General features: G+C 49.6%; 20 protein-coding genes and 1 long non-coding RNA gene across 36 annotated transcripts; 16 read left to right on the top strand and 5 right to left on the bottom strand.

Annotated features, from left to right (window-relative positions):
• Positions 1-30,182: 30,182 nt before the first annotated feature.
• LOC108919713 (NLR family CARD domain-containing protein 3-like) lies at positions 30,183-44,139 on the bottom strand. The gene is made up of 8 exons (XM_029253921.1): positions 44,091-44,139; positions 43,237-43,512; positions 41,168-42,950; positions 36,442-36,615; positions 35,425-35,598; positions 33,917-34,072; positions 33,624-33,670; positions 30,183-30,715 (listed from the first exon to the last, which is right to left on the bottom strand). The coding sequence occupies exons 1-8, from the start codon at positions 44,137-44,139 to the stop codon at positions 30,183-30,185; spliced, it is 3,192 nt and encodes a 1,063-aa protein (XP_029109754.1).
• Positions 44,140-48,907: 4,768 nt separating this feature from the next.
• LOC108919732 (mucosal pentraxin-like) lies at positions 48,908-50,583 on the bottom strand. The gene is made up of 3 exons (XM_018727968.1): positions 50,410-50,583; positions 50,080-50,159; positions 48,908-49,649 (listed from the first exon to the last, which is right to left on the bottom strand). Exons 2-3 carry the CDS (start codon positions 50,138-50,140, stop codon positions 49,030-49,032), a joined length of 681 nt encoding a protein of 226 aa, XP_018583484.1. The 5' UTR covers positions 50,141-50,159; positions 50,410-50,583; the 3' UTR covers positions 48,908-49,029.
• Positions 50,584-51,897: 1,314 nt separating this feature from the next.
• LOC108919717 (adhesion G protein-coupled receptor E1-like) lies at positions 51,898-63,716 on the bottom strand. The gene is made up of 17 exons (XM_018727942.2): positions 63,246-63,716; positions 58,589-58,672; positions 58,329-58,478; positions 57,791-57,922; positions 57,446-57,577; positions 56,723-56,766; positions 56,501-56,611; positions 56,130-56,283; positions 55,729-55,848; positions 55,309-55,499; positions 54,975-55,139; positions 54,620-54,814; positions 54,302-54,519; positions 53,995-54,153; positions 53,623-53,791; positions 53,402-53,488; positions 51,898-53,300 (listed from the first exon to the last, which is right to left on the bottom strand). Exons 1-17 carry the CDS (start codon positions 63,274-63,276, stop codon positions 53,259-53,261), a joined length of 2,184 nt encoding a protein of 727 aa, XP_018583458.1. The 5' UTR covers positions 63,277-63,716; the 3' UTR covers positions 51,898-53,258.
• Positions 63,717-67,608: 3,892 nt separating this feature from the next.
• Positions 67,609-71,980, top strand: LOC108919743 (uncharacterized). 3 transcript variants are annotated; one of them, XR_001964953.2, is made up of 4 exons: positions 67,609-68,042; positions 68,351-68,484; positions 70,631-70,754; positions 71,256-71,980. It is a non-coding gene; the product is annotated as an uncharacterized LOC108919743 (long non-coding RNA). The 3 variants fall into 3 exon arrangements; XR_001964954.2 differs by lacking the exon at positions 67,609-68,042 and having other exon boundaries at positions 68,184-68,484; positions 71,256-71,554; positions 71,767-71,980; XR_001964952.2 differs by lacking the exon at positions 67,609-68,042 and having other exon boundaries at positions 68,184-68,484.
• A 4,071-nt stretch (positions 71,981-76,051) lies between these two features.
• On the bottom strand, positions 76,052-80,476 carry sid4 (secreted immunoglobulin domain 4). The gene is made up of 8 exons (XM_018727958.2): positions 80,369-80,476; positions 78,965-79,111; positions 78,486-78,620; positions 77,903-78,084; positions 77,615-77,810; positions 77,191-77,370; positions 76,657-76,917; positions 76,052-76,322 (listed from the first exon to the last, which is right to left on the bottom strand). Coding segments are annotated over exons 1-8 (1,152 nt in total). The 5' UTR covers positions 80,418-80,476; the 3' UTR covers positions 76,052-76,320.
• Positions 80,477-86,115: 5,639 nt separating this feature from the next.
• On the top strand, positions 86,116-98,671 carry LOC108919701 (NACHT, LRR and PYD domains-containing protein 3-like). Its single transcript, XM_029252822.1, has 13 exons — positions 86,116-86,520; positions 86,772-86,814; positions 86,925-87,162; positions 87,751-87,802; positions 88,204-89,998; positions 90,176-90,349; positions 91,091-91,264; positions 91,446-91,619; positions 92,712-92,885; positions 93,657-93,830; positions 94,661-94,837; positions 95,000-95,046; positions 97,476-98,671. The coding sequence occupies exons 1-13, from the start codon at positions 86,271-86,273 to the stop codon at positions 98,084-98,086; spliced, it is 4,083 nt and encodes a 1,360-aa protein (XP_029108655.1). The 5' UTR covers positions 86,116-86,270; the 3' UTR covers positions 98,087-98,671.
• Positions 98,672-105,150: 6,479 nt separating this feature from the next.
• On the top strand, positions 105,151-109,448 carry ptger1c (prostaglandin E receptor 1c (subtype EP1)). Its single transcript, XM_029253867.1, has 4 exons — positions 105,151-105,231; positions 106,201-106,326; positions 106,849-107,742; positions 109,188-109,448. The coding sequence occupies exons 1-4, from the start codon at positions 105,151-105,153 to the stop codon at positions 109,446-109,448; spliced, it is 1,362 nt and encodes a 453-aa protein (XP_029109700.1).
• Positions 109,449-111,158: 1,710 nt separating this feature from the next.
• On the top strand, positions 111,159-123,575 carry slc27a1a (solute carrier family 27 member 1a). 3 transcript variants are annotated; one of them, XM_018727945.2, is made up of 14 exons: positions 111,159-111,419; positions 111,865-111,935; positions 113,067-113,267; positions 113,360-113,754; positions 114,451-114,615; positions 116,383-116,452; positions 116,625-116,716; positions 117,030-117,139; positions 117,229-117,438; positions 117,522-117,648; positions 117,765-117,902; positions 118,953-119,117; positions 119,269-119,415; positions 120,113-123,575. In XM_018727945.2, exons 3-14 carry the CDS (start codon positions 113,101-113,103, stop codon positions 120,268-120,270), a joined length of 1,944 nt encoding a protein of 647 aa, XP_018583461.1. In that variant the 5' UTR covers positions 111,159-111,419; positions 111,865-111,935; positions 113,067-113,100; the 3' UTR covers positions 120,271-123,575. The 3 variants fall into 3 exon arrangements, with proteins under 3 accessions (XP_018583461.1, XP_018583459.1, XP_018583460.1); XM_018727943.2 differs by having other exon boundaries at positions 111,855-111,935; XM_018727944.2 differs by having other exon boundaries at positions 111,855-111,935; positions 112,451-113,267.
• A 4,870-nt stretch (positions 123,576-128,445) lies between these two features.
• Positions 128,446-129,989, top strand: p2ry11 (purinergic receptor P2Y11). Its single transcript, XM_018727961.1, has one exon. It carries the CDS (start codon positions 128,782-128,784, stop codon positions 129,727-129,729), a length of 948 nt encoding a protein of 315 aa, XP_018583477.1. The 5' UTR covers positions 128,446-128,781; the 3' UTR covers positions 129,730-129,989.
• A 2,495-nt stretch (positions 129,990-132,484) lies between these two features.
• LOC108919702 (protein Niban-like) lies at positions 132,485-134,293 on the top strand. The gene is made up of 5 exons (XM_018727916.1): positions 132,485-132,714; positions 132,993-133,126; positions 133,783-133,908; positions 134,018-134,132; positions 134,280-134,293. The coding sequence occupies exons 1-5, from the start codon at positions 132,660-132,662 to the stop codon at positions 134,291-134,293; spliced, it is 444 nt and encodes a 147-aa protein (XP_018583432.1). The 5' UTR covers positions 132,485-132,659.
• A 337-nt stretch (positions 134,294-134,630) lies between these two features.
• LOC108919736 (protein Niban-like) lies at positions 134,631-136,416 on the top strand. Its single transcript, XM_018727972.1, has 4 exons — positions 134,631-134,943; positions 135,312-135,427; positions 135,790-135,894; positions 136,010-136,416. The coding sequence occupies exons 1-4, from the start codon at positions 134,895-134,897 to the stop codon at positions 136,178-136,180; spliced, it is 441 nt and encodes a 146-aa protein (XP_018583488.1). The 5' UTR covers positions 134,631-134,894; the 3' UTR covers positions 136,181-136,416.
• Positions 136,417-136,860: 444 nt separating this feature from the next.
• Positions 136,861-138,824, top strand: LOC108919729 (protein Niban-like). The gene is made up of 5 exons (XM_018727964.1): positions 136,861-137,188; positions 137,384-137,500; positions 137,607-137,705; positions 137,808-137,919; positions 138,171-138,824. The coding sequence occupies exons 1-5, from the start codon at positions 136,913-136,915 to the stop codon at positions 138,341-138,343; spliced, it is 777 nt and encodes a 258-aa protein (XP_018583480.1). The 5' UTR covers positions 136,861-136,912; the 3' UTR covers positions 138,344-138,824.
• Positions 138,825-141,553: 2,729 nt separating this feature from the next.
• On the top strand, positions 141,554-148,044 carry LOC108919703 (procollagen galactosyltransferase 1-like). Its single transcript, XM_018727918.1, has 12 exons — positions 141,554-141,590; positions 143,361-143,496; positions 143,587-143,704; positions 144,514-144,648; positions 144,770-144,975; positions 145,204-145,326; positions 145,652-145,724; positions 145,864-145,970; positions 146,210-146,342; positions 146,453-146,580; positions 146,670-146,876; positions 147,066-148,044. Exons 1-12 carry the CDS (start codon positions 141,554-141,556, stop codon positions 147,331-147,333), a joined length of 1,671 nt encoding a protein of 556 aa, XP_018583434.1. The 3' UTR covers positions 147,334-148,044.
• Positions 148,045-150,489: 2,445 nt separating this feature from the next.
• On the top strand, positions 150,490-151,929 carry nxnl1 (nucleoredoxin like 1). Its single transcript, XM_018727919.1, has 2 exons — positions 150,490-150,815; positions 151,572-151,929. The coding sequence occupies exons 1-2, from the start codon at positions 150,490-150,492 to the stop codon at positions 151,927-151,929; spliced, it is 684 nt and encodes a 227-aa protein (XP_018583435.1).
• A 2,704-nt stretch (positions 151,930-154,633) lies between these two features.
• Positions 154,634-165,698, bottom strand: LOC108919705 (NACHT, LRR and PYD domains-containing protein 12-like). Its single transcript, XM_029253799.1, has 10 exons — positions 165,650-165,698; positions 165,017-165,292; positions 162,957-164,730; positions 161,575-161,748; positions 160,271-160,444; positions 157,753-157,926; positions 157,281-157,454; positions 156,355-156,510; positions 156,066-156,112; positions 154,634-155,187 (listed from the first exon to the last, which is right to left on the bottom strand). The coding sequence occupies exons 1-10, from the start codon at positions 165,696-165,698 to the stop codon at positions 154,634-154,636; spliced, it is 3,552 nt and encodes a 1,183-aa protein (XP_029109632.1).
• A 3,549-nt stretch (positions 165,699-169,247) lies between these two features.
• Positions 169,248-173,362, top strand: LOC108919716 (zinc finger protein 708-like). Of its 2 annotated transcripts, none has more exons than XM_018727941.1 (2): positions 169,248-169,343; positions 170,245-173,362. In XM_018727941.1, exon 2 carries the CDS (start codon positions 170,367-170,369, stop codon positions 172,581-172,583), a length of 2,217 nt encoding a protein of 738 aa, XP_018583457.1. In that variant the 5' UTR covers positions 169,248-169,343; positions 170,245-170,366; the 3' UTR covers positions 172,584-173,362. The 2 variants fall into 2 exon arrangements, with proteins under 2 accessions (XP_018583457.1, XP_018583456.1); XM_018727940.1 differs by lacking the exon at positions 169,248-169,343 and adding an exon at positions 169,740-169,906.
• Positions 173,363-176,779: 3,417 nt separating this feature from the next.
• Positions 176,780-187,548, top strand: akap8l (A kinase (PRKA) anchor protein 8-like). 2 transcript variants are annotated; one of them, XM_029255479.1, is made up of 13 exons: positions 176,780-176,890; positions 177,548-177,583; positions 180,486-180,717; positions 181,532-181,985; positions 182,450-182,570; positions 183,994-184,046; positions 184,161-184,185; positions 184,405-184,516; positions 185,162-185,303; positions 185,386-185,491; positions 185,574-185,704; positions 185,790-185,885; positions 186,835-187,548. In XM_029255479.1, the coding sequence occupies exons 1-13, from the start codon at positions 176,866-176,868 to the stop codon at positions 187,198-187,200; spliced, it is 1,899 nt and encodes a 632-aa protein (XP_029111312.1). In that variant the 5' UTR covers positions 176,780-176,865; the 3' UTR covers positions 187,201-187,548. The 2 variants fall into 2 exon arrangements, with proteins under 2 accessions (XP_029111312.1, XP_029111282.1); XM_029255449.1 differs by having other exon boundaries at positions 182,447-182,570.
• A 1,536-nt stretch (positions 187,549-189,084) lies between these two features.
• On the top strand, positions 189,085-207,064 carry LOC108919750 (bromodomain-containing protein 4-like). Of its 4 annotated transcripts, none has more exons than XM_029247983.1 (19): positions 189,085-189,267; positions 197,809-198,175; positions 199,878-200,015; positions 200,140-200,272; positions 200,346-200,632; positions 200,732-201,064; positions 201,161-201,289; positions 201,405-201,626; positions 201,737-201,939; positions 202,272-202,636; positions 202,735-202,839; positions 203,087-203,503; positions 203,596-204,132; positions 204,217-204,326; positions 204,443-204,590; positions 204,710-204,846; positions 205,162-205,367; positions 205,477-205,723; positions 205,815-207,061. In XM_029247983.1, the coding sequence occupies exons 2-19, from the start codon at positions 197,921-197,923 to the stop codon at positions 205,881-205,883; spliced, it is 4,041 nt and encodes a 1,346-aa protein (XP_029103816.1). In that variant the 5' UTR covers positions 189,085-189,267; positions 197,809-197,920; the 3' UTR covers positions 205,884-207,061. The 4 variants fall into 4 exon arrangements, with proteins under 4 accessions (XP_029103816.1, XP_029103803.1, XP_029103781.1 ...); XM_029247970.1 differs by lacking the exon at positions 189,085-189,267 and adding an exon at positions 192,858-193,587 and having other exon boundaries at positions 202,275-202,636; positions 205,815-207,064; XM_029247948.1 differs by lacking the exon at positions 189,085-189,267 and adding an exon at positions 192,858-193,587 and having other exon boundaries at positions 203,090-203,503; positions 205,815-207,063.
• A 6,278-nt stretch (positions 207,065-213,342) lies between these two features.
• On the top strand, positions 213,343-221,557 carry lpar2b (lysophosphatidic acid receptor 2b). Of its 3 annotated transcripts, XM_029257842.1 has the most exons (5): positions 213,343-213,380; positions 213,516-213,654; positions 216,132-216,984; positions 217,672-217,937; positions 219,812-221,557. In XM_029257842.1, exons 3-5 carry the CDS (start codon positions 216,234-216,236, stop codon positions 219,902-219,904), a joined length of 1,110 nt encoding a protein of 369 aa, XP_029113675.1. In that variant the 5' UTR covers positions 213,343-213,380; positions 213,516-213,654; positions 216,132-216,233; the 3' UTR covers positions 219,905-221,557. The 3 variants fall into 3 exon arrangements, with proteins under 3 accessions (XP_029113675.1, XP_029113723.1, XP_029113647.1); XM_029257890.1 differs by lacking the exon at positions 213,516-213,654 and having other exon boundaries at positions 213,350-213,461; XM_029257814.1 differs by having other exon boundaries at positions 213,350-213,654.
• Positions 221,558-222,168: 611 nt separating this feature from the next.
• mvb12a (multivesicular body subunit 12A) lies at positions 222,169-228,964 on the top strand. Of its 3 annotated transcripts, none has more exons than XM_018728007.2 (10): positions 222,169-222,613; positions 223,063-223,178; positions 223,498-223,581; positions 223,688-223,787; positions 225,799-225,928; positions 226,074-226,166; positions 226,248-226,360; positions 227,365-227,423; positions 228,552-228,611; positions 228,711-228,964. In XM_018728007.2, the coding sequence occupies exons 2-10, from the start codon at positions 223,083-223,085 to the stop codon at positions 228,801-228,803; spliced, it is 828 nt and encodes a 275-aa protein (XP_018583523.1). In that variant the 5' UTR covers positions 222,169-222,613; positions 223,063-223,082; the 3' UTR covers positions 228,804-228,964. The 3 variants fall into 3 exon arrangements, with proteins under 3 accessions (XP_018583523.1, XP_018583522.1, XP_018583521.1); XM_018728006.2 differs by having other exon boundaries at positions 222,174-222,613; positions 223,498-223,533; positions 226,026-226,166; XM_018728005.2 differs by having other exon boundaries at positions 222,174-222,613; positions 226,026-226,166.
• A 2,087-nt stretch (positions 228,965-231,051) lies between these two features.
• LOC108919754 (calmodulin-regulated spectrin-associated protein 3-like) lies at positions 231,052-247,987 on the top strand. 3 transcript variants are annotated; one of them, XM_029251071.1, is made up of 19 exons: positions 231,056-231,547; positions 236,366-236,616; positions 237,283-237,423; positions 238,133-238,219; positions 238,872-238,904; positions 240,333-240,380; positions 242,234-242,372; positions 242,460-242,599; positions 242,785-242,878; positions 243,035-243,086; positions 243,352-243,425; positions 243,666-243,699; positions 243,992-245,876; positions 245,985-246,109; positions 246,330-246,580; positions 246,776-246,881; positions 246,968-247,086; positions 247,313-247,431; positions 247,674-247,987. In XM_029251071.1, exons 1-19 carry the CDS (start codon positions 231,172-231,174, stop codon positions 247,974-247,976), a joined length of 4,377 nt encoding a protein of 1,458 aa, XP_029106904.1. In that variant the 5' UTR covers positions 231,056-231,171; the 3' UTR covers positions 247,977-247,987. The 3 variants fall into 3 exon arrangements, with proteins under 3 accessions (XP_029106905.1, XP_029106904.1, XP_018583520.2); XM_018728004.2 differs by having other exon boundaries at positions 231,057-231,547; positions 243,663-243,699; XM_029251072.1 differs by lacking the exons at positions 246,968-247,086; positions 247,313-247,431; positions 247,674-247,987 and having other exon boundaries at positions 231,052-231,547; positions 243,663-243,699; positions 246,726-246,804.
• The last annotated feature ends 870 nt before the right edge of the window (positions 247,988-248,857 follow it).

The raw sequence follows: 248,857 nt of genomic DNA, 5'->3' as shown, positions 1-248,857 counted from the left end.
AGAATCACGGCGCCGGGCGGGTGGCACGCGACGGGCGTTGCTGCGGGACGCTGCTCGTGCGCGCGCGCGGTCCTGCGGTATATAATAATCTGGCGGTGGAGGACGGAGGGAGCCGAGCGGAGCCGAGCCGAACCGAGCCGAACCGAGCCGAACCCGTGTCAGGTGGGGACCCGATGATGGAGCTCCGCAGTCAGTCCCAGTGGAGCCGCACTGAGTCCTGAGCGCTTCCTTCCCTTCTTTCGGGTCTTGTTTGGTGCCAGGCTCTGCAGAAGCGTGAGAAGCGTGAGAAGGTAGGTCCCTCACACATGGGAGGGACGCCAGGAAGGCCTCAGGCGGACATGTGGGACAGTCCCTCGGGAGGACGCGCGGAGCCCTCCTGAGAAGGTCCCTCGGGTGGAGACGAAGCCACGGTCCGTGTCACCGTGGACGTGTCTGCGTCGAGAGTCTCCCTCGGAGCCCGGCGCTGGAGCTCCTCCGAGATGTGTCCACGCCGTCTCCTTCCATCCCAGGACAGCACTCACATGTCTCACGGTGCTTTAATTGTCCCCACAATGCGCCGCTGGCCTCTGCGTGTCCACCATTGCTGCAGCTCGCCCTGAGCGCGGAGACAGTGACTCTGAGAGATGGAGAAGGAACTGCTGTGAACCACCTCCCTCCCTCCCTCTCCCTCTGCACCCGCCTTCCTCCTTCCCTCCTTCCCTCCCTCCATCTCTCTCTTTCGCTCTCTCTCTCTCCCCAAGTGCTGTGAGCGCAGTTCAAAACGTGGAGTGGATCTGCTCCGCTGTCCGCAACCCTGTATGCAGCGCCGCTGCTCTGCTGGCCACCATTTACCCTGTAGCAGAGTAAACACAGTTAAACATGGGCACGCACGTCACCCTCACCGTACGGTAAATTCCTGCCGCAACCGTCACTGGAGCTGCAGTGAGGACAACTGGGCCCAGTATAGAGCTGTGTTTCTCCTGCATCCTTGCACCCCGCACCACACACACACACACACACACACACACACACAGGCCAAATGCAGTTGTGGAAGAGCAAGAAGCGATGTGGCGTTTCGACAAATCTGCATTTTCCCCCAACAGTTTTGCATTCTGTCCACATGTGTTTGTTGCATGTAAATCGAGGTGCGAAACAGGGGTTCCGTGCGAACAGGCCGACTGGCGCTTGTGCGCTGACTTACAAGAGTACCAGGCCTCGAACTCCATGCACACACACACACACACACACACACACACACACACACACACTGACAGTAAGCAGCACAGGGATGCCATGTGGATCCCCAGTCGGCTATTGTGCTGTTGACAAAAGTGACGGGAAAGAGCAGATATATATAGAGTGTTAAAAAAAGAGAGGGGAAAAAAAAGTGGGAAAAAGCGACGAAGACGCAGGCGGACACGGCGATGGCGGATGAGCGCAGGAACGCAGGAAGTCTGTCCCCACACAACCCCTGCTGGTTCGCCACTAACCCTGATGAAAAATGAATAACCAGAAGTAGCTGCAAAAATTTCTCTCCGAAAAATCTCCTTTAGAGCGGCGGTACCATCTCAGCCAACCCGTCCGCCCCCCCGCGGCCGTTCCACCTCATCTTTTCATTAATTAACATTTCCCATGAACTGCAGTAAGGAAATAATCCACATGAGCAGAAAAAAACATCAGAAGAAAGAGTTTCAGAACACAGCGCTGACTTTTACATTCACATTTATTTATATAGCAGATGCTTTGCCTCCGGGTGTGGTGGCGCAGTGGGTTAGGCTGGGACCTGCTCTGCAGTGGGTCTGGGGTTTGAGTCCCACTTGGGGTGCCTTGTGATGGATTGGTTTCCCGTCCTGGCTGTGTCCCCTCCAGCCTTACGCCCTGGGTTGGGCTCTGGTTCCCTGCAACCCTGTATGGGACAAGTGGTTCAGAAAATGTGTGTGTGTGCTTTTCCTCCAAAGGATGGGGGTGTGGTAGCACAGCGGGTTTGGCCTGTGCCTGCTTTCTGGTGGGTGTGGGGTTTGAGTCCTCTTGGGGTGCCTGGTGGCGGACTGGTGTCCTGTCCTGGGTGTGTCCCCTCCCCCCTCCAGCATTACACGCTGGGTTAGGCTCTGGGACAAGCGGTGTGTGTGTTTGTTTGTTTTCTCCAATGAACGGATGAATTGGACTTCCAGTTTTACAATAGTCAATAACAAATTCATCACACAGTTGAGACACCATGGATCTCTATTCAACCCCCCACCCCACCCCCCACACAGGAGTTGTACGAAAGACTACATTTCCCATGAGCCTCTTTGCCACCCCGCTGCCATTTCCTTCTGAGGTCGGCTTACGTGCCGTTTAGATACCCGGCGAACGTTTCGTGTGCTTTCTGCACTTCCGCTGCAGCCGCTACTCGCTTCCCTTAGTCATTTGCAGCTCTAGAGCGATCGCTCGAGAACTCCGGCTCCACATTTACGCTCGCATACGCTTCTCCCGTTCGCTCGGCGGTCCGCTCTGTCACTCAACGTCCCCGAGCCGACGACATCGTCGGTGCTTCGTGAGTGATGCGGGTCGCACCCCTCCGCGGTGACCCTTGCGTAGCGCCAAAGCCCAGGGCCCTCGGTCACCTGAGCAAAGCTCCCAAAGGTCCTTTGCCAAGTTCTCCTCGCTCATGAGACGTGTGTTGATGGGAGCAGCTCGCTTCTCCAAGAAGCACAAATAAGAGCATTGAGGAGAAGTGTTTCCAGCCACAGCAAGCGTGTGTGTTATGGACGACCGGCGCGCTTCTTCAGCAGGAGCCCCGCTGAGAGAGCGTTAGCGCTGCGGCGCTGCCAACAAGTAACGACTTCTAATGAAGTCGCGCGCAATGCTGCAAGCGGGTACACGAGCGCAGCACCGGGGATGAGCGAAACGGACGAAATTGCGCCCTAATCTCATTAGAGTGAGTTGTGCAAAGGGCCAAGTTCAAACGCAGTTCAGCGCTCAGGATGGAGGGAAACTCCGAGAAGCTGTTGCTCGGGCCCCGGCCGCAACAGCGGTTGGGCGGCGCGAGGACGCGGGCGGAACCAAGGCGGGCAGTCCGAAGCCCCGGAGCGGGTGACGAGTCGGGGCGAAGCCTGCGGCGGCGTCGGGACCAACCCTCAACCGCGGACCTGGTTGGAGGAGGTGCTAGGGTGAGGGCGTCTTCTCCAGATGCCGCTGTCCAGAGCTCCGTGAGCAACGGATTAGGGAGCGCGTGGCCGGGATCCGGCGTCCGGCGTCCGGCTTCCTGCGCCACCGACCATCCGAGGCGCCACGCTCCGTTTGTTTCCATCTCAGCCGTGCCGAGATCGAGGAAGCCCGCAGCAGCAGTACGGAGACATGCAGCACATTACGATGGAAACATCCTCTAAGAGAAGAGCTGATTAGGGGAAACACAACTTGTGGACGTGATGGAGACGCAAACTTTTTACAAAGACTAATGTATTTCACGTCTTTAAATACATTTGAACTTTTTTCAGATCTCAGCTCAAGTGAAAGAAGGTTTTTCCCTCCATTAGATGCTCAAGCTCAAGATGCCATTAAGTCCTGCAGATAAAGAATCGGGCAACGGCTGGACGCCTGCAACTTGACGGCGAGACAGGGAGCTCGGCGCCCAGGGCGTCTGCGGCCTCATGATCGCCACGTCATCGGCGACCGCAGGGGGGTCAGGGCCTGCGTGTTTCAGTCGGGTCGTGACCCGATCTTCCGCCGAGCACTAGAGTCCGTGGTCAGGTGCGTCTACCTGACGCTCGTCATTAAAGTGTAAAGACTCAGTACTGCGAGCCGGGTGAGTAAACGATACCCTGTGTTCTCCTTATCAGAACGAGGTGTCCACATTCACGTGGACGTGGACTGGACCCGGACACTCACAGGCCCGTGGAGAACAGCACCCCAAGGACAGGCAGCGCTACTCCTTCCAGGGCTTCATGAAACCACAACAGGGACTCTCCAAGCACCTGAACCACCAGCTCTGCACTGGGTCTGTTTATAGGGCCAGTACCTTAACCACTTTAACTGTGTGGTAGGAGTGTCCACACAAAGTGTGCAGGGCTTCGCCGTCCTCGGGGAATACATGGACAAGTCCAAGCAGAACTGCACCGCACGCTGGCACTGGACCAGCAGTGTGTTTTGTCTTTACTCTTCCTTTCATTTCCACGGTGTCCAGCGTCCACAGCTGACCTGTCCACCGCTGCTTAGAACATCACGTGTGCTGACACAACCTGGCTCGGTGGCGGCCAGGTGCTCCACAAACCGGACTTGAAAAACAAGGTACTTCACTTAATTATTATTTCATGGTGGCACAGCGGGTAGCACTTGTGCCTCGCAGCGGTGCACTTGGACAGGGGTTCAAATTTGGCTCAGTCGGTGTGGAGTTTGCCTCTTCCGCTCATGTTTGCGTGGGTTTTCGCCGGGTGCTCTGGTTTCCTCCCACAGTCCATTTCAAGAAATAAATGAAACAAGTAAGTAAGCAAGCAAGTAAGTAAATAAATAAATGAATAAATAAATCCAGGAGGAAACAGGTTTCGTACTTTGGGGTTAAAGGCCAGATGAATAAATTAAGCAATTAGTGTAAATTCCATGCAAAAGTCTCCCAGGCAGCACCTTCCTCAGGGCACAGCAGCAGTTGTGTCTTTGTGCCCAGCTGACGGGGTCACTCCTTACGGATGCCAGACGATGACTGCAGTCCCTCGGCCGCTCAAATGTATTTCTTTGGAGCAAAACTCGGCTGGCGCGCAGAGACAAACAAACGAATGGTGAGTGTGGGCGGCGCAGCGCTGCTTCTGTGGCCTTACAGGCGAAGGGTTTCGACCCCACCTCCTGCTGGGTTCCCCTTAATCAAGTGGACATAGTAAAAATGACTCTGCTGTGTAAAAGGAGAAATCGCTGTGAGCACTGAGAGTAGCATCAGGAAATTATGTTTATTTACCTTATTGTTTATTTACATTCATTATCATCGTCATTATTATCGTTGCTGCTGGAAGTGAAATGGAAACATTAAGTCCTGGTTAACATATTCAGGTCTCTCTCGCACCCCTTGGAGCCGCCAGCAGGCGGTGCTGTGGTTAAGGTGTAGCCGGGTGTGGGGGGCGCAAGAGCGAAGGGTAGGTGGCGGGGAAGGAGGCGCAGCGCCGGAGAGCCCAGCAGATATCGCCCCAACACACACACACACACACACGCACACACACACGCACACACACACGCACACACACACGCACACACACACGCACACACGCACGCACACACACACACACACACACACACACACACACACGGCCTCCAGGGGGAGGAAGTGAGCAGATGAGGAGCGAAGGAGACGAGCCGAGTGCTGCGGAGGGAGATAAAGATTTCAGGCTCCATTCTTTCCGTCATTTTTCTTCCGTTTTTTTAATAATGCCGTTCCCGAAAACATTAAATTTAAGAAAAGGAAATAGATTTAAAAAGCGCAGCGGAACAAACCAGCAGCGAGATGAGCCTTTGTGTGTGTGGATCTGTTTCGGCTGCAGGCAGAGTCTGTCACAGCCACCCCAACCCCCCCAACACACACACACACACACACACAAAATGTGTGTGTGTCCAGGGCCCTGTGAAGCAGTCATGATGGGGTAGTAATATGGAGCCTCTGCCACACACACACACACACACACACACACACACACACACACGGGATGAATATGGATGAGCGAGGGAGCACAGGACGGCCGGTAAGTGGCTGAGAGCTGGACGGTGTGATTGAAATAAAAGACGGGCGGTAAAAAAACGAGGCGCACGCGGTAATGGGCCATTTTGAGACACCCCCCACTCCAACAACCCCCGGACCAATTATCCCTCTCCTGAGCGGCGCTGACGGCACACGCAAGTGCACATCACACACGGGGATCTTTGTCCTCTGTGACGCGTGCAGGACGGTGAGAAGCTCTTCTAGGGGACGGGCTGTGGGCGTGGGTGTGGGCGTGGGCGTGGGCGGGGGTTTGGGTGGTGGGGACTCGGCGGGGTGAAGGTACAGAACAGCGGATGAGGTATTTTACCGTGTTGTGTGCTGTGCTGTGTGGATTGCTCTGTTGCACACATTAACTGTAAGTATTTCTTTCGCAAACACACACACACTCGGGGTGACCTGGGCCCTCACACCTCGCACCCAGACCGGCCTTTAGGCCCCGCTGTCTGTCCCCACGGTGTTTCTCGACCCTCCAGCTCAACCTGCCAGTGGAGGACAGGTGTGTGTTTCATATGCGTGACAGCAGTTACACACCGTTTGCGCCTACACACCACCTCTCTCTCCCTCTCTCTGTCTCTCTCTCTCTGTCTCTCTGTCTCTCTCTCACTCTCTCTCTCTCTCTGTCTCTCTCTCCCTCTCTCTCTCTCTCTCTCTCTCTCTCTCTGTCTCTCTCTCCCTCTCTCTCTCTGTCTGTCTCTCTCTGTCTCTCTCTCCCTCTCTCTGTCTTTCTCTGTCTCTCTCTGTCTCTCTCTCCCTCCCTCTCTCTCTCTCTCTCTCTCTCTCTCTGTCTGTCTCTCTCTGTCTCTCTCTCCCTCTCTCTGTCTTTCTCTGTCTCTCTCTGTCTGTCCCCCCCCCCCCCCCCCCTCTGTCCCCCAGTCCTCTCCTGTCCATCATTTGCCATTGCTCTCCATCTCCTCGCTCCTTCCACCCCGCCCCTCTGGGCCCAGACTTCTCCGCTCACCTGTAATGCCCGCCCGTCCTCCCCCACATGGACCTCCTCCTGCTGTCCTTCTTGTGGCTTCACGAGTGTGACGGAACATCGCCGACACATCGCCTGCTGCCAGATGTGCAAAGAACTGGCGAGTAACAACAACGGGTTTCTTCACCAAACAGAAAACACCTGCGAGCTTCAAAGGGGGTGTGTGGCGAACGCTCATCAACGGTGCATTGTGCTCGTAAACACTTCCCTTCGGCGCCGTTGGTCACACTGGAGCTTTCTGTGTCAGCCACGGCCTGGTAGTCGGAGAAGCGTCCATTGACAGTGGCGTTTTTGTACTGTGGACCAGGAGCCAGGACCCACCTCGCTCCTGCTGGGCTGGGGAGCTGGGGAAAGCTGGTGCCTCATGAATGGTCTGTGGACCATCAAGGTCTGACCTGTCCTTCTCCATGATACTCCTCAATTCTTGCATCACACCTTCTGTAACGGGGGGGCTTCTCAGATCCTGGCCGTTCCCTCGAAAGCACATCTGGATGGTCCCATAAGTCTGTGACTGTACCTTCAGACCAATTAGAGTGGTCTTAGACCATGAGCAAACACTCAGAGAGCCATTGCGGAGGTCCTCCTTAGTGTCGTCTTCCTTGGTCATACCCTCAGTCCGCCATTTTAGCGGTCTCCACACACCGTGTCCGTACACGCCAAAAGCCATCAATGATGGATATCTTTTGCATGTCCAGGTCCAGCATGAGGCCATCAAATGGGTCAGGAATATGACTGTCAACCAAATGGCTGAAGGTTCACTTTGAAGGTGCAGCAAAACAAGCAGCATATTTGACTAAAACGCTGAAAGCTTTCAATGAGAGGAACGTTCCGGTTCCTCTAGAAAAGCATCAACGGAATATTGGCACCGCTCGAGGACAACGGTGAGGCCGCAGGGGACGGAAGCGAGAGCCGCTCGTCGTGTCGGACACCGAGATGTAGGTTTCGCGCCCAGTCCGGCACGGCGATAGACGCGAATCCCCCAGAGAGTGTCCGTCATGGCGCACCAAAGATCACGGCGAAAGCTACCATGTTCAGAGCATTGGGGCAGCTGCCGGTAGCACAGAACAGCGGGAGGCGCCCTGACTTCAGTGACATTTCGGTGACATTTAAGTGAAATATCAAAAGTGTTTGACAGTTGAAATCATTAGCTGGGAGGAAACGCCGGAGTTCCTCGCCAATCACAGGAGATACCTGTCGGAAAGACACTTGACTCATGTAAACGTGGCAGGAATCACCGGCTTCTGCACCTGAGCCCAACTCCGCCGAGCTGCCCTTCGGAACGAGCCGGTGTCCGACCGCGCACGAGTCCCCACTGTCCATCGCGGCACGGCAAACAGGGAAACGGGCATCAAGCGGCGTCAGTAGCGACGGCGACGGCCAACCGCAAAGAGCATGGAACATGAAATAGAGCACGTGGAAGGAGGAGAGCGCAAAGGCAGAGCGCAAAGAGCACAACACAAAGTGAGAGGACCCTTTCGGAACAGGAGCACTAGCGGCTGAGTAGGTAAACGGCGAGCGAGGGAAGCTGCCAAGAAGAAATGCACATGGCGCTCCTCTACTGGACGTCTAGAATAGTCCGCCTTTGCAGCGGTTGGAGTTACTTCGGTGGAGCAGTTTCTGCAGATGAATAATTCATTCTGTGTGGCATTAAACCATTTGTAAATAAACCTCAGCAAATGTAAATGTCAATACAGTGATACAATACGATGCGTGCGTGTCACGGGGAAGAGCCGTGGTGGACGGCGTCAATGATGGACGTCAGGAGGAGGGTATCGCCTCTGTGCAGGGTGTGCCGTGCCGGACCTTCCCGAACAGGATGTAACCCGTGGTCAGCTGGAGCGTGGCCTTTTGTGGTGCGACTCGTCTCCACGAGCGACTCGTCTCTGTCCGCCTTGCTGCTCAGAGAGCGATCAAAGTGTTAGGGACACGAGAGACTGTTGTCACCAAGGACCCATCGGAGGGACTGAACTGAAAAACACTATAGAAAACAGGCGAAGAATACAGGCGTATCTGAACGTACCGAACGTTCGCTTGCAGCTCGTCCTTCGGGTCCATGTGCGCACCAGCTGTGCCCCCCTTGGCCTCATAGCGCCACTCCCTGTCCGTGTCAAATTCCTCCGAGCCGCATTGCATTCTGGGTATAGAAGCGTGAGCCGAAACACCTTTTACCACCCGGGACTTGCCTGGACTACACTGGGGTTGGAGCGGACACCCTGGAGCCAAACGTGCCACGTGCTCCGTTACATGGCAAAAACGGAAACTGAAACCTGGTTTTGGAGAGAGGTCAAAGGTCAAACTGAAAGGGAGTCGATAACGGAAACGCGGCTGTGATCAGAGCGAGCTTCTCTCATCAGACGTGACGGGAGAGCAGCGCTCGTCAGGTTTAGCTTCCATTGCTCGCTCAGGCGGTGCCGTCTCCAGAGGGGCTTTGCGGGCATTTCCTGTCGCCTCGCTGAGCTGCGTAGCGCTTTCGTTACAAAGGGAACGCACACGTGACGTGAAGAGGGCGGTTAAAGAGCAGTGGATGGACACACCGGAATGACCACAGCGACTGGGGACCACAGAGCCGTGTCACTTTGCTCTCTGCGTGCCACAGCGCTGAAGGTGTTTGGGCACAGTGTGCATGTCACTGCTTCCGGAACGATCCGTGGGTGTGTGGGGAGACACTTTTACTAATAACCTCACTAACACTTTTACTAACAGCTCCCTCCTTCGCTGTAACTTTCTCTTTACTTCTCTTCTGTACCTTTTCATGTCACCGGTCATTATTTTGTGCTTTTTTCCCTGTTGCATAAATACAGCCCATTGATGTTGTGTGTTGTGTTTTCTGCTCCGCTGCTGTAGAAGTTCATCCCTTCTTCCCGGAGCTCTGGGCTCACTGGGCCTCCTTCATTTAGAGCGGAACTTAGGGCAACATCTGGGAGGAAGAACAAAGAAATAAATATCATTTGAATGCAACGCTCTACATGTGTCACTGTGTCTCCGAGGAACCAGGAATATTGGACACCTGGATACTGGAACACCTTTACGATACCTTTACTGTACCTTTACTACAGCTTTACCGCAGCTTTATTACAGCTTTACTGTACCTTTACTACAGCTTTACCGCAGCTTCACTACAGCTTTACTGTACCTTTATTACAGCTTTACCAACAGCTTTTCTGCACCTTTACTACACCATTACTACAGCTTTACCACAGCTTTACCGTACCTTTACTACAGCTTTAATGCAGCTTTCAAGCCATTAGTTGCACCTGTACCACGTAGGTTTGAAGCCCTGCTCCTGCTCCTGATGCAGTACCAGTGAGGAAGATACTCGGCCGGCTGCACGTGACACCCTGAGTACCGTAGTAAACAATCCTAAGAGGGGTGACCTTGGACAAAAGAGTTGCAAAAATGATGTCGTGGTCGGGGGGGTTGGGGTTGTAACCTGAAAACATCTGGAATTTGGGTGTCTGACAGAAGAGCAGCCAGCGGTGACTCCGTTGGCGTGGCAACCAGTTGCTGAGTCCTTGCACAGAGTTGGTGCTGTTGGAGAGGAATGTAGAGGCGCAGCCACTGATGGGGATTTTTTAATCAAATACCTGCATCCCCCACCCCCACTGACGAGGCTTGGTTGCCGGGGACGACTGTAACAACATTAAGGCCTTAATGAGTTTTAATTGGAAGGCAATCTTCACGTAAAGCCTTAATTTCTTCTGATTAAAGATGTTATTAGTTTTACAGGCTGCAAATTCAAAAGAGGGAGTGATGCCTGGGGGTTCGGGGTGGGGGGGGGGCACAGACAGCGTAGTGGGGGGGGTGGAGACATGTGAGAGGAATAAAGACAAGAAAAGGGAATGAAGGGTCAGGGAAGAAGAATGAAGGCACTAGAAGGAGGAATAAAGATGAGAAAAGGGAATGAAACGGCAGGGAAGAGGAATGAAGGCACTAGAGAGAAGAAGAGCGACAGGGAAGAGAGATGAGCACAGGAGAGATGGTGTAAAAACCCAGACGAGAACAAAGGCAGGGGAGAGAGCGAGGGGGGGAGTGGGGAGAGGAATAAAGTGTGCAGTGAGCTCCAGGGAGGAAGTGGAGTGACTCTGAGAACAGTCCTCGCACTCCATCATCCAATCGTGCCCTGCAGCCGGACAATTTGCCATCTGCGTGTGGCGTAAACAGTAAATCCAATTTGGCGGCGATCTGGAGTGACGCCTCTGCACTTCGGGGCAGGATCAGGACTGTGTCGCCGTAGCGCTCTCTTCACACACCGGAGGTGTAACGCTGGCCAGCTCTCCGTGCCCCCCCCACGGACGGACACACACACACACACACACACACACACACACACACACACACACACACACGCATCGCTCGGCTCCCAGTATTCAGGCTCTTAGATGTTCACCGCTAAGGAAGACACGGACTGCGATGAAGTCAGTAAGTCGTCTCACTCAGGTGAGTGCACGGACATCGGTGGGTGTGGTGAGAAAGGAGGGGGCGGGGCTATCACTCCTACTGGGACCAATGAGATTGCAGCAGACTCTGGCCCGCATGACGCATGGCTCCGCTGTGACTCGGACCCTTGTGGAACGTTGGCAGCCAGCGGTAGTAAACTCTTCTCGCTGATTCGCCACTGAGTCCTTGGACGTAATGAGGGACGCAGTGGTGCGGATGTCCCCTGAACGTCCTCTTTGTCTTTCTCTTTGTCTCGCCTCCACGTCAAACGGACCCGTTGAACAAACTCTCATAGTCGGAGGGGGAGGAGCGGTAAGAAGGGTCCTCCAAGCGCTCACACCTTCACACGCAACATGATACATTCTTGTGTTATGAACAGTTCAGCTACAGTTTCTCGAAGATACGTTTTCACTTTGTGGTGTAACTTGCTTTCATCTATTTTGCGAAATTTCTGCCTGCAGTGGAGGGAATGTGAGCTGTGTTTACCCTCCGGGCCAATAGATGGCAGTAAAGAGCACCCAAACAGGGTAGTGTAGGACCACCTTAATTCAACTCGCTTCCACAGTGTCTACAGCTGGCGTCCTGTGTTCCCAGGTGCTGGTGATCAATAAGATGAGGAGGGTTACACACTAGTAGGATCAATCAGTCATCAATGCACCTTGATTAGAAGTTTGCTGAGACAACGTATTTGTAGTCATTTTTAGTTACTCATAATTTTAATGTACAAGTTCATTAAAATGTTACAACACACCTGTAGAGAACACTTGAATATGCAAACAAGTGTGTGTTTTTCAAAGACAGGGTGTGTGTCTTTCTCTCACCTGGTCTCCTGCTAGTCTCTGTCAACTAGAGTTGAAGGGCTCTTCAACTCTCCACGTCTCCCCATGGCGCTTGTAGTCACCCTCACTTTCGCTGCAACCTCTTCCTCCATCCGTGTTCCTCTTCCTCCTTCTTCCCTATCCATCCTCCTTTCTCCCTATTCATCCTCCTACCTCCACCCTCCCATGTCTTCCTCCATCCTCCTTCCTCTTTCTCCACCCTCCTACCTCCTACCTCTTCCTCCTTCTTCCTTCCTCCCTCTCCATCCTCCTTCCTCCACCCTCCCATGTCTTCCTCCATCCTCCTTCCTCTTTCTCCACCCTCCTACCTCCTACCTCTTCCTCCTTCTTCCTTCCTCCCTCTCCATCCTCCTTCCTCCACCCTCCCATGTCTTCCTCCATCCTCCTTCCTCTTTCTCCACCCTCCTACCTCCTACCTCTTCCTCCTTCCTCCCTCTCCATCCTCCTTCCTCTTCCTCCTTCCTCCCTAGCCATCCTCCGTCCTCTTCCTCCATCCTCCTTCCTCTTTCTCCACCCTCCTACTTCCTACCTCTTCCTCCATCCGTGTTCCTCTTCCTCCTTCTTCCCTATCCATCCTCCTTTCTCCCTATTCATCCTCCTACCTCTTCCTTCTTCTTCCTTCCTCCCTCTCCATCCTCCTTCCTCCACCCTCCCATGTCTTCCTCCATCCTCCTTCCTCTTTCTCCACCCTCCTACCTCTTCCTCCTTCCTCCCTCTCCATCCTCCTTCCTCTTCCTCCATCCTCCTACCTCTTCCTCCTTCCTCCCTAGCCATCCTCCATCCTCTTCCTCCATCCTCCTTCCTCTTTCTCCACCCTCCTACTTCCTACCTCTTCCTCCTTCCTCCCTCTCCATCCTCCTTCCTCTTCCTCCATCCTCCTACCTCTTCCTCCTTCCTCCCTAGCCATCCTCCATCCTCTTCCTCCATCCTTCTTCCTCTCTAGCCATCCTCCATTGCTGCTGCAGCCTGTCGCTCAGCGGCGCCACCCGGCCCTTCCTACTGGCAGCCTGGCTGTGACTTACCAGAACAGTTTCATTTATATCATTACATACGGTTTGTACTCCATTTATTCAGCTCTTTATTTACCCCCTTATAGCGTCTCCTGCTGAGGAGCAAGAGGAGGAAGTTGGGATGATGTGATTAGCTGGAGTGTGGCGTTCTGCTTGACTGGAAGACTGGGAGACATGCATCCGATCTGTCCCTGGGTTAATGTCATTAGAGCTCCACTGTCCCTCTCACACACACACACACGGTGCCATGGAGACACATGCCCTCCCAGAGCAGAGAAATTAAGTTTCTACAATTGAAAACATGCTAAACTGTACACAACTAAATTTCCCAGGCGTTAGCAAAGTAATAGCCAACAAGAACGGTAAAAAATACCACGATATTTATTTGAATTCTGTAACTGACAGTATCTTGTTATATTTGTACGCAAAATGTAAGGTATTGAAAAGAGGTGTATTTCATTTTTCGTTCCAGGTACTGTTGCTATGAATGTTGCTCGTGGTTCAGAACATTAAAAAGCTTCTTTTGGCTCAGAGCAACGTCAGGAAGGTTTTCGGTTCCGCAGTGTTTGCGTTCGCTCAACTAACGTTTGGGTGACGACCTTTACTTTTACTGGAGTAATTATTTTTTGAAAGTGACAAAACTTTTGCGTTTTATTTCCGGCTCCTTAAGTCATCTGTGCCCATGATCTCAGGCTCAGAGTCCAGTGCTCTGCAGTTCCCCTGTCCTGCTCAACGATAGAGGGGGTGCGGTGGTGCAGCGGGTTTGACCAGCTCCTGCTCTCTGGGGGGTCTGGGGTTCGAGTCCCACTTGGGGTGCCTTGTGACGGACTGGCGTCCCGTCCTGGGTGCGTCCCCTCCCCCTCCAGCCTTATGCCCTGTGTTGCCGGGTTAGGCTCCGGCTCCCCGTGACCCCGTATGGGACAAGTGGTTTCAGACTCTGTTTGTGTGTGTGCGTGCACACTCAGTGATGCATGAGAATCAGTGTTTTCTCTAATGGCCACACAAGTGTACAGTCCTGCAGCCCCAGTAAATGCTAGTGTTTGAGCACACCGATGATGCTGGAGCCCCTCCTACCTGTGGAAGTATGCTGTGTGCAATGGGGCCTCATTGGGTATCACCACTGGAGGGATGTGAGAGAGAGCATCATCAGACATTAATAATGGGTTAGAGATGAGAGAGACCAACAGCACATACCCTCTGTGGTGGAAGCACTTGAGAGCAGGATAACACAGCAGCCTTGGCCTTGATCCAGAACATCTACTGTGAGAGACTGCTAACATTTACCCTGTTACTTCTGTGTAGCTCACATTACCCTGGTTAAATAGCAGAAAGGTGTAGGAAACAGAAGTACATGATAGTCCCTCAGAATGACAACTGGCTTCAGCAGTTCTGTTGGAAACCTGTGGTTATTATAGGTGGGGCTGCCCCCCCCACCTATTGATGAAGATGAGGCTATGCACATACGCACTACAGAAACACACAAACATGCAGGTTGCAGCTCTGAAAGTGCACAGCGAACTCATAAGAGGCTGAGGGAGCACTGTGTGTGTGTGTGTGTGTGTGTGTGTGGGTGGCGAGTCAGCGGCGCACCCAGTCCGGTTCAGAGTCTGCACCCGGGGCATGTAGAAGGGTAGGGGGGAGTGTGGAGAGAGAGGCCCTGTTTTATAAAGTGAACCCCTCCGGTTGGAGGTGTCCCATCGATCAGCGTTTCTCCCTGAGCCCCCGGGGCACAGCAGCTCCGAGGCCCCGCTGAGTTAAGCCCCGCCCCCGGACCCAGTGGGCCATGCTGGCCTTGCGTGAAGCAGACAGGCTCGTTGCGAGGCCCCCGGGGCACACAGGCTTTTTCCGCTTTTGTCTGGAGATTGAGCCAAAGAACTCCGTCGGAGGGGCCCGAATAAAGCCGCCGCTCGGCCCGGAGCTGGAAGCAGCTGAGCCCCAGCGGACCGCGGCATTCTGGGAGCTCAGAGGCTGCGGGAGCCAAGAGCTTCATTCACACCTAGCTCGAAATGGCTCTCCTTGCACCCGTTGACCCAGGACGGTCCAGATGCTGGAGACAGAGGTGTGTGGTGTCATCGCGACGCGCGGGGGGGAGAAACGGAGTACTCCCCTCTACTTTACCGCGCTCCTCGCTGTCTGTTAGCTGCCTGCGGAACGCCTGTCGGAGCCACTTGGTCAGCGGAGCGTCTCACCTTCCCTGGTGCCACCCAGAGCTCCTCATTAGTGTCTCTGAGTGCGGCGAGCGAAGCAGCGCTCTGCTGGCTCCGCAGCCTCACGTGCACGCCCTCACGTGCACGCCCTCGAGCCCAAAGCCAGAGTCACTACCGTGTTTTGTGGGAAGTCTTGATCTGCAGCCTGAAGCTCTTGTAATTCTGTGCGAAAGATGCTCAGCGCTGCTGTATGACGTTTGAGCTGTTTTTGTGTGCCCCTCTCCCGATGGATTTGGGGGGGGCTCGGCCCCGAGAGCGGCTGTGGACCCCAGCCACTAAATTACGGTCGGATGCTCGTGATTAAAAACACACTTTGTTTAAAACGGGGAAAATGGAAATTGGTGATCGGCTTGGGGTTCAGGATCAAAAACAAAGCAGTCATGGTCAAGACCGCGTCTCTGAGACCCCTGATGTGACACGTTGACCTCACGCTGACCTCACCTTGACCTCACTCTGCGTCTCTGTGTGGTGCTCATTTCGGCAGTGCCTGTCCAGGAGTCGCACTCCAGCAGCTTCAGGACCGTGTGGTTAGTGGACCGTGTCCAGGAGCTCTGGGGTAGTTCGGAGGGACCGTCGACCACAAAGGCGGGACAATGAACAATAACAGACCAACTGGCAGCATCTCCACCAAAACTGGACGGGGGGTTCGACACGATGACCAGCGGGGGCCTGGTGCTTGAAATCAAATGAGTCTAACCGTGATTCTGTGGATCGGGGCTCCGCCCGCTACCAGGGCAAAACACTGGCGTGGACCGTCCCCGTGCTTCAGCGTCCTGCGAATCCCCCGAGCTCCAGCACTGACACATGGACACACGGAAACACACATACACAAGTGGAAAGAACGGAATGGAAGGCCAATGAGCGAGCAGACAAACTCCACCTTTACCCTCTGTCATACCCATAGCTGCCGCATCCAGCCTCCAGCACCATCCCCTGACCTGTCTCCACACCTCTGCTACCTACTCCTGTAAGAAGAGCAGGGTACAGGTACCTCCGTGCAACTGAAGGATGCAGGTTTCAACCCCACCACCTGCTGCTAGTTACATTTACATGGTTACATTTACATTACATTTATTTATTTATCAGACACTTTTGTCCAAAGCAACTTCCAATTAACTCTTTGTAGTGTTATCAGCCCACACACCTTATTCACCGCAGTGACTTACACTGCTAGGTACACTACTTACAATGGATCGCTCATCCATATATCAGTGAAACACACACTCTCTCTGTCACTCACACTATGGGGGAACCCGAACAGCACGTCTTTGGACTGTGGGAGGAAACCAGAGCACCCGGGGGAAACCCACACAGACATGTTGAGAACATGCAAACTACACACGGACTGAGGGGGATAGAACCCACGTCCTCTAACACCGCCCAGGTGCTGTGAGACAGCAGCGCTACTTGCTGTGCCACCGTACCGCCCACATGGTACTCACCTGGGACTGATATGGTAAAAATTACCGAGCCGTATAAATGGGTAAAGAGCTGTAAGCTGCCTTGGAGAGAGGCGTCACCTGAATGAAGCAGAAGTTGGACCATGGACACACACACACGCCGGTGTGTTATATCCTATGACACCTCTACCACACGCAGTTTGCCGGGTCTCCTGCTTGCCTGTCATTGCCCGTCCCCCACCTAAACAGTAAATTGTCCCTGCACATTACCATCTATTAGTCATAACCTATGACAGTGCACACGCACACACACACACACACACACACACACACACACACACACACACACACTCACTGAAACTGCTTGTCCCAAGTGGGGTTGCAGGGAGCCAGAGCCTAACCTGGCAACACAGGGCAGAAGGCTGTAGGAGGAGGGGACACACCCAGGACAGGATGCCAGTCCATCGCAGGGCACCCCAAGCAGGACTCAAACCCCAGACCCACCAGAGAACAGGACCCAGCCAAACCTGCTGCACCAGCCACCACACCCCCTGTTTACATTTATTTATTTAGCTGATGTTTTTCTCCAAAGCGACTTACAGTGTTCATGTACCTACAATTATTTACCTCTTTATACAGCTGGATAATTTTACTGGAGCAATTTTAGGGTAAGTACCTAGTACCTTGCTCATGGTACTACAGCTGGAGGTGGGGATCGAACCTGCGACCTTTTTAGGGTCGAAGGCAGCAGTTCTAACCACTACACTATAAGCTGTCCAGCTGTGACTGAGCCCATGTCTGCTTTGTCTGACATGTTCTCCCATCATCACTGTCTTTTCAAGAGAGTTCATCTCTTCACTAAGTGTCCAAACTATGGTAGAGAAGCTCAGGGTCCCTTTCGCTCGCAATGGGAACTCATATAGACCGACACCACACACCACACACCACACATACACAGGAACACGCATGCAGACCTGTGCGGCTGCAGTACCTTCACAAACACACACCCACATTTGCATGGACAAACTCACCACGTTCCCTTTAATAGCAGCATTTGCCACAATTATGGAAACAGCGCCCATGATTTCTCTCAATTCCGTTATTTTTTTCTTCACCAATAACCTGTTTTTATATTTTTTTTCTTCTCAGGACAAAAGCACAGCGTCCTGGGTGCGAAGGCCAAGCCAATGAACTGTCGCCCAGATCTTCCTCCTTCTGGGCACTCATAACCAGCGTGGAGTAACACCAGGGCAGATCTGCTCCCCTCTTTGCCTCTTGGGTCAAGGCGTCGAGCCTGTGATGAACCCAATGGGGGAGGTACTTCACCACAGCGTGTACAAATGGACGAAGGTGTTGGACACGGGCGTTGCTCCATGTGGACGTCTCTGCGTTGTCCTTTCAATGCGATTTCTCTTTCGTCTCACTCAGCCTCCTTCTTCATCTCTCCTCTCGTACAGCAGTACAGTTTTGTGTGCGGCGCTCAGTGAACCAAGAGTCATGACGAGGAGCGCGAAGTCAGTGCCGCGTGGCCACAAAGCGAGAGCCTCGATCCCACGGCCTCAGTGCGCCGTCCGTGTGCCGTCATCGCGGACGGCGCGGCCCTCCGTCCATCCCCGTGTCCTCAACGCGCCATGTCTCCGTAGTCATGGGGAGTCGGGAGGGAGATCTCAGGGCGCGATTCGTTCGCGCAGCATAGACGACACAAAGGAGAGCAAAACAGCTGGTGGAACATATGCTTTGTACAACTCAAAATTCAAGGTGCTTTAATGAAATGACAAACGTTTACACAAACCCCTTTAATGGAACTGAATTGCAAATATGAGCATAATTGCCTGGTCAAACAGGTGAGAATTTCAGGGAAAAAGACGTCCGGTGTCCGAACACACCCGCTAGAACCGGCTAGAATCGGGTCGGACTTCTGACTCATCCTGCCTCGGCCTCCGTCTCCATCCATCAGTCAGCGTCCCTGGTGCTGGGGCTCAAGCCGCAGGTGCTGTGTCTGTCGGAGTCCTTGTTCAGGCACTAATAACAACACCTTCGTCTCGAACCCTGTAGTCGATCTGAGATACGCCTTTTGATTCATCTTTCGTTTAACACTGGTGACACCGCACTCTTTCTCTTACACCTGCTCATCCTCCATCGCATTCACTTCATCTTTTCCCGCCTCCCTTCCTCATCCCCCCTTCCTGCATTACTTCACTCACATGCTTTCACTCTCGCCACCTTCCTTGAACTTATTTTTCTTGTGGGCATCAGGGAAAAGTCTGTAACCAAAGAAAATTCAATTACAATCAGCAGCCTGTGGGAATTCAATTACAATCAGAAGCCTGTGAAATTTCAATTGCAGTCAGAGCGAAAGAAGGAAAGAAAAAGGAAAAGATGAAACAAGTTCATTTTGGTCACTTTTTCCATTGACTTTGATGGAAGAAGAGGAAATATGAATTGTAAGGTCTCTATGTCACTGAGCCGTGCTACTGGGAGCCCTGATGTTGGGTTGAACCTCGAACACGCAGATTTCATGCTACTGTGTGAGCACTTATCTGAGCTGAATCCACGTTGCTCTCATGAACACTGAGCAGAGCTGAAGACTTGATTTGCGAGAGGACACTGAAGACAGTTCACTGGTATGAACTCTGATCGGTGTCAAAAGCGTTGACACTGCACAGTGCTGGTACCCTCCTATTGGTCCCATCTTTAACCAGTGCAGCAGCTAGGAGCTCCGTGTGAGAGTTGCACACAGTTTTCACCGTGGATATCACACCCCCCCAAAGCTAGGATGCTGAGGACAGCCACCTCATCGCTCACAACAGTCCAGGAGATGGGCTGAGCAAGACGAGGATGGACGCCGGACGGAGGTGTTCGCTCGTTCCGACCCTGTTTAGCGTGGAACGGGAGAGAGGTCCGGAAGCTGATTTGAATGTGGACTTGAACTTGATGGAGAGAGAGAGGCAACGGCTGGCTCCGTACGGATTGATCCCGCCTTTATTGACGGTTTCCAAATTGGATCAGGGTGATTAGCGCCTTTCTCCTTCTCTCTACTCCTCCCAGGGCAGCCACTCTCTGCCAGCCCCCCTGCCAGGCCAGCTCTCCTTACACTCCAGACTGATTGAGTTAGGCCGAGCCACCGAGGCAGTTGGAGACAGGCTGTCCAGACGGCTTTTGTGGAATCGCAATTTCAGGATTACATTTTATCCTCCTCTGCGGGTCTCAAAGCCGGTGCAGCCGTGCTGAGTTCCTGCTCAAGTCCCTGTGCTGGACAACGCCTTGAACCAGCCTATGGAAGCAGGAAACCATTTCAATATGTCCTTGTCTTCAAAACCTCTTATGTTAACATCACCGACCTTAAGTGTTGCTGAGACTTAACGACACACAGAATGCAAAATAGCTTGTGTCACGTACCCTACTTCCCAGGAGGTAAACCCTTCTCGTCACATACCCTACCTTCCGGTGGTAAACGCTTCTCGTCACGTACCCTACTTCCCGGAGGTAAACCCCTCTCGTCATGTACCCTACTTCCCAGGAGGTAAACCTTTCTCGTCACGTACCCTACTTCCCAGAGGTAAACACTCGCATCACTTGGGTGCCTTCAGAACCCAAAATGTTCACGTTACTTAACCTACTTACAGAAGAAACCCTTGAGTCCCCTACCAGACCCTTTGGTAACTCCGGCATGTCATTCGCCTTCCTGAAGACACCTCCACTTCTGCACTTGTGGCCCGTGAAAGGAAAGTTTGTAAATAAACCTCAGTGCTAAAGTTAGTTAGAAGCCTTTTTGCTCATAATTTCTGCATACGGATGTTTCACATGGTTATTAAAATACGTGTGAAGGCAATTTGATGAAATGAACTGTACTTTAGAAAGAATCTGCGCTCCATTTTCATGCAGGAGATGTTTGCTGAGGTCCATGGAGCCATTCCTAATGAGATTCTTGTGCTAATTACAGCACAATAATTTCTGTTGATCTCTGTGTGCACAAATGCCTGAGCAATTGTCAGGGTTGTGTTTATCACCAATTTTAGAGACCAAGGTTGCACGTCCCTCATTCCATATGTCAAACAAGTAGCTCCAACTGCAACTTCACCAAGTTAAACAATTTAACTTTAACCTCTTGCAATCTGGAGCAGGAGAACGTTTCGTTTGAGATGCCTCTGGACTGACGTGTTCTGTCGCAAGCCTACAATCCGAGCTGTGAGCGCTGTTCGACGAATTCCTCTTTTGTTTCAGTATCAACTCAATCTTTTACATTTTTCTGGAAACCTCTTTCCTCGTTTACCATTTTTGAGTATCGTGGATTTGTCTCAAACACTCTGTATCCGTGATTCCCTCATTTCCGTTTTGAATTTAAACAATCACAATTTTTCATTACCCTCAGTGTTCGGTTAACTGAGATCCAAAGTGTGCTCATGGAGTACGGTGCACACACACACGTACACACTCACACACAGACATGCACAGATATCTGCATGTAGGTCCCCCTCTTAGCCCTTCCCCACCTACTACTCGTCATCACCCAGTTTCCACGGCAACGAGCTCAGTGTAACTTTGCTCCCCAAAGAAGAGGCTCCGCCAGGTTTACATTAGATGCATTTCAGCACCATGTAGATGAGTAGGATCCACGTTTCTCCATATCCTGCAGCTCCATGATGTTCTCTGCTGCTGCCGTTTGGCACCAGTGCGCTGCGTTATTATTACTGTTCATGTTGTCCAAAGCGTGTTACATAACAATAATTTTGCAGTTCTTCACACATTTACAGCTGGATATCTGCAGAGGCAATTCAGTTTGAAACCCATCAGGGATTCTGGAATCCAGGCTGAAACATTTCATATCAAGTGTAGCTGCTTCCTTGGACACCTGCTGGCCAAACCTCCACTGTGGACTTCCAGGTGTCTCTGGAGTAGCGAGAGGAGGACGCCGAACTCTTGGAGCAGAGATGGCCGCCTTAAAACCTCCAGGAACTTGATGACGTGGGGGCCCAAGGGTGGGGGGGGGGTCTTTTGTTGAGATGCAGGTAATAGCAAGAAATGAGTGTGGCAGGAGAGCCCAGCTGAGGCTTGTACACCTCCACTCTCTGTGGCTGGCAACGTGTGTGGTGACCTGGTTCGACGCGGGATTTCACCATGTGGACAGCAGGGCACGCGGGCACATGGACACACAGACGCAGGGACAGTACGGAAGTAAATGAAAAGGAAGGAGAGGCTAACCTGAGATGCTGTTTTGACAGCTTTGATTTCCCCTCACGCCAACAGCACGCAGTCCAGAGACTGAAACAAATTAGAGACGTCTACCACTCTTGCGCAAACGCATTAAAAAGACATTAACGCCCTGTGCCACGATGGGCAGTGTGTGTGTGCGCCTGCGTGCGTGTGGGGCTGTGTCAATTAAGATACAAATGTATGTGTGTGTATCCACCACTGAGTCACTGCGACTTGGTGGAGATACCCCTGCCATGCACTGTTACCTTAACCGTTACGCTAACCTGGCACTAAAGTCCTCCCTTGATCAAGGTACCAACCCTGAACGCACAGTAAAAATGACCCTGCTCTAGAGGTAGGTAAATCAATGAAAGCTGTGCAACACTGTAAGCTGCTTTAAGCAGAAGCAGCGGCTGAATACACAAATACACTTACATTTATTAATTTAGCAGACGCTTTTGTCCAAAGCAACATACATCTCATCAGAAGTACAATTAATGCATTACATTGAGAGAAAGAGACATAGCTGCAGATATGAATGTCTCAAGTAAACCTAGTTTGTTACCTACCACTTGCTGCACCGAGGTCCATCGTTTGAGTAGGTGCATAAGACACAGGATAGACAAATCCCAATACCCTCCCACTAATTTTTTTTTTTTTTTTTTTTAAATATTATAAGATACACAAGTGAGCAGTACAAAACCAGAGTGATGACTGAATCAAGGTTGTATCTGAGGACGCTTCTGGAGTTACGATGCGTGAACAGTTACACCATAGATGAGCTGGTACTGCGGTAAACAGGTGACACTTTTGAGTCTATCACACCATCACGTGCCCCCTCAAAGGCCCCCGATGACCTCAGGAAACAGGCTTCAACCCTGGGGAGGAGCAAGGAGCCAGCTGGGCTGGAAGAGCACCATCTGGAGGCAGGGCAACTGCAAAGAAGAGTGACGGAAGAGAGAAGGGAGGAAAAGGACTCATGGGTTGTTTTCTATCTCCATTCCCTTGTTTTCTCTTCCCTTCAATGGTTATTACTCCACACCACTTTTGTAAAATCACACAGAGAGAGAGAGAGAGAGAGAGAGAGAGAGAGAGAGAGAGAGAGAGAGTGTGTGAGTGAGTCACGCTCCAACACGCTGAAAAAGAGTAAAAGGATGAGATAAACATGAAATGAGAAGAGCGGGATTAGAAATGGATTAGCAGAAAGGAACTGAGATGGAAAAGAGGTTTTACCACAGAGAGAGGAGAAGGTGACTGAGGCGGCACCACGACTCTGGGGTGAAAAGGAAGGGGCGGCAGTACGAGATACACACTGACAGGAGATACAAGGATGGGCATCGGAGGTTATGAACAGAGCAGTTCCCTAGATGGAACAGCAGGTGATGAGTTCCACTCCAATCTTTGGATTCCAGGATGAAGTGAGGGATCCTGGGAAAGAGGGGTATGGGGACAGGCAGCAGGGTGGCAGGGTACATCGGGAGGGAGGTTCGTGGCCCAGATTGAGAGATATGGGGGGTGAGGAAAGGGAACTCTGACTCTCACACAGCAACACAACACACCAGACAGCTCAATTCATACCCCACCCACTCAGATGCACCGCAAACTACCATGTTTTTACCACAGTAGTAGTCCTTTTCTTCTCTCTGTACCTGCCTGGTCCAGCTCCAAGTGCGTTTGGAACAGACGCCCGTTTCGCCTGCATGATTCATCTTCTGTGAGGCCGGACGCTGCTTACCGGTGATGACTGAACCATCACCACCACTTGCTCTTCTCTCCGTCTCTAAAGACAACTGAAAAGAGGAAAAGAACAACGAGCATTTTGTGAAAATGAATATTATTATTAATCTTTTCTGCAATGATTTCCTGTTCAAATCTACAACCATTTAGAGAGAGTTCTCAACAGGATGGTGGAGCTGCTGTGAGGCGAAGGGTCTTGGTTTAGGAAAGGTTCAGTAGTAAACAATGGTAATTAGTCATCCAAGTAGAGATAGGTGATGATACGTCCAAAGAAGGACAGGAGAGGAGAGGAAGAGCTGGGCGTTATGGGTATGGTACTGCTGAGAGAGTTCATGGGAGGTGATGACAAGGCTGATAGAAGAGGTGTAGATGGAGAAGAGTAGGGGTCCCAGTACCGAGCTCTGCTGAACACCAGGTGAGAGAGGCTGAGGAGATGATCGGAAACCACACCAGACCACTGGGAAGTTTACCTGATCGGTGGGACTCAAACCGGCTCAGGGCTGTTCCACTGTTGCCAAGCTGTCCAAGAGAGGAGAGTAGAATCTGGCGATTGACGGTGTCCAACGCTGCAGACAAGTCGAGGAGGACGAGGATCAATGAGAGGGAGGTCACTCTAGTTGACTGGAGAGTGTCTGATGCTGCGAGGAGAACGGTTTCGGTGCAATTTCTGAGTTTGAATCCAGACTGATGGTGAACGAAATGTTAGAGTTGCAGTGCATGTGTAGTTAGGAGCAGAAAGCAGGAGAAATGAAAGGAAAGAGTGACAGAGGGATGGTATGGAATGAAGAAGAAGAAGGGAGGGAAGTGAGAAGGAGGGAGAGAGAAAGGAGTAGAACGTAGAGAAAGAGAGATGGAGAGCGAAACTGCAGGCCGAGCTGCAATCAGAAGAGACGTTTGGATAAAACAGCTGCAATCACTGAGTGGAGATTTAATAAGAGACACAGTCCCTTGATGGGCTTCCATATAGGACCCGCTCTCTCACTCACTCACACACACACACACACACACACTCACTCCCTGTTGGACTCCCGTGGTGCCTCGCTTGCCTGCAGCACTGCCAAGTGGGTGTGGGGCAGAGGGGTCAGCAGCGCAAATATTAAACCATCAATCATGCTGCCACTCACTGTACAGCCGAGTCTCAGTGTGCAGTTCCACTGGAGGAACTGTCCTGTCCTGTCCTCTTCTGTCCTCCGCCACGTCTTCATCAATGCTATTTCTCTCCCTCCATATTGACTGTGGACTGTGGGAAAAGAGGACGCCAGGACACGATGGACGAGCCGCAGCCCTCAGGTTCCTTCCTCAGCAGAGGTGGAGCCCATGTCCACCCCAATGTCCAGCCTGTCCCCCTGCAGTGATTAGGACTGCGGTAACTTTACTACGCACATCTCCCAATCAATGGCCCAGCGCTGACCAGAGCTGAGAAAGGAACACAACCCAAGACACATATGTGCTAACGAAATGTGTGTCCTTTATGTCCCGTCTCACTGCCCAGACTTCACCGTATGACTGTTTCTAGACATGGGCAGCAGGTGGCGCGGTGCTTGAGCTGTCATGTTGCCCCGGACCCTTGATCAAAGTATTTACCCTGAAGCGATACAGTAAAAATGACCCTGCTGTATAGATGGGTAAATCAGTGTAAAGTAGCTCAGTGCACAAACCTCACACCATGAGCTTGGCGAGTGAGTTTGCCACCGAAACCCCAGCCATGTCCAAGTGTGTCTCCTTGTCCCACTCACTCGGTCCACCACCGTCCCCGGTCCACCGAGGTGCTGAGGCTTTGAGACCGCCGGTGTCCTGTGGACTCATTCAGTCATTTGTGTTGGAAAGGCGCCCCCTGCTGGAGAAGTTGAGTAAACACAGCCAATGCAGGGTTTCTCCTCCCACCCTGGTCACAGGGGTCAGGGTTCGAGACCTGGAGGGGGGTCAGGACACGCGGTCCTCGTGCAGCCCGGTGCGGTGCAGACACAGGCAGCAGTAGAGAGTAAAAGCAGTTTGCAAAAATCTGATTATAATATTAACATTCAGAGGCGCTTCCTTAGCAAAGGTTACGTTCATAATCAATAAGAGAACATTTCCAACAAAACCCTGGAGGAGAATGTAAAATGTGTGCTGCGGAAACCATTATATGTGGGGACTGTCCTCCACATGTCCCCGCAGCGAAGGGATGGTGCCGCACTTCTGACTCCGCACAGTTACGAGCCCTTATTTGTGGCCCGTTTTTGACTCTTTTCCACAGTAACACACGTGCGTGAAGCGTGAGGGTGACGTTACGGAAATTATTTGTTTCGCTGAGAACGATGAGACGTTTTATGGTGGACAACATTAAACCCGAACGTCGCTCTGGATTCGGTCTCCAACAGAGCTTTTAATGGTTCTAAACAAGGTGTGTGACAGTTGTGTTTTTGACCTGCCACTATTTTACTTTTACTCAAGTAAGTAAATTCTGGACGAGGCGCTTTACCTGAGAACCCCTGTTAATTGCCCACCTCGGACCGCCGGTCGAACCTTGTCCGATGGGCGCGGCTCGGTTGCTGAGCTATCAGGCAAGTCGCTCTCAGGCCTCCCCGCAGACGACGCTACGAACAAAGAGTGTGCGTCGATGCGTCCCGCAGCTCTTTCTGAAACTGGGCGTCACGATGATGTGCCGACGTCACAAAGCCCACGGGTAGGGGCCACACTCTGGGCATCACACCTTCGCTTCTACTGCTCGTCATATCACCTTGTATTAAAGAAAACGTTACGCCTGTTAACTTTTGCAGGAAAGGGTTCTTCGCCATCTTTTACCGCGCACGCACACACACAGGAAACGCTCCAGCTGACACGGGAAGTGGCCGGCTCCGTGCGCTGAGGCATGTGGGCCCTTGGAGGCTGTGAAAAAGAAGGTGAACAGCAAGGGTTCCACAACTTCATTCATTCATTCATTCATTGGTCCTTTTCGGAAATTGTCCAGTGCACAGTCTTGCTGCACACGTACACGCGTATATACACACACACACACACACACACACACACACACACACAGTCAAATTGGACATTCCACAGAGGCAGTGAGATTTACAGCTAGATTTGAAGCCAGAGCCCAGGAGCTGCGAGGCCTTAGCGCCTCCTATTGTAGCAACTATTCTGAAACCTACATAAGGCACAACACTACGACGTGCACTGACAGCTCTTACGGTTTCCGGTGCTTTCTTCCTCCTCCTCCTCCTCAGCGACTGCAAATCACAACTTCAGGTGTCATCCTAGGGAATCGTCTTCATTCTTCCGACCCCCGTCTTCCATGGACAAGTGCATTACGCAGTTCCTGTGCCCTGATTTTGCCTACAGCCACACTGCAGAAGCCACACTTTGTGTTTCTTGGAGTGTACCTGGTTTTTTTTTTTTATCTAATTATTATTACACAGCTGGGTAATTTTACTGGAGCAGTTTAGGGTAAGGACCTTGTTCAAGGGTACTGCAGCTGGAGGTCACATTGAAACCTGCAGCCTTGAGAGCCAAAGGCAGCAGCTCTAACCACTATGTTGTCAGTTATATATTTTACTTCTGATAATTATATTATGGTGTGTTATATCTTGCTTTTAGATTTTTTTTTTTTATGCTATTACCCTTTATATTACTCCCTGTATGGCATTCATCTGTGTATGAGTTTCATCTCTGTCTGTCAAATGTCCTGCTGTAGAAGTTTCTGGAACAGTGTTTCTGCTACTGGTAAAATTCCACTGAAGTCGTGCAGAAAACTGTTGAAGGTCTTTGTGTCTGGTGCGGGGACACAGGACAGGCCGAGCAGTGTAAAACACTGGAGAGACATGAATGCGTTTGCACATTTATGATGGAGAACATTGAGCGAGAAGAGTAATAAACTCTTTAAGCTCATTGTGCCTTGGCACTGAAAAGTCCAAAGAACCTTGACCGAAAAACGATCGGTTCCAGGTTTTACAGTCTATACCTGAGTCTGGATGGTTGTACTCATTTTTGAGACTTTGGTCTTTCCCTCTCAGGTCTCCTGTCACCACAGTAGGATGTCCAGGAGAGGTGAGAACATACTGGTATCTGGACCCCAGTGCCACGTGGACGCAGGAGACGGACACGGTGGACTCAGTCGCAGGTGCTTTATTGTAGGGAGATCCGAAAGAATAGTCGGGGACAGTTGGGGTGCGTTCAATCCGCAATCGTCATACAGGAGGAGCATTCGAGAAGCGAGGTCCAGGACAGAAACATGGTCAGGGAGCCGAGGGAGACATCGATGGGGGAACCAGGATGAGGAGGCAGGGAAACAACACAGCGCCATAAGCGCCAAGGCACCAGGAGTGGTGGCTCGAAGGAGGTTCCGCAATCAGCCCTGCTCTGGTTGCGCCCTTTATGCTTGTGTGCCTTGAGTGCTTGCAGGTGTGGCGGCGGGCATGACACCCAGAGCTTCATATTTCTCCCTTTCTTTGCACATTGCAAGTGTTTCTGTTTTCCAGTCTGTCTTGCTCTGCTGTTACCTCTCTGTGATGAGTGTCACGACCACGCCCGCACCTCAGCTGACAGCACCTGACAATCACCAAGCACTTGACTCACCGCACACCCTTTAAAAGACCCTCCTCAGCTCCCATACCTTTGCAGAATCTCGTCTGAGACAACTGGCCTATCGCGCTATGGCCTGCTTTCCCCCCCATCCCTTGTCTCCGGTTTTCGACCCTTCGCTTCATCCCCTGACCATATGCTTGGATCCTTGCTCCCGCTTTGTTTCAGAGAACACACAGAAAAGCAAAGGCTCAAAATACCAGGCAAGCAATCCACAGGAACGGGGGGATCAGGGAAGGAAACAGGGTACAGGACTGGGAGGATGTCGACGCGCTGCGGTTTCTCTCGTTGACGTGCCGCAGCGTGGAGCGTGCGGGCAGCCTCTCAAGTAGTTGCAGGTGCAATCAATGGGCACGTGGTTGGGGGCGTGACGCTCTTCCCTTGTTTTACATACTGGTGTTGGCTGTAGTCCTTCATGGTTGGGTAATTTCACTCTTTTACAGTTAATTTTACCCATGTATACTGCATACATGGTTTGAGGCATGGTTTTGATGTACTTCTCAAACTTTCTTGTAATAAACTGGATTTTTTTAATTAATTTTCAAGAAATGTTTAGAACCCTGTTGCTGTGGCCATAGTGTGTCATTCTGAGTCCAAACTAGTTGCTTCACCGAAGTTTCCATAGAGGAGTCGTCGGGTCACAGCTGCGCATCCATTTCCTTTAATTTGCATCTGCTTTAGATATAGCTGCTCCTACTCATTTTCCACCACAAGTCTTGGTGCACTACAGTCCCACCACAATTATAATTGTTTAAAATTACAGGAAATCCCGAGCTGGGCAGAGTAAGCAAAAAGTCAAGTAATACTCAAGTAAAAGTGCTTTGAGTAAATAACTGCTTAAGCCAACACTTGTCTAGAAATTTACTTGCTAGAAGTAAAAAGGTGAAAAAGTGAGTCTGATTTAAGTCAGACTTCTCAAGTTTGAAACACGAGGAATGTTAACAGCTATAGCATACAATTAAAAGTTATTGAAAATATGGGTATATTTTTTTCCCATAACTTAAACCTGCTGTGCACATAAAGTTGTCAGTTAGACTAAGCACTAAAGTGAAATCACACCAGTCTACTAGGAATCATCATTAAGCCATTATTTAGCTCACACTTTCGTCCAAGGTGACTCATGTTCGACCCATTTTTAAGGATGCTATTGACCCATGTACAGAGCTGGGCAATTCTTACCGGAGTAACCCAGTGCAAGTACTGTACCGTAATGAGGAGGACTACAGCAGCAGCAGGGCTCCAAATTCATGTCCTTTGTTTGCAAAGTGACAGCCGTAACTACCGTGGTACTCGCTGCCCCAAATGAGTTCCTATCATCCGTTTGTCATTTCGCTGATGCATTTATCCGAAGTGATTTGCGCCTGAAGGGTGCACGGTGGCGCAGCGGGTTTGGCCTATGCTTGCTCTCTGGTGGGTCTGGGGTTCAAGTGCCGCTTGGGGTGCCTTGCGACGGACCGGCGTCCCGTCCTGGGTGCGTCTTCTCCCCCTCCGGCCTTGCGCCCTGTGTTTCCGGGTTAGGCTCCGGTTCACCCCGACCCCCGTTTGGGACCAGCGGTTTCAGACAGTGTGCGCGTGTGAGTGATTTTCACCTGCGTAAAAGGTGTGGCAAAAACCACAGTTTCCAGCTCTTCCTTTTACCCTTCCCCCACAGTGAATTACTCTTCTTCTAAGGTCTTTATGCTCAGTTTGCCTCACCTGGTTCCTGTTCTCACAGTGATGTCACTTAGGTGCAGTTGTCAGTCAAAGATGCTCCAGGTTGCCATTCTTCTCTCTCTGCGGAACGCGCTTACAAGTAGCTCAAGTGACCTTCAGCACAAACATGTGCTGCTCTCCCTCTGATTCATCATCATCACCTTTACAACAATAATAGGTGATGGAACACAAACGGTGTAAAAAATGCAGTTTATTGGCAGTTTGGAGGAACCACGGCACAGGAGCTCAACGCAAACTGAGGCGTAACAACAGTAAATAACCGTCTCATTGTCTGGATGAAGCATTCCAGTAATACCCACGAAAATTAAAGACAATCACATGAAGTCCATAGCGATCATTCGCGAAACAGCGAAAGTGACTCACCGAAAAAACAGTGACCCTATAACTGAACCCATCCAGCACGCACTGCCTATTGCAGGTCACACAGGGACAGCGAATAGCCCACACTATAAACCCCAAACGCGGGACAGAGGGGCTCGCCGAACGTGGAGGTGAACCTGTGCAGGAGGGTCAGTCCTCCGGAGTGAACGCTGTAGAAGGACAGAGTGCCGGCTCTCCAGTCCACATACACTCCTACTCTGTGCGAGGTGGGAGCTGGTATATCAGTGTTTTTCGTATTGTGTCTCACAGAGTAACTCCTGCCAGAGCAGCAGAGGACCCAGGACTTGTCATTGTCTCCGGTTATAGACTCAGAGCTCTTTCCTTTCCTGCTCATTCCTTTATAAGCGACTCCTATTTCAGCTATAGCTCCGGTCCACTGAACCTCCCAGTAAGAGCGACCAGACACGCTCTCTGCACACAGGACTTGCGAGCAAAAGTCAAACCTCTCTGGATGATCGGGATATGACTGTTCTTCATTTGTCCTTGTTACTGTCCTGTTGTCCTCAGACAGGACTAGTTTTCTGTTTGCTGTGTTGGGGTCCAGTGTGAACTGGCAGGAGTCTGTAGACGAGGGGAATTGTCACACACACACACACACAGAGAGAGAGAGAGAGAGAGAGAGAGAGAGAGAGAGAGAGAGAGAGAAACTCTCAAAAAAAGCACTTTGGTCATTTAATCATTGCTCTGTCACACTGTGATTTCTCTGCTCTCAGTAATTCTCCATTCCTTTTGTTCTCAAAACAGTTTGTCCTAAAGCAGAAACATCCAACGCCCCCTCCTGAAAGTGACCGAACATCTGCCTGTGATAAGAGGGTGTTGGTTCGCAGCAGGACCTCCATCAGTCCACCTGGACCTGCTTCCCGGTCCAGCCTGTTCCAGCCTGTTCCACAGCCATTTTCCGTTTTCGTGACACAGTCCTCACACATCGCAAAGAAATATTACCAGTTACTGCCACGTCAGCGCTACCGGCACAACGAGCGGCACCTGGGAACCAGTCAGGGCAGGGGCACGAAAGGCATCTCCGAAACCAAGTCTGACGCGGAACCTTGTTCGCCTCAAGCCCAAGTTTCCCACGAGACACCTGCTGTACTGCCCCGCTCCTCGCCCGGTTTTCCCTGTTCCTTGTTCCCCGATCCCGGTTCCCTTCTACCTGATTGCCTTTCCTGTTTACCGGCTTCTTGCCTCCCTCTCGACTTCGCTTCCCGGATCATCCCTTCGAACGACGTTAGCCCCTCGGTGACCTTTGCCCGTCTGAGACGACGACGTCGGAGTTCCCTAATAAACGTCCCGTTCGTCTTGCGCTTGGGTCCGTCCTTTCTAACCCGGACGCGGAACGTGGCAGTTACCGTGTTTGACAGTTTCTGTGATTAGCACATTCCTATGCCTCAAAACCCATAGGCTTCCGTGGCTGGTGTCAACTGACTGGGGATTTAACTCTTCTGGATTTGACACGGTCGAATCCAGAAGAGTTAAATTCCCAGTCATTCCTATGAGTGCTACATCTGAAGACCACAATGCATAATAAACAGGTGAATGAAGCACAGCTGTGTCCGAACGAGCTGAGGAACACAAGACATGACACATGCACAGTGCACTGGCCGGAATCTTGCACACACACACACACACACACACACACACACACACACTTCTGCACAAGGAATATTGCACACTTGTTTCACTTGTTGGGCAATTGATCTATTCCAGACAACACTACGGACCTCACATTTTCAGAAGCCCGTTTCCCACTTTTTCGGTGGGAAAAATAACAGTGCGTTCCCAGCCCGTGTGAAAACTACGATCGGTTTTCCCAAATATCACTAAAACGCCAATGCAACCATCAACCCGTGATTTCAGCATGACATAAATACTTGAATTACTTGTACTGAAAAATATTCATCGAGCAGACATTTCTTCCAAGGCGATCTACAGGTCGGAAAACAAGAGAGGAGAGCATTCAAGCCTCCTTTTCCTTGCTTGCGTCCAGATGGGGCTCAGAAAACCCAGGGCAGTTTTCTGTCTCCATTGAAAAGTCCAGGGACAGAGTTACTGCTCCAGGGTACTTTGCACTTTTCTTTTTCATTCATCGCTTCTCCGCAGAATGAGCAACAAGCCACGCGGGGAAGCACTGAGCACATCGTGCGTGTTGGGAACAGCTCTATAAAATGCATCCTGGTTGACGTGGTGGTCTGCGACACCTGGTCCGCTCAACAATCAGGTGCCCGGAACCAGATCTCTCCTTCGGTTGGCATAGTGCGCTTCTCTAGCGTTCTCTGAGATGTGTGTCCCTCCGGAGGAAAACGAATAACGCGTGAATAATGGTGTGCTGCTCGAACCTCTCCTTCCCCGGAACTTGTCGCTACAGTAATGAAATGCTGCCCAAAACTGCTGCTCCAGAAGGAACCTCCCATCAACACCAGTCTGGTTCAGTACTTTTCTAATGCTACATTCGTGAACATACATGTTCAAGTACAAGTGATGCCTGCAGATCCTTAGCTGTCTACCTTCGAGGATCCTGCGGGAAGCCCTTGCACCGATCTTTGCGGGATGTTCACTCCTTGGGAAACTACCAACAATGTGGAAGTTCACAACCACTTGACTGACTGTGGACTCACGAATGCTGTTGTGAAGAGCAGTTACCCACAATGGTTTGTACGTGGCAGGGTGGGTCAAACTGACCCCTGAACTGACTGGAACGGCTGACTCCTTCACTGGAACAGCAGACTTCACTTACCCTCTTCTCAAAATGTCAGAATCCTGCAGGATCACACACATTTTCCATCAATGATACACACACACACACACCGTCTGTAGTCGCGGCAAGCCGGAGCCTAACCCAGCAACACAGGGCGTAAGGCCAGAGGGGGAGGGGACACACCCAGGACGGGCCGCCAGTCCATCACAAGGCACCCCAAGCAGGGCTCGAACCCCAAAGCTGCCAGAAAGCAGGACCCGACCAAACCCGCTGCGCCACCGTGCCACCGCACCCCCGCCTCCATCAGCGACACTGATTGTTCAAATCATGTGCCCAATGAAGACACAGCAATGTAACATTAGCATACACTCTCTTTACTTATTATAATCACTTGGAAGAAGATCAGATCACGTTTTAGGGGCCATTCATGTGGAAATTCAGATAATTCCAAAGTGTTTACACACTTTTCCTCACAACTGTACATTTTACTTTAGTCCTGCTGATCAGTAGGGGTTCGAACTGTCAGTCCGGAGAACAAACTGACCTGGAGTGTCACTGTTCCTCTCAGTACAGGAACAACAATATTTGTGTAATTAACAATAATTAATGAATACCTGCACAAAACTTCAACACCATAAACACACTCACATTTAAACAGAACCAGAAAGAAAGCTGTGACACTGCTTAAATTCACCTCTGTAAAGTCACACACATTTCCACATTAACAGAAAACAAATGTACACAGTAAATTGAGTTCTTGAGCACAAACACACTTACATTTCTGTGGTCCTGCTCTGATCCTGCACTGTCCAGCATGGTCCACACTGTAGGAGGAGCAGAAGGACACACAGCGAGTGAGACACACGCACACACACACACACACACACACACGCACACACACACACACACGCACGCACGCACACACACACACACACACACACACACACACACACACCTGGACAGCCTGTCTATGAATTAGAGTGTGGAAACTCTGAGCTCGGTGACGCTGGGAGAACATCACACACCACCGGGATTGTACTGTTCCCAGAGTGACCACAATGTGTACTTACTTCACTTTCTCCAGTAGAGCAGAGAGCAGCTTCACTCCTGAGTCCCCTGGGTGATTATAGCTCAGATCCAGCTCTCTCAGCTGTGAGCGGGGGTTCGAACCCAGAGCCGAAGCCAGAGAAGAACAGCCTCTCTCTGTGACTCTACACAGGGACAACCTTGAGAGAGGAAACACACACACACACACACATTGTTTGAACCACTTGTCCCATTCGGGGTCGCGGGGAGCCGGAGCCTAACCCGGCAACACAGGGGGTAAGGCTGGAGGGGGACGGGACACACCCAGGATAGGATGCCAGTCTGTTGCAAGGCACCCCAAGTGGGACTCGAACCCCAGACCCACTGGAGAGCAGGACCCGGAAACATGTTGTGGAATTATAGTTTCTATAACCAGTGTACAGTGTGTGCTCCCCAGCAGTACTGACCTCAGTGTCTCCAGTGTACAGTGTGTATTCCACAGCAGTACTGACCTCAGTGTCTCCAGTGTACAGTGTGTATTCCACAGCAGTACTGACCGCAGTGTATCCAGTGTACAGTGTGTATTCCCCAGCAGTGTGTCCACTGTACAGTCTGTACTCACCAGCAGTACTGACCTCAGTGTCTCCAGTGTACAGTGTGTTATCCCAGCAGTACTGACCGCAGTGTATCCAGTGTACAGTGTATATTCCCCAGCAGTGTGTCCAGTGTACAGTGTGTGCTCCCCAGCAGTACTGACCTCAATGTGTCCAGTGTACAGTGTGTTTTCCCAGCAGTACTGACCTCAGTGTGTCCAGTGTACAGTGTGTGTTCCCCAGCAGTACTGACCTCAGTGTGTCCAGTGTACAGTGTGTATTCCCCAGCAGTACTGACCGCAGTGTCTCAAGTGTACAGTGTGTATTCCCCAGCAGTGTGTCCAGCATACAGTGTGTATTCCCCAGGAGTACTGACCTCAGTGTGTCCACTGTACAGTCTGTACTCCCCAGCAGTACTGACCTCAGTGTATCCAGTGTACAGTGTGTATTCCCCAGCAGTGTGTCCACTGTACAGTCTGTACTCACCAGCAGTACTGACCTCAGTGTCTCCAGTGTACAGTGTGTATTCCCCAGCAGTACTGACCTACGTGTGTCCAGTGTACAGTGTGTATTCCCCAGCAGTGTGTCCAGTGTACAGTGTGTGTTCCTCAGTGGAACTGACCTCAATGTGTCCACTGTACAGTGTGTGTTCCCCAGCAGTACTGACCTACGTGTGTCCAGTGTACAGTGTGTATTCCCCAGCAGTGTGTCCAGTGTACAGTGTGTGTTCCTCAGTGGAACTGACCTCAGTGTGTCCAGTGTACAGTGTGTGTTCCTGAGCAGAACTGACTTCAGTGTGTCCACTGTACAGTCTGTACTCCCCAGCAGTATTGACCTCAGTGTATCCAGTGCACAGTGTGTACTCCCCAGCAGTACTGACCTCAGTATCTCCAGTGTACAGTGTTTACTCCCCCCCCAGTGTGTCCAGTGTACAGCGTATATTCCCCAGCAGTACTGACCTTAGTACCTCCAGTTTACAGTGTTGGTTCTCCAGTCCAGCTGAGAGTATCTTCACTCCTGAGTCCTGAAGGTCATTGTCACTCAGGTCTAACTCTCTCAGGTGTGAGGAGGTTGAGCTCAGAGCTGAGGCCAAATCTTCACAGCATTTGTCTGTTAGGTTACACTGGTTCATTCTATGTATGAGACATTGAAATATTAATTATAGATTGAAATGTTCAATAATTTTAATGACATATAGTGTTTCAGTTAGCATTTGTTTCTAGACATTAAATCATTACTTTCTTTACGTAAGGAATGATAACTCAAAGTACACTACAGTGGCACAACGGAAAGTGCAGGTGCATCTCAATGGTTTCTGGCCCAGGGCATGTGAAGTTTGCATTTTCTTCATGAGTTAACATGTATGGAACATATGTGTGGAAATGAGTAATGTTAAATTACCTTCCTTTACCATGAAAACCACATACATGGTGACTTTGAACTGAATTCGGAGTAACATCATAAACCCATTCTTACCCTAATTAAAAATTCACATGCGAGATAATTAATATTTAGATTTAAATGTGATTGAGGCAAAACAAAATGTATTTGCTTGTAGTAAATAAATTAAAGATGTTTTCCTGCTTCTACAGTGATTTACAGGATTTGAGCCATTTTAAGAGTTTTGTATTGATATGTGAACAGTTTGGGGTCATCACAGCTGCTCTTTGGGAAACGGACTGAACTGAATTGATTAGTCTATGGTGTAGTCAGACTGTTGTAACAATTGAATGTGTGTGAGTGACCTTGACCTCAGTGTGTCCAGTGTACAGTGTATATTCCCCATCAGTACTGACCTCAGTGTGTCCAGTGTACAGTGTGTATTCCCCAGGAGTACTGACCTCAGTGTCTCCAGTGTACAGTGTATATTCCCCAGCAGTACTGACCTCAGTGTGTCCAGTGTACAGTGTGTATTCGCCAGCGGTACTGACCTCACTGTGTCCAGTGTACAGTGTGTATTCCCCAGCAGTACTGACCTTAGTATCTCCAGCTTACAGTGTTCGTTCCCCAGTCCAGCTGAGAGTATCTTCACTCCAGAGTCCTGAAGATCATTTTCACTCAGGTCTAACTCTCTCAGGTGTGAGGAGGGTGAGCTCAGAGTTGAGGCCAAAGGTCCACAGCATTTTCCTGTGACGTTACACTGGTTCAGCCTATTTACAAAAGGAGTATAAATCTTTTTCAGCTGCCATCTCAGAAACTGAGTACACCTGTATTACATTACCTTCTAACTTAAGCTGTATAACAACTGGCAAGTCAGTTTCCTTTTGCTTGGCCTTTGCGGAAAAGGGGGCAGAGATGTACTGGGCTCCAGCTGGACAGACCTGAGAGACCCGAACGCTCTGTGACGGTTTTCTGGGAATGACTGACAGACACATCAGTCTGAGATCGGTTCAACTCCCACCTCTAAGCAGCTTTTTCCCTCGTCCCGACTGAGGACGCAGACATGGTGACAGAACGGACTGTGTTTAGGATCTCAGTTTTGGATGCAGCAGCTAAAAGTTGAAGTCTGAGGGCAGTTGGTCGTCCCAGAGTGCCAACTCTGGCATCTGCTGGTGGACACCAGTAGTGAGGGAAGCTGTTAAGCTTAAGAAGGAGACCTTTCATGCCAAGAATTTGCTGATCTGGCTGAGAGGTACCAGTAGGCTAAGAGGGCCATAGTTGTTGAAAGGAATGCTCTAACAAGAGAAGGGTGTGGACAAAAATTCCTGGGTGGCCTCAAAGTCGTTCTGGAAAAATGCTTCAAGAGGGGATGGTACGACCCTGGTGAGGCTGTGCTAAGCAAGGGTGAGGAAATGTTGACCACTCCTGGGGAGATTGTTTGGCACTGGAAGAAACACTTTGAGGAACTACTTCACCCCATGGACATGCCCTCCACCCAGAAAGCAGTGTTTGGTATCTCTGGTGGATTTAAACCCATAGCTTTCTAGAGGTTGCTATGGCAGTGCAAGGCCTCCATAGCAGCAAGGCTGCAGGGGTGGATGACATTCATCCAGAGATGTTGAAAGCGTTGGAGAGTCTGGAGTAGTGTCTCTCATGTGCCTCTTCAGTGTTGCACCCAAAGCGAAAAAGGTACCTCTCAACTTGCAAATTGGGGTGGTGGTCCCTGTGTTTTAAAAAGGGGACTAGAGGATGTGTTCCTGCTAAGGGTGTGTCATGGTTTCGTTCCATGCGGTGACGGACTCAAGTGCAGAGTTCTTCAAAGCGACGTTTATTATAACAGACAGACGTAATCCAAGAGAGAAGTCGGGGACAGGCGAAGGTCGGGCGATCGGCAAACAGGATACACAAGGCAAGGCGAGGCGAGGCGAGAATCGTGGTCAAAGAATAAACAAGCAAAGGTCGAGGCAGGAAGGCATTACAAGTAACACGGTCAGGAGTGCAAGAGAAGTCGCTGAACAAAGTTCCACATTGTCTCCTCCTCGGCGTCCCTTTTTATCTTCTGTTCCGTCAAGGAACAGCAGGTGTCGCCGATGCGCTCGTTGATGGAGACGTAACAGGGTTGCTCACACGTCTCAGGCTCTCTGGCAAAGTCGACTCTACCTGATAGCTGAGCCTCAGATTCTAGAGGAACAAAGTGCATTTTGTCTTGGTCATGGAACAGTCGACCAATTCTTTTCCTTGGCAAAGCTGCTTGAGGTAGCATAGGAAAATTTCAATCCAGTCCACACATGTTTTATAGACTTGGAAAAGATAGATGACCAGGTCCCTCGGCATGTGCTATGGGAGGCACTGAAGGAAGATGGGGTATCGGAACCACTGATGCGTGCCACCCAATTTTTATATGAGCGCAGTGTGAGCTGTGTCTGCATCATCAGCATTAATTCAAATCTTTTTTATGTGGTTGTCGGATTCAACTAAAATTGTGTTTTGTTTCTGCTCTAATTCAGAGTTTTCATGGACAGTCCAGCATTTGAGAGTGTCCAGCTGAGGGACTAAGGGTTTCACAAAGGGAAAATGCACTAGAAGCAGCAGGTCTAAGGAGGCCAAATAGTTGCTTGCTAACCTATAGTTGCCTGCTGATATATATTAATTGTATGATATATATTAATTGTATGATGGTAGGCATCGGACCTGAATGTCTACCAGTCACTCTTAGCTGCTTTTCACTCTGCTGTGTCTTCAGCTAAAACCTCCTTCTTCCACAACAAAATACAGTCTGTATCTAAAGAAACCACATAGACTCTTTGCGACCTTCTCATCCCTTTTGTGTCCCCCGCCACCTCCTCCTCCCTCTTCTCTCATTGCTGATGACTTTGCTTTGTTCTTCCGAGGCAAAGTCAAAATCAAAGCAATCACTGACAAGTTCTCAGCCTCAACCTGCCTGGTTCACGCTGGACCTCCCTGCAAAGCTATCCTTTCCAACTTCAAGCTGCTCTCCGAATCTGAAGTTACTGACCTCCTGATATTGCGCAGAGCCACCACCTGCTCTCTTGATCCGATCCCTTCATCACTCCTTCAGAACACTTCCCCGCAACTCTCCACCTTCATCTCTAAGATCATCAACTCCTCACTCTCCTCTGGCTGTTTCCCAACTGCCTTCAAAACTGCTCTAATTTCACTTCTGTTAAAAAAAAACCCTCCCTGGATCCCAATTTGATTAAAAATTACAGGTATTTGCTTAGCAGACACTTTTCTTCAAAGCGACTTACAACGGATACTATCTAGTGTTACTAGCCCTTACACCTTATTCTCCTCAGTGACTTACAGTGCTAGATACACTACTTACAATGGGTTACTCATCCATACATCAGTGGAACACACACACTCTCTCTGTGTCACTCACACACTATGGGGGAACTGAACAGCATGTCTTTGGACTGTGGGAGGAAACCGGAGCACCCGGAGGAAACCCACGCAGACATGGGGAGAATATGCAGACTCCACACAGACTGAGCAGGGATCAAACCCCTGTTCTCTCGTACTACCCAAGCGCTGTGAGACAGCAGTGCTACACGCTGTGCCACTGTGCCACCCATGTTATGGGCCAGTCTCTCTCTTCTCCTTCCTGTCTAAAACCCTAGAGGGGGCGGCCTGTGATCAACTGTCCTATTTCCTCACCCGGAACCATCTCCTTGATGGTTATCAGTCTGGTTTCAAAACTGGTCACTCCACTGAGACGGCCCTTCTGGCGGTGTCTAATGCTCTCCAAGCCGGTAAAGCCGTCTCCCTCTCCTCGGTCTTCATCCTCCTCGATCTGTCTGTGGCATTCGACACAGTCAACTACCGGATTCTACTCTCCTCTCTTAACCAGCTTGGGATCGAAGGTGTGGCACTAAGATGGTTTGAGTCCTACCTATCTGACAGATCCTATCAAGTGGTCTGGTGGAGCTCTCGTTATTCTCCTCTGCCTCTCTCAACCGGTGTCCCACAGGGCTTGGTACTGGGTCCTCTTCTTTTCTTCATCTACACCTCCTCCTTGGTCCTGTCATAGCCTCCCATGGATTCAAATACCACTGCTTTGCTGATGATACCCAGCTCTTCCTCTCCTTTCCACCTGGTGCGTCAGACATTTCCGCACGCACTGCTGTCTGAATGGATGTCTGATCACCACCTCCATCTCTGCATGGATGTCTGATCACCCCGTTCTACTCAACCCCTCCAAAACAGAGATTCTTCCCCTCCCAGCTGGCCTGTCCTCCTGTCATGATCTATTGATCAAACTGGGCAACTCATTCATTTCGCCTACCTCCTTGGTTAAGAGTCTGGGATTAACGATTGACGCAAGTCTGTCTTTCTCTTAACACATCGAAACCACAACCCGGTCCTGCAGATACATCCTGCATAATATTCATAGGATCCGTCCCTACTTCACTACTGACTCCGCCCAACTACTTGTCCAAGCCATGGTGACTTCCCATCTGAATACTGAAATTCTCACCTGTGTGGCCTTCCTGCTAATGCCATCAAACCTCTGCAGCTTCTACAAAATGCTGCTACATGAGTTGTTTGATTTGCCAAAGCGTTCCCACGTGTTTCCTCTACTCATTTCTCTGCACTGGCTTCCTATAGCTGCCCGAATCAAATTCAAGACCCTGGTTATTGTCTACAAATGCATCAATAGAACTGCTTCCAGATATCTACAAGACCTGATCATCCGCTACACCCCAACCAGACCCCCTCGCTCGTCTGCTTCTGCTCGCTTGGTGGTTCCGCACATGAAAGGTAAAGCACGGAGGTTCTCGGTTCTGGCTCTGTTGTGGTGGAACAACCTCCCCCTCTCACTCAGAACTGCTGAAACTCTGTGTACATTCAATAAGGACCTGAAAACCCACCTTTTTGGGACCCATTTCACCCTAGATCGCTCTAGCTCATGTACGAGACAAATGTTCATGTACGGTAACTTCATGAGCATCCCAGATAAGCCTTTATTCAGCCGCTACTCTGGCATTCTATGTGATTGTTTGTGTATCTGATAATATTAAAAAATAAATAAATAAAAAATTGGTCGGAGGGTGTCAGGATTTGTCTACCCTGTGTTTTCTGCACGTACTTGAACGATGAACATTGGTGCAACAAGTGGTAGGTAACAAACTAGGTTTACTTGAGAGTCACATGTCTGCAGCCATTTCTCTTTCTCTTAATCTAATGCACAAATTGTATTTTCCCTGAGATGTACGTCGCTTTGGAAAAAAGCATCTGCTAAATGAATAAATGTAAATATAAATGTAAATGAGGTTCTTTACCTCCCTTTGGGGTACTTACAGAGCTGTTCTGGAGAACTGGACCACTGGCATCAGTCTCAGTAGCCCTTCTTCTGATCCGAGGAACTTCTTCAGGTCAAACACATCCTCCTCCTGTCTCGATGTCAGTAACACAAAAGCGAGAGCTGACCACTGTGCAGCTGAGAGCTGCTTTGTCGACATATCTCCTAAGTTCAGGTAGCTCTGGATTTCCTCTACTAGAGTGTTGTCATTCAGCTCATTCAGACAGTGGAACAAGTTGATGGATCTTTCAGGAGCAAGATTATTCTGGATCTTCTCCTTAATGTATTTCACTGTTTTCTCAGTATTCTGTGAGCTGCACCCAGTCTGTGTCAGTAGCCCTTGCAAGAGACTCTGGTTGGACTCCAGTGAGATGCCAAGAAGGAAGCGGAGGAAGAGATCCAGGTGTCCATTCTTACTGCTCAAGGCCTTGTCCACTGCACTCTTATGTAAATTGAATAATTTTTGGATTTTGAAGAGTCTTTGTAATTGGGAGATGACTCTTTGGTCAAGCAGGTTCATGCTGCTTTCTCTATATGTATAAAAGACAAACAGAGCAGCAAGAAACTCCTGGATGCTCAGATGCACAAAACTGTACACTTTCTTCCGAGCCATCAAGTCTTCTATTCTAAAGATTTGGGTGCAAAATCCAGAATGAACTATAGCGTCTCTGACATCAGTCCCACACTCTTTCAAGTCTTCTTCATAAAATATGAGATTTCCCCTTTGAAGCTGGTTAAATGCCAGTTCACCCAGCTTCATCACCATTTGCCTCTCTGACACCTTATTCATTTGCAGAGAATACTTTTTCACCATTTGATCAATCTGAATGAGAAGGAAGTGTGTGTACATCTGCGTCAGAGTTGTGGGAATTTCTCCTTTCCTCTCTTGACCCAACATCTGCTCAAGAACACTTGCTGAAATCCAACAGAAGACAGGAATGTGACACATGATGTAGAGACTCCTCGATGTCTTCATATGAGAGATAACTCTGCAGGCCAGGTCCTGGTCAGTGAACCTCTTCCCGAAGTACTCCTCTTTCTGTGGGTCATCAAACCCTCGTATCTCTGTGACCTGGTCGATATACTCAACTGGGATCTGAGCGACTGCTGCCGGACGGGAGGTTATCCACAGGAGAGCAGAGGGAAGCAGGTTGCCTTTGATTAGGTTAATTACTAACATTCCCACTGACGTGGGTTCCGTAAGGTCACACAACTTCTTGGACTGAAAATTTAACGGAACTCGGTTTTCATCCAGACCATCGAAAATAAAAGCAGTTTTTTCATTTGTAACATTCTCAGCCGATAATACATGTTTAATTTCAGGGTGAAAGTAATGCAGTAGTCCAAGAAGACTGTATTGCTCGTCTTTTATCAAGTTCAGCTCCCGAAAAGGAAGAATGAACATCAACTGAACCTCGTGATTGGCTTTTCCTTCAGCCCAGTCAAGGATGAACTTGTGCACAGAGACGGTCTTTCCAATACCAGCAATGCCCTTGGTCAGCACACTTCTGATGGCTTTGTTCTGACCAGGCAAACATCTGAAGATGTCATTATAGCTGATTTTGCTTTCTTCTGTAGTTTGTCTCCTCATTCTTGTCTCAATCTGCCTCACCTCATGTTCAGTATTGACTCCTTCACTTCTCCCCTCGCTTATGTACAGCTCTGTATAGATACTGTTTATGTACATTTTACCCCCATACTCGGCCAAGCCTTCAAAGATGCATTCATATTTCTTCTTCAAACTGATTTTAAGATCATCTTGGGCTCTTTGCAGATGTGTAACTACAGAGAAAACCGAGAAAACAAAATCATTGCAAGTCTTATTCAGATATTCCGCACAGATTTGAGACCCCCTGATTCTAGTTGTACCGATTCCATGCACACACTGATACAGACTCTCTTACCATCAGGGCCAGAAGCATCTTGGGCTCCTGCTGTGGTTTCATCTGCAGGAAAGAAACGGTTGTGAGGAAAGCAAACACAGGAAACACACTACAGCTTTTTCAGTGGCTCCACGCAGGAAGAGTGGAGAGTGGAGAATCATGTGGAAATGTTTCCATGTGCACACAGATGAATGGTGTCTCACCCTCAGAGACAGAAGCCTGAACCAGATGAGGACAGTTGTTCTTCAGAAAGGTGTGAAAGGCAGATTTCACAGTGTCTCCTGCAGAATCCAGGACGCTGTACAGAAGTCTCATCTGCTTCTGACTGGTCCCCGCAGTGAGGATGTTATTGTACGTCTCCCGGTGGATCATGTTTCTCTGCAGTAACTCATCAGCAATGGGCATCACCGCCACCACACGCTGAATGAGTTCAGCCCTGTTACTGTCCACATACTGGACAGCTGAGAGAGCAGAGAAACACTGGTTGATCATTTACTTTATCAATGTATAATAAAAATAGCCAATCACAGTTGATCTACTTAATAACAGTTATAACAGTATCATTTTTCATATTATATGCAAAATAAGAACGTGGTGAACACGGTGTAAAGTTCAAAACTGTAATGTGAACACGGGAGACACTGATGGTGCATGCAGTAAAAGAAGGAAAAAACGCTTTTGAGAAGCTGCTCGTATTTAAGGGCTATTATAACAATCGCACACACAACGTGTACATTACAATGATGCATTTGTAATGTGCTTCGGAACTATCATCACGTGCACATTGAAATGTAGGACGGCATGTAAATTGCAGAGATCAAACTAACTTTCAAGACAACTGCACTTTTGCTGTCTGCCTAGAATTATTTAAACTAAGTTCTCAGTGAAGAATGTTACAGCATTTCAAGGTGTCACATGCAAAAGTGAAAATTTGCTGGTCTCTGTAAAACATCAGCAGCTTCACAACTAACACCCGATGATTCAAGATCTTCATTGTTTTCAGGAAAAGAGAATAAGATTAAAAACAAAAATATTTCACCTCTCCTGACCTCCTCCAGCCAATCGATATCAGCTGGACATTCAGCCATAGTTGGCAGCTGTTCAAGCAGAAAAAAACAGGAATAAAATCTCATGCAATGGGTTCATGTGACTTTCGTGAAGTTCTGAGACATGCTGAGCACAACCCTGCTGAGAGTGAGCTCAGTGTAAGAGGCAGACCAAAAACGCTCACTCATGTGTCCCTTCTGAACATTCAGCCTCGAGTCACTCGCTCGCTCACTATTGGTAACTTCTTCTCAAAGAGAGGGCCACAGCTATCCAGAACCCGTGCCGGAGGAGCAGGGTGCAAGGCTAGCAAAGGGTTCAGCCAAATGGGCGCCATCCCATAGTAGGATAGCCATACACACTCACGCATACAGGATGTCCCACTAGAAGAGAATTTGAATTTCTTCGCAAATTTCAAAAGAATTATTTCAGCTTGAACTTTTCGCCATCTGTAATTGAAAGAAGGGAGGTGTGACATCTTGTGCCGTGAAAAACTCTTTGTCAAAGGGTTGTTTTATGCAGGCTGGTTGTTCAAAATTCAGATACCCCACGTTTTCCCATTTTTTCTCAAGCTTATTTCAGCCTACATGAGGAGTGTTCATACTGCCATGAAACCAAGGTATAGCACCTCACATCTGCCCTCAGAAAGTCTCGTCCTGCTGAGAAAACACAACGATATTTCATAAATTAAAGTTTGGTGATTTTTAGACGCTGCGAAATCTGACGGAAAAGGAATTCAGCTTTTTTAAACTGAAGTTTTTTGGTTTTTTTACCGCTCTTCGTTGGACCACAGAATTAACCCACATCTCCAGCCCTCACCATGATTTGACTTGACCCTCAACTTGGCTCTGGACTTCAACGACCTTGATGAACTCGAAACCCACACATACTGGTCACGACCATCCGGCACCTCAACGAGAAGCACCTGGCTGTAATTAGACAACCAGGTATGAAGAGCACCACTCCACCACGCTCCAGTGGTGGAGTCTCTATGAGACGACCGCTCCCGCTGAGGCTCTACCTGTTTCCAAGACCTGTTTCCTGTTTCCCTGCCTTGCCACCCCAGCCCTGAATCCTCGCTTCCAAGTCTCGACTCCCTCGTCTTCGACCACCGTCTAGGACATCTCTCGGAACGACGTATGCCCTTTGGTTCTTTGACCCACGCTTGTCCCCGGACACGTCTTTCGCTTTGCCCTTCGGACGAACGAACCAGAGATCCCACACCTGGGTCCTACCTCCTGCCTCCTGCCCTGAGGTCTGTGACAATACTTCACCCCCTGCACAGATGCCATTCATTACAGATAACTGGAGTGCTGCTGCTCTACAAACTGCTCTCTTCCCCACCAAAGTTAAAGTTGGGATACCAGTCTATCTCCAAGTTTAGTTCTTCCAAATGAACTTTGACGCACTGATGAGAAAAACTTAAGGTCAGCGCATTATGTGAATGAATCCAAATCTGAAAAAAAAAATCACAACAATTGCAGGATGAATTACCTGCTGTTCAAGTCTTTTAGTCGGTTAAAGTCAGATTTGTTTTGGCAGATCAGCTACTATGTGTCACACTGCAATTTTAAACGTGCACTTAAACCTCACGTTTAAAAGATAAAGTGTTCATGATCACGCACCCCGAAGGCGGGTGGTTCGCTCCCAAAAGCCGACTTGGTTGGCGTGTGCTCAGCTCACCTTGTCAGTGGTCGTGTGGCTCTCTGTTGCTCTCCCGTCAGCTGATGTTTCATAAAGAACCAGAAAGGTGGTAAAGTACGTTTTTCCACAGTAGAAACCACCGTTCCAGTAAAGGTGTGTGAGGCCTGCCTGCCAGAGGCATGTTAACCTTTGTACTGAACACGTTGGCTTATTGCATGCAATAAAAGCAATATGTGAGCATCGCAGAAGGCGTGGAAGGTGCTCCATATTGTTCCTGCTTTGCGCTACATGGACTTTTAGAATCAATAACATTAAACTGAGATACTGTACACCTCCCCCAGCAGAACAGGGACCCAAAGTAAAAAAAAAGAAAGAAAAAGATAAGTATCGCAGTTTATGAAAGTTGATTCCCTTCATTTTACATGACAGGCCTTCAGCTCAGTTAAGCAGGATTTTTGGTATCTTTCAGCATTTACACTTACATCTCATTCAGCAGACGCTTTCCTCTAAAGTGAAGTACAGCTCCGAGTTAACAAAGTGCGTTTCGCATCCGACAAAGAGCTACACGAGCAGTGGTGTGTGGAGCTCATGGGAAACACAAAGGTGATCGTATCACATGAGGGAATGATGGTGCTTTGTGGATCAGGATATTGATATATTGATATTATACTGACAAAACTTAATTCTGTATATGTGCTTCCTATGGAAGAAACAGAGAGAAATACCATGGCGAACATGTTCATTGTCATGTGAGGGCGACACAGCGACTAGCACTGCTCTCTCACAGCACCTGGGTGGTGAAGAGGATTTAGGGTTCATCCCCGCTCAGTCTGTGTGGAGTTCGCATGTTGTCCTCGTGTCTGCGTGGGTTTCCTGCAGGTGCTCTGGTCTCCTCCCACAGTCCAAAGACAAGCTGTTCAGGTTTCCCCATAGTGTGTGAGCGACACAGAGAGTGTGTGTGTGTTCCACTGATGTATGGATGAGTGACCCAGTCTAAGTAGTGTATCTAGCAGTGTAAGTCACCGCGGTGAATAAGGTGTGTGGGTTGATAACACTCCGTAGAGATCATTGGAAGTCGCTTTGGAATAAAGCATCTGATAAATAAATAAACGTAAATGTGGATGTAGAGTACAGTACTGCACATGCGTACACGCAGCTTGTGGGGTGTCACTACAGAAAGGGTTCTGACGGAAGGTCATCTGTGAAGTACCATGTAAGGAGGGTCTTTATTCAAGATGCCAAAACACACTGTCTGACACATCAATCTGTTTTACTAATGTTGCGGCTTTATTATGTATATACCGTATGTTAGTCTCCGTTAACTTTATAATAGAGTTTATTAACTTCATAAGAGCACTTTCTTTAAAAAATTCAGCACAGTGCAATGGTGCAAAAGTAAAGAAAAAGTAGAGAAATAAGAGGAGAAGAAATGATGAGAGAGAAAGGGAAAAAAGAGAAGGGAAGAAGGGAAGAAGAGAAGAAGGGAAAGAAGGAAAGAAGGGAAGAAGGAGGGAAGAAGGGAAAGAAGGGAAGAAGGGAACACTGTAGCCTGTATTTGACCGTTTGGTCCATGGTACATAAAACAAGTAACATTAAGACACGTTACCGCGATAACAAGGCCACCTCTCAGTTTTCTGAGCGCTACTTCCACTCTATTCCAACATGCAAAGTGTTTGATTCGAACTACAGGTGACTTGGCTGGTTCATTTAAGATACGATCATTTCTGGAACAGGCCATGTTTAAATACATACGGTCACATTCCTTGTCTTGTGCTTCTCTGTGTTTATGTTTTTACAAGTATTTAGATGTCAGTTTTGGCGGAATGTGAGCAGTCATTCACCATCTCCCTCCAGGAGGTGTGCAGCACAGAGAGAGTCTAGAACTTTCCATGAAGACAAAGCAGATTACGGAGGATTACACATTGGATGTGGATGTTTTTTCCTCCCTTTTGTCATTTCTTGTTCTCTTACATTTTATTCTCACGCTCCTGGGTGCTCTGGTGGTGCAGCGGTAGTCCTGGTGTCCCACAGCTCTGGGGCCCGCAGTTGGATGTAGGTTCAAATTTGTCTCAGTCTGTGTGTAGTTTGCATCATCTTTGGGTGTGTGGGCTCCACGAGGGGCTCATTTCAGAATAACACTGAGAAGTGTATTCGGACATAGGAATAGGTATCTCTTCTGGGTCCCTGGTTCCTTGAGCTTCACTTTATTTCTCTGTGTCAGCTTGTTTTGTCTAATCAGTGTGAAAGACAGTGCTACCAGGACTGCTGGGCTATTTGATGAGGAGGTCACATGAGTTGTCAAAGTTACAACCCGAAATGTCAAGGGTGTGGCTCACCTAATTTAGAGGAAGAAATTTTAACGTTGTTAAAAAAGCAGAAAATAGCAATAGCTTTACTGCAAGTCATTCCTGTTTGCCGAGCAGAGCAGTGAAACTGAAGAGACCAGTGTATTATTCTTCCTTTAGTGGTAACAAACGTGGCACGTTAACGTAGTTGACAAGAATGTTCTCTTTTCTCTTCTCCATTTTCAACAACAGGTGTCGGACAGCAGCCGCATCTTAATTTCTCCTTCTTCCTAGACACCATGTGACCCTTGTGAATGTTTCCCCCAAGAATGTGCTCTCCCCACAGTCCATGTTCCATGTGGAGCTGCTCTTGGACCAGTACTGTGAAGGATTCGGTCGCCTGGCCAACGATTTTAGAAGTCCACTATACTGTATAGGATTGTACAGGAATCGTTTTGGTCCTCGGTGTCCAAAGGGACGCCCCGGAAAGGCTTCCGCAGTCACAACAGGTTCCACTTGCTCTATTGCAAAGTGGAATTTCACAAACAGGATAACGAAGAAAATGCAATTTCAAAATATACTTTAAGATGTTTCTTTTCGAAAATGGCTTTTGGGTTTGTGTTACTGTTGAGAATGAAGTGAAATAGCAGTCTGTTCTGTGAGAGGGTACTTATGCGGTAAAACCCCTTTTATGAGGCCCATGACAGAGGTACAGAGGGAGGGGGTACAGGGACAGCTGGTAGCACAGTGTAGTGGTTACAGCTGCTGCATTTGGATCCAAAGGTTGCAGGTTTGAGCCCCACCTCTGGCTGTAGTACCCTGGAGCAAGGTACTTATCCTAAAATTACCCAGCTGTATAAATGGGTAACTAGTTGTAATGTTAATGTTGTAAGCTGCTCTGGAGAAAAGCATTGGTTAAATGAGTAAATGTAAATGTAGGCATCACAGTGATGTAGGAGCACTGCAGTGAATCTGCTGCTGAAGAAGCGATTGGATCTCTTCTCCCTACATGCAGGGTGTCAGCTGGCTTTCCTGCACAACCACTTGGCCATGTTTGGAGTACTCCAAAGCATGCCAGTTGATGATGTTCCCTGGTGAAAAGGACAAGTGACTCATGTAATTTTGAATCTCACAACAAGAGAGAACATAGTTCCACATGTGAACGTCAGTGAGCTCCCCCACGAGAGACTGCTTTGGGTCAAAGCCCCCTCCGTAGGAGTCCTGCTCCTGACCGAGGGTGATGATGGCAGCTCCAGTGATGGCGCCATCTGTCTGTATTCCTTTCCTCATGGTCTGCTTCCCGTTGACCCACAGCTGAGTGAGCTTAGTGCTGGAGTTCCAGCTCTGGCACACGGAGATCCACTCGTTCTGTTTCTCCTGGAGCCCAAAGAAATCAGCCTCTCTATCTCCGACGTGGCCTCGATAAGCACTCGGTGATCGGCGCGTCAGCAGAAAGGCGTTCAGATGGGTGGGAGTAGCCAGAGAGAAAAGGGACACCTCTCTTGTGAGGTCCGTCAAGAACTTGAGACACACAGTCAGATCGGCGAAGTTCTGCATGTCAGGGATGATCTTCACGTAGTCCGTGTTTGAATCCACTGGGAAGACGAAGACTTTCCCTGAGAGGTCTGAGTGCGGAAAATATCAATAATTATGTTATATATTGACTTATTTTGGATATTAATACAAATTATAATTAATCAATAGAAATAACTGAATTGTCTGAGCTTTAGAATGTGGCCGATGACTAATGCAACTTGTAGTTCAAGTTCAAGTGGGTTTTCATTGTCGTTCCTCTATATAGCCTGCACAGTGGAGCGAGATGTCGCTTCTCCGGGACCACGGTGGTGCAGCGCAGACCAGTACGCAGGACCACATGGAGTGCGAATACACAGCAGCGAGACGAGAGTGCAGGACGAACTTGGACACGAATGAGGAAAATGCTCACATCAAAACCGATTGACAATAAATGTATTTATGAAATCTGTGTTCGGGTGCAGATACAATATAGCGAAACATGAACTAATTGATGAGTTGAGGTGATAATTCAAAGCTCACCTTCCTTCTCAGCGAAACAGCCGACGCTCAGGGTGAGGACAAAAAAGGCAAGGTTCTCCATTGCTGGTGTTCGTTTTTAACTGAAAAAGAGCAAACGTGCCGAAAACTTTGCTGACATTCTCCATACGCACAAACCGAACGACCGTCCCATTCGTTCAAAGAGCTTTTACTCGTGAACAAAGAGACGAGAGCCTCGACACGAGCGCTTTGCTCCCGGAGGCAAATGAAAGTGAAGGTCAGCGCTGCATCGCAGGGCATCAGGGAAAGACCCACAAGCCCTACTTCTGCACACCTTCAGTCAACGTGATAAAAACACACGCAGCACCTCACCTGTTCAGTCTGCAGAGAGCACTTGGCAAGTAAGACCCACTAGCAGTCCTCTACCGCGGTATCTGGAGCTCGCTTTTACAGTGAGCCTCTCTCGCCTTGGGAGGCGCATCGGGGAATCTGTCAGCGTCCAGCTGTGTATCGTCCAACTGCCCGCAGTTCGCTGGAAACCCCTAACATTCCTTCACATGGGAAAAGGAGGAAGGAAGTAATCATTCATTCCTAAAGTCCTCTGTTAAATTTCACAATGCTGGCTTGAAACCAAAAAAGCATAACAAAAAAAAAAAAATTGCCTTGAAACCAGCAGAGCGCACACACACACACTGTCTGAAACCGCTTGTCTTGAGTGGGGTTCCGGCGAGCCAGAGCCTAAGACGGCAACACAGGGCACGAGGCTGGAAGGGGAGGGGACACACCCAGGACAGGACGTCAGTCGATCGCAAGGCACCCCAAGCGGGACTCGAACCCCGGACCCACCGGAGAGCAGGACCCGGCCGAGTCCACTGCGCCCCCATTTTCCTGGAGCACCATCAGATATATCTGAATGAACTAAGAGCGAGGAATTTTTGGAAACTCTCCTCACATTACTCTATATATGATTTGGCCCCACGCACTGAGTAAATGACTTGCTTCCCGTGTATACATATGTACTTCCTGTGTGACACATGTACTTCCTGTGTGCACGCATGTACTTCCTGTGCGCAAACATGTACTTCCTGTGTGTACACATGTACCTTGACAGTTTGACAGCCCCCCTTTGGCGAAACCTGTCGCCGTTGTCCAGCTCTCTGTCCCTTCAGAAGGCAGAAAGAGGGGCAGAAACACACAACGTGCGTTTGGATGTGTTGCGTTGGAGCTGCGTTTTGGAGGGAAAGTGCGGAGCCAAACACACTTCGTCCAGAACGGACGTTCTCTCTCTACCACTTTTCTGGAAACTTCTAAGCAAAACCGCCAACGGCGCTCATTCGTTCGCTCATTCATTTCAGGAACCGCTTGTTCAACGAAGGGCTCAGTTTAACTTGCAAGCAAATCCTCACAAAGGCAGCTGAAATAAACTGCTTTTCATATTGAATGAAGTTGTACTGAGTTCAGCTGTCAGTCTCTTTACCAGCAGCCAATATTCGCTCTTCGCCGTTCGGTTTCAAAGGTAATTTCTGTACAGGCCATTAAGTCAGAGGCCGTGCCAAGTTCTGTTGCCGTGCGTGGAAGTCGTACGTGAGGAAAAGAGAAAGAAACGATGGGTCGGGGACTGACGGTTTGCTCCGGTCAGGTGGAGCAGCAAGGCTGGTGGATAAGGGTCGGAAAGGGCGTTTTAACCTCTCGACGCAAGTAACACGCGTAACGCAGAAACCGAAGGGAGCGCAACACACGGGGCAGCGGAAATAACCACACTTTGACACAAATTTAACTTCAGCGACAATGTATATGTTTAAGACAAGAATGCAGTACAAAACATACAAAAATACTTCTCAAAACTCGCAAATTCTGCTCTCAATATATAACATATACTTCCCGTAACAGCTGTGAAAGGACTAGAGAAACACAAAAATAAAGTATTGCTCGCAGTACTAAGGGTGTCACGATTCGTTCCGGAAGGAAAGGGCGGACTCGGTTGCGGAGTGCACGGGTGTTTATTCGGGAGTAAGCCAGGAACCGTGGTCAGGGACAGGCGAGGATCTTCGAACATCGAACGTGGCGCACAAGGAATATCCGGAATCGTGGTCGGAAAACAGGCAGACGGTCAAAACGCTAGAAGGCAGGTCAGAGTACACGAAGGCAAGGAGCAAGGAGCAAAGGCGCAGGAGAATGCTGACTCGGAGCGAGGAAGCGATTTGGCGAACAGGGTTCCGCAACGCTCTTCGTCCGCTTCTGCCGTTTATGTCGTCATTCTTGTTGAGCCCCAGGTGTAACCGGTTACGCCGGTGCCGTGGGCGTGGCAGAGGGTTAGAAACTCACTACTGAAATCTACGTTTCCGTTCTTTACATCATTGTTACCGGGTTTTCAGTTCCAAATATTCATTTGTACAAATTGTACAGAGAAGTCAGAGACACAGTTACATGAGAGTCGAATTTTACCCCCTTGAATCGGAAACTAAATTAGTGCAAAACAGAATTTCAGTGAGAAAAGCAGGATCCACAGAACGTGTGTGGATGAGGGGTACGCATATGGACGGGTGAACAGAGCAAGACAGTCCATGCATACCCAAAACGTCCATGGATGGATGGATGGATGGATGGACGGATGGATGGATGGACGAGGAAAAGGATTCAGTGTGAACGTTCATACAGACATGGACTGTATGAGTGAGCACCCCAAATGAACCCGTTTCCATTTCACTGGACCACTCAACACGGGACGCACACACCATACGACACACACACACACACACACCACGCTTAGAAAGTACACACAGTGTAAAAAGCGTTGTCTCACAGGCGAACACGTCCCGTTCCGGCCTCAGGTTCCACTCTTTGCTTTCAGAGAAGGTCAGTAAAGGTACCATGTGGGCAGCGAACACACACACACACACACACACACACACACACACACACACACAAGCACACTCAAGTACAGATACACAGTAGGTCACACACTCCGCAGTGCGACGCTTTGAGTTCGCACTTCACATCAGTCTGTGTGAAGCAATGGACTCGGATGTTCATAAGCGTGTCTGGTCTCCTGGTGGAGACGTCGAACGTTATCCTGTGATGCTTGTGTTGCTTGTGTCCTCCAGGTGTCCAGTCTTTTGGGGCGGGACTGAAGGTGCTTGCAGTGGGGGACCGACGGTTCACACAAAACTCATGTCAAGTCAGCGTCCAGCACTCAGATCCTGGAGGGAAGAGCTCTGACGTCACATCTGGGACTCCCCCGTGCTCTGAGTCATGCGTAAAGCCTGCGACATGGGACACTCGGGTCAGTCCAAGGTCAACGGTCAAAGACACGTAACTCAGCCCGGACATTTGAAATTTGATTGATATAAACAGAGATGTGCACCTGTGAGCTGCTGGACTCTGAGTACTTGTCCCTCCTCTTCTCTTTCACAGGGCTGCAGGACAGGAAGCGAACGTACTCCTCTCTCACCTGAAAGGGACAGTGGAGCGAGAGGAAGTGGCGCTTTCCTAGTCACTCCATATTCCGCAAACATACAAACATCTGTCTTTGCGCAGCGACCCGCTCATCTGCGCCTTCCCTGTAGGACCTCAAGAGGAACGCACCTGTTTGGAGAGCAGACAGTGCATGACGAAGATGAGCACCCCCTGCAGGCTGTTGAAGATGGTGAAGAGGTAGGACATGGCCAGCATGCTCTCCTCGAACTGGAAGCAGCCAAAGATCCACATGATGCCGAGCACGCAGAGCTGCGCGATGGCGGTGATGGTGAATGTCCTGCAGGGGGCGACGGAGACTCATTGTGGTCACGGTGGAGGACGTGGACACACGCTGCTAGCCTGACGGCACATGCGCTCAGTCGATCATACGCACACTGCTGTTCTTTTGATGAGACGCAGCCTTTGCCATCGTAGCATTCTACCACACACACACACACACACACACACACACACACACACACATACACACACGATAGTCACCTGATCTTCCGCAGCTTGGACAGGTCAGGGTTCAGGCTGGAGAACTTCTCGGCAAGCTTCCACACGGTGATTATGAAGAAGAAGATGTTGGCGACGATGATGACACAAACAGGGCCGAAGAAGCTCCAGATGAAGCCCCTCTCCAGACTCAGCCAGCAGCTGGGAGGACAAATGGAACATGGTACACACATGGTACATGGTACATGCTTCACACTTAGAAAAACACGGTGAATGAGATGAGAACAGAACTGGACCAACCAGACAGCAAGAGAGACAGACAGAGACGTGGACGGGAGGTGCTGCTCACTAGCGCTTGGTGCCGTATCCCTCGCTGTAGGCCATGGCGGAGATGATCACAGTGAGCAGCGGTACTCCATAGCCGGCCGCCAGCATGTAGACCGTGCGCAGCGTCGTGTTGAAGACCAGGACCACCATGCGGTAGAGCTGCACCCCCTCCAGAAACATCCAGCAGAAGGCGGAGAGGAAGAAGAAGTGGAGGAGGCCGGCGATGAAGGCACAGCCACCCTGGTGAGCAGAGAGACGGGCCGTGGTCAGACACACACACAAACACACACACACACACACACACACACACACACACACACACACACACACACACACACACCCTGTTCTCTGTGCTGGAGATCCCACTGAGGAAGGTGAGGTCTGCGATGAACAGGCTGATGCACAGGTGCAGGTGGATGGTGTTGCGGGTGCCCTGGATGGACCGGCAGCAGGAGAAGGTGACAATGCAGAGGAAGAGACACACCAGGGACAGCGAGAGTCCAACCCATGTGATCACCTGCAGCTGAAAGGCATCCTGGGTACGGAGACAGGACAAGTGCGTGAGAGCCGGGCAGCTGGAAGTCGGCTGTGCCGACAGTGCGATGGACACAAGGACACAGAACCGTAAAGGAGGACTACGAACAACAGAGTGAGGTCATCATCGGTGTCCTCAGGGCAAACCTTTGAACGCTCACCTTGATCTCATAGAGCGCCATCAACACAGCAAAGCTGCTGAGATGGCTGCAGGAGCAAACGGTGTGCGTGCTGTTGGATTGCGTCTTCACACACCCTCTTGGCGACCAGGACCCGCCCTGGCTGCTGGAGTCCCAGTACACACAGGTGTGCTCGGCATCCTTGCTCTGGAACATGCAAGAGGGAGGTGAGACGCTCTCCTCTGAGAGACACCCTGTGTCACTGATCCTCCTCTGGAAGTCAGTCTCACGGAATCTCATCTATGTGCGACTTCACTTCCGCACTCTTCTAGAACTTGAGAATGAAGCGAAGTTGGTGGGCATTCGCCCATCTCACCTGAAGGTGTAAAAATGTGAACGTGGCCGGAGTCAGCAGGTGGCTGGTGTCTGGGTTGCTCACGTACGCTGTCACGACTTTGGAGTTTATCTGGAAGCTCGTTTCGCTGTGCGTTCTGCTCAACCCGTGGAAGGAGCCATTTGTAGTCGACTCCAGCTCTTTATAAGCCACCAGCGAGGCAACTGCAAATCCTGTGACGGGTGAAAGAGCAGAGTAAGACACTGCTAAGTGACACTTCTCCACACAAAGGACTGCGGGGATCCTTCAGAAATCCTGTTGATTTCATAACAGCCTTAACACTGCCGCTGCCAGTGCCACTGCTGCCAGGTCTGCAACCCATAAATTGCCGATTTTAGGTGCAAGAAGGGCCAAATCAAGACAATAGACCCAACAGAATGGAGGAGGCGGCGTATTTGACACCTGGGTACGCAGAGGTCCCTGCAGCAGTCTCCCAGGTGGTGTCCAGCTGGGCGTGTTCAGTGGACAAGTGGATGGGCCCGCGGGGTGGTGATTTCTCTCTGGTTATTAGGAGTTCCACCTCTGTTTGGACAAAGCGACGACATCAGGGCTGGGTGGACCATCACCCCAAAGGTTACCGTTTGTAATCTTTGGATAAGCGCTTTGAGAAAACCTGAGTTTGAGGTGCTTTCACGAAACGATGCCTTGTGAAAGAACACGGCGGCCATGGAGAAATAAAGCTCTACACTGATGGAGTGGATCGGAGCCACAGAACTAATGTTAATATCGGCGACAAAGCAAGCGACCATCTCCTTGGAGATGCTTGGATTTCAGCAGCATACCCATAGAAGCAGCTTTCAAACCTGCATGTTTGCTCTCCTTCCTGGTCCTGTTTTTCTTCAGCTGTGGTCCAATGAGCTTGATGGCATTCTCCATGGAGCTCAGCAGCTCACTGACCTGGCTGCTGCTCTCCAGGGCCTCGCTGGACAGGAGGTCATCACCCGCTGTCAGCACTTTCTTCACCGAGCAGCAGGGCAAAGAAGAGGAGCAGCACACCATCACCATGTGTGTTCTGTGTGAAGGCACTAAGACTCAGAAGTGCTCTTTATGGGCACTGCTTGTAGGGTAAAAAGCACTCGTGAAGGAAACTGGAAGGTGGCTGAGCATGCAGAGCTGTCAGGGGTTCTGTTCCTCTGAGCGCTCTATGGCTTTCATCCACAGAACCGATTGTTACCTCCAACAGCGTCTCGCCACTCATCAGTGAGACCTGTCCTCCTGAGCTCTGACCCAGTTGCTTGCAGCTGTTCCTCATCAGAGACAAGAAGGTGTCAAGACGTGGCAGGAGCTGAGACAGAGGAGCCAAAGAAGACAGAGGAAGATTTAAAGCAGGTAGGGATGTTGAGGAATCTCCAAACCATCCAACTTACAGTAGGACCATACTCAGCAAAGGACCCACCTTCTGGGATTTGCTGTCTGTTTTGTAGAGGTCACAGTTTAGGGCTGCAGGGAAAAAGGAAGTCATGACATAGTGCCCACTTTTGGGATGGACAATTACAGCAGGATGAAGAGGACAGCAATAAAAATGCGTCCACGTCCAGATTGTGGCCACGCCACATGTGACTCGTGGGATACATTCCAGCATGCGTGGACACACACGCACACCCTTCCACACAGTCAGCTTAGCACGAGTAGAAACCCTCAACACCTGCATCTGAGGATGTGTCCGAATATTTGCCCAGTTATGAATGACACCGAACAAGAGGACTTTGGAGGTGTTTATGAAAGTTTTGTCATCAACATTCAAGAACACTTCATTGACACCTCAGCAAGAACGCTCCTCCCCTCCACCTCCAGCAGCCTGCTTGCCCCACCTACGAGGCCTCCAAAATTGTTCTACATTTCAGTCTTGGCCTCAACTTGAAGAAGAGCAGGAGACCCTCAAGAGCTGCTGAGCCTTTAACAGCATTCAAGAAGGGTCCCAAAAAGCTTTCCTAATTATGCCAAACTGAAGCACACGCTGTCACCGAGGGCTTTGAGGAACGTGAGGATGGAGTTCAGACAGATAAGTGCCATTTTTCAGGGTGTTTTCCTGCAGGTCCTCCTCAAGCACATGAAATGAAGGTCTTGTCTTTACGAACCCACATGAGCAGCCTCCTTCCTCATCCCCAGGCAGTCTCACCTACGCAGTGCGCCTGCTCATTGCCAAAGTTACTGGCTCCGTCTTGGCACCGGCACCTGTAGCTTCCTTCTTGGTTCTCACAGGTTCCCAGCTGTCCACAAATGGACGAGTCCTCGTCACACTCGTTTATGTCTGAAAGACACAGGTAGACATACAGTTCTGACCGCTTGTCAATGCAGATGTGGCTTCCCGTTGTGATGCACATGGCCTCAGGTGACGTAATTTTTCATGCAGATCAACTCAAGCCTGGAGCTACTGGTCACGGCACAACAAATTGCGGTGTTGTCAGCCATGTCTTGATAGCGCCAACACGCTCACTGCTCTTGTTAAAACCCGTGTGCCTACCTTGGCAGCTGAAGCTGTGGTTGCTTTGGGAGGCATAGCCCTTGACGCAGGAGCAAAAGTAGGATCCTATCGCGTTCGTGCATGTAGCACTGGGGCCACAGACATCTCTGACCTTGAAACACTCATTGATATCTGTAGAAGGAGAGATCACGCGTCAGTAAGCTGCAGGGGGTGTGTCCTGCTGCAGTGGACATTCGGATGATATTTCCCAGACACCATCCAAAGGTGGCCACTCAAGAGCCTGCTAATGGGTCACCGGTTACGAAGGAGCTCATACCCGTTACAGATTCAAGGCTCAAGGAAAGAACTACAGAAGAGCTACCGTTGTACAGCCGGCTCGGCTTCCACCGCTTGTTACTGATGAAGAAGCAGCGTTCTCAGCTGGAACTACCACACCAATACAGGACATTATAGAAAACATGAGCTGTGCGTTTTGGAAGCACTTTTGTTTCACCATCTAGTGTTCGTGGTTACCATGCGGTCACGAACCCTGGATGGATCCGCCGCATCGCGCAAACTGCAGGACTGTGGATCTTACCGATGCAGGAACCTTCGGTGAGCGTGAAGTTGGCGGTGTGTGACGTGGATTCGAACCCAGAGTCACACTGACAGTAGTAGCTGCCGTTGGTATTGATGCACTGCGCGTTCTTCCCGCAGACTTCACTGGGCTGAATACACTCATCCACATCTGGGCAAGGAGACAGCACTTAGGGAAGCTGGAGCCACGGACCACGGAGCACATTAACGTGTGTGTCTGTGCACGCAGGTGTGTGAGCATTACAGGGATCGGCAGCGCACCTATACATTTCCTTTGTCTCCTTTCGTATCCAAACGAACAGTTGTCCAGAGCCAGAAGGTTCACGAGCAGGTTGAGGTGAAGCCCTGGAGAAGAACAAGAACAAGAAGTGGGTCAGTCTCACTCTGGGAGCTGGTGAAATTATGTTTCACAGTGACACAGCGATCGGATTCATGGCTTCATCTCTTAGATCTTCCGCCGATACGTAGATGAGCCTATAAATAAACACCCCGGAAGAAGGAAAGCCACTTGGTAACAGGACAGGACAGGACAAGATGTCCTGTTGTCTTCCTCTTCATCGTCATCATCTTTGGGATTTACCTGCAGCTCCTGTAGCTCTCAGACGCTGCACTGCAGGTCTTTCCCGTCACCGATTCTCTTTTCATTTCCTTCGCCACTTATGATTCTTCATCTCAGCTCACGTGGTTGTGGTGGTGCAACCTGCAATGTCCTGTCCTGTCCTGTCCTATCCTGTGGAGGACAGCCTGCCTGTAGTTTCATGCCAACGCATGCTGATATAACAGTGTATAAAAGGAGGATTAAGGGCTTTTCCTGTAAGATTTCATTGCATCTTCCGTCTGTGCAAGAAGAACAAAGTGTGCAGGGTCTGTTCCCTTTTCTTCTCAGTCCTGTATTGCTTGACTCAACCATCTTATTTCGCTCAAACTTTGTATGTAGGCACACACCATGGTGTTTGTCCTGAGTACAAAGACATCTTTTAACAGTGCAAAAATCGTGCTTTTTATTTGCGGGAAAATACGCCGTATTGAGCCCGATCAGCGCAGCAGTGTCAACAGTCGCAGATCTCCTGGTCCCCTCTGCAACGCACAGTACGTGGTGACCTTACTGTAAGTCCCTGCGCTCTACGCACCAGCTCACTACTGCACCTCCTCACCTCTTGTCCAAACACTCCTGCACTTGTTCACTGCTGTGCCTCCTCTACTTGAGGATCTCTTGCTTCATGCCTGCGATTCCTGGAGATCCCTCAAGCAAGGGACTGTGCCCTTTTACAAACATGCTCTACTTCATGGGAAGTTCTGCAGTAAACCTCCAGCGGTGTCACACGCCCTCAGCTACGCTCTTCCTCTGAATAGAAACAACTGCTGAGCAGCTGAATAATGGATGACTGTAGGCTGGAAGAGTACGAGTGCAGACAAATACACTGTGTGCTGGACGCACTTGAGACTTTCACACACTTGGTATCACTGTACTTCTTAACTGCTACTTTTATCAAAGTGACTTTCGATGTCACACCGTCCAGCAGTTGACCATTTAGTCCCACGGGTCATTGTTAGCGTCTCGATCCAGGGCGCTGGAGCAGGAGGGCCGACTGAACGTGGCAAAGGGACACGTGTAACCACTAGGCCACCTGCTGACCCGCTGCACGCCGAAGCAGAGTGAAGTGGGACAGGAGAGACCGAGTGAGTCCAAAGTGCAGCACATACCAGCGCAGTAAAACCTGCACACGCCCATGTGTGTTTGTGCTTTACTGCTGGTTACCATGTAGCCATGTTGCCCTGGTGCACCGCACAAGTGCGGCGTTCACTCCGTATGTGACTAACTGTACTTCCACGTTGACACCGTAACGTTGACACTGACCTGCGTCAAAGCTCAGATGAGCCCTGAAAGCTCTGCTCACCTGTCGGAACTTCTCAGACAGTGATACCTGAGCAGCCTTGGAAACCACTGGGACCTTAGAACGTGACTTCAGATGTTGGTCTTTCCTTGGGATTCTCTTTCTCTTTCTCTGACACGTGCAGTAAATTCAATACAAGACACTACAGTGCAGTACAGTGCAGTACAGTAGAGTACAGTATACTACAGTGCAGCACAGTACTGTCACGCCTACATCCGGGAGCCAAGCGACGGCACCTGCGGCCAATCGGCACGGCCCGGTATAAAGGCAGCGCCGCCACGGCGATGGGTTGCGGAATCCACAGCGTCCACCTGCTTGTCGTGTGAATCCGGCGTACCGTAACCCTAACCTCTCCTTGTTTGTTCTTCACGGATCTCCTGGCTTTCGACCTCGGTTCGCCCCCGTTTACTGAGTTCTGCTTCACCGTCGATGCGACGTCCGCACATCGGAAGACCCCCGCCGTCCTCGACCGCCGTCCCTGGTTAGCCCCCGTGTTTTGGCACGGAAATAAATGCACCCGCACTTGGCTCCAAAGCCTATCTCTTGTCTCCCGATATCTGCTGTGACACAGACACAAACGATGCTGCTTGTCCTCGTGCAGCGCTGTACCCTGAAAGCAGAGCCAAAGCACTTTCACATGGTCAGAAAAAAAAAACAAATGAGAAACCAAAAACAGATGAGTGACCAACACTGAACCACAAATTTGTGGCATTTAGAGAAGAAAGACGTCAGTAGATATACGAAATACACGCAACACGGACTTACTGTAATTTCAAGGGACAGAGTGATGATCTTGTGATACTGATGTGGGCGCTGGCAACAGAGGAGAGGAAAACAAAAACTGTGGCACCGAGCGGGAGAAAATAAATCTCCCAGGGGCCTGGTCAATCAGACCATAAAGCGGGCTGACCGAGGCTGGCTGACCACCTGCCTGCTGTGAGGTCGTGACCCCGTCCTGTTGAAAATTATTATTTTGCGCAAGGAAGGGAAGTGAAACACCAGATCTGGTCTACAGTCTGCTGTCGGAGGTCCTTAGCATCACTCTGCGGCGTTCATCAACGATCAGTCCTCGGGGCAGGTAGACGGTGACCAAGCTGAGCGCCTTGCCCCATTCACCAGCGTCATTTCCACACGGAGCTGAAACACCTCCCTCCCCCCACCGGATCCCCGCGGGTAATACGAGCGCGGCTAATGCTGCTCGGCCGCAAACTGCACGGCTCCATCCAAAACCACCGTCACTCAGAAGCCCAGAAGCAGCCGCAGTTTTCCACTCGCTCTTTTTGGTGGAAAACATCTCGAACCTCTCCCGTCCCCGCAGCTCCGCCCACCTTCCTGCTTCTCTCGCGTTTGCTTTTCTTAGTCGCCCTTTTTTTAGACTCATATGAAGACGGCGTGGTGCCACCCGGCGCCACACAGTAAGGACACATCGCACCTGGACCAGAGCTGCGCCAGGGTGACGCGGTCCTCAGGGCAGCAGGACAGGAAGGAGAAGTGACCCCCCTCTCCCCCCCCCAGAGCAAAGAGCACCCCCACTGTGCTGCACACCCACACCCATTTATTGTTCGTTACGTACATTATGGTGCCGAATCGCCGTCCAGCAGGTGGCACAGTGGTTACAGTTGCTGCCTGGAGACTTGAATCACACCTCCTGCTGTAGTAAATGTGACTCTTCTCAAGAGCGTAAATGTTCTACAGATCACAGGAAGCCAAGTTTGCACTTTTACTGCACCCAGTTGCTCCGTTCTCATATAAACGAGCGCATTGTGTTGTGAGTGTACATTTGTATCCCTCCGGTGTCAGTGTTGCACTCTGTATGCCAGGAGTGAGCTTCTCAACACCCACGATGCATCTGTACAGCAGTAAAAAGGAGCGTTGGGTCCCACGAAGTGCTGCAAAGCTCTCAAAAATCACAGGAAATCAGACGCTGGACTGAAAGAGCTACACTGATACCTTCACACCACCAGAGACTGGAGTCACAGGACAACTGCAAAAAGCAAGAAACAAAATTGAAAGGGTATTTTGCATCTTAACCTTCGGTCCTGGAGAATCAGGGAAGGGACTGAAGCAGTCCATCCAGTCCCATTAGTATCTGTGTTTGTAACGTTATACATTGACGTGACTCAAACAAGTTGGAGACAGTTCCTAAGAGTAGATGTGTGTCTTGGACTCATCTGTGTTCGTGTCCCAGTGTCTCCGTGTTCGGTTTGTGGACCTGTGTGTGTGTGTGTGTGTCAATGTGTTCGGTATCTGTGTAATTTGTCACGATCGCGCTGGACAGGACCGAGTTCGCCGTCCACGGAGCGACACACAGAAACTCTTTATGGGCTCGATGAATGAGCTCAGTGTTGGGCTCGCTTCCCTCTCGTCTCCACGGTCCATTTCCCGAAAGACGTCACCCAATGGAGTCTACGGAGTCCATTGAAAGTCTACGTTTGGACACGACGGTGGACATAACAGCTTGGCAAAGCTCAAAAGGGGCTGTAGAAACTTCCATCTGACTTTCCACTGGGCTGGGGAAACTGCACAATATTGCTGACTGAGGCATTGTACCGTAGTAACAGTGTAAACAACAAGCCCCACAGGAACACATAACGCACACGCTGGAGCTACATCACGCGCGGAACCGTGGCCGACACACACAGCAACACGCTCTCCACGCAGAGAGTAGCAGTTTCCGCATAACGCACCGACACCAGTCCACGTCCCACACCTCCGTTCCTGCCAAGGAAGGAAGTTTGGCGTCACGGGCGGCATCGGGGGTGTTGACCTTTACCTCGCGCCCCGTCTCCGAGGTGCCGTTTCATTGGCATTTGAAGAACTGCTACAGGATTCATTTCTGAGCCTATAAACCCAGGCTATTCAAGATCTTCTCGTCAAACCAGACCGAAAGTTTCACCGCGCCTCTTAGTGGGACTTCGGGAACAGCAGAGACGGCTGCTCTCACACGCTCTCGTAACGCGTTCCTCTAGAACAGACCCCCTTTCCGTGGAGACATCTCAGCTGCGGCTGTAGCGGTGACTCACCCAGGGTCAGGAGATACTTCTCAGATCCCATGATGGCAAGGAAAAGTAGCTCCACAGATAATCACAGGAGCTCAGAAGTATCTGAGATAAAGTGTAAATCCCGGATCAGACGAAGAACAGAAGGTCTCGGCTTCCAGGCTGTATCCAGTCCGACCTCCTGCTGAAAACCCAGCGTCCCAGTAAAGTGACTCTGAGCCTCAGAGTGTGAACGTGCAGAGCTGAAGAGGCGTTCTGTGAGCTCTGGACACCAAGCGCTCATCCAGGAGCTGGAGCTGGAAGTGGAGGTGGGGGACTTTGCTCTGGAATGGGCAGGGAGCTCGCCCTCTCTCGTTCTCTGAGTCAGTCTGCCTGTCTCTGCTCGCACACCCCACGCTCAGTGTGTGTCTTTCAGCCTCTTTCACACACTCTCCTTGTGTCTCTGTCCTCTCCCTCGCCCTGCGTTGATCTGTGAATCGCGCTCAGAGCCTCGCTGGCTTTATTCCCAAGCCCCTCCCCCAAGATGGATGGCCGGGAGGGAAACTGCTATTGAGACGGGGGCTGGAGGGGAGGGGCGTTAGAGAAAACACCAGCTGGTGTCTGGAAGTCACAGACCTCCGTTTTCATGGAGGTGGTGATGGGAGGGGGGAGGGGGGAGGGGGGCGGGGGGCACTGAGTCGCAAGAAATCAGCATCTTTGTCTGGTTTGACACTTTTCTCCGAGGTGACTTGCAGGATGAGGTTTGTACACCGAACCATTTAGCCTGGTTTACCTATCCCGTCTACACTGCAGGGTAATTTTTACTGCGTCACTTCAGGTGAGATTATCAAGCTTGATCAGGGAGCTACAGCAGCAGGCAGGATTCGAACCCAGGTCCTTCAGGCTGAACCGCTACTCCATCGACTGCTACCACCAAGCAGACAGATGTACAATGTAAATACGAGAGAAGACATTATGAAAATGCTGTAAGACTCAGAACCTTCTGGCACACGGCACTCTGGGAATCTCCTTCCTGCTCCTCTCTGATCCGTCCCAGCTGTGTTCTTCTCGCCGCGTCGCTCCACCCTTCTCCGCTCTGCTCCACCCTGCTCCATCCCTCCCTCCTCGTTTTTCTCCTTTCCAACAGTTTGCCTCTTTGCCACTTGTTCTTCTCGGCTGCTTCTCAGATCCTTCTCCACGTTCCTCTCTTCTCCTCGCCATTAGGAGGTCTCCTCTGAATTCACGCACTCCTCTTCTCCCCTCTTTCTCCTTCCCAGCACTATGAACATGTTCTCCCCATTCCTCCTGCCTCCAAATTCTTCTGCTCCTTCCCAGTAATGTGGAAGTCACCTTTTTCTTCTTCCAGCTCCTTCCTTCCCTCTGCTTTGTTCTCCTTCTCAGGAATGGTGAGGTCTTGGTCCTGACTTGACCGCTTTCCAACACAAACAAGGTCTGCTCTCTCTGTTATCCCATTTGAATGGTGGTGGTACATTGTGGTTTTGTTTCATCGTAAAAAAACGATTCTCTTTGCCGTGACCTTGGGATTCTGGCCTGTTTGAGCCCACAAGCTGATGTGTCAGGTTCAGTGCAGAGCAGTTTGTTTCACTTCCTGTGGAGCACTCATTCGAGAAGGACACACGTGAGACAATGAGACACGTCGCACGAGGACAGCAGCAGGGGAAAACAAGGAGAAAATATCCAGAGGGAGAACAAAACTGCCGAAAGACGGTGAAAGAAGAGAAAAAACATCTTCGAGGAGGTCCCAGCGCAACCTTCTGCCCACCTCTGGGCCAGCTCACAGCACACCACGAGGAAGGGCTTTACAGTTAAATGAGCCGACTGCGGAGATGTCAGGTGATCGTTCCAGCCACACACCCCCTGCCTCGTCAGCTTGCAGCTCCAGTTCCCTCACGGTCATGGTCCCAGTCATGATGACATGTTTGCTCACAGCTGAAAGGGATCAAATGTTCCTAATTGGCCTTTTTCTTCTGATCACCGTCAACCCTCAGAGAGCCATGCATCTGAAAGCGTAGCTGTTTGTTCGTGCTCCGTGACAGGATCGCACACACTGGGACTCACATTTCGGTCCTTACCGGGTTAAAATGAAACAACCGCCTCCGTCCTCCAGATTTACGGCCCCCACTAAATGATTGCAGATGGTGAGTCAACAAGACCCTCCAAATGAACTGCTCTGCCATCCCCACCAACTTGACTAACTTGCTCATCCTCTTCTTGGCTTCACTCACCTGTATTTCCAGTCACTATGCTGCTGTGCGCAGCTCTTAAACTGACGTAGAATTCTTCTCCTGGATGATGGGAGCAGTGGGCGGAGCGGTCAGCATGTACAGGGTACAGTGTCAGGGCTCTGCGTGTGTGGTGGACTGCACGGTGGACAGCGAGCCAAATCGGAGCAGCGCTGCGTATCACTTCATCTCCCTCAGTGTCCACCCTCCCGAAGGACGTGGGTCAGGCTGAGTCATCAGTTTCAGCAGCATGACAGATCAGTTGATGGACTGGAAAGAGGAAAAAGATTGAAATTGCCAAACTTCATGACCTGATTGCTCAAAGTAGAAAATTACCAGTCAGATATTGCTCACAGTTACTGAGATGGAAAATGAAAGATGAGCACTAGATAAAAACTCTGAACTTGTCCGGAAGCACCTTGCGCTGGACCACAGCCTCATTTCCGACGCTTTGTCTCGACGTATTAACCTGTACAAGTTGAGTATTTTGGCTCGAAGCCTTTGCCTCCACCTCTCAGTTATGAGCATGAGCTGCAGTTCGAGTGTTTGCACCGCTTCTCAGACGGATTCAAGTGAGGACGTGCACTTTGGGTGGCCACGGACGCAAAGAACAAAACTAGAACGGCCCTTGCTGAGACATGCTGTCCCTGAGGGAGTCAAAGGCGCTCAACTGTCGGAGGCCAATGAACGGAATTAAACTGAGTGGCCCTTTAAGATATACCCAAAACACCAAAGTGAAAGCAAAATTGTCGAAGGAAGCAAGTCGTCCAGAGAAATGAAAGAGGACATATTTCACGCGTAACCATGGGACAGTCCTCAGCTCCCTCCATTCAGTTGTTCTCGGCCGTCCTCCTGTCCATCGTTGTCAGAACGCTCCATCATCAGTTCCACGAAGCTGGACCAGCTCCTGTCACGTCAGGGATGGCGAGTGCGCTTGTCCTACTCCGAGCCTCAGACGTGTGACTCCAACGGGACTGTGAGCCACTGCTCTTCTGCTCTGAGCCTCAGACGTATTGCGTCCTTCTGGGTTGTGTCTTACTGAGTCCCGTCTCTAAACGAGGACCATTTCGATGAGGGATGACACGCTGGAGCCTCACGCTGTGCTCTCCTGTGTACAAACTGTGCGAAAACATACTCTGTCCCACCCATCAGGGAATCTCGATGTTTCCCTTCTGTTGTCACAGATCTCCAGGTTCCACAGCGATGACTTCCACACATTTGTATCTCTTTGCCAAGGAACATTTATTCAAAACACTGCCCAGTTACATCCAGATGTGTCAGCCAGACTTTCGAAGAATGTCACTGGACTGTGGTGTGGTGTGGAGCGGAGTCAAAGCCCTGCAGGAGATACCTGATGAGGGCTGAGGAACACAAACACAAACACACACACACACACGCTCTCTGATGTGCACACGCTTGCATAGAGCATACACACAGACCTGCTCACACACAAATACACACACATGCATACTCGCTGATATACAGTATACACACACACACATGCACACACATACTCATGTTCAGTTTGCACACACACAGACTAGCTCACACTGATGCACAACACTCATACTCACATACACACGAGGTCACGCACCTGGAACGCATCTCGGCTGTGCTCAAACCCTGTTGTGCGCTTCTCTCATCCCACTCCTGGCACCACCGCACACACATTGAAATACACCAGCTTCTTATGGTTTTATTCGGCTCTTCATGTGCAAAAAGCCCTGTTAAGGACTTCCCAGAATGCACCACAGCTGACGCCGCTAGAATGAAAGCTCACAAAGGTTGGATTGTGGCAAATGCAGAGCAACATTTTTGATGGTTTGCTGTGACCTGCCTGGTCCTGTCTGCACACTGCTGTCTTGGACTCTCTTTTGGCTCAGAGAGACACACTGATCCTGCAGGAACTGCACTGTCCACACACTGCAGCCTCGTTTCTTGTTTTTTTAATATTCTTTGTTTAGAGTAAGGGGGCACGGTGGCGCAGTGGGTTGGACCGGGTCCTGCTCTCTAGTGGGTCTGGGGTTCAAGTCCCGCTTGGGGTGCCTTGCGATGCACTGGCGTCCCGTCCTGGGTGTGTCCCCTCCCCCTCTGGCCCTATGCCCTGTGTTACCGGGTAGGCTCCGGTTCCCCGCGACCCCATATGGGACAAGCGGTTCCGAAAATGTGTGTGTGTGTGTATGTGTGTGTGTGTGTGTGTTTAGAGCACAACCCTCCCCAGCATCTGTTACAGTATCCAGGGTGTATAATGTAAGTGCTTCAAAAAGCACACACAGGGAAGCAATAGTGTGTGTGTTCATGTAATATCTTGGTCAGTGAGTCAGTCTCAATGTCACCAGAGAGGGGTCAGTGCCCCCCTCCCTGTTCCCCCGACCTGGTTCCCACCCGGGGCCGTTTCTGTGATGTTCTTTGGCTGCGGTGCCCTTTTTCCTTCCGTTCAAACAAACAGGTAGCGCAGGAAGCCGCGTCACTGCACTCCTTTTCCAGAGGAAGGGCTGCGGCGTGTTGGACCCCTAGAACCGCTTGCACCTAGAGGTTCAGCCCCATCGGCGCTGATTGTCCTTCTCCACCCTTCTTCCTTGTGGAAGTCATGCCAGCGGTCAGTGACACGTCGACACGGTTTCCTCTCGAAAGATTCCTTCCCTCCATGACTCCCAGGAGCTTTGTGATTTTCAGCCGGGTGATGTTTCTCGCTGGGTCACTGCTGCTGACCGGAGACGACCGCACTGAACCGTAGGATCGCCGTAGGATCTTCCCATTTGGCATGAGCAGTGATATTCCCCATGCTCTGCATTCCATCAAGAGTCTGTGTGTCATCATTGCGCTACAGACGTGACCTTCACAATGGGACCTATTGTGTCCGCTGGAGCTCTTTCTGGTGTTCTTTCTCTTCTGCTCTTTCTCCAGAAAGATCTCCGCGGCTGTGGACAGCATCCGCCTTCTTTGTCACACAGCTCCGTTCGGCTCGGACTCAGGTCCGCGTCAGCCGTTTCACTTTGCAGAGTGTGTGAGGAATCCAGTGGCGTACGTGGGGAAGTACGGTATGCACTGACATATCAATGTGTTTCGAAAAATCTTAGAGGAGCTTCAGCGGAATAGAAGTTCGAGAAAGATAACATTCCTGATCCTATCTGAGTCACACAGAAACGCTGTAAGTGCCCGTGGATTAGATGTCGTGTTGAAGCGCTGCTCATTGCTGCGGCCACCTTCAGCTTCTTCCACATTAACCCCACAGAACCAGGGTCAGTGGGGGGGGTCTTTGTAACCTTTCTGAGAGCATCAGCCTGGCATCGGCATGGAGCCTGATGGCCTCAGTCGTCCAGCCGTGCTTCCTTTCTGCTTATATAGCGGATATTTTTAGCAAGAAACACAACCTCAACTGCTTCCTGCAACAGGCGCCGAAGACAAAACCCACGAAACACAATAAGAGCACAATACACACACACACACACACACACACACACACACACACACACACACAGAGCTACAGTGTAAGAGATAATGTTACCGAGTAGCTCTGCTAACATTTTCACTCAGTACAGCGGAAAGACCAGACCGGTAAAACTACTTCTCTGTCGAGGGAATTCAAGCCCCTGGGCTCTGATTTATTCTGATGTATTCTGATTTATTCGTTCACAGTGTAAACATCCTCCGGTGTGCAGAGTACTCAATCCTACAGAGAGCACAACGTGCAACACAGTGCAGCGCTGCACCCTCATGGGAGTAGAGCAGTGTGGTTGGGGGTCTATGGGTTAGGGTTAGGGTTAGGGTTAGGGTTAAGGTTAGAAGTTAGGATTAGGGTTAGGATTAGGTTTAGGGTCAGGTTTAGGGTTAGGGTTAGGGTTCAAGTACACCGTGCCGGTGTTGGACTGCAGTCCCAGTGCCACACTGCTGTCACACAACACAGGCACAGGCTCAGAGTTGAGCATGCAAATGTTGTGCAGTTCATGGCCTTTTCTGGACCTACAGTATGCCTTCTTATGATTTTGCACTGCTTTGACTCCACCGGGCCTTTAGATGGCAGTAAAGAGCACCGTGACAGAATAGCGTGTGGCAGCACAACCTTTCAGTAGTACGTGAGGTGAAGGGGGCCTGTGGGTCATTGCGGGACTCACAGTACCAGTGCCGTCAGCTCACGTACCATACAATACCATTAAAGGTCCCGAATGCTGTCCTCCCCCACACACTGTGTCTCTGTGCTCCCTTGCGGTCCCACTACGCGGGCAGGGACACTTCAGACCCTTTGTGCTCACGGCCGAGTGTGTGGACAGTAAAAGTGTGTCCTGCGGCGTTTTCCCACTTTCCAGTCGCTCGTCCCCCTCTCGCTGTGGGGCCTTATGGGGGAGAGAGAAGCTCTTCTAGGACTCATACAATGACCGTCTGTTCCTTTTGGGCGCCTGGAAATTGCGTGCAGACCGACCGCTGGCGCTCCGAGCACGAGTGAGTGAGTGAGCGGAGTGGAGCAGGAAGGCCTGGCGGAAGCGTACACCTCGCTGGTGTCACACACACCTACGGTTTGCACACGTTTCCTTGAGAAAAATGAAACCTTGACAGTCACATTATGGACAGAGCGCTGCTGTGGACACAGCTGTGTTGTCTCACACGAACACAGCACCCTCTCTAATGTCTGTAGCGCTTCGAGCTGCTGCCCTACACTCAAAGGAGCCGGGTTCGAATCCCACACCTGCTATGCTGCCCTTGGTCAAGGCGTATACTCTGAACAGATGTAGTAAAAACTACCCAGGTAAATCAGTGTAAGTAGCTTCGTGTCCAAGCATAATGCTGTCTGGGTCCTGGAGAAAAGTGTCATTGAAACGATATTTAATCATTTTCTGCCCAGACTGTAAATACAGGGAGGATCAGAGTTCCACTGAACTACGAAACTAAGTTCCTTCACTTCACTGTCAGTCATGTTCCTCCATGTGCAAGAGACCCAAACTCCTCCATTGACATCTTTGAGAGACAGCTTCTGCTGTACTTCCTCCAGGGACACTAGTGTTTCAAACTTTCACCAAGTGACCGAAGGGTCGGTGTGGTCAGTCAAAAAGGTCAGTGTTTTTCACGTCTGACCAGCGGCACCTGCCACATGTGCTCATGATTTCCAGGAGTCCACTGATGTCTCTGTGAAATCGACATTCCAGTATAATCGCATGTAAAAAGCACTGAGTGTCTTCCGTTCCTTTTCAGCTGTCCACTCATGGACATCTCTATCCGAAGAAGGAGCGGCAACGGTCATGCTGAAATATGCCCGACATCCCTCAGTGCCGATAGAAGTGCTTGTGTTTGTGACGAATGAAACACAGCGAGTGCGGTAAGTACTGTATGTGTGTGATTCAGGGGGATCGTCCTCCTGTCCACTGTGGCGTCCTCCTGCGGCTGATGGGCTGCACGTCCTAATGCACCGTGACCCTAGTATCGACTCTCAGGACCAGATGAGTTTCCTCCAATGTACTGTGTGACAAAGCTGCAGGCAGGGGTATGAACCACGTTTGTTACCAACCGCGGCCCATAAAAGTCCCTGTTTAGTCTGTGGTGGACAGTGAGGTGTCCCAGCTGTCACAGACCGTCTACTCTGGAGCTCCGTGAGCCAGAAAACAAAGGCCCGAGACCCCACAACCGCAGGAATGTATAGAAATGTTGTTCTGTGGTGTAATGGAAGGAGCCTGGTGGTTCTCTCAGCGCTGCTGTCCCACTGTCTCTGTGGACGAAAGTGGGACAGGAAGATGCCACTTGTGTGGGAGGGACGGGAAAATGAATAGACTCATCATGTTTGCCATTTGACCTTTATCTTCTTCATTCCTCCCACTCAAAGGCCAAGACCCCCATGGGGTTTTTTCTTCGTCCACTTCAAGTGACATTTTGAAAGCCAGTAAGAAGAGCAGACAGGAGAGACAACCAAGAGCAAGACCATCCCCATACCCGGTCCAACCACAAGTGTCTCTACACCTGGTCCAACCAAGACTTTCCCTATACCCAATCCAACCACATCTGTCTCTGCACTACGTCCAACCAGGACTGCTTTTGTGCCTGGTCCAACCAGGACTGTCTCTACACCTGGTCCAACCACTAGTGTCTCTACACCTGGTCCAATCAAGACCATCTCTATACCAGGTCCAACCACAAGGGTCTCTACATCCGGTCCAACCAGGACCGTCTCCACATTTGACCTAATTTAATTCAGTCTACAATTTCTTTTAAAAGATGACTGGGAGGAAATGATTAAGGAAACACGAGAGACATTTCTACAATTGTGGAGCAAATGTTTCCATTGTTATTTTTGCTAGAAAACTCCCATGGTTTTGACCACTGACCTCTCTTTCTAGGGTACAAAGATAAATGGAAGTGATTTTCCCAAGGACTTCAAGAAGAAGGACACTTTTGGAAGGGGTATTATGAACTCCAGAAATAAATCATATTATTTCTCTGGTGCTGGTAACTGAGCCCTTCCTCCGAACCCCCATGGACACCCACACAAAATCCAACCGTGATACACAACTTGGCCCCAGGACCCATCAGAGGTCTTACAAACTATTGAAAACATGTCACACTATTATCAGCTATTTCAGCACTCTGTTCATGTGTGCGCGTGTGTGTGTGTGTGTGTGGGTGTGTGGGTGTGTGGTTTCCCCAGATTCGGTGAGCAGAGACGATTCAAGGCTGGCCCAGTAAAAGAGGAGAAGCTCCCAACCACAGGCTGAGAGCGGTGTCTCCTCTCTTATGGAGTACAGGGGTAAACAGAGAACTTTGAGTTGTTGCACACCTTTGTGTCACATGTTTAGACTGACTGCTTTCCTAGAGGGACAGAAGACAGCTTCCACACATCACTGTATGTCCTCAAGTAAGAGTTCCTCATAGCCACAGTCCACGCGATATCTGACACGCAGTCCCGGACGGACCGGGGACCGGGATCTAGCCGCAGGTTCGGCTCAAGCATCGAGTGCGGACATGATCTACAACATGTTTTTGTGCAGCCATTCATGATCAATAACCTAAGGCTAAAACAGAGACTTGTGAAAGTTCTGACTATACACAGTAACCTTACTGTCAGTGAGATGTGCTGTGCCGTGTGTACATGATGTGGTGGAATAAATTCCCTCTGGCCCTCACAGCTGCTGAACCCCACTGGACATTCAAGAAGAGTATCAGAAACCATCTCTTTGGTTCCACTTCTCTCTTGATCCACTAACTGCTCCAAAAATTTTCATCGCTGCATTTGTCACAATCATCTTTGTGTCAGCTGGTGACACCAAGGACGACGGTATTGGAAGAGAGACCACACGTCACCAGTCGTGTACCTATGTGTACTGTGTAACTCCTCATCTGCATTTCCCTTGAGTCAGAGTTGTGCATCACTTTACAGAAATGTGCCTGCTAAATGAATAAATGTCATAAAAATATGTCATTTCCATGTCATGTGGAAGAGATACACAACATATTTCATAGAAACAATGAACTTCTTTACACCACAATGTAACGTAGTTGCAGCAGGAACAGAGAGAAGATGTTCAGATACATCAATGACCAAGAGCGACAGCAATGGCTCTGAGTGAGAGAAGACAAAGGTTGAACTTATATTTAGTGTTTCTAGAGGCTCTACAGAAGAGCAGGAACCGTGTGTGTGTGTGTGTGTGTGTGTGTGTGTGTGTGTGTGTGTGTGTGTGTGTGTGTGTGTGAGAGTGTCTGGAGAAACTTTCGTGGAACTGCTAGAAGGAAACAAACATATTGTTTGTGTTCACAGCACAGCACCGCAGCCGTGTCGCCTTTCCTTTGGTGGGTCCCACATGGGACAGAAGCCCTTGGGTTTGGTACGTCAGACCGCGCGTCAGCTGTGGTTCCAGGGTTAGGGGTAGGGCTGCTCCAGGAGTTCCGTCAGGCTGTGCTGCCCACTTCAGCGCCACCCGAGAGCCATCTGTGGGCTTTACAGACAGAACAGAAGAGCAAAGGGGGCCATCGGCGAGGCTGCGACTGAGCCGAGAGAAGTCCGGCAGAAGATCCGTCCTCCCAGGTTGCCCTCTCACACACTTCTGCTCCCTGATCCTGAGAACTGTGTGGGTGGACGGTCGAACCCTGTGTCCAAGTGTGTGCCGCTGCCGGTTTAGGCAGAAACACGCGGTGAAGAGTCAAAAGAGCATTAAGACACTTTTTCAGAGCTAAAGCTTCATTCTCCAGCGATGACGAGCTTCACCGAGCAGAAGCACAGCAGGAGCTCTATGATGTCGGCCTGGATGAGCTAGAAGTGCAGCACAGCCTCCTTCAGTAGACCGTAGCGGGGGAGTTAACCCGGACATCTGCAGGCTGCTGCTGGCAGGACCCCGGTTTTCGAACCCGAAACCCACAGACAACAATGTGATGGGGGTGTCACTGTATTTCTGCTGCTTGGTGTGTAAAGACTGTGAAGTGGAGCAACTGAATAAGATGTGCTGTGGTGTTGTGGAGTTCATGGGCTTCTCAGTACATCTACTGTGTTCACTGAGCTCACACCTTCCTCTAAGGCAGCTTGGAACGTGGCCTTTATACACTCATCTACTGATTTACCCGTTTCTACAGCAGGGCAATTTTTACTGTGTCAATTCAGCGTAAGTACCTCGTTCAAGGGTACTACAGCAAGAGGTGGGATTCCAGCTCCAGTCCTTGAAATTGCAAGACAACAGCTCCAACCACTACGCCACCTGCTGCCCCACCATCCTTAATAGCGCAGAAGAGTCCAAATATGTAGGTTTCGGTACCACAGAGTGGTCAGAGTAAATTACAGCAGTGCTGGCTAGTAAATGTAAAGATGCTGTTTTCAGACACTGCCCCTTGATGTGGGCTCGGCTGATGATTGGGCTGCTGCTAAATATTGCTGTCGTCTCGCAGGACCAGTTAAATGAGTGGTTTTCATGGGTAAGTAAACAGAGGCAAGTAGATGTGTGTAAAATTGCCTTTACATGTTGTTTTGTGTCGTCTTAAAATAGATGTGTTGCTGAAATTGTTTAGATTATATTAATCATAGGACAAAAAAGGAAGAGATTTTCTGGAAGTTTCCTGAAACCCGCTTTCTGGAACATGACTAAGGGAACTGTCACATGAATTTAGATGTGGACTTTGAGCCGATGAACCTCGGCCAGGAAAGAGGTGTTCAACACAACCGGATCCCCGATAAAGGACAATAGCCAAAGGTCCGTCATAACCCACAGGCACAGTACCACTAGTGACCAGAGGGGCGCCACTTTGCTCCACTAGTCCAGATACCTGTTCACAATTTGGTAATCAGTCACATATAAGAAGAGCAAACAATTGAGGTGAGACTGAGGATTCTTAATTGGTGCTCTAGTGTTATTTCTTTGTGTACGTTAGGGTTAGGGTTACGGTGGCACGGCAGGTTTGGCCAGTGCCTGTTGTGTGGCAGGTGAGGGGTTTGAGTCCTGCTTGGGGTGCCTTGTGATGGACTGGTGTCCTGTTCTGGGTGTGTCCCTTCCCCTTGTGTCCTGTGTTGCTGGTTAGGCTCCGGTTCGCCACAACCCCACTTGAGATCAGCAGTTGTAGACAATGGTTGGTTGTTCCATAGGTGTTTATGTTCCAGTCCCAAGTGCCCATCCTGCCACTTGTTCTCTTGTCCTGGTCCAGTATTCCAGTCTGGTATTTCATCATACCTCCGTGTCCAAGTGCCACTCACAGTTCTGTGTTTCGCTTTTCACCGTTGTGAGAATACACTTCGTGTCTCTGTTTCACCTCTGTGCTGTACTTCCCACTTTGCGTTGTGAACTTACTGTATAAACACACTCTGCACGTCAGGTCATTATACTTCATGTCCAGGTTGGACGTTAGAGCAACAAGCGTCCGTGTCGGGTACACGTCCAGACGCAACAAGGTCAAGATCGTTGGTAAACCAATCAGCTGATTCCCACTTCCACCTTTCTTTGTGTTACCTGTTTACAGTGTTGCCTTGGTGACAAAGTGTTCACACCAAATACGCCAAACTGGGTGATCAGTTCAACATCCAACTTGCACTTGATATGGAATAAATAATGACTTGTTTTGATGTTTTGTCCCCTCAGAACCCCAGGACTCCATTCTAGTTCACTTCAGCGGATTCGTAGAGCGCTCACGCTAGTGTGTTCGCGCCACAGTGCTCGAGATGAGATCTCTGAAGGACACGGGCTCAGAATCGCTTCAGTCAGTGTACAGGACAGTTAGCTCTGTAAGCCCAGGGGTGGGTATGGAGCATGACTCCTTCAGTGAAATGTGCAGCTGTGCAGTTTATCGTCAAGAAAAACAAAATCCATGGATGCCGCATCGGAAAAGAGTGAGATGTTTGAATGGCTAAAATGTGATGTGGTTCAAACCACTGCACCTCAGCTGTTTGTGAAAAATATTACTGAGGGCCTACTAGGGGATGAATGTGGAACATGAATATGGCAGATTGATGGAAACTCAGTAATACAGTCAACTGTTCAATGTAAATGAAAAAGAATGACAGATTTCATAGTTTCCATCCAAATAATACAAAGCATCAGCGATGACTCATCAGCAAATACCCATTAGCCACATTTCATTCACAAGGACTTCTTTATGTCTCAATGCGTTCATTCTCAAGAACTGTGGGATTAGGGAATTGTTTAGACCTTGCTGTGTCAAGTTAAACTCTTTTATTTGGTGCTCCATACAGATTTGAGAAGAACAGAATCTGCAGGGAATGAAGGAAAGGAGCAGAGATGTTGAGTCTTCGTTTGGTTGCTATTGGTGAGGTTTTCACGAGCAAAGCATTGCATGTCGCACGATGCATGAGCTCGGAGCCACTGGTCCAGGCTGACTGGGCCATTCTGGTTTAAGAGCAACACTGGAGAGGTTAGAGGCGCATAGGTTTGGTCTTCAGGGGGGCTTCATCTTGGGTGAACCTCTGCAGAGGAAGCGAGGGAGATGACTGCACCATACTTTGGTTTAATTTTCACCTCTGGACTCCTCTCACTGTCCCCGTATTTACGAGCCCTGGTCTCGCTCCATAGTGCGCATGTTAGCTCTTCACCTAAACCCCTTTAACTAATTAACAAATCAGTTAATAGAGTCACATCTTGTTCACTGACCAAATGCATGAACATGAGTGAAAGCACAAGTATTTCATTGTTTGAATGGCTAAGAGTAACTCATTATTGCGGTATTAACGAAGATAACAAGTGAGAATATCTGAAGTGTCACCAGCTCGGATGAACGTGAGGCGGAGAGCGAAGGCTTACAGCGCACGGTGACTTTGGCCACGGCTTCGCTGGTGCCATGTCTGTTGGAGGCCACACACTTGTAGGTTCCGGCATCGGCCGCCTTAGCCTGGCTGATCAGCAGGATGCTGTCATGAGTCTCTGCCCTTCTTGGGATGGTGCCTCCCACCTTGGACCACTGCAGATGCACGGGTGGGGTCCCATGGACCAGGCACTGCAGACGAATGGACTCCCCTGCCCGCACACGCAGCTGCTCAGGTAGGCACGTTGTGTAGGGACGTGCTGTACCAGGGTAAAGGAAGACAGTTACCTCTAAGCTTGGGAAGAGGCTGCAAAGGGACTTGAGGCAGCTCCAGAGTTAGTGCTGCTTCCTTAGTCCATGACTACTGACCACTGTACTGACCGGAACTACTGTGGTTCCACAGAATCACATGATCAGGCTGATTGCCACTACCTCGCCTTGAGCGCTTCACTATCACTAGACGTGTCTTCTAACGTGGCACGAGCTCCTGAAGTTCCGAATACTCACTGTCTTAGCTTTAGAATATCACTCACTTTCCACCTCCACCTGGGCTGTTGCTTCGATGAAGCCCACATCGTTGGTGGCGTTGCAGATGTACTGGCCCGAGTCCTGGCGACCCACATTCTGCAAAGTCAGGCTTCCTCCTTGGATCTTGTGCAGCCAGGGCAGGGGGGCGCGCAGCTTGGACCAGGATATGGTTGGAGTGGGGAACCCTGGAGGGACGATGGAGAAACTGGTAACTCATAGAGTTTCTGAAAACGATCCAGTGTTTCTCGACTGAACCTTTAGGACTGTTCTGCATGATGTGAAACCACATCCACAGTGTCATGGAATGGTGCTGCTGGAACCTCATGGTGTGGTGACATAGCTGAGGTGCCGTGGGACGCTATTATATGTCTGTTGGGTGTGTATGGGGAACTGGAGCATGTGTGTTTTTGTGAGAACGGAATGTGTTACCGCTGACTTCACAGTGGAGGGTCACAGTTTGCCCCTCTACCGCCACCGTCTCGGCCGGGGAAACGGAGGCTTCTGGAAGTGTGGCCCCCTGGACTCCACCCTCTACTCTCAGCTCCACCTTCGACTCTGAGGTTCCTTCACTGTTCTGGGCCCTGCATATGTAGACACCGGCATCTTCTGATCGTGCCGAGACCACCTAAGCAGTAGGGGAGGTGTAAAGGTACTTCAGTGTTCCTTGTGGACATCCTAGGCTCAGCTGATTGGTGAACTCAAGATGTTCTCAACTACCTGCATCACAGTGGCGGCATCTGTAGATGTTGTCGTGCTCAGCACTGTCTCGCGATTGCGGTCCACACGGAGCCAGCTGGCAGATGGGCGGGGCCTTCCCGTTACGTGACACTCCACACTGACCTGTTCACCCGCCTGCACTTGCACTGGACCGCTAGGGGTCACCCGGACTTTGGGGGGCTCTGGGGAGACCAGCAGATCCATACTATTAGGGTGCTGCATCAGGAAGAAGCAGCAATGACCCCAGTGCCAACAAGTGTCACCGTAGAGTCTGGACATCACAATGGCCCACTGAAGAAATGTGGAAGAACTAAGCGAGCGCTGGATATCAGCACGGATGAATGATCGCAGTCCATCAAGCAAACCAGACTGAACTAACTGACCCCTTCGGAGAGCCTGCATGTCAGCAAGGCCTCTTGCCCAACCAAGAGAAAGTGACTGAGTCCCGTGGAGCGACAGGGTATCGGTGCGATTCATTCGAACCAGACAGAACTAACAGAGCAGAGGGAGGGAGTGAACTGGACCGTGGTCCATTCAGCTAACCAGACAGCCCTGCGTATCGACAGCGTGTGTCTGTACTTACGCCTCACGTTCAGCGTCGCTACGCTCTGGGCTCTACCCTGCGCGCTGGTGGCCAGACAGCGGTAGGTGCCCTGGTTGCCAGGCCGAGTGCTGGTGAAGGTGATGACGGAACCATCTGGTCCGATTTTCACGTTGTCTGTAAGAGGAGAAATGTTGAAACCCCGGAGGCACTTCCTCACACCTTGTAGAAAAGCTCAGGAAAACAGACTCGGAACTCGGATGGCAGTCGGGTGTAAGCGCTGCCCACAGTAACTGAAATGCCCCAAGGAAAGAGCGGTGTTTCGTGAATTTCAGTTCTCATATTACGCAGCTGACACCCCTGCTGTGCGCTTATCTCCAGTCAGAGGAATTTCCCACAAATATTAACATGTTTCAGAAATGGGCTTTGCGTTGAATCGATCTACTATTGACAGTGCTCTTTTCACAGCTTGAGACATGAGGACGAGCAGGTGGTTGACCATCCAGGTTCCTGAGGCTCACCTGACAAGGGCTGGTTGTTGGTTCTCTTCCACTCCAGCTGCACAGGTTGCACCCCTCCTTGGACCCGGCAGCGGAAGCTGACAGTCTCACCCTGTCGAACTGAGGCGCTGCGGGGCTCGATGGTCACCACCGGGGCCTGCTGTGCACCTGGGGACAACGAGGGTTGTGGACGTGTTCCTCACTGCGCACTCTACACAATGATGTGATCACAGGCCAAGCGGAGTATCAGAGCTCACCCTAAACTGGACCTTCTGGTGGCCAATGATGTCCTTGAAGCAGAGAAATTTGGCCAAAGGAACTTGTTGCGTTTTAGTGAAACACCAATTTTAACCTTGAAGAAAGGATGTGTCTAGAAGGCCCCCCTCCTGTCTGCTTGAATGTTGATCTCTCCCCCCCCCTTCTCACTCCTGAGAGTCATTTAAGTGGTGCAGTGAGAAGCACTGGTGCCTCATAGTGCCTGAGCCACGATGTGGGGCCTAAGTTCAAGTCTGATCCAGGGTGTGTGGAATTTGCATGCTTACTCCACGCTTGCAACCCAAAGAAATCCGCAGAAGAAGGTGAAGGTAAATAAACTCTGTACCCTCCCCTGTCATGGAACCCATGCAAATGTCTGCTGTGAGGTGAATTTCGACCACTGGCATTGACCCTTTGAACCATTTAACACATCACATCCCTCTTGACTAGGACACTTGAACAATACCAAGTTATGGCATATCTGCTACTGTATAAAGATAAAATTACGCACACGTGAGTTTGGATTTCACGACCCTGTGGTTCACCACGGAACTGAGACCTTCATATCCCCTGAAGCATCGGCAGTGTTTGTTCTGGGCGAGAGAGACCGAAGCAGCGGGAGTTTGTGTCCCTTGGGACCCCAGTTCTGTCCTGCCAGTAACCATCACAGCGACTCGGTACAGTGCTCAGTGGACACACTGGGCCCTGAACCTGCAGAGCTTTTGTGTTCCAGGTGTCTCAGAAAACCAAACTCGATGGGCTCTCGGGAGCTTCACGTCACACACAGTGAGTTTTGAAAGAGAAAGAAAAGAGGAGGCCAAAGAGAAAGAGCTTTGACTGCAGCTGGATTCAGGAAAATGATCCCGATGGGTGACAATGTGCATGTTAAAAAAAAAAAAAAACTGTAGCATACAGGTTAATTAATTGTACACTATCTGCTCCAGAAACGCACTTTTCCACGTTTCCATTCACGTAAAGGTAGGGCGAATAAGACTTTAATGGTTAAAAACAGGTACCATTATGGACAGATGAAACAGTGACTTGTTGTGAAGTTAGAGGTCTCTCTCACACACACACACACACACACACACACACACACACACACACATATACACACACATATACACGCACAGAGACTGACCATGGGTTTAGAACCAGGTGTCCGCTTACCTGCAGAGAGCAGGGTGCAGAGGAGAAGGGCTGCGCAGTAGAAGGCCATGACGACACACACGCAGCTCACACACTCTCTCCTCAACACGGTCTCTGATCCCTTCAGCCAGACAGTGAACCAAATAGTATGATGTCAGCAGTCAGTCAATCATTGTCGAGGAGGTGACAGCGGTCAGGGGCAGTGACACAGCACTCTGTTTACTGTCTCCACCACATTTTTACCCGTTATCTATGGGCATATACCACTGTTTCTGCTGCTTTAACTGACTTATATATGCAAAACGCTAAACTCTACCTGAAATATGAGATTTGGTGTCTTTCACCGTGGTCACTGACTGTGCATTTTCAAATAAACTGAAGTGGTGGCTACTCAGAACCTCCATCCAGGGACTAGATGTTCAAACAGTCCAATCTCATAAGGGTAAACGGAACAAAGTTCAGAGTTTCAGTTCTGAAAAGGGAAACGTGCAGATGTGCCACCCGCAAAGCAGCTTGGGTCAAGACCCTGCTGGGGTGAGAGGTCCCTGCCAAGCATGCGAAGAGGCCATGGACATGTCTTGTTCAAGGTTCTGGAAGAGTTCAGGTGAAAGGTGGAGCTGATCAGATGAGATCTGAAGCTGCATTGGATGGAATGATGCAGGTAAAGGGTGGCACTATGTAATTTAGCGAGGGTATAATGGCAGCCTGCTGTTGTAGTGCTAATCGAGGTGCCGCAACCATCATTGCTCCTCCGTCAAGATACTGAGCAATAAAAACTAGTGGAATTTTAAGTGGATTCTGTTAGCGACAAAGTGAGTGTGTTCAAAGGCCACTGATGACAGCTTTTGACCGAGCTGACTTCTCCTGATTGTCACACGATCATCTTTGGCTCACCCCCCCTCATCAATCACCAGCTAAGCGATCAATGGAGCTACGTGACGCAGTACTTCCTCATATGTGCTGACTAACGCCCTGAACAGAGAGTTTTGGAGCGGAAGGGCCCTCTAGTGGCAGTGATACTTGGAGAGAAGTCCGGTCAGTGACCTCTTTTCCGCTTCCACTGATCTGGTGTCCAGAAGGTAGGCAGAGGAGACCAATCAAAGATTTTACTTTCACTTATTTATTTGCCCATCACAGCTTGAATAGGCAGGTAGTCAGATAGACAAAGAGCATTTAAAGTTCACACAGTGACAGGGAGGAGAATTCTATCGGTACCTGTCTGGTACCTCTGTTGCACGTGTCATCATTTGTGCTTCCAGTGAAAAGTTCTGGCCTCATTTGGTCCAACATCCATTTGTGTGTTTTCCTAGCTTTCCTTTCTGCGGTGTCCTTCGAAGTGTCCCCCAGCATCCCAGGCCAAATGCATCTGTGTTTTTCAGCTTTGTCTTCGTGTGACAATACCCATTGTCCAAACAGTTCAACTCATTGTTCTTGCGTAAACATCAGCACATTTTAGGACCTTCTCCAGATGTTCCACTGCAGCTCTTCTAAGCACTGGTCTTGTACACATCTTCTGAGCTCTGCATCCCTTGCTGTTTATTGTTGATGCCAAGTCTCTTGCAGTTATCATTATAGTGTGGAGTTTCTCCACTCAGGAGCACTGAGTGAATCCTCCCTGAAAGGCCTTTGGTTCACACAGCTTTGGTTCACATAGCTTTGCTGGGGGGTTGGAACTGAGCGAGAAGTGAATACATACACAGTGAGAGGAATATCTTTCTCACGGCACACAGAGATGCTGTCCAAACTTTGGAGAGATGGCTTTAGATGAGTCTGTAACACGCCGGGGCGGGTTGAGGGGGGGGCAGAGCCTGGGATGGAACAACAGCACCCAAATCTAATCAAAACCTCTATTTCTTCCCTCGGTCGGACCAGTGAGAGGGAGAGAGCACGTGAGAAACTGACGCCGGAGAGGACGCCGAGACGTCAGAGAGCACAAGCCTGCACGCACCCCTGACCCCGACCACGAATAAAACCTCTCAAGCACTCCACATCATCGTCTTGATCCCTTATTGTTACAGAGTCTTTAGTACCTTCTTTAGTCAAATGTTTATCATTTAAACATGTTTTTAAATACCATTATTGTTCTTTGCACTGGGATGATCATTTCTCATTGTTATTTTCTGACAGGGGCAAATCTTTTTTTTACATAGTTGAATTCAGCTTCTGAACTTTGTATCAATCTTATTATTTGGGATGTTTGAACCTGCCCTTTTCATTACTGGTGCTTAATTTTTGTATACTTTCACAATATACATAGTGATTGGCTCTACATTTACATTTATTCATTTAGCAGACACTTCTCCAAAGCAACGTACATCTCATAGAACAATACAAAAAGTGCATTACATCAACAGGAGAGATCTGGGTGCAGACACGTGAATCTTAAGTACTGAGTCTGGTACTGAGTGCCACATTGTGCAGTTGGGTCCTGGATTTTCTCACCAACAGGCCCCAGCATGTGCATTGGTAGAAATACCTCCTCCCTACTGACCCTCAACACTGGCACTCCACAGGGAAGCGTCCTGAGCCCGGTGCTGTATTCCTTGTTCACTCATGACTGTGTGGCCAGGCACAGCTCCAAAACTATCATATGGTTTGCTGACGATGCCACCATTGTGGGTCTGATCACCAAAAATGATGAGACGGCTTACAGAGAAGAGGTGAGGCTCCTGGCAGAGTGGTGCCAGGACAACAACCTGTCTCTCAATGTCAGTAAAACTAAGGAGCTGGTGATTGACTTCAGGAGACGGTTCGTGCAGCCATCTATGTAGGAGGGGACATTGTAGAGAGGGTCAACAGTTTCAGATTCCTAGGGGTCACCCTCACTGGAAAACTCAAATGGACTGAGCACACAGCATCAACCATCAAAAAGGCCCATCAATTTCTCCACTTCCTCAGGCGTCTGAAGAAAGCCCGGATGTCCACTACAGTCCTCACCAGTTTCTACAGGTGTGCTGTGGAGTCCGTCCTCACAGGGTATATTACATCCTGGGGTGGCAGCTGCTCCATACAGGACAAGAAAGCCCTACAGAGGGTGGTCCAGGAAATCATCGGAACACAGCTACCAGCAGTTGAGGACACCTACACCACACGCAGCCTCAGAAAGACAAAGCGAATCATGGAGGATCACAGTCACCCTGCATGGGCACTTTTCTCTTTTCTGCTGTCTGGAAAGTGGCTCAGGTCTATTCGAACCCCCACTGCTAGGTACAGGAACAGCTTTTACCCTATTGCTGTAAGAGTGTTCAATACTCCCTAATGTGCTACCTTTTGCAACTACAATTTGCACTGATCCCTCCGAGCACATCACTTTCATTGTCACTTGTAATTATTTTGGCTATTTATTGTTATTGGCATGGGGGGCGCAGTGGCGCAGTGGGTTGGACCAGGTCCTGCTCTCTGGTGGGTCTGGGGTTCGAGTCCCGCTTGGGGTGCCTTGTGGCGGACCGGCGTCCCGTCCTGGGTGTGTCCCCTCCCCCTCCGGCCTTACGCCCTATGTTGCCGGGTAGGCTCCGGTTCCCCGCGACCCCGTATGGGACAAGCGGTTCAGAAAATGTGTGTGTGTGTTATTGGCATTATTTATAGTCTTTATGTGTGTAGTTCTATGGGGAGTGCGGTGGCGCAGTGGGTTGGACCACAGTCCTGCTCTCCGGTGGGTCTGGGGTTCGAGTCCCGCTTGGGGTGCCTTGTGACGGACTGGCGTCCCGTCCTGGGTGTGTCCCCTCCCCTTCTGGCCTTACGCCCTGTGTTACCGGGTAGGCTCCGGTTCCCCGCGACCCCGTATGGGACAAGCGGTTCAGAAAATGTGTGTGTGTGTTATTGGCATTATTTATAGTCTTTATGTGTGTAGTTCTATCTATTGTGCTCTCTGTAGTGTGTGGAGAAGCACTCAAGCAAGAATTTCACAGTACTTTGTACATGGTACTTGCACTTATGACAATAAACCTTGAACTTGAGCACAATCTCTGAATGTCATATCTTCACAGTAAAGGCTGAAACTAACTCTCTTGAGAGTTATTTTTCTTGATTTTGGGTTTATTAAAGGAGAGAAGCTGTGCTGAAAACAGAGCTGTATGTCCTTCGCAGCCTTCCAGCATGAATTCACTGGGGTTGGTGTCACGCCGGAGTCTCCTGCTGGGTACAGTAAAGGGGTCCAGACAAAACCCCCAAGGACAAAACCACCCTGGGACAATGCTCACAGTAAAGGGCTATATACTGTGGTATCTGTAAAACTATCTTCCAAAGGCTTCTCAAGTTGGCGATACAACATCAGGAGACATGTTGTTGTGTATTGTGCAGTATTTATCACCATTTCAGTTGTCTTGAAGCCATTCGGACATAAAACAGGCTATGACCTATGCGGAACAAAGTTTAAGGTAAGTAGGTACTAGGTGACCCGTCCTAGGCTAGAGCCTCCAGGCCGATGGCGGTAGTCGGCTAATTGTACTACAGTGACAGTATGGTAACAGACAGAGTTTGTTGCAAGAATTTGTGGCGTTATTGTGCCCTCCCCGGTACCTCTCAACTGCCCTTTTTCACTCGTTTCTGTAAACGGAGCGATGAAAACTGAAAGTGTTCTGAGCGCAGTTTCCTTCCGCATTTTCGCGCTTCAACTTGAGTTGAGACCACTTACTTTTACACGTTCAAATACTGACTCCTACACTAATGCACAACGTTGAATCTGATGCAGTTTTAGATATATATAAAATAAATAATATAACGTATATCGCAGTGAGTATCGCCGACGAATGTAGGAGCAGTTAGGGCTGAGGCGAAAACATTGACTGACTGAAAGAAAGAAAGAAGAGCCTCCAGGATTTACCTCAGAAAAGAGAAGTGCTCGTTTTCACGGCGCACTGCCGTCGTTTCGTGTACCTTCGGACTAGCAAAGTGAGAAACGCAGCTCGCACTAATAGACTAATATTTCATCTTATAATTGCTTATAAAAGGAAACGCGGTAGGTGCACATTGGAGGAGCCGAAGACGACGTGTCCACAGACTGTACAGTCACTCAGTACCACAGTGAGTAAACGCTGCGATGGAGCTGCAGGAGGAGGAGGAGGAGGCGAGCGCGCGCCGCGAACACGCCGGTACGCTTGACTTTACTTTTTATTCGTGATTTTGAATTGACTGTCGTTATTATTATTTTCTCGTTGTTCTTGTACTTTTCTCTTCCGCGGCTGCTGGAAATACACTGATACTCACTGTGATGTGGAAAGCACTTTTCTGCTAATAATTGTCCAGCGTTCGCACTAGCCTAGCACAAGCTCACTCATTTGCTCTTCGGAATGTCCCATTTGTACAGGTGTAAAATTGTATTTACCTCAGTCACTGCATATTTACTTATGCTAACTAAACCATTTAGAGGTTGCCGTCCTTGAAAAGTGCAACAGAAAGACATGATGACATTTACTAAATCACGTACATGATTCACTGAGCAGACACTTGTGACAGTGGCTCATGATGACGTCGATGACATGTTCATGTGTAAACGTGTAAATGTTTAATTATGTTTGATAATCATAATGTGTTTACAATTGTAGAATAATGGACAAACCTTTATGCAGCTACTCATGTCACGTACACTGGTTCGTACCGTGGTGTGTGACAAATTAACTGTACTTTAGAATCACATGTCTGTGTCCAAATCTCTCATCTGAGTCTGTTGGTGTCATGAGCTCTTTGCTTTGTTTTCTGAGATGGTTGAGACTTCGGAGAAAGTCTGTCCCGCCAACACACGAACATTAGAAGTATAAACGGTCAGAATACATGTAAGAAGAAGTGTGGAACATTGAAACTTTTCTGCTTTCTCTATTCTTCAAAGTCTGGGTTCTTCTCACAGTCGTGGGCCTCATCCAGGGAATGGGCCCCTGAAGTTTGAAGCGGTATTTTCCCCGATGAGAGTCAATTAAACAAACCAACAATGGGAACTGAAACATCAGTACATGATAGGATGACGCCACACTTTTGTTTTACCCTGTTTTACCCTTTCGCCTTTCCTGTTTTTCCAGCTCTGAAAAACCCAGCTCATGAAGAAGCAGCAGGACACAGAGCAGTTTCTTTGCTTTGTACTGTCACAGCTCAGACTGGAGGCAGCGCTGTCGCACCTCAGGTCTCCCAGTCTACCGTTGGAGGCTCTGTCAACACAAACATCTACAACTACTACAACTGTGGTAAGGAAGCTTTCAATGCGCACATTTCGTTGAGCAGTGTAGGTCTCAGACCCTAAGAAATAAGAACTGATGGAAGAAGCACTTTCCTCATTCATTCCATCAGGCCTCTTTTTAAAGTTTTCACTGATTTAACTCTCACATGCTGTGCCTAACCTGAACGTCAATGAGATTGAAGTTTTTTACCTTATTTCCTAGTTAATGACACCATTTTTCATTAGACAAAGATGTAAAGGCATCTCTTTTGACTGCAGGTAGAGTGAGAGGAATAGACTGTACAACAAAGGAACGCTCAAAGTATGTATGTCCATTTCATTCTCAAATGTATTTGTATAAACCTGACACTTGTTTAAAAACCTAAGGTAAATTTCGGGCCAGATCTCTGAACCATACTTTCCCACATCTAGTGAAGAACCAGGCAATCAGCTGACAGAAAACCTGTCCAGGTATGCAGAGTGTGAGCAAGTAATGAAGAATCCATTGTCTACTACTTGTGGACACAGTCACTGCAGCCAGTGCACCAGTGGACACTGGGAACAGTCTGGCTCTGCAGTGGAGAATGCTTGTCCTCTGGGCAGGAAAAGGTCCAGGACCCACCCTGAACCCTGTCCTCACCGAGATTGTGAAGAGACAGCTGGGAAACAGGTAAGAGCCTTCACACCTGTCTCTTCTGTATATATTTATTTATCAGGCATACATGTGGCTACTGGATACGCTATTGTATATTTTGTCAACTGATTCTGTCTGCCCGTATGCCACAAGTAATGAATTATGAGCAGGTTCAGAAATCTTGGAATGCTAATAGAATCTAGCCTTTTGAGTGTGAAAAAAACTTTTGGGTTGCCAGTAACAGGTTTAGTATGTACAGGTCTTCCCTGCCACAGATTGTCATATTAGAGAAAGTCCAATGGCTGATAGGAGCAGAACTGATAGGTGCTGAACCAGGAGATTGGTGTCATCCCTGGAAATTCTGGTCGGCTTGTTATCTAGATGGCATCTGTATAGCATGAAGTCCTGGATGGAAAAAATATACAATATAAGCACTCAACAACCTTGCTTCATTGCTGTCTGATTTTAATATTTGTCTTAAATGTTAAAGTGCTACACTTCTCTGTTTTTATAAGAGATAATTCTCATGCACTGCTGAAGCCCAAGAAAACTAAATGATAAATTTTGTGAATGATAAGGTCCTGTTGCCTTTTTTGTTTATATATTTTTCAAATCTTACTCCAGTGCTCAGTGACGAATGAGTCTTTCCTCACCGGTCAGAACAACAAAGATCCAGGTTAGTTTTTGCTATATTGCCTCTATTTAAATGTGGCTGATACTCTCCCATAACCTCTTCACCTTATTATTGAACACCACAAGCACTTCTGAGGAGTATTTCAGAAAGTATGAAGGCATGAGTAGCCACTGAAAAAGTAGACCATGCTTGAACTTTAAAATCTACAAAAATATGACCTTTTCAGGTTTTACTCACAGTCCTCAACAGAAAATACAAATAACACTTGACATAGCATCAGGACAAGTAATTCAGTATTAACTGCTGAGCAAATGTCCAAATATGGGGTGTATAAGTATTAGTCATGAGCTCTTATGTTTCTGTCTGTGGTTCAGCCATGCTCAAATTAAGCTGTATGTTGTAATCATTGATAAACTATTTCTATATTGTTATTTTCCCTGCAGAAAGAGTTCTTTTGAAAACAGTTCAAAAGGAACATAAATCTACTTTAGAACAGACATTTAAAAACATTTTTGAAGGGATTGCAAAACAGGGAAACCCAACCCTCCTGAACAGGATCTACACCGAGCTCTACATCACAGAGGGAGAGAGAGAAGGAGTCAATGATGAACATGAGGTGTGGCAGATCGAGAGTGCTTACAGGACACACAGTTCACTAGACACTCCTATCAACTGCAACGACATTTTCAAGTGCCTACCTGGTCAAGAGAAAACCATCAGAACTGTGCTGACCAAGGGCATTGCTGGCATTGGAAAAACAGTTTCTGTGCAGAAGTTCATCCTTGACTGGGCTGAAGGAAAAGCCAATCAGGACATTGATTTCATTTTTGTTCTTCCTTTTCGGGAACTCAATTTAATTAAAGATGAGCAGTACAGTCTTCTTGAACTTCTTCATGAGTTCCATCCAGAAATAAAAAATATCAAAGACATCAGATTTAATAAATATAAAGTTATGCTGATCTTTGACGGTCTGGATGAAAGCAGACTTCCGTTAAATTTTCATCACACGAGGTTGTCTAATGTTAAGAAGGCCACATCAGTTGATGTGTTGTTGACCAACCTTATTAAGAGGATTCTTCTTCCTTCTGCTCTTCTGTGGATAACAACCAGGCCAGCAGCAGCCAGTCAGATCCCTCCTGAGTATGTTGACCAGGTGACAGAGATTCGGGGGTTTAATGACCCACAAAAAGAGGAGTATTTTCATAAAAGATTCAGTGATGAGGATCTGGCCAACAGAATTATATCTCACATACAGTCATCAAGGAGCCTCTACATCATGTGTCACATACCAGTTTTCTGTTGGATTTCAGCAACTGTACTTGAAGAAATGCTGGGTAATGATGGTGGTGAAGAAATACCTACAACACTGACACAAATGTACACACACTTCCTGCTCATTCAGACCAACATAAAGAAAAAGAAATACAATTTCTCAAATGAAACAAACACAAACAACATTTCACAATCAGATAGAGATATTATTATGAAGTTGGGGGAGTTGGCTTTCTACCAGCTGGAAAAGGGAAATGTCATATTCTATGAAGAGGACTTGAGAGAGTGTGGTATTGATGTCAGTGAAGCCTCATTGTATTCTGGGGTGTGCACCCAAATTTTCAAGAAGGAATCAGTCATGTATCAGAAAAAGGTCTACTGCTTTGTGCATTTGAGCATTCAGGAGTATATTGCTGCTCTGTATGTTTTTCAAACCCATGCCAGCAAAAATATGGATTCTCTCACACTGTTTGCGAAGAAAAGGTCTGGAGTTATACTTGACACCTTGCCCTTGTCAAATTTTCACAAAGGAGTTGTAGACAAGGCATTGAAAAGTAAGAATGGACATTTGGACCTCTTTCTTCGTTTTTTTCTTGGTGTCTCACTGGACTCCAACAAGAGTCTTCTGCAAGGATTTTTGACACCAACCGAGAGCAGCTCAGAGAGCATCAAAAAAACAATTAAATATATCAAAGGGTTGAGAAGGAAGGGTCCGTCTCCAGAGAGATGTATCAATCTCTTACACTGTTTGCTTGAATTAAATGATAATTCTCTTGTTGAGGAGGTTCAAAATTATTTGCAAAGTTCCTCTGAAAAAAAGCTGTCACCTGCACAGTGTACATCCTTGGCCTATGTTCTTCTAATGTCGAAGAAGGTTTTAGATGTTTTTGACATGAAAAAATATAATACATCTGAAGAGGGTTGCATCAGACTTCTTCCAGTAATAAAATGTTGTCGAAAGGCTCTGTAAGTATTGACTGACCTTGGTTTTAAATTTCAAGTAAAATTGAATATAAATCAATATTCATAAAAGGAAAACCTGAAGAATAACAATTATTGAACCCATTAAGAAAAAGCAGTTGTGCAATGGCTTCATCATGCATTGTGCTTTATTACATGAAAGGTCATGTCTCCTCTCTTCAGACTTACTGGCTGTAAACTCACAGCGTCTTCCTTCGAAACTGTCCTCTCAGGTCTTCAGGCCCCCATGTCACATCTGAGAGAACTGGATCTCAGCTACTGTGACCTGGGGGATTCAGCAGTGAGGCTACTGTGTGATGCACTGAAGAGTCCAAACTGTAAAATACATAAGCTGGGGTATTGTATGTTTTGAGATATGAATCTTGCTTACCCGCTGGAATTCACACTTATTCTTTCATTTGTACACTGCAAAACTGCTTACCGGTTTCAGAACAACTGTCACATCAGATTTAAAGGTAAAATGTGGTGCTGTAGTAATCTCAAGATCAACATCTGACTGGATGCAATGGCCAGGAATGAACATTAATTTTTTACAGACTGAAACTGAGAAATCAATGCAGAATGTATAAACTGTAAACTCAATGCCAAGGAATTCTTAACCAGCTATTCCTTCTCTCACACCCCTCATTGTTCTGGCTCAGGTGGAAGTAGAGGATTGCTTATCTCTTCCCAGTGGGGATCTCATTCCAGAATTTCAGGCCCATCTTTCTTCATATTTCCTTTCCAAAGCCCTTGAATATGCTGCCTACAGCCAGCTGTCCATATTCCTTAATGGATGTCACTGTGGATCCTAGATGGGCCATTCTGCTAAAACTGCCCTCTTTTCAGTGTCAGATGTGTTTCTGTTGGCTATACTCATTTTCATTGACACCAGTGTACCATTTGACACTGTCAACCAATGGATCCTGCTTTCCTTTCTGAGACAGCTTGGAATCAAAGGAATTAGTTTGACTCTAATCTATCATGTAGATCTTACCAGATCAGTCTTCCCCTCAGTCTCTCTCAACCAATGAAATAGTTTTCTCTCGCAGCCTGAAATGTTCTTTGTTACCCAGACACTCTCTCTCCTATTTGCAGACTGGGTGCCTGTAGACTCACTAAGGAATCTTGTGAAGTTTTGGTTTCCACGATTCAGTCGGTCAACTTCCTCCTTAAAGACCTACAGCTCCTATACAATGACCTAGGCGATTCAGGAGTGAAGCTGCTCAGTGTTGGATTGATGAGTCAACATTGTAAACTGCAGATGCTGGGGTATTTTAACATAAAATTCTTTTAACTACAATTTCAAAACCCAGATATTCACTTCTCATGAGCCCCTTACATAGATATCCGAGTTAATTTGTATAAATGCAGTGAGAAATGAAATTTACAATATCTTGCATGTAAAGGATAGTGATGTTCTGTTTCAAATGTAGGCTTCTGTCCTCTGCAGACTCAGTGGCTGTAAACTGACAGAAGAGTCCTGTGGATCTCTGGTCTCAGCTCTCCAGTCAGTGAACTCACAGCTGACAGAACTGGATCTCAGCTACAATCACCTGGGGGATTCAGGAGTGAAGGAGCTCTGTACTGGACTGATGAGTCCTCACTGTAAACTACAAACTCTGAGGTATCTCTTAACAGCACTTCAGCACTCCAAAGTCACATCTACACTATGAAAGTCACAGTCAATAAAAGCTAAGTAAAAATGATGTCTTTCAATTTATTTGAGTTAGATTCTGCTATATATCTATATTTAAAATAAAAATACTTTGACATAGTAATACTTTTTATTAGCTGATATTTATTGTCTTTAAAACTAAAATTTCCAGGGCAGCTGGTAGCATAGTGGTTAGTGCTTCTACCTTTGGACCCACAGGTTGCAGCTTCAATCCCCACTTCTGCCTGTAATACCCTTGAGCAAGGTACTTACCCTAAAATTGCTCCAGTAAAATTACCCAGCTGTGTAAATGGGTGAATAATTATAACCTCAACATTGTAAGTTGCTTTGGAGAAAAGCATCAGCCAAATAAGTAAATATAAAATTAACTTAAAATAGCTCCAAATGAAATGTGTTAGTCAGAAGCTCAAAGAGAATTTAAATCATTGTTTTCCTTCTGCATTCAGCAGTTATAACAGGCAAAAATGTCTCAAAGCTCAGAGATACATGACCTAACACAATTTTCAGGTGTAAGTAACTGCCAAAAGCTGGCATCACTCGGTATTGGTTTGGATTCAGTACCAGTCACAAGTCTGAGTACTTCTGGGAACTTCAAAGAACTCGTGTGGGACGATACAGACCACAGAGGTAACGTGGACAGCAGAGGCAATGCAATGTACAGGTGTGGCACATCTCTGGAAGTAATTGCAGAAGCGTTGAGAAGACCGGTTGCCTGACTTCCTAATGAAACATGTTAGCCTAGTTTATAGCAAGTGCACTCAAACTTTGGACTCGTACAGAGCTGACAAAAATCTGAATTTTTGAAAGCGTGAAGACATGTCATAACAAAATCAAACAGCTAAATTCAATGTCATGATTACATGGAACCCTTTTGTCTCCCACCTCCTGCCGCAATACCAAAGTAGCTACCATAAATTGCTCAACCAAAAATTTCTCAGCAGTGTAAATAGTTAAATCATTTTAAGTCACTTTGGAGAAAAGTGTCAGCAAACTGAGAGCATGTAAATTTAAATGTAGTGTAAATGTCTCCTCTTCTTACAGGCTTGGTAGCTGTAAACTTGCACCAGAGTCCTGTGGATCTCTGGTCTCAGCTCTCAAGTCAGTGAACTCACAGCTGACAGAACTGGATCTCAGCTACAATCATCTGGGGGATTCAGGAGTGAAGGAGCTCTGTACTTTACTGATGAGTCCTCACTGTAAACTACACACTCTGAGGTATGGAGTATGAGAATATCAGGCCATTAGTCCATGAGTTGAAGGTGAAGCAGAGTTTGGCCACACAAGACATGATCCCAAACTTACAAGTCAACATTAGAATGGCTATAACAACAAAGCAATGGAATGGCCTAGTCCAAGTCCCTGAGCTTATTTGATTGAGATGTGGCAAGAGCTGTTGAAGCTTGGAAAACTGCAAATGTTGCTGAGCTAAAGCAGTTGTGCATGGAGGAGTGGGACAGAATTCCTCCACAATGATGTGAGGCCCTGGTCAAGAGCTACAGGAAGTGTTCAGTTGCAATCATAGCAACTAAAGATGGTACAAAATGCTGCTCACATACACGCACATCATCTGAAACCGCTTGTCCCATATGGAGTTGCAGGGAACCAGAGCCTAACCCAGTAACACAGGGCAAAAGGCTGGAGAGGGAGGGGACACCAGTCCGTCACAAGGCACCCTAAGTGGGACTTGAGCCCCAGACCCACCAGAGAGCAGGACCCAGTCCAACACACTGCACCACCACCTCCCCTTCACTGCTAACATAGAGAAAATGAAATAATACTTTTCCAAATACTTTTCCACAGCACTGCAGCTGTGGGTTGTAACTGGGGCAGATGATGCTCTGACACTTTATTGTAAATGCCACATTGTGATATAACACAATGTGTGTTTTCTTTTGTACAGTACATGCCAGCAGAATGCTGACGTTTTTCACTGCAGCGTGTGGTTTCTCTAGAAGGGCCGCTAACCACATCATGTTATCTACGCAGGCTTTGTGGCACCGGTCTGACAGAGGGATGCTGTGAAAGTCTGGCCTCAGCCCTGAAGTGTCCTCAGTCTGGGTTGACAGACCTGGAACTGAGTGACAATGACCTGCTGGATCATAGTATGACGCTGCTCTCTGCAGGGCTAGAGGACTCCTGCTGTAAGCTGCAGAAGCTTGGGTAACATTGTTCTCTTAGTTACATGAATTTTAATGAATTTTACATGAGATTTTAACTGCCTGCATTCGTTTAGCGTTACATTGAACCCGTGACTCATAAACTCATGAATTCTTAGTATTCTTCCTCGTCTGAGTGCCATCATGGCAAGGGCCCGAAGTGGATATTAAACTCCTATGAGCCTCTCTGCTAACAAATCAGGAATTAAACAATTTATGAAACTATTACAAAAAAGGATCTTGCTCATCTCAAGTGTAATACAATTTGGTATCAGTCCAACAAATACATAAGGAGCGTTTTAGAATTATGCCTGGTAGTTGTATCGGTGACTTGCTGTCCGTATAATAAATCATTGCTCTTCAGATGGCTTCTTCAGTGCCAGTAATGTTAGTATGTTTTCCATATTCTGCTCACTTGACCCTTTTATCTCAAGAGAGCATTCTTAAGCTTTTGTATAGCTCCCAAAGTTTATTAGGGTAATGGCGATCCTTAAAAGTGAAACTTTAGAAAAGACTGTAGGACTCAAACCAGCAACCTTCATATTACAAACCCCTGTCCTTAACTCTTGTGCTACCTTGTACAGTACCTTTGTTTTTTTGTGCATTTCCATACCTTTTCTATTTTGAAAATACTCTGCAAGTTGATATTAAGCACATAGGCTAGTGCCACATATAAAAGTGTATAATAATTTTGATTCAGTTCACTGGCGTTCACTAGGCATTCTTCAGCTTTTGAACCTTTCTACTGCTGTTGTTTAGACAGAGTTGCGTGGGCCATTTCTAGTCTCCTTTAGCCATTCAGAGCTGGTGAACTGACCGGCACTTTTCCACCAGGTTGTCCCTGTGTAGAGTCACAGGGAGAGGCTGTTCTTCTCTGGCTTCGGCTCTGGGTTCAAACCCCCGTTCACAGCTGAGAGAGCTGGATCTGAGCTATAATCACCCAGGGGACTCAGGAGTGAAGCTGTTCTGTGCTCTACTGGAGGATCCCAGCAGTACCCTGGAGAAAGTGAAGTAAGTACACATTGTGGTCACTCTGGGAACAGTACAATCCTGGTGGTGGGAGATGTTCTCCCAGTGTCACCGAGCTCCACACTGTACTTCATAGACAGGCTGTCCAGGTGTGTGTGTGTGTGTGTCTCTCACTCGCTGTGTGTTCTTCTGCTCCTCCTACAGTGTGGACCATGCTGGACAGTGCAGGATCAGAGCAGGACCATGGAAATGTAAGTGTGCACGTTTAAAAGAACTTCTACGTGTGTGAGGGTTTTTGTGAGGATCCTGCGTTTTCACATCACTTTGCTTCAGTTTCTACGCACTTGTCCTGCTGAAGGTGAGGGCAGGCTGAGCAGGAAGCCCAAACCTTCATGGGGTGCTCAAGCGTTCCCAGGCTGGCAGAAAGATACAGTATCTCCAGTGTGTTTTGGGCCTGCTCTGGGGTCTCCTCCCAGTGGGAGCAGTGACTCTACTTCAAGGCTCTGCCAGCTCACCAAACTCCTCACCTTGTCATAGAGAGTGAATCCAGAAACCTGGGCAGAAACCTCATTTGGGCCCTTAGTACCACAGTCTCGTTCGCGTGGTCATTACAAAAAGTTCATGGTCACAGCTGAAAATGGAGATGCAGACAGTGCGGAAAACCGGCTCCACAGATTGGTGCAGCGCTTACAGATTCATGTTTCTCTATCCTGCTTACTTCTTCCATCACTCATGGACAAGATCCCAGGATATATTCTTCAACTTGTGAGGCTCGCGTATTGATTTTACTGCAGCTCTCATGTAAATAGAGCACACTGCACTTATATTAATGGAAATTTATGGAAACAGCTGGTTCTGATAGAGGAGCAGGGGGTGCAGTGGTGAAGTGGGTTGGACCGGGTCCTGCTCTCCAGTGGGTCTGGGATTCAAGTCCCACTTGGGGTGCCTTGCGACGGACTGGCGTCCCGTCCTGAGTGTGTCCCCTCCCCCTCCAGCTTTACGCCCTGTGTTGAGGGGTAGGCTCCGGTTCCCTGCGACCCCGTATGGGACAAGCGGTTCAGAAAATGTGTGTGTGTATGGGAGGCTACAATTTTTTCTAGAATTTTGGATAAAAATGGTAGATTGGAGAACATAAGTACAGAACAATAGTATTACAATTTCCTGCTGCACTCTTATTTTATTTGTCTTAAACTTTTTCTATTGAGCAGAACATGCACATTTTCCTTTGCTGCCCATTCTAAATTGGAACCAATTTGAATGGATTTACAAATGAAAAGTTTTGTAAGCAAAACACAATAGTTTCTGGACAGCCAGACACTGAGTTAGGCCCAAACAGTAACAGATACGGTGCCCTGTGGCATCACGGCCAGATGATGTTATCGGGCAGCAGAGGGAACGCTCGTCTTTAGCTGTTATGTGAAACATCATGACTCAGAAGTAATATAATAAGGTAAATGAGCATCTGTTGTAAGTCTGGCTGGTTACAAGTCACATGTGTGGTAAGTCAAGGTATGCCTGGATAACTGACATAAAAATGTTCTCAAACTGTTGTTTGCGGCACGTAGAATATGAATAGGACTGTGTGTGAAATGTAAAAGCTGACAGCAAGGCAACAGGACAATGCAAACGCCATTGAATTTGCAGTGTGGAGCCCTGTCTCTGGGAGCAGACATTACTTTTTGCACTGGGCCTAAGCGCATTTGTCGCACCTGAAACCTCCTCCTGGATGGAAGCATGCCCATCCTTAATCATTACTCTGAGTTCAGCAAAAGTCGGGTTAGAATAGGAGAAAAATCCATTTGTCACGACACATGGGTCTCGCTCCAGAGCACGACTCTCCGCTAATATACAGGCCCAAATGTCTCAAGAAATGCCAAATAGAAACAAAAATGGCGAAAATGGTGAAAAAGCTTCTCTTGTCTTGGAATGAAACGGAATGGAATGAAAAAACAAAGGAAAAAAACACCTGAAACTGAAACATGAATGTGCATTAAAAACAGAATGGAAAAGTGAAGTGTGCTTCCAAAAACACATAGTTTCATCTGCATTCGAGGCCTTGTTCTGTCATCAGACTCTGAATTAGACAAGCCTCCTGTGAATACAAAGCCTGGAAAAAAAGTATGGGCTCGATGTGGCCATGGACTTGAGTGGTGAGATACGAAAGCAGCTGTGCTGCCCAAACAAGCTTAAGAATAAATCAGTGCAGGCAGTATTATTGTTGTTGTTATTATTGTTGTTTGTGTGTCTGATGGCTTTCTTCAAGGAGACTTGAAGTTCTGGGTTTTGTACGCCAGCAAGACACATGCACTCGTTGGCTCATGTTTAGAGCCGTAACTACTAGCTACCTGCTGCGATAGTTACCAATGTCATCACTCGTCAATCTATATAATAAATCTATACAGTAAGTGTACAGTAAATATGGCTGAGCATTGATGACAAGTTGCTTTGACAGTTTCAGTCTCTCCTATGGCTCACTTGTCCCTCCTAATCTTAAGCAATCCAATCAGGAAGTCACGTCAAGAGAGGCTCCCTGAGCTGCGATTGCTTTCTGCTGGGACCAAGGCACTATGGGAATATCTCAGCTGCCAACGTGTAGAGAAGCCACTACAAATGAATATTAAACTAACTGTATTTTCTATGTCACAAACATTAATAAGTCATGATTTCTTGATTTGTTCAGACTCTTGCCAGCTCACACTGGACCCGAACACAGCCCACAGGAAGCTGACTCTCTCTGAGGACAACAGGACGGTCACATGGAGGAGAGAGGAGAAGCCCTATCCTGCACACCCAGAGAGATTTGATACCAAGTTTCAAGTCCTTTGTAGAGAAGCCCAGCGGGGGCGCGCCTACTGGGAGGTTCAGTGGACTGGAGGATTTGGGGCTGCAGTTGGAGTGACTTACAAAGGAATCAGCAGGAAGGGCGGCGCTGTTGATATCTTGCTTGGGCGTAACGACAAGTCCTGGAGTCTGGAGTGCTCTGGCACAAGTAAAAGTTACACGGCTCGACACGGTGACAGCAGCACCTCGGTATCGCCAACACCCTCTCTTTCCCCCATAGCACACCTGTCTCTGGATGGACCCTTTCAGAGAGTGCGGGTGTGTCTGGGTGGGCTCCCTCGCACCATAGCAGTGTATCTAGACGTACCAGCCGGTACTCTATCCTTCTACACTGTCTCCTTTGATGAACTGACCCTCCTGCACAGGTTCACCTCCACCTTCACTGAGCCCCTCTATCCTGGCTTTAGAGTCGACTTGGACTCCTCGCTGTCCCTCTGTCAGCTCGAATGACCTCATTTGTCCTCCCAGAATTGTTCATTTCAATATGATGAACAACAAACAACAGAAATTCCCGTTCAAAATAGGAGCCTTGGTGCTTTCACGCACCACACAAGATGAGCAGCCACCTCCCCTCCATGCACGGTGTGGCTTCTCCTGCACATCTTCAGTGTGTCACACCCACGCGCTTACCAGCAAGTGTCTCTCAAAGTGCTAAAAGAAGTTGAAAGGGCAAAGGGAAGCCTTACCTGTCAGTTGAAAAGTAGAATTGAAAAAACATATGGAATTCTCTTATTTCCTGCAGTGTTGTTAACAGACCCCATGTCTTTCTGTGGCCGGGTGGTATCCTTGGGGAGGGTGCAGGATGCCGATTGTTCATGACAATAAAAATTAGCTCCTCAGTACAGTTCCTTGCTGTATGCAGTGTACATTGTCAGCTCCAAGATGAATGCCTCCCTACCTATGAATCCTCAGGTGAGGTGCCACGTGCCAGGGGCATGTAGAGCACACCTTTCTGCTGTCCTGCTTCCTGTTAAAAGTGAGTAGCAGCTACAGGGTGTTTTACTGTCCAGCAGTTTCCAGAGGTGTGTGTCCTGATTGCGGTGTCTCCTCTACGGGAGCGGGGAATGGAGGGGCTCCATGTTCTCCTGTGTCACAGTAGAATAATGCTTCTTAGGTGGACATAATGTCTTAGAAGAAGGGGATCAATGATCACATTAAGTGTGGTGAAGTACAGAGTCATTTTCCGGAAAGAAATCTTGTAAATCTGACAGCCTCCATCGTTCACACACAGGCTGGGTGGACATTAGCACCTGTATGGGACAGTATGTCATCCAAGGACTGCAGAACGTTACTCAGGCCGTTGAAAGAGGGCTTATACTGTTTTCCAGAGTGCCACACACTGATGACATTATGAATTACATTTGCATTTGTTAATGTAGCTCACACTTTTATTCAAAGTGATGTACAGTGATTATTGACAAGTGTGTATCCGACACATTAATCCAAGGTGACTTACAGTGTTAGATACCCTAGAGTAAACTACCTACAGTCAGTCACACATCTGTACAGTACAGCAATGTAACACAGTAAGACACACACACACACTCTGGGCAGTTCACCTGAAATCCATGTCTTTGGACTATGGGAGGAAACAAAGGACCCGGAGGAAACCCACATGAAGACGAGAAGAACCAAACTCCACACAGACTGAGCTTGATTTGAACCCACACCCAATGGCGCGGCCCAGGCGCTGTGAGACAACACTGCTACCTACTGTGCCATTGTACGAAGCATTATGAATGTATGCGGTGTGATCGAGAAGTTCCAAGACTTATATTGCTTATATTGCCTTCATGTACTGTCCCTCTCAAAGTCATCTCCGTCACATGGTGTCATTCCTGCTACTGTCATAAGCTGTGCTGGAAGTCCTCAGCTGTGACGTGACTGAGCTCTGCATTCACACGTTATGGATTCTTAGAACCTGTTTCCATTCATCTTTGTGTTGGTCTTTTTGACTTTTCATTCAGCAGTGTATGAAGGAGCTCTGTCAATGTGCAGACGTCACCTCCTCTGATTCTTTCCTGTTCACAGGAAAAATTTCCATTTATTCATTTAACTGCCGCTTCCTTCCAGTGCAGAGTTAAGCTACTTGCACCAATTTAGCCATTTACACAGCTAAATGTTTCTTTTTACGTTCAACTCCTGTCAGTTCAGACGAAGATAGACTTCACCCCAGGACCATTACACCCTTCATGAGCCCCCTTGAGCCATGAACCTGCCCACACACCCTGCACATCACACATCCAGGACCAGCCCTTGAGAACTCCACTGAGGTCCACGTCGTGCTGGAGCCACTTCCAGAGCTTCTGGAACATTCTCTCTATAAGCGCAGTTAACTCCATTAACAACCATCACCGGTTGTTGCCCCAGTAGCGTTCCCTGTTGTCCTTCAGCGCACAGTCAGGAGTCCAAGGTTTCCATCGATAAATAGAATTTGTTTTTTATTTGTTGTATTTATTCAGAAGTTCTAAGGATTTTTTTCTTATGGTTATTTTGTTCAGTCACACATTCGGTAGTTATTTATTCATATTATATTTATCCTGGGGGTGCGGTGGCGCAGTGGGTTGGACCACAGTCCTCCTCTCCCATGGGTCTGGGGTTTGAGTCCCGCTTGGGGTGCCTTGCGACGGACTGGCGTCCCGTCCTGGGTGTGTCTCCTCCCCCTCTGGCCTTGCGCCCTGTGTTGCCGGGTTGGCTCCGGTTCCCCGCGACCCCGTATAGGACAAGCGGTTCTGAAAATGTGTGTGTATTTATCCTATGTTTTATTAAAGGATTTTACTAGTCAAAACTAATGAAACGTACTCATTCCTTGAAGTATTCATTCCAAGATGGGACACGGATGTTCCAAAACAGGCCTTAGCACTGCCCACAGGTAACACACCTCTCCGAGTGTTGCATGCGCACACACACGCAGTGAGATACACACACATAGACACAGCTACCTCCCAGCCACCCTCCATCCAATGTGAACACAGCTCACATGGCAGCACGTGGAAAACCATTTGTTAAATTAAATCCTTGCACGCATTTGCATCAAATGAGACCTGGTTTATGGCCCCATAACAGAAATACCGTAGTATCAGGGACAAGCGCACAGTTCGGTTCCCTAGTGAGGTTGCACTGCTTTCGGCAAAACTTTAATGTGTCAGTTGTTTTGCTGAAATAATTATTATATATTATAATTATTTGTCCAGTACATCCCCTGAGCAGGAATGTGAGAACTAAGTCAGATTCTAGCTGAACTATCTTCAGGTGTCCAGGAGCAGGGCTTCCCCCCGCTGTAGCGTGTCATTATATTGTAGTCCCTCCATTGATCCGTTATCAGCAGCCGCATGTCCATCAGTGTCCCTCCGATGGACGGAAGTCACAGCATTTGGCTATATCTCTATCTATCATTTATCTTATTATTACATTATATTTTTATTTTATTTATTATTTGTTTTTTTCTGATACTTTTCTCTTGTCCCTTTCTCACTCAGAACTGCTGAATCCCTCTCAGCATTCAAGACGAGTCTCAGATCATGTCCCTTTCAGGCTTACTGCTGTCCAGATCTATACACATCTACTCTATAAAGTTCCACCATTTGTCACACGTTCCTTTGTGTTTCCTATCAAATCTATGTGCTGTCACTCATGTAATGTTTCTGTTCATGTTGCCTCTTTTAAAAATGTACTCTCGACCAATTCCATATACCATACCATGTCAGGGTCAGTACCTTCATCAAGGGTACTACAGCACAAGCTGAGATTCAGACCTGGTCTTTCAGCCTGCTGCTAAGTACATCACAGTGTTTGAGCTGTAGGAAGCTGGTGTTTGACTGCTGCAGGACCTGACTTGTGTGTTTCTGGGGAAACTGGAGGACAGTGGTGTGGGACTCTACAAACTCCACACAGTCACAGCTGAAGCAGGAATGAAACCCAGTGATCCACTGAAGACGCAATATCACACACACTTCACATCATTCTGTCTCACCTGGATAATGAAAACTGCTATTCAAGGCTATTGTTTCTAGACTATAGCTCAGCATTTAACACGGTGATCCCAACCAAGCTGATCCACAAACTACTAGGTCTGGGACTGAGTGCCACATTGTGCAACTGGATTCTGGATTTCCTCACCAACAGACCCCAGTGTGTGTGAATTGGCAGTAATACCTCCTCCCCACTGATCCTCAACACTGGCACTCCACAGGGAAGTGTCCTGAGCCCAGTGCTATACTCCCTGTTCACACATGACTGTGTGGCCAGGCACAGTTCGAACACCATCATAAAGTTTGCTAACGATGCCACCGTTGTGGGTCTGATCACAAACAATGATGAGACGGCCTACAGAGAGGAGGTGAGGCTCCTGGCAGAGTGGTGCCAGGGCAACAACCTGTCTCTCAATGTCAATAAAACTAAGGAGCTGGTGATTGACTTCAGGAAACAGGATACAGTGCTGTGAAAAAGTATTTGCCCCCTTCCTGATTTTTTTTTTTTTTTAATTATTTTTTGCATATTTGTCACAGTTAAATGATTGAAATCAAACAAATTTTAATATTACACAAAGATAACCCGAGTAAATACAAAATGCAGTTTTTAAATGATGATTTCATTTATTAAGGGAAAAAAGCTGTCCAAACCTACCTGGCCCTGTGTGAAAAAGTAATTGCCCCTAAACCTAATTGGTTGTGCCACCCTTGGCGGCAACAACTGCAATCAAGCGTTTGCGATAATTGGCAATGAGTCTTTCACATCGCTGTGGAGGAATTTTGGCCCACTCTTCTTTGCAGAATTGTTTTAATTCAGCCACATTGGAGGGTTTTCAAGCATGAACGGCCTGTTTAAGGTCATGCCACAGCATCTCAATCGGATTTAAGTCCGGACTTTGACTAGGCCACTCCAAAACCTTAATTTTGTTTTTTTTGAGCCATTCGGAGGTGGACTTGCTGGTGTGTTTCGGATCATTGTCCTGCTGCATAACCCAAGTGCGCTTGAGCTTGAGGTCACGAACTGATGGCCGGACATTCTCCTTCAGGATTTTCTGGTAGAGCGCAGAATTCGTGGTTCCATCAATTATGGCAAGTCGTCCAGGTCCTGAAGCTGCAAAGCAGCCCCAGACCATCACACTACCACCACCATGTTTGCCTGTTGGTATAATGTTCTTTTTATGAAATGCTGTGTTAGTTTTACGTCAGATGTAAAGGGGCGCACACCTGCCAAAAAGTTCAACTTTTGTCTCATCAGTCCACAGAATATTTGCCCAAAAGTCTTGGGGATAATCAAGAGGTTTTTTGGCAAATGTGAGACAAGCCTTTGTGTTCTTTTTGGTCAGCAGTGGCTTTCGCCTTGGATCTCTCTCATGGATGCTATTTTTGCCCAGTCTCTTTCTTATTGTTGAATCGTGAACACTGACCTTAACTGAGGCAAGTGAGGCCTGCAGTTCTTTAGATGTTGTTCTGGGTTCTTTTATGAGCTCCTGGATGAGTCGTCGTTGCGCTTTTGGAGTAATTATGGTAGGCCAACCACTCCTGGGACGGTTCACCACTGTTCCAAGTTTCCTCCATTTGTGGATAATGGCTCTCACCATGGTTCACTGGAGTCCCAAAGCCTTAGAAATGGCTTTGTAACCCTTTCCAGACTGATACATGTCAATTACTTTGTTTCTCATTTGTTCTTGAATTTCTTTAGATTGCGGCATGATGTGTTGCTTTTTGAGATGTGCTTCACTTTGTCAGACAGGTTCTGTTTAAGTGATTTCTTGATTCAACAGGTCTGGCAGTAGTCAGGCCTGGGTGTGGCAAGTGAAATTTAACTCAGCTTTCCAAAAAATGTGGTTAATCACAGTTCATTCATAATTTAACAAGGGGGCCAAATACTTTTTCACGGCGCAGTATGGCTCATGCACCCATCTACGTAGGAGGGGACATTGTAGAGAAGATCAACAACTTCAGAATCCTAAGGGTCACCCTCACTGGAAAACTCACATGGACTGAGCACACAGCATCAACCATCAAAAAGGCCCATCAATTTCTCCACTTCCTCAGGCGTCTGAAGAAAGCACGGATGTCCACTACAGTCCTCACCACTTTCTACAGGTATGCTGTGGAGTCCGTTCTCACAGGGTGTATTACATCCTGGGGTGGCAGCTGCTCCATACAGGACAAGAAAGCCCTACAGAGGGTGGTCAAAACAGTTGAGGAAATCATCAGCACACAGCTACCAGCAGTTGAGGACACCTACACCACACGCTGCCTCAGAAAGACGATGCGCATCATGAGAGATCATAGTCACCCCGCATGGGCACTTTTCCCTACCCTGCCATCTACAAAATGGCTCAGGTCTATTTGAACCCGCACAGCTAGGTACAGGAACAGCTTTTACCCCACTGCTGTAAGACTATACAACACTAACCAATGTGTTTAGTAACTAGAGTTGGACCGAGAGTTGGACTGCTCCACCCAAGCACATTGGTAAACTACACTGCCACTTTAAGCATTCTCATTCTCATTCTCTCGTTCTGAGTTCTCTGGCTGTCAACTGGTATTATTGTTACTATTGTTACCATTATTTATTGTTATTGCTATTGCACTACTCACTGTCATTGTCATTGTTTTGTTTGTGCAGTATTTCTACTGTCTCTGTCTTTGTCCATGGTCAGTGGAGAAGCATTCCGGAAGAATTTCATGATACATGTACATGGTACTGTATCTATGAGAATAAACTTGAAACTTAACTGAAACTTAACTTAATTTAAACCCACAACCCTAAGCCACCATGGGTGGAACTCTAAGAGTTTCACAGGTAAAACTGGGGTCACTGTCTCCAGTGCACAGGAAACCCAACTCTCAGGATTTCAGGTGTCCTCAGTGTGCAGAGAGGAAGTTACAGGTGCCGCATGTCAACAGCGTGTGGACTGTAACTGTTGATCCGCGTACAGAGATGGTGGACGAGTAGACTTTCAATACCGTGGTGCTTTACACTGCAGGAGGGGAAATGAAAATGAGGAGTCCAAACAGGAGCAGGTAGGAGAGGAACAAGGAAACCAATCCTGAGGAGAGAGCGCGAGAGAGAGAGAGCAAGAGAGAGCAAGCGGGGGGGGGGGACCTACAGGGTCTCGAACAGAAGCCACAGAGCAGTGGGACCAGTGAGGGATCCACCGTCAGTCTGGCAGCTAGTGGTCTTTGAAAATCCACACCGTCCAGGAAGAGCAGCAGTGATGGACAGCAGAGTGACCAGGACCATGTGGAGGACAGCGGAGCCGGGTCCACGCTGACTGGCCTGAACAGGGATAGCTGGGATCCACAGCCACACTGGGTAGGTGATGCACGTCTTACCCCCACGACAGCTCCGCAGCGACGCTCCACGTTCACACAGCGGTCACACTCCACACTGAACACACATAATTGTCCCAATGAGTCGCCTTGGAAGAAGATAGGAGCCGAAGAAAGAGAGCATAAACAACATAGAATAAATACGTCTCTCAGTGACCCATCTGGGCTTTTCCACAAGTCAATGAGCTGCACATGGTCACCATGATGACGATGATGATGACACTCCAGAGACAGTCCAGTCCCGGAGTCATTGAGGAGGACCTGGACAAGACATGGGACATGGTACACACATACACACTAACCCACTGAGGGGGCTACACTCCCATATTTTCTGATGGTGCAGCATCAGGAGAGCTCTCCCCCAGGTGTTTGCTATGGACAGAGAGGGAGGAGCAGAGGGAGGGGCATGAGAGACACAGAGATGTGAAAAGAAATCAGAGACATTCACCTGCACAAGTGTCCACTGATGGCTCCCCATACAGAGGGTCTGCTTCATGATCAGCTACTGTACTGGAGACAACAGGCAGCGGCAGGGTGCCTCAGTGTGTGTGACTGAGAGAGAGAGAGAGAGAGAGTGTCACAGTGTGTGTATTAGATATCAAACAAGAAAAATTTGCAGTAGTCCTGGTAGGATATCTCTATTGCCTGGACAAGGAGCTGCATAGAGTTTGCTGTGAGATTGAGGCGGATCCTGCAAATGTTATGCAGGATGTTGATCTTTTGGGTTCCGTATGTTGAGAGAAAGACAGACTTGAGGATCTTAGCCCATGAGGTAGCTGAAATGAGCGAGTCACCCAATTTCATGGAGAGTTCTCAGCAAGAGGACAGACCAGCTGGCATAGCAGTGGTAGGAAAGTCCATGGGAGGTGATGACAAGGCTGATGGAAGAGGTGTAGATGGAGAAGAGTAGGGGGCTCAGTACCAAGCTCTGCGGAACACCAGGTGAGAGAGGCTGAGGAGGGACTCAAACCGGCTCAGGGCTGTTCCACTGTTGCCAAGCTGTCCAAGGGAGGAGAGTAGAATCTGGCAGTTGACGGTGTCCAACACTGCAGACAAGCCGAGGAGGATGAGGATCGAGGATCGATGAGAGGAAGGTCACTCTAGTTGACTGGAGAGTGTCTGATACTGCGAGGAGAATGGTTTCGGTGCAATTTCTGAGTTTGAATCCAGATTGATGGTGAACGAAATCACTCTGGATGAGGAATACAGATCAGTGGGTATACGTTGCATGCTCCAGAATTTTGGATCCAGAAAGGGTTTCTGGGCCTGGAGGGATGTCAAAGGAGAGAGTCCAGAGAGGAGGACAGCGTGGAGAGGAAAACACTGGTGGAATTGTCTGTGGACAGCTCTGAGAATGGTGCAGAAGAAGGGAGAAAGGTTAGTTCAGCAGAGAACAGGGAAGAGGATGAAGGAGATTTTAAGTTGTAGTGGAAAGGGACAGAGGGTGCAGAGAACTCTGCAGTGTGGTAAACCACAGTACAGAACACACTGCTTCCTCTGAACGTGATTAATATTGCGGCACTGGAAAGTGGACAACAGAACCAACTAACAGGAAACACGCAAATTAATCACTGCAAACGTGGACATGCAGCGGTCACTGGTAGGGGCATCACGATGAGGGGGTGAGAACTGCATTTAATTTATTATGTACTTATGATGCGGCCGAGGTAAATGTTTACCTTGAAGTCACGCATCGCTCGTGGAGCAACTCCACACGTGTCCATGACATCCTCTACTCCTCCCATCTGATTGACTCCCTCTTCTTGTGCTCTTGTGATTGACCTGAACTGCCATTCAGGATAGAAGGGCATTGTGGGTAAAGGCAGGAGATCCCACAGCATCCTGCACAGTGACCGTTCCTCTAGGTGAACATGGTGAAACCACTCTGTTCTCTTACAGATGATGGCCTCTTCTACTCCTCCTCTGCTCGAACCCTCCTCCGCTCCATCCCCCCCAGGGCAGCAGTTCCCAACACAGTGCCCTTATCCCCGGCCGCTCAACGGCAGCTGTGGTCCCCTGTCGGGCCCCCCAACCATGGGCGTATCCTGCCTCACCATGGCCCTGGGTGCCCTCTCCAACCTGGCCGCCCTCGTCATCCTGGCCAAGTCCCGCTCCCGCTCCCGCTCCCGCTTCCGGCGCCGCGCCCGCACTCCCTTCCTGCTCCTGACGGGGGCACTGCTGCTCACCGACCTGGCGGGCCATGTGATCCCAGGGGCGCTGGCCCTGCGGCTACATGCGGAGCGGCTCCGGGACCGAGGAGAGGCCATGAAGCCCGCGGGACTCTTCTGCCAGCTCTTCGGGGCCTGCATGGTCTTCTTTGGGCTGTGCCCCCTGCTGCTGGGCGGGGCCATGGCAGCCGAGCGCTGCCTTGGCATCACGCGGCCCCTCTTGCACTCGGCGGCTGTAACGGCGACCCGCGCTCGCCTAACTGTTGCCCTGCTGTCTGGCGTGGCCCTGCTGCTGGCGGTGCTCCCTCTAGTGGCCGTGGGCCGTTACACGCCGCAGTTCCCCGGTACCTGGTGCTTCCTACCAGTGCACGGACCCCTGGCAGCCGCCGACGCCGCCCTGCTGCTTGCCTTCTCGGCCCTGGGGCTGCTGGCATTGACCTTCTCGCTGCTCTGCAACACCACCAGTGGGCTGGTCCTGCTACTGCGGGCTCGGCGATCTCGGGGCATAGGCACACGGCCTCATGGCTGTGTTTCCTCATCCTCCTCCTCGTCCCTGGACCTGGAGATGATGGGCCAGCTGGGCGCCATCACCACTGTGTCCTGTGTCTGCTGGTGCCCCCTGCTGGTGAGTCACACACGGCGCACATACGTTGAGCTCTGAGCAGGACGTTAACTAACTGTCCACTAGGTGGAGTCGTGGAAGTAAAAAGAAAGGAAAGAAAAACCACACAGGGCCCCTGGTTCCTTAGTGATCATAGAACTTCAGCTTGAAAACATAGTTACTGTCTGCTTTTCATTTCATTTTCATTTCAGACAGCAGGGTAATTTTTGATGAGTCAGTTCAGGGTAAGTACAGCTGGGCACTACAGCTGGGCACTACAGCTGGAGGTGGGATTCAAACCTGTGTACTTAAGCCCAACAGCAGCAGCTGTAACCAGTCCGCCACCTGCTGGCCTTCCATGGAAATTGTTAAATATTGTTCTTAGCATAACAACACATGTTGTGGTCAACAGGTCTGTAAAATCTGCTCTGGTTCTCCAGTAGTTTGAGGAGCCACTCTTGGTTTCAGGACTGACTGGTGAAAAAATTCAAAGTGTTCCATTTATTAATCATTTCTTCTTGTTTGGTGGGAACAAGTGGCCCAGTGGTGGTCATTTATATGGTTTTATATGTCCTATTTTTATTCCAGCCGATACGAGGGAGAACATCCATCCTCTTCTCCGTGAACGAAGAGCAGGCTTTTATTTCAGCAGTAAGCTCAGACCACAGTGCACTCAGTGTAACAAGCGCTTCTGCTCCCTTCAGTGTTGTTTAGGGGTGGCACTGCAGCAAAGCTCCCATTTCTGTTTTGGAAGATGAAGAAGCTTTCAGTAGTTAACCGTTTGGGTGAGCGATATGTAGTGCAGCACTCTTTCTCTTTCTTTCACACTCAAAGGGACCTCATTAAAATCAGCAGCTCGTCAACTTGCCCCGTACAGACTTACATACAGGAAAAAACATGTAATATCACATTTTCACAAATCACTAAAAATATTCTCATACTCACACATTCTTGGAGCCTTGACTGGAGCTGGAGGTTGAACCTTACTGTTGAAATGTTCCAGAAGCATCTTTTAGGGCCTTCACAGTATGTGCTGCAGCGAGTTTTGTAACAGACGAGCCCAAATTCCTGAGGTACTGTATACATCATAAACAGTAACCATATGGGTCAGTGAAACATGCTAAGCTTGCAGTGTACATGTCTGAAAAATGTATGTAGGGAGGTCAAACGCTAGGCTCTGACCGTTCTTTAATGAAGAAACCATTTCACAGTTGCAATCATAAAGGTAAGCTATACCACAATTATAAGGGTAAACACCGTAGTACTGTAATGTAGCAGGGTGATGTGTTCCAACCTGCCTTGACGAGACTCCCCAAGAATGCATGAATTGTACAAGTACTCTTGTGTGAGTGTCGTTGCGTTATGAGTAGAAAAATTCTCTTTGATTCTTGGGGAAATGACAAAGTGACAAATTTGTTTTTAAATTAACTGTTATTTTTTCCCCGGAATTCCTGCGTATTTCCTGGTAGATCTTCATCCTGGTGTCCGTGGGCCAGTGCTACCAAGAGCGCGGACAGAGTGCTCCCGAGTTTGAACAGCTCGTGCTGCTGGGGCTGCGCATGGCTTCCTGGAACCAGGTGCTGGACCCCTGGATCTACATCCTGCTGAGGAGGACTGTGGTGAGAAGGTTGTGTCAGTTCCTCAGGGTGGAGAGGCCAAGCTTCACGCAGAGCAGCTCCTCCAGCACCTCACGCCAGCAGGACATCCACCTGCAATGCTCAGTGGTGTAGCTCTTCTGGATCTCTGGTGAAACTCTTGAGGAACTCTAGAAAAACTGTAGGACACAGTGATGGAACCCTTGAGGAGTTCAGGAATACAAACAGTGATACTTACTTCGATAGTAACCTGGAAGAAAAACGTATGTGCATGTTTTGTGCATGCATATACTGTGGTTCAGTTGCACACAGCTGACTGTATATTTCAACAGCTCCATGTTGCCAGAGCAGCTCCTGCGCAGACCGAACACTGAGCCCGTTAGGGAACAACGTGGGTATGAGGACAGACGGCCTCTACGTTCCTTTGCGTTTCCTAGACATTGCACTCTTTGTGCTCCGGCAAGGTGATCTCCTTCTCTCTTTTCCCATGTTCCCCTGGAGCTGTGACCTCACCATCAGTGACCCTCCCAACACTAGCCTTTTGTCCCTCAGTGTGTCCACAGCGACAAAAAGGCTCTGTTCGGAGCAGCACAGAAGCCATGAGTGCGGTCTCTGTTACAGCGGCTTTGTCAGCACACGACTGTCTCTCTGCAGCGATCGCTCGATCTGCTCAACCGTCTCATCCTAAGTGCTCCGCCACTATTTCCAACACCTGCTTACGAAAGTCCCCGCATGCCGAACGCCCGGGTTACGAGGACTCTCACTTCCGAAGAGATGTAACGTAAACGTTACAGTTGGCTGTGAGCTCAGTCCTACAGGAAAGGCCTTGGGAGAACGGAGCTTTCCGTTAAAGACTACATGGGCTATAACTACATGGGCCTTGATGCCGTCGAGCACATCTGCGCTCTCGTACCCAGGCGCTGCTCTCTCAGAGATCTTGGGACTTCTTATCATAGCGTAAAAGCAGAAACCCTCGAGCAATGAAGCATTAACAGGTTTTACAGGGACTTAGCGCTCAAAGAACCTTATAAGCAACAGAGAGCCTTACCTGCCAATGTAAAACATGAACCGAGAGAATTTTCCGGAACGGCAACATCACTGCAAATGACTTTGTGTGATTTACTGTTTGTTGGAAATGATTCTTTACAGAAGGCTTAGACGGCGTGGTGTTATGAGTGATTACACTAGTTACAAGTACTGCCTTGTTTTATTCTGTTTAATATGACGGATACTGATCAACTATTGTAATCATCATCACCACCACCACCATCATCCTTTATCTGATAGTCTAGTTTTCTGTCCCACAGTGCCAGTGATGTACAGTAATGCTACAAATATTTCCTGCTGCAAGGTGTGCTTTCTACTCTATTTTACCTTTGTTTGTGGTGATCTCAGTTTGTCAGGCCATCACACACAACTCCGTACTTTTATCTTTGTCTCGTTCCTAATTTGATTCAAAAACGAAAGACATCATGAATAAACGAAGTAATTAAATACTGAAATTCTTTGAAACGCATCAAATTTTGGCGTATTAATTAATCACCTGTGCAAAATCGTGCAGCCCTGCGGTGGGGGCCGCGCGCGCCCTCGTGACCCCAACCCCCCGCGCGTCAGTCGCGCGCAGCGCAAGAGCCCGCCACAGTCGCGCGCAGCGCAAGAGCCCGCCACAGCCGCGCGCTAAATCTGTGCGAAAGGCAAGCGAGACACATGGGAAAACATCACTCGGTCTCACGAGCCGCTGACCTATGGCGTTGCAGCTCAGCTTGACGGACCTTTGATTGCTCCAATGGCAGCGGGGGACATGGCGGCGGAGGCGGGGCCTCACGAGTAGGAGGCTATCGCGTTCGGAGGGACGGAAGAACGGCGGAGTGCGACAAGGGAGTAGCGCTGGAGGAGCTTTACCCTCTTATTACCGTGGTATTACCGTAGTATTACAACACTGTTATGGTGCGGCGTTGATGCGGGACAGACAGCGCAAAGTAAACCGCGTCCATCGCGAGCCGAGCGAGCACGAGCCGGAGGAGCTGTGTGGTTCTGAGCGATTGCAGCGGCCGCCGTCCCGTCAGGAGAGATACTAGCGGTTCGAGCGGGACTCGAGTGTAGCAGGTACACACACACACAGTTATAGCAGGTATCTGTGTATACACACACACACACACACACACACGGAGTATATCAGGTATCTGCGCACACACACACACACAGGCCAGGCTTATAGCAGCAGGTCCGTGCACACACACACATAGTTATATATAGCAGGTGCACACATGCACAGTTATAGCAAGTATCTGTATACACACACACACACACACACACAGGTATAGCAGGTATCTGTATACACACACACACACACACACATAGTTACGGCATGTACTTGTACACAAACAGACAGAGTTATGGCAGGTATCTGTACACACACACAGAGTCGGAGTGTGCTCTAGGCATCTTTATATGTGCACACGCACGCAGTGAGGCACTTACACAAACACACACCGGGGTGAGAGCGAGCACTGAAGGTGTAAACACGGAGCTCATTTGCAGTGTGTTTCAGGGGGAGCGCGGTGCCCGTGGGGGGTGTGCTGGAGCCCGAGGGCGTCGTCAGGGGTGCGGTTCTTTGCCCAGGTTCGTGTCACCTCGTTACTGTGATATTGTAACGATTCCTTGATGTTAATTTGTTCCATTAATTGGCCATGTAGCCAGTGCTCTTCTCCAGAGCGACTGCCGCTCATTTAGCCATTTACAGGGTACACCTGGGTCATTTTTACTGCGTCACTTTGAGGTAAGTACCTTGCTACTGTGGCAGAAGGTGGGATTTTAGCTTGAAGGCAAAAAGTGCTCATCGAGCGGTGTGATCCACACGGGGAAAGGGGTGTAAAATGCGGTGTGCGTTTGGGGATGACGCCAACCCTGGAGCTCAGTATCACATCTCACACCTTCCTGACCTTCTCGGTGCAGAGGTGCCGAAATAGTGGTGCTCATCCCTTTTGCACACACCTGTCTCTCTCTCTTTGTCTGCATACACACACACACACACTTTGCTGAAAAAGTAGGAGGTGAAATGAGTGAGTTGCCTAGTTTGATGGCGTTTTCAACGCTGCGAGGTGAAGGGTCTCTGTTTTGGATCAGTTGAGCTGCAGGTCTTCATCAGTCACGTGAGAGATGTTGGAGGAACAGGCAGCAATACGTGAGGAAACATCTGTAGCTGCAGGCAGAAGGAGAGCAAGACCTGGAGAGCTTGTCTGACCTTCAATCCAGACTGATGACCATCAAGGATCTCATTCTGGGTGAAGCGTACAGACGGCTGGTCGCAGGTTGACAGTTCCAGAGTTTTTTTTAACACAGAAGGTAGGAGGGAGACAGGCCTGTAGTTCTGAACTCAGTCTGGATCCAGAGAGGGTTTCTTGAAGAGTGCTGAGATGTGCTCTACAGGAGAGTAGAGTGAACATGGTACAGGTGCCAGGCGCTCTGTCTCTGAAGATGAACAAGGGCAGAGGTGTCTTTCAGCGTAGACATGAGATCCAGAAAACGAGGCAAGTGCGCACTCACGCACACACACACAGCTGTGCCCATCACTGTGTCAGACAGTGTGACGCAGCGGAACACAGATGAGCTTTGCCACACACTGGTCACATGGGGTCACATAGTGCACTGCAGCAAAAGGCTGCTTGCACAAGTGCTTCTCTGTGGAAAATGTTTCCTGTCTGACTCTGTGTTTCTGTCTGTCTGTGTGTGTGTGGTGTCCATGTCCTTCAGACTGACGTCTGACCTTTAACTGGTCCATCCCAGCATGCACAGCACTGCCAGAGCCTCCCTCTCGCTGGGCTCCCTGGGGCTCTTGCGCCTCTTCTCCGTGCCCTGGTCCTGGAGCCTGGCGGCCAGCCTCGGGGTCTACTTGGGCACCGGGGGGTGGAGGTACCTGTACGTGGCGGCACGCACTGCCAGGAGAGACCTCAAGTAAGTGCCGTGGTCTCGCCACCACCTTCGCTATCTTCCAAACCCTCTCTGATGGTCTCACCACCACCTTCTCCCCTCTGTGCTGCCCCCAGTGGCTTGTATGTGCTACTGCGAGTGAAGCTCGCCCTCCGCTGGCACGTGCGCAACAGGAGCACCATCCCTTCCATCTTTGCACAGACCGTGGCGATGCACCCAGACAAGGCGGCGCTCGTGTACGAGGCCACGGGCGAGACGTGGAGCTTTTCCCAGCTCGACCGGCTCTCAGACGCTGTAGCCCACTGGGCCCTGGCCCAGGGCTGGGCCTCCGGGGACATCGTAGCCCTCTTTATGGAGAGCAGACCCCTGCTGGTGGCACTGTGGCTCGGGCTGGCCAAGGTGGGCGTGGAGGCGGCACTCATCAACTTCAACCTGCGGCGCGATTCGCTGACACACTGCATGGGCGTGTCTGGCGCACGCGGCATCGTGTTCGGGGCGGAGCTGGCCGACGGTGAGCACAAATGACTGAGTGGTGGGACCTAAAGGGGGGAGTAGTCTGGTTGTGGCTGTGGCTCCACAGTCCAATACTGCGGCACCCGGGGTCACCGACAGTTGCGTTGTGATGTCCAGTACAGACGTTTTCCCGTCCACTCATTCATTTGCAAAGTGTCATTTAATTTCTTCGTCTGTCTATGTGTGTTGTGAAGGGAGAGTGACCTGTGGTTACCCTACAAACCCATAGGTCGCAGTAAAGAGCAGTGTGTTACTGCCTTAATTGCACTCATTTGCACAGTGTTTACAGCAGCCTTCTAGCATTCCTTAGTGTTAGTGATTGATCAGAAGATGAGGCACACTGCACATCGGGCGAATCAGTCAACAGTCAGTGCTGAATAGTAGTTTTTCATTTTAAATTGAATTTAGCTCGAAGCTGACGAAAATGGTACGGGAGCGTACTTTGGGTATGAGAGCCTGTTTGGATCTCATAATTCACCTTTCACTGATTGTGAGTCCGTGGTAAACCAGCTGTGTTTGTAAGCTGCCGCTGGGCACAGTGTGTCTTTCAGTTTGTGTCTCTGCTCGGAGTTCACACCGTTTCACTGTGTGTATGCTGCTTCTGATAAAGTTCGGCTAGTGGGCTGCTGTCATTTCTAATATGTGCTCTGTGTGTGTGTGTGTCTGTCCATCTGCTCCCCTCTCTGTCCCGCAGCCATGGAGGAGGTGAGCGAATCCTTAGGCCAGTCCATGGTGCGTTTCTGTGCTGGGGAGCTGAGCCCGGAGCGCCTGGCCTCCCTCGCTGCCCACCCCCTAGACCAGCTGCTGGGCTCTGCCCCTCAGGGCCCTCTCTCTCGCACCTGCAACAAGGGCTTCAACGGTCAGTGGCGTGCATGCGTGTGTGGTTGTCTGCCTGGCACTGTAAAGTGCTGAAGGTCCTACGTGGGGGCTGCGGGTTCGAGGCAGTGTCTGCGGGGGGGGGGACAGCAGGTCCGTACAAGATAAGGTGTGAGTCACACACCCGGTGAGGAATGTGGTGTAAAAAACAGGGCACTGTTCTGCCTGCACCATGCTGAAGTTAATGCCATTAAACAATGAGTTATGTGCTGACACACAACCTGTCATACCCGTAGTCACTTATTCAGTGTTACTGTCTCGAACCTGCGTGTGTGTGTGTGAGAGAGAGAGAGAACAAGAGACTCTACTACAGTAGTAGAGGGAAGTGTGCGTCAGTCCTGCAGTGTGTGTTCTAGTCTCATTGTTTCCATACAACACGATGAGTGACCAGAGGAGCACATTCATTATCTGCTGTACTACAGTAAAACGCGGTAGGGAAGTGCCCTGGCGTCCGTGTGAACACGGTAATACTGAAGGTCGGATGGATACTATGAAGGGCTGGGACAGATGCGTAGAGCTTCGCTCTGTCCTTATCAGCAGGGGGTGATGGTCCAACTGGAGATCATATCCTTTGGGTATGATTGTCTGTTTGGACCTCATAATTACCGTGTTCCTGCTTCGCCCACTGCAACTGCTGCACTCTTTAACAGCATGGACAGCGACATTCACATGATCCCCATGCTTACACACACATACACGTGGGTGCACAGAGCAGAGGGCAGAGACACAGAGCGCGGTATATTTAGCTCTGTTTGCCACACACTCTGTTCCACACCACAAGTTCACACTTGCCTGGTATGTGACCTTTCACCCAGTTTCATCAGTCCCTCCCCCTTTCCTGCTGCTTTTTTTGTGGTTGGGGGAGGGCCATTTCCTTCGAAAGGTATAATGTGCTGTTGCCCAACACTGCTGTGACATTCCTGCGCCGCACACACACTCCTCCAGACAAAACTGTGTAGTGGTCTCAGTGTACAGAGCGCCCCTTGTGCTCACTGACTGCGACTGCCGCCGCTGCTGCTGCCACCTCTCGGTCTGTGCCCCTCCCCGTCGTCTTCTCTCTGCGTCACTCATATCTCTCTTGCTACTTCCTTCCTCTTTACGAGCCAGGGGGTGAGGGGGATGGAGGAGAGGGTTTGAATCCAGCCTGTCTGTGCCCAGTTTGCATGTTCTCCCTATGTTCATGTCTGTTTCCTCAGTGCAAAGACTGTGTCAGGTGGGCTGGTGTTTCTGAATTGTTGCGTGTGTGTGTGTGTGTGTGTGTGTGTGTGTGTGTGTGTGTGTGTGTGTGTGTGTGTGTGTGTAAGAGAGAGAGAGAGAAAAATAAAGGGGGGGGGGGCGAGAGGGATGTTGCTTATCCAGTGTGTTCCTTCCCTCACATTCTCTGCTTCAGTGATGGACTTCGATGCTGACCTGGACAAGGAGTTAATAGTGAATAAAGGAATTATTATTATCTTTATTATGATTTATTGGGACAGTAATCAGCCATTTGTAATGATACTGCCCTCTAGGAGAATTATGTATGTTTCACCACTTTTTGAGTTTCACACTGGTTTCCCACATCAGAGGGTGAAGGCTGGGGGTGCACTGCATTTCATTCCAATTCTTTGACCACATACAAAGAAAGTGTGACCCGATCCTGTGCGGTCCTGCCTGCCTCCCTGCCCTGTCTCCTAATCGCATTGGCGAGTTCTGCTCTCGTTTACTGGTCTGCTCTCGGGTTCGGGTTCAGTTTCTCGTCCTCTTCCTGCAGACAGGCTCTTCTACATCTACACGTCTGGCACCACCGGACTGCCCAAGGCTGCCATTGTAGTGCACAGCCGGTGAGTCTGTGTGTGTGTGTGTGTGTGTGTGTGTGTGTGTGTGTGTGTGTGTGTGTGTGTGTGTGTGTGTCCGTGCACTGTTTGACCTGTTTTATCTGTCATTATCCGCAGGAATTTCGCACAACTTTCATAGTGTGCCATGAGTGTGTCAGTGTTTACCCTGCATCTTCAGGTATTACCGCATTGCAGCGTTTGGGTATTATGCCTTCCGCATTCGCCCTGATGACATCATCTATGACTGCCTGCCGCTGTACCATTCAGCAGGTGTGTTCGCCATCTCCCTCCCTCGCTCGATTGCTCTGCTAGCGCGCAGTGCGTGTCTTAGCTAAGATGCGAAGGACCACATGGAATTTGAAAGGTTTAGGAAAATATCTTGTATCCATTTCTGTTTATTGTTTTGTCGCTTATTCTGCCTCGCAGAATTAGACTTATTTCTGCCTTTTTCCTGTATCAACAGCCAGTCATGGTCTTGTCTTACTGGTAGTGATGAATATCTAACCAATGGGATGAGCTTTCTGCCCAAGCTCCTGCCGTGTGGTTGGGCCCTCTTTATTTTCTCCCTGCTGTTTTCCCACAGGGAACATCATGGGTGTGGGCCAGTGTCTCCTCTATGGCCTCACGGTGGTGGTGAAGAAGAAGTTCTCCGCCAGTCGCTTCTGGGAAGACTGTATTAAGTACAACTGCACGGTGGGAGAGTCTGCCAGTCGCAGGTGCTTCTGGCCCGAGGGAACCGATGAGACACCCTGGCTTGGCTAATTGGCTTTTCCGCCCCACAGGTGGTGCAGTACATCGGAGAGATCTGTCGATACCTCCTGTCGCAACCCGTGCGTCCCTCTGAGACGCAGCACCAGGTTCGACTGGCTGTGGGCAATGGGCTCCGCCCCAGCGTCTGGGAGGCGTTCATGCAGCGCTTCCGGGTCGCACAGATCGGGGAGTTCTACGGAGCCACAGAGTGCAACTGCAGCATTGCCAACATGGATGGCAAGGTCAGGGGACTTTCTGTTCCTGTTCTGCATATGGCGCTCGTCCTCGCTGATCTCTCGCTCTCTCTCTTTCTCACTCTCGCCAGGTGGGGGCATGTGGGTTCAACAGCCGCATCCTGCCAGGTGTGTACCCCATCCAGCTGGTCCAAGTGGACGAGGAAAGCATGGAGCTGGTGAGGGACCGCCACGGCCTCTGTGTGCCCTGCCGCCCAGGTGAGTGATCCCGCCCTCCTTGGCGCCGTGGGGTGGTTTTCGGATAGCATACCTGTAACACTCATCAACAGTCCTGTAACACACCTGTAACACTTGTACACCAACCTGCGTTACAGGTGAGCCAGGCCTTCTGGTAGGCAGGATCAATCAGCAGGACCCACTGCGGCGCTTCGATGGTTACGCCAGCAAGGACGCCACCAAGAAGAAGATCGTTCACGACGTCTTCAGAAAGGGAGACTCTGCGTATCTTTCAGGTGAGGTCCCCCCTCCTCTCTCGCTAGGCCTGTGTACTTGTATCGTGCCGTGTGTGTTCCTCGTTCTTGCCCTGTGTGTTAGTGTACGTAGTAGTGATGCTGTTGTTAGTGCCTTGGGGGTTCTGCTGTTTTTCTTTAATGTTATCTGCTAGTTGTGTATTTATGTGCAGTACTGTGCAAAAGTCTTAGGCGCTTAGATGTTTCACAAAAATATTAGTTTTAGATGGTTATTTAATGTTTTTGCATTAGTGTCAATGGGAACAAGCATATTTTAGATTTCCAAGCATTCCTTTTGCAAAAAGTTACAGTACTACAGTAAGGGTTTTGTATGTCGTTAAAGAAAAAATGTACACACACAGACTGAAACTGTTTGTCCTGAGGGGGGCGCGGCGAGCCGGAGCCTAGCCCAGCAACACAGGGCACAAGGCTGGAGGGTGAGGGGACACACCCAGGACAGGACGCCAGTCCATCACAAGGCACCCCAACCAAGACTCGAACCCCAGACCTGCCAGAGAGTAGGCCCTGGTCAAACGTGCTGCACCACCGCTGTACCACCGCACCCCCCCATGAATATAGTTTTTGAAACAATTTACTGTAGATATGATATTCAATTAAAATAGAAAGCAATAAAATGTAATATGGAAGTATTAAATGATGTGTTCATTCATTTCTTCAGTGAAATACACAGCTGCTTACTGCTGCTGACTTCTACTACTAGTAGTAGACCCCCAGAGCCGGCCAAACCCACCGTGACCCTGCACGGGACAAGTGGTTGTTCACGATGGATGGTTACTAAGCTTTGTAGGAACTTTATTATTTAAGAGCATCATTTTTGAAAGCATTCTCCCTTTACAGCTTCTTTCCCCAACCAAGTGCCTAAAACTTTTGCACAGTACTGTATGCTCCTACGAATGTAAACATATGCCTGCAGTAGCTATCTCCATGTACCGCTTGTGTTCCACTCTTTATTGCCATGACGGTGACTCTAACCAGAGCAGCCGGTGCTCCGTAGTCTGTGGTCCTTGAGCACCCCCATCTGTCCCTCCCCAGGAGATGTGCTGGTCATGGACGAGCTGGGCTACATGTTTTTCCGGGACCGCAGCGGGGACACATTCCGCTGGAGGGGCGAAAATGTCTCCACCACAGAGGTGGAGGGCACCCTGAGTTCCCTGCTGGGCCAGACCGACGTGGCCGTGTACGGCGTATCTGTACCAGGTGAATAAGTGTGTGTGCGCGTGCGCGTGCGTGTGCGTGCGTGTGTGTGTGTCTGGAATCAGTGTTGTTTCATGCTGTGGCTGTGTGCAGACTACAAGGTGAATATCGCTGAGGCTGCCTCAGTCACCTGTCTGCATGCTCACCTGTACAGGGGTGGAGGGGAAGGCCGGCATGGCAGCCATAGCTGACCGCACGGGCCACTTTGACTGCGGGACCTTCTTACGGGAGGTGCAGCGCGCTCTGCCCCCGTACGCACGCCCTGTCTTCCTGCGCATCTCCACCCACGTGGACACGACAGGTGAGGGCGATCAGACCTCATTTGCATATGGATCAAAGGCTTTGTTATGTTTGAGTCACATTAAAGTGCCGGAGACTTTTTTTTTAGTGCTGGTTTGGTGCTCTGCTGGAATAGCCAATCAAGTTGATTTCCTTTGGTTTCTGTCCTTTTATTTATTGTGTTAGAGCTGTCAAAGGGTTAATGTTCAGAAGCACACTGAAGTGCAGACAGCATTAAAATAGTGTTTTACTTTTTCTCAAATGCAAAAGTAAAGAATAAAAGAGGGAGAAAAGAACAGCTACAAAGGTTCAAATTCCACTTCCAGCTGTAGAATCCTTGATCAGGTACTTAGGCTAAATTGATACGAAAAAAATTACCCCGCTGTAAAAATGGGTAAATCAGTGATGTTAACATTGTAAATCTCCTTACCTGTTTTGGAGGATTTTCTTTGGCTTGGCTTGGATAACTGGAAATGATTCAAAAGTAATGTTTTTCATTCTAAGCAGGAGATTGTATTACCACGTATGGTTGGATTGTACATGTATGCACAGTGTAGAGTAATAAATCAATGAAATGGGGTAAAAGCACCAGAGCAATGGTTAAAAAAAAAAAAGGTAAAAATGAGGGTGCAATTGAGAAACAGGTGTTTTTTTTTCTTTTTGGTAGACCGCTTATTTGACGGCCCTCCTCTTGCTACCTTCTCTGTGTTCCTAATTAGGCACCTTTAAAATCCAGAAGACTCGCCTACAGAGGGAGGGATTCGACCCGCGCCACTCCACCGACCAGATCTACTTCCTGAACCCGCGGGCAGGCCGTTATGAGGGTGTGACCGAGGAGCTCTACAGCTCCATAGTGGAGGGCAGAATGTCTCTATGAGATGGGCTGGTCATCAGCCTTGTTAGTTCACCAGCAAGGAAGCGTGGGATTGATTTGTACGGAAGGGCTAAGAGTCAACAGCACACACATTACTGTCATAGTTGTGATTGCGATTATTCATAGTCATTTTTATCTCGAGTAGGAAACAAGTTGTCTCGCGAGAGAGAATGTTGAGCCATACAAGGCCGAATGAGCAGCTGTTTACACTGGACAAACCATTTTCGCTGAATTTCTACCATGGTTTCACTGTAGGTAAAAGTGGAACCGCTCTGTTGTGGAACAGTGTTGATGGGAAGCAAGGACCTCCACAGAGGAGTAGGAAAGGCTCGATCTCTCCACATCTGTCACTTACCTCTCTTTTTGTCACACTAAATGCAAACACTAAAAAGCAAACCTGGACATCTAACCAAAACTAATGGATGAATCCATGGTGTCTGGCCATGCTTTGGACAGCAATGTCCAGTGAGAGCTGCTGACACTTTTATTTACAAACACTGTTACGTTGAAACTTTACAAACACTTGAGTTGGAGCTTCAGGTCTGGTCTAGAAAGACCTACAGGGAGTGGATGAAATATTGGAAACACTAACTTGACTGTCAAGTGGCTAGTAAGGAGCAGAAAAATCTTCTAGGAATACCTTCATGCCTTTTTTCAAGAGTTCCATTCTTCCAGAGGGAAATCCTCCAGTTCATTGAAAGATGACAGGGATGGAATTCTGCATGCTGTACTCTCCTCAACTTCCTGCAGTGACCCTGGACTTCTTTCAGAAGTTGCAAAGGGATGTCTTCACATGCAAGTTCCATTGTTCCAGAAGGAAAGCCTCCAGTTCACTGATCTACACTCCTGAATTTCCCATAACATACCTTGCAGTTAAAGGTCTGGTTGAGGGTGGCAGGACCCCGAGCACCATCGCTCATTCAGAATTCTGATCTAACATCTGTTAGAGCATCCGCTCCTGGCACAGTGGGTAACGCCTGACTTGTGTAACAGTGTCCAGGTGGATCCCCGTTTGAGGCACTAAGAGTGCATTGGGCCGATGTGTTCCACCCAGAATTAACACTTGTTCAGGACTTGACTTACTCACAGGATAGTGCTTAACCATTTCCATACCACACTTCTCATAACGTTTTGATTTTTAGACTTGGTGATTGAGGAACTCGTGGATGGCATTTGGCTTCATCTTAGTGTTTGTACAAGCTTTTCTCAGTCATTTTGGCAGTGTGCGGTCACCTTCATCACATCACAAGGAAGTGTTTGCAATGTAGAGTGCAGCTGGTCACCTGAAATAGCCCTATATTCTTTGACCATGCAGCACAATCAGTAGAGCCAGTGACTTCCAGAAGATGTGTACCCATGTCCCCACTGCACCATCACCATATTTAACAGTTGGCAACTATGTGTGGGTTGAAGGCATCGGATGAGTCTCTTCAAACTTGACATCACTTAGAAATTGTAGAAATAGCAGAACACATCATACTGATTTTTCCGGCTGCTCAGGGGTCCTGGCTTTGTGCTCTTTACTCCAGGTTGTGTGTTTTTACACAGTGCCCTCTGATACACACATCACCTGAAAGGCAGACCTACCACACACTGCTTGTGAAGTTTGCTACACAGGTTGTGTGTTTAGTGTCTCATTGTTGGTGAGATTCTACTTGTGCCCATTGTTCCTCTTCCCAGTGTTTTTAATTTTTAGGCAAATGTGACTATATTTTGGACTACTTGGCTTCTTTTGAGCCTTTGTCATGTTTCTATAAGAAGCACAAAATGTGCTAATTTCCAGACCTCATAACTGTCACATATTAATAATGTTGAATTTACTATGGCACTTGTGCAGCTGCCTTTGTAAATGTGCTTTAGTTAATATGGTGTCCAAGTCTTCCTTGAAGTGTTTCTTATGTTCCATTCACCCTTGACCTTGAGCAAGGTGATGTGAACGGGATTGGTCTCCCTGAACAAACATGAAAGAGAATTTAAGCACAAAGTGTCACATGTGAAGGTCTTTCAGACTGGTCTTCAAAACCCAAGGTCAAATCCTGGTTGCTCCATGAGCAACTTATAAGGGCCTAACTTCAGGAGCTGAAATATCGTGTGGGTTCAGGGGGATGACATGTGGATATGGAGGCAACTGTAGTTCCACGTACTAACCAACCAGTTTATGGACCCTTCACTTACAGTCCTTATTGATGGACAAGGAAAGAACAGGAGGGTAGCTAAGTAGCCAAAGAGCTAGTCAATGTATTCAATATGCAGCCTGTTTTGCTATGGTCTGGTCAGTCTGCTGTGTCTGCAGCAGTAAGTTGGTACTATTTAAATGAACGCTTATGGTTTCCCTGCAGATTTACTGCAGAGGAGCCAGACCGTTCCATTTTTTCCATCTTCTCAGTCTTCTTATGTCTCCACAACTGAGTTTTCTGTCTGCCTTCAGAATGATTGTGGAAGCCTAAAGTTCTCAGTGTCATGAAAGTAGATGTTGGATGTAATCATGTTGAGGAAAAGAAAGGCTTTCCCATTCTTTCTTCGCGGAGAAGTACGGCAGTGGAACTGAGGACTGCGGCATAAGGACAACACCAAGAGAACTGCAGAAGACCCTTAACCGATCAGCAATCAGGGCCAGAATTGAGCTGAAAGCCAACAGCCGATCTGCCAGTGTGCCTTTGAAGTACAAAAAGAACCAGGTGCCTTCAGTGGACCAGGAAGTGCCTAGCTGATGGGGCCTGTCAGTGACTGTCTAGGAGTGAAGAACGTTCTGGAGTTGTGGCCATGTTCATGCTCGCTGTGAGTTCCCATGGGCAAAGTGAGTGCCGACTGCATGGTTTCTGGAAGGAAACGACTTGTGTCACTTCGAACAAAGGAAAATCCAGCTCTTTTCTTGGAGCCTCCTTGGTCATGGAGGGGTGATGCAGTGATTAAGACGATGTGAATAAATGTCTTGATGGGTTTCTGTCGTCCATTCCTTTTGTTTGGCTTGAAGGGAAAATTGGGGCTGCTTTTTGTGGACGCACTTTGAATAGAACTTCGTAAACGACTTGCACTTACAAAGACGGTCGTGATTTAGGAGGACGTGGTCAGTGTGGTCTGTCTTGTTCTGGCGAAACTGAAGTAAAAACAAAATGTGTACCTGTGTTTACCAGAATGCGTTTTACAGAAATTTCCATTGATGAGCACATTTTTCACTGACTTTCACGTGCACCGTTCTCACCGTAGCCAACAGAAAGAGCTAGAACAGGATGAGCAGCAACCACACGAGGGCCTTCTGTCCCGCTAACCTGGTAGCCATCAGGCCAGTTGTCGTGTTTGTTCTTTGTTGTATATAAAGTAGGGGACAGCTGGTAGTGTAGTGGTTAGAGCTACTGCTTTTGGCCCCAAAGGTTGCAGGTTTGCACCTCATCTCTGGCTGTAGTACCCTTGACCCAGGTACTTACCCTAAAATTACTCAGCTGTGTAAATGGGTAAATAATTGTAACCTTAACACTATAAGGTTGCTTTGGAGAAAAGCATCAGCTAAATGAATAAATGTAATGTATACACACAGCCCATTAACTCATTCTGCTTCTTCTGTTATTCTATACATATGGTGTACTACAGTGAGTACACAGTAATACTTCACTGTGTGTCAGAAACAGTGACACACACACTGGATGGTGCTGCTGATTAAAACCGTGACTAGTGAGGAAAGTTTCCTTTGCATGAGTGTGATGGACACACAGCGATCGAAAGACACACACACCTGGACAGCCTGTCTATGAATTAGAGTGGAAACTCTGAGCTCGGTGACGCTGGGAGAACATCACACACCACCGGGATTGTACTGTTCCCAGAGTGACCACAATGTGTACTTACTTCACTTTCTCCAGTAGAGCAGAGAGCAGCTTCACTCCTGAGTCCCCTGGGTGATTATAGCTCAGATCCAGCTCTCTCAGCTGTGAGCGGGGGTTCGAACCCAGAGCCGAAGCCAGAGAAGAACAGCCTCTCTCTGTGACCCACAACACACCATGTTAGATCTTCCTACTTCGGTTTTTTCCATGAGAAGTGATGTGAATAAGGCCTCTCGGTGACTCCGTCTCTCACTGCTGACCATGAGAAGGTTAGGCCACAGCGAGGTTTCTGTCCCATTTCTCACACAATGAGCTGATTAGTACCATTCTGTGGAGAAGTTCACATCCATTTCTCCTGTCTCACACTGAACTTTTATCTTCCAGAAATCAGACCTCCAGTGGCACTTGGGCACAAAAGGCCCTGATGCGAGTCCTGCTGTGTTACCTGATTCAGGTATTCACTCTAAATCGATAGAGTAAAAAGAATCGCTCAGCCGTGTCAATGGCTCGATCAGTGTAAGTCGCTTGGGGGAAAGGCCATCAAAATGAACTGAGTGATGAGTCGAGGTAAAAAGGGAAGTGCTGACGGTCTGCCGCCACCTGGGGCGCCACTTCCCGTGTTCCACCTAGCAGAACGTAAACGCTCTGATGTCGGCCGACCCCTTTGGTGTAACGTGTGCTCTTTCCCACATAAGTGTATCAGGACGACTTTAAGGATGTGATGTCAGGTCTTTTCAAGAGCGACAGTGTCCGGGCAGAAGCGAAGACGTCCAGGAAGACCGTAAGAGTCGAAAGCACAACTGCGATCAGTCCCCTCATGTTGAGGAAGGAATCATTTCTGTAGGTCCAGCACCATGAGTCCCCTTCATCTCCACCCATGTGAGTGTCCCGTTTTGGCCAGCTGAGGGTTTCTTCATGTTTCTCTAGTGGATCAGCAGTTTTTGCTTTGTGTCCAGGATGTTGTGTAATTGTGTGTCGCCCACTGTTCACGATGACATCATCCATGTCTGCCTTTGTGACACTTCACTGACACCTTTCCCTTCATGGGCTTTTTTGGGGTTCCGTCGCCTCAAGCAGGACGCCTCAAGTCCTCATGGAATCAGACAGACCCCTGGGGTACCGCTGTAGAGCGGTCTGAGTGAACTCGCCATCAGTCCTACAGGTGTGTTGAGTGTGTAAAGCGTGGTAAGACACTATTAGTGCTACATGGCTACTGCAGAAGAGAACCTGCAGTTCTTGTGCTTCAGAATGAAGCAAAGTGTGGACCCGTCCCGCTCCTCGCTTCGAGGCGTCCAAGTCCTGGCCGAGGCCAGTTGGCGCGTGTGCCTCGTGACGGCAGCTGGTGAGCATTTCCTGCAGAGCAACATGGTGCACCGGGAGAGGTCGAGGGAAATGAGAGCTTCCAGGACCAGTCAGGACATGATGAGGCTTCTGTCCAAGATGCAGTGAAAAGTGCCTGTCATGCGCCACTGAAGAAGGACTGTCCTCATGTAGCTCCCGCTCAAGTTGAGTGTGTGTCGGCGAGCGCTCGCAGTCGTCCGCATCGCACGTGCACGACATTTGTGTGCCTTCAAAACGTCGAGAGCCGCACTTGTTTTCCTGAGCTCATCTGCTAAACACTGACATATGAAATGACTTGATGGAGCCAGAGAGACTGTTTCGTCCTGTCCAGAAACTCCTGGCTGTGTTCGTGAGGTGGTCAGTTGGGTTTTGAGTTGGGGGTTAGGGTTAGGTTGTGCAGCGTATGTGTTATGTACAGGAAACTGGCACAACGCGAGGACAGAGGACACAGAAGCCCCTTTCCAAAAAGGAAGAAGCTGGCCGGCAGTCCCGTTTGTCGCAGGGAGGAGCGTCCTCACCGCTTCCTGCTCAGGTCTTCTTGGTGAAAATGTTGACCTTTGCACTGATAAGCTAGATGTAGGAGGAAGTCAGATCAATGAAAAAAGATGTTTTCACTGGGCCTTGTGATGGACTGGTGTCCCGTCTTGGGTGTGTCCCCTAACCCTCTAGCCTTGTGCCCTGTGTTGCCTGGTTTGGCTCCGGCTTGCCGCGACCCCGCTCGGGACTAGCGGCTTCAGCCAGCCTGTGTGTGTGTGTGTGTGTGTGTGTGTGTGTGTGTGTGTGTGTTTTAACTGGTCAGAGCAGAGGACTGCGCACCTGAACAGGGGGTCAGTGTGGGACAGGGGGCAGAGAGCAAGACTCTGGATCCAGGGGAGAAGGTTGTGTCCAGCGTCTGCTGGACCAGAGAGAGAAGAAACGGGGCTCCTTTCATTCCCGTGTAAAAAGCCTCAGTCACTCTTCCTTTTGGATTGATTGGTTCTACGGGAAATTGGATGAGTCATAAGCAACAAGTTGAGGTAACATGATCTTTCATGAAGGATGGGTCTATAGCCCATAGCTTCTCTGCACCAGCGATAACAGAAGCCAAGAGGCTCCTCACCGGTTCCTCCTTCATTAAGCGGATGAGCTCTACAGCTATTTGGCCGATAGAACAGCAGCTTCACACTTCGCCCCAGTGAGCTCACACAACACGCAGACGGAAGTGGCTGTTGTTGAAGCAACTTAGCACGTCATGAGGAACACTTGCCACCTACTACCACTGTCAGCTTCCTCAGCGTCTTTGCGTGGATTGCTTGGTTGGCTTAATTGCATACATCTCCTTCCTTCATTAGATACATCTCCTTCCCCACCTCATCCTCTCACAGGTAGACTAGGAAAAGAATCTAAGGATTATGTGTGACTCTTCTCATAAACTTTCCTGCTTCTTTGAGTCAGAAGACCATATCCAGGAGATATATGGTGCAATGGCTGTCAAGAACCCTAGAGGTGGAACCTCAGATTTTCCTCTAGTGCAATAAAAGATATCAGTGCTGTGGGCACTGTGTGTAAATATACTGTGTGCTGTAAATACAGTGACCTTTCTGAAAGAATCTGACTGAAGAACGAACAGCGAAGACAGACACACAACCATGACAAATGGCGCTGTCATGAGAAGCAAAGGTGCTACAGGAATGACTTTCCATCAGACAAAATGAGGAAAACAAAACGTGGTGTTTGGGCAGGAGGCTCGTTCCACTTCCAGTCACAGACATACTGTGTGTGTGTGTGTGTGTGTGTGTGTGTAGACATACACACGTGTAAATAAGCTGCAGTGCTCATCACTGCAAACATGCAGAGATGTTCAAGTGTGTCTTTTGTATCATGAGGAAAAGCAGATTCCTGTGTGTGTTTGGTAAAGTGTAACCCTCTCTATCTGCTATCTGCTGTGCAACTCAGTCTAACCACTTGCTGCACTTCTGAAACACAGAGGGGAAACCAGAGAACCCAGCGGAAACACACACACGTGTGTGAATCCAAGACACTGGAACCAACCGCAGAATGTCCATTCCACTGTTTGCCTGAATACACACGTGCGTCCGTCCCCCTCGGCTCGTTAGGAGCTGAATATCGTCGTGGTTTGGTTAATATTTTCGTTACTTTTGTCTGATCTTGTTTATTGTTTTTGTTAATATCCTGGTAATTTAGTGATGTGTTGAGCTCTACCGTACGTCTGTGGTCTCCATGTGCGGCAACTACACCAACAGAGTCTGAGGAGGAGTAATAATAATGAGGGCAATGTTGATAATAATGGCTCCAGGCTCAGTGCCCTTCTTGTTCCACCGTCATTCTGTTTTATTTGACATTTAGCTGATGCTTTTCTCCAAAGCAACTTACAACATTAAGGTCACAGATGTTACATGCTTACATTTATACAGCTGGGTAATTTTTACTGGAGCAATTCAGGGTAAGTACCTTGCTCAAGGGTACTACAGCCAGAGGTGGGGATTGAACAGGCAACCTTTAGGTCCAAAGGTAGTAGGTCTAACCCTATACTACCAGCTGTCCCTAAGGGACATTTTTCCTCCCATTTGCTTGAAACACTCACATGCAAATCTGTACCACATTGAAATGAGGTACAGTCACGTTGCGCTTCTCAGAGTGCCGAGACCACGAGCGGCGACTGCAGCCACGGAGAACGAGCTCTTCTGCCAAGAGGAAGTGAGAGTTGAAAAGACGCCTTTGCCGGCTTATTAAAATAGTGCCCTTAGTAAGTGTGCCGCCTGCTCGTAACGCGTCGTGTTTGTGCTCAGAGAAGCTTGCTGGAGCAAATTGAATGAGATCTTTTGAAACATGAACATACTAATATTAGTCCTTGCATTGGAATAGAAATTGTTAGTATATAAAATATCGAATAAAGTGAAAGGAAACGCTGGAAGCCCCGGGTTTCCCTCTCGCCGTCGGGTCGTGCGTGAAGCTCGGTGCTCTTGTTCAACCCCATTGCACTCTTCCGTTTGAGCGCCTGTGCTGCGCTCTGGAAAAAGCCCAGCGGAAAATAAAGAAATGGCGGTAAACGCAGTGCGGCAGCATGTGGCACGCTGCACTCAACCCCATGGGCCCTCAGTAGGACGGAAGCGGCGCAGCACAGAACCGCCTCACGCGCTCACATCCTGTGTGTCTCTGCAGGCGGAACGGCTCACATTCCTCCGGCTCGGCAGAGAGCGGCTGGACGCACCTGCGTGCGGACCTCGGCATCGCGGACACCACTTCCCCTTGTGGTTTTCTCTAACGGTTACGTATCCTTCGGTCGGCAATCGGCGTTGGTCAACGGCGTGGCCTCTTCCCCTCCTCCTCCTGTGGCACCAGGGCACCATCGCCCATGATGAACGGCACCGACTACAATGACAACTTCCAAATGAGCTTCCTGCCTCCCATGTACGGGATCGAGTTTTTGGTGGCGCTGCTGGGAAACGCGCTCGCGCTCTGGCTCATGGTGACGCGCGAGCGCCGGGACTGGCACACGGGTGTGGTCTTCTCCTGCAACCTGGCCATCAGCGACCTGCTCTATATCTTCACCCTGCCGCTGATGGTCGTCTACTACGTGCGCGGCAAAAACTGGTCTTTCGGCTCAGCTGCCTGCAAAGCCGAGCGCTTCCTGTTTACTTGCAACCTCTATGTGAGCATTCTATTCATCATGTGCATCAGCCTCAACCGCTACGTGGCCATCGTGCACCCCTTCTTCGCGCACCGGCGCGTGCGGCCCGTCCACGCCAAGGTGGCCAGCTTGAGCGCGTGGCTGCTGGTGTTGCTCATTTCGACGCCGGTCCTGCATTTCGCTGGCACGTGCCCCAGCTTGGACTCCAGCAAAACGGAGTGCGTGTCCTCCTGTCAGCACGACAACCACAAAGTCCAGTTCTGCTACAACGTCTTCCTGGCCACGTTGGGCGGCCTGTTGCCATTCCTGCTCACCCTGCTGTCGTATGGAGCCATCGTGTGGGTCGTGTGCAAGAACCACAACATCACGGCACTGGAGAAGAGGAAGGTGGCCACGCTGGTGGCCTCCGTGCTGGTAGTGTACGCCGTGTCCGTGGTGCCCTACCTCATCCTGCGCAACGTGCACCTCTACAACAAGATGTGGAAGCAGATCAGTCCCAGGAGCTACAACGCCTACCAGGTGACCAAGGGCCTGGTGACCTTCAGCACGTGCGTCCACCCCATCCTCTACATGGCCGTGTTCGACAGCATTCGCACCGTGTGCTGCGGGGCGAATGGAGGCGGCCAGCCCCAGAAAAGGGGAGGGGTGGCCCCCGAGAGCCGGCCCGTGTGAACGACAGCCACCTGGAGGGTTTGATCACTGCGCCCCGGTGAGGGATCCCAGCGCTTGTGCAGCAGGACCTTCGCGTTGTCAGATTCGTGCAACCTGCAGGACGCGGATCTGGCAGGGATTTCGGGAGCTCAGCAGATGCGTCAACTCTTTTACAGTGTTACAGAGCGTAGCATTCGCCCTTGTGGCTCGTCGTATCTGTCCTTACAGTGTTGTCACTTTCACCCTAACCAGCCCATAAGTATTCATGACATTTCAGACTGCTTTCGTCCCCTGGCGCAGCACCGCAGTGCACCAGGGGGTCGTGGACATTATTAAGTTATTGAAAAGACTGGTTTTAAACAATATCTGATGTTATTGCAGCTCAGCTGAGTCCATATTCAATATTTTGTATTAAAATCTTTTTCACAACGTTTAATTGTGTGTGTGTGTGTGTGTGTGTGTGTGTGTGTGTGGATTCCATGCAGTGTACACCTGTTACACAACTACTTGACTGAGGTGGGAAAAGTGACAATTAGCAGTTTTGCAAATTTGGCTGGATTTTGAAGGACTAAAACTTCTGTTTCCTGCTCCTGTTATCCTTTAACCCTCACATGTCCACTACAGCCCTCCCCCATCAGACATGGTGAGTCTCACGTCTGTGGAAGTTCCCACCTACAGTGATTCACACAGCATTGTGACTTCTACTGAAACAGTTCATGGTAAAGTACCTTGATCAAGGGTACAGCAGCTCTAACCCTAACACACTATGTTGTACTGCTCTGTGACTCAGGTACAGGTGTGATGATACAGTCATGAAACAGTCTGCGTTTCGTACGATATATTCGAGGAACGGTCTCCGTTTCGTACGAGATATAGTAGAGGAATGGTATGCGATTCGTACGATATAGTCGAGGAATTATTTGCATTTCATACGATATAGTCAAGGAACGGTTTGCGTTTCGTACGATATAGTCAAGGAACGGCATTTTGTACGATACAGTTGAGGAACGGTTTGCATTTCATACGATATAATCAAGGAACGGTTTGTGTTTCGTACGATATAGTCGAGGAACGGTTTGTGTTGAAATACAATAAAATACGACCATGATGCAGTCGGCACTGGGTGTCGAGGCGCCAGTGAGACAGCACTTTACATCAAAGGGCCGCACACCACTGCCCACCTAACAATGGAAACCAAAGTCTTGTCTAATGTTGCTGTAACATTCAGTGCAGCTGTGAAGACACACACATAGGTGTAGCCCACACTGAACCGTGACACACTCCCCACCCAACTGCTTTGCTCAAACTGCACAGGAAGTGAAAACTGCTGCTTAGGCAGTTACAGGAAACAGAAAGCGGTCTAAGTAGGCACACAGGCACCACACACCAGAATAAACTGACCTTTACATGACTGCAGGCTCAGTCCAGTCGTTCAAATCTCCATCTGGTTTGACTGCACTAGGACTTCTCCTCAAGGTGATTTACCAGTTTATACACACACACACACACATTTTCTGAACCGCTTGTCCCATACGGGGTCGCGGGGAACCGGATTCTAACCCGGCAACTCAGGGCGTAAGGCTGGAGGGGGAGGGGACACACCCAGGACGGGACGCCAGTCCATCGCAAGGCACCCCAAGCGGGACTCAAACCCCAGACCCACCAGAGAGCAGGACCCGGTCCAACCCACTGTGCCACTGCGCCCCCCTCCAGTTTATATAGCAGGGTAATTTTTACTGTGTTCATTCAAGTTAAGTATTCCTATGAAGGGTACAACAGGAAGTTATTTAAACCCCAGACCTTTGAGTAAAGAGTAACAACCACCAACTTCACTCTAATGTGGTGACCATGTCCCAGGTGATGAGCCATCAAATATTTACTAAGGTGACACTTCTCTCCAAAGCAACTTACCATGTAATGTACCTACTACTATTTACCAACTTATACAGCAGGGTCATTTTTACTGGAACAATTTAGGGGTTATACCTTGGTCAAGGCTACTAGAGGAAGAAGTGAGATTCAAACCCCTGACCTTCAGGTCTAAAGGCAGCAGCTCTAACCATTATGCTACCAGTCATACACATAGGAGTAGCAGGTGGGTCGTGACAGCAGGCCAAAGACTGACCTGTGAACATGACCGCAAGGTTGCTGGGACCCTGGTCAGTCTCTAGTCAGTGCTGTCAGTGCGTCTAAGCTCAAGAGCGCCTCCTGTCTGCCTGCTGCACTGTTGCTCCTCTACTGTCCTTCGTCCATCTCTTGTCACGTTTTGCTGCAATTTCTGTATTATTACCACCTAGCTCCCTGCCCGGTCTGCCCCCAACCGCGATCCTCTCCAAAACGTCACCCGTCTCGTTCACTGCCTGCTTTTCCCTCACCCGCCGAGTGAGAAATGGACCGCGAGCTGACCGGACCCTCGCCTGAGCAGTGCGGTCGCTCTGGGACCAAGACAGATTGAGTGACAGAGATGGGGACACAGGGTGGGGGAAGAAGGCAGCTGAGGAGGGCTTGTTTGTTCCTGCTCCGCTGATGTGTGACTGCTGTTGTTCCCCCTCGTCCCGCCTGGGCTCTTCTGGGACTGCACCGTGGGAGGGGTGGGTGCGGGTGCTGCGGTTGCTGATCGTTGGCTACGTGGGTCCTCGCAGCTCTCTCTGTCCATCAAGAGGAAGGACTTGGGGTAGGGGGCAGAGCTTGATGCTGCAGAGGCCACACCCCCTGCATCCTCTTGGTGGAGATGGACAGCAAGGGGGCAAAGTGAGACACACCTTCATGAACACGGGGAGACAAAGCGTCCATGTGAGTAAAGGAGCTTCGGCACCAGTACACAGGACCAGAAGAGAGCGGACTGGACCTCCGAAGAGCATAAGGGCAGGACGTCGGCCCCGAACAACCTGTTGCACCACAGTGCTCTGCTCTCGGGTCACTGTTTTTACTGTGGATGAACTCAGAGAGCCATGGGGACGCTCATCTCCAGGCACCTGGACGCCAAAGACAGGAAGTATCTGTCGGGTGAGATGAAAATATTGTCTTTCCTCCTTTGAGCCAGTCTGTGTGTGTCCTGCGTCCCATCTGACAAAGTCCCCTTGGTCTGAGTCTACAGTCGATACGTCTCAGTCCCTGTATCCTTCCGCCTGTCTCACACTGTACCGTCTCCCTCCCTCCCTGTATCCTTCCTCCTGTCTCATACACCTACGTCTGCTCTCTCACGTACACTACTTGCACTGAAGCTTTGGGCTCTAGGTGCGTCCTGAGTGTGGACTCATTGTTTCACCGCATTTCCTCGACAGGACACACAGCCCGCGTCCTGAGGGACTTCTCCTCGCACTTGCATCTGCAGCTGAATGCTGCCCTGCTGGAGCGCGAGCAGAGCCACATGGGGTTGAGAGATGCTACAGGGAGACAGACGGTCTTGCAGCAACACGTGAGACAACCCCGCCCCATCGATCTGTCATGAGCACACACTTCCAGCCGTCCTCGTGTTCTCAGTATCGCGCAATTAGAGCCGCTGTCACTGCACAGCTCATACATAAACCAACAGGAGCCCCGTGACCTTCTGCCGACACGTGTCACGTCCAAAATCATGGCAGACAGGACAGCGGTGTCCTGTAGAGGGACCCTTCACTGGAATGTCGGCTTCATTTAAATATGTGTAATGTTAATAATGTCCCGTAGGGCTGTAGTTATTTGTCCACTGATGGAGACCAAGAATTGTAACCATAGTCCTCGGTGAAGAAGTATTATGTACATCATGTTTCCTTGGACACCACAGAGAACCTGTCCCCCCGTCCTCATGGTTGACATCCTTGTGGTGGTACAACGCAATTATAAAATAAGAAGCTGCTCTTGTTAAGATTTTGCCAAGAGCCCTTCCTAGAAGAGCAAAGGACGGAGAGGACAGCAGCAGCAGGGAGGACAGTGGACCTGAAGCATGGTAACTTTGTGGTGAACACGTATCCTGTACTGAATCTCAGTGCATCGTCGCTGTGCTGGTCGATGAAATTGACGTCGAACCCTCGGGTTCCGGAGCCAACAGGAAGGCCCGGAGCTTGAGGACTCGCACTGTCCTCCTTGTCCCAGGACACGTGGCGCGGCGGGGAAGTGCTGCTGGAGGGAACCGTGCTTCAGTATGCGGACGGCTCGTGGAGAGCGCGTCACCTGCAGGTCACCAAGGACTTTACAGTGGAGAGTAGCAACTCCAGTGAGGTGAGCTTTAGCTGCACTGAGTTTCACCGTGTGTCACAGTCACACCTATGTGTTATGTGTATTGTCAAAGTGTGCTTGAGCAAGTGTGACCGTGCGCCACGTGACACAGGTGTTTGAGGGGGGCCGGCCGCGCGGGACACCCATCGTCCTCTCGGGCAGCCAGATCTGCACCTCTGTGCGGGAACATCGCCTCCTGCTGGACACAGCTTGTCAGCACATCACAGGTACTGTGCCCACTGGCAGCCAATTAGCAAAAGCGAGCGGTTATTGCTTTCCGTGGTAACGTGTCGTGCAACTCGAGCGGTGAGTTCTGTAAATGTCACGAAATGTGTGATATTGCGAAGGAAGTGCTCCATCTTTTCACCAATTAGGCGATATGAAATGAAGAGGCCTGTTAGAAAAATTAAACTGTAAAACTAAAAAAAGAAAATTACATGACAGATAAAGGGGCCTGCACACACATCCCTTTTTACACTGTTTTACTGTGTTCGTACCACCACTATGAGTCTATACTGTTTTTACACACGTAGCACACACGGTGTCCGGCAACACAGGCCGCAAGGGGAGGGGACGCCAATCCATCGCAAAGCACCCCAAGAGGGACTCGAACCCCAGACTCACCAGACAGGAGGACCCAGCCAAACCCGCTGCACCACCGCGCCCCCCTACAAATGTAGCTTACAGTTAAATGTTACAGAAGAACAAAAGTATCTTCATAATGTTTTAATACAACAGGTGACACAAGATAGCACACACTGTACACACAGGTGTAAACAGGTATCTGTACAGTAATGTTGTACTGTACATGAGTTCTATATTATACATGTGTTCTGTATACCTGTTCTGTGTCTTTCTGAACCCCCCACCCCCTAGGGGGCCACAGGGGTCGCGTGCCGTTTTGGAGCTGTCCCACCCAGTTCCCCGTGTTCGTGCAGCACCCGTACCGCCTGCCCCAGTGCCTGTGCGCCAGTTCCAGGGAGGCCCAGATGCTGTGGGCCAGCGTCCTCCGTGGGGCGCTGCAGAGGCACAGCACGGGTACGAGGGGCGGCCGCCAGTTCTCGCGCCGCTGCATTGCACGTTTGACTCGCGGCAGCAATGAGGGGGATGTGCAGGTCCAGCACACAGAAAGAGAGACAGAGGAAATGTCCTCCGTCCTTAGCACGTCTCTCCTCTGCTTCTGCCAGCGTGGGAACGTTCGTGTTTGCGTTGAATAGAGAGGAATCCGGAACCTTTTGCATGGGTGCCGTCTTCTACAAAGCGATGACACTTTTACACTAAGTGCTCTACCACGGTATTAGACACTGCACGTTTCTTGAAGTTTTTGAAAATCGAGTCACCGCTGTGGCTGCTTGCGCTGAGAACTCGAAGCACGTAAGGGGCTCTCAGAGAAGCTCTTGCTGCAGTTCTCCAGGGGAGCAACGCTCTGGAGGCCAAGGCCGTCCTGGAAGCCGTGCTCCTCTACGGGCAACAGCGCGGTACCTTCCACTGCGGGGCCGTCGCCATGGGCACCAAGGAGGAGGTGAGAGCCGTGCCCTCGTGGTGAACATCTGCGCCGCGGCGGTCTTCTTACGAGCGCTGGGTCAAAGGTCTTCCTCTTTTCTTCTTCTTCCCGTCCTTAATCAACATCTTCTTCTGGACCTTGATCTTTTCAGTTCTCTTCAGTCTTACGTTGACCACATAAATAGAGTCCTTCCAGAAAGTTCTGCACTTCTCTTGAGTCCTTCAAAGTATTGAAAGAGTTGAGTCCAGGGATGGGTCATGGGTCCAGTGTGCTTCAATTCCTTAACTGGCTCAGTATATTCATGTCCTCCTGCCTACTGTATGAAGGTCTGTGTGTGTGTGTGTGTGTGTGTGTGTATTTAAATCCTTCTCCTTGGTCAGATTTTGGCCAGCATTATCATGGAGGAAGTTCTCCCGTACCTTCAAGACCAGCTCTTCCCCAGGAAGATCATGCCTCAGAGTTGGAGAAGAGTTGCCTGGATGAAGGTGTGAGGAACTCTCAAACAGCAACCAGTGAATTTAGAAGACACACACACACACACACACACACACACAGTTATACACATACAGTCGATTCAGTCCACCCTCCCCTCTCTGACAGTTCCTGGCAGCCGCATACGACCGAGTGTTCGCTCAGGTCGGGACGGAGATGACAGCTCTGATGGAGACGTGGGCTCAGGAGCGCCCCCTGCTGGAAAAGCAGGTCCGCGCCGATCTGCACGAGATCACGGCCCTGCAGGACAGCATCTCTCGGAAAATGACAGGTGGGTGAGGCGGGGGAGGAGTTGAGGAAGCGTTGAGGAGCGTGAAGCTGCATTCTCAGCTGCTGCTCGCAGACACGCTGTGGCTCCGTTGCTCACTCTCTTCCCTAAATGTCAGTTTGTGTCAACGAACCGAGGGCTAAAATGTGGCTCCAGGTTCCGGCCCGTGTCCAGGAGCCCAAGAATTGCCGCTTCTACCCCGTACTGTACTGTCCCTGTGAACGGAGAGGTTCTGTCTGCGGTTTCATATGTTGTATTGTTATTAGTAGTATTTTTAGTAGTAGTAGTAGTAGTAGTATGTGCAAAAATAAGAATACAAACATTCGAGTCGAGCAGCGGCAGCACTGACAGCAGTGACATCACCAGCACTGCAGTGGCCCAGCTGTGGCCTGCCAGCTTTGCAGCACTGCATCATGGGAGTTTGAGCGCCCTGTGCGCACGGATCTACTTTGCAGAGGACCTGCGCGCCGAGCTCTCGCTGTGTCTGTGGCGCGATGTGGTGCCCCTGCTGCTGCCCACGGTCCAGGTGGTGGCCACGCCCACTTGCAGCGGCTTCTCTGCTGCCAGGCAGCTCTTCCTGGAGGTGTGTGAGGACATGGTGTCCAGGAGCAGCTCGAGAACACCGTTGCGCGAGGTACGGGAAGAGCACGGTGGACCAGGGAGACTGTACGTACTGCACCGGGGTAAAAAGAGCATGCTGCACTGCGGTAAATACAGCACGAGTACACGCTGCACTGGGGTAAATGCGGTATAGCTGCAGTGCAGCTACTCACACACTCGCCACAGGGGGCAGCACTTCCACCTCACAAGTTCACTTCCATGCATGTGCTGCCTCGTTGCGCTCCTTTCAGCTCCTGAGCCCCCTGTGCAGGCTGGGCTCGGGTTCCGCCAGGGTCTCGCAGTATCTGGCCCTCCTGGAGTTGAGCGCCGGCGGCCAGGCGTGGCTGCGCACCAGCTGGGGCATCCGCGTGGCCTCCTGTAGGGCGGCGGTGCTGCGCGCCCAGAGCACCCTTCAGCAGGTGAGCGGTGGAAACACCTTGAGACGGGAGCACGATGTTGTGTGTGCGGTACGTGGGCACCAGCAAGTCGAAGCAAACGGTCAAAATCACGAGCGAAGCTACTAATTAGCGGTAAAACAGAGCAGAGCGGCAAGGGGCCGCGCTTCACGAGTCCCACGTCCTCCCTGTCCTCCTCGTCCTCCCCATCCTCCTCAGCTGGTGGACACGGCTGCAGAGACCTTCAGACACATGTTCTCCTGCCAGTTCAACCCGTCTCTGGACCAGCTGCACATTAGCGCCACGGTGCAGAGGGTGCGGAACCACGTGCTCAAGGTGAGAACGTCCACGCAGCTATGGACACACGCAGCTGCTCGGGTGCGAATCCACATGACCCCGACGAGGAGACATATGCAAAGTATCTCCCTCTGTATCCATGCAGCAGCTGGACCACGACCTGAGGAACACTCAGTACCAGCTAATCCTGGAGTGTGTGCTCCAGCTGAGTCTGCCCAGGCTGCTGCAGGGCCTGGGCCAGCAGGTGTGTGTGTGTGTGTGTGCGTGCGCGTGTGAGAGACCGGCAGATGCATCAAGCTGCTCACCTCATCTTCTCCTGTCATGTGCGCTGCGGTCTGGCCCACAGGACCTGTCTCACTACGAGCAGCTGGTGGACTCGGACTACGCCCCCTTCCTCCAGCCACACGTCCTGTACCACCAGGTGCTGAGGGAGCACCTGAGCCAGGAGATCCGAGAAGGTACGGCGCACCGGTACCTCTGTCCTCGAGGGCTCGGCACAACGTTCCTGACACTTCGAGGGCCCTGGAGATGAACTGCGGTGCTATGAGCTGCATCGCGGGGCATCTTCAGCGACCCTGTTCTTGTGCTGGTGTCCAAAGAGCTGTAACTGAGCTCCATTTACACAGCAAAATGGTACCGCAGCGTAAATGTTGTTTACGTGTTGCTCTGCGTGTGTGTGTGTGTGTGTGTGTGTGCGCGCACCCTACAGTTATGAAGCACTCGTTGCCTCGACACTGCATCCCGCTGCCAGCTGGCGGACTCTCCGATCACGTCTCCGAGGACGGGACGCCCCCTGAAGGTCCGTCACGGCCCTGCAGCCGCCTCTCGCCATCGGCCTCTCTCTCGTCCAGCGTCGACTCCTACGAGAACATCCAGGAGTGAGACAGAAGCTCCCGAAACCTGAAGGAGGCCATCTGCATCGGCAGAATCAGCACACAGTAATAAACGTGGCTGGTTTAAGTAGGAAATATGGAGAATATGACAAATGTGCACGAATATTACATAGCAGAGAATAAAATGTTCAAGGAATTCCTCAGCCCAGCAGGAGAACATGGTTCCTCCGGTCCACACAATCTGCATAAATGGGTAAATGAGGGTAAGGAGCTTAACACCTAAGTCGCTGTGGAGAAAAGTGTCAGATAAATGAATAAAGGTTCGCTAAATGAATTTCAAAGTGTTTCGCGGCACTTATGAAAATAAAAACAGCCACAACCAGACTGCTACAGTCCTCCACCTCCCCCCGCCTGGCGGTCCCACGTAAAATCAAAAGCACGAAGGTCTTCGGTTCTGGCTGCGATGCGGCGGAAAGATCTCCCCCTGTCACTCGGAACTGCTGAATCTCTCTCTGTGTTCAGGAAGGGTCTCAAAACTCATCTCTTTCAAACTCACTTCTCCCCTGATCTTTTAAGTGCTCGATTTACGTTGAATAATTTTGTGATTAAAAATTGTAGAACAATGGACAAACCTTTATGCAGCTACTCATGTGATGTACACTGGTTCATACCGTGGTGTGTGGCAGATTAGCTGTACTGTAGAAGCACGCGTCCGTGTCCAAATCTCTCTTCTGTTGGTGTCACGAGCTCTTTGCGTCGTTCTCTGAGAAACTGGTCTGCTGTAAATGTCAAACCTGTCTGTCACAGTGGGGACGCTTGAGACGGAGACGGGTTCTAACCTGCAGACACAAAGATGCTTGACTCGCAGCGAAGGGACAATCTGAGCAACGATCACAAACATGGACAAGGAGCGCAGTGCGAGCAGGGACTAAACACGTGTGTGATGGACACAGTGAGGACCTGCATCATGTCAAAATGAGTTTTCTTCTCATTTTCTTCAAAGAACTCCTTTTTCTCTTTGTATACACTGAGTTATTGTTCGTCACAAGAGAATTGACAACGATAATAACGATCGCGCTTCTTAGGCCACTGCCAGACGATGCAAGTTGTTAGCCACGCCCACCGAACGTTCATGCCACGCCCACCGCCGCAGAACTTTCTGGCGGTTTCCACCTCAACAAGGGCGGTCTCTCTTAAAGGGCTTTTACGGTATTAGGATAGATGTGGTACTGTGGAGAGCAGAGAATCGCCTGAGCGATTCATTTAAATTATTAACGTACACGTAATAAAAGCGTGTCTAAGACAAGCACCAAATCGCACTTTCGTACAACCAAGCAGAAGGAGCTGCACAAGCTCAGGGTAGAGCGGGACAGGTACTGACACCTTCGAGAACTTATTATGTTCGGAAAGGAGCGCACCGGAACCGTCCCCTTTAAATGGCTACGTGACATTGCCTTTAATTCGCCTCAGGTGTTTCGTCTGGGCTTTTATGTCGGCAGTTAGTATTTGGACGCCGCTCCGCTCCCGTCACTCCGCGATGGTTTGGTCGCCCATCGCCCATCGCCCATCGTCGTCGTGCTGCGGCCGCTGCCGGCCCGGAGCTACTTCTCGGAGGAGCGCTGGAGCCCCGAGTCGCCGCTGCTCGCTCCGCTGCTGTGCCGTAACGCGGAGCGCTCGAGCGGCTGCGCTACCCGAAGGAGCGCGTGGCTCTCTAGGGGCGCGTGGGCTCCTCTCCTTCTTCGTGTCTTATGTGTCTGCTGCTCTTCTCCTCCTCCTTCTTTCTTTTTCAGATCCATTTATTGCCCGGCCTTTGTTCAACTTTTTACTGTAATAATTGATGATTAATTATTGATCAGTTGAGACTGGAACTGATTTGCTGAGCAGTCGGCGTCTGGATGGGCTGCAGGCCAGGGTCTACACCACAGTGCACCACGGCATCCGTGGGACTCTGGATGGTTGGTGTGACGTCGTTATTTGTGCGATAGGTGTGTGGTGCTGCTCACTGCATGTAACCTGGTGGAGAACCTTCTGGGTCTGCGGTGTGATGTGCAGGAATAGACCGGCAGTGAGTAAAAGATGAGATGACAGCTGACCAGTAGATCAGACTGCTGTGCGCGCACGTGTGTGTGTGTGTGTGTGTGTGTGTGTGTGTGTGTGTGTGTGTGTGTGTGTGTGTGTGTGTGTGTGTGTGTGTGTGTGTGTTTTCAGCGGGCTCTCTCTAGGCTTTGGAATCTACTGCGTTTGCACCTTCTCGTCTGGAAGACGGTGCACGTTTCCATCACGGTTGCAGTGGGACAGGTTGGGGAAGATGAAGCGGTGATGCGACGCGCCGTGTGACTGAGGCCTCCCTGCGTGGAGATGCCAGCTGGACGTGTCCAGACCTGACGCAGCGGAAGCCTTCGTGACGCTCCCTCCCCCATCCGCGCAGCCTCAGGGCACACAAAAAGCCCAAGGTGCGATCACGGGAGTTTATGGCAACAGCCTTCTGGTGTGTGAAGTCGAGCTCGGCTCTTCAAAGGACACACCGTGAAGCTGTCGCCATGTAGCGTACTCTGTTTTTCACACCGTTTTTGTAAAGGTCACTCGGTAAAAGACAAAAGAACGCTGACTACCGAGCTTCGGTGTCTCCGTGGAATGAACCGCACTTCTTACCGCTGTACTTCTCGTCGGGACAAAGACCGATGACGTGGAGCGAGCGGCCCCTCGCACGGCTCGCTGGACAAAGCTGCTTCTGTCGCACGTGTCCCTGTCGTGAGGACAAATGTATAAGGCAAACCCTGCATTAAATAGTGAGGAAGGTGTCCTTCAGAGAACCCCACATCTCCAGGATGGAAGGCGCTTGTGTCACATCGATACAACCGTTATCTGTGTTGTCTGTGAACCTCGTGACTTTTTCCAAAAGGGTTAAAGGAAGTTGTAGAGAACTCCTGGCGATTGTACTGTGTATTAAATATGCAGTTTTCAAATATGTGGTGTCTTATATGAGTCAGTTTCTTTACAGCATCACGCGTCCTTTCTTTGCATCTGTTGTCATTTCTTACTCACAGCAGATTATTTTCAGAAGTAAAATCCAGCTCCTCTGAAGTGCTGGCCCCCTGTACAACTGCTGAGATGAAGCTATCGCTCTGTTGTAAAGGGATTTAAAATGAGGAAACTTAAACGAATCTGCGAATAACTTCTTATAAGGAAATATTGAAGACGGCGTGTGGGAGCTGCAGACGTTCCTTGATGTCTCCGTGAGCTGTAGATCCAAGGCGTCATGGTCATCCTTGTTCCAGTATTGTGGCACAAGCCATGTGAGCGACTCTCGCGCCATTGGACACACGAGAGGTGAGATGTTTGGACGAGGTCCAGAGTGCAGCGAAAATGAAAACTGGCCAAATCCTGGTTCGGAGCTTCCCGGGAGCATGAATTCAGGGCCGCCGGCACGAAGAGACTCGAGCAGGTGGACGGAGGGCCGTGTACCTCTGCGTTGACCACCTTGGACTTACTCAACCTCGGAAGAAGTGAGCGGCGTCGACGGCCGGTGGATTGCGTCTGCAACCCAAGCGTGACGTGTTGGACTTGGGATTACACAAAAATTCGGCGGTGGACAGATGGTGTTCTGTGTTTCCTCGCTAACTGTGGACATTGTCAACGTAGGGTTGTACCAAGAGTCAGCAGCAGTAGTTTGAGAGGACATCCTCAGTGATGCATGACAAAAGTGTCCTGTATAAACGCACCCTCGTCATCAAACGCGCTTGAACGAGGGTACGTGCGCACGTTGACCGCCCTGGCAGTAGGTCCACAGAGTGACACGTTGTCCTCGTCCCTGTGAGACCTTCTAAAGCCTCCGCAGTTGAGCGTTCGGGTGGCTCCTTGCTCTTCTTGCGCAAGTGCAGCGGTCAGTGAAAAGCCGACCTTCTCCTGGGACAGAACGCCTCTCCAACATTGCTGCGAAGAACGTGTGCGAAGCACGGTCCGATTTTGCGCTTCGCTTTGGGTCCTCGAGCGATGCTGCGCCTCGCCGCGTTATCGTTGCGCTCGAAGCCGTGCTCGTGGCTGTCCGTGACCCAAGTTAAAGTCTTGATGACCTTCGCATTCCTACCGGTATCTTGGCTGTTTGATGCCTCGTTCCGCTCAAATAACCCAAAGCATTGCAGCACTTTGCCGGTCGCCGCGTCTTTGTCCAGAAGACACGTGTCCTACGCTCCCTGGTTCGGGAAAAGCGGCCGTTCGGCACGCGAGGTGGGGACACGCTCTGCGCAGAACAAGCTGTGCGACCGTCTTCCTCTTAAGCTCACGCAAAAGCACAGGTGCAGAGCGGTACACGTGTGTAAACATGGTTACGTTCATATTCGCCCCATCCTGTGTTACGTACGGTATTTACCTTTACTAATTCCGCTGATGCTTCCCCTCAAAGCGATTGCGCCGTTGTGCTGTTTGCGCTCATTCGGCCTGTCGTGCTTCTGGCCGGTGGTGAACGTGGGATCTGTGGGTCCGGAGGGGGGGGGCGACGCCTCTAACCACCGCACCACCTGCTGGCCAAAAGCTGAGCGCGCTGCTGCGCCACTCGCCTTTCCCCTTTTTAGTGAACGCGTGTGCCTCTGCAACGCAGGTTCCGCTTGTTGTACGTGTTTTGGGATTTGCGGAACAGAAGGAGTACTTGACAGCACTTTCATTTCCCTCCCTCCCTCCTTTCTCTGCTGCGTCTGTGAGACTCCGCAAAGCGTGCGACCCGTCGTCGTTTCCTTCCCCTCGTCTTTCCGGAGTTTCGATGCGCTCATCCTCCTTGTTCGTATCTCCTTTCCACCAGAGTGCACGCGCACTCGTGTTCTCCAGGCGTAGTCACGGGTGCGAGACTCGCACGCCTGGGGAAGATTTCCAGTGTTCCCTCTCCCGTGCAGACCTTTCCCCTCCCGAGGCTCCATCAGCCAGTCCCAGAAGATGCGGTGAGACAACCTTCACCCTGCTTCACGGACATCCGCCTCCCCCTTCACCTCCAGTTCCTGCTTCGCTGCGTCCCCCCCCGTCTCTGGCGGTCGCCCTTCCGCACGGTCGTACGTGTGGCGTTTGACTCACGCGAGGGAACCTGGTGTTGCGTGTCCACAGGGTGGCAACAGATCACAATGTGGACAACGCCACAGCCGTGCTGCGCGAGCGGCTCGCTCGGGTGCAGAGCTCCTACCACCGTGTGGAGTGGAGACCCCGGGAGGAGCCCCGGTGAGTGCCGGCCTTCGCCCCACGAGCACCCGTCCCAGGTGCGTGTTTGATCGTGCCTGGCAGTGACTGTGCGTGTCTTCCTCTTGCCAGGAGCTATGAGGATGAGGAGGGGCCCAAACACTGGCCGAACCAGCGCTACGAACACGTGATGAGATTGCGTCAGGCAGCGCTGGACACGGCCTGGGAGACGTGGGCTGATTTTTTCCTGGTGCGGCTCCCGAGTTCGCGCCTGTCGGCTTCTGTGCGGGTTCCGTGCGCCGAACGAGTGCCCGGCGACCCGGTGGCACTCGGCTTTGTTTTCTTGCAGCGTGACTCGCGTCGGGAACTGAAAATGATTTCCGTGCAGTACAGAGTGTGTAAATGACTCAGAGCTGTGGCTTCAGAGCTAAAATGGAAATGAACTTGGATACTTTCTAAAGAACATTTCAGAAACTCATCCATCCATCTTGTCTTGGAAAGCGAGTGGGGTGTTGTTGCCAGGTAGGGGCCGGTAGGGTCGGGTAGGGTCGGGGAGGGTCGAGCCCCTAGGGTCGGGTAGGGGCCGGTAGGGGCAGGAGCGCCGGGCACCGCTTCTTCCTTCAGCTCTACGCTGCTCCTAGTGGCTGAATGTGTCGTAGCGCCTTGGCCGCTCTTCGCTGCAAGTGGCGCATCGAGCCTGGCCAAAGGTTCACTGTTCACGTGCAGATGTCTCGCCAGAGACTGTCAGTCGGAGCTTTTTCGAATTCCTGTTTATTTACCAAAGCTGCAATTTGCATAATTATTAATCTCTCTGATCAGTTACACACATTCAACACTTATCTTCAGAGCAACTTTCTCTCTTTTACACTGGGGTGTATTGGTGTTCGGAATAATCGCTGACTTGCTGAATTTCGTTTCAAAGTGGACCTTAGCCCTGCATTATTCCCTAACACCTTTTATATAGCACAAAGTGTTGTTTATGTGCTTGTTACGCATCAGTAGACCTGCGGAGGGCGCACTCCCTCAGCCGTTCACCTCCTGTCGCCCCGTTTCTCTCAGCTGGTGGACTGCGACAACATCCTGACCAATGAGGATGTGCTCTGGAAGCTCGTCTCGGAGAACAAGACCATCGTGGCGCCCATGCTGGAGTCCCGAGGCACCTACTCCAACTTTTGGTGTGGCATGACCGCTCGGGTACGAGGGCCCTAGAGCTCGGAGTGTATTCGTGCCGTGTGTCTTGCTGGCCCCAGGACTCCCACAGAGAGACCCAGAGCTCAGCACGTACCACTCTGTACCTTGTGTTTTGTGCCCCCAGGGCTACTACAAGCGGACCCCTGCCTATGTGCCCATCCGCAGGCGGGAGCACAAGGGCTGCTTTGCCGTTCCCGTGGTGCACTCCACCTTCTTGATTGACCTGCGCAAGGAGGCGTCCCGTCAGCTGGCCTTCTATCCACCCCACGCCGACTACAGCGGGGCCTTCGATGACATCATTGTCTTTGCGCGCTCGGCCCGCATGGCAGGTGGGATGACGGGCGTTGGGGGGAAGGGGGGGGTCTGTCCTCACGTGCTCGCGTCCCACCGTCGCAGCCCCGCTGGCTGTGCCGTGGAACCGGACAGGTGCCGGGGAGCTGCTCGGTTAAAGCCGACGTCAGATGCGCGGCACGAAGACAACGAGGTGGTGGTGGTGGAGTGTTTCCTCAAACGGTGCGACGTGTTCGGAAAGCGTGTTCCACCCTGCTCCCTTGCACATGTGCGGATGTTCGTGTGTAACGAGGAGACTTACGGGTTCCTCCCCATCCCGCTGCGCTCCCACCACTCCCTGCAGGACGAAGCCGACGACTTCCTGCACACGCAGCTGGAGGTCATGGGTGAGTCGGGGTCGAAGGAGGAGGAGGATTCATGAGACGAGGAATGAAGCTGAGGTCAGTGCGCACGTTTGTTTTGTGTGTGTGTGTGTGTGTGTGTGTGGCTGCTCCGGCCAGTGCGCACTTGTCTTTCAGTGTTCACAACTTTTCACTTTAATTAAAGGCTGAAACTTTTATTATTAGATATTGTGTACTGCCGTTAGGTTCTCAGACACTTTCTTGGAAGCCAAGTCTGGTACGTGATGGTTGTGTTAGTGCTCCTCTCCATCATCATCATCTCCACCCTCTCTCTGTCCTGCTTTCCTCCGTCTTTCTGCCTTTCTTCTGCAGTGTCACCCTCCACTGGAACCTTCCAGCTTCATTTCTCTTCCTCCGAAGCACCCAGACAAGATGGGCTTTGATGAGGTAAGCGCTCGCTTTCGCTTGCGTGTGTGGCCGTGCGTAGGGGAACGGCTTCTCCCGCTCCCGGGCCCGTCTCGCCTCCTCCGCTCCCACCGCTGCCCTTTCCTTGACTTTGTCCGTGACGAGGACGTGCCCTCCACAGATTTTCATGATCAACCTGCAGCGGCGCCCCCATCGACGACAGAGCATGCTGAGCTCCCTTTACGAGCAGGAGATCTCCTGCAAGATGGTCAACGCAATAGATGGCAGGTGTGTCCCTGAGCACAGCCAGCAGGGCGTGTGTGAGCTGGCCTCGGGTCAAAGTGATAAGTTTACAGCGAGCAATAAAAATGTGGACTCAAAGTTATGAGTGCAGGAAGCATCATGAAGTACAGAGTTCACCAGTCAGTACGTGGTAAAATCGACATGATATTGCAAACATCTTAAGAGCTTCAGATCCGCTCCTGAGAACCGGCGTTAACTTGTGAAACTGTCCTTCCGGCTCCCAGAGCATTGAATGCCAGTCAGATCCAGGCCATGGGCATCCGGATGCTGCCCGGGTACAGCGACCCGTACCACGGGCGACCCCTCACCAAGGGTGAGCTCGGCTGCTTCCTCTCGCACTGTGGTGTCTGGAAGGAGGTGAGGAGATGAGGCGAGGTCCGAGCTCGTGCGCCGAGTCGATGCCGTTGACAAAAGGTTCTAACGTGTCCGTGTACTCTGTGCGTCCCTGCGCTCTTCCTTTCTGTCAGATCGTGCAGCGGCAGCTGAAGACATCGCTGGTGGTTGAGGACGACGTACGTTTCGAGGTTTTCTTCAAGCGTCGCCTGCGCAACCTGATGAGCGAGGTTGAGAGCCAGGGCCTAGACTGGGACCTTATGTGAGCTGTGGCCTTCGTTTTGCTCCCTCTTGGAAGTGCTTTACGTCGTGCCTCCGCCGTCGTCACGTGGCTCTTTTCCGTTGTCTCAGATACATCGGGCGGAAGAGGATGCAGGTGGACAGGCCAGAGAAGTCGGTGCCCAACATTCGCAGCCTGGTGGAGGCTGACTACTCCTATTGGACATTGGGATACATGATGTCACTGCAAGGTGCCTCCAAACTCCTCAAGGCTGATCCCCTTAGCAAGATGCTACCAGTGGACGAGTTCCTTCCTGTGATGTACAACAAACATCCCATGTAAGTGTTGCGCTGCACTTCCGTAGGGTTAGGGTTGTCTTTCCCCTTCATTTAGCCCTCTGTGTTCTGGCAGCTGTGGCTACAGGCAAGAGGTGCTGGCGTGTAAACCTGACGAGATGTATTGCCGACCCCTCGAGGTTGTTCAGGGCACAAAGCAGGGCCATGAAACTCTTCGGCTCTTCTTGCCAGCTCCGACTACATGGAACACTTTGAAACGAGGGATCTGAAGGCGTTCTCTGCAGAGCCCCTCCTGGTGTTCCCAACCCACTACAGTGGCGACCCAGGATACATCAGCGACACGGAAACCTCCGTCGTATGGGACAACAAAGCGCTCGCCACCGACTGGGACCGAGCCCGGTCCCGCAAGACCCAAGAACAAGAGGAGCTCAGCAACGAGGCCCAGAACGCAGATGTGCTCCGGTCTCCTCTGGACAGCACAGCACGCGATGAGCTCTGAGGCTCGGGCTTGAGATGCTTGGGTGAGGAAGTGGCCGAGCAATGGTGGCAAAGGCTGGGTGAAGACACTTGGAACTGCAGCGTGAATTGGGCGGTCCAGAAGAAAGCGACGCCTAGTAGCTCTGCTGCGGGACATCTGAGGTGGATGTTAGGAGCCACCAATAGGCGGAAGTCATTGCCTTTCAAAGTGGCTTCTTTCGACTCTCCGGCTTGGATGGGGGCGAGGTCCTCATTCCAGCTGTGCTCTTCCTCATTGCGTCTTGCTGTCTCCTGCTTTGAGACCTCATGTTCCCGAAGAGGACTTTTTTCGTACTATTCCCGCGTGTGACCCCAAACCACGGTGATGCAGTAACCGAGCAGTTCGCTGCATGGTGTCGATAAGTTTGCTCGTAACACGTCCCTTGGCCTTCCCGAGCCTTTGCTTTGAACCACGTGCTTTTTCCATGCAGCACACGAGGGGACATCAGTTGACCGAGTCCTTTTGCACGTCTTGTCTGTGTGTTTGCTACTTGCCGTCAAGCTAATTTGTCTGCAAAGATGTGTTTTTGTAGAATCCCTGTTCTGTGCGCTGTGCTCCTGTGCAGAAGAAATGAGGAAAGACTCAGTCAGCACCACGTGGACCTCAGTTTGGACTCGGACGCTGTTGACTGGTTCCGGGGCGTTGCACAGCCTCATGGGAGATCTGGGAAGGACGTCTCACTTTTTTGCTCATTGTGCCCTGATACCAAAGAATAAAGACCTTTTGACATAATAAATAAATTGTGACCTTTTGATGTGGCTCAAAGTCGTTGCAAATGCAGTGTGTCAGGTGCTTCTAGAACGCTCTGCTCTTCACCGTACACACGCACACACACGTGTCTCGGTGCAGTCGACACACCCGTGCGCTCCCTATGGAGCCTGTGCCCTTCGTCGCGCCCAGCTCGACCAAGTCCGCCCCCATCGGAGATCTCAAGGACCCGTGCTATTTTGAGCCAGGCAGGCTAAGGGGATTTACGCTGACTTAGAAGCAGAGACACACACAAGGCTGTGTGTCACTTCGTCACACACTTGTGCGCACATAAGCACCAGGCTGCAACTGAACCGTGTACTGTACTCTTGTTCGGTACTCCATGTACTGTCGGGTAACCATCACACACGCACACGCGGCCTGGCTCCCCCTTACGCATCCGCATACACACACAGGCTGGTTAGGCTTCCACACACACGTGAAGTCCCTCCCTCTGACACACACACAGTCACAAACAGGGAGACATGGGATTACAGCGGCTGATCTGGACTTATCGGGTGTGGGGATCGGGGGCTCCGTGGAGACGATCGAGCTGCTCGCTGCTTCTGCTTTCCTTCGCGGACGCAGGGCCGGCTCTCCGTGGAGCTCAGGGCTCCTTTGACCCTGCGCTTGCCAGCAGGAGAAGAGCCCCGGGCCAGAGGGGAGCGCGCCGTCTTCCTACTGCCATCTGGTGAAGGTTGGTGCCGGTGAACTGCTCCGTGTTACAGGTTGTGTGTGTCGCTGCTGCGTTGCTGCTGAACAGGGGCCCCTCGGCGTGTCGCCACACTCGGTGACTGTGAAACGGACTGTGCGTGTGCTATAGAGCGCAGGCTGTGTGTGTCGTTGGTGTGCCGAAGAGGGGTAACATACAGTCGCCGGGGTAAATCTGAAGTGTGTCGCACTGCATGTGGCTGTGGAGCTGAAGCTGAGTGTGCAGTCATTGCTCCGGGTCTCACTCTGAACGCAAGCTGCGCGCGTCCTCGGCGGCCAGGGCTTTGTTCCCCGACTCTCGTCTTTCCTGCTGGAGGAGAAGAGGCTGAGTGACCCCTCTTGCTAAAGGATTCGCACAATTCCAACTAGGTGTGCTGTGCTCGCGCACATTTCGCACACCGTTGGCCCTTGTCAGGGTCATGGTGGTCCAGAGCCCATCCCAGGGCACACCGTATCACAAGGCAGCCATACACAGATGTTCACTGACATCCCGCAGGCAATTTCAAGTCACCGGTGTGGAAGGAAACCAGAGCACCTGGAGGAAAACCACACGAACACAGGAAAAACGTACAACATCCACACAGACTGAGCAGGATTCAAACCTACAGCCAAGGAGCCCGGGCACTGTGCGGCAGCCGGATTACCCGCTGCACCAGAGTGCCGCCAGACATTGAAGTGCTTCTCACATGTCTGGAGTGTCCAACTTGGCTCCTGCTTCCCCTCAGTGTTTTCTACAGCGTTTACGGTGTTTTTACACTACTGCAGCCGCTGCACCAAGCCGCTGCTCGCAGAAAGGACCATGAGCTTCTGAAAGCACCCTCTCCGGGACAGCTCTTCCCCCAACCTGCAGAGAACAACACAGCCGACCCCAGCTGGAGGTTCTCGTCTCCATCCCACGAGCATCGCACTCATGGTCTCGTGCTGGAGATCATGTCTGTTGTCCCACTGGTACAAGTTCAAGCTCAAGTTCAAGTGGGTTTTTTTGTCATTCCTCTATATAGCCTGCGTGCAATGGAGCGAGGTGTCGCTTCTCCGGGACCACCGTGGTGCAACACAGAGTACGCAGAGTACGCAGGACTACACAGAGTGCAAATACACAGCAGGTACCTTGGCTGGACAGATGGACTCTGGCTGGAGAGACGGACGAGCATGCAGACCTGCTGGTTGGGTTCAGATCGTCCTCAAAGTGCTCCTCCACCTCACAGTCATATCCCCCCTGCGGCTTCCTGCTTCCTCTTCTTGTGTTGCCGAACAGTTTGCGAGGACCTTTCCGAACATGTCTTGAATTCTCTTTCCTTCAAATGAATACATGCAATTTGAAAATTGCTGCTTGGAGAGGAAGGGTTGCGTTCGCACCATGTGGACTAGAGGCTGTTACCCTCACTTTAGTGAGCCTCAGCTGAGCACTGCAGTCTTCTCTGTGGCAATCTCTTCACCCTTCTTTCTCCTTGAGTCAACCAGCCACATGTGCACTTTCGGGGTTGAGCAGGTGAGGAAAGAGTTGAGGAGCCTGTGCCAGTGAAAAGCGGTTTGTGCTCTGCTGAACATCCATCTCCATGTTTCTACTGTAAATATGAAGCAGGCATTAGGCTGCATGGACGCCATTCACAAAGCCTTTGTTTTTTGTCTTACTTGCAGAAACCTCTATTCTTACAGGTGTCTCCCCTTTCCTTAGGCATCATGGTGGATCTCTTCCTGGGGAAAGTCCTCGTGAAGAATAACAAGGACAAAGATGAGCTGGACACGGAGCGGGAGATTTTACTGCGGCTACAGAACCGTATCCTGATGCTGTTCTTCGGCTCGGGCGACTGCGAACGCTGCCAGGAGTTTGCTCCGACGCTCAAGGATTTCTACAAGCGTCTAACAGATGAGTTCTACGTGGAGCGCTCGGCCCAGCTGGTGCTGCTTTACATCTCTCTGGACCCGTCCGAGGAGAAGCAAGAGAAGTTCCTCAAAGACATGCCCAAGGGGTGCCTGTTCCTGCTCCATGAGGACGCCTACAGGATGTATGTTGATCTCGGTCTCATCCTTTTGCTCAGAGCTCAGGAAGTTCAGCTCCCCGGGTTTCTTTGTCCTCGCTGTTGTGTTGAAAGACAAGCGCCGAGAGCCTGTTGCACTCAAGCATATTGCGTACATGTGAATAGCAGGGAGCTTCGCGTTCGTGGAACCTCATCACCTTCCGAGATAGTGATTGCTACTGAAAGATTATCCAGCACAAGGAGTTAATCCCATTTTGCATCTACAGCGAAATCCTCCCGTCGCTGATCTGCGGTGTGCAGACACCTGGAGGAACAAAACCAGAGAGGAACACGACGTGTGCGTGGGTGCACTTGGTACCGTTCTGATCAATCAGTGGCACAAAACCGCGTCCCCTCTCTACCACTTACCACTGTGCACTCGGTGACGCCTTACAGCTCACAAACGGGCAGGCAGTGTGACGGAAACTTTGTAGGTTCAAATCGAAGAAACGGAGCGGCGAACGCACCTTTTGGCGTCTCCGAACACACCTTTTGGCGTCTCTGAGCACCTCATTTCTCCTGCAGTCCTTGGGCAGAAGAAGGAGACGACTGTCAGCGCGCGTACTACGTATTTCACTCCATTTCACACCTTTAGGCATTTGCTAAATTACATGTTCTACATTCCATGAGTAAAAGCCGATTCAGTGAAGTTTATCCAATTCAACTGACTCCTTGCGTTTAGGTTCTTGTCGGGTTTGGGGATTAAATGTCTCTGCATGCTTTGTGTTCCTGTGTGTCTCCCAGGGAGCTGAAGGCCATGTTTGAGGTGGAGGAGATCCCTACCGTGGTGGTTCTTCGGCCCGACGCCTCCATGCTCTCTCCCAATGCTGTGGCAGAGATTTGCACGTTGGGCCCTGACTGTTTCCGAAACTGGCAGGAAGGAGCGGAGCTCATCGACAGGAACTTCATGATGGCTGAAGAGTTTGATGACACCAAGATGCGCAGCATGACTGATCCCTTGCGCAGACTCAAGTACAAGGTAGACACAAAGAAGAAAAAAAACAAGAAGAAAGGTGGAAAAGAGGAGGATGATGACGATGAAGGGGAGGAGGAAGGTGACGACAATGATTCCGATGAAGGGGAGGGCGACAGCGCATGGTGATGGAAAGAAATTCAAGATTTACGTGTGGTCATCATAACTCAAACCACCATATTTAACTCTTTTACACGCATCTTCGTTAAGGCAGCTGCAAACGGCTCACGTTCACCTGTTGCATGATGAAGAGCATCGCGTTTGTCTGGTGCAGTTTCCCACAAGCTGAGAGAAGCTCTGCCCTCACTGGTTTTCCAGGTCTCAACATGATAACGACAGTGAATACCACTATGCTCCACCATATTTGAAACATCAGTGATCCACAATGACTAAGGACACATTTTAAGAGCTCCCGCAGGCTTGAAGAAGCCATGAGAAGTGCTCTAAAGAGCAGCAAAGGACCAATGAGAAGCTGCCCTCAGAGGAGCAAAGGGCCAGTGCCAAGAGCTTCCTTTACAACAAGCGTCCAGTGACACTTCAAGTTCTCCATTGGAATAGAGAACCAATGACCGGAGCTCCTCATAGCAGCAAATGACCAGTCTGAAGAGCTGGGGCAACAGGTGGCACAGGGGTTGCTGCTGCCTTGGACTTGAAGGGTCACCTTGAAATCTTGGTCCTGCGGTAGAGTCTATGAGCAAGGTACTGACCCTGAACTGCTTCAGGAAACATATCGCTCTGTCCATAGTCCAAATAGTGACACTACGTTGCTTTGGAGAAAACCATCAGCGAAACGAATTCCAAAAGAGCTTCCAGTGGCAGGGAAGCATCGGTGGACGTGAGCTTGCCGTTGTAGTGAAGAGGCAACGAAAAGATCTCCCTGTGCTGCTAACTGCTGGACAAGCAGATGCAGCTGCATAAAGGGAGAGGCAAAAGGATGTTCTGTGAGAACCTGTAGTGCACTGATTTCTGCGTTACTGGACAATCTTTTACACTGCGATCATGTTGGAACGAGCGCTTCAATGTTCACTAAACACTCGTGTGCAGATGAAGATCGTTCTGCAGATACATTCTTACAATCTTGCTTAACGGTGTTGGTTAAATAAACCTGTGCTTTATTCTTCTGGTGGATTGTTTATATATCTATTCATTGACACTTATTTACAACAGAAGCTATTTTGAAACAAGCACACACATATTTCTGAACCGCTTGTCCCCTACGGGGTCGCGGGGAGCCGGAGCCTAACCCGGCAACACAGAGGGTAAGGCTGGAGGGGGAGGGGAGGGGACGGGACCCAGGACAGGACGCCAGCCCGTCGCAAGGCACCCCAAGTGGGACTCGAACTCCAGACCCACCTGGGAGCAGGACTCAGTCCAACCCACTGCACCACTGCGCCCCCCTTTGAAACAAACACACACACACACACACACATTTTCAGAACCGCTTGTCCCATACGGGGTCACGGGGAACCGGAGCCTACCCGGCAACACAAGGCGTAAGGCCGGAAGGGGAGGGGACACACCCAGGACGGGACGCCAGTCCGCCGCAAGGCACCCCAAGCGGGACTTGAACCCCAGACCCACCGAAGAGCAGGACTGCGGTCCAACCCACTGCGCCACCGCACCCCCGTTGCTTGAAACAAACATCAGAATGTAATTTCCTAATACACTGTTCTCAGTCCACAGGTATAACTGCAGTTACAAAGATGTTTTAATCACAGTTTCCCAAGTGTCGGCACAAAGCAGTGAAAGAAAACACAGATACTATGAACAAATCTGCTACTGCTGTATGTAGAAATGTGCCACTATTCACAGTAAAGCTGTGTGAATTACCGCTACCCCCCCACCCCGCGCTACAGACAAGAGGTATAAACCCGGTCAGTGTCCCCTAGTGTTCAGCGGTACCAAAAATGTCTCAGTATTTACAAGGACAACGGAGAGATTTCACCTAATAGAACGGGGATCGAAAGTGGAAGAGCACACGAGCGCAAAAACCTCAATCCATGTACCAGCTGTGTGGAAGACAAAGGTAAAACGAGGTAACGTGCGCAGTTACAGTGCTATTTGCTCCGTCCAGTATCCTCTATTTTCGTGGCTTTCCGGCTATAAATTTCATCTTGATCTTAATCCACTAGGATGCGAACGGAGCCTGAGAGCAAAAACATGACGCCGGTGTTGTTTTTTCCAGGACTTCTCAGTAGTTTTAAGTCGTCTTGGCCCATAATTGAGCAGCCGGAGAACTGGCAGGCAAAATCCTTGCGGTTTGGAGGAGAACCGGCCGACAGTCCCACCCGAGGATGTCGTTGGTCCTGCAGCTCTGTAGCGAGCGCAGTATTTCGTTCCACGTTCTATCTCCACGAAGCGCACGCTCTTCAAATCTGTCCGCTGCAGCATTCCGTTTCCTTCAGGGCAGCGACCGATCCCGCCAACTGAGCTTGCGATTCCGCCGAATCCTCCGGAGCGGGGATCCTCTGCTCATTTCCCGCAAAACGATTCTCCAAAGCTCTTCGCACATCCAGTGAAACGGCCGTGATGGGAGAGGACACCTTCCTTGGTTCTTTACTGGAAACGTGCAGCTCATGCAGCGTCATGCTGCTCGTTCGTTCAAACATCTCCTTCATCACACTCATACGGTTCACTTGTCCAGATATGAAAATAAAACATTATAATTTATTGTTTTCATTATAGTTACAGAATAATACCTAGCAGACCGTGGTCTTTTTTTTTGTTTGTTTTTATTTCACAAGTCTAATTGACAATATGCCATATTTTTCACAGCGCATTTCAATTATTGAAAGGATGAGTTCGAACGCTTATGTCGCACTTATTCAACATTTCACGTCCGGGACACTGGTACCGGTTCCGGGTCACACAGGGACACCGAGGAGTCGATCCAAACCCAAAAGCCAGCAGTGAGGGGCTCAGCGAACGTGGAGGTGAAGCTGTACAGGAGGGTCGGTTCACCGGAGGAGACGCCGTAGAAGGACAGAGCGCCGGACACACAGTCCACATACACTCCTACTCTGCGGAAGGGGGGTGCAGCTATGTCAACACGTTTGTTGTTGTGTTCTACAGCGTGTCTCTCACTAGAGCAGTACAGACTCCAGGACTTGTCGCTGTATCCAAGGCCACAGTCAGAAGAGTCTCCTTTCCTGCTGATTCCTTTGTAAGTGACTCCGATACGAACCCCATGTTCTCCGGTCCACTGAACCTCCCAGTAAGAGCGACCAGACACACTCTCTACACACAGGACTTGTCTGTAACAGTCAAACCTCTCTGGATGATCAGGATATGGCAGCTTCTCTACCCTCCTTGTCACCATCCTCTTGTCCTTAGACAGGACCAGGTTTCTGTGCGCTGTGTTGGGGTCCAGTGTGAGCCGGCAGGAGTCTGTAGACAAGAGGAAGAGTCACGCACGCTGTGAGAAACACACACACTCAACTCGGTTTCTCCTAAATGAGCAGCACCGGGGTTAACGTTCCGTCCCGCTCTGCGATCACACTGTTACAACCCTGTTACACTGTATTTTTATGCTTGCTGTGTTACATGTTTGTACAACTAGTTGGAAACACATGTTCTGAATTTTGTACGATGCTGAAGTTTGGACGCTCCTGGTCAGACAACATGTTTTGTCGATTTCCCGAGTGAAAATAAGTGAACACATCCTCTGCGAGTAGCAAACATGACATATTTCTGCCAATTCGGACAATCGCTATTTTATTTCGGAACTTAACTGACTGGAAAAAGAAAACATACCATGTGGCGTTTGCAAAAGTTATGGCGCCCTATCAGTCAGCACTTCAAACCCCCTTTGGTGGAAAGCAGAGCCTCCAAACGTTTCTCGTAGCCAATTAACAGTCTTTCTATTCTATTCTATTCCGTTTCTGTTTCTATTTCTATTCAGTTCTAGTACAGAAATATTCTTTGCTCGTCTTGCATGTACACGCAGCTGAACTGAAAGACACTGACATTGTCCCTCTCGGCACAGGTACGCTAATAGAAAACACAGAATTTCCACACAGAACTTGCATTCATGTAAAAGATTATTATTTGTAAATAGCTACGGTGAGATTTTCCTATTTACGTGAAATTTTTAACTCATTAATTTTTATACATTTTTACTACTATAAAATACTGACCTGGAATCTGAACCAGAAACAGACACACAGGTGGAGCAGATTGTTACACAAGCTCTTAGAGAGGATTAATAGAAATGAACAGATGAAATGTACACAGTAAATTGAGTTCTTGAGCACAAACACACTTACATTTCTGTGGTCCTGCTCTGATCCTGCACTGTCCAGCATGGTCCACACTGTAGGAGGAGCAGAAGGACACACAGCGAGTGAGACACACGCACACACGCGCACACACACACACACACACACACACACACACACACACACACACACACACACGCGCACACACACACACACACACACCTGGACAGCCTGTCTATGAATTAGAGTGTGGAAACTCTGAGCTCGGTGACGCTGGGAGAACATCCCACACCACCGGGATTGTACTGTTCCCAGAGTGACCACAATGTGTACTTACTTCACTTTCTCCAGTAGAGCAGAGAGCAGCTTCACTCCTGAGTCCCCTGGGTGATTATAGCTCAGATCCAGCTCTCTCAGCTGTGAGCGGGCGTTCGAACCCAGAGCCGAAGCCAGAGAAGAACAGCCTCTCTCTGTGACTCTACACAGGGACAACCTTGAGAGAGGAAACACACACACACACACACATTGTTTGAACCACTTGTCCCATTCGGGGTCGCGGGGAGCCGGAGCCTAACCCGGCAACACAGGGGGTAAGGCTGGAGGGGGACGGGACACACCCAGGATAGGATGCCAGTCTGTTGCAAGGCACCCCAAGTGGGACTCGAACCCCAGACCCACTGGAGAGCAGGACCCGGAAACATGTTGTGGAATTATAGTTTCTATAACCAGTGTACAGTGTGTGCTCCCCAGCAGTACTGACCTCAATGTGTCCAGTGTACAGTGTGTTTTCCCAGCAGTACTGACCTCAGTGTGTCCACTGTACAGTCTGTACTCCCCAGCAGTACTGACCTCAGTGTATCCAGTGTACAGTGTGTATTCCCCAGCAGTGTGTCCACTGTACAGTCTGTACTCACCAGCAGTACTGACCTCAGTGTCTCCAGTGTACAGTGTGTGTTCCCCAGCAGTACTGACCTACGTGTGTCCAGTGTACAGTGTGTATTCCCCAGCAGTGTGTCCAGTGTACAGTGTGTGTTCCTCAGTGGAACTGACCTCAGTATGTCCAGTGTACAGTGTGTGTTCCTGAGCAGAACTGACTTCAGTGTGTCCACTGTACAGTCTGTACTCCCCAGCAGTATTGACCTCAGTGTATCCAGTGCACAGTGTGTACTCCCCAGCAGTACTGACCTCAGTATCTCCAGTGTACAGTGTTTACTCCCCCCCAGTGTGTCCAGTGTACAGCGTATATTACCCAGCAGTACTGACCTTAGTACCTCCAGTTTACAGTGTTGGTTCTCCAGTCCAGCTGAGAGTATCTTCACTCCTGAGTCCTGAAGGTCATTGTCACTCAGGTCTAACTCTCTCAGGTGTGAGGAGGTTGAGCTCAGAGCTGAGGCCAAATCTTCACAGCATTTGTCTGTTAGGTTACACTGGTTCAGTCTAAATTTAAAAAAAAAGTGGTAAATCCTTATCAGCTGCTACGTCAGAAAATGTAATATAAGCTCAGTAAGAGTTATTGTACATTTTTGAATATGATAAACCTTGCATTATGACTGATGGTCCAAAGTTATGTGCAGGTGGTTGGTGAAGGTTGTGTACCGGTACCCTAAAGAGTGCTGATTCAATAAGTTCAAAAACAGTACAACTGCTGTACAGCTGACACTCAAGAGAAGATGTGTGTTCCCCAGCAGTACTGACCTCAGTGTGTCCAGTGTGTGTCTTCCCCAGCAGTACTGACCTTAGTGTGTCCAGTGTACAGTGTTGGTTTCTCAGTCCAGCTGAGAGTATCTTCACTCCTGAATCCTGCAGGTCATTTTTGCTCAGGTCTAACTCTCTCAGCTGTGAGGAGTTAGAGTTGAGGATGGAAACCAGAGCTTCACAGCATTTCTTTTTCAGGTAACATTTGATTAACCTAGAGAAGAAACAATAAAACTTTAAAAGAGGCAACATTTTATCAGCTTGACTGCTGCCTTAAATGTTTTATAGTTAATAATATCTCCTCGGTCTTCACATCAGTCTATATTATCATCACTACTGTCGACCAAGACATGTCTGTTGTGCTGCAAATTCATGTTGGTTTCACTTTCTTAGTGAAAGTGGTCCTTTATAACTGTCAGTGTACGAATTAAAACAGCCTGTTCATTGCACCCTGTGCCTCCCATCTCTGAAATGATCTTTTTGCTCTCACAGAAGCATCGGACACCCCAGAAAACTGATCCACACTCACAGCTTTCTCCACTAATTTCTCCTTCTAGTAGATGTGGTGAGACACATCTGCTGAAAACCCCCAGTGGCACTATTCACTTATGCCTCTCTCTACTCTGTCTTTGCCAATTTGAACTCCATCCAGTCTCCAGAAGCAACCTGAACTGTACCCTTAGTGGTGACCCTTCTCTACCTGTGCCTGCTTGTTGATCCTTTAACTTTAAGCTCCGAGTTTCAAATCTCAACTTGCGCAGCAGTACCCTTAAGCAAGATTTGCCCGGGGCGGGGACAGCCACTGGCACTTACATTTACAGTTACATTTTGTGAGAAATAAATGGCTCTCGTGTCTCTTCTTTACCTCGATCTCTCTGTCCTCCCTGTCCTTTTGGTGTGTGTCGGACCTGTTAAGAATGTGCGTGCAAGTTGAAGTTCCTGTTTGACTTTTCTCTCTTTGTTTATGTTCAAGGGTAAACGGACGCAACTGAAATATCCCGTATCCCCCCATATCCTCTCTATATGTATAACCAATCACAGCGTTCTGTTGCTTAACGTTACCTTTTGTGGATTTGTCCCTAGAGCCCGACTCACTTTCTAAACCAATGAGAACTTATTTCTTTGTTCTGCAAAATAATATATAATCTTTGTGCACATGCAATAAACTTGAGGAGGATTTGGAACGAAACGCTCTGCTTGTTCTTGTGTCCTACTCGTCCCAGTGATCACTGGTCTTTGATATCCGGACGTCTCTGAGGTGGCAGAAGGCTGAGATAGAAATTAAAATGATTTCTAATCTAACACATTTATTCATTTAGCAGACGATTTTCTCCAAAGCGACGTACATCTCGGCACTTGGACCCCCAGAGGTTTTTTTTTCTCCCTTGACTAGTTCTGTACTTTATTTGTTTCCTTGTCTGATGTGTTTGTTTCTTTGCTCTTTGCCTGTGTTCAGCGCTTTGTGTCGCTGCGTGGGAAGAGCTCTATAAAAATACAGTGAATTGAACTGAAGATATTTATCTTGAATTGCTCTACTGAAAATTACCTTGTTGTATAACTGAGTCAATTTTTGGAAGGTGCTTTGTGGAAAAATGTACTGTAAATATATCTCCAGGTTACTGTGCGTATTCCCCAGCACTACTGACCTCTGCGTGTCCAGTGTACAGTGTGTTTTCCCAAGCAGTACTGACCTCAGTGCCTCCAGCGTACAGTGTATATTCCCCAGCAGTACTGACCTCAGTGTGTCCAGTGTACAGTGTATATTCCCCAGCAGTGTGTCCAGTGTACAGTGTGTATTCCCCAGGAGTACTGACCTCAGTGTATCCAGTGTACAGTGTATATTCCCCAGCAGTGTACAGTGTGTATTCCCCAGGAGTACTGACCTCAGTGTATCCAGTGTACAGTGTATATTCCCCAGCAGTGTACAGTGTGTATTCCCCAGGAGTACTGACCTCAGTGTATCCAGTGAACAGTGTATATTCCCTAGCAGTACTGACCTCAGTGTCTCCAGTGTACAGTGTGTATTCCCCAGCAGTACTGACCTCAGTGTGTCCAGTGTACAGTGTATATTCCCCAGCAGTGTGTCCAGTGTACAGTGTGTATTCCCCAGCAGTGTACAGTGTGTATTCCCCAGGAGTACTGACCTCAGTGTATCCAGTGAACAGTGTATATTCCCCAGCAGTACTGACCTCAGTGTCTCCAGTGTACAGTGTGTATTCCCCAGCAGTACTGACCTCAGTGTGTCCAGTGTACAGTGTATATTCCCCAGCAGTGTGTCCAGTGTACAGTGTGTATTCCCCAGCAGTACTGACCTCAGTGTCTCCAGTGTACAGTGTGTATTCCGCAGCAGTACTGACCTCAGTGTGTCCAGTGTACAGTGTATATTCCCCAGCAGTGTGTCCACTGTACAGTCTGTACTCCCCAGCAGTACTGACCTCAGTGTATCCAGTGCACAGTGTGTACTCCCCAGCAGTACTGACCTCAGTATCTCCAGTGTACAGTGTTTACTCCCCCCCAGTGTGTCCAGTGTACAGCGTATATTCCCCAGCAGTACTGACCTTAGTACCTCCAGTTTACAGTGTTGGTTCTCCAGTCCAGCTGAGAGTATCTTCACTCCTGAGTCCTGAAGGTCATTGTCACTCAGGTCTAACTCTCTCAGGTGTGAGGAGGTGGAGCTCAGAGCTGAGGCCAAATCTTCACAGCATTTGTCTGTTAGGTTACACTGGTTCAGTCTAAATTTAAAAAAAAAGTGGTAAATCCTTATCAGCTGCTACGTCAGAAAATGTAATATAAGCTCAGTAAGAGTTATTGTACATTTTTGAATATGATAAACCTTGCATTATGACTGATGGTCCAAAGTTATGTGCAGGTGGTTGATGAAGGTTGAGTACAGGTAACCTGTACCCATCTGGATACTGCAACTCTCTCCTGTGTGACCTTCCTGCTACTGCAATCAAGCCTCAACAACTGATACAGAACACTGCTGCTGCCCGAGTTGTGTTTGACTTGCCGAAGCGTTCACATGTATCTCCTGTACTCATTTCTCTGCACTGGCTTCCTATAGCTGCCTGGATCAAATTTAAGACACTGGCTATGGGCTACAAATGCATCAACAGAACTGTTCCCAGATATCTACAAGACCTGATCATCTGCTACACCCCAACCAGACCCTTTTGCTCATCTACTTCTGCTCGCTTGGTGGTACCACGCACAAAAGGTAAAGCACGGAGGTTCTCGGTTCTGGCTCCGTTGTGGTGGAACAACCTTCCCCTCTCACTCAGAACTGCAGAAACTCTGTGTACATTCAAGAAGGGTCTGAAAACTCATCTTCAGGACTAACTTCAGCCAAGGTCTCTACAGCTCATGTGTGGTGTAAATGTTCATGCACTGTACCTTCATGATCATCCCCAGATAAGCCTTTACTCAGCTACTCCTGTATTGTATCTAAATGTTTATGTACTTTAAAGAAAAATTGTAGGAAGGTGATCAGGATTAGTCTATCCTGAGTTTTGTGCACGTACTCATGAGATGAACATCGGTGCATAAAGTGGAAAGAAACAAACTAGGTTTGCTTAATAATCACACGTCTGCAACTATGTCTTTCTTTCTCCTAATGTAATGCACAAATTGTATTTTCAGTGTATCCAGTGTACTGTACAGTGTGTATTCCCCAGCAGTACTGACCTCACTGTGTCCAGTGTAGTGTGTACTCCCCAGCAGTACTGACCTCAGTGTGTCCAGTGTACAGTGTGTACTCCCCAGCAGTACTGACCTCAGTGTGTCCAGTGTACAGTGTGTGTTCCTCAGCAGAACTGACCTCAGTGAATCCAATGTACAGCGTATATTCCCCAGCAGTACTGACCTTAGTACCTCTAGTTTACAGTGTTGGTTCTCCAGTCCAGCTGAGAGTATCTTCACTCCTGAGTCCTGAAGGTCATTGTCACTCAGGTCTAACTCTCTCAGGTGTGAGGAGGTGGAGCTCAGAATTGATGTCAGATGTTCACAGCATTTTTTGGTGACGTTACACTGCTTCAGGCTACATAAGAAAGAATTATATATTTTTTCAGCTATCAGATCAGAAACTCAACATATTTTCCACATTAATAGATAAAGAATTAAAATATTATTTTCTGTTTTGAAGTTTTAAAGTAGGGCTGAGTGATGTCAGAGCATGAAAATACTGTAACATTTCTTGTTATCTTAAAAAACTGACACAGTAAAAGCTGTAATTTGCAAAGTGTAAAACAGCACAAATGCCGCATGTGGGAAACAGGGACTTTTTGGTTTCTGCAAGTTGGAGCAGGCAGCTTTACAAATCTCAAAGGAAGGAGAAGTGAACCTGAAATCCAGACATGGTGAACACAGAACGAGTCTGTCTGATGAGCTAATATAGTCAGTATCTGGCTTTATCTGCTTCTTTGCTCAATGGATTCACAAAGCTCTAGTGATGGCAGTAACTAAGTTACAACACATTTAGCTATAAACTAAATGAAATATTCATGTTTCAAAATCTTTGCAAAATATTCAGAATATATCAGTTAAGAAAATGACATTTTAAAGACCTTTAAAAATCCTATATTTTTCATTTGAGCAGTGTCTTCAAATGAACTGCCAGCTGCCCTGAAAACATATCTCTTCTCTCCTAAACTGGTTTTGAGATGGAACAAAAAAACAACATGAACCAGAAGTTCAATTCACTTGTGTTTCATGTGTACTGGTGGCACTAAGATACACAACACAACCATAGTAAGGACACACCTCTAATGAGAGGGAGTAAATTGGAGTACACTTAGTCATTTAGTTGACTCTCTTCTCCAGATTCACTTGCACTATTAAGCTACTTTTAGTGACTTTACCCATTTATGCAAATGAGTATTTTGCTGGCATAATTTTAGGCCAAGTACCTTGCTTAAGGGCATTTCAGCAGGAAGTGGGATTTCAACCTGCAACTTTCAGGTTGATAACCTGTTCACTCAATGAGAAATACGGTCACTTATGCTTCCTTGTCCTGAGAGAAACCAAAATGTTAATAATAAATTAACATGATAAACACCAGAGTTCAGCTGGTTTCATTAACTGCCAAAATCACAGTGTGCTCACGTGATAAACGCAGGGATTTCCTACAAACACAAAAATTCCTGTGGTCATCCACAGCTGGCTGACCGTTGAGCTGTCTATTGTGGTAATATCTTCTGCAGATTCAGTACCCCCTAATACTTCCGGACCTTCCTCTGGGGTACTTACAGAGCTGTTCTGGAGAACTGGACCACTGGCATCAGTCTCAGTAGCCCTTCTTCTGATCCGAGGAACTTCTTCAGGTCAAACACATCCTCCTCCTGTCTCGATGTCAGTAACACAAAAGCGAGAGCTGACCACTGTGCAGCTGAGAGCTGCTTTGTCGACATATCTCCTAAGTTCAGGTAGCTCTGGATTTCCTCTACTAGAGTGTTGTCATTCAGCTCATTCAGACAGTGGAACAAGTTGATGGATCTTTCAGGAGCAAGATTATTCTGGATCTTCTCCTTAATGTATTTCACTGTTTTCTCAGTATTCTGTGAGCTGCACCCAGTCTGTGTCAGTAGCCCTTGCAAGAGACTCTGGTTGGACTCCAGTGAGATGCCAAGAAGGAAGCGGAGGAAGAGATCCAGGTGTCCATTCTTACTGCTCAAGGCCTTGTCCACTGCACTCTTATGTAAATTGAATAATTTTTGGATTTTGAAGAGTCTTTGTAATTGGGAGGTGACTCTTTGGTCAAGCAGGTTCATGCTGCTTTCTCTATATGTATAAAAGACAAACAGAGCAGCAAGAAACTCCTGGATGCTCAGATGCACAAAACTGTACACTTTCTTCCGAGCCATTAAGTCCTCCTTCTTAAATATTTGTGTGCACAGCCCAGAGTGAACTGAAGAATCTGTGACATCAATTCCACACTCTTTCAAGTCATTTTCATAAAATATGAGATGTCCCTTTTGAAGCTGGTTAAATGCCAGTTCACCCAGTTTCTTTATCATTAGTTCATCCACCAGGTTTTCAAAATACTTTTTCTTCACAAAGTGAGTCTGAATGAGAAGGAAGTGTGTGTACATCTGCGTCAGAGTTGTGGGAATTTCTCCTTTCCTCTCTTGACCCAACATCTGCTCAAGAACACTTGCTGAAATCCAACAGAAGACAGGAATGTGACACATGATGTAGAGACTCCTCGATGTCTTCATATGAGAGATAACTCTGCAGGCCAGGTCCTGGTCAGTGAACCTCTTCCCGAAGTACTCCTCTTTCTGTGGGTCATCAAACCCTCGTATCTCTGTGACCTGGTCGATATACTCAACTGGGATCTGAGCGACTGCTGCCGGACGGGAGGTTATCCACAGGAGAGCAGAGGGAAGCAGGTTGCCTTTGATTAGGTTAATTACTAACATTCCCACTGACGTGGGTTCCGTAAGGTCACACAACTTCTTGGACTGAAAATTTAACGGAACTCGGTTTTCATCCAGACCATCGAAAATAAAAGCAGTTTTTTCATTTGTAACATTCTCAGCCGATAATACATGTTTAATTTCAGGGTGAAAGTAATGCAGTAGTCCAAGAAGACTGTATTGCTCGTCTTTTATCAAGTTCAGCTCCCGAAAAGGAAGAATGAACATCAACTGAACCTCGTGATTGGCTTTTCCTTCAGCCCAGTCAAGGATGAACTTGTGCACAGAGACGGTCTTTCCAATACCAGCAATGCCCTTGGTCAGCACACTTCTGATGGCTTTGTTCTGACCAGGCAAACATCTGAAGATGTCATTATAGCTGATTTTGCTTTCTTCTGTAGTTTGTCTCCTCATTCTTGTCTCAATCTGCCTCACCTCATGTTCAGTATTGACTCCTTCACTTCTCCCCTCGCTTATGTACAGCTCTGTATAGATACTGTTTATGTACATTTTACCCCCATACTCGGCCAAGCCTTCAAAGATGCATTCATATTTCTTCTTCAAACTGATTTTAAGATCATCTTGGGCTCTTTGCAGATGTGTAACTACAGAGAAAACCGAGAAAACAAAATCATTGCAAGTCTTATTCAGATATTCCGCACAGATTTGAGACCCCCTGATTCTAGTTGTACCGATTCCATGCACACACTGATACAGACTCTCTTACCATCAGGGCCAGAAGCATCTTGGGCTCCTGCTGTGGTTTCATCTGCAGGAAAGAAACGGTTGTGAGGAAAGCAAACACAGGAAACACACTACAGCTTTTTCAGTGGCTCCACGCAGGAAGAGTGGAGAGTGGAGAATCATGTGGAAATGTTTCCATGTGCACACAGATGAATGGTGTCTCACCCTCAGAGACAGAAGCCTGAACCAGATGAGGACAGTTGTTCTTCAGAAAGGTGTGAAAGGCAGATTTCACAGTGTCTCCTGCAGAATCCAGGATGCTGTACAGAAGTCTCATCTGCTTCTGACTGGTCCCCGCAGTGAGGATGTTATTGTACGTCTCCCGGTGGATCATGTTTCTCTGCAGTAACTCATCAGCAATGGGCATCACCGCCACCACACGCTGAATGAGTTCAGCCCTGTTACTGTCCACATACTGGACAGCTGCGAATACCGAGGCAGACTGGTCAGTATTGTATTGTAACGTAACTCATAATTAATCTATTTTTATAGCAATGATAAAACTATTTTGTAACGTATTGAAATGCCTTTAATAATCTGAATTTGATCATTGATTAAACTGGCACACTGTGTAAGAGTGTCTTTTTTTTCATTTTAAATAGTGTATTGCCACAAACACAGGGGCAGGGATTGTGGAAGACTCAAGTGCAGAGTCAGTTTAGCTTGGCAGGTGAAAAAGTAGAGCAGATGAGGTTTTGCAGCGGTCTTTTTAGGCAGCATCTTTAGTAATCCTCCTTGATGATTTATAGGAAAGTGGTATTTCAAGAGGTGGGCAATCACCTGTGGAGACAAGGATGTCTTTCCCATTGCGAATGCCTCCAAAATCCATGGCATTTATAAACCCTTTCTATAATAATTAATCAAAAAACAAAGACTCTCCGGAAGAGTGAAAAGAAGGTGCAGTCTTGTGATGTAGCTATTGCCCTGTAGTAAAAGCGTAAGGCATACAGAACACGGTGTGGGCTACACCACTGTAACGGTGAATGTGAACTTTGTCTGCATATGGGGTGTAGGTTGGGTGGACAAGGGCAGGAGGCATTAGCAGTGTGAGTAGTTGAGCAGCAAATGTGAGACGGAGCCTTTGGAGCATGTTCTTACATTCTGAAGAACACTGTGTTTGTGGATTGCTATAAATACACAGTGTGAAAAGGGATGGTCACTGGGTACTTTACCTTAGCTACTGCTCACAGTCAAATGCAGGAAAACATTGAAAGAATAGAGACTAAAGTCACTTTCAAAACAAGAGCAGCATTACTGTCAACCTGAGATGATTTGAACTAAATTCTGGATGAAGAATACTACAAAATTCCAACATGTCATATTTGCAGACATAGATTTTCTTGAATTGCATAAACATCTAAAATACAGTGTAATGAGGTTACTATTACGCCCACGACCTCGTGCCGAACAGATGCATCTGCAGCAAATCGGGGAGACGGGGCATAAAGAGGCCGCTCCAACACCCCGGTTGTCATTTGAACAACCGCAGCCTCAGCGATCAGTCGTAAGGAATCGTGTCTCCCGGCTTCCCTGTTTTCCCATTTTGCTGTTCCTCCCTGTACACCCTGCTCTGCTCTCCTGGCTCCTGACCTCAGCTTTTCCCCTCGGTACTACGATGTTTGTGCATCGGTGACCTCCTGCCTGTCCCTTGTTTGCTTCACGTTGCAAAAAACAGTGCCTGCTATAGGGTCCGATGCCTACCTTCCATTCATTGGAAGTCTTTAATAATGCTCAGAAAGGCAGAATAAGAAAAATGAAATTTCACCTCTCTTGTTCTTTTCCAGCTCATCAGTGTCAGTTGAACAATCAGACATTGTGGAGAGCTGTACATGGAAAAATAACAGGATTAGAATCGTTGAAGCACCGTGAACCCAACACTTTCAGTAAAAGTCTCCAAAGACAGTGAGATGAAACAGAGAAAAACAGAACAATACTTTCTTATTGTTTTGTTGAACCAAAACATCTCTTTGACTAAATACTCCTTGAATGGTATTACAGCAGAGTCCTTTCTGAGATTTGAACCTATAATCTTAATCTTCACTGTAGAAGTTGTCCTTAATGACTCAAGTACTGAATCTTCAGCACTATTTTAAAGCTGGCTGTTGTTCCCTTCGCAGGGTCTGCAGCAAAGAGAGGGTGCAGCACAAACACAGCACACACATTTCTTTGCACAGAAATACTTTTCAAACTCTTCAGAACTGTTTGCACCAATTTTTTCCACAGTCTCTCATGCCTGGTAATCTCCTAAAGGACTAAAAAGTTCTTACCAAATTAAAATTTGTTTCTATCAGACCGCATTTTCAAATCCTTTCTTACTCATGTGTCGTCAGTCACAGCACATCTTGGTGGAAAGCTCACTTCCTAGAAACGGAAATGAGAATGAAATGCAACTGAAATAGAATACAGTTGAGAACAGCAAGAGCAAAACGAAGTGAGAAACAGCAGAGTATAAACATACTGATTTGTTCAGTTCCCGTTTCCCACATAGAGGGGAGGGTTGAGAAACAACCAACATCTCTCAGTGCCCCTATTCTGTACGTTGGTGCAGGAAGCTTTAAATATGAAAAACACCAGTTACAGCACTACATGTCTGATTCTGAGATGCATGCACCTCAGAATCCTGCAAGTCCTTTCACCCCACCACAGCTTTAGTCACGATGAAGCTCTGCGCAGGTTTCCAAAATCAATATTTCCTACTACTTTCCATGCACATTGCTATCTGCCTGTCGGACATCTCTGCATGGATGTCTGATCACCACCTCCAACTCAACCTCTCCAAAACAGAGATTCTTCACCTCCCAGCTGGCCTGTCCTCCCGTCATGATCCATCAATCAAACTGGACAACTCACTCATTTTCCTACCTCCTCGGCTATGAGTCTGGGAGTGACGATTGACTCAAGTTTATCTTTATCTCAGCACATTGAAGCCACAACCCGGTCCTGCAGACACATCTTGCATAATATCCGCAGGATCCGTCCTCACCTCACAACTGACTCTGCCCAACTACTTGTCCAGGCCATGGTGACATCCCGTCTGGATACTGAAACTCTCTCGTGAGAGCTTCCCGCTACTGCCATCAAACCTCTGCAGCTGATACAGAACGCTGCTGCTGTACGACTTATGTTTGACTTCCCGAAGCATTCGCATGTATCTCCTCTACTCGTTTCTCTGCACTGGCTTCCTATAGCTGCCTGGATCAAATTTAAGACCCTGTCTATGGGCTACAAATGCATCAGCAGAACTGCTCCCATATATTTATAAGACTTGATCGTCCGCTACACCCCAACCAGACTGCTACACTCTTCCACATCTGCCCGTTTGGTGGTCCCACACACGAAAGGTAAAGCACGAAGGTTCTCGGTTCAGGGTCTCTTGTGGTGGAACAACCTCCCCCTCCCACTCAGAACTGCTGAATCTCTGTCCACATTTACAAAAGGTTTTAAAACTCACCTCTTCTAGACTCACTTCGCCCATCATTTCTTAAACTCATGTAAAGTGTAAATGTTTATGCACCATAACTTTAAGATCATGCCCAGATAAGCCTTTATGCAGCTACTCCTGTATTGTACGTCAATGTTTGTATCTCAAAAAGTAAAGAAAAAAGTAAGTGTCGTAAAGTAAAAAAAAATTAGTAGGAAGGTGATCGGGAATCGTCGATATTCTGAGTTTTATACTGACTCCACTGCACTTTGTGAATCATGAGGCTGCATCCCTGGTCAAGCAGGTTCATGCTGCTTTCTCTAAATGTATGAAACACAAACGGAGCAGGTGTCTGAGGCGTGCGCCAAATGAAAACATGTACGTTTCCTGAGTACAAGTGCTCTCGCTGGCGGAGGACGGATGGGCGCGCCGCTCGAGTGGGCCTACTGCACTACGGTACGTCCTTTTCCTCTCACACAATGGCTCATTTTCTTTACCCAGCAGATTTAATTCGTTGAAAAGGTGAGTTCAAAGCGTATGATGATGATGATGATGCAGGGCGATAAAATTGCTAGGAACTCATTAAGAAACATAATGACTTGAATCATAGTAACTCCAGTAGCTACTTTTTGGCCTGATTTCCTCTACTCAAGTAAATCATGTTTGGGTGAGAGCTTCGTTCTACCGGAATGATTATTGCGTGAAAGCAAGACTCAAGAGGACCTTCACTTGACTACAGTGAGCGTTTGGCCACCGCACACACATCTCTAGAGGCTCAGGCGTTCGCGCGGGACACATGTAGCCCCACGTCACGCAATAACACGCCGCCGTGGTGGCGGAGCGGAGCGGCTCATAAACTTTGGCGCCAAACGAGCCTAGGTGGGAGGCGATTTTTCTAGCGCGTTTGAGCCTCTTGTCTCTCCGTACTTCTCCCGCAAGCGCACTTTCGGCGGCGTTTCGCAGCGGAAGAGGCGGCTCGTTCAAGAGCTGCGCTTTTTCTTAGCTCTGTGTTCACTTTCTCCGCTGGGAAGTGCTTCTTTGTGCGCTATTTCGGTAGGTTGCGAAGAACGGACGAGGGGGAAGTGCGCAACGTCACAGAATAGGGGTTCTAGAACAAGACTAGTAGTGCTGAAATGACGTAAGCACTCTCTCTTAGTCTTTCCACACTGTAATGTTACTAGTCTAATATAAGGCGCCAGGACTCAGGAGGACAGAACAGCCAAGAGAGGCTATTCAATAAATTGTCATTTCAGCCATAATATATATACAACAGTAGAGAGTGAAGCTTAACTACAACGTTCCTCCAGGACCATGATGTTGCTACATAAAACAACACAGAGTTAGTGACACACACTACACAGAGAGAGAGAGAGAGAGAGAGAGAGAGACAGTGAGTGAGTGAGTGAGTGAGTGAGTGACTGACAGACAGACAGATAGACAGATAGACAGACAGACAGACAGACAGACAGAATGACAGACCACCCAGACAAACAAACAAAGCGCTCCACAGAGAAGAGGGGGTGAGAGACGGGGACTGCGGGGCTCCTCCTGAGATCCGTGTCCTCGCTCGTGTTCTCCACTGGCACTACAAGGACGCACACTGTGCCCGCCAAAACGTATGTAAATATGCTGCTGCTTGTGTAATGTACCCTGGGCCTGCTTCATCATGCAGTGCTACAGTACGTCAGTTTGGAGGAAAACGTTTGCTAAATGAATTCAGTTAAGTGTTTGTGACAGGTTGACTGAGCTCAAGAATCACGAGTCTGCATCCGCATCTCTCCTTCAGCTGGAGTGATGCATTCTAATAGTATTGTTCTCGGGAGATGGATGTTGCTGGAGAAATGCATCTGCTAAGTGAATCCATGTAAAATGGCCTGTGTCTGCTGAGCTTAAACATGCTTGATGTCAGATTCTCCAATGTTTATGTGTTGATTGTACTTCATCTCTCTTCCAGAGTTTATTAATCCTGGATCTGAGGAAATGGGACATGGGGAGAAGAGGAAGTAAACACTAAGAGGAGACAGAGTTTGAAACAGTGTAAAAGAGCTCAAGGAGAAAAGACTGAAAAGGGTCATCATGGCAGAAGAAGCACAGGCTTCAGGGTCTCTCCATAGCCCACCATCTTACTCACAGGCATCAGCAGCCATGGATGTGTGTGTAAAAACTGAGTGTGAAGATGAGCACATTTCCCACTTTGAATATTGTACTGAGGTTCAGGGCTTCGGTGCTGAAGAGATGGGCTCAGGGCTGCACCTGGATACTGACCACATTAAATCTGACATTGTCACGGTTAAAGTGAAAGACAGTACTGATCTACAGCTACAGTACAAAACTACCGAGGGGTTCTGCCCTACATCAGAGCATTTAACCTCTTCTACTTTTGTTTTATCCAAACAATATAAATCAGATGCAGGTGAGATTAAGGCTGAGCAACATCCTCAGTTACAGGAATCGGTTTCTCCAAAGAAGCAGGTTAATGAGGCTTCTCGTTGTCACATAAAGGAAGAGTATGAAGATTTTAAAATGCACAAATTCAGCACTTTTCCTTGTCCTGTATCGAAACAGCATAAATCAGAAATGGGAGAACTTAAGTTTCAGCACCATTCTCAGTTAGAGGAACCTTCTTGTACAGACAAGGAAATTAAAGCTATTCATTATGAGATAAAGGAAGAGAATACAGATTTACAGGTGCATGAATTAAGCACATTTTCTTGTCCCTCAGCAAAACAGTATAAATCAGAGACAGATAAAGTGAAGATTGGGGAAAATATTGATCTATCTAGTCACTTAAAACAGTCCAAGTTCTTTCGTTCCTGTAGGAACAGTTTTCTGCAAAATGGCAAATTAAAACAGCAGCAGCGGACTTATTCTAGTAAGAAACAGCACAAATGTAGTGAATGTGGAAAGTGTTTTTCCTGTGCATATACCTTAAAACTCCACCAGCTTGTTCATTCTGGAGAAAAACCATATAAGTGTAGTGAATGCGGGAAATGTTTTTCACGATCTGGTAACTTAAAGCAGCACAAGCTTGTTCATTATGGAGAGAAACCTTATAGATGCCATCAGTGTGGAAAGAGTTTTTCCCGTAGGTCTAATTTGAAAGTGCACCAGGTCATTCATTCTGGTGAAAAACCATATAAGTGTGGTAAATGTGGAAAGAGTTTTTCCCATGGATATACTCTAAAACAGCACCGATGTGTTCATTCTGGCAAGAAACTATATGAATGCAGTGAATGTGGTAAGAGTTTTTCCCGTGGAGGTACCTTGAAACAACACCAGATTGTTCATTCTGGTGAGAAACCATATAAGTGCAGTGAATGTGGGAAGAGTTTTTCACATGGAGGTAATCTGAAAAAACACCAGCTTGTTCATTCTGGTGAGAAACCATATGCATGTAGTAAATGTGGCAAAAGTTTTTTCTATGGAAGTTCCTTGAAAAAACATCAATGTGCTCATTCTGATGAGAAACCACATGAATGTAGTCATTCTGAAAAGAGTTTTTCTATAGCTAGTCACTCACAAAAGCACCAGCTTGTTCATTTTGATGAGAGGCCCTATAAATGTGAATGTGGAAAGAGTTTTTCTAAGACCAGTCACTTAAAAACTCACCAGTTTCTTCATTCAGAGAAAAAATTCAATTGCATTCTATGTGGGAAAAAGTTTTCTTGTCAAAATTATTTAAAAAAACATGAATTTATTCATTCTCGTACAAAACCATATCAGTGTAGCCAATGTGGAAAGAGTTTCTCACAAGGACGTTACTTAAAATGGCACCAGTTTGTTCATTCTTGTGAGAAACCATATCAGTGTAGCCAATGTGGAAAGAGTTTTTCACAAGGACGTTACTTAAAATGGCACCAGTTTGTTCACTCTGGTGAGAAACCATATAATTGTAGTGAATGTGGAAGGAGTTTTTCCCATGGGTACAAGTTAAAGGAGCACCAGCTTGTTCATTGCTCTGAAAAACCCTATAAATGTTGTCAGTGTGGGAAGAGTTTTTCTCAGGGACGTTACTTAAAGCAGCACCAACTTATTCATTCTGGAGAGAAACCCTATAAATGCAGTCAATGTGGAAAGAGTTTTTCTCAGTATGGTAACTTAAAACGACATCAGCTTGTTCATTCTGGTGAGAAGCCTTATAAATGTAGCCAGTGTGGAAAGAGCTTCTCTCACGGTGATCACTTAAAAAACCACCAACTTATTCATACTGGTGAGAAACCATATAAATGTAGTAAATGTGGCAGAAGTTTTTCTCAGAGACAGCATTTAAAAAGACACGAGAGGACACACTGAAGGCTTTACAGTATTTTTTTTTTTTTTTGTGTGTGTGTGTGTGAAATTTACAGACTGTCCAGTGAACCCAAGTTGACGAGATACAACTGGAGTTGAGTGAAAAATTGCAATTGTCACAAAGAAAACAAGCTGATGTAGTTTTCACTTGAAGTTAATTCCTGGTGCTCATGAGAAAGCTTGTGTTGCAGTCGGTACATACATGCTGTTCTAGATCCACCTCTGGAACTCAGATGCTGGGCTTGGTTCACTGTCCAGTCTGACTCCATGTTCTTCACTTGAACCCTGAATTCCGCCATAAACCCACTAAAAAGTAACCATGACGACCATTGCTCAGTCAAGGTCACCTGGGAACAAGAGAGATGTTTCAATTTCTGCATAGAAGGAGCAACAAAACTAGTGATTATAGCCGCTTCTTGGAAGTCCCAGGTTTGAATCCAATTTCTTGCTGTTGTACCCTTGTGCTACTTACTCTGAATTGCTCCATTAAGCAGTGTAAAAGTTTCCCAGCTGTGTAAATGATTGAACCATTCTGAGTGTCTTTGGACAAAAAGTCTCAGTTAAATAAATAAATGTGTATCTGCAAGGTAATTTGTTTTTAGAGACTTTTCCAATCACTTGTGAGAACATCCCAGACCAGTTTTCCACAGTCACTCTTATGAGATGTTCCCCTTTACAATCTTGAAAGGTGTGCAACTAAGTGATGTTTCTTGGGTGCAAATAATTTTGTCCTGACTTTGTTAAAATCTTTCAATTTTGTGGGTGGAATGAATAAAATGGGACAAGCGGTTAATGAAAACGGATGGCTCAAATGATTTATTTACAGTCCCCGCCAGGGGGATGCCAAAGAAACAGGTGAAATTAACAAGTGGTCCAGTTCAATAGAGATTTCTCAGCAGGAGGACAAACCAGCTGCCAGGTGAAGGATCTCTGCTCTGCAGAAGTTGAGCTGTAGGTGGTGGTCAGACATCTAGGCAGAGGAAATGTTTATAACTCCAGGGGCAAAGGAGAGGAAGAGCTGGGTATCTTCCACATAGCGGCGCTAGAAGAGTCCACGGGAGGCGATGACAGGGCCGAGGGAAGAGGTCTAGATGGAGAAGAGTAGGGGGCCCAATACTGTGTGAGGATTAGGTGATGTCCTCAATGATGTGCGCTCCCAAGAAATTCGAGCTGCTCTCTCCGCAGTGGTGTCACGGGGGTGGGCCGAGCACACAACCCTGTGGGACACCTGTATTCCCACAGGTGTGCAAGTGCTGGAAGTCAAGAGCCCAGTTGCACAGGGAGGCGTTGAGGCCCAGCTGGCTCAGCTTTGTTATTAGGTGCTGTGGGATGACTGCATTAAATGCTGAACTGAAACCAATGAATAACATCCGCACATAGGAGCCTTTCCTTTCCAGGTGCGATAGGGCTGACGGGAACGTATCCTCGGTGCAGCGATTAGAGTGGTACGCAAAGTGCAGGGGGGCGATGGAGGCAGGGAGGTTGGACTTGATGCGCTGCATGACTAACCTTTCGAAGCACTTCGTGATGATGGGCATCAGTGCAACGGGTCGGTAGTCGCTCGGGCAGGACGCACGAGACTGCTTCGGCACTGGGATCACGATGGTGGTCTTGAAGCGTGTAGGGACAAGTGCTTGCGCCAGTGAGTTGTCGAAGGCGTCTTATTCGACTGGATCTGCGAGCTGCTCAGCACGGTGTCTAATTGCTCACCCTGGTATCCCGCCGGGACCCACAGCTTTTCGCGGCTCGACTCTGGATCGGCTCTTCCTCGCACTGGCCGCCGTCTCGTGCAGAACCTGGTCGTGCAGGGGTGGAGGGCGCTCGCACGCCCGCACGTTTTTCAAGTGGCATGATTGAGATGCCCAGCGATGACGAAAAATCCATCGAGGTGCGCCGTGCGGTTGGCTTAGCGCCTCTTGCGCGTCGGCGCTCGGACTCAAGCGCGCGGCCACGATGACGACCGTCGCGATCTCGCTCGGCAGACAAGAAGGCCGGCGCCTGACGACGGCGAGCTCTACCGTCGACGAAGAGAGGGCGAGGACCGCCATCGCATTCCCACACCACTTTCGTCCAAGCAGATGCACAAGACCGCTCCACGTTTCTCGCCACGGAGTTTTGCCGCCCCGTCCGCTCTCAAGGAGGAATAGCCACGTCCGTCCAGAATGCTGTCCCGTAACCACGTTTCCGTGACCGTACGGACACAGCAGCCCTCCATTTGGTGCTCGATCGTCCCTCGTAGGCGAGTTTCAGCCATCCCACGTCGGCCAGAGGAACGGACAGGAGCGCAGCTCTGGCAGGGTTGGCCTTTTGCGTGGCGTGAATACCGCCACGTCAGTCCCGCTTGCGATGCCTCTTGTGACAGGCTGCTGCAGCCTTGGGGGCCTGAGGTCGCGGGGACGGGGACGGGGACGCGCAGGTCTGTCCATAGCGCCGCGCATCTCTTCGTTCTTTAATGCAGCCATGTGGTAGCGTGTGAACGAGCTACCACTTTCCGCAGTAGTCTGTCAGCTGCAGGTCGTTTTCTTGATAGGCTGAGTGCCGTTAGCCGTTGTAGACGTACAAGACGAAGACGGAAGCGATATCTGAGGTCGGGGAGAGGCGCTGTGTCTGTACGTGGATCACCAATACATTTACGTTTATTCGCTTAGCAGACACTTTTCTCCAAAAGCAACTTCCACTTAACTCTATGTAGTGTTATCAGCCCATGCACCTTATTCACTGCAGTGACTAACACTGCTAGATACACTACTCACACTAGGTCACTCATCCATACATCAGTGGAACACACACACACCATGTCTTTGGACTGTGGGAGGAAACCAGAGCACCTGGAGGGAACCCACACAGACACAGGGAGAACATGCAAACTCCACAGAGACTGAGCTGGTATCGAACCCACGTCCTCTCACACCACCCAGGCACTATGAGACAGCAGCGCTACTCGCTGTGCCACCGTGTCACCCGACAGGCCTGCTGTCCATCACAGAGTAGCCACACACACGCGACAGGCAATTTAGTGTCAACAATCCACCTGCAACACCTTTCGACTGCGGGAGGCAACCAAAGCGTTTGGGGGAAACCCGTGCAGACACAGGGAGAACGTGTAAACTCAACAGACACGCTGAGCTTCACTCAGTTAACACGATCCCGCTGAATGAGACCGTAATACTGCTTGGTTGTTGTTTTTTTGTTTTTTGCATTGACATGGAATAAATGCCAGTCATGTGTTTGCTTTAATTATGTGTTTTTGAGCGAGCGAAGGATGTTGTCTCTGTGAACGGCAAAGCGCCGCAGTGGGTGGGCTGTACTCGTGGAGGTCTTTGTGGGCCGTTCTTGATCTAGACCCTCCCTCGGACCTGTTCGCCAAAGGAGAATGACCCAGCAGCACAATATTCCAAAACGGCAGCGCTGAGGAGATTGTCCATTCTTGGCATTTGAGAGGCAATGGAGAGAGACTACTGGCTGGCAAATCATCCAGTTCTTCAGGAGGGGAAGGTACAATCCTGATTGCATTGTGCTAAACAGGGACGTGGAGGCGCCGGACACATTTATACCTTACATTTTTAAATGTTAAGATAACATAGCATGTGTTCGTGGAGCACATGGGACATCGGGGAGGAGTGACTTTGACAGAGATGAGTTTTCAGACCCTTCCTGAACGCAGAGAGAGATTCAGCAGTTCCGAGTGACAGGGGGAGGTCTTTCCGCCGCATCGCAGCCAGAACCGAAGACCTTCGTGCTTTTGATTTTGGACCTTTTGTACGTGGGACCACCGAGCAAGGGGAGGTGGAGGACCGTAGCAGCCTGGTTGAGGCGTAGCAAGAAACGCTGATCTTCACCAAAAAGATGTTCATCGCACTGCTCTTCACCAAAGTGCAGCTCTTTCTTCAAAGCGGCACTGTCGCCCCCCAGAGGATGGCCTACGTTCGCGACGTGACCACTACACAGAGTAGTGCAGCATCTCTTCTCGTTAACTAGGACCCTGCCACTCCGTTGGTCGAGTCTGAGGGGTTAAAATCACCTTTCATCAAAATCATAAACGTGCGAAAGGTACCATGCCTCGGGCGCTGCTGTCCGCGCAGCACCTCCCGTTGCGGTACAACTCCAGGCCGCCAGGTGGCGCTGCGCTCCTTTCGCCGGCCCTCGATCGAGCGGAAACAGCAAAGGGGAGGTTTCCGGCCAAGCGGTGTGGGGGAGGGGCTTCGCTTCACCGGCGCATAAGTACTAGAGCGGCGGCGCGCGAGTGCTTGCGCGAGCTGCTGCGCTGTTCGGGACCGCGTGCGAAATGTTCGGCCGCGGATTCGCGTCAGGTGAGCGAGTCGGTTATTTTCCACCTTTTTCGCGGGATAAGAGCGTGTCGGAGGCGGGAGCTGCTGCGGAGCGGCTCTGCAGTTAAAGTGACGCGAGTGGGAACGGCGCGGTGCGGGAAAGAAGAAGAAGAAGAAGAAGAAGAAGTGAAGTGATTTTATGGCCCGCGGAGACCAGCAGCAGCAGCTGCAGCTTGAGGCTCAAGTGGTCCGTGGAGCCGGAGCAGCGCCTCTGGTAGTCAGTGGGGCTCGTAACCAGTCGTGTGGGGAGTTGTTGCTGGAACGGACACACACGCAGAGCGTAACGAGCTTGTGCAGTCAAGTCAGAGTGTGACACAGCAGATAAACTTATTGCCTCAGTTCACGGTAAATACCAGTTGCTGCTGCTGCTGCTGCTGGTACCTCCCTGGGCCTGTACTCACTCTTAATTTAACTGACGCTTAGTTTTCTCCAAAAACGACTTGCAGTGTTAAAAGGTACCTAGAATTATTTATCCATTCATACAGAGCAGGATCATTGTTACTGCAACAATTCAGGGTAAGTTACCGTCACCCTGCTCAAGGATATATTAGTATATTGATATTGCAGTCGGAGGTGGGACTCGAACCTGCGACCTTTGGTCGTCTCCTCTGCCTGACTAACGCTCCTGTGCTCTGTTAGGTGGCTCCAGCTGGGGTGCTGCTTCTTCTAGGAGAGGTGAGTGAGGTTTGGGACACTTCACCACTCGGGGGGGACTTCTGGCCTGGTGTGACACCAGAATGTCCAGCAGGGGGCAGCAGCCACTGGCACTTGTACCCTCAGAGCTGTATTATCACAACAGTTTCTAGGAGTTTTCTTGTTTTCCTTGCCTCGCTTGTCACATGATCTGCCTCTCTTCTATAATAAGTACATACTAGTCTAGCATCCCCCTCGCTTTATTTGCCGTCACTTAAGTGTCAGCTGTATGAGCTCTTGCATCCTCCAGATATAAAAACTTGCGTTTATTTAGCAGATGCTTTTCTTCAAAGTGACTTTCAATGAACTCTAGTTTTATCAGGCCACGTAGCTTATTTACCAAGATGTCTTACACTGCTAGATGCACTGCTTACAATGGGTCACTCATCTATACATCAGCTGAACACACCATATCATTCATACACTATGGGGGAACCTGAACAGCATGTTTTTGTACTGTGGGAGGAAACCCACACAGACATGGGGAGAACATGGAAACTGCACACAGGCTTAGCGGGCATCGATCCCACGTCCTTTCCCACCACCTAGGCACTGAGAGACAGCAGCGTTACTTGCTGTATCACTGTGCTGCGCAACTTCTTGGTAAATGGTCTGTCTGCAAAAGCAACATCTGTCACATTCTCCGCATGCCTCTTGGACATCTCTGCCTGGATAGCTGATCACTACCTGCAGTTCAACCTTTCCAAAACAGATCCTTCACCTCCCAGCTGGCCTGTGTTCCTGTCAGGAACTCTATCAAATTGGACAAGTGACTCATTTCACTTCCTGCCTCATTGGTTCATCAAGTTTGATGGCATGACAGTGGTGGGTCTCCTCAGCAACAGTGAGGAAATGGCATACAGAGAAGTGGACCAACTGGTACAAAATCAATAACCTTTCCCTAAACATTGTAAAAAAACAAAGGGGATCATAATCATTGCCTTCAGAAAGGCTCACTCTGCCCACCCCCCACTTACCATCAGTGACACTACCGTGGAGAGAGTGAGCAGCTCGAAGTTCCTGAAAGTATATATTGTTGAGGACCTCACCTTTCTCACACGTCAGCTCTTGCCGGAGGAGCCCAGTACCTCCTCCGCTTCCTGTGGCGACTGAAGAAAAGCCTCCCCCACCCATCCTCACTACATTCTACAGAGGAACCATAGAGGGTGTACTGGCCAACTGCATCATTGTCTGCTATGGGAACTGCAAGGTCTCTTGATTGCAAGTCCTTCCAAGAGATGGTGAACATTGCACTGGTGCCCATCTCCCCTCCATACAGAACATGGTGTGGCACAGCATGAGCACCTGGGTGGTGTGTGAGGACGTGGGTTTGATCCCTGCTCAGTCTGCATGGAGTTTGCATGTTCTCCCCATGTCTACATGTTTCATCTGGGTCCTCTGGTTTCTTCTCACAGTCCAAAGACATGCTGTTCAGGTTCAGCAGGTTCCAGTGTGTGTGTTCCACTGAAGTATGGATGAGTGACCTATTGTAAGTGGTGTTTCTAGCAGTGTAACATAAAGAACACCTACCAAATATGGTGCGCCCGCAAGGCCGTCGGCATCACAACCGTCCCTGTGTACCCCTTCCGTGGTTTTCATCCTCCTGCCGTCCGGCAGAAAATGCCAAAGTGTCCGTACCACTTTCTCCAGACTGAAACAGCTTCTTCCGTCAAGCTCTGATTATCCTCAGCAGCGTTGCACCCCCCAGGCTATCCGCGCACACTTCTTACGAAACAGTTGCCCCCCCCCCCCCCCCCCCCCCATATACAGAAGAAGCAACTGCACAAGTCAGTAGAACATGACACGTGCTACCTTGTACAAAAAGCACATCACTGTGCACCAAAATGACACGTTACACAATAACTGAATCCTCCGTGCCGAAGTTGTGCATCACCCTCCAGAAATCTACTTGAACTGCTAAATTCTCCACACACAGCCCTCATGTTTATTGTGCTGCTACAGCTCACACCATTCTCTAGTGTTTTGTCTTGCTACAGTGTAAATTGTTCTGTTTGTACTATTATACAGTATGTAAATCTTGGTGTTCATATTGTCTGTGTAATGTATGTTATGCATAATTGTCACCAGACCCTGGCCTGTATACTGCACTGTGCTGTATTTGCACTCATCTTGCAGTATATGTTCTATGTGGCCCAGTGTTCCAAAAAGAAACAAGATTTTGCTCCCCTGAATGCACAACTCTTATAAGTGGGAGGACAAAGTTGGCTTTAACTTAATGTTGCTAGATTAAATAATGGGTTTCTATTTTTCTCTGAGCTGTGTGCTTTGGAGAAGTGTCTAAATGTGCATGTCCTTAAAAACCATAATGGAGTATTACCATGTTTAGTTTTGTAAGGAGATGGGTTGTGTCAATATGTAGATAGTTAATACCTATGTTAATATGTAAACAGCTGTAGTAACACCTGCAGGAACTGCTGCTTCAATATATGGAAATATGCCCTAATGCATTAATATTGATCTCTCAAGCTCATGTATGGTGTAAATGTTCATGCATCTTGACTTTATGATCATACCCAGAGAAGCCTTTACACAGCTGCTACACCTGTATTGTATGGAAATATTTGTGTACCCATTAAAAAAAAAAAATTAGGAAGGTGATCAGGATTAGTCTATCTTGAGTTTTGCGTGTATACTTGTGCAATGAACATCCGGTGTATAAAGTGGAAAGAAACTAGGTTTGCTTAATGACATATCTGCAATTGTCTTTCTCCTAATGTAATGAACACATTGTATTTTCTCTGAGATGTATGTCACTTTGGAGAAAAGTGTCTGCTAAATGAATAAATGTAACATGGCAGGATATGCATAATATTAATATGGGAACATATGTGTGTTAGTGGCTTACCTTGCTCCTCCTTCCCAGGTTCAACTGGCTATGACCTGTATGGGAACAAGGACTCTCTGTCCATTGCTGGTGGCTGCAATGGAGGCCGTGGTGGGAGGAGCCTGGGCCTAATGAGGCGGGGCCTCTCAGGTGATTCTCAGCTGCCAGCCACAGGTAGCAATGCCGATGCCATCATTGCCAGGATCAACCAGCGTCTCAACATGCTCAGCCAGCTGGAGGAAGGCATGCAGAGCAGCGGCCGCGGTGAGAGGTAAGGGCCCTGTTCTCCTGGTGTCTCCTCAACTGTGACTGACTGGCGATAGCACCAGCCACGGGTGTAGTAAGATTTCAGAATTTTCCCCGTTTACTTTAAGCTGTTGATCATGATGCGTTGTGGTCCTAATAGCGATCATAACATGGTATGCCGTCTCGCCATAATAGATCTGACAGCTGGTCGGCCTTGGATCACCTGCAGCTGCATCTCTGACTTGTCTTTCAGTTGTGTCCCTAGGTGTACCTTGTTTTGACAGGCACTACAGGGACATGAATCAGTAGCTTATATTAATGATACTGTATGCATTTGAGTCATGCTGAATTAGAGCATTTAAGTCCTAAGTGTGGGACAGATGGCCTTTGTGTGGCAGCTGATGTTGGCCTGCAAGTGTTTCCCACTGTTCAGCAGAGTAGTGAATGCTGTTACCATAAGGACAGATAGCTGTGGTCTTCAGGTACTCTTTTTAGCAGTCCTACAGTTTATTTGTGATTGGTGGGTTTTTTCTGTGTGTGGGTGGGTGTGCATGCATGCACCCTGTGACAGATGTGTTCTTGTCCGGGTTTCATGACATATCCCTGTAGCGGCAGTGCAGTCATGGCCACCCACTTCTGTCGTTGTGTGGGTGCCCCCCCCCCCAAAAAAAAAAAAAAAAAAAAATCCAGCTGGGGATGGTGTGAGCAGCCTGTGGCATCTGAAATGTCAGTGAATCCCATTGGCTTGTTGCTCCCTCAGCTAATGCACAGTGTGATCTCGTTGGCTGAGAGCCACCACTGGCCACGCCTTCACTCCTTGCTCTGCGGCTCCTTTGCAGGTTTGACCAGTACGAGTCCTTCGACTCTCGCCCCGCCTCCCTCGCCCCCCGTGATCTCTTCAGATCCGACAGCCCTGCTTTCGGCTGTGGCCCGGGGAGGCCTGGAGGCGGCAGAGGGGGCAGTGGCTCCTCCTACGGCCCCGCCGAGGTGCGGATGCCACGAGACGCTGCTCCAGGTCCGGCTTGGGCCGCTGAGCCCCTCTCCCCAGGAATGGGTGGGACAGGCGGCCATGGTTTCAGTCCCAGGCAGGACCTGCCTTCTTTGGGCAGAGGCTACAGGGGATTCACCCCTGGGGGGCAGAGCAAGCTCCCATCACTGCTGTCGCACCACATGTCCCCGGAAGCGGGGCTGTATCAGCTGGGTCCTGGCCTTCAGAACTTGTCTGGCAGAGGGCACTTTGGAGGGGGCCCCAGGGCAGGCCGCCAGCGTGGGCGCAAGAGGCCCCTTAACCAAGTAAGTAGTGCCAGCGTACAGCTGGACACATCCGAACCTTGGCCCTTCAGCCTGGTCCCGCCACCCCCACCAGCAACTGCTCAGACGCTTCAGGGGTGTTTTTACTCCCATCCTCAGTGTCTCCCCCCGCCCAGTGATCTGGAGGCTCAGACATGTTTTTACTTGGATGCCTGATGGTTTGCCTAGATTCTTAGGCCAACAGCATTGTATTTCTCACACCTTAACATGTGTGTGCAACATTGGTGCTGGTGATCAGATTGTGTGAGCTCAAGTGTGTGTGTGTGTGTGTGTGTGTGTGTGTGTGTGTGTGTGTGAGAGATTGAGATGAGATGGATGTGCTGTGTTTTTTTGCCCTATTTGTGTGTGAGTACATGGGCACCTGCCACTTGGCTTTTTTTAATTATTAAAAATCCTACTCTGTGGCTCTTGGCTAGGTATCTGATGCATACTTTCTGACCCAGCAGCAGCCAAAGGCCCCACAGCAGGATGGGCAGAAGAAAAGGAACCAGAAGGCAGCTGAAGAAGGGAAGGAGCCTGAGGTGAAGAAGTTTAAGACTGAGCTAGGAGCTGAAGAGCCCAGTGAAGGCAAGACTGAGTATTATCTGCTCCTACCCACAATGCTCTTCCTCACACATACTGCAATCCTGTATGTTCTCTCACACCCTCCCACCATTGGCAATATAGTGTAATTTCTGAAAAGCTGGTGATAGTTTTTAATCCAATCTCTTAATTCCATTTATTAAAAAAGGAAGACTTACTACATAAGTACCTGAGCCACTGACCATTTTAGAAGAAAGTCCAGTATGTCAACTGCCCTGGACACCCATGAATCTACGATTAGGATCCCCTTACAATATACAATGCTATTTATAATTATATCTGTCACATCATGTCTTATTCGCATTCCCTTGCATTTGTATAGAACATACCTGTACATATGTCTAGTGGCTATTTTTTGTGTATTGTGTACGTTTATATTTTATCCTTTTATTCACATATTCGCATCTTATGTGTCTTGTCACTGTCATTCTGTGCTGTGGAAGTTTCTGTCAAAAGACAAATTCCTTGTATGTGTGAAAATACTTGGCAATAAAGCTCGTTCTGATTCTTGTTCAGAAGCTCTTACACATTTACGGTCCCTTTTTTTTTTCCTGCCTATTTTTCACTTTCCGTCTCACAATGTAACTTTTTTGCATTTTCCATTCAGTTTTGTTAGCTTAAGCATGCTTTTGGTGTTAGTTTGTATTGTATGTCTGTTTTTAGAAAAATATTCCACATTTTTGAAAGTAGCCAATTTTGGCACTGGGTTCCAAGCACAAAATGTTCCAATACCTTTTAGGATTTGATGCTTTCTTCAGTGTCCTGTTGCCTTCTAGAATCTTCCAATGGCCATAAAGTACCAATGTAATACCAACAGTCTCGAAGAACTAGTGGTATTTTTGTAATCGGTGAACTTTAACTAACTGGTCATAATCAACATAAATGCTAGAACTTTGAAGGATTTTATCTATCTTTGGTTCTTTGTATGAATTTCATTGCTTTAGAAATGTATACCTTTTTTACTGTACCACAAAGAGCTGGCATTAAGCTTATGCTGCATGAAATGAGCATTACCTTCACTATTAGTGACACTGATGGTAGTAAAGAGAATGAGTACTAATAGATACTAGTATTAGTACTGAAGAGGGCAGCTCTCCCGATATACTTACTGTAAGCGCTCAAGTAATAGGGAAACCGCCCAGCTCGTTTGTGGTAAATGAGCAGTAAATCAAGTGACAATCATGCATTTGTAATTATACTGCTTTTCAAGGGTGTGTGTGTGTGTGTGTGTGTGTGTGTCCTGTCACTTCAGGTCTCCCCCCACTTGTACCCTTGTTCTAGATGTGTCCTTGCTGTAGGGATGAGCTAACTTGGAGTTACAGTACAAGGACTGCTCGTGTGGAAAAGATTGTAGTGTCCGTCCCCCCATTTCCTCTCTGATGCCCTCATGTTGTCTTTGTCATTTCAGAGCCCGTGGACACAAGTGGAGCAGCACAGGAGCACCATGGCACTGCTGGCGCTGTAAGCGGGGCCGTCAAACCCATTTGTATTGCTTATCTCACCACTTTCATGTCTCTGCTTTGCTGCCTTGCTCCATTTGAGTGTGTTGATGCACTCTGCTTGTGTGTTTCACAGGATGGGGAACCTGCTGGAGAGCACGGTGAGTCTGAGCTGTGGACTTGCTGTGAAGTGGGCTCTTCCCTCCACATGTTGGGTAGCTCTCCTATTTATTGTGCTTGATTTGACTTGACAAGATGTTGATGTCAGTATTGGGGCCCATGTGCTCCTTCCTGAGTACCCAAGTCTGCCTGTCTCTCTATGGCCAGAATGCCCCCCCCCCCACTGTGGTAAATACTGAGGCCCCCCCCCCCCCGCCCAGTTCTGACCATGCAGGAGAGAACTCAGCAAGCCAACAAGCAGCTGCAGGTTAAACGGCCACCACAGCAGAGTGCAGTCCCCAAAGTGAAGAAGAGAAGGGGCTTCCTGGAAAGGTCAGGGGTCACACCTCACATTACCACATTTAAAGTAAACCTGTTGTGGACAGCAGCAAGTAGGTGCAGGGTATGTCCCTGAGGTGTGCACTGAAGGAAGCTGGGTAGGAGTTTCTGCCCATCTTGGTTCACCTTACTTCCACAGTGCTTACGTCTTAGGCCGGGAGCTCAAGTGTCAGTGATCCATAACAGGAACACTGCCTGTTTATGGGATGAATCAGCCAGCCATCAGCACCAAGTGCATTTACATTTATTGTGGCTCTCACACAAAGTGACCCACAGTGATTGGTATGCAGTACTTATGTGGCACCTTTAATATGGAACTTACAGTGCTAGACACACTGCAATAGTCATACATTGTTCTGTTGTATAGACCAATGAAACACACACAGGGCAGTTTAGTGCCACCAGTTCAAACTTGAAATATAAAAATGATTAATATTAGTCAGGATTTTTTTCATGTTATAGCTGAACTAGGTTAATACCTGTAACGGATTTGATTTTGACAGTGGTAAGTGACGAGTTACGAACAAAATGAGTAAGAATGTTGAAGAGCAGCTGAGGAATGCGGGAGCGGTGCCTTCTACACCCGATGGGGGGTGTGCGTGCGTGCACAGTGATGCTCACTGGCTCCTTCATCCCCAGGGTCATGTTCACTTGCTCCATTTGCAAGTTCCGCTCCTTCTACAAGGAGGACATGGTTGTGCACCTGGAGAGCAGATTCCATAAGGAGCATTTCCGCTTCCTGTCAAGCCAGCTATCCAAGGGCACAACGGACTTCCTGCAGGTCAGCCATGCCCACTTGCACTTGTACCTGTAACATGCCTGTGTGTGTATGAAAATGGTGTGTACGTCTGTGTGAGAAACAGGAGTACCTCCAGAACAAGTTCAAGAAGACGGAGTTGAGATGGAAACAGACGGAAAAGCTCAGTGCCACCATCTGCCAGGTGTATCGGGAGCAGGACCTTACCCGAGGTGAGGGGCCTATGGAGCCGTAACGTGTTTACTGCAGCACAGCCCCTGCCGCACCTGACTCTTCCCTCTGGTTCCTCCACAGGGGTGGGAATGGAGCACTTCTTGAGGAAGGTGGAGGCTGCCCACTGTGCTGTCTGTGATCTCTTCATCCCCATGCAGCAGCATTTGATCCAGAGGCACCTCCGTTCCCCTGACCACAACTACAACCGCAAGGTGAGTGCATCTGAGGTAGGTGGAGCTAGCTCACCGAACCTTTGTGTCTGTTTGTGACAAGTAACGTGAGCCGTCTCCATCTCAGTTCATGATGGAACAGTCGAAGCGTTCCGGTCTCCTGGTGGCCCGCAGCATCCTCAACCACAAGGTCATCAGTAAGAAGCTCGAGAGCTACCTCAAGGTATGTGTTCAGTCGGGGGCGTGTTCGTGTGCTTGTGTGCAACGCGACCCAAAAATACAGGTGTGCTTGTAAAGCAGCAGTCGTGAAACTCCTCACTACTGTTAATCTGAGTGCTGTGAGATCATAAGTGTGCTGCTTATGTCATCAAGGGAAGATTGTGGATGTAGTTCAATTCCATTTATTTTTAGTGTTCATCACAGTGACACCAAGTGCTGAACAACAGCATAAAACAGAGTTTGCAGCAGAGAAGTAAAGGTTCGCATCCGGCCTTTGCACCTCTGCACTGTACACTGACTCGGACTGCACATACGCATCAAATGGGCCCTTTGAAACTCACTGTCACAGCTGCTCTGGACACCCGCTCTGATTCTGCACCAGCAGATGTGTGTGGCAGCAACGATTGCAATACTTGGTACTCACCCTGAACTGATCTGGTAAAAATTACCCATCTGTGTAAATGGCTAAATTCCTGTAAGGAGCTTGGTGCAGAAACATTGTGTTGTAAATCACCTTGGCGAAAAGGGGTCAGCTGGACAAATAAGACAAAGCCCCAGGAGAGGTTCGAGACAGTGTCCATACACATGCGGCCCTCAGTGCAATGCGTGACCTGGTTTTACAGTGTATGGACCAGGGTAGGAGGGGCAGCGATGGCTGTTTTGCAATGTGCAGTGCACACTGCTTGGTGTTTCCATGGCAACAGAACACCACACCACAGATGTAGAGTATTATTTCTCCTCTCACTGTAAAGGGAGCCAGTGCAGGTGTTCATTTAGTCCGTCGACGTGCCAACGATTCATACTTTTACTTCCATTACGCGGACTGCAGCAGGGTGACGGACAGATGCTAAATGTACAGCTTTGGCTCAGCAGCTCATCCGCTGCTACATTGTGCGTCAATCATAAATGGCTTCTTCCTTCATGCCAGTCAGATGTGTGATCTCATCCCCCAGGGTGAGAACCCCTTCGCTGAAGGTGCTGAGGACAAGAACCTGGAAAATGTCACAGTGACCGAGGAGCAGAAAGATGGAGACATGTCCAAAGTGGACCCCACTAAGGGTGCTCTAGAGGGGATGGATGGACAGAAGGAGCACAAGGAGGGGGAAGCTGAGGACAAAGAACCCTGTGAAGAACTGGGAGAGGAAGACAGGGGAGCAGATGACTTCTTTGGGGAGGATGAGGGGTCAGAGGGGGCCTTGGAGGATGACAATGAGGGTCTGGAGGGGGCCTTGGGGGAAGATGAGGATGTAGAGGGCTTTCTCAGGGAGGTGGATGAGAGTGTGCTAGCAGGAGATGAAGATGGGGACATTACAGAGTGATCCCAGCTACTTGGTGTAGTGGTTAGCCTCTCACTCTCACAGAAGTTACAGCACACATGAACCAGTTGCTTACAGTCCAAGCCCACAATCAAATATGAATGCTGATTCATTGTGTCCTACACACTCACACATAGGAAATCTTTGTTTTGCTGCCTTTCTGAGAGAGAACATGTTGGAGAAGATGGAATGTGTCTCTTTGATTTCCCATTGACGCAGCTCATCACTTGACCCTGTGGCAGCAGTGGACATATGTGCTACCTTTTAGTTAATTGGTTGGGTTGTAACACTCAGGCCTGTTTACCATGCTGCTGTAGCTGACTGCTTACCCAGACTTTTTTTTTTTTTTTTTTTTTTAAAAATACCAGTATACAATGCAATTGCTGTTAGTGCTAAATGGGCTCCTTAAGGTCCTTCCTTCATGGTTTTTGACTTTGGATGTCCTGTGTATGATTTGTTTACACTCTAAAGTGTAAACCAGTGGGTAACTGGGGCAGTTGCTTCTGGTAGATGAAACGGTGTCCCCCATTTAAGGGGAGCAGACTCAGCTGTTTTTGAACTGGAACAACTGTTACGGGGTTATTAAATGTTAAGTTTACCAAGGAACTTTGTCCATTTTAGTTTCTGTAATCATTTGCATCAGTTACTTTATCACACCTATGAAGCTCATCTCCTTGTCTCCTCCCAAGGGAAATAAAACAGCTCTCACTATCTTTCTCCCATGTGCCATTCATACTGTATTTCTAGAAAGATCTGATCACTTCTAGTGTCAGAAAGCTGGAAAAACAGTCCCCCTGCAAAAGGGGCAAATACTGTCTCAATCATCTCTGCCTGAGCTCTGTTTCAATTGAATTTTTTTCCACACATGCTTGTTCTCCATAGGTAGTCCCTCAGGTGCTGTTCTATTAATGTTTTAGTAGGTGTCTTGTCTACAGCTGCTTGCTGTTAGTTTGGTACCTTTCCTCCTGTGCCTTCAGCTCTGGAGGTGGAGAAACCACCTCTGGGCCCAAATTCAGTACACAACTACAGACCTGTTTACGTGCAAGCATCAGACTCAAAACTCCCTGACCGCTTTGATGGAAGAACGTGTGCTTACAAGGAGACCTACGGGGGAGAGCAGGTACACAGCAAAGCAGCTGGACACCTGGGACAGCCGATGGCATAGTGGTTATAACTGCTACCTGCAGTTCTGTTCCTATCGTTAATTGTTTGTGAAAACGGGCAGCTGTGACAAGGGGTAAGTAACTGTAACTGGCTTAACATTGTCAGTTGCTTTGGAGAGAACTGTCAGCTAAACAAGTCAAATTTGTGTATCTTTCAGACCCCTGCCTGGGGGCAGCTCAGCAGAGCAATAATTCCACTGGTGCCTCAACGCTCCTGGGCTCTAGGTGTGAATACAGGGCACCGTGTGTGCGTGCGCGGGGGCCCCGTGGAGGACTGCTGTCTTGTCCAGGATAGGGTCTGCACCACCGTGACCCTGCGCTCCTTGTAAGTGAGCGAGCGACCGACCACCGGTCCTGCATCTTCCATCTAGCATTTCGAACTTATGGCCTCTAGACCTCATCCGCGTGGGTGGAGGGGAGGGAGAGAACTCCTGGATTTGACGCCTTGCTCTCGTAGAGTGTCATCCCTCATAATTAAATTCCCGTGACGGTACAAATTTGGAGTAAATTCATGCTAAACTCCCAGGCGCGTCACGACTGAAGCAGCGCGCACTCCTCCTCCTCCTCCGTCCCAAAGCCGCGTTTTCCCCTTTAAACCAGTTTAAACCCGCTCGGACAAAGTGTTCCGGCACATGCTTGTCCCACTGCTTCTACACTTTCGAGTCCGAGTTACAGCCCTGTTTCTACTGTATCGCTCCAGTGTCATTTCATATTTTACCTCGCTACTTTCTCCACCGCTCTCGTTACTATCTCAGTTTACACTCCACCGTGCGACCCCGACGTACATGAGCGCGAGAAGCCGCGTTGCGTTCGCTACGTCGTGACATCACAGACGACGTCGCGCCGCTGTTTGTTCTGACCCAGGGAAAGGAAGAGCCGCACGCACGTTGACAACCGCTCAAATCAGGTAAATAAAGCGGTTTCTCTACCGTCACGGTCTTTTTGACGGAGGTACGCCGACAGTTAGCGGCCGCTGCCGGGTGTCCAGGCGAGTCAAGAGCGGGGACTTACCCGGGCCGAGGCTGCGTGCGGGGAAGGGGCGCGGAGGAGCGGGTGGGACTGGAGCTGGAGCCGCCGGCCCGCTTCGAACCGAGGCCGCGCCACGCTGCTGTTCCCGGCCGCCGGGCTCGGCTGCTAGTAACCGCGCGGTACCGGGGCCTAGCTAGGCTAAGCCTTAAGCTAGGCTAAGGGTCTAGATTTGGCGCTGCGTGTGTGTGTGCGTGTGACAGAGAGAGAGAGAGAGAGAGAGACTGAGTGAGTAACTGTACCGCAGCGAGCTGGTACCGCTAAGGCCCGTGGTGCGAGAGAGAGAGAAACCGGCGACCAGAGCGAGCGAGGGAGAGCGAGGCACAGGGAGCGCGCAGCGCGTGGCCGCCATTTTGTGAGCAGGAGCAGCACAGCAATAATGACAACACGTAGTAGTGACAACTGATAGACTATATCACTAGTGGTAAAGACTAATGATTGGCGTAATAAATGTGTGATTAGTCAGAGGCTACGCTACGCCGGTATAAAACTGCAGCAATTACTTAGACTTATAGTAACAAGTGATGGAATAAGCTGAACCTTCCTTTCTGTAAAATATGGATGAGGTGGCGTTAGGGTAATGAGAGCAGTGGGAGCGACGTATGCGGTGGCGTTAGGGTAATGAGAGCAGTGGGAGCGACGTTAGGGTAATGAGAGAGGCGGGAGCGACGGATCCGCCGGCGTTAGGGTAATGAGAGCAGCGGGAGCGACGGATGCGCCGGCGTTAGGGTAATGAGAGCAGCGGGAGCGACGGATGCGCCGGCGTTAGGGTAATGAGAGCAGGGGGAGCGGCGTTAGGGTAATGAGAGCAGGGGGAGCGGCGTTAGCGTAATGAGACCAGCGGGAGCGACGGATGCGTTTGCGTTGGGGTAATGAGAGCAGCGGGAAGCTACGGATGCGCCGGCGTTAGGGTAACGAGAGCAGCGGGAGCGATGTTAGGGTAATGAGAGCAGCGGGAGCGACGGATGCGGTGGCGTTAGGGTAATGAGAGCAGCGGGAGCGGCGGATGCGGTGGCGTTAGGGTAATGAGAGCAGGGGGAGCGGCGTTAGGGTAATGAGAGCAGCGGGAGCGACGGATGCGGTGGCGTTAGGGTAATGAGAGCAGCGGGAAGCGACGGATGCGGCGGCGTTAGGGTAATGAGAGCAGGGGGAGCGACGTTAGGGTAATGAGAGCAGGGGGAGCGACGTTAGGGTAATGAGAGCAGCGGGAGCGGCGTTAGGGTAATGAGAGCAGCGGGAGCGACGGATGCGGTGGCGTTAGGGTAATGAGAGCAGGGGGAGCAACGGATGCGCCGGCGTTAGGGTAATGAGAGCAGCGGGAGCGATGTTAGGGTAATGAAAGCAGCTGAGCGACGGATGCGGCGGCGTTAGGGTAATGAGAGCAGCGGGAGCGACGTTAGGGTAATGAGACTAGCGGGAGCGACGGATGCGGTGGCGTTAGGGTAATGAGAGCAGCGGGAGCGACGTTGGGGTAATGAGAGTAGCGGGAGTGACGGATGCGCCGGCGTTAGGGTAATGAGAGCAGCGGGAGCGATGTTAGGGTAATGAAAGCAGCTGAGCGACGGATGCGGCGGTGTTAGGGTAATGAGAGAGGCGGGAGCGACGGATGCGGTGGCGTTAGGTTAATGAGAGCAGCGGGAGCGACGTTAGGGTAATGAGAGCAGCGGGAGCGACGGATGCGCCGGCGTTAGGGTAATGAGAGCAGGGGGAGCGACGTTAGGGTAATGAGAGCAGCGGGAGCGGCGTTAGATTAATGAGAGCAGCGGGAGCGACGGATGCGGTGGCGTTAGGGTAATGAGAGCAGGGGGAGTGGCGTTAGGGTAATGAGAGCAGGGGGAGCGGCGTTAGCGTAATGAGACCAGCGGGAGCGACGGATGCGTTTGCGTTGGGGTAATGAGAGCAGCGGGAAGCGACGGATGCGTTTGCTTTAGGGTAACGAGAGCAGCGGGAGCGATGTTAGGGTAATGAGAGCAGCGGGAGCGACGGATGCGTTTGCTTTAGGGTAATGAGAGCAGCGGGAGCGGCGTTAGGGTAATGAGAGCAGGGGGAGCGGCGTTAGGGTAATGAGAGCAGCGGGAGCGACGGATGCGGTGGCGTTAGGGTAATGAGAGCAGGGGGAGCGGCGTTAGGGTAATGAGAGCAGTGGGAGCGACGTTAGGGTAATGAGAGCAGGGGGAGCGACGTTAAGGTAATGAGAGCAGCGGGAGCGACGGATGCGTTTGCGTTAGGGTAACGAGAGCAGCGGGAGCGATGTTAGGGTAATGAGAACAGCGGCAGCGACGGATCCGCCGGCGTTAGGGTAATGAGAGCAGGGGGAGCGACGTTAAGGTAATGAGAGAGGCGGGAGCGACGGATCCGCCGGCGTTAGGGTAATGAGAGTAGCGGGAGCGACGGATGCGCCGGCGTTAGGGTAATGAGAGCAGCAGGAGTGACGGATGCGGTGGCGTTAGGGTAATGAGAGCAGCGGGAGCGATGTTAGGGTAATGAGAGCAGCGGGAGCGACGGATCCGCCGGCGTTAGGGTAATGAGAGCAGGGGGAGCGACGTTAAGGTAATGAGAGAGGCGGGAGCGACGGATCCGCCGGCGTTAGGGTAATGAGAGTAGCGGGAGCGACGGATGCGCCGGCGTTAGGGTAATGAGAGCAGCAGGAGTGACGGATGCGGTGGCGTTAGGGTAATGAGAACAGCGAGAGCGATGGATCCGCCGGCGTTAGGGTAATGAGAGCAAGGGGAGCGACGGATATGGTAATGATGCGGCAGTGAGAGGCCCTCTCTGCACTGTCGCATGAACACACTCACTGGTGCTCTTCCTCTGTTTCACTTTTGCTTCTTCTTCATTGCCCCATCTTGATGTTGTTTGCATCCACTTTCTCTGGTTTTGCTCCTGTTCTGCCTCTTTCTCCTTTCTCCTGTTTCTCACCTGTGGTTTTTACCAAATTTTTAATGCTCTTGACAAGTAAGGTTTTTCATGCTTTGCGCTGTCAGTCCGTCCATCCGGGAGTGTGTTTGTCCCACATTTACTTATTGCTCACCTTTGAGTCGGTGTAGCGCAGGGGCCTTGTTGGCCTCGTTTGCCTGGAGAACCTCTGCGATGCAGCTGTGCGTGTGTAATTCTGCAGTGTCTTCAGCAGCGTCACCCAGCTGGTCAGAGTCCCCGAAACATGCAATTGAATAGTGAAAAAATTAAGTTAAATGAGCGACACTCCGTGGACTGGGAAACGTGCCTGTGGGTCAATACATGGAGACTGCATGGGCACCAGGGGGCACCGTGACTAGAGCCACTGCCTTGCGTGGAAATTGGCAGAGTGAAAATTACCCAGACACACGAATATAGCGTGGTAGCACAGGGCCTGAGTGGTGGACATGGGTTCGATCCTCGCTCAGCTCGTGTGGAGTTTCCACGGGTTTCCTCTGGGTGCTCCGATTTCCTCCCACAGTCCAAAGACACGTTTTAGTTGAACTGGTGACTAAATCACCCATGCTGTGTGTGTGTGTTCACTGGAAGTGGCTTTGGAGAGAAGCATCTGCTGAATAAGTAAGTGTGAATGTAAATCAGCGTAATTCACTTGAGTAAATGTCAGGCTCTGCTCTGGAGCACAAAGAAATGAAAAAGTTGATATTGGGCAGCGATGCGCTGTGCCTGGTAGCGTTTACTGTTTTTGTGCGTAGGATGACCTTTGACCTTGGAGTGTGTGCGCAGGCACATACATGAGCTGCGGGGGAGGGCAGCAGCTGACTGTGTGTTCAGGAGAGAAAGAGGAACATACAGTAGGGAGGGAGGTGTGTGTGCGTGTGTGTCTGAGAGAGGGAGGGCAGAGGAAAAGCAGGAACGAGGGCGGGAGGGAGAGCGGCTATCCTCAGGCTGCCGGCAGTGGGCGGGGCCTCTCCTTTAAAGCATTCTCAACAAGGAAGTGGGAGCCATTTTGGTCCCGACGACCCTCTGCTTCCCAGAGCGTGCCGCGGGCGCGAGGGCAGGATGAGCGTGGCGTGGGCCGGCCCCCCTGACTCCACTGAGAGAGGAGGCAGGGCACGGGCATGCTCCTGGCGCTAGTGGGTGCCGTGTTGCCGGTTCGAGTGGAACCCTCTCTGGTGGAGGCGCGCAGGCACATGGATTACAGGATGCACTCGGACAGCCTGCTGCATTTCCAGACCCTGGATTCCCTGCTGGAGAGGATCTCCCATCACTCGGTGATCGTCAAGAGGTGTGTGTGTGTGTGTGTGTGTGTGTGTGTGTGTGTGTGTGTGAGAGACTGAGCGAAAGTGAGTGAGGACACAGGGTCAACCCGGGTCGTTATGGAGATGGCACAAAACCCTGGGGGCTGCTGCGAGAGCACGCACGGGGGCCTCCGCTCATGTGGCAGGAACCAAAACAGTTCCAGAGAGAGGGAGTGTGTGTGTGGGTGTGTTTTGGCTTTCAGTGTCATTGCCGCCTTACACAGCGCACACAAATTGTTATGCACATACAACATTAAAAACAGCATGTGTATTAAGAGTAAACACATACTGTTGTATTAAGACACAAGCATACAGTTACACCTGAGGGCCAATTTGCTCTTAACATCAGGTTTGTGACTCTTACACACACACACACACACACACACACACACACACACACACACACACGCAGGGTCTGTAGGTTTTGTGTTGAACGGCCCGAGTGACCATGTTGTGTTTCGGAAGAGAACTGCTGTGTGGGAGAATGAGGCACACGAACGAGGTGTGTGCGTGTGTGTGTGTGCGCGCGCATGTGAGTCACAGTGGGTTTCACTTCTCTGCCCCGTGCCCGCAGCTCCCTGTCACCTTTGGCGCACCTGCGTCCTGCTGTCAAACCTGAGTTGGTACAGGAATGTCCTTCAGTTGGACAACCAGTTGGACCTGTTAAACCACCAGGCAGAGGAGCTCATGGCGCACGCGCGCACACACACGTAGGAACGTGCGAATGATGGAAGAGCTCTCTCTCTCTTTGTCTCTGTCTGACAGGCAGGTGCGCGCGCACACACACACACTCACACTCTTCTCCACGCTGCTCCTTCATCCAAGGCTTTAAACCCCTCATCCTTCTATCGTCACCATTGTTATTGTATTTGCGACACTGTAAGACGCTCCTCATGCTGGTAATTTGACACACTAAAGGTCATGTGGCTGTCACTGGTCACCTGACAGCAGACCCTTTACACACACACAAGCCATACACTTGAGGTCTCACGCACTCTCACATTCTGTACACACAACGTCTCTTACACGCCTATCTCACACACGCTCCCGCACACCGGTGCAATAGGACATTGCTACGATGGGACGATCCCGTTTCACCGGGGGCTCTGGGCCTTGGCTGCTGAGCTCACACTTTGGGCCACCGTTCTGGGGTCACATCCCTCAGTTCACCTGTCTCGCGAGCAGTTTTCCTCTCTGTGCCGTGGAGGTCCGTATGACACTTCATTGCAGAGCATTCAGTCACCCGAAGTGTGTCGTCGTGTAGCCGACAACGGAGAAGCACGTTCCCCGGGTTACTGTAGTGTCGGCATAGTCCTGATGGTCACTGTGGATTCAGGAGGGCTCCGATTGGCTCCGAATTCCACGCAGTAAAATTGGGATGGATAATAATCACTGACTTACTTCACTGTCTGTCTGTCTGCCTGCCTGAACCGCTTGTCCCGTATGGGGTCACGGGGAGCTGGAGCCAAACCCAGCCACACAGGGCGTAAGGCCAGAGAGGGAGGGGACACACCCAGGACAGGACACCAGTCCGTCGCAAGGCACCCCAAGGGGGACTCGAACCCCAGACCCATCAAAGAGCGGGACCCGGTCCAACCCACTGCGCCACCGCACCCCCCTCTGACTTACTTCACTGCCACTGTTTTTCTTACCTGCAGCCAAGCTGTATATTTGGTCCCAGGTTGACCACAAGAGCACCGCAGCCACAGCGTTGTGAATGATCTGTCTCCCATGGGTCACAGCGCACGTGTGTGTGTGTGTGTGTGTGTGTGTGTGTGTGTGTGTGTGTGTGTGTCTGCCAGAGCGTTCTGTACATGTGCAATAACCATCAGAGCATTAATATTATTATTATTAACATTAATCATTAGCCTGTTTATATTACTATTAACAGTATTATTGTAGTCTTTACTGTGTATGGGATATTTTACTGTGTACTTTGTGTGTGCTTTGTGTGTATTGTGTTATTTTATTCCTGCCCCTCCCCCCCTTCTTAAAGTATTTGCTCCCCTCCTTTTTTAATACTTATTCCCTCTTTTACTGTAGTTATTGTATTTATTGTATTATTGTAGCTTTAGTTATTGAAGTTTTAGAGTATTTATTGTGTACACGTTGTTTTTACGTTTGACTCTCTCAGCATCGCTCAGGAATTCCTGTGTGCCCGGAACATGTGTGCGTGTACAAATGGCAAATAAAGTTGTATTCTATTCTACAAATCCAATGTAAAGGGTCTACAGGATTCACCACAGTAAGGAGGTGGACTGTTTGTGTGTGCGTGTATGTGTGCCCCCACCCTCCAGTCCATGAGCTCAGGGTGTGTGTAGTTCCCCGCTGAGTCATACATACACTGTTCTTGTGCGTGACTCATGTTGTGTGTGTGTGTGTGTGTGTGGCTCTTTGCCTTGTTTATGCCACTTACCGTAAGTGAGCACTGTGGTCATGTGACCCCCCTCATCACAGAACAAGCTCTCCATCCAGCTGCACGTGGGCATCCGCACGCCTCTTACCCGCCGCACTCCAGATGAAGAGCGTGCGTGTGCGTGCGTCGGCCAGTGTCCAGCAGGGGGCGCTTTGGCAAGGGAGGTGTGCGGCAGCACGTCCGCAGTGGTGTCTGCTCTCCAGATGTCTGGTGGCAGCTCCATCTGTCGTCGCAGTTCGGAGTGTGTGTGTGTGTGGGTGTGTGGGGGGGAGGGGGGGAGGGGAGGACAAGCACGCTGATGCACTTCCTTTTGCTGGAGACCGAGGTTAGAGTGTTGCATAGTGCTGGGTGTGTGTTCTGGGCCCAAGAAATTCCCAGACAGGGACCAGACGGTGTTCGTAGGTTCAGCAGGGTATTAATCGTTGTCCTAGTGCCGATAGGAGGAGTGTGTGTGTGTGTGTGTGTGTGTGTGTGTGTGTGTGTGTGTGTGTGTGGGGGACAGCAGAGACTGTGACTGTCAAAGTACTATTCATAGTTGCTGGAAGTTAATGCCCACTGTACTATAGTACCGTACACTGATTCAGTACTGTTCATAGTCATGGAGATCAGAGCTGCTATCAGACTTTGCAGACATTTCCAACATTCAAAAAACTCAAAATTCAAGAAGGGTCTAAAAACCAATTTTTTTTGAGACCCCCCCCCCCCCCCCATCTGCTGCATGCTCTATAGATGTGTTGTATGTTATCTGTTTAATAAAGAAACTCCACGTACAGCTACCTGTGCAATGTACACTGGTTTGTATCATGCTTTGAGACAGCGGCTGCAGTCAGGAATCACTTGTCTGCATCTACATCTGTCCTTTAGTATTGTTTTCTGAGACCATGTTTGTAACCTGTATGATGTAAACCTGCTTAATCTCCTCACTGGGGATTAAGCCACAGGTGTTTTTTCCTCCCTAGACTCTGTTTTTTGAGTATTTTGTTCCTTTCCTCTGTGGCCAGTAGGGGGGCGCGCACACACACACACACACACACACACAAAATGTCTACAACCGCTTGTCCCAAGCAGGGTCGCAGTGAACAGGAGCCTAACACAGTGCAAGGCTGGAGGGGGAGGGGACGCACCCAGGATGGGACGCCAGTCCGTCGCAAGGCACCCCAAGCGGGACTCGAACCTCAGACCCACTACAGAGCAGGCCCCGGCTTCTTCTTCTTGTTTCTTTGCTCTGTGCCTGCGTTTAAGCGCTCTGTGTCGCTGCTTGAGGAGAGCTCTATAAAAATACATTCAGTTGAATACTACAGGTGGAGGTGGGTTTCGAACCCATGACCTCTGGGTCCACAGGTGGCAGCACCAAGTACTACACAGCCAGCTTCCTCGAGATGTACGTCACTTTGGAAAAAAAAGTGTCACAGAGCGTCGTGTCTTTGTTTTCTTTTCTGGAGTCCTTTACTGTGTTTCCACTGTATTAGAGGAGGTTTTCTTGCAAAAGAGGGGCAGTTTTGCAGCTGGGGATCATCATCTCTGCCTGTCATGTACATCACACAGGGACTGTTGATAGATGTTCTCTGGTGCTGATGTGCCCGACTCTGAGTCGGGTTTGTGGGGTGAATCGACTGAACATTTTAGGCGGGACTCTGTCACCACCGTTACTAACTGCCTTTGAGCTCTACCATGTGTTTTGTGTATTTAGGTTTTTAATTTTAAAAAAAAAAAAAAAAAAAAAGGAAATTTATATGCCGTATTGGTCATGTGACCCAGTTCTGGTCTCTCTTCTGTGTTGTTGTTACAACAGAGACCCCCGCCAGGAGTGCCATGGGATTAGCGGCGCTGTCTCGGCCGATTCCACATCCTCGTCGAAACTGAGCGACTGGGCTCCATTTGCCCCAGCTGCCCTTCCCAGCGCCATGGGGGACGGCCTGGAGGCCACGCAGATGCTGGGAGGGGGAGGGGGAGGGGGCGGCGGCGGCCACGGCCAACCGTCGGTCCAGCCCGCCGCCGTCTTCAACCCGCCGCTCCCCGAGGCTTCGGACCCGTCGCGGCCCAAGCGCCAGACCAACCAGCTGCAGTACCTGCTGAAGACCGTGCTGAAGGCGCTGTGGAAACACAACTTCGCCTGGCCCTTCCAGCAGCCCGTGGACGCGGTGAAGCTTAACTTGCCCGTGAGTGTCCTCGCCACAAGGATCGGAGCTGATGCAGCGTTGGGGTCTCACACCTCAAAGGGTTTTGTTGTACCTCAGTGTTGTCAGTTGCGCTGTTTTCTGGCTAAATGTACTGTGTTTACCTGCATGTTACCCTGGCAGCAGTGCAAGGTGCTCTCCAAGAAGCTGGAATGCTTCCAGTGGTGCTCGTTCGACTCCTCTCTTTCAGCATTGGCGCTGTTTGGGTACACATGCTCCTTCACACAGTTGTTGCGTAGCGAAACAAAGTGTTGTGCGCACGTGTGGCGTCCTCTCTGTCGCACAGACGCTCTCTACCAACCCCACTGCGTCCGCTTGCGTTGAGCAGCGACAGGCGTAGACACGGATTGAGTGTCATTTCTTTGTACCGTGAATATTCATGAGCCAAAATATCAGCGAGCACCCTGCCACAGGCCCTGTGTTTCCAGGATAGGTTCCAGACCTCCATAACCCTGCACTGAGTAAACAGTTATTATGGATGGATGGATATTTCTACTCTGTCCTTTAATTTTAATGGTTTTGTTGCAAGGTCTGTTAACGATGTTGGAGTAAGCACTGTGCTGTGGCAATGGCATCTCTGTGTCCAAAGCCTTTCGACTGTTGTCACATGCGCTCCTCTTCGCTCCCAAGTTGTGTTCCCCCTCAAAGAAAGGCATCTGCTCCATGAATGAATGTGACTGCAAAACAGCTCTTCTTTTGGTAATTTAATGAGTCTCGAATGCCATCTGGCACCAGGCGTGAATTGTCCCCGTAAGAAATGACAGCAGTTTGACAGCCTCGCAGTGGGAATTCGCCCATTGCGGCGATTTCATGGTGCGAATGAAGCCCTTTAAGTGAGCGGTGGCCGCGCGGGTTTCCCTCATGGAACGACGGCTCCTTAGGCAATAATAACTTGTACTTAAATGCGTTTTGTACCTGAAAATTGATGGAACAAGCCATGAACTCGCACTTCTAAGAAGACCTTGCAGCTCAAAATACGCGACTCGGTGAGGTGGAGCGCAAGGCAAGGTGCTCGACGCCCTGTGTGGACAACACTTGTACTTGTCACAGCAGGGCTCCCGAAGAATGAGCGTGAAAACAAGAACAAGTGCTAAAAGTTGAAGAGGCGAAGGAAAACATTGCATGAATTCTCCTGATTTGAGCAACAAGAGAATCCATCTGTTACCAATAAGCGCTTGTAGAGTGCAGGATGGCACTGTTCCGGGGCCTGTCCCAGAAGTACAGGAATCAGCTCATCGTGAAAGGGCGCACGCACGCACGCACAGTGACGGTCAGTCACTCAGGCTTCGACACACCACTGCCTGTTCACATGAAACACGTCTCTCAACTTCGGCAGTTCATAGTGTTTTGGATCATAAAGCTTGTCAGCAAGTTTTCTTGGAGTTTTTTTTAAACATGAATGGACTTCCCAAGCAGGTCTTCAGGAATTAATTGCACTCTTTCTGTGAGGAAGCGGTGATGCAAATGGAGAAAATGGGACATGAGCTACTTTGTTAGCTGTCGATCATAATTGTATCACAGTTTCCAGTGCGTATACACTTTTATTGTACTCGTATTTTCCTCTCTCTCTCTGTGTGTGTGTGTGTGTGTGTGTGTGTGTGTGTGTGTGTGTGTGTGTGTGTGTGAGAGAAAGTCCCTCTGTCGTCACACTCAGCATTTCGCATCCCCTTGTCCTGCCTTACAGGACTACTACAAGATCATCAAGTCTCCAATGGACATGGGAACCATCAAGCGCCGCCTTGAGAACAGCTACTACCACAACGCCCAAGAATGTATCCAAGACTTCAACACCATGTTTACTAACTGCTACATCTACAATAAGGTACCAGTCCTTCGCTGGTCCGGTGCCGTGTTTACTGACTGCTACATGTACAGCAAGGTTCCGGCACTAGAGTTTTGTCTTTCTCGGGCTTTCAGTGTTGTCAGTCATCTCTTTGTGTCTACAGCCTGGGGATGACATTGTGTTGATGGCGGAGGCACTGGAAAAGATTTTCCTGCAGAAGATCTCAGAGATGCCTCAGGACGAGATAGAAATTCCTGTGATGTCCAAGGGACGTGGCCGGGGACGCAGAGATGGAGGTACAGACGTGCACCGCTTTGTGCCATCGTGTACCCTACTTTGGGCCACTGGCTGACTCCGTGTCCCTCCTAGGTGTGAACTCGAAGCCGGGCTCCGTCCACGACTCTCCATCGACCACCCCGCACGCACACGGGCTGTCAGCCGCCCCTCAGCAGTTGGTTCAAGGCCCCACCGCTCTGTCCCCAACTGCTGGCCTGTCGGGCCGCCTGCCTGGCACACCGCACATGCCTCCGCAGTACCCGGTGGGTTCGCTGGACTGCCTCATGCAGCAGCAGCAGGTGATGACGGCCTTTCCTCCCACAGCCCACACGAGCCTGCCTGCGCCACCCCTTCTTCAGAGCCCCATTCCGCTGGCTAAGGTGAGTCCGCCCGCGCAGGGCTGGTTTTGAGGACTTTAAATTAGAACAAGGGTTTGTTAGTGCTTTCTGTCTGAGACGACTCCGATCCTGCTCTTCCAGAAGAAAAGCCAGAAGAGGAAGGCGGACACGACCACCCCGACAGCCAACGACCCGCTCAGTGAGTCCTCTCCTGCCGCCTCGGAGCCCAAGCCGCGCCGGGAGAGCAGTCGGCCCTCCAAGCTGCCGAAGAAGGAGGCACCAGACTCGCAGCACCATGTGGGCCCCAAGCAGCAGGAGCAGCTCCGCTACTGCGCCGGCATCGCCAGGGAGATGCTGTCCAAGAAGCACGCGGCCTACGCCTGGCCTTTCTACAAGCCCGTGGACGTTGAGGCGCTGGGCCTGCACGACTACTATGACATCATCAAGCACCCTATGGACCTGGGCACCATCAAGGTGGGTCTCTCGGGCTCTGGGCTCACATCCCTTTCGGTGTCCTGAGCTCGTGCTGAATGCGTTAGAGGTGTGACCCGCCCTCTCTGTGCTCCCTAGTCCAAGCTTGAGAGCAAGCAGTACCTGGAAGCGCAGGAGTTTGCTGCTGACATGCGGTTAATGTTCTCCAACTGCTACAAGTATAACCCGCCAGACCACGATGTGGTGGCCATGGCTCGCAAGCTGCAGGTAAATACCATGTGACACAATTACCGTATTTTCCACAACTCTCTGTGGGCAACGTGAGCAAAGGGTCGCCGACTGAGACCCACAGCTTTCCAAGCCCTTCTTTTCCCTACTCCAGGACGTGTTCGAGATGCGCTACGCCAAGATGCCGGACGAGTCAGATCCGACGGTGTCGGGGGTCCACACCCCCTCGCCAGCACTGCTCCCTACCTCCTTCAAGCCGCAGCCTCCGGCTGGGCCACGGTCGTCCTCGGACAGTTCCAGTGACTCGTCCTCCGAGTCTTCCCCCGATGACTGTGAGGGGGAAAGGGCCAAGAGGCTGGCGCAGCTGCAGGAGCAGGTCAGGCACCCAGGGGGTCAGAGCAGGGAAGACTGCTGCTGCATGGCTTTGTGTGTCTCTGTGCAAGTGCGTAAGTGTGCTTCGGCATCTGCCCACTCATGCCCATGCAGCTGAAGGCGGTGCACGAGCAGCTGGCCGCCCTGTCGCAGCCCCAGGCCAGCAAGCCCAAGCGGAAGGAGAAAGAGAAGAAAAAGGAGAAGCACAAAAAGAAAGTTAGCGGCTCTTCTGAGGAGCTCCTGGAACCCCTGTCACAGCCCTCCAGGAAGAGCAGGAGCAGCAAGGAGCCCTCGAACAAGAGGCCCAGGAAGCCCAGGTGGGCAGCCGTGGTGAAAGTAGAGTGACGAGCATGCTTTTTTCAGTTGGCGAAACCGTATGAGCTTCAGGTGGGCTCTGATGACAAGTTCAGGTGTAGTGGAGGTGTGTGTGTGTGTGTGTGTGTGTGTGTGTGTGTGTGTGAAGGAGGCCTAGCGGACCGTGAGCAGTCCATAGCCCCCCCAGCTCCACATGGGAACCTCTTTTTCCTGAGTGCACAGTAAAGAAATGAATAAAGATGGCACAGGTTAGAGTGGTTGCTGCGTGGACCCGCCTGGGGGGCCTTTCCCATCACGTCTCGCTCATGTGGCTCTCTCTCAATCAATCTCACAGCAGTAAGGAGTGGCCAAAGACAGGCCATTCGCTGGGCCCTCCTGTGGGACCCCCGCCCACACTGGCCCCCCCAGGGCCCCCGGACTCTGAGGAGGAGGAAGAGGAAGCATCGGCCCCAGGGCGGGACCACTACAAGCCCATGTCCTATGAGGAGAAGCGTCAGCTGAGCCTGGACATCAATAAGCTGCCAGGGGACAAGCTGGGCCGAGTGGTGCACATTATCCAGTCGCGCGAACCGTCGCTCAAGAACTCGAACCCCGACGAGATTGAGATCGACTTTGAGATGCTCAAGCCATCGACGCTGCGCCAATTAGAGAGATACGTCTCGTCCTGCCTGCGCAAGAAAAAGCAGCAGCAGCAGCCTGGTGTGTACAAGGGGCTCCGCACTGTGGGTGTGTGGGTGTACGTAAGTGTGTGCGTGTGTGTCCTGTCTGCTGACCCTCCCCCTCGCTGCCCCGCATAGTGGCTGAGAAGACGATGGAAGGGATGAAGAGGAAGACCGGCTCCTCCTCAGATTCCGGCAGCAGCAGCAAGTCGAGTTCCTCTGACAGCGAGGACTCTGACAGAGGTGTGTAGAAATGTGTGCACAGACACACACACACAAACGCTTGCATGCACACACACACAGTTTCCTCTGTATGCTCCAACAGGAAGTGTGCGATGCACAACTCGTAACTCGTCCCTCACGCTGAGGCCAGTCTGAACTCATCCCCTCGTACTCTGTGTGCTGAGTAAATGAATGAGTCCCCTGTACTACAGTTGCCACTCGGTTGCTGAGTCGAGAGGCACTTCCTGAGTGTGAGCTCTCTGCCCAGGAGGCGCTCTCTCCATCACGGTGGCAGTTCCTGCTCCTGCTCCTGCTCCTGCTCCTGCTCCTCCTCTTGCTCCTGCTCCTGCTCCTGCCTCTGCTCACACAGCAGGACTGGCCCCCAGACAGAAGAAGCGAAGCCACAGCAGAAAGGAGGGCAGGCGGCAGCAGCGTTCGGTGACAATGGGGGGTATCAGTCAAGCACTCGCCCCACCCCCGGCCCTGGCCCCGCCCCAGGCTCCCATGGTGGAGCCCTCTATGGCGGCCTACGTGCCCCCGCCACCCATCTCAATCCTGGACTCCTCATTCGATCCCCTGTCCCACTTCAGCCAGGGTCTGGAGCAGGCTCCGCCCAACGTCAACGCCCAGGCGCTCTCGGAGCCGCACCCCTTCCTGAGCCAGCCGGCGGCGGCACCCTCTCCAGGTACGCAGCAGCGGTGGTCAGGCCATTCGTTTCCTTGGGGGTCCCCGGTGACGCGGCGCACTGATGAGCGTCTGTCTCTCCGTTCCCTGCAGCGCTGCACAGCGCCATGCCCCAGCAGCCATCCCGCCCCAGCAGCCACGCCACGCCCCTCCCGCACAAAGCCCCGCCCCCCACAGTGCAGGCCCCACAGCCGCCTCCGCCACCTCCGCAGCAGCACCAGCTGCCCCCGCATGTCCTGAGCCCACCCCTGCAGTCGCTGTTGCAGGTGGCCCCACCGGCCCCCGTGGCCCACGATGCCCTGGAGCTGCTCTCAGCACAGCCGCCCCAAGCGCTGCTGGAGGATGACGAGGAGCCGGCGCCGCTGCAGCTCTACCTGCAGCAGCTGCAGCAAGGGCACCCCCTGGGCACGCAGACTACCCCGCTCCTGCAGTCCGTGCAGGTGCAGCAGCAGGCGCTTCTGCCGGCGCTCCCCCTAGCGCCGCCCCGGCACGTGCAGCAGTTGCAGCAGATGGTGTACGCGGCGCCACTGCCGGCACAGGCCACACCCTCCGGCACGCAGCCACAGCACCAGGCTCTGGCACAACAGCCCCCGCAGCCACAGCAACCAAAGTCTGAGGTGTACAGCACAGGTGAGCATGCTCTCTGTAAAAATAAAACACACACACAGAGGGAGGCAGACACACGTGCTAACGCCCCCCACGTCTCGCCTGCAGGTGTCTTGAGGGAGAGCCCCCCCCCTGTGCTGATGCAGTCCCCTCACATGCCTCAGTACCCCTCCGTCATCCATCTCTCGCCGTCCCGCATTCAGCAGCCCAAGAAAGGGGTGAGTATGGTGCAGAACGCCATCCACAGGCCCAGGGCCAAAGCTACAGCTCGCTCATGTTGGAGCTCTGCTGTGGAGAAGGGAGGTGTGCAATAAGGTGTGCATGTGTGTGCCAGGAGCTACGTGCCCCCTTGCCCTCGGTGCCATTGAAGGAGGAGATGGCAATGTCCCTGCCCCCGGTGCTGCACAGTGAGCCATTTAGCCCCCCGCTGCAGCAAGAGCCCATCAAAGGCGTGGAGAGCAAGCCGTCTCTGTCTCAGCTGCGTGAGTATCTCCCTCTGTGTGTATGTGTGTGTGTGTGTGTGTGTGTGTGTGTGTGTGTGTGTATATATATACGTGCACTCACTTGCGTTTGTACCAATATGTGTGCCTCCACACTTCAGGGTCAGAGTTGAAGCCCCAGGATGGTTTGAGGCCCCCCACTTCTTCTCTGGAGGCGAGTGCGACGACACCGTGTCCTCAGGACAAGGAGCAGGAGAAGGTGAAGCAGGAGGCCAAGGCCCCCGTTGCCCCCAAAAAGGTACGGCAGTCACCTTCTGCAGCTGAAGCAGTAAATGTGAAAAATAGCAAGGTAAAGCAAAGAGGGTGATGCCAGCCTAACACGTTATCTGTTGTCCCCACAAAACAAAAAGTCTCCTTGTTTAAAGCTACCCGGAGAACCAGCACGCCAGAGTACCGCAGTAAATGTAACATAGTACTAGCCACCTCCTCTTTTTGCAGTCCTTGCTGCATCTGTAAGGCGAGGAGGAAGCGAGGAGATGGCCCTGCTCTGGGGCGAGGGGGCTGTGGTGCCGCACCTCGACCGCGCTCTCCTTCTCTCTGTCTCCTCGCTCAGGACATGAAACTCAAGAACATGGGATCGTGGGCGAGCCTCGTCCAGAAGCCGACGGCGGCACCGTCAGGCGCGCCTAAGCCGTCCAGCGACAGTTTTGAGCAGTTCCGGCGCGCAGCACGCGAGAAGGAGGAGCGGGAGAAGGCCCTCAAGGCCCAGGTGGAGCAGGTGGAGAGGGAGCGTCTGCGCAGGGAGCAGGAGAAGCTCCGGTGAGGGAGCCTCCATGAGAGGCTGGAGTGCAGTGTGCGTGCGTGCATCCGTGCGTCCGTGCGCATGCCTTCTGTGTCTGTCATGAACGAGCGTCTTTCCTTCCTGCAGCGGTGCCCGGGACGAGGATGACTCGCTGGAGCAGGCGCGCAGGGCGCACGAGGAGCCACGTCGTCACCAGGAGCCGCCGCCACTATCGGCACACGTACATGTAGCCCAGCAGGCTCCACCGCAGACCACGCAGACCGTGCAGACAACTTCTGGTGCGCAGGCGCCGCCGGGCGCTGCCCAGAGCCCGCTGGACCAACAGAGGGAGCTAGCGCGCCGCCGCGAGCAGGAGAGGCGCCGGAGAGAGGCGGTGAGGCTCATCTGTGTGTGCGTGTGCATGCATGCGCGCTCGCGCATCTCGGCGTGTCTAACTCGTCCCGTCCTCCTGCATCTCCTTGCAGATGGAGGCCACCATCGACATGAACTTCCAGAGCGACCTCATGGCCATCTTCGAGGAGAACCTGTTCTGACGGTGGTGGGGGGGCCCGAGGGCCAGACTTTGGTTGAGAGAGCGCCCCCGGGTGGCAGCACCACACACCTCCACACGAGGGCGGAGAGACGGCACACGGAGATGTCTGGGGCGCCTCTGTGACGGACTCTCGGGGGGGGTCTTTTTCTGTTCTTTTTTTTTTCCTTTTTTGAGGGGCGTGGGTTTGAAAACTTGCCTTACTCCTGTACACACAGTATAAATACATATAAATATATATCTGTATATTATATACAATAAAAGAATGTTATGTTGGGAGCACAAGTCACTGTGCCATTTTTTAGTTGCTCTTTTCGTTTTGTAGCATCCAGTGTAAAGACCTGTTTTTTAACAATGTAACTCCTGTCCGTTTGACCCCCCCCCCATGTACCCTCATGAATAGTCTATACCAAGCCATTTATTTTAAGTGCTGGAAGTTCATATATCACCTTTGCTTCATGTAAAAGTACCTCCTTTTTCTCATACTCTTGGGGCTGAACAGTATGGGAAGTAATTGTATTTGCAATTCCCTCCCACCCGCCCACCCCTCGCCTCCTTGCGGAGCATGCCCAGTTTTATTGGCCTCCTGCTAGAGTTGAGCTCTGGCTGGAGGAGAAGAAGCCTGATTGCCATGTGACAACATGTTAACCCTGGGCTCAAAGGGGGAGGAGCTTTTTTATTTTTATTTTTAAATTTAATAAGAAAGCAGATATGTAAATGTTGGCTCAGTAGCTCTGACCGTGAACTGCCTGTGTGTGTTTCAGTTCAGCTCAAGTAGATGTTGAGCAGGCAGCAGGTGGGCAACCTGTCCAGATGTTGCATTGGCGAGGTCCTTTCCATGGGGGAAGGTCGATCTGTCACCACAAAGTCCACATTCTATTTAATACTTTATGCTTTTGGATTTCGAGAATCGATAGAAAAAGAAACAAAGGAGAACCATTCCTTCATGCCTCTTGGATGTGTTTGAGCATCTGTTTCTATGGTTACCGTTGGACGTTATGTGCCATAGTTTTCCCTTCGGCTGTCACAAATACAGATGTGTGTGGGTCAGCAAGAATATATTCTGTTTGGCTTATTATTTTCTTATTTTTATTTTATCTGCTTGGGGGAGTTGTGTTCAATTTCCTGCATTACCACTTGGCATTTCACTCTAAGACTATGGAGGAAAACAGTCCTGTCTGTGATCATGGAATAAACTTTTTTTTTTTTTTTTAAAAAAAAAAAAAAAGGAAGAGTGAAGCATTTCTTATTTTATATGGAGTTTAAAAATTGATTGCGCTCTCTCTTCAGTAACTTCCATTAAACAGCAGCCTGTCTCTTGACCGCAGATGGACGGCACAGACATTACAGGGGCTCCTCCTATTATGAATTGTTCATTTACAAATTAAGAATACAAACCCTTTCCACTTTTAACTGTTTAAATGAATTTTCTTTGTCACTGTTCTGCACTTCATGTTTAAAGTGGGGGGACGGTCGCAAGAGATGGCACTAAAGAGCACCCAAACGGAACAGGAGTGTCTGACCACCTCAATTCACCTCACTTCCACGGGGTTTACAAGTCCTCTCTGGGGTTCCTGAGCATCCCGGGTCACTGGAGGGATGCAGAACATGCTCGTGTTTATTGGATGAAGCAGTCACCACCAAAGAGGAATTTGTCCAGATTAAAAGTGTTCACATTCATCCGTGTTAAATCGGGGCTGTGCTCGTTCCAGAGGCAGGTGTGCGACTCACGAGGTGTCATGAAACTGTAATTAGAGCTGCAGCCACGAGGAAAAACTGACCACCAGTGAGAGGGAACGTGGTGATGGATGGGAACTGCCTGGGAAGCGGGCTTGTGAATCCAGGGTCACCGTACTCAGTGAGTCATGATGATGTGCAGAAGGGCAGGTGAGCTTACCTTCAGAGCTGGAGTCTTCCTCCAGCTTGACCAAGACCTTCACAGCCACCAAGGCCATCCTCCAACATTTCCACTTATTCGATTTGCAGATGCTCTTCTCCAAAGCGACGTACAACTTGGCGTGAACTCAGTGCATTTCAGCAGCGGGCAAAGAACCTATTCCCTGTTCTCTCTTTACTCTCACTTCCTGCTGCTCTCTGAGCAGTCATTGTGTTTGGAGTTCCCCCTCCCCCACTAAAGCTGCCTGCTCCGGCATATTCACACACGCTGTTCACATGCTGTTCACACATGGTCAGGAAGGGCAGAAAGAGCAGTTCCTTCTCCAGCAGCGCGACTGCGGCCGAGCCTTTCTTTGGTGCCGGGTTGTCAACCGTGCCCTCCTCCTGAAAGTCCTCCTGAACCTTCTCCAGGATCTCCTAAGGGGAGCAGGCCTGGCTCCAGCGGTCACATCGGGGGTGGGGCTCAGCTCCAGTGGCCGCTCTGCGGGTTTCTCAGTGACAGAAGCACGCTGGGCGTTCCTTCCTCTCACATTTTTGGTGCGGTTCACTCGGGGAGCTCAGCACGGTCCAAGCCGGCACCCTAATTACAGCGTTCACCATCCCAAACCTCTGCTTCTCGTCATGGGACGTTCCTCTCGGGGAGACCTGGGGGCGATGGCTTCTACACAGGGTGGCCCCAATGAGGACGCGCGTGGGTGGCGCCTGGGTAGAGTGGAGCCGTCACCGCAGCGACGACTGTCACAAGCGCCACGGGCTCAATCGGCAGCTCAACTAATAGGCCCGGGCTGGCCGGAGCCGACTGCCGTTCTGATCGGCTCGTTGGAAGGGCAAGAGCGGTACTCGCTGCTGATTGCATGAAGAGAGCGATGTTCGTTGCTGATTGGATGAAGACAGGGGTGCTTGTTGCTGATTGGATGAAGAAAGCGGTGCTCGTTGCTGATTGAATGAAGAGAGAGGTGCTTATTCCTGATTGGATGAAGAAGAGGGGCTTACTGCTGATTGGATGAAAAGCGTTTCATACCTTTTATTTGTAATTTTTTTGTTTAAGTCACTTGTGTTAATGTCTGTGTATTCACAGCAAATATGAAGGTAACAAACATCGGACTTGTATCAGGAGGGTATCAGGATTTGTCTATCCTGTGTTTTATGCTCCTACTTGAACGATGAACCTCGGTGCAGCAAGTGGTAGGGAACAAACTAGGTTTGCTTGAGTCACATGTCTCCAGCTGTGTCTCTTTCTCTTAACGTAATGCATAAATGGTACTTTTGCCGAGATGTACGTCGCTTCGGACAAAAGTGTCTGCTAAACGAATAAATGCAAATGTCTCCGTGAGACTTGTCAGTTTACTCTTTTTAAAGAGCATCCAAAGAACAAGCTGCTTACAACAACAACAGGGATGGCCACCACAGAGGATGGCAGCCGGGAGGCTCGATACCTTCCGTCATACGTTCGAGAGACGCTATCAGGACTTCGACCTGCGACGTCTCCACAGGATACAGAGAACTCGAAATCCTCGGCGAGTGTGGATCTTATCCCCACGGAGCTGGGAAGGACGACGAGGCGGTGAAAGAAACGGGAGAAGAAGAAGAATCCACGGGTGCCTGCGGGACACATTCGGCGCACCTCACCTCCATTTCCATCTGTGATTCTTACCAACTTGCGCTCGGCTAGCAATAAGATGGAGGAAATCGGAGTGTACGGGGGCAGCCACCTTAAATTGCTCTGCTAAAATTACCCCGGCTGTATGACTGGGTAAATAATTGTAAGTGACGTAACACTGTAAGGGGGGCGTGGTGGTGCAGCAGGCTTGGCCGGGTCCTGCTTTTCAGTGGGTCTGGGGTTCGAGTCCCGCTTGGGGTGCCTTGTGATAGACTGGTGTCCCATTCTGGGTGTGTCCCCCCCCCCCCCCAGCCTTACGCCCTGTGTTGCTGGGTTAGGCTCCAGCTCCCCGTGACCCCGTATGGGACAGGCGGGGTGTGTGACACTGTAAGTTGCTTTAGAGGGACAAAAGTGTCCGCTAAATGAGTAAAAGTATCGTCGTTGATGATGTCGTGAGTCCACTGAAGCCCGTTAAACCTCCACAAGGCCAGTGATGTGAAAGAGGTCCTTGATCACACCACTTTGTAAGAAAATGTGCTCCAAAGCGGACGAAGGCTTTTGGCAGGTGGCGCTGACATCAGCGGTGATGAAGTGTCCAGACCAGATCCTAGCGGATCTCCTCAGCAGCGCAATAAGCAGTAAATGCAGTTCTTCTCAGTTGGCTCATAAACACGGTCGCAGCACTAAAGACACAGCAGCTAAAGTCACACATCTGGTTTCAAAACACCTGGACAAGCCTCCCCGCACACCAGAGCACTTCTTCTGGACTTTTCGTCAGCAGTCAGCACTATTCAGCCTGGTTAAAAATGGCTTTGTTCGACATCTTGTACCACACCTTATCTAGCGGTACAAGTGTTTCCTCACAAAGTACAGAGTACAGCTGGTGAAGGTCAACATGGTGCCCTGGCTCTGCTCCCCCATCATCACCAGTGTCGCAGCTCCCCGAGGCTGTACTCTAGCGAGTGTTGAACCAACCCGCACGCCAAGCCAGTCAATTCTCAAATGGTGTGACAATGCCATGTTTCCAGTAGCAAAGACCTTGGACCCAGAGATTAGAGGTTTAAGTCCCACTTCCTGCTGTAGTGCCCTCGAGTAAAAGGTACTGATGCTACATTGCACCCATAAAATTACAGAGCTGTAAAAACAGGTGAATCATTGTGGGTAGATAAATGCTGTAATTTACTCTGGAGGAATAAAGGTAACATGTCAGGAGTCCAGTAGAGCAGTGCGGTCAGAACGGCATCAAGAAAAGAGAGGAGGTCACTTTCGGTCTGTCCCCAGTTGACATTTGTAATGAGGAGACTGAGCAGGTTTACACGGTATGGATACCTTGAGGTACATGTACTTGCAACCCTGGGATGCTTTGGAGAAAAGTGTCAGTTAACTGAATGTGTGAATGAATGTAATGTGATGTCAGCTTGTCGAGGAACACAAGACCAGGTTACTCACAGTGTCTCAAAACAAGACCGTGACCATCCTCTTGAGCAGCGTTTTCTGGCAGCTCGTCAAAGGAGCACGGAAAGACCGGTACGCACACGGCATCTCTTCGGACCCCCCGCACGTGCTGCGCAGTCAATACCTGGTCACGTCCTCGAACGCACGGTGCCGAGTCCCAAGGTGCAGACCCAGCAGGTGGAACAATTCTTTCATTCCTGCTCCACTAAGTCAGCGGAACCCAGGCAAGCGCAGTCTAGTCCATAGTCGCGCAGGTCGGAACAAAAGTGTCTCACTTGTGCAATATTCTTGGCAGAAAATCTGGGTGTGGCACATACTGCGCATTGTAATGTCCGCTGTGTGTCGCCTTCGTGTCTCGGGTTTAGAGTGTGTGTCATTTGGAAAATCACAGACACAGACACACACACAATGTCTACAACCGCTTATCCCGAGCGGGGTCGCAGGGAGCCGGAGCCTAACCCGGCAACACAGAACGTAAGGCTGGAGGGGGAGGAGACAAGCCCAGGATGGGATGCCAGTCCGTCGCAAGGCACCCCAAGCAGGACTCGAACCCCAGACCCGCCAGAGAGCGGGTCCCATTATAGCAGCTCCGTTCTGATGTTAGAGAAACGAAAAAAGAATAAAACGGGAGTAAGAAAGCAGGAAGTAGGAGGGTACATGATGATAAGTAAAAGATAAAATAAGCAGACGAACACACCGCCCTCAGCAGTGCTTTGCGGTGTAGGGATGAGCCTGTGCCGAAACAGGATGGACTCTGCTGTGCCCCGGTAGTAGCTGATGAGCCGAGATCTTCAGAGACCTTTGGAGTTTCCTCACACGTCTGAAGGAGTAAAGGCGTCGATGAGCCTTCTTGACCATGGCCGATGTGTGCTGCGCCCACTTAGGGTCCTTGGCAACGGCGACTCCTAGGAAGCGAAAGCGGCTGACCCTCTGCACGGCATGCCCTCCGATGTAGACGAGAGCGTTGTCTCTCCCTTCCTCCAAAAGTCCTTCGTTCCGCTGACATTGAGGGAGAGACCGCTCCCTTGGCACCTCTGTGTCCGAAGGCAGATCTCCTCTCCGTGCGCCGTCTCGCCGCTGTTGATGACGAGGCCCGCGGTATGTCCGCAAGTTTCACGATGGGAGTCGGAGCTGTGCCTGTACAGCAGGGGGGCTCGGCGCTCTGCCCTGGGGAGCGCCCCTGTTGAGGGAGGTGGTGCTGCCCATCCACGCATGCTGAGCTCTGCCAGTTCAGAAGTGCAGACCCAGTTTCAGAGGACGGACGGCACTGAGTCCCAGGTCCTGGAGTTTGGCGACCAGTTCTGTAGGCACAACACCGTTGAATGGCGGGCTGTAGCCTGTGAACAGTACTCCAGCATAGCGCTTGTTCTTTGTCCAGCTGTGGCAGGATGCTGTGCTGAGTGAGAGATGTGGCATCGGGCCTAGGTTGGTAGGGACAGCTGGTAGAGTAGCGGTCAGGGTTACTGCTTTTGGATCCAAAAGTCGCAAGTCCGATCCCTGCCCCCGCTGTAGTATCCTTGAGCAAGGTATCCGAAATTGATGGCAGGGTGGGCACAGCGAGTAGCGCTGCTGTCTCACAGCTCCTGGGTGATGCGAGAGGATGTGGGGTTGATCCCTGCTCAGTCTGTGTGGAGTTTGCATGTTCTCCCCCTGTCTGTGTGGGTTTCCTCCGGGTGCTCTGGTTACCTCTCACAGTCCAAAGACATGCTGTCACGTTCCCCCATAGTGTGTGTGAGTGACAGAGAGAGAGAGAGAGAGAGAGAGAGAGAGAGTGTGTGTGTGTGTGTGTTCCACTGATGTATGGACGAGTGACCCAGTGTAAGTAGTGTATCTAGCAGTGTAAGTCACCGCGGTGAATAAGGTGTGTGGGCTGATAACACTACATAGTTTCCATTGGAAATTACTTCGGAGAAAAGTGTCTGGCAAATAAATAAATGTAAAATGTTCCCGTAGAGTGGGGGGCGTAGTGGTGCAGTGGGTTGGACCAGGTCCTGCTCTCTGGTGGGTCTGGGGTTCGAGTCCTGCTTGGGGTGCCTTGCGACGGACTGGTGTCCCGTCCTGGGTGTGTCCCCTCCCCCTCCAGCCTTACGCCCCGGGTTGGGCTCCGCGACCCTGTATGGGACAAGCGGTTAAGAAAATGTGTGTGTGTTCCAGTAGAATTACCTGGCTATAAATGGGTAAAACTGTAACCTTAACCGTGTGAGTTGTTTTGGAGAAAGAAACGTGTCAGCTAAATGACTAAATGTCCTGAGCGTGCAATGAAAGTGTCCCAACATGAGCTTCTCCAAGCATTTCCTCACTGCTGGAGTGAGAGCCACGAGTCCGCAACCACTCCGAATAGTTCGTGACCCGCCCGATCTCTGTACGAGCCGCACACGTGTTCGCCGTGTAGGCTGCGCCGCGTTCTTAACATGACCTTCGTTTCCGTAACGAACGCAGCTGCTCTGCTATTGGTCGTCCTGTTTGGATATCGGCCAATCAGAGGGTGACGAGGCGGGGCTCTGTTCGTTCCAGTCGCTCGAAGGCATCCAGGCGCGTGCGGCGATAAAGGTAACCCGGGGCGCACGCACCCGGCGGCACGAGCCGTCGTTCTCTCGCTTCTGAGAGCGCGCGCGCCTTTCCATAGCACAGGTAAGCAGCGCGAGCAGCAGGAAAGTGCGCCGATCCTTACGTCGCTTTTCTTAGTGACGGCGAAAGGGGACGGAAAGCGGACGGATGGAATAAAAGGACGCGAGGACGGAAAAAAGTCTGCGTTTCGCAGCACTCGCATTTGTCTGCTTTTCGCTGAGGAAGACGGCGGATGCGCGGCGTGAAAGCGCGTGAGGTGAGAAACCGCGCGCTTCGTTTGTACATGTCACGATGATAAAGTCTTAGTTATGTGGCCGATTATTTCACCGTGAAACACGAGAAACGCGCGGTAAAAGTGAGTTTAGTAGCACTTCGTCGTTTGCCGAGGTACGAGTCAGTCCACAGTGCGAGCGTTTGTAAATCGAATTATTATCGTGTTCCTTTCACTTTGTCAGTTTGTGGCTGTGAGAAAGTTCGAGTGAAAAAGTGCGTCGAGAGAGGAGACAGGACTCAGAAGTGCTTTCGGAGGGAGTGCTTTTCCCAGCTCCTCTTTCCCCCCCACAGCACAGCTCCTTTTCAGCTCTTTCCCACAGCTCTTTTCCCAGCAGCTCCTTGAGTCCTTCCCACAGCTCCTTTTCCCCGGTGCCTCCTTATGTGAGCGGCCAGGCAGCGGGGGCCACAGTCCTTGGAGCCACGGCCTTGGGACGGAAGGTGTCGGGTTCGAATGTGCCTCCCCCTTCTGCTGCCGGAGCAAAGCTGACCAGCCCTGCCGTGTGAAAGGGTGAAGCGGAGAGGAGCGGCGGGAGGAGAAGGTCCTGCTAGCCAAAAAGTGCCCCTTTCGCTGTGCTCTGCTCCTGGCGCTCGGATCATCAGCCGGGTTCTCTGTGCCGCCGCGCGACACACCTGCCGCTAAAAGGTGTCGTCAATCCCTGGCGCTGCGCTCGGAACCCTACCCAGCTGTCTGTAGCGCGGCGCTTTGGGGCGGAACCCATGTCCAACTGTCACCGAAGTGCGCCGTTGTGAAAAGTGGCGCCGCGCACTGCTCTTTGCTCATGTGGCCAGCAGTGGATGAGAAATGTAATGGGAATTGTGCCAAGCTTAATTATACAGTAGATGTAGCTATTTACCATGCGACTGACATCCTATTATGATGAACCGGGGTGTGAGTGAATGAATCCGCGTGTAAAGTTGCACCTACCACAAAGGAGCTGTATGAAGCTGTGCTCTGTGTGCGGGGCATCCCGTTATTATCCCCCAGCGGGCTAGGGTCAGAGAAGTGGATCGAGTCATTGGTGTCTTATCGGAGACAAACCGTTCCTCCCTCCCGACGCGCTCGGCAAAGCAAACAGTGGTTTCCGCAATGAACCGGAGCGTTCCGGTTCCGCACCTGTTCCGTAGCTCTCGCGTGTGGCTCGGCTCTGGAGCAGCCCTCTGTTGGCGCAGCATGGGAGCCGTGGCCGTTCTGTTCGCTGCGCTAACTTGGACTTGTGGCTGCTGCCGTCGGCACGGGTAGAGGCGGACGCGGGTGTGTCCGCCCCATAATGACAGGCCTCCTTTGAAACTGCTCTTTACCCGTTCGGTCTCGTTCTTTCGGACACGGTATTGACTTGGGTCACGGGGCATGCATGCTGCGTCTCTGTCCTGTGTGTGTTGGCGGGCCTTTGCCGGGTACACAGTCTGCTCCTGTGTCCCACACCGAAGGCTTTGTCAGCTGCATGTAGTAGTGATACTAGAAGAAGGTGCTCAAGGGAATGTCTAAACACCCCTGGCCCTCAGGCTCTTGTGGTCTCGCTGAAATGTGTGCTTGCATGGATAGCCATTGCAAGCGGCTTGGGACCACAGATGCAGGGGAGTGTACAGCACTGGCAGCCACTGCTTTGGAGAGCGTGGGCTTCGCTCCACATAGTATGATAGCACCTTGAAGGGCAGAAGATGGCTGCAGGTGTGTTCAAGAGAACTGGGTCTGGAGACTCATGGAGATCTTTGTGCAATGCGAACCTTCTTCAGTGGTGCTCTTCTTGCTGTGGACTGATCGTGTTGTGCTGGTTGCTCACCTTCCCTGTCCAGGGCTGTATGACGCGTGTAGCTGGAGCAGCCGGAACGCGTTCCAGGGGCACAAGATGTAGCTCATGTAGCCATCCTCAGTAAAAACACTCCTTGGCTATGAGATTATGTCTGGTGATTTTTAAATCTCTCTGCAGGTGACAAATGTGACCTTTGATTCTATGAGTAAAATCCCGGGAGCTGAAGAGCTTTGGAGGTGTGCCTGGCGCAGTGCTAAAGTAGTCTGATCCTTGTCGGAACACAATGCTTTTCTGTTTTCGGTGACTAAATCTAAAAATAGAGATTGTATATGGAGTTGCGCTGGGCTCTATCCTCGTTCCCTTGAAGTTCTTTCTTTACCTTTTCTACTCCATTTTCATTTCAGCTTTAGTGTTACAGGAAGATGAGCCAGTTTTCTTGTAGCTTCCACATGTTAAGTCTCTATGTATTTCTAATAGTACTTTGTCTGCTGTCCATTTGTATTGCTCTGATTCTCTCTTCTCACCTTGGGCGTGCAGATATTTGTATGTTTAGCGGATAGTGTTAATTTTTATTTATTTATTTTTTTTAAAGAAATGGGGTGCACATGAGCACAGGTCCCCACTGAAGTAAGGATGTGCACCCAAAGAAGGGAATGAAAGCGCTGGATGACATCTCCTTTAATCAGTCTTCCTTCTTTCCCCCTCCCAGCACATCCACCTTCTCCACAGCTGCTCTAGGACCCTCTGAGTCCCAGAGACTGTGCCCACTGCTGACCACTCATATTCTCCTGAGCCTATCCTCAGAACCAGGATGGCCATTGAGTCGAACCAGGTGTCCCAGTGCTACGACAACCAAACTGTGGAGTTCTTCTATAACAAGAGCGGCAAGTTCATCAGCCCCATGTGGCGAACACGTGACTTTGTCGTGGTGGGACTAGGCCTCACGGTGTGTGTGATCGTCATCCTCGCCAACATCCTTGTCATGACCGCTATAATCATCAACCGCCGCTTCCACTACCCCATCTACTACCTGTTGGGTAACCTGGCAGCAGCAGACCTCTTTGCTGGCCTCGCCTACCTGCACCTCATGTTCCACACAGGTCCCTGGACCATACGATTAACCCCATACCGTTGGTTCCTGCGCCAAGGCCTCATTGACACGAGCCTCACAGCATCTGTTGTGAACCTGCTCGCTGTTGCCTTGGAGCGCCACCAGACCATTTTTACCATGCAGCTGCACAGCACCATGAGTGTCCGTCGTGTCCTCCTGCTTATCCTGGCCATCTGGACCGTAGCTGTTCTGCTCGGCCTGGTGCCTACCATGGGCTGGCACTGCTTGTGTAACCTGCCTGCCTGCTCCACCATGGCACCCATGTACAGCCGCAGCTACCTGGTCTTCTGGGCCGTGCTCAACCTGCTCACCTTCTCCATCATGGTGGCCGTTTACACGCGCATCTTCTGGTATGTGCGCCACAAGAGCCGGCGTATGTCGCAGCACACCACAAATGCCAGATACCGGGAGACTGTGATGAGCCTCATGAAGACAGTCACCATGATCCTGGGTAAGCACACCCTCGGTGTATTTACAGTATTACCATGTTTATGGAAACTCTGTCACTTAATGTGTGTACATACTGAGAAGAACACAAGCACACTGTGAAATGTCATTTTACTAGTGCACAGAGATGCCTGTGACCTACATCCTTTTGTGGGATTTAGTCCCCCCCCCCCCTCCGTCACCACATGCTTCCTGTAAGACACTGAAGCTGGTCTTGGAATGAGCGTGCGTGTGTGTTGTGGGGGGGGGCTACATCACTACTTGTATACTGACAGACGGCTAACTCGCACATGCCTGCTTGAACGTGTATTCGTGCCTTTGCTGAGGAAATGAAACTATTGTGTGACTATGCAAGTTGTTACACAGCTACATGCCTTTATACTTTTCCAGCAGTTCAGTTACACCCCCAATGTCGTGGGTGTATTAAATGGAACAGGAACCTCCGTGATGCAGCAGTGGCACTGTAAACACACTTAATTTCAATGGTGCTGGCAGCAGTTTGTCTCTTGTTTACCAACAAGAATTTGAGATGAAGGTAGAGCAGAGTAAACCTTTCTCTCTCTCACACACTCAAATTATAGCAGAGTTAAGTATGTTGATTCTGCACTGTTTCGCTTGGGGTTTTGGTTTACTGAGAATTGAACTGTGTGCATATGTGCAAAGAAACTGATGTGCTCCCATCCCCTCTCAGGAGCCTTTGTGATCTGCTGGACACCTGGCCTTGTTGTGTTGCTGCTGGATGGGCTCCACTGCATCCCCTGCCAGGTGCTCAAGTATGAGAAGTACTGTCTAGTTCTGGCAGAGTGCAACTCGCTCATGAACCCCATCATCTACTCATACCGCGACGAAGATATGAGGCGTACCTTCAAGCGCATCTTGTGCTCCCTGTGCGGGAGAGGACGGGGGCGCCACTGGGGGACAGTCTCGGGGATCCGCTTCAACACTCAGGAGGAAGAGGTACTCTCTCAAAGCATCGGCCTTTAAACAGAACCCCTTGACACTGTGCACTCTTAATTTCACGAAGGATCTTCCCATATCCAATTAAATCACACCTCTGGGACCCTCCTGTATCCTGTGAAATCACACCCAGAAATCTACTGGGGGAAAACCTGTATCCAGGAAACCACACAGCTAAATCGTATAATTGTTGTTATATGTTAACGAGTCAAAGCAACTCTGCTGACAAATGAGGAGCTTTGCAGTAATGTGTTCTGAGTATGTCAATGATGAGTGAGTGCTTTGTTGCCCTTCAGCCTCTACTCAGGTCTGGAGAGAAGAGCAGCTGGAAGTTGTGTGGGAACCAGTTACCTGCTATGAGGAAGACTTGGGTTGAGAAAACAAGTGTATCAATAACTGACAAAGAGCTTTAGCTACAGACAGGACTACAGACACACAGCTTATGTGTTTCATAACACCATGTTGCTGTTTCACATCCTTCAAGTAGCTGCCTTCAAAAGCAATATTCAAGTAGGAAATGCATAATCATAGCAGATGGTGTTGCACTCCTTTATGAAAGGGTGCTGGGAGATGAGAAAAGAAGTGATTATGAAAGTGGGAGGGATTCAGCGGCTCTGCTGGACTATTGATTTCGAACCCTTGTGACTGGGCCTCTTAACCGATGAACCAGGTAAAATAAGTGAGTGGTCCAATTTAATAGTTCCCTACAGGTGGAGGGAGCAGCTAGAAGGTGAAGGATCTTGGCCTGGGAGAGGTTAGGCTGTAGGTGGCGATCTATCATCAAAGCTGTGATATGTGGGGAAACATCTTTCGTTGCAAGGGGAAAAGAGAATAAAAGCTCTAGAGAGTATTGAACCCCGGACTGTGATTCTGCAGACAGTGAGAGAGCTGCAATACAAGATAAGTGAATTCATAAAAAGGAAATAAGTTTGTGGATGGAGCTGAAAGGTGGAAGTCTGAGGTGGGATAGCAGTATGACTTTGCCCTTGGCCTGTGTTCACAGGCTGAGAGGGAGAGGGGCAGTTCTGCGTAGCTTACAGCAAGATGGACGGTTGCGTGGCCGTTTCCATTGTTGCTGTGGAGCTGATCTACGGCGTAACGGTGACCACACTGTTCTGGTGCCATTACCTGTTTTACCACATGTGTAACGTAGTAAAACAGTGTATCTGCGTTTAGCAGCACCCAAAGGAGTGTGTACTGCTTAGGTGCCGCAGTCCATCCTATGAACAGGGGAAAGATTGTATTGGCTGTTGTTACTTCACTACTGTAGCTTTTCCTCATACATACTGAACATGTATCCATGTATATTGGTTGTGCTCACGGAGCTGGACTTGTGCCTGGGTTCAGCGAGAGCCTTATTGGTGGACAGGTGGGGGTAAGGTGATCGTACACCTTTTGAGGACTAGAACAGCACTGGGTCTGTAGCGGGAAGCCCACAGTGCACCAGAGGGCTCAGCATTGGCACAGTAAAGTGGATGCCACACTAACTCTTAGGCTCAGCTATCAGTCCTGATGCTCCGTTACCACAGTAAAAACAAGATGTTGGAGTTTCCGAAGAGAATGAGTGAGGTCTGATATGGCAATCTGAGCAGGTGAGTCAGTTTAGGGACAGCCCTTGCTGCAGGGGTCAGTACACTGATACATGCACACTGTCACTCAGTCACTGACTCGCACACACTTATGCTTGCTGGTACTGAGTGAGAACAGGAAGTGAGTGAAAACAAGTGTGTTTTGCACATGGGTATTTTCCTGTCGACTGAAATATCAAGAGTGAGTGTGTCTGGTTCAGTTCCTGTGACACCTCTGGGGTTTTGTGTGTGCGCGTGCGCTCCTCTGCTGTGTACTACAGTAGGTGTATGTGTTTGTGTCTGCAGGGGGACCAGAGCCACGATGCTGACCGTGTGACAAACGGCACCCGCCTCATGCTGACCGATGGGAGGGATATGCTCTCCTCCTCTGAAGGCTGAGCTCCACCTTTTCATCTGTGCCCCACCCTGTCCTCACCAGGGTACATTCCATGGTGAATTCACACAGGACACTTGCTTGGCTCTAGCAGCCGGGACTCTGGTGGCCGCCAGAGGGGTGTCCTGTTCACAGCCCAGGCCCCAGCTTCCGTATGTCTGCAGAAAAGAGAAACTGTTTAGTAGAACGTTATGATGCAGTTGAGCACTTCTATTATGTTAATGTCTCATGAAAGCACAAGTTTTTACCCTGAATTGTACACTGATGTTGATTGTTACTGTTGTAGGGTGGGTGCTGATTTTTCTATGCCAGGGTCATTCTAGTGACCTGGTGGCTGAAAGACACTAGCGAGGAGCCTGAGCCATGCTTCTCCCCCTCTTAACACACAGACACATGTGCTCCCACCCCCTAAGTCACACATGCATAAACATGCACGGAATCCTGGGCCAAACTGAAAGAAGGAATTCATCTCCCAACTGGCACACATCCATTCTACCCTTGTAAAGAGGGAGGTGTACACAGGGCACAAGGAGCAGGATGCTGGCATCTCCCCAGCAGGAGGATGATAATGAGGGATGCTTTACCCTAGCTGCCTAGAGAGGATTCACTGCAGTTTGGCCTGGCTTAGACCACCCATTCCAGGGGTTATGAACACCTGCAGCCACAGACATTCTCCAGGTGGAGGATGATCATGCAGCAATACATATATATTTCACAGCTGCTCAGCTCCTGCCTGATTCATAGTTCCTGGTGTTTGTGTAACAGAAGGGGGAAGTGTGAATCCTCTGGGCAAGCACCACCCGTAGATGGTCGCCCTAGCCCCCCAGCACTGTTAGGTAGGTTAGTGGCACTAGTCCCTCCTAGCGCACTTTGCCAGCATCCCCAGAGAGCTGAGTATTGAAAAGGGCTGCTTCCGCATAGTGGTGCACACTGCAGGGGAGAATGATGACACTTGCTCTGCTCTCTGCCCATTACTAGATCATGTGCAGTTGAGAAGAGAACAGAATGGCTGGGCTCTTCGCCCCCGGGCCGAGCCCTCAGGAAGAACATGCAGCTCTGTTCGCACACGAACGTGCGTCTCGTACGTGCACCTGATACGTGTAGCTGTGAGAAAAGCACAGCTACTGCAGCTGCAAAGCATGCCATGGAGGTGCTAGTTACTTCCCAGCTGCAGGCCCTCACCCTTCTATTTACCATGTTGCAGATGAGTGTCGGCAATCAGGAGTGTGAAGGGCTGCTCCTGCACTGGAACGAATTGCATGTGTTGTAATTACCAGGTTCTCTTTGCTTGCTGAAGCAAAGGTCTAGAAATCTTGATAAACTGAAAAGCGTATATGTCACTTCCTTTACTTGATTTAGCATAACAATGTCTCCAATTTGACTGTAAGGACCACAGCTTTTTTTTTTTTTTTTTAAAAAAAAAAAACCAGATTAGTTTTGTCGAGAAAAAATGTGAGGCTCAATGTGCACACATCACATAATGTTTTCGTGACTTTACAGACTTGCCCTCCTACCTCTTTATTCTCACATGCCTTTTACTTACTTTCTTTAAAATTCCCTTTGATTTGTTGGCTTTGTTTAGAAAACAGGTAAAATGTACTATATTATAAAAACATTTCTGATGGGTTGCAGAATTGTGAACACGCACACATTGTCTGACACCGCTTGTCCCAAGCTTGCAGCAGCCGGAGCCTAACTCAGCAACACAGGGTGCAGGACTAAAGGGGGAGGGGACGCACCCCGGATGAGACGCCAGTCTGTCACAAGGCACCCCAAACAGGACTTGGTCAAGCCCACTGTGCCACTGCACCTCCTGAACTGTGAAAAGTCATCGGTTACAATTTCCCATCCCTGTTGCCCTATGACAGGGCAGTGATTCAATGTGGACGCTGCCTTGTTGCCCCTGGCAACGGGAGCCCTCCTAGCCTCCTCGGTCCTACCCCTCAGTTGTAGTGTCCAGTCTGCCATCCAGTGGACACATTAGTGTTGTTCAACCCTGTACATTTAACCGTTACCACAGTTGCATTACGTTAGTTTCTCACGCGCAAGAGGGAAACATGATGTCACCAGTATGGTCAAAGCTCTAGGTACGACTGACGTGAGATGATAATGCAGATTCCGGCACTTTTCAGCCCAGTCTGCAGCTTTGCTTCCAGTACTTCCAGAAATACGTGGCATTGTCGAAATATATGTGAAATAATTTTTATATTATGTAGCCCGTAGTGCCTCACGGTGCTTGCGAGTTTCTGTGATATACTGTATTATGCTAATGCATCTGTAGATTGTAGTAATATAAATACTTTGTTTTCACGTAGAAGTGTGAGGAAACAGATGTGTAATCCTTCCCATGTGGGAGTATATTTATATTAGCACTTAACTTTTGTTACGTTTACATGTCCTCTTTAGTGCAGTATTCCAATACCACGAAGGAAGTGTTCTGGTTAGGGAAAATGTTTAAAAAAAAAAAAAAAAAAAATCCCCTGCTGGCTGTCGGGAAATTGAGTCCGATATACGACTACACGTTTTGTACGTCTTACTGGCCACCATCGCACCAAACTGAAAACGAGCCAATCAGGGGTGGGACGTCGCCCTGCTGCCTGTCGGGAAGTTGAGTCCAGGATTTACTTCCTGCTACATCGACGGGGAAAAAACTCGGCTTACTGGAACCTCCGGGAAAAAGTAACATAAAAGATATAGTTTCTTTTTCAGACACAGTGAGTATCGTTTATATTGTTTATGATCATTTATTAAAGTAGCGAGAATTATGGCCGTGTGTAGTAGATATTTTAAGAAGATCATGTCCAGTCCAGTTTGACTCGAGGACCGGCCGGGCAGAAAGTGAATCCATGATCATGGAAAATTCGGTGTCGAAGGAAAAACATAAACTTATGAAAAGAAATCGAATGATAGTTAAACGGGTGATAGCTGATACTGAATGAAGTAAATGTTTAAAAGTCGACTTTAGCATGCTCTTTGTGTGTGTGTGAGCCCAGGTGTGTTTGTGTCTTTTAAACCGACTTACCGAGTGTTTATCGGTTTTTCAGTTTGTCGGTTTTAGTTTAGTGGATTCTCCTTCACCGCAGTATTGTGTTGCTCTGTAATAAAGTTCTTGTTATTGAGTTACAGTGTATTAAAGTTATTATTACACTGTAAACTGTACCAGGCAGGTTTCACTGACCCCAGATGTCTGTGCACGAGGCCAGCAGCGCCCCCTGTCGGCCGCTCACGGCAGTAGCCTGGACCTCCAGCGGCAGCACCTGTCCCAGGGACTTCACTTTGGTGGGTGGGTCCGGGGCGTGGCTAGCGGTGGGCGGGGCCGCGGTGGGCGGGGTTCCGACGTGTCGCTCGTACTGTAGCCATTCAGAGGTTAAAATGAGCTCTCCAAATAGAAAGTTAATGTGGGGAAAGTGTTACAAGAGGTTCTGAAGCCTATAAAAAACTGAAATAAAGTGCTATAAGGCCATCGCTCACAGCTGTTACTATATATATATATGCTTTTTATTCAGTGTAAATACAAAACTGATGTTGTTACAGGGACTTATTTGTGAATGCTGGCCTCACGAGACTTGGTAAAAGAAATAATCTCTCTCTCATGCAGATCAGCACAACCCATGATGGAGCAACAGCCAACTTTGTGCGTGGGTTTGGTGTGAAGGCGGGGTACTATTTGTGTTACAGCACAGTGAGTCACTTTTGACTTGGTGCTTCCTGTGTTACAGTATAGTCGGTCACACTGTCTGTGGTGTTATTGATAAAAATGGTAACAATGTCCTGGACTCTCCCCTCAGAACCCGACAGGGGGCAGTGTTGTTTCAGACATCCAGCTCATCTCTGAGAAAGACCCCATGCCCCATGGGTACTGCTACATCCCTGAATACCTGGAGCCGAGTGAGTGAAAGGATTCCTTTACAGACAGGCTCCCTCTTTCTCACACGCACGCACGCACGCACACACACACACACACACACACACACACACACGTGTGTTGTGCATGTTAGTTCACCCATCACAGTTGATGGCCACCATCTCATCGATCTTTTGCTGCACTTTGGGTCTTTCCAGTTTATATTGTTGGTATTCCGGTGAGTGCAAAGATGTCCGACTCAGCCAGTCAGCTGGGAATAGGGACATACGAGACGGGGATTCCGATGGCTATTTTCTCTACGTCACAGTCTTGCATTCTTGCCTTTTTACTTTAACATTCTGTACGGTGCCTGTTTTGCACTTGATTTCTGCTCCTGCTTTCCCAGCAGAGTGCCAGACCTGCTAACTGCGTGCCAGTGTTCCCTGGGATTCATGGTCATTTCCTACACATTTAAATGAGGTTTTGACTGTGCCCTTGTAGTTCTTGTTCTCTTGGGCTACAAGCTCCTTTAGCATTATCAGCGTGGTACAGGCGTTTCAGGAGGCTTTGGTCTGACATCTTCACAAAGTAGCTGTTCCAACAAAGCTGAATCTGCTTCAGCATCACGAAGATGCTGTGCGTGCAGTTCTGTCCCAAGGCTTTTCACAGGTGTTTCTCTTCTAGAACAGGTTGCGGATCGAGGTCAACTTTGAGGTTTCCGATGAGATGCGTTTCTTGTTGATGACTAGACTTGGCGTCTCTCCTTGGAAGTGAGACTGGACACAGTAGCTATCCAAAACATTCTTCTGTGTATTGTGTGCGCCACAACTCGTTGCTGGTTCACATTTGTGTCCGTCACTCCACCAGTTGGGGTGTATTTGGGGCTCAGGTAGCAGTGCTCCGTTTGATGGAATGAAAGTCGATCCAAGTGTATAACTTCACGCAGATGCACATTCCTCATTGATCCTCTGCCTTTCTCAACCGGTGTCCCACAGGGCTCAGTACTGGGTCCTCTTCTCTTGTCGATTTACACCTCCTCCCTAGGCCTGATCATGGTCTCCCATGGATTCAAACACCGCTGCTACACTGATGATACCCAGCTCTTCCTCTCCTTTCCACCTGGAGTGTCAGACATTTCTGCATGGATGTCTGATCACCACCTCCAACTCAACCTCTCTAAAACAGAGATCGTTCACCTCCCAGCTGGCCTGTCCTCCTGTCACAATTTATCGGTCGAGCTGGACAACTCACTCATTTTGCCTACCTTCTCAGAACTGCTGAAACTCTGTCTACATTCAAGAAGGGTCTGAAAACTCATCTTTTCCGGACCCATTTCGCCCAGGATCTCTCCAGCTCATGTATGGTTCATGCACCGTAACTTCATGATCATCCCCAGATAAGCCTTTACACAGCCGCTACTCCGGCATTGTATGTGAATGTTATGTACTGTTGAAGAAAACAAATTGTAGGAAGGTGATCAGGATTAATCTATCCTGCATTTTATGCACCTACTTGAGGTATGAACATCAATGCATCAAGTGTAAAGTAATAAACTAGGTTTGCTTAAGAATCACAAGTCTGCAACTACGTCTCTTTCTCCTAATATAGTGAAGAAATTGTATTTTCTCTGAGATGTACGTCGCTTTAGAGAAAAGCGTCTTCTAAATAAATACATGTAAATGTAAATGATCCCACCTGACACCCAGCTTTCACTGGTGGCTCCATGCATCTGTACCACACACAGTGGCCACATTGTGGTAAACACCTTGACTGCTGGGCTCAACCAGGTGAGAGTAGCCCGCAGGGTTTGAGATTGCAGTATCTGCTTTCCACAAATATGTCTATGCGAGTGTGTGACGTCTGGCTTGGCTTGTTTCAAATACTTTATTAAACTTTGTGAAGTCTGGCTAGGCGGATCGGGTGGACGAGAGCAACACATACATACACACTCTCAGATACAGACAGTATTCCTCAAGTGCTGTGTAAGGTGCGTACTGATGTTTTACGCTGATGACTCTCTCTTTCCCGTGTGTATGTGTCTTTGTGAACCACCAGAGACCTCCGTGTTTAAGAAGAAGAGAGTATGTGTGCGTCTTGTCCCTCTGGGCAGTGTGGAAATGGCTGTGCTGGACATCAGAGTGACGGCCAAGAGCAAAGTGGTACTGCAGCACTACACTTGTCTGGGGTCAGTACTATCTTATACACACACACTATCCCTGTGGGTTGTGTATGTAAGGAAGCATCCGTCTCTCTGGCATCTGTGATGCGTGTGTCTCCCTCAGTGACATCCACGGGTACGTTCTCTGGTCTAAGAAGGGGCCCTTCTCCAGCCCTACCCCCCAGGCCAAGCCGCGTAGCATCACCCTGGACATCCGCCAGATGTCCCTGGATGAGCCACCCCCACCCCTACCGCTGAGACCCAGGTAACAGTGCCCCCCACAGGCCACTGAGGGCCTTAGTCCCACTGGAATGCTAACCAGCGTCATCATGTCCTGTCTTCGTAGCAATGGTCCACCTGCACCCCCAGTTGGGAAGCTTAGCCATCGCCGTAGTAACTTGGAGACCAGAGACTTGTCGGAGAACCTGTATGACAGCAGTAACATCAACTCTGTTTCAGGTGTGTATGTGTGCCTGTGTGTAGGCATGGTGTACAGGAAGTGACATGTCTTCTCATCATCTTCTTTTATTTTCTCCTCCTCCTCCTGCCCACTGTCCTCTGTGGTGCTTTGGTGTTACTCAAGTAAGAAGTCTGCTGTGAATGCGTGTCTTGACTCAGTTGCATTTGGGTCACAGCTTTGCTGTACGTAGTGCTGCCTTTAGGCTACAGTCCTTCTAGTTGTTCTATGATGTTAAATTTTTACGGTAAAATACAGTACACTTATTCCTCAATTATTTGCTATGACAATGTGGTCAATATGGCGTATTGTTTTTTGTTAACATAAAGCAGCATTAAACGCTACTCTACAATAATTGAAAATGAAAAATAATTCATTTCCACAACCTCCTATCATTCGGTTGTGCCTGGCTTATATGTGTGAGATGGTGCCATATTGCCCCTGCACATCAAGTACCAGAAAAATGAATCATTGGAGGATGAGCCGCAGTGTAATGGAGCATCATGTGAGGAGAAAGTATTAAAAAATGATTCATCTTAAATATCAACTGTGTGTTTTATGGTAAACTTTAAAAAAAAAAAAAAACATGGCCACAAGAATGACACTGATGTATCATAAACAGCAAACATGTTTGCCAGCATCTGGATTAAGTTTGCAGTCAAAATGGTGTAATTGCAGAAATGTACCTGTATTTATTCACTGAGTGGATTCTAGCTATAGTAATGATACTTAAAAAATGCTGACAAATGAGTTGGGAAAACTGCTTCATCCCTGCTCCCCCACCCCCCTGTCTAAGAGTATTTCACTGTCGATAAGGGAGAAATTTTAGGAATGAAACCAGTGAAGAAAATAAACTTGGATGGAAAATGTTTGTATTGTCAAAACTTTGTAAGCCTGATGTTCTCACCTCAAGGTACATCTGTACAGAGTAACTATGTAGTTATAACTGGGTATGACTGTACCATGAATGAAATGCTCAGCTTGTCTCACTGTCCTCATTCTGCAGCCATGGATGGGGTCCCCTTCACCCTCCACCCCAAATTTGAGGCACAGCCCAAAGGACATGTGAGTACCACTGAATTAGTCCTCCAGGAGTCATACGGCCGTCCTGACAGCTCTGTGAGGCTGAGCTCGTGTTACAGATAAATTTTCCATCCATCCATTCATCCATCCATTTCAGTAACCACATGTAAATGCCTTTCCCACCTGTCTCCTAAAAGGGTGCTGCTTTACCAGAACATGTTCAGGGTATCAGATAATTTTAGCAGTGTGACTTATGAACAAATGCTTCCAGGGAGATTTTTAATGGTACTCTAAGAAGTGGTGGTTCCTGTATATTTTTAGAGGACTTTTGAAAGAATTGTTACTTTACTTGAAAAAACATATATAGTTTAGCTGTATGTACACACACTGAAGGGTATGACAGGACCACACAATACATGCAGAATAGCGGCTGCTTCTAGATCTGGTGGGCAGGAAAAGCCGATCCTCTACAGCCCCTGAGCTGCTCCTTGGCCACGGGTTTGAGTCCAGCTCCGGGTGTCTGGAGTTTGCATGTTTTAGATATGCACAGGAGGAGGCACTGTGAGGGCACTTCTGTTCCTCCCTTTCCTGGAAGCAGCACGCATACAGCTATCGAGTAGAAAAATGTCATGTTTCCAGATAACGATGGGGATTATTTGATGAAAGGAACTGATACTTCAGTAAAAAGCCAGTAGCTGAGGTAAATGGCATACTGTACCATGCTTGCCATGCAGCAGCTCAGTGACTCTATGGGGCTGAGCTTCGGGGAGCTTCTTCCCCACTTGGCTTTTTACACTACATTTACATTTATTCATTTAGCAGACGCTTTTGTCCAAAGCAGCGTATATCTCAGCAAAAGTACAATTTATGCATTACATTAAGAGAAGGAGACATAGCTGCAGACATGAAAGTCTCAGGCAAACCTAGTTTGTTACCTACCACTTGCTGCACCAAGGTTCATCGTTCGAGTAGGTGCATAAAACACAGGACAGACAAATCCCGATACCCTCCCACTAATTTTTTTTTTTAATTTATTTTTTTTTAAATATTATAAGATACACAAGTAAGCAAGTACAATGCTGGAGTAATGGCTGAATAAAGGTTGTATCTGCGGAACTAGTAAATCAGACAGAGTTGCTGTTCTCCTGTCTCCTGTCCTTCTGTCTCCAGGTCCCTGAGGACTCCCTGAAGGACATTCGCATCAAGTCAGTGCAAGAGATTGAGAACGAGGTAAACCCTGGTAAAGGTGCCAGTAACTCTTTTGAGTCCTTCTACATCTACTGTGTCAGTGGTAAGAGTGTGAAAGTTCTTCATGGCTTTATCCCACAGTACAACTACACTTTTCTGGTGGAGGAATCGGCTGCAAGTCGTACTCGGCACAGAGCCTCCCTTTCTGCCCAAAGCTCCAACTCCACAGCTTAAGACCCCACCTCCATCCCAGAAACACAACCTACGACAGGTGGAAAGCCTCCATGAGTGACCTCAACACTGAACACCACATTCCTGCAATTACCCCGAAGGGTGAAGATCTCAGTTCCATAATCGCCCCCCAAAAGTCTTTTTAAAGTCCTTCCTCCTATTATCACGCCCCCCCCCCCCCCCCCCCCCCCCCCCCACAGCTAACCCCTAACCCCGAGGCCTAACCCAGTGCCACTGAGCCGAAGAGCACCGAGTCCTACGGATCTTAGCGGCTATAATGATGATGTGCACTACGCTACAGTCCAGAGGTGACATTCACACGGTCTGCACGGTGAGACAGAGTAAGGCACGCTGTCACAGAGCACCACCAACATACCGAATTGCTACATTTAGCTCTTATATATGTGTTTTATTTATCTTTAATTGTAAAATGTTGGGAATGCATTTTATGGGGTCATCTTACCTTGTGTGTATCTTTGGTAGTGTCTCACAATTGAAATTCTATTTTAATGACATTCTTGACAAGTGAAGGAAACACTTCTGCAATATGTTTCATGTATGTTTTTACTGTTTATTATGGGGCATGACAGTAATAAAGACCAAATACTCAGGCAATAAAATGTTGTTCCTTTCTGCATAAATCTCACCATTTTCAGATGAACCTTGGGAACTATGAGCAGATCAGCATTTTGAGAACAAAGAATAAGGTTTGGCATGTGTCTTGTAAAGAGACTGGTGAGGTGAGGTAAGATGGTGCTGGACACCAGAGTGCCTTGTAGGTTATGAGGAGAATCTTGAAGTCACATCTGTACAGTATGAGTAGCCAGTACAGGGAGCGAAGAATTGGCCTGACATGGCAATACGTTGTAGAGTTGGGGACAGTCCTCACAGCTGCATTTTGGACCAGTTGAAGGGGCAAGTTGATGCAAGTAGGGCTGCCAGAGAGCAGAGTAACTTGCAGTAGTCATGTCTGCTGGTAGATGAAGGCAGAACTAACTTGTCAGCGTCTAATCCAGAGGACAGCGCTTTAAACTGAAGATACTCCTCAGGGGGTGGAAACAAGTCTTAGTACATGTGTACCGCAGACCGAAGAGATCTGGGTCGAAGTGAATCTGAGATAGATGTGCTTTTTGATCCTTGTTGAATGTTGAGCAGGATTCAGCAGTTCTGAGTGAGAAAGGGAGCTCATTCTGCCACATCGGAGCCAGAACCAAAAATCCTTGTGCTGTGGGGTGTCGCTACATAGGTCGTCAAGCCACTAATGCTCACCACTGAGCAGCTCCCAGGGCTGGGTGCACATAACCCCAGTGAAGGCGTGCTATTCATACTACCTGGTAGTCCTGTATTTGGACCGCTTTGTACCCGGTGCCTCACCTTTGACCAGTTTGCTGATGCGAACACAGTCCCTTTGTATGAGATGGTGATGCTTGTGCTGTTTTTCATGTCTGTCCCTGATGGCAGGAGGTCACCCACTGCAACTATAGAAAGGTCTCAGAGATTATTTTATATTGTACATTGTATTCTCTACATATATACATTATTTTCTATTAAAATTTTGTTTTGATGAGTAGTTCATCCTTCTGTACCAGCTGCCAGTATGTGGTAGTTGTGTCTTTGTTTACATTAAATAATTCTGTCAAGGTTCCCAATCTAGAGCCTCTGCACTCTGTATTTTCTGTAATCCAAGTCTGGTGCTTCTGTACTTATTTAGATATGATTTATGCTTATATCTGCTGATAAAAGTGTCAGAAGTGTGCAAGAAGATCTTAGAGTCCTTTTCAGGAGCTGAACTTGATCAAAGATGAGCAACACAGTCTTCTTAGACCACTGTATTACTTTCACCCTGAAACTGAAAACACATGATGAGTTTTGACTATTCTGGTGCAGAAAGTCCTTTTTTGATGGCCTTGACAAAATCAAGTTCAGACCAAGTAGTTGTGTGACTTTACAGAAGGTTAACAATTAATCTCTTGAGTCTGTGCACCGTGTGACACAAATACCATGGTTTACACCTCTACGCAAGGCTGACTACTTTTGGAGGCAGCTTGAGTCACAGTGAAAACTTGGTGAAGAGAATAAAATGTCGCATGCAGCCATCAAGGAGCCTCCGCGTGCCGTGTTGAAAGTAGCTGCAGGCTGCTGCCTCACTCCCCTCCTCCTATGCTACAGTGTTACCCTTGAGCATGGTCCAGTTCAGAAAGCCCGCTCCGCGAGGGGCGGGGCGAGGCTCCGGGGGGGGGGGGGGGGGTGGGGTGGGGCTCCGCGGGGCGGGGCTCTGTGACGGCCGTTCTTCGCACCCATTGATGCTCAGCCAGCACCGCAGGAGCTCATCTGAGGCCCACCGTGTGGGCAGACATCTGTCTGAGGTTTCATGGTAAAAAGGAGGAAAAATGTCCTCCTCGTCCCTGCTGCTGGACCCAGGATGGTGTTTGCTTCGTTCAGGATGAGCGGTTCGATGCAGATCTTCTCAGAGCTCCTCTGCCGGTCTCCGTGTCCACCTGCTGTCCTCCACCTCCTCCTCCATCTCTTCCATCTCCTCCCCCCCCCCCCTCCTCCTCCTCCTCCTCCTCCATCTCCATCTCCATCTCCAGCCCCGGTGGCGCACAGCTCTGCCATGGTGGACTCCGGTGCCATGAGGAGGACCTTCCCGGTGCCGGAGATCAAGCCCCTGGATCAGTACGACTTCAGCCGGGCCAAGATCTGCGCCAGTGTCGGGTGGCTGCTGACCACGGCGTACGGGGGACCGGGTACGGCTTACCGCGTTTCTACACCCTTTCTACACCCTTTGCCTTTGCCTTTGCCTTTGCTTTTGCTTTCTACACCGCCTCTGCACTGTGACTGAATGCACCGGCGACGTTTGCGGTCCGTGTGTTTGTCTCCAGCGTGCCGTGTGTAGAAATATGATCATGTTGTGTCCACTGTATGTATGTGTCCCGCGTCCATCGATCGTGTCGCTCAGTGCGATGCTGTTGTGCGGCGATCATCTTTGTATCCATGGAGACAAAGAAAGGAAGGGCTGCTCTCTGCTCTCACTCTTCTCTCTCGCGCGCCGCCCGGCTTTCGCGACACAATGTAGCAATATATTCGTGCGCACGGCGACTCGCAGGCGACCGGACCGCATCCCGCCTGCAGCCTCGGGTTCGAGCCGAGCCGCGAGCTGCCGCTGTTTTAGCGCACGCCACGGAGGACCGGGCTGGCGGGCGGGCGGCCGCTCCATGGGACACACCCTTCCGTCCGTCCGTCCGTCCGTCCGTCCCTCCGTCCGTGTCCCTTTGCAGTTTGTCGGGGACGGACTGAAATGTAGTTAAAGGCCCATCACGTGCGCAATGAAACGCTGGCTGGGGCTTAAACTTTAGGTCCCCAAGTGCAGAATGAAAGGTGTTGAAATCACGTACACGTAGGTGAACAAAACGCGTTCCGGACCTCCCAGCTGATACAATGAATCATGTGCGGTGAGTAAGTAACACACACAGGAACAATAAATCATCGTGTGCAAGTCAGTGCTGAGTGCATAGCGGCACACACTCGTACAGATACGTGATTTGTAACAGCAGGCATGATTGTGTGTGAAGTATGCTGTAAATTATGTGTAACTCTACTGTACTGTTGTACTATGCTATACTATACTTATACTATACTATACTATATAATATGCATAAAGAGCCGGCCTGTTTTCTACTGAATCAAATGAATGAACGTGGAAGGCCACAGAGGAGCCACGTGATGTGTGTCTGTATTTAAAATGAAAACGTTCAGATCAAATGTGCACACTCTGTACAGGACTGTAGAAATATACCGTATACAGTACACAGTTATGCAGGACATTGGAATCATTGGTTATTCGTGTCAGCACCCGTTCGCTGCATGTTCGCACAGGGAAGTGCATGTGCTCGAGATTCCCTTCACCATTTTTACTGTGAATTTTAACATGCGCTGGTCAAATGGTGTTGAGTTTCTGTGACGGCGGCCGGACGAAATGGCACAATCTCCGTTTTTCACTCTAGTCCTTCCGCTCCGCTCCTTCTTCTGCGTTACGCTGTCCGCTGCTGGTCCTTCACGATGGACTTACCGTACATGATTGGTGAGCCTCCCCGAGCTTCAGTAGTGAAATTCACCTGGGTCTCCATATCCTTACCTCAGTGCTGTGACACTGTGACACATCACATGTGATAGATGAATACATGTAAATGTATTGTATCAGTTTAGGGTAAGTATCTCGATCGTGGTAATTACAGTAGGAGCACGGGTTCGAAATCCGAACCTCGGTCCTTCAGGTGAACGATAGCGGCTCTGAGCGCTACGCCACCTGCTGCTGCCCGCATCCGAGGGCTACTGATCGATGTTTATCCAGAAATGCAACGCTAAAGCTGGCAAATAAGTAGTATACACACAAAGATGCAGTAAATAGATCAGGGGGATCATTAATGGTCAGTGGACCGTCTTCTCAATTTGGCTGCAGTTTCATGGTGATGCTGGAACCTTCTGTGGATCCTTTGATGGAAAATGAGGGTGGCAGGAGGTCGTGGCGGCAGAACAGCAGCTGCTGGGTTGACCTGGGTTTCCTCCCACCCTCAGTTAAATAAAACACAGAGGATGGCAGTTACTATGGCAACAGTAGGTTCAGTCCTCCAGAGCTCTCTAATGACCGTTACCTTTCAGGTGAACATGGCAGGTGAATCCTTTCACATGAGGGTTAGGGGTGCGGACCTCCTCGGTAAGCTGACGTCTTCTAGGGCAGGGGTCGGCAACCCGCGGCTCTTTCATCCCTCTGCCGTGGCTCCCCGCGGCTTTCAAAAAATAATGTGAATAAATGGCTGTTTTATTTAAATTATTTTGTTATTTAGTTAGTTTTATCAATGTAATAGTTATTATTTTGGAGATTAAGGTGATCTTGTAGCATTACAATAAAACGTATCGGTTGATACCATTGTATGCGTCACCTGCCACCGCCCGGCAAGTGACTTGTCTTAAACTTTTGACCCCCTCATGGATGACAGCTTGCAAAATCCTGCGTGAAGATCAAAGTGACGTCCTACAGCCCTGATATTAATCAGCTGTGCAGTGAGGTTCAGGAGCAGAAGTCACATTAACCAAGTGAACGAAATCATTTAATGAGTTATTATTTTGCAAATATATATTTTTATATTGGACCCTGAACTGATGTAGCCATGTTTTATATTCAGGTTGGCGGTTGACTGCTGTAGCTACGCGACTGAGGAAATCGAGCGATGACGGCAACCTTTAGAATAAACTGGCATTTTTTTGTTTGCTCTTTTGATTTCTTTTAAAAAAAATCCACAAATAAGGGATAAATAAACTTATACGTGCCAGTGTCTTTTTTTTCTTTTTTTTTTTTTTTTTATTAGAGTTCAAAAGAATTTGTTGTTTTGGTTGTTACAAATAATTTAGAAATAAAATGTCAGTCATTTTCTCTTTGTAGTTCCTTTATTTCATAAATGTAACAAATCATAGTCTTTATATACTTAGCATAGGTGTAATGAAACTATATATGATGTGTTTTCTTTATTTTAGGGATCTAACTGGGTTTGTGGCTTCAGATGGGTTTTCTTTGGTGGGAAACAGGCCCAAATGGCTCTTTTAATGCGGAAGGTTGCCGACCCCTGTTCTGGGGATTTCACTCGTGAATCTCGACTGTAAGTCACAGTCTTCACCTTGGTTGAGTCACAGAGAAGTTCAGGGTTCAGATCCATGCTATAAAACTTAGTCTGTGTTTATGGAATAATGTGTCAAATCACTCATTTAATGACACCTTCATACACCTTTTTCCACAGCCGTTTACAGCGTTTCAGTTTGTACCGCAGTAAAGTATTTTGAGAAGTGTAGCTGGTCACAAGTCTAGATCTGAGTTCTTCAATGGGCACGGTGGCACAAAAAGTGATGCTGCTGTCTCACAGTGCCTGAGTGGTGTGAGAGAACGTGGGTTCGATTTCCCACTCAGCCTGTGGAGTTTACATGTTCTCCCCCGTGTCTGTGTGGGTTTCCTCTGGGTGCTCTGGTTTCCTCCCACAGTCCAAAGACATGCCATTCAGGTTCCCCCATAGTGTGTGAGTGACAGAGAGAGTGTGTGTGTTCCACTGATGTATGGATGAGTGAGCCATTGTAAGTAGTGTATCTAGCAGTGTAAGTCACCGTGGTGAATAAGGTATGTGGGCTGGTAACACTACATAGAGTTCATTGGAAGTCGGTTCGAAGAAAAGTACTGCAGGGGCATCCCTGTCACTGGCTTCTGCTGGATAGGGGCACTCGAAGTGACGGCTTTACGTCCAGCATTTGATTAATTTCATCAAGGACGTTTTAAGAAACCCTCGATTCGGTGACCCAAGAGTGTCTTTTGTGTCAGGGATGTCTTCAGACCCACTAAAGAGCTCTGATCAATATGTTGGGGCTGAAGCCTAAAGAGGCTTGTAATCAATATCTTTTTAAAGATATCAGGAACATTGTTCTCTTGCAAGGTTACCAGTGGGGGGCAGCAGGTGGCGTAGTAGTTAGAGCTGCCTGAAGCACCCAGGTTTGAATTCCACCTGCTGCTGTACTATCCTTGATGGCCAAGCTGTGTCAAAGGGGAAATTACTGTCAGTGGTCTAACATTCTCTCACGGAAAAGGATGACATGCCCCCTCCAGGTAAGGAGAGAGTTTTTGCCCCAGGTGGAGGAGTTCAAGTATCTTGGGGTCTTGTTCATGAGTGAGGGAAGAAGGGAGCGTGAGATCGGCCACAGACTGGGAGCAGCAGCAGCAGCAGTAATGCGGTCGTTGTATCGGACTTTAGTGGTGAAGGGGGAGCTGAGCCATAAGGCGAAGCTCTCCATTTACCGGTCGATCTACGTCCCTGCCCTCACCTATGGAAATCAACTTTGGGTGATGACCGAAAGAATAAGATTGTGGATACAAGCGGCCGAAATGAGTTTTCTCCGCAGGGTGTTGGGACTCACTCTCCGTGGCAGGGTGAGGAGTTCGGACATCCGGGAGGAACTCAGATTAGAGCCGTGACTCCTCCACATTGAGAGGAGCCAGTTGAGGTGGTTCGGGCATCTCATAAGGATGCCCCCTGTGCGTCTCCCTTTGGAGGTATACCGGGCATGGCCAACTGGGACGAGGCCCCGAGGTCGGCCCGGGACCCGCTGGAGGGATTACATCTCCCAGTTGGCCTGGGAACGGCTGGGGGTCCCCCAGGTTGAGGTGGAGGAAGTTGCAGGGAACAGGGGTGGCTGGGCTTCTCTGCTTTCCCTGCTGCCACCGCAACCCTTTTAGGACAAGCGGGACAGAAGATGGATGGATGGATGGATGGATGGATGGATGGTCTAACATTCTTGATCAGTCTGGAGAAAAGCATCAGCTAAATGATGATGTAGGTATTGTGGAGATGTTCATACATTGATAGTTCCTCTTGTCTCTCTACACACACCCTGAAGATTTTTCTGCACTATGTTGCTGCTCTCCACCTCTACACACCACAGAGAAGTGTGTGTCTGTTGTCTCTCCCGTCTTCCTGCAGAATCCATAGAGGTGTTTAATGATGCACTGTTTCTCCACCCACCCCCCACAGAAAATGTACCTGTGGAGCTCCAGGAGCCCTTCTACCGTGATCAGTATGAGCAGGAGCATGTTAAGCCTCCTGTCACAGGTGTCCTGGTGTCTGCTGAGCTCTACTGCCGTGTCTATGGGCTTCTGTTGGGAGTGGCACCTCCTAGGGACAGCTGTGCCCTGTTACAGCTCCTGGTTCAGAAAGGCATGACTCTGAGAGACCAAGATGTCATAGTGACAGAAGCCCATCTCCAGCTTATACCCATCAGGATGGTAAGCAACCAAGGTGTGGCCAGAAACTTTGTGGTTGTGCAAGTGAGAGGCCTAGTAGTGACTAACATGTGGTACAGTGGAGACACCTAGTGGAGGCTGCTAGTGTTGCAGGGGACACAATAGTGGAGAGGGTTGGTATAGCAGTGGAGACACCTAGTGGAGAGAATTTTTTAGGTTGGCTTAGATGTAGTGGAGGCTGCTGGTGATACAACTTAGACAACTTTGTAGAAACCAAAATGTGGGGGGAAAAAAAAGCTTTCTTAAAAAGTAGCATTATTTTATTTTAATTTGTCAAGTTAATTAATTGCAGTAATTAAAGAGTCATCATGCAGGGGCAGCAGGTAGTGCAGTGGTTAAAGTGGTTAAACCTTTGAGCTTAGAGGTTGCAGATTTAAATTATACTAACCGCTATAGTACGCTGGATAAACGGTATCCTTTCCACCCGTCCTGAATTACTCCAATAAATATTACTCAGCAAATGGGCAAATATTTATAGGTACTTTAACACTTGTCAGTAACTTTTGGGGAAAATTTTCATCTCAATGAATAAGTGTAGTCTGACACTTTTCTGGGCTTCTGATGAATTTATGTTTTCTATCTCTCAGTCAGTTCTTCAGTTCTCCTCGTGTTATTTCTGTGTTTTTGACTGTCCTTTGATGGGTACAGGGCGCTCACCTGGCTGTGATCGATGCGCTAATGTCACTGGGTGCGATGACGACGGTGAGCAAAGTGGCAATGCCAGCTGGCCTGGAGCAGCTGGGAGGCAGATCTGACTGGGAGAATGCAGTACTCTACTGGATTAACAGGGTGAGTACTGCCGGAGGAGAACAGCATGTGACCAGATGGCATCTAGTACTGGGCAGGTACAGTATTACAAGTGTCGTGTGTCCAGCTGGAAGGAAAAGGCAAAACATACTGAAACAGCTGTGCTCGGGTTCCATGGTAGCAGTGATGCGTTTCAGTGAAATTAAACCACAGCAGAATAGTTCCACATAATAATAATAATTCAGTTCAATTCAGTTTATTTTTATAGCGCGCTCTTCTCACGCAGTGACACAGAGCGCTTTAACACGGACAGAAGGCAAGAAAAACAGATACAAAGAAGACGGTCGACTAATGGCTACCATAATGAAGAACTTATCATAGAGCTATAAGTATACCTACTGGCCACCGAGGAAAGGAACAAAAACTCCCAACTGAAGGTTGAGGGAGAAAAAAACCTCTGGGGGTCCACCGTCCTGGGCATTCTAGATTAAGTAATAATTGTAAACCAGTTAACAAGTAACAATGATATTGTTGCTATATTGTATCTTGAATCCCCAGCTCAGCATGGAATGTCTCATCCATCATGTCACAATATTAGCTGATGAGTATGTCACGCAGTGTTAGTTGTGAAACTAATTTGTCTTTTTGCACTTTGATTTTCTTGTTTTGCTGTGGCTGGGGAAGAAATAATTTATTAATGACACATTGACAGGTGTGCGTGTGTCTTTCTGCCTGTTTGTTCTTGCTGCAGCTGATACAGAAGCTGAAGGAGAATGTGGAGGGAGAAGTGGTCCAGAGGTCTCAGCCCAGCACTGACCTGCAGCCTGTCCAGCCTTCTGTGAGTGACATATCCTCACACCCTCACACGCTCGGCGCTTAGATACCATGTGTACACATCACACTTCACAGATCCTGCCCTCACACATACAACCAAAATACACAAAAATGCTCAGATTTGTACATGATACAGTATAACAGGTTTTTTCTCAGTACAGATCCTCTTAAACATGATAGAAGCTGGATTATTATGATTATTATTATTGTTATTATCACGGACTAAATATTAGTGACTCTAAATTGCCTGCAATGTGTGAAGGGGTGAGTGTGTGTGGCTACTTTGTAGTAGATTGGTGTCACAGCCCTGACCAAGATGAGCGGTTAATTGAAATGGCTGGATGGAATGATAAAGAGAAAACTGCTGGGGCTAAACTGTATGCTACCTGGAGTTTGTGTGTGTGTGTGTGTGTGTGTGTGTGTGTGTGTGTGTGTGTGTGTGTGTGTGTGTGTATATGCGCGCGCACTGTGGGGGGGGATATGCTGCTCTCCTGTGTTCATGTGTACAACTTTCTGAGTAGCTCCATACAGTGTGTTTATCGCTGTAGGTCGCCTTGGGTGAAGGTATCGGCTAAACAGAGCACGTAGTAATAGTAATAGCAACAACGTAGTGACTCGACCGAATTTGTCCTTCCTTTTTGCTCTCTCACCCTCAGTGTCCCACCCGCTGGTACTGGAAGCTCGTCCCTGTAAGTGTCATTCCTCCTTCTCCCGTTACGTCACAGCCCCCGCATGCACCGGGGCCTCAATTCACAAACACAGTTGGGAGCAGAACTCTGACCGTAACCAGAGCTGTTTGTAAGTCCGACCTCTAAACGGTAGCGAGAGAAACGTCCCTCGACTTACGTACACGTTGGGCTCTGTAAAGAAGCTCGGGTAAAGCTGTAGTTCATGAAAATTTGCAGGCAGATTTTTCATTAGTTTCCATCAGCAGAGCGCACGCCGCAGGCTCTCGGTGCCCCTCGACACTGGAAACATGGTGCGTGAGGTGCTTGGCGGGGTGCGCTGGGAGCGTCGCGCCAGTCCGTCGCCAAACTTGTATCTTGCAAACATTGAAGTTGTGTGCTTTAAAATGACTGAATATACAACGTGTGCATAACCTCGTGTTCAGTGTGTTGTGTTCTCCACACAGTACCATGTGCCTCCCGTGTGTCACGTTCCACACGCGTGTGATGCAGGATCACGTGAGGCGACCGTATCATATTTCGTCTGCGTGTTTCATTTGTGATGCAGCGCACAAAAAACGGGCAGAGATCCTGGGAGCCGTTGATCACATGAACAAGTGCAGTGATTGTCAGCATGTGGTCACTTTCACTTTCACTTTCACTTTCGCTTTACTACATGTGCCATCAGAAACACCTGTGGCCTCTATATATTCGCTCTGCAAGTTCTGTAAATGCTGTGCATAAAATGTTCTCGACAACTTTTTATTCGGTGCCGAGTTCCTCACGTTGTTACCGATCATTCACCTGCAGTCCTGTCCAGAAATGCAATTAAAAATAGATAAACTGGGAAATGTTTGTATTTTCAAAAATGTATCATTTCAATGTTTGTAACGTGAGTTACCGGTGTAATATCACAGAACACATTGTTACCCATCTCTCTGCTGTATTCCCTACAGTCCTCCATGTCAAAGATGTCAATGTTGAATTATAAGTTTTGTTTTGCAGGATATTCTGAATTGTTCTGTATATTTAAAATAGTCAGGCCGTTAATTGACTTGTTTTCAGTTTGTGTGGTTAATTGCATTACAGTTCATCACGGCTCACTTCCAGGCCACATGATACGTCCCCTGTTGAATACACTGTCCTTGCTCTCTGCGCACTGATACTCAGCCTGACCTTGAGCACGAAGGCTGTGAAACCAAGGCGTCACCCATAATCGCTTCTTTGTTAAAGGATGAATTTTGAAGGTTGTGGGATGGGTGTGTGCCTTCAGGACGTCACGTGTCCACTGTTGATGTCCCATGCCACAGCTCTCCTGGACAATGAGTGAAGCTGCATGCTCGGTCACCTGACTGTGTCTCTGCCTTGTCCCACCCCGTCCTCGTGTGATGCTGTGGACTTCCCTGGCGACGTGGCATTTACGCTTCTCCTTTCTTTGCCATTTGCATTCAGCATGCCATCGCTTTTTGTTTGAAGGAGTCGGGGAATAAGCCACCTGTGGTAATGTATCAACCTCCCACCTGCGGACACCTGCAGACACCAACACGAGTCCTCTTTCAAAGCACTTTCTTTCCATCGAATCTTTGCTTTGGTTCCATTGAATTTTGGTTTTGAAGGGGGGGTTGGATCTTAGTTTGCTTTGGCCGCAGTCTCGCCGGAAAGAGACGTCGTAACGCCGGTCTGCAGGACGTAGCGATGGCTGTGGAAGGTAGAAGGCAAGCAGAGCAGTGAGGGAAGTGCAGGACACACAGATGGACAGGCAGGAGCGAGAGACAGACAGCTGAATGTGGACGGCACAGGACACACAGATCAGCGGTGATGTGCACGATGTGCTGCTGTAAGAGGTGTGTTTAATTCATAAATGAGTCACAGATTTATGGCAGTGGCAGTGCCAGAAACAGAGCTGGTTATTAGACAAAGAAGTGTAAAGGGTCACTTAGTGACGGATGCCTACTTTTCTGTTCCCACACACACACACACACACACACACACACACACACAGGATGTGGAACTCCCTCGAAGTGAGGTGTTTGAAAGGCCACTTTAACATTTTCATGAGGAAGATACAGTGTGTGGTACAGTCTGCTGTGTGTAAAGGAACGCATTGGAGCAGTGGCCCTGTACCACGGTAAGTCACTGGCGTCACGTGAGCGTTAGGAACTCTCTCAGCAGTTTTTGAGAAAAAGAGCTATGCAAGCCCCCCTTCCATGTGTGTGTGTATTAGTGAGCTGTGCTCATCGTTTCCTACCGACTCGCTGCTGCCTCGTCCACTACATTCGCATGACCTTTGATTGACCTGTGATTGACCTTTCACGTTTATCCTCGGAGCCCATCCTTTTGTTTCATGTCTTTTTCTTCATACGTTATGATGCTCCTCATCTCACTCGAGCTTCCATGTTGCCCTTTGACTTTTCTGCTCTGGCTCGTCCGCTTGTGTGCTCTTGATGTTTGATGATTTTTCTGTGTTCTTCAGCCTCCTTTCCTTTACGTACACTTTTTCTATTCATTTACTGTTAATGTGCCAGGATGGGGGAGGGCTAGTTCTCAACTGCTCTACCCACACACACGTATTTACACTTCCGCAAAGAAAGAACACGATAACTAATGATAACCCTGGAAGAGTGTGTCGAGGTACAGAACTTGTTAATAGCGTTAATAGTCTCCTGCTGGTAGAAGAGAGTCTTTAGTATAAGAAGGCAGGAATAATAAAGGAAGATTCCTGCAGTCTGGACACAGCTGAGCAGTAAAGGAAGGTTCCGGATGGAAGGAGACTGCAGAGAGCTGAGGGAAGACGCCCTCTTTACAGAAAGTGCTGCACAGTGCAGTAAAGCAAGACTTGAGATGGTAGAGTTAGGGTTAGAGCTGCTCTCTTTGGATCTTTGGGAGAGTACAGGTTCAAGTGTCCCTACTGCTGTAGTGTGCTTGAGCAAGGTACTTACCCCGATTTACTGCGGTAAAAGTCACCCAGCTGTATAAATGAGTAAATTGCTGTAAGTCTTTGAACATCAGCTAAGTGAATAAGTGCAAGGAGACCGTGTAGTAATCTAACAAGTGGCAGCATGGTACTTTGACAGTAGTGGAGATTGGGTTAGGGCTCCCGGACATCGGCAAGACGTTCTTCACCGTCTCTCCATCGGGGCTCGAAGAGGTTCCTTTTCACACTCGGCTCACAAGAGCAACAGGCATGTTAGCGTGAGGCACTGTAGCTGTAGCTGTTTTCGGACAGAGGCAGCGTAACTGATAGCTGGCAAGGGAACGATCTCAGATGTTAATTAACCACACACTTTAACCAGGCCATGCTCTGCCTGCATGGCAACCATTGCTTTGGTCCTCACATCCTCGTCTGCTTCCAGATTCGCTACAGAAAGGACAAGATGCTGCCCAAGCAAACGCCCATGTTTCCGCTGGTAACCAGCATAAAGGACCTGTCCAATGGCTGCGCAATAGCCGCAGTTGTCCACTACTACTGCCCACATCTACTGCGACTGGAAGGTACTTTGCACTCATTCGCCTCATACGTTGAGCCGCCCCTTCTAAAACAGCACCCGCCGACCTCTTCGTGTTGCTCTCCCCTCTCAGATGTGTGTTTGAAGGACACCATGTCTGTGGCAGACAGTCTGTACAACCTGCAGCTCATCCGGGACTTCTGTGTAAACACCCGGAAGTGCTACTGCCCCCTGGCATTGGAGGACCTGTTGTACGCGCCACCGGCACTCTGGGTAGAACAACACACTCTGCACTCTGTTTACAGCAACATGTTGTGGCGATGCCGCATGCACTCTCGGTGTAGAACATGTCTGCGTGGTGAAGTTTGTCAGCGGTCGGCAAGAAGGGCTGTGTATTGTGTACACTGATCTAAGAGAAGGAGACATTGTGAGATCGTGTGTTCACATGAACTCTACAGGTGAACATCATGAGCTTCATGGCAGAGCTGCTGGGATGGTTTGAAGTGCACAAGCCTGAGTTTGTTCAACCACGGGAGCCTCTTGATCTAACTGGTACTGTGGAAGGAGGGTTTTGCAAGTTTGGGAACGGTGCTGTCTGTGAATGGAGCCATGCCTGCGTAGTTAAAGTTTGCACATTCCGTAACACTGTGGTGCTAATTTTGTTAACCAGCTGTTTGGTGGCATGACTAACTTGTGTTTCCACTTTAGACCCATCAGGATTGGTTAGCTGCACAACCCCGACTAGTGGAAACAGCAACAGGTACGCGGTGCCCAAGTGAAGAGCGGCAGATGAGATGTACAGTAATCGGTAGCCGATGTAGGAGAAACTCTGGGGCAGCATTGGAACAGGAGACGAGTTATGAAATATACCTTCCAGCAGTTTTTTTTCCAAGAGTGTCTCACAGTAGAGCTACTGAACTAGCAAGACCTTAGCATGATCCTGAGTCATAGCATGACATAGCCAGAGACGTGCATGGAAGTGTGGGACTTGCACCTCGGGTCAAAGACATGTCTTTCTGTTCCAGTGCATCTCCCTCCTTCATCTTCAAGCAGCCTTTTGTGCCCGTCTCCTCTCCTGTGTCCCCTGGAGCTATGGCAGGTCTGTGTGTGTATGTCTGTCTGTGTGTGTGTGTGTGCGTGCGTGCTTGTTGTGTACTGATTTTATATGTGTTTGTCTCCACATCCTCTTTGTGTGTTGATTCCATCAGCTTTATTGTGTGTGTGTGTGTGTGTGTGTGTGTGTGTGTTATGCGTTATGCATGCATGCACGTGTGTACAGACAACACCTGTGTGTGTCTTGGAGCCTTGACTCAGTCTGTTTCATTGTTTCACACAGAAGGTGTTGGGAGACCATGGACCAAGAAACATATCAGGTAAGTCATATTAAATACTAGCTCTAGTGTTTCCCTTTCTCTGTACGCTGCTGTCTACGTAATACGTGACGTCTTTCTTTGCTGGGTTTTACTACTCCTTTTCGTCTTTTTTCCCTCTCCAGTTACCCTTTCTGTCTCTGCTTTCCCCTTCTGTTTATCAATCTTCTCTGCTTCTCTTCCGGGTTCCAGGTCCACTCTGTCTGATTTCCCTTCTCAGTTGTCATTTCTCTCTCTGCTTTCCTGTTCCAATTATCCTAATACTCGTGTCGTTGGCTGTCTTTCCTCTCTCCAGCCGGCCGCTCTCTGCCGTGTCATTCAGCATCCCCTTCGGCCTGGACAGCGATGTTGACATAGTCATGGGCAACCCGGTGGGGGCCATTATTCGCTCAACGAGTACAGATAGCTTGGCCTCAGCTGTTCCTGCCATGAGTCGCGCCCCCTACACACCCCCAGAAGACCTGAGCCACCTGCTGAAGGGAGTCCCTGTGCCCATTCCCAAAGGGCTCTTAGGGTCTGCGGAGAATGAACTGGTGGATGCAAGCACTATGGAAGAGGCCTTCCAGGTCATTCAAAGCAAGGGAAAATTAGAGCCCCGGCTTCGGCCAGAGGGGGCCCCAGATGGCTTCTACCTGCACTCCCCTGAGGATGATAGCTGCCCTGCCAGGCTCAGCAGCTCTGCCCCCACACGGACTGGGATGCTTTACCGGACACGAGGCCAGAAGCGAGAGCACCGTGGCAAACACAACTCTGAGTTACGGAACGATAATCTAGCGCTGAGGGTTGGTAGAGATGCCACTGAAGGCTTCGTGACAGTGCACTCCACTCCAACAACACCTGCCAGCACCCCGCTGAAAAAGGGCCAGCTGGAATGCAGTATGAAGATGACCAGCTTTGCAGAGCTCAAGAAGAAGATAGTGCCTGACACACCCCCTAGTGAGGCTCCTTCCCCACCGATGACCACTTGGGTTCAAAGATCAGAGGAGAGCCCCAGCAAGAGTCCTGCCCTCAGCACGGAGATGTCGGAGCTTGGTGCTCAGCTAGAGGAGAAGCGCAAGTCCATCGAAGCACAGAAGCAACGAATTGAGGCCATCTTTGCCAAACACCGGCAGCGTCTGGGTAACAGTGCCTTCCTGCAGCTCCAGAAACAACAGTGTGGCAGCGGAGCAACAGAGGTTGGTGGAACAGCAGAGCCCAGTGGGGCACCAGAGCCCGATGGTTCTGACCAGGCCAAAACTGGTGCCTTGCCCACAGAGAAGGAGACCAAGAGGCTGGAAGAGCGATTGCCATGCAGTGGTGGTGAGGAAACCAGCAATAAGCCACCACCCAAGCTGGAGAAACAAGTGACCTTCTCCAAAGAGACACAGGTGGGGGAGAAAGGGGTCGTGCCGTTGGACGAGTACAACGATGCCGTGTTCAAACTGAATGAGGCCCTCAGCTCCCTGCAGAGTGACATGCAGCGTCTCTCCGAGCAGCAGAAACGCCTGATGAGTAAGAAGGGGGCACCATCCTCTCGCGCTTGGGTCATCCCTGCCGGACGTACTCCTCCACGTCTTTCTCACGAGTCCTCCAGGGACCTTCCGTCTACCTCGTCTTCTCCCTCTCCATCCCGCAAGGCCTCCAGCCGTGTCTCAAACTCGCCTAAGTCCGCCCAAGTGTCCACCTGCCGGACCCAGTCTGCACCTGCCAAGAGTCCTCGGCACCAGCAGCAACAAACCCGTCCACTGGATCTAAAATTCCCGCCCCTCACCCGGGTGCTCACTCCTCCACAGAATGTGGACACCCTGCCCCATCTGCGCAAGGTGTCTCCCAGCCAGTGCCAGGTCCAAACCTGCTCTTCTTTCAGCATTGGGGACCCGCCGTCACCTCTGCCGATGGAAGACATCTCCTCAGAGACGTGCTCCAGTGAGGACCACACCATCTTCAGCCTGGACCTGGAGGACAGTACACCGCTGGTCCTAACCAGCCAGGAGCAGCCGAGCTCAGGGGCGCCCTCAGACTGCTCTCTCGAGAGTGATGTCATGGGAGCCTTGAGCGGCCCCCACACCAGCAGCCTCATAGAGGTCTCAGTGTCCTCACTGCAGGGGCCCAGAGGGGATGAGGGGCTCCACATCTCGTCTAGCTCTTTAAGCAGCCAGTCGGACCCAGAAGGGAAGGCTGGGCTCGCATTCTACCACAAGGTGAGAACTGACAGTTTTTGCCTGGATGGGTTTCTGATGCACTGTTGTAGAATCTCACAAACACGGTGACCTTGCTATGGACCACAGTGCCTGTGTACTCGTACCCAGGAGGACGAGCCGAGGTCGGAGGGAGACATGGCCCAGCGGAGAGCAGCGCTGCTCCAGAAGCAGCAGAGAAGAGCGGAGGAGCTGAAGAGACGGAGACAGGAGTCACCATGGGAGCGGGACGCCAGGTCCCACTCAGCCCGTTGTGGCATTTATGCACGTACACACAGATCACTCGACACACACAGACGACGCACAAACATCACACATGGGTGCAAGCACAGGCACACGCTATCCACCAAGCAGCAGTCACATATGGGACGTGTTTCCTGCTGTGCATGTTGATTTTGATAGCACACCTAACGGCAGCGAAAATCGTTTACCCCACTGGCCCCCACACCCCTGCAGACCACTGTCCGTGGAGGAGCCGAGACCCCGGTGGGTTGAGGAGCGAGCTGCGCCCCTGCGCCCGCCTCAGCGACGAGGAGAATTCACGCGGCAAGAGTATGAGCGAAGGCAGCAGCTGAAGCTCATGGAGGACCTGGAGAAGGTGCTGCGGCAGCGGCCACCTGCCTCGCGTGGAGCCAAGAAGCAGAGGCCCAAGACGGAGTTTCGGGACGACTCGGGACTGTCTCGCAGCCCTGCCAAGGGATTCATGGGTAATAACAGGCTGCTGCTCTATCTTTACTGCCCACTAGCTGTAACTATGCCAAACTGCACCTAAGAAAGGGATTTGAGATTTTTGGGATCTTCTCTTGTAAGATGTGTTAATACTGGTCACTGTGCTTCCTGACTTCTTCTCAGGTGTGTGCATCCAGACTGTCTGGGTTCATGAATTATCTCTGCTCCTGTAGGATCAAAGCTCACTAAGATTTACTCCCAGTCCAGTCTCAACCTTTCCTCCATGGCCAACGATTCTGGAAATGGCTGCAACTCCCCCAAAGCAAAGAATTCCCCCAGGTATGAGCCAAGGCCCTCTGCTCCTTATCCCACACTCTGTAAGGCCCAGTGCTCTACCTACTCCCTCTTCCTGTTTCTGCTCCTAGCCAATCTCAGTCGCCAGCAAGATTGATGTCACCCTGTCGTCCAGCTAATCAGAATGGAGAAAAGGATGGTGAAAATGGTTCCCCTGCCTCCTCTCCTGCCTCCATCCCAGAATACACTGGTACAGCGCCTTCCACCTCCCCCCCCACCACAACCTCAAACGAGTACCATAATACACAAAGAAAGACCCCCCTGTCATCACCCTAGTTCTCACCATCGTCCATGTTGTGTCTTTGTGCCTTTGGCGGTCAGTGTTCTCGACTGGCCATTAGTTCAGGCGAATGAAAATTAACAGTTTTTTGGAATCTGACTGCATGTTAAGGTGTGTGTTTGTCTGTATGGTTTAGGCCCTAAGCTGTTTAAAGAGCCCAGCTTCAAGTCCAACAAATTCATAATTCACAACGCACTCTCACGGTGCTGCCTGGCTGGGAAAGTCAATGAACCGCAGAAGAACAAGATCATGGAGGTGAGGGCCTGGTTCACCATGGACAGGGTGGCTGACAGCAGTAGAGTGGTTATGACAAGTTTTCAGCTGAATAAATGGGTCAGAGGAGTTTGTTCTCCACCAGAGCATCTGCTGAAGAATGGTGTAACAACTGACTGCAAATCTCAAAAAATGCAAGATAGCCTTCTCTCTCTCTTCTGTAAGATGTAATGATGGGATGTAATATGCCTGCTGTGATGATTTTGTGGTTTTCCCCAACCCAGGAGATGGAGAAGAGCACAGCAAACCACTTCCTGATCCTCTTTCGGGACTCCAGCTGCCAGTTCCGTGCCGTCTACACCATGAACCCCGAGACGGAGGAGCTGGTACGTCTGGCAGGAACAGGCCCCCGGGCGGTGAGCTCCTCCGTGGTAGAATCCATGTTCAAGTACAGTTCAGACCGTAAGCAGTTCACAGCCATCCCGTCGAAGACTATGTCCATGAGCGTGGACGCCTTTACCATCCCGGCCCACCTGTGGCAGAGCAAGCGGCCTGGCACGCCAAAGAAACCCAGCACCCCCAAATAGACAGTGTTGTCACAGGCAACAGAGATGGAGCATCCATCCCTCTGGCCAACCATGGAGCTCACAGAAGCAGAAGACCTTTATTACTTTTGTGTACGAATCCCTAGGGGGCGGGTAGTGCTCTCTAGAACATGTGAAGAAGTCACCTGTTACTCAAACCTTATTCTTGACTCTTGCTCGAGAAGAACCCTATACCAGGAAAATTGTACAGCTCATCAAATACTTTTTGAAAATGTGTTTTAATAACTGGCCAATGGAGAGTACAGTAAGACTGTCATCTAGTGAGTGTAAAGTAGTGACACTCAGTGCCATCCGCTGTTTGGCTTGTATTTGGGGGGGTTCACCAAGTGTTTAAATTACACGGCATTATTCACTTTTTAATGTCACTTTGATATACGAGCCCTGAGCTTCTTTGTCTCCTGTTTCAAGTGTAGATTCATTATCGTACATCACAGTATGTGCATCTCATCGATGAACATGAACTATTGAGGTGTTTGGTTGTTTGCTGAGCTTGGCATTTCTCCTTCTTCTTTGGTCCTTAGCTGGCGATTTGGGGGGCAGGTTGCCCTCTCAACCAATACGCTGCTGTAGGTGGATTCCGTATGTCATTCATGATACGCTTCCACTTCTGGCGATTGGTGGCGATAATTCTAGCCTCGTTGATGGTCAGTCACTGGTTTAAGGCATGTTTTCTTTGGCGCTGCTCGTTGAATCCTCCAGTGGGCAGGTCGCTCTCGCCAGAGGAGCTTGTGTGGCAGCCAATTGGTGTTCATTCTGCATACATGGCCAAACCATCGCAGTCTGCGTGTTTGGATTTGCTCTTTGATTGAGGGTTGATTGTCGCACTTTTTTCGAATTATCTCGATCACGAAGAAAGATACCCA

The sequence above is a fragment of the Scleropages formosus genome, chromosome 1, assembly GCF_900964775.1.
Source record: "Scleropages formosus chromosome 1, fSclFor1.1, whole genome shotgun sequence".
NCBI classification, from domain to species: domain Eukaryota; kingdom Metazoa; phylum Chordata; class Actinopteri; order Osteoglossiformes; family Osteoglossidae; genus Scleropages; species Scleropages formosus.
This window is presented reverse-complemented; position numbering and strand designations above follow the sequence as displayed.

Coding starts and splice junctions, on each gene's coding strand:
- lpar2b (XM_029257842.1), top strand. CDS start 216,234: ATGGCCATTGAGTCGAACCAGGTGTCCCAGTGCTACGACAACCAAACT. Junction 216,985..217,671: donor GACAGTCACCATGATCCTGG/GTAAGCACACCC, acceptor ATCCCCTCTCAG/GAGCCTTTGTGATCTGCTGG. Junction 217,938..219,811: donor TCAACACTCAGGAGGAAGAG/GTACTCTCTCAA, acceptor TTGTGTCTGCAG/GGGGACCAGAGCCACGATGC.
- akap8l (XM_029255449.1), top strand. CDS start 176,866: ATGTTCGGCCGCGGATTCGCGTCAG. Junction 181,986..182,446: donor GCAAGAGGCCCCTTAACCAA/GTAAGTAGTGCC, acceptor TTTCTGACCCAG/CAGCAGCCAAAGGCCCCACA. Junction 185,492..185,573: donor GGAGCAGGACCTTACCCGAG/GTGAGGGGCCTA, acceptor GTTCCTCCACAG/GGGTGGGAATGGAGCACTTC.
- slc27a1a (XM_018727945.2), top strand. CDS start 113,101: ATGCACAGCACTGCCAGAGCCTCCCTCTCGCTGGGCTCCCTGGGGCTC. Junction 116,717..117,029: donor GCCGCTGTACCATTCAGCAG/GTGTGTTCGCCA, acceptor GTTTTCCCACAG/GGAACATCATGGGTGTGGGC. Junction 117,903..118,952: donor AGACTCTGCGTATCTTTCAG/GTGAGGTCCCCC, acceptor GTCCCTCCCCAG/GAGATGTGCTGGTCATGGAC.
- LOC108919716 (XM_018727941.1), top strand. CDS start 170,367: ATGGCAGAAGAAGCACAGGCTTCAGGGTCTCTCCATAGCCCACCATCT.
- ptger1c (XM_029253867.1), top strand. CDS start 105,151: ATGATGACGATGATGATGACACTCCAGAGACAGTCCAGTCCCGGAGTC. Junction 106,327..106,848: donor GTGCAGAAGAAGGGAGAAAG/GTTAGTTCAGCA, acceptor GTTCTCTTACAG/ATGATGGCCTCTTCTACTCC. Junction 107,743..109,187: donor TCTGCTGGTGCCCCCTGCTG/GTGAGTCACACA, acceptor ATTTCCTGGTAG/ATCTTCATCCTGGTGTCCGT.
- LOC108919717 (XM_018727942.2), bottom strand. CDS start 63,276: ATGGGATCTGAGAAGTATCTCCTGACCCTGG. Junction 56,284..56,500: donor GTGGCGAGACGCTGTTGGAG/GTAACAATCGGT, acceptor TGCTCGGTGAAG/AAAGTGCTGACAGCGGGTGA. Junction 53,489..53,622: donor ACTGTCTGCTCTCCAAACAG/GTGCGTTCCTCT, acceptor TGTCCCTTTCAG/GTGAGAGAGGAGTACGTTCG.
- LOC108919729 (XM_018727964.1), top strand. CDS start 136,913: ATGCGGTATAGCTGCAGTGCAGCTACTCACACACTCGCCACAGGGGGC. Junction 137,189..137,383: donor CCCAGAGCACCCTTCAGCAG/GTGAGCGGTGGA, acceptor CATCCTCCTCAG/CTGGTGGACACGGCTGCAGA. Junction 137,501..137,606: donor TGCGGAACCACGTGCTCAAG/GTGAGAACGTCC, acceptor GTATCCATGCAG/CAGCTGGACCACGACCTGAG.
- LOC108919713 (XM_029253921.1), bottom strand. CDS start 44,139: ATGGCTGAATGTCCAGCTGATATCGATTGGCTGGAGGAGGTCAGGAGA. Junction 42,951..43,236: donor GGGTGAGACACCATTCATCT/GTGTGCACATGG, acceptor TTTTCTCTGTAG/TTACACATCTGCAAAGAGCC. Junction 36,616..41,167: donor CAGTTCTCCAGAACAGCTCT/GTAAGTACCCCA, acceptor TTTTGTAAATAG/GCTGAACCAGTGTAACGTCA.
- p2ry11 (XM_018727961.1), top strand. CDS start 128,782: ATGATGAACGGCACCGACTACAATGACAACTTCCAAATGAGCTTCCTG.
- LOC108919732 (XM_018727968.1), bottom strand. CDS start 50,140: ATGGAGAACCTTGCCTTTTTTGTCCTCACCCTGAGCGTCGGCTGTTTC. Junction 49,650..50,079: donor CTGTTTCGCTGAGAAGGAAG/GTGAGCTTTGAA, acceptor TTCCGCACTCAG/ACCTCTCAGGGAAAGTCTTC.
- sid4 (XM_018727958.2), bottom strand. CDS start 80,417: ATGGCCTTCTACTGCGCAGCCCTTCTCCTCTGCACCCTGCTCTCTGCA. Junction 79,112..80,368: donor CTGCACCCTGCTCTCTGCAG/GTAAGCGGACAC, acceptor CGTTGTCCCCAG/GTGCACAGCAGGCCCCGGTG. Junction 78,085..78,485: donor AGCGACGCTGAACGTGAGGC/GTAAGTACAGAC, acceptor TGGTCTCCCCAG/AGCCCCCCAAAGTCCGGGTG.
- LOC108919703 (XM_018727918.1), top strand. CDS start 141,554: ATGGTCATCCTTGTTCCAGTATTGTGGCACAAGCCAT. Junction 143,705..144,513: donor CGTGGGCTGATTTTTTCCTG/GTGCGGCTCCCG, acceptor CGTTTCTCTCAG/CTGGTGGACTGCGACAACAT. Junction 146,581..146,669: donor GGCCTAGACTGGGACCTTAT/GTGAGCTGTGGC, acceptor CCGTTGTCTCAG/ATACATCGGGCGGAAGAGGA.
- LOC108919705 (XM_029253799.1), bottom strand. CDS start 165,698: ATGGATTTTGGAGGCATTCGCAATGGGAAAGACATCCTTGTCTCCACA. Junction 160,445..161,574: donor TGTAAACTAGAGGTACTAAG/GTCAGTACTGCT, acceptor TTTTAAATTTAG/ACTGAACCAGTGTAACCTAA. Junction 157,455..157,752: donor TGTACACTGGACACACTAAG/GTCAGTACTGCT, acceptor TTTTAAATTTAG/ACTGAACCAGTGTAACCTAA.
- LOC108919701 (XM_029252822.1), top strand. CDS start 86,271: ATGGGAACTGAAACATCAGTACATGATAGGATGACGCCACACTTTTGT. Junction 89,999..90,175: donor AAATGTTGTCGAAAGGCTCT/GTAAGTATTGAC, acceptor TCCTCTCTTCAG/ACTTACTGGCTGTAAACTCA. Junction 90,350..91,090: donor TGTAAAATACATAAGCTGGG/GTATTGTATGTT, acceptor TCCTATTTGCAG/ACTGGGTGCCTGTAGACTCA.
- mvb12a (XM_018728005.2), top strand. CDS start 223,083: ATGTCTGTGCACGAGGCCAGCAGCGCCCCCTGTCGGCCGCTCACGGCA. Junction 223,582..223,687: donor ACTATTTGTGTTACAGCACA/GTGAGTCACTTT, acceptor CTCTCCCCTCAG/AACCCGACAGGGGGCAGTGT. Junction 227,424..228,551: donor AGGCACAGCCCAAAGGACAT/GTGAGTACCACT, acceptor TTCTGTCTCCAG/GTCCCTGAGGACTCCCTGAA.
- nxnl1 (XM_018727919.1), top strand. CDS start 150,490: ATGGTGGATCTCTTCCTGGGGAAAGTCCTCGTGAAGAATAACAAGGAC. Junction 150,816..151,571: donor CATGAGGACGCCTACAGGAT/GTATGTTGATCT, acceptor TGTGTCTCCCAG/GGAGCTGAAGGCCATGTTTG.
- LOC108919750 (XM_029247924.1), top strand. CDS start 193,421: ATGCTCCTGGCGCTAGTGGGTGCCGTGTTGCCGGTTCGAGTGGAACCC. Junction 202,840..203,086: donor CAGCGAGGACTCTGACAGAG/GTGTGTAGAAAT, acceptor CTCTCTGCCCAG/GAGGCGCTCTCTCCATCACG. Junction 204,591..204,709: donor GCCGTCTCTGTCTCAGCTGC/GTGAGTATCTCC, acceptor TCCACACTTCAG/GGTCAGAGTTGAAGCCCCAG.
- LOC108919702 (XM_018727916.1), top strand. CDS start 132,660: ATGGGGACGCTCATCTCCAGGCACCTGGACGCCAAAGACAGGAAGTAT. Junction 133,127..133,782: donor AGACGGTCTTGCAGCAACAC/GTGAGACAACCC, acceptor TCCTTGTCCCAG/GACACGTGGCGCGGCGGGGA. Junction 133,909..134,017: donor AGAGTAGCAACTCCAGTGAG/GTGAGCTTTAGC, acceptor CACGTGACACAG/GTGTTTGAGGGGGGCCGGCC.
- LOC108919736 (XM_018727972.1), top strand. CDS start 134,895: ATGCTGTGGGCCAGCGTCCTCCGTGGGGCGCTGCAGAGGCACAGCACG. Junction 134,944..135,311: donor GCTGCAGAGGCACAGCACGG/GTACGAGGGGCG, acceptor CTCTTGCTGCAG/TTCTCCAGGGGAGCAACGCT. Junction 135,895..136,009: donor GAAGAGTTGCCTGGATGAAG/GTGTGAGGAACT, acceptor CCTCTCTGACAG/TTCCTGGCAGCCGCATACGA.
- LOC108919754 (XM_018728004.2), top strand. CDS start 231,172: ATGGTAAAAAGGAGGAAAAATGTCCTCCTCGTCCCTGCTGCTGGACCC. Junction 243,700..243,991: donor TGGACCAAGAAACATATCAG/GTAAGTCATATT, acceptor TCCTCTCTCCAG/CCGGCCGCTCTCTGCCGTGT. Junction 246,581..246,775: donor CCCTGCCAAGGGATTCATGG/GTAATAACAGGC, acceptor CTGCTCCTGTAG/GATCAAAGCTCACTAAGATT.